The sequence below is a fragment of the Mauremys reevesii genome, linkage group 1, assembly GCF_016161935.1.
Source record: "Mauremys reevesii isolate NIE-2019 linkage group 1, ASM1616193v1, whole genome shotgun sequence".
Lineage (NCBI taxonomy): Eukaryota > Metazoa > Chordata > Testudines > Geoemydidae > Mauremys > Mauremys reevesii.
Window position 1 is genome coordinate 196990347 of NC_052623.1, and position 288358 is coordinate 197278704.

At 41.5% G+C, this 288358-nt stretch overlaps 6 protein-coding genes and 1 long non-coding RNA gene across 17 annotated transcripts in view; 5 read left to right on the forward strand and 2 right to left on the reverse strand.

Annotated features, from left to right (window-relative positions):
* The first annotated feature begins 7145 nt into the window (after nt 1-7145).
* Nucleotides 7146-45756, forward strand: LOC120395598 (Holliday junction recognition protein). Of its 3 annotated transcripts, none has more exons than XM_039520130.1 (13): nt 7148-7387; nt 8477-8543; nt 9987-10051; nt 11680-11707; nt 21322-21377; nt 24590-24647; nt 29306-29367; nt 32951-33061; nt 34774-34855; nt 36437-37935; nt 38455-38518; nt 42507-42594; nt 45039-45756. In XM_039520130.1, the coding sequence occupies exons 1-12, from the start codon at nt 7313-7315 to the stop codon at nt 42587-42589; spliced, it is 2250 nt and encodes a 749-aa protein (XP_039376064.1). In that variant the 5' UTR covers nt 7148-7312; the 3' UTR covers nt 42590-42594; nt 45039-45756. The 3 variants fall into 3 exon arrangements, with proteins under 3 accessions (XP_039376065.1, XP_039376064.1, XP_039376066.1); XM_039520132.1 differs by lacking the exon at nt 7148-7387 and adding an exon at nt 7481-7674; XM_039520131.1 differs by lacking the exons at nt 42507-42594; nt 45039-45756 and adding an exon at nt 41850-42490 and having other exon boundaries at nt 7146-7387.
* A 4845-nt stretch (nt 45757-50601) lies between these two features.
* LOC120398048 lies at nt 50602-97097 on the forward strand. 3 transcript variants are annotated; one of them, XR_005594160.1, is made up of 3 exons: nt 50602-50818; nt 56017-56040; nt 94862-97097. It is a non-coding gene; the product is annotated as an uncharacterized LOC120398048 (long non-coding RNA). The 3 variants fall into 3 exon arrangements; XR_005594161.1 differs by lacking the exon at nt 94862-97097 and adding an exon at nt 56355-57142 and having other exon boundaries at nt 56017-56178; XR_005594158.1 differs by lacking the exon at nt 56017-56040.
* LOC120398018 (T-cell receptor-associated transmembrane adapter 1) lies at nt 52886-71995 on the reverse strand. Of its 2 annotated transcripts, none has more exons than XM_039524916.1 (6): nt 71839-71995; nt 60496-60609; nt 58636-58672; nt 55851-55912; nt 54384-54442; nt 52886-53177 (listed from the first exon to the last, which is right to left on the reverse strand). In XM_039524916.1, exons 2-6 carry the CDS (start codon nt 60605-60607, stop codon nt 52926-52928), a joined length of 522 nt encoding a protein of 173 aa, XP_039380850.1. In that variant the 5' UTR covers nt 60608-60609; nt 71839-71995; the 3' UTR covers nt 52886-52925. The 2 variants fall into 2 exon arrangements, with proteins under 2 accessions (XP_039380850.1, XP_039380839.1); XM_039524905.1 differs by lacking the exon at nt 71839-71995 and adding an exon at nt 64437-64614.
* Nucleotides 97098-98932: 1835 nt separating the features above from the next.
* Nucleotides 98933-121002, reverse strand: LOC120398043 (cytotoxic T-lymphocyte protein 4-like). Its single transcript, XM_039524983.1, has 4 exons — nt 120979-121002; nt 112390-112764; nt 111048-111166; nt 98933-99591 (listed from the first exon to the last, which is right to left on the reverse strand). Exons 2-4 carry the CDS (start codon nt 112613-112615, stop codon nt 99487-99489), a joined length of 450 nt encoding a protein of 149 aa, XP_039380917.1. The 5' UTR covers nt 112616-112764; nt 120979-121002; the 3' UTR covers nt 98933-99486.
* On the forward strand, nt 120688-187779 carry SH2D1B (SH2 domain containing 1B). 6 transcript variants are annotated; one of them, XM_039524934.1, is made up of 10 exons: nt 120688-120728; nt 121363-121497; nt 123529-123625; nt 166580-166729; nt 167385-167447; nt 175419-175561; nt 176507-176830; nt 180000-180063; nt 182991-183162; nt 186793-187779. In XM_039524934.1, exons 7-10 carry the CDS (start codon nt 176643-176645, stop codon nt 186828-186830), a joined length of 462 nt encoding a protein of 153 aa, XP_039380868.1. In that variant the 5' UTR covers nt 120688-120728; nt 121363-121497; nt 123529-123625; nt 166580-166729; nt 167385-167447; nt 175419-175561; nt 176507-176642; the 3' UTR covers nt 186831-187779. The 6 variants fall into 6 exon arrangements, with proteins under 6 accessions (XP_039380868.1, XP_039380878.1, XP_039380861.1 ...); XM_039524944.1 differs by lacking the exon at nt 120688-120728 and adding an exon at nt 120816-120841; XM_039524927.1 differs by lacking the exon at nt 120688-120728 and adding an exon at nt 121026-121098.
* An 8324-nt stretch (nt 187780-196103) lies between these two features.
* Nucleotides 196104-231131, forward strand: CIP2A (cellular inhibitor of PP2A). The gene is made up of 21 exons (XM_039524893.1): nt 196104-196357; nt 199891-200038; nt 201672-201784; nt 206056-206150; nt 206796-206892; nt 208424-208546; nt 208724-208869; nt 209239-209314; nt 211263-211490; nt 212115-212274; nt 213430-213571; nt 214431-214530; nt 215476-215594; nt 216247-216439; nt 219132-219206; nt 219312-219422; nt 220402-220598; nt 221847-221960; nt 224508-224590; nt 225174-225313; nt 229488-231131. The coding sequence occupies exons 1-21, from the start codon at nt 196256-196258 to the stop codon at nt 229656-229658; spliced, it is 2733 nt and encodes a 910-aa protein (XP_039380827.1). The 5' UTR covers nt 196104-196255; the 3' UTR covers nt 229659-231131.
* Nucleotides 231132-262903: 31772 nt separating this feature from the next.
* The window catches only part of MYH15 (myosin heavy chain 15), a 66458-nt gene continuing 41003 nt past the window's right edge, over nt 262904-288358 (forward strand). The window contains 16 exon segments of the mRNA XM_039525165.1: nt 262904-263017; nt 266694-267034; nt 270808-270951; nt 272013-272116; nt 273712-273855; nt 275081-275237; nt 277878-277905; nt 279555-279648; nt 281723-281743; nt 282539-282631; nt 283659-283722; nt 283822-283920; nt 285582-285685; nt 286167-286305; nt 286447-286565; nt 288345-288358. The exon segment at nt 288345-288358 is cut by the window's right edge and continues 136 nt beyond it. Coding sequence (XP_039381099.1) covers nt 270861-270951; nt 272013-272116; nt 273712-273855; nt 275081-275237; nt 277878-277905; nt 279555-279648; nt 281723-281743; nt 282539-282631; nt 283659-283722; nt 283822-283920; nt 285582-285685; nt 286167-286305; nt 286447-286565; nt 288345-288358 — 1271 coding nt within the window. The 5' untranslated portion in view covers nt 262904-263017; nt 266694-267034; nt 270808-270860.

Below are 288358 nucleotides of genomic sequence, written 5' to 3' on the forward strand. Positions count from 1 at the left end.
TGGGATTTAACTATCTTGAGTAGTTTTATACCATCTGCAAATTTTTCCACCTTCCTGTTTACCCCTTTTACCAGATCATTTATGAATATGTTGAATAGTACTGGTCCCAGTACAGACCCCTGGGGGACACCACTATTTACCTCTCTCCATTCTGAAAATTGACCATTTATTTCTACCCTTTGTTTCCTATCTCTTAACCAGTTACTGCTCCATTAAGGACGTTCCCTCTTATCCCATGACAGCTTACTTTGCTTAAGAGCCTTTGGTGAGGAAACTTGTCAAAGGCTTTCTGAAAATCTAAGTACATTATATCCACTGGATCCTCCTTGACCACATGCTTTTTGACCACCTCAATGAATTCCAGTAGATTGATGAGGCATGATTTCCCTTTACAAAAACCAGGTTGACTCTTCCCCAACAAGTTATGTTCATCTATGTGTCTGATATCTATGTGTAGCTGTTCTTCAAATTCTTTTTTGGCCTTCCTACTTATATTTTTAAACTTCCTTTGTCTGAGTTTGTGCTCCTTTCTATTTTCCTCACTAGGATTTAACCTCCATTTTTTAAAGGATGCCTTTTTTGCCTCTCACTGCTTCTTTTACTTTGTAGTTTAACCACAGTGGCTCTTTTTTTGTTTTCTTATTATGTTTTTTAATTTGGGGTATATATTTAAGTTAAGCCTCTATTATGGTGTCTTAAAAAAGTTTCCCTGCAATTTCCAGGGATTTTACTTTTGGTGTTGTGCCTTTTAATTTCTGTTTAACTAACCTCCTCATTTTTGTGTAGTTCCCCTTTCTGAAATTAAATGCTACAGTGTTGGGCCGCTGAGTTCAAAGCATGTTTACAGTCAACTTTATTTGCAATTGTGTGCTCGATACATCTGTAAATCTGGCCCCAGGCATCTCAGATTGAGCATCCAAAACATAAGGAACACACAATTAGTGACTATCTGTGAGAAATTTAGTTTTAAGTGACTTGTCCAGCAGCTGATGGGAACTCCGTGGCAGAGGCAGGGATAGAATACAGTTCTCCAGGGCAGCATTCACCTGCCTGAACCCTCAGGCTATCCTCTGTCTTCCTGCAAGCTGTTGCTTCATTCACTAAACACCTTCCAATTTCTGCAAAAACTCAGGCAGGGTCCTGCAAACAACAGCCCCATTTACTATATTTAACATCAAGACCACTGGGTGGATTAGGATCTTCTTCTGACACCTACAAAGCTCCCTGGTCTGGAGTCCTATGGAGGGCTCAGCTGGCTGTCAGTAGCCAGTGTTGGGCCAGATCTCTGCCACTCTAGACGCTGGTCTCTATGGGGCTAATCTGTCTGATCCATGCAATTTTCTCACAGTAGTTCAAACATTCCTTTCTGTGTAGTGGAGTTAATCAGAGACTCCCTGAGCTGTCTGCTTCATTCTCTCTCCTCTCTCTGAGTCAGGCTGTCCTCTCCCATTAAGGGGCTGAGCAACCCTGGCTCATCACTGACTCAGCAACCTGCTTGTCCAGGCCACCCCATGCAGCAGCCAACATATTGACCTCAGCCAGAGTTTCTAATCCAGTCTGTCCCCACCCCTGACTCCAAACACACTGGAAAATTGTGTCAAAGAGTTCTAGTAGCCATTACAGTCATATTCTGTTTGGTAGAACTCCCTGAGGCTCAGTCTGGCACTCCAAGAGCTGGCAAACTGCAAGTGGGGACACATATACAATGCCCAAACACCTCCAGAGCACTGTCTATCCTGTGTACTGAATGATTCAGGAGTTTATAAAAATGACCTGAATAAATGGTAAAGTCTGCCAAGGCTGGTGGGACCAAATGGTGCCCTAGTTGCCTCCCTCCCCCATTTGTTAAACTTTTGAATACCTTATTTTTATTGAATTTGTAGTCCATTTCATGACTTTCATGCACGATTTGCAAGCATGATTTATCCCTGTCAGACTCAAGTCCTAACTTTTCCGCCATTTCTTTGGCAGCAGTGATGGCATCTTCAAATCCGTTGTTTCTATAGGCCACAACGAAATCAAGGCAGTTTCTCATCAAAGGAGTAGTGGTTGCGATGTCCATCGACTGTGTTAGTAATGCCTTGCTTACAAAGTTTACTTGGAACAGGATATTGTGCCAAACCACAATTGAGACCAGAAATTTGAAGCCAGTGATCTGGTTTGCCAGGCTTTGCACCTCGTGTCAGATTTTGGTCTTTGCTTTACTCAACTGTGCAAGTTCCATCAGGGCATCGTAAACCTCAGTCATTTGGTACCTCACTGGCCTTATGCTGTTGTCATAAATAAACAGATCAGGGTTAAGGTCTCTTTTACCTGTAAAGGGTTAACATGCAGTACCTGATGACCACCTGACCAAAGGACCAATCAGAGACGAGATAATTTCAAATCTCTGTGGAGGGAAGCCTTTGTCTGTGTTCTTTGTGAGAGTGCTTTTTTGGATCTAAGAAAGAACAGTCATGTCTCCAAGTTCTCCTGGAGTAGTTTCTACTAATTAATAGTGAGTATTAATTAGAAAGGCGAATTAGTCTTTTGAGTTGTTTTCTATATTTGCAATTGTGTGTTTTGCTAAAGGAAATTCTTTATTCCTGTTTGCTGATATTGCTTTTACTGAGAAAGGAAGGAGAGAGGATTCTCTCCAGAACTTAGCAAGGTTACACCCTATGAGTGTCCAGCTTGGACTCAGAGATTCTGTATTTTCTTTTTATTCTTTAATAAATTCTTTTCTTTTCTATTAAGGACTTGTTTGGTCTTTCCTGGGGTGGATTCTCAGGGAAAGAGAATGGGGAGGTATCCCTCTGTAGTTAGATCCCGGTGTCTCTCCTAGGAAAAGGGAGGGGGGAGGAAGCAGGGGGAATGGTTTATTTCTCCTGGGTGTAAGAACTCCATGGATTTGGGGCTCTTGGAATCCCCTAGGATTTTGGGGAAGGACTGTGTCTCAATCCACATTTCCTGATTGAGTGGTGGCAGCTTACTAGATCTAAACTAGGATTTTAGTTTAGAGGGAAACCAAGTCAGGTCCTCACATTGGAGCCCAACAGCTCCAAGTGGGGGTGAGACTATGACATGGTGGCAGCAAAGGGGAGACCTACCCTAGGATTTTGGGGTGGGGGAAAACATGCGGGTCCTCACTTTGAAACCCCCCAGTTTCAAGTGAGGGTAGACTCTGACAGCTGTCAACACAGCTCTCCCAGCAAGTGTCACTTAGCGGCTTCATTGTCAGACTTGTAACATTGTCTATGGGGATCTTCCACCTGATACTTGATGCTGAAAAACGGGACGTACATCCTTTGCAGCACTCCAAAGAGAGATACTGAATCAAAAGATTTTGACACAGCCAGATTGAAGGAATGGCAGCCACAAGGCATGAAGAAAGCTCTTGGATTCACCGCAAGGATCTTTGCCTGGAAACCACTGTTTCTTCTCTACATGTTGAAGCTTTATTTTATTCTCATTCAAAAAACATTCTTAACAGTCCTGTTAGGCTTTTGCAAGTAGAGTTGTCCACAGACCAGAAACAGATAAAGTGTTCCTTTACTTGGATACAGCAATCCTCGTCATCAACAAATCTTACTGTAAATGACATCTTTTCACTGTGAATAATGTCGGGAGTGCAGTTCACTTTGCTGAGCTGCGTTAATATGTTATCAAGCACCTTCCTTGCCATAAGATCAATCAATTTGTTTTTAATTGTTTTGCTGCAGTAATGGTCCATAGTTTCTTTACAAACTACTCGATGTAGGTGCTCACACATGACCTCCTCGTATTTCCCAAGGAGCTGTACCAAACTGAGGAAATTACTGTGATGTTCAGGGAACAACATATCTGACAAGCCCTGGAAAGCCAAATTATTCTTGCAAGGAAGTGGGTAATTGAGATCAGATACTTGAGCACATTTCTCCAGTGCTGGGTTTCTACATTAATAATGTGCTGGTTGTCTGTGTATATGCATTTATTCAGCTTGAGCCTGGACTCGACTGCCATCCATTTGGAATAGTAGGCCATAAAATGTCTGAGTGACTTTTCATGTTGCTTCTGAGCATCAGCTAAGTTATGCCAATAATTGTACATGGAAAGCTCAAGCAACAATTTGGCATCCTTGTCAAATATTTTGCAACAAAACCAGAACACTTTGTCAGTTGATTTTGAGTAAATTAGCCAATGTCAATCAGGGGCAGTTCTAGCAATTTCGCCGCCCCAAGCAAGGCGGCACGCCGCGGGAGGCGCTCTGGCGGTCGCTGGTCCCGCGGCTCCAGTGGACCTCCTGCAGACGTTCCAGCGGAGGGTCTGCTGGTCTCGCGGCTCCGGTGGAGCATCCACAGGCACGCCTGCGGGAGGTCCATCCGAGCCGCGGGACTAGCGGACCCTCCGCAGGCATGCTTGCGGGAGGTCCACCGCAGCCGCCTGCTGCCATCCCGGCGGCATGCCGCCCCAAGCGCGCGCTTGGCACGCTGGGGTCTAGAGCCGGCCCTGATGTCAATTCAGTTTCTCACCATTGTCGAGCACTCATGAGTCTGAGAAGTGTTGCTTCTTCTCATTTACTGGAAATGTCATATCCTCGATTTGGCCCAGCCCGTTCAAAATTGTATGATCAATATCATTACTCTCCTTTTCATGTGAGCCACATTCTTCTTTATCATCACTCTCCTTTACACTGCCAGGTAAACTGGATGATTCTTCATCACTTTCTTCACCATTCCATTCCTTGTTTTCAGGTAAATCTGCTAATTCCTTAGTAATTAGGAATTCTATAATTTTCTTCTGCACTGAGATGATTGCTACTGCCTAAAGCCCAGTCTATATTTTCTCCATCAAATTTGCTCTTTGCTACAAATTAGATTGCAATTGAGCTTTACGTTTCTTATTCTGAGCTCCTGAAGGCTTCTTCATGGGCATCTTTTATTTTCTATGGAAGAAAATGGACACTATTAGGGAGAGCAAAAGTCTATGTACCACAGTCTTAGAAAGTCATCAAACATTATATGTAAAGTATGGCAAAAGAAGTAACAGTATTTCTTTTTTACAGCTGCATAGCTAGGATGTCGATAGATATTCTGGCATCTCATTAAATATGTTCTTTAATAGTCACTACTTAAACTATTCAAGTCTTAAACAAGTACACTTTTGCAATTACACAATAAAACACGGTTAACAATATCGCAGCTGGGCTCTTACTTCACTTCACTTTGTTCTTACATCTCACTGACTGACTGGCACTGCCCCACACCTTATATACCCGCAAGGACATGGCTGACAGCATTCCAGGAGGTTCGAGGAAAATATAGTTCTCAGAAAGTCTGGAAGGTTCCATGAGATTCTACAAAAGTCCAGAACATTCTAGGAGGTTAGTGAAAAATTAATCCACATACAGAATACCTGATACATTTTACTTCAAACATTCTATTTTCCCTTTTGTCACTAACGACAAAAACAGCAAGCTTGGCGTCCCAGTGGTCACCTGCCCCTAAATCCAGCAGTGAGAATACTGCCTTTTCATGTGATCAAAGCAACCACATGAGCAACAGTTTCTGTTTCTTCGGCTGAGATCCGATAATTAGGGTTACTAGGAGGACGCCGGTCAGGGCTGGCTCCAGGCACCAGCCAAGCAAGCTGGTGCTTGGGGAGGCAGATTCCAAGGGGCGGCAGTCCGCCCAAACCTTTTTTTTTTTTTTTTTTGCGATTCGCTGCTTCCGCGGCCCCTGCAGGATTTTTTCTTTTGGTTTGCTGCTCCTGCCACCCTGTAGGGGGTGGCGGCGTGGAGGAGGGGAGCTGCTGGGAGCGGTGCCAGGGCTGCGGCAGGAGGGGCCGCCCTGGCCGCCCCCTTCTCTCTTCCGCCCCCCCCACCGGCTAGCTGGGGTGTGCACACCGCTGCCCAGGGTCTGCAGGGCTGGGAGTCCCCCTGCACCCGCGCTCCCGCCGCCCCACAGATATTTTTTTTCTTTTTGTTTTTTTGCTTTTTCTTCCCTTTGCCGCTCTGGCCGGTCGGGTGGTTTGTTTCACGCCCCTCCCCCCCTTCGTTGCTCCGACCGGCTGGCAGGTTTCCTGGAATTCCTCCCCCCCTCCTTTGCTGCCCCAGCTGGCAGGTAGGTTGGTTTCCCGCCCCGCCCGCCTTTGCTGCTCCAGCCAGCTGGTAGGTTGGTTCCCCGCCCGCTTTGCTGCTCCAGCCGGGTGGCAGGTTGGTTTCCTGCCCCCACCCTCCCCTTTGCTGCTCCAGCCGGCTGGCAGGTTGGTTCCCCCCCACCTTTGCTGTTCCGGTCGCTGCACAGGTTTTTGTTTTTGTTTTTTGCTTGGGGCAGCAAAAAAGCTAGAGTCGGCCCTGGCGCCGGTACTGTGATGGTGTGGGCTTCAATCCCTTCTTTCCTTCCCTCCCGCTCTTCCCCCTTCCTTATTCCCAGGGACAAACTGAAGACCCACTTTTATTTTAGCTGCACCCCCTCCGCCCCAGACCTGACCCCCTCCCAGAGCCAGCATTGTGTACCGCCCTCCTGCACCTCAACACGCTGTCCCAGCCCAGAGCCCCCTCCTGCACCCAAACTTCCTCAGGCTCTCAGAGCTTGCACTCATCACTCCCCTACACCCCAGCCCCCTGCCCCAGGTTCAGCCCAGAGCCCCCTCTCACACTGCAAACCCCTCAGCCCCGAGCCCGCACCCCCTCCTGAACCCCAGCCCCTTGGCCCAGCCTGGTGAAAGAGAGTGAGGGTGGGAGAGGGGGATGGAGTGAGGGGTCAGGGCTTTGAGGAAGGGGTGGGATAGATCCTGGGCTCCCTTAAATTCAAAACAGGATCTTGGGCATACAAAGGTTGGAGATCAGGGCTCCAGACCCGCTCTGGAGGAGGAGGAACCACCCTCCCCTTTTCTCCAGCATTTTCTCTCCATGGCTCTGGGGACGGCTGGGGTTTAAAAGAAATACTCAGGGCCGCAGTGACCAATAGCCGGCCACCAGCATGTCACCTCCAATAGGAGCTCACGCTGGGCCGGTGTTGCTAGGTAGAACAGAGACCTTTTCCCCTTTTTTCTACTCCTCATCCTTTCCGAGCCCGGCGTCCAATTAGAGAGCTCTGAGAAGGAAATGGGCGGGACACAATAAGAAAAAGGGGCGGAATTCCGATCACGATAGCCAATCGACAGGAGAAACATTGACTCTGGGACCACTGATTCGCTGTTCCGAATAAAGTGACACGGCCAACCTCCAATCCGGCTGTCAGGGGCTGCGGAAGGCGGCGCGAAGTTTGAATCGGCGCTAGGAAGCTTGACGAACGGGGGAGCGACGAATACACACGGGGGAAGCGCGGGGGGCGGCGCGGGGCGCCCCGCCATGGAGACACTGGAGGAGAGGCTGCGCCGCAGCAACGCGCGGTTCGTGGGCTCCCTGCAGCGGATCATAGAGAAGGTGAGGCCGGGGGCGGGGCTTCCCCCCCTCCCCCCCGCCCGTCGTTATCCCGGGGTGCCCCGCCCCCCGCCCCGGTAACGGCCCGGCCTGGGTCTGGGCCTGCCGGGAGTCGCGCGGCCCAGGCCCCGGGGCGGCGATGCGCGCGGCTCGCGGGGGTGTCGCAGCACGAACTCAGCAGCCCGGGCCGGGCGCTCCGAGGTGTCAGGCTTTAGGCGCAGCTTTGCAGTGTGGCTCCTACATCTGTCGTCAGCCGCGTGACTAGCCTGGGACGGGGTCACTTCGCAAAGGTGCTGAGCCCCCGCCCCGCCCCCCGGTCCCGGGGAAGTCTGGGAAGCGCACGGGCGTGTCGCCCCTGGGAGATCGGGTGCCTTTTGCTTACCTCTCTCTGGGTTTGGTTTGGGGGGTTAATCTTAGGAAGATTGTAGCTCAGGAGTATTGTACGGGGCCGCGATCTCACTGGTAACAAGCAAGTTATTGCAGCTTCCACGTTGTTGACAGGGAAGATGGTGGCATCCAGCGCGTTAGAGATGGAAATTCCCAAAGTATTTTTGTTGGGTCTTCATCTTTATTTATACACTTTAAAAATATTTATGCAGTATTTTTTTTGAATGCCCTTGATTGTCTTGGTAATAGCATTTAGATAATGATGGTAAATGCTTTTTCTCATCTTGTCAGTCCCCTCTAGACTGTATTGCCATAGGGGATCGGACCAGTAATCCCTCTACTCAGATTCTCAGTCTATCGGTGTCCAACACCAGTTACTTCAGAGGAAGGTGGAAGAAGCCCTGTAAAGGACAGTTACGGGATATCTTGTCCATGGTGCACATTTACTCTTAAATACCTGTCAATTAGTGTTTGGCTTGTGCCCTGGAACAGCAGTATTTATAGTCTTTAAAAATGTATTTCATCTAAAGTAAAAGTGGGTATTGTCAGATTGCAGACTTTAAAATATTTTAAAGTAAAAGTCTGTGTGTGTGTGTTTCAATCTAAACAAGCTTATGAAAATCTTTGAACTTTATGTAAAACCTCTGCTGTTAGAAATTTAACCAATAATTTCTAACTGGTAAAATGGTCTTTTTTTTTTAATAGTACAATTATCCCTTTGAAGATGATATACTTGTCTCTATGGAATCATTGACTTACGAAACACCCATTGGTAAGAATTCCTTAAAATAGCATTTTTTCATTTTTTTTCAGCCTTACTACCAGTGTACAGATTTACACAAATAGGACTGGATAATGTCTGGGCAAAAAGAATTCACTCTGTGGTCCAGATCCTACAAAAACTTCTGTATCTGCTATAGTTTGCCCATGGGCATAGTCCCATCAAAGCCATACGTAAAATGCAATGGATGGGTAATTTTTACAGGCTCTGGGTCTATGTCCATATGTAGCAATGGGTGAAGGGTAAAAGCAAGTTACAATTTTAGTCATTATTTAGACAAAAAAAAGTCATTGGGGCTCAAGAGAAAAGTGATTAATACTATAGTGAGTTGTAAGTAACAGACATTAGGGTAGAAAAGGAATTTAAAGGAAAGAAAGTAAGTGAAAAAAGAGCATGAAGGGGAGAACCCAGTAGCTGTTATGTAAAATCTGTTGTGATGTGAATATTTTGCAGTATCTCATTGGATGGGATAGATTGCGTTATCTTAAGAAGACTTTTTCTTCACTGTGAAAGCACATGGTTAATTCAGTTACTGTACTGAGATTGGGGGAGTACATGTTTTTCCAAGGTCTCATAAAAGTTGTCATCCATCAGAAGGGTGGCATGTATATGAGGCGATTCTAACCTAAAAGGCTGAGGTCTCTCTAAAATGTCTTGTGGTCTGCAATCTAATAGGCATTGTCGTCTAATGGTTTGAACATGTTACTTAGAGCCAAGAACTGCTCTGCTATAGCTTTCTGCCTGTCAACTGAGGATTGATACCTAAGTGCCTTAACATGGTTAGCTTAACTAATGTATGCATACGTAGAATTCTACAAAAATACCAACTATTATGTAGTCCCAAGTCCAGAATTTAGGGTGTGTGTTTTTAAAGGCTTTTACAATCTTAATATGATTAAATATATTTTAAGGAGTTAAGGATTAGCGTTGGATTTTTTGTGTGTTTACATTTTTGCCACTTGGAATGTGTGAATTTGCAATGGCTGGTAATGTGTATGGTTTTTGTAACATCTATTTACACCTTATAAGAAACACAGACCTTCAAAGACTTAAACATCTGAGTTGTTGTACACTCCACATAGGCTTGGTGCATTTAATGGGACTACTTACATATAAAGTTAGCTGCTTGCTTAGGTCTTTGTAGGATCAGGGCCATAACATGCAATGGAGCTGAGTTATGTTATTAAGGAAACTAACTTTGAATTTACTGACTGTATTCAGTTTAATCTCAAACATAGAACTGCATTAAAGAAGTCATTTTCATATAAATTGCTGGCCAACACACAATGTAAATGACCTGTAGGTGTAGTTTGGTTTTGATGGTATTTTCATTGCCTCACTCACTCTCCTTAACTACAGAGAGATTATTCAACATAGACTTATACTGTAATGTATGCAAAATGTTTGTAGTAATTTCTGTTTTGTTATATCTAGGACCACAGCTATGGGGTGATATGTCAGAAAAAAGCATTAACGAATGGAAGAAAAAATTACATAAGGTATCTAATAACTCTCTTGCATGGTATGATTTCCTTAATTTAACCTTGCTGTTCCAAAGAATATCTGTGGGATACAATCAAAGAGAAATAGTTCTCCATTTCATAATGACAGATAAGCTCAGTGGCCGAAAAAATATTGCTGAGATAATACAGTTTGAAGCTCTTTTAACAATACTCTTGTAGCTCTTCAGCATATCACTATTGACTTTAAAGTATACTTGTGGTAAAATGACAGCAGTTGGCCAAGTTCTGACCTGGGGTCCCACCTCTGGCATTATTTACATGCATTGTTTTGTAGAGAATGAAATAAAGGAATGACAATGTCTTTGCAATCTGAGTTGTCTCTAAGGCCATGTCTACACTACCACTTCTGTCTGTAAAATTTAGGTCGCTCAGAGGTGTGAAAATACACCCCCTGAATGACATACGTTTCACTGACATAAGTGGTAGAGTGCACAGCACTATGTTGGTGAGAGAGCCTCTCCCGCTGACATAGCTACCGCCGCTCGTTGGACATGGTTTAATTATGCGAATGAGAGAACTCTCTCCCACTGGCATAGAGCGGCTAGCCGGAAGATCTTACAGTGGCACAGGTGCATCGGTACAGCTCTGCTGCTGTAAGGTCTCTTGTGTAGGCACATGCCAGGCTCAATTCTCTTCCTCCCTTATTGTTGTGGAAATTATATTACATGTGTTTTCTTTTTCTCTCTCTTTCTGCTCCACTCCAAAAAACAAATACAGTCAAACCTTGCAATAACGCGCCCCGCTATAACACGAAATCGCATATAACGCGATCATAGGTTGGCTCCCCTTTAAGGCATAATACAGTACTGTACAGTACCAGTGGTCCCCAACACCATGGCAGGGGAGAGAAGCTGCAGCCCCGCGCCTACCGGGGGCAGAGAATTCCGAGGCTGCGAGCCCTGGTGCTCTCTGTCCCCGTGGCTTCTCTCCGGCTTCAAGGGGAGCCGGGGACAGAGAACTCCGGGGCTGCGGGTGCCAGCTCCTCTCCCCTGCTGGGCACTAGGGGCACTAGGTGGTGCACATCAATGCACCGCTTTGGGGACCACTGACAAACTGATTGGTTTGAAACCCCGCTATACCGTGACCCCGCATTTAGCGCAATGGAAGTTTTTGGACCCCAAACATCGCGTTTATAGCGTGGTTTCACTGTATTGGCCCCCTCAGCAAATATATATTACAAACATTTGTAAGAAACCAAATCTTCAGTCTTCTCCCAAATGCCTGTTCTAAATCTGGATTTTTTTAACTGGGTAGATTAAAGGAAAGAAGAGTGAATTTTTAGTCTTGAGGGACCCAAAGGAGAATGCTCTCTCCTTAGCTCTCTGATATACCAAGGTAGCTGCGGCTTGTGTGTCTTTGATTTCAACAGTAGCAGTATGGTGTGAGAAAGTGCTTCAGGTAAGATGATCCTAGGATTTTCAGTGCTTTATAGGTCAATAACCTCTTAGACTGCAACTAAAAGCTGTTGGGAATTGAGCTAGAATAGTACTTTACAGAATCAGGTCCCTTATAAATAAACAAGCAAAGTAAATAAGTGTCTTGCAAAATAACTTACACTGTTCTAAGGTTCTTCTGACTCTTCTTGTTTTTGTTTTTAATTGCAGAAGGCCACACACTGTCAAAAAACCACAGGTAAATACATGTACTATATTTAATCTCTTTAAAAGCAAAATAAAAATACCGTATCACTATATGTGTTGTTTTAGAAATATACATTTGGTTTTAATATGCTATGCAGTATAAGACTGAAGACATCAGATGTCTTCACCCCAGTAAATATTTTTTGCAGTGGTACTACTGGACATGTTAGTATGCCTTTTTTTAAAAAAGCGTGAATTTTTATTTATTTATTTATTTATTAAAGATTATCATTAGGGCTGTCAAGTGATTAAAAAAAGAATCTTGATTAATCACGCTGTTAATAGAATACCATTTATTTAAATATTTTTGGATTTTTGTCTACATTTTCAAATGTATTGATTTCAGTTGCAACATAGAATACAAAGTGTACAGTGCTCACTTTATATTTATTTTTATTACAAGTATTTACACTGTAAAAAAACAAAAGAAATAGTATTTTTCAATTCACCTAATACAAGTACTATAGTGCAATCTTTTAATCATGAAAGTTGAATTTACAAATGTGGAATTATGTACAAAAAATCTGTTTTATTTTTGAATGCAATGTAAAATTTTAGAGCCTGCAAGTCCACTCAGATCTACTTTTTGTTCAGCCAATCACTCAAACAGACAAGTTTGTTTGCATTTGCAGGAGATAATGCTTCCCGCTTCTTGTTTACAATGTCACCTGAAAGTGAGAACAGGCGTTCTCTCATGGCACGGTTGTAGCCGGCGTCACAAGACATTTTACGTGCCAGATGTGCTAAAGATTCATATGTCCCTTCATGCTTTGACCACCATTCTGGGGGACATGCGTCCATGCCGATGACAGTTCTGCTTGATAACAATCCAAAGCAGTGTGGACTGACACATGTTCATTTTCATTATCTGAGTCGGATGCCACCAGCAGAAGGTTGATTTTCTTTTTCGATAGTTCGGATTCTATAGTTTCCGCATTGGAGTGTTGCTCTTTAAGACTTCTGAAAGCATGCTCCACACATCGTCCCTCTCAGATTTTGGAAGATGCTGCAGATTCTTAAACCTTGGGTTGAGTGCTGTAGCTATCTTTAGAAATCTCACATTGGTAACTTCTTTGTGTTTAGTGAAATCTGCAGTGAAAGTGTTCTTAAAATGAACAACGTGCTGGGTCATCACCCAAGACTGCTATAACATGAAATATATGGCAGAATACAGGTAAAACAGAGCAGGGGACTTACAATTCTCCCCCAAAGAGTTCAGTCACAAATGTAATTAACACATTATTTTTTTAGCGAGCGTCATCAGCATGGATGCATGTCCTCTGGAATGGTGGCCGAAGCATACAGGGGCATACGAATGTTTAGCATATGTGGCACATAAATATCTTGCAGTGCCAGCTACAAAAGTGCCATGGAAATGCCTTTTCTCAATTTCTGGGTGACATTGTAAATAAGAAGAGGGCCCCATTATCTCCTGTAAATGTAAACAAACTTCTTTGTCTTAGCGATTGGTTGAACAAGAAGTAAAACTGAGTGGACTTGTAGGTCTAAAGTTTTACAGTGTTTTGCTTTTGAGTGCAATTATGTAACAAAAAAAAATCTACATTTGTAAATTGCACTTTCACGACAGATTGCACTACGGAACTTGTATGAGGTGAATTGAAAAATGCTATTATCTTTTATAATTTTTACAGTGCAAATATTTATAATAAAAAATAATACACACTTTGATTTCAATTACAACACAGAATACAATATATATGAAAATGTAGAGAAACATGCAAAGTATTTAATAAATTGGTATTCTAATGTTTAACAGTGCAATTGAAATTGCGATTAATCATGATTAATTTTTTGAGTTAATCACGTGAGTTAACTGCTATTAATCTACAGCCCTAATTATCGTATACATTTTTACTATGGGATATTTTCAAAAAGTCCTGTTTTTAAGTCTGAACTCTTCAAAGTGCAGATTGTTAGTGAAGGGAGGCCAGACGAATGCTCCAAAAGGTTCAGAAATGTGGATTTAAAAAAAGCTTGAAATGAGTGCTTAAACGGTAGATGTGGTTGGTATCATTGCTTATTAAGATTGCCCAACACTTCCTGTTATAAGACCCTGTTTTCAGTTACTTATAGCAACCAAATCTTTCACATGCTGGATGTTTGCCTCAGGCTGAGTTTTGAAAAATTTCAGCCAAATTATTCAACAGTCGCTGCTCTCTGGCTGCCCAGCTCTGAAGACAATGCAGAAGTAAGGATGGCAATGCTGTGACACTCCCCGCCCCCTCCGCCTGCAACTCCCTTTTGGTTCAGGACCCCTCAATTTGAGAACATTGAGAAAATCTGTGAAATCTGTATGGTATAGAGAAAAAGCACACAGAAGACCCGATTTCACGGGGGGGAGACCCGATTTCACGGTCCTTGACTTGTTTTTCATGGCCATGACTTTGGTTGGACCCTAGTCATCCTCATAGAGTGACTGAGCATGTTCCAGCTCAGGGCTATGCAGGCTAAGCAGGACGCTCCCTCTAATGGCTGCTCTGGGCCTAGGTGCTGCTGGACAAATCAGAACAGGAAGCTTGTCTCTTCTGTGCTCGTAGGGACCCCTCCCACCAGTTAGCACTCAGACAGCATGGAGGAGGAAGCAGTCTGATTTTAATGCAAAGAGAACAAAAGCTGTACGGGGGGGAAGGTGAGGAGTAAATTGAAACAAATTGTTTGGTGAAACTGTGACTGGAGGGTGAGAAGCTGGGATTGAGGATAGTGGGGGTAATGGCGACTAGGACTGGTTGGGCATGGAGATTAAGACTGGGAGGGGGTAGGGGATGGGCTTCTGGGAACTGGTAGGTGGGGCGGATGGGGTCACTGAAGAGCTGAGGAGCTGAAGGGGAGCGGGGACACTGGGACAGGCTGGTCTAGGAGACAGTCACTAAGAAACAGTGGGGGAAGAGAATAGGGGTGTGGTGGGAAGACAGATTTAGGGTATGTCTACACTATGGGATTATTCCGATTTTACAGAAACTGTTTTTTTAAAACAGATTGTATAAAGTCGAGTGCACGCGGCCACACTAAGCACATTAATTCGGCGGTGTGCGTCCATGTACCGAGGCTAGCGTCGATTTCCGGAGCGTTGCACTGTGGGTAGTTATCCCGTAGCTATCCCATAGTTCCCGCAGTCTCCCCCGCCCATTGGAATTCTGGGTTGAGATCTCAATGCATGATAGGGCAAAAACAGTGTTGTGGGTGATTCTGGGTAAATGTCGTCACTCAATCCTTCCTCCATGAAAGCAACGGCAGACAATCATTTCGCATCGTTTTTCCCTGGGTTGCCCTGGCAGACGCCATAGCATGGCAACCATGGAGCCTGTTTTGCCTTTTGTCACTGTCACCGTATGTGTACTGGATGCTGCTGACAGACACGGTACTGCAGTGCTACACAGCAGCATTCATTTGCCTGTGCAAGGTAGCAGAGACAGTTACCATCCCTATTGCACCATCTGCCATTGTAAATTGGCGATGAGATGATGGTTCTCTGTCATTTTGCACCGTTTGCAATTGGAAATTGGCGATGATGGTTATCAATCCTTTTGTACCGTCTGCTGCTGTCATGGGGGCGCATGGACAAAAATGGGAATGACTCCCCGGGTCATTCCCTTCTTTGTTTTGTCTAAAAATAGTCAGTCCTGCCTAGAATATGAGGCAAGTGTACTAGAGAACCAGAGAGCACAGCTGCTCCGGGTCAGAGCCCCAGAGATCCCGCAGAAATGATGAGCTGCATGCCATTCTAGGGGGTGCCCCTGCAACAACCCCACCCGTTGCTTCCCTCCTCCCCCAACCCTCCTGGGCTACCGTGGCAGTGTCCCCCCACTTGTGTGATGAAGTAATAAAGAATGCAGAAATAAGAAACACTGAGTTTTTAGTGAGATAAAATGAGGGGGAGGCAGCCTCCAGCTGCTATGATAGTCCAGGGAGTACAGAATCTTCTTTAGACATGAAAGGGTGTGGGGGGGCTGATGGAGCTCAGCCTCCAACTGCTATGATGAGGACGGTTACCAAGTACCGTCTGCCGGGAATGACCGGGAGTCATTCCCATTTTTACCCAGGCGCCCCCGGCCGACCTCACTGAGGCCAGCCAGGAGCACTCATGGGCTGATGATGACGATGGCTACCAGTCATTTTTCACCATCTGCCACCGGGAAGGGGATGCTGGTGTTCAGCAGCATGCAGTAGACATAGGGTGACATTGAAAAAAGGCGAGAAACGATTTTTTTCCCTTTTCTTTCGGAGGGGGGAGAAGGGTGTAAATTGACGACATACACCCTGAAACACCCGGGAAAATGTTTTTGACCCTTCAGGCATTGGGAGCTCAGCCAAGAATGCAAATGCTTTTCGGAGACTGCGGGGACTGTGGGATAGCTGGAGTCCTCAGTACCCCCCTCCCTCCCTCCATGAGCGTCCATTTGATTCTTTGGCTTTCTGTTACGCTTGTCACGCAGCACTGTGCTGAGTCCCTGCTGTGGCCTCTGTCTATCATAGCCTGGAGATTTTTTCAAATGCTTTGCCATTTCGTCTTCTGTAACGGAGCTCTGATAGAACAGATTTGTCTCCCCATACAGCGATCAGATCCAGTATCTCCCGTGCTGTATGGTCCATGCTGGAGCTCTTTTTGGATTTGGGACTGCATTGCCACCCGTGCTGATCAGAGCTCCACGCTGGGCAAACAGGAAATGAAATTCAAAAGTTCGCGGGGCTTTTCCTGTCTACCTGGCCAGTGCATCCGAGTTCAGATCGCTTTCCAGAGCGGTCACAATGGTGCACTGTGGGATATCGCCCGGAGGCCAATACCATCGAATTGCGGCCTCACTAACCGATTTCAGCGCTACTCCCCTCGTCGGGGAGGAGTACAGAAATTGGTTTAAAGAGCCCTTTATATCGATATAAAGGGCTTCATTGTGTGGACGGGTGCAGGGTTAATTCAGTTTAACGCTGCTAAATTCGGTTTAAACGCATAGTATAGACCAGGCCTTAGATTGTATGAGGAGCATGAGGAGGGAGACTAGTACTGACTGGGCAAGGAGAGTGGGACTAGGATGTGAAGCCTTGGGGGTGGAGACTTGGGCTGGATAAGCAAGGAGAAAGGGACCGGACAAGGAGCCACAGGTGGGGAAGAGGCAGGGCTGGAATAGACAGGTTGGAGGGGATAAGGCGGAAGGGGTCAAACTTTTGTATTCTGTGTTGAAATTGAAATTTAATATATTTGAAAATGTAGAAAACATCCAAAAATCTTTTAATAAATGGTATTGTTATTATTTAACAGTGCAATTAATCATGCAATTGATTTTATTTGCACAATTAATCACAATTATTTTTTTTAATCCCTTGACAGCCCTAATACAAATACATAAACAAAGAGGAAAAACTGGAAAATTATTTTTTTGCCTCAGAACAAAATCAGAGAAACATCCAGGCTGTCCATCCATTTTTGATAACAAGTGTAAAGTATTTCTTGCTTAGGAGGACTTAAGACTAGCATAACTAAATTAAAAATACTTCTGCTATAGGGCTTACTTTAATAAAATAGAAAAAAAACAGAAGGTGTGAAGTGTTTTTTTCTTCAACATGGCTTTGCATACAATAAAGATGATGAGATTTAAAAGTAGTTCAAATCAAGCCTTTAGAATACTAAAAAACAAAACAAAAAACCCAACAAATAAATTTCTTTGGCATTAATTCCAATGCCATTAGCACATAGCAGCGCTAGGGTCAAATCCAGAGCTTAAGGCAAAGACTTCCCAGTGCAGAGACATCAAATGCTATCTTTTGAAGTCTCCATTGCAGGCTGTTCAACTCTCTGAATATCATTCCACTACCTAAGAATATGTTTTAATTACCATTCTTCCCCCTCCCCCGTCAACATATACACATACTATTATAAAATTAGAAAGTTAAGAGGTGTGATCAAATGACTTCAGTGGTCTTTGGATCAAGCCTACAGTTAACATGCTAGACACCTGTTTTCAGGGAGAATTTCTATTACACCATCTGATTTATGAATACTGCTCTTGTGCTTACACCTGAGCCATATAAACAATACACTTTTTTAAACCCTCTTCCCCCATCATTTGAATGTAATTACATCAGCTGAACTTGATAGTAAAGGACAAGTGTTACATTTAAAGAAAAAGACCCTCAACCCTAAAGGATAGTTGACCCCAACATCCTTTTGTTTTGCTATCCACATTCATTCCCCATCCAAGAGTCCACCTTTAACCCAGTCTAACAATATATTAACAAAGAAAAACCTAACCAAACCAAAACCGCCCCTACGTTTAAAGAACATTCAGGATGCAAAGACAAGAATCAGTAGTTGAAAAAAAATAATCATGATTAATCGCACTGCTAAACAATAATAGAATACCATTTATTTTAATATTTTTGGATGTTTTCTACATTTTCAAATATATTAATTTCAATGTCAACACAATACAAAGTGTACAGTGGAGGTAGGAGGACCAAGGAAGGAATGTATTAAACTCCTGGCAGGATGATATTTCTGTGGTGTTTAACATATAGTCCAAATTTTTCCTTACCTAAATAAAGGGGATGTTTTGTTCCAGTTTCAAACAAACAAAAAAAAAATCCCTCTGTGATGTTTAATGGATTTTGCTCTATAGGGACAAAAGCAGAAATTTGGTTGATCTGACTATCCTTGTTGTTTCTCAATAGCACAGTTAAGTTGGGGGTAATGTAACCCTGAATCAGCATTTTAAAAATAAAATATATTGCTAAAAGATATTTGCAATGCCCTGTAGATGTGCAGCATGTTCACAAAGTCAGCAAGATGTGATCCCTGGCCCAAAGAGCTTACAAGCTAATTCTGCAAACATCATAAACTCATGGGTTTAACTTTATGCATGCGAGTAATCCCATCATCGTCTTGTTTGGTCCTCCTCCGCTTATCATTCCATGTGCATTTCTCTAAGGCCTCATCCGGCAAACTTCTAGGCATGAAATTAGTCCCAGTGGGACTACTTGTATGTGTAAAATTGAACACAATGAATAAATATTTGCAGGATCTCCATATGCCTAATTTAAGAAGCCAAAAGGTTTTTCCCTATCATAATAAAAATAAATAATGCTTTGATCGTTGACTAACCTCGGTTTATCTAGAAACCGACTTGAAGCAGTTAAAGTAAAAGCAACACATTTTGCCTTCTGCAGGAACTTTTTTTTTTTACCATGTCAAACATGGACGGGTAGCTTTAGACTGGTTATACATATTTTTATTATACAGAATGTTTCAATTTTTTGCAGACCAATTGTATCATATGTGCTCTGTCATGAGAAGACATAAACACTACAGTTTTAGTACCAGCAGACTAGGAAGATTTATGTACAGGACTTTTATTAGGTATCCTTAGTTCTAGAGTGGAGAATCAAATTCTTGCTAATAGTATAATAATGTCAGACTGAGTTAATTATTCTCTCCCCCCCGCCCCGCCTCTGGTGCACATCAAAAGCATGTCCCATGTATATATATTAGAGACTGTACTACTATTGAGAAACTAGATCCTGTTTTACAATATAACAAGGAGCTATCCTTGTTTAAGATGCTTATTAGTATTATTTAGTTCTGTTTCCAAAGCCAAAAGCTTTTTCTTCATATTTTCAGATTTCTTCTCAACTACTTCAAATCAGTTTTCAGTCTGAGAAATTTTATTAAGGACAGTATCTAGTTTAGTATCAAGAATCAAATTACCCTTCAAGAGTATTCACAGCTGTAAATACAAATTAAACAAAGTTAGCATCGGATGTAATCACCGGTTTTAAGGAAATTTGATTATTTTTTTTAATCAGGCTGAGTGCTTCTGGTGCACTAATAAGCTAAGGGAGAAGGTGGCGGGGACTGAAGCACAAAGTAAAATCTTTCACTGGATTCTTAAAGGAGGAAAAAGCATGGAGCACATTTTAGACTCTTTTTATAACCACAGATGCTGTTAAGGTCTTTACATTTGTTTTGCTTCTTATGAAAGAAAAATAAAATTAAAATATAGGGATGGAGACAAGTGCCCCCTTAAGCCAAGGAGGGCAAGCACAATTTGTAAAGGAAGAAACTGTTCTAAGATGCGGGGCTGCCCAAAATATACCAGAAAGATATGAAGCACTTAAAGCAGCTCCTGAAGTAGCAGGTGGGGAAAAAAACCCAAACTTCCCTGCTACCCCTTCAAAATACACAGAAAACTGCCTCCCCTCTTCCTCTTCTCTCATGACTCTCAAAGACAGTACCAGGAAATGTAGACAGAGGATATCCACTTTCTGGTGTCACTTGAGGGAGTACGTGGGAAGAGTATAGCAGCTCAAACTGATGTGTGCATGTGGAGGTGTCGCTCCCTGGTTCAGTCATGGCACATTTGACAGTTGCAAGATAGTACTGGTGAAGCAGTCCAGGAAGGGTCAGATCTGGGAACACCAGCAGAGCTATTTTGTGTAAATAGTGTTCATTTAATGCACTGCTGTGTTTAAGGCAGGTATCTGGAGCAGGCAAAAGGCAAAATAAAAAAGTTACTTGAAACTAGACATGTATATTTTTGATACTGTATTTTTCCTTATGTATTACTAAAAAATGTAGCTCTAAATCATCTCCTTCCTTGCTTTTTAGCACATTTTTGGGCACTATGTAAATAATCCACACAAAGAACACAGAAGAAGGCATGCTGCATCTCATTAGAACATTATAAATGGTTTTAACAGTATTTGCAACTCGTAATTATTAGTTATAAGTGGAATAAATATTTATCTACCTAAAAGAGCAAATTAATGACTGTAGTGTAAGCCTTGTAAATCTTTTTGCTTAAAAGAGAAATTCTTATGCTTTGAATGTAATTTCCAGTATTTACAGCATGCATTTTTTTGGTGTGTACAACTTTAAAAAATTGAGTAAAAATGTTCAGGAACCAATGCTTATGGGAAAGCTTCATAGCTAGAAGGGATTATGCAAAAGTCCAGAACTACTGGGATGACTTCTAGAGGTATAAAGGGCAGTTTAGCACCAAACTATACTTGTTCCCCTGAAAATCTGTCCCCCTAACATTTAAGAATGTTAATCATTCATTTTGGGTAACTTGTATATTTTAAAGGCAGATATTAGTTGTACTGTATAGAAATAGGCTCTGATCCTGCAAACACTTAAGTGTTTGTATAACTTGATTTGTGTATACTCCCAATGAGGTTAATAGAACTACTCACATAAATAAAGTTAAGACAGTTGCTTAAGTATTGTAAGATTGGGTCTCTCGAGATTAGCAGTGTTTTACAAATAGTTTGAAGTTGTCTATTAGAGAGGCTTTTGAGTATCTGTCTAAAAGCATCGGGTGAGATCTACAGCTGATCTAATGAACATAGTATCACTGAAGTCAATGAAACTATGCCAATTTATGTTGGGTGAAAATCTGACTTGTCGTGTCTGTCTTTGTGTGCTGAATTTGTCAAACCTTTCCAGAGTTTACTTATTTAGAAAATACTTTAATTAAAAATATTTGTGTGTAAATGAGGAATTAGTTAAATTAGTTTTTGGATGCAAATCTAACACTTATTTGCAATATGTCACATTCTAAAAGAGAGGTCTTTTTTTCATACCTTCTAATTAAGATACACGAAAGCAATGGATCTCTGATTTTGAAGATGAAGATTTAAAAGTACATCAGGTATGGACACCATAAAGTTTTCTGGCAAATGTGAATGTGTTAGACATTAATGTATGACTATGTAAATATAATTACTATGTTTTTCTTCCTGCAGGATTCTGTATGATTTTTATAATAGCCTAACTTAAAATAAGTGTGAATTATTGAATTAAATTGCCATGCTGTCTAATACAGATCCTAATTTTTTCAAAAGGTTTTACGTTTTCTTCCTTGTCTACTATGGTATTCCACTTTGGTTCAGTCATTGTATATTTGAATTTTTGCAAAGGGTTTGCAACAGTGCATCTCCTTCAAGAATTGTCCATATAGTTCCCCAGGTGTTGAATGCACATGCCTCTTTTGTGGCTAGTTGCATCCTTTTTAGAAGAGCTCTTACTGTTAGTATGTGCATATTCCTTCGTGGATTGAAACAGAATTTATTCTCATAGTTACTGTGATCATCTAATTTACTTTTTCTGTCTTTAAAGCAATGGAGCAACTGGCTGTGGCCTGCAGTTGGTATGGGTTTTGTGCCTTACCATACCCTTATCAGCTGTATCCCCCATCTGCCATCAAGATGAGTTTGAGGCTTCATTTTATCTGTGCTGAGGCACAATGGTTTCTAATTGCATTACTTGGTGCAGTGGAGCCCAGATTATGTCAAACTCGATCTAATGTGCCCTTGCATTTGGTGCACCCCACGTCATACAGAAGTTCAACTAAACTGTACTACTTAGGTGTCTAGCCCTGATGTAACTGGGCCTCAAGCTTTTTAATAAATGTTCACAGTTTAACAGAAGGGTTGCAGGGGCTCCTTGCGCAGCTGCAGGGCCAATGACATTGCAGGCACAAGTTGCAAGGAAGGCTGCGGTCTTAGTGGAGAATGAGCAGAGACACCCCCCTACCCCACCCCAAAACCACAGGAAGGAGAGCGAGCCCCTGACTGCAAGGAGGCCACCCTGCTTCTGAACAGCTCCTCCTATGGAGTGGCCTGCACACTCCCAGCTGGTGAATGAGTGAGTGGGACTGTAACAGCAGGGCTGCAGAGAGCTTCCTGTGGGGCTGGGATACTGGACCCTATGGGCATAAGGTGTGGGGGAGACTTCATTTGCTAACTGCAATGGATGGATATGTTTTTCAGCCATATCTGTGCGTCAGGTGACATCAGTGTTTACTAACAACTGAATCCTGCTAAGCTTAAGTCATCTGGCAGGCTGAGGCTTTTATGGGTAGGGTAAAGCTGGAAAGCCTGTGAGCAGTATGGTCCATAGAGCAGTTATCGTCTTTTTCTCTGGTTAGAGCTCTCAACAATATTGGAAAATTATATTTGGACCTTGGTATTGGTCACCATTGTTCTAAAGTGGGGTGGAAGTTTTTTAAGCCTGTTCTTACTATTTTTAAAAGTGTACTATAATCTTCTTTCCTCTTGTACTACACATATTGACAGTTGTATTTTTTATTTTTATTTTTATAGAGAAATGCATGTTGTTTATATGAAAGGCTATATAGAAATAGTCTTTTGTATTATGTATTATGTCTTCTGTAACTATCTTTGTCCATCATGTGATTATCTCCTACCTACTGTGCTGTGGATATATGAACATCCGCTGAATCCCAGCCTCTGTTTTAAATTAATCTAAAGTGAAAGAGCTATTTCTTGTGGGCTTTGAAACCTACAGAGGGGATTGTTTTTTTTCCAATTTGAAGACAGGTTTTTTTAACCTTACTTATGTTTTCAGTTGTAAACTCTACAGGCTTTTTAAGGGTTAGTTGCTTTGGGGACTTGCTCCTTCTCAGGATCAAATGTGAAACAGTACCTGAAATTCAGTATGGCAGGCTTCATGGGTTTGTTGCGCCTTTTAAGTAATGACGTTGTTTTTCTAGTTATTTGTCTCAAGTTCCTGAAAGTTTTTTGTCTGTCTGCATTTTGCTGTTGTATTCAGTCCAAAGTGCATTTTTGAATTAGATAGAAAAATAGTGTTTAGATTTGTTTTACCAGAGTCCTTTAAGAACCTTGTTGCAAGATGTCAACTGAAAATATGTAGAAAAAGCTATTAGTCTGTATCAGTATCCTTTGCATTGAATTGTAAAAAGTTACTAAAAAAATTGACTCTGAAATTTTCTCTACTGAAACCTTTTTAGTAAACCGTTAAGGGCCTCATCTGCATACATTGTGATTTATTGCCATTGGCTCCAATTATTTCATTGAGTGCAGGATCAAACCCCTACATTCTGGGGAATATTAATATAGTGTTAAGAAAATTATTTGCAGATAACCAGTCCCTTTCTTTGTGTAAGTAGAGAACTTCATTTGACTCTCTCTATAATGTAATAGTATCTGCAGTAAAGTTAATGAGTCTTGCAAATTTCTGTTTTCCTGTGGCACACAACTGTAATTGACAGGAAAATAAGATCTCTGTTCTTTTCATTATCCTTCTCATAATAGAGAATGAGGGAGTAAACTTTTTTTCTCAGCTGGTAAACTTCCATGACCATTTTGCAAGGCAGCCTTCATATAAACACTTAAAAAAGCCTCTGTAGTTAAGTAACCTCAAGTGCGGTACTACTTTGAAACTAGGTGACTCTGCTCTTGCATCTACTCCACGAATAACATTGCGATGAAGATTAGTTGTCTCTGCATGACACCAGATGAAATGTACTCAGTTTATAAGTATATGTTGTTTTCCTTAATTGCCAGGTCTACAAACTCAACATGGAATCTGAAGCTCAAACTGGATTTTTTTTTTTTTTGGCTCATAGATTACCTACAATAAAGATACAGCAATCAAAATTCTTTTAGCTATTCTATTAAACTAATCTATCTGATCCCCATCACTATATCATTGTTGTGCTGTTATATTGTTCCCCTGAAAATTTCTCCCCCTAACATTTAAGAATGTTAATCATTCGTTTTGGGCAACTTATATATTTTAAAGGCAAATAAAAAAACCAAGTACACACTAGCTTCCTCTCACAGTTATGTTGGCTTTCAGGGAATAAAAGGAGGAAAAAGTAGTAAAAAACCTGAGTATTCAGCTGAGAGTCAAGAATAGGCTGTAGGAGCAGTTTTGTTGATTAAGATTCCATTTTGACATAGTCATTTTCACAAGAGAATTGAGTTTTTCAGCAGTAACAGTGGAACTAACGACAAAGCGAATTTGAGTAGTCCAGATTATTAGAGCTAAACTGCTACTAGTTCTTGTGACTTTGTTCATGTGTGTTTTTATTTCAAGGAACATGCTAGGAAATCCTTTATAGACTCCTATGAAGAGATTCAAGTTGCTGACACAGGTAAGATTTCAAAAAAGTTATTATACTTGCCAGTAGAATTTATTAGTTTAAAATGCATGGAAGTCCTGCTAGTTGCTATTTTTCCAAAATAATTAAAATGATGAGTTTAGTCTGGGTCTGCTTTTTACACTCTTAATATGTTATAGCTGAAGTATTGATTAGGGACCATATGAGACTGCAACATTGCTAATGCTGACCAGTGCAATATTCATGTTCTTGGTTAGACCCTAGCACAGAAGTGACTGGTATGGCAGGCAAGAAGAGCTCTGTGTAAGCTCAAAAGCTTGTCTGTCTCGCACCAACAGAAGTTGGTCCAATAAAAGATAGTACCTCACCCACCTTGTCGCTCTAAGTCTGAAATAGGTTCGTTTGCCTCTGTCTGCCATTTCTATAAATCAAAAGGGGAAGAAAGAATGAAAGCTTGTACTGAAAAGTAGAAATGAGTGGTTTACTATTATTATTTGGTTTGGTTTGGTTGGTTTGTATCACCATAGTGCCTAAGAGGTTTGTACCAGAAAGGCATGGGGAGTAATTTTAATCGACATGCAAGTGAAATCATTGAACTGAGCCATCATAATGTGTCTGCAAGAGAGACCAGGATTTCTGCAACTGTTGGCACAGTCTCCATTCCAAATTTCTGAAAATGTTTTGTGTTCCTGACTGACTTATTAATTGATCATGACACTTGTGTTAATACTGTTGTCTTCAAATAGCTGTGTTCTGAATGGCATTACACAACTTGTATACTTCAGATGAGATTTTTTTTCTATCCGTAAAAGTAAGATTTGGGCCTTTGAGTAAGGTAATGGTTGGTAATGTGCTACGTATAACTTGTATCACAAGCAGTCTGATTAGTTGGTACATAATCTCTTTGGTATAATTATTTACTGAAAATGAAACTTCTCCATAAGTAGTTTCCTACCAAATTCATGGTCCATTTTGGTCAATTTCACAGTCATAGGTTTTTAAAAATCATACATTTCATGATTTCAGCTATTCAAATCTGAAATTTCACAGTGTTGTAATTGTAGGGTCCTGACCCAAAAAGTAGTTGTGTGTGGTGAGGGGGTCATGAGGTTATTGTAGGGAGGGTACTGCTACCCTTACTTCTGTACTGCTGCTGGTGGCAGTGCTGCCTTCAGAGCTGGGCAGCTGGAGAGCGGCAGCTGCTGACCAGGAGCCCAGTTCTGAAGGCAGAGCTGCCACCTACAGAGCTGGGCCCTCAGTCAACAGCCGCCACTCTCTGGCCACCCAGCTCTGAAGGCAGCAGCCCAGAAGTAAGGGTTGCATGGCGTGGTATTAGCACCTTTACTTCTGCGCTGCTGCTGCTGGCAGGGCACTGCCGTCAGAACTGGGTGCCTGGCCACCAGCTGCCGCTTTCCAGCCACCCAGCTCTGACAGCAGCGCAGTAGTAATTGTGGCAAAACCGTGCCCCCTCCCCCTCTAAAATAACCTTGTGATTCCCCCTGCACAACCTTTTGGGTCAGGACCCCCAATTTGAGAAACGCTGGTCTCCCCTGTGAAATCTGTGTAATATAGAGTAAAATCACACAAAAGACCAGAATTCACCGGGGGAGACCAGATTTCACGGTCCATGATGCGTTTTTCATGTCTGTGATTTTGATAGGGCCCTATCCATAAGCATATCGTAGCATATCTCTTAAAATGCCCCTCTGCATTTATCTGTCAATGGAAAACAACTATTTCAAGATGTGACATTTCTGACAATTAAATAGACAGTCACATTAGTTTTTTTTAAATGTCCGTATCTGCCTCTGCTCAGCATATTCTTACTCGTGGGATGTTATGGCTGCTGTAGCTCAGATGGTGGAAACTTCTAATAGCAAGGCCTGTTAAAGCATTCATGCCGCCTCCTACTCTAATGTTCTGAGAGCAAGGCTTTAAAAGGGGGCATGGCAGACTCATTTCCTTCCAACTGCAGCATCAGATGGATGTAAACCTCCATTAATCTAGATCCTTCACCTAGATGATTATAGTGCTTTAGCTTTGTGTAGTTTACTGCTTTATAGTTGTGTTAGTCTTGGCTTAAGTTTGTGATTTAAGGAAAGTTTTGTTCTTAGTGAACTTTATAGAGACTTTGGTTCTGACTACTGGTTCCATGGTGCATCCAAAGGCAAAGATACTTGGCTTTAAAGTGTCTAGCAGTCTTCCAGGCATCGGATATCCATACTAGATGATTGGTATGTCATGGAGAGAGTCATTCTTCTTCAGAATACTTTGTCTGCAGCACACTTACCCTGAGAGCATGCAAGGAGTGCAACAGCAGACTAAGCCCTATTGCTTCAAAAAGCTTTAATAGGTAAGCTGCTCAGATCCGACACCACAAAGGGATCTGATGATAATGCAAAAAGACCAGTATTGATGCTGGAAAGTTTTGGCTCTCAGAAGACCACAATGCGAAAAGCACTGGGTTCAGCCCTGGGATCCAGTTACAAAACTGCTTTGCAGTTGGCTCCTAAATCATCAGATTCAACTTTGAAGCACTTACTTCACAGCCCTGTGTGAGAGAGGCAGACAGGGAAACTATCTTGGTTCCAAAGAAGGTAGTATGGGACAAAAAGACTTCTGTTACCAGGACTAACAGAGAGAGAGAGAGACACTCCTCAGGTCCATTAGAGCAGGATCAGAAAATAATGGATCCCAAACCAAAAGCTAGGATTTCAGATCGGCAGGGTAGATTTGATTTAAATCAAATTGATTTAAATCATTAGTCAGGAAGACTCGATTTAATCATGGTTTTCTACATAATAGTGCATTGTTGGTTGTTATAACCTTAATACATATATTTCACAACTCAAAGATAGATGTAGGTTTCATTTTTAGAAGGTGCACACTATACATTTTTTAGTGATTTATTTTGAAAACTTTTCAAATTAGTTTTACAGCTATATCAGAAAATGAATGATTGTTTAGTTATTTCATTTACCAAAGGTAATTAAAGCAGATTTTTATGAAGCCCATTGGGAGGCAAACTATCTCCAATTCAACAGGTTAATCATTAATATTTGGAGGATTTTCTTGCCATGCTGTATTAGGAGGAGAACATCACCAGACAGACATTTAAATTGTTTTATTTAACTAAAACAACGTTATGTATGCTGGATTTTTTCTTCAACACCAAACATAATACTTTAACAAAACAATTATATGTCCCTCGCTTCTCACATTTATCTCCAAACTTCTTTTCCTTGTCCAGACCTATTCCGCCCCCAACAATCTTTTATTCATTGAACTTTTTGAAACTTTTCACTTTTAGAGAGAGGTAAGGGATTGACTCTGTATACAAATTTGCAGAAGTACAATATTTATTTAAAAACAGTTTTGCGGTTAACAAGCATATTACCTCTGGAGACACAGATCCACAGTTTGAGAACTGCAAAACTAAGCATCTCTGATGGTATCTTCTAGACTGAGCACTGAGTCCCAGTGAGTAGATAGAAAGATTAACCTAAATAATCTATACAGATGCCTGTGGAACCCATAAGATTGGGTCCCTAATCTATGAACTATTGGAACTCATTTACAAAACTTTTCTTAACATTTACATGAATACTATAGAATTCGAATTTATAATCTCTATTCCATGATGAGAGATCTTTGAGCTATAATGTGTCTTAATTAAAACTATCTTTAGATCGGTTTTTTTCCTCAAAAAGCATTTTATCAAAAAAAATCTGATTTATTTATTTTTTATTTTTAAAAAAAAGGCACTGATTTTTATCCACCCTGCAAATCGGTATATCTAAGGATCCCCCAGCTCAGAAGATTGCATTGGATCCAAAGAAAGTTCCTGAACTGTTGATAGCCTCATCACCAGTACTCCAGTACTCTCAGCTTCTTCTGTCATGGTTTTAGATCAAGTGCATCACACAGGTTCACAGTCAGATCATTTCCTGGATCTGCAAGATACATTGCCTAGAAGGGAAATGAGAAAAAACCTCTTGCACTTCTCATAACTCTCCACCTGAGAAAGCAAGGTTAGAAGACTTGTTTGATGTTCCCTGAACACTGGATAAGGTATTGAATGCCCATGAGTGGGAATATGCAGAGGACATTTGAAGGAAGAAAAACAGTTTATTTACCTCTAACTGGAGTTGTTTGAGATGGATTCTGCATATTCATGCTCCTTGCCAACCTTCCTGTCCTCTTCGGAGTCCTAATGAAATACTGACTTAGGAAACGGTGGAGGGAATTAAGGCTGCAGAGGTCACCATGCCCCCTTTAATAGTCTTGCCCTTGGAACATTTGGGAATCGACAGTGGGGTGGAGGGGCATGTGAGCTCTCCAACAGTCACTCCTGTGAGAAAGTTCCATAATTTGAGTTACACTGTCCAGCACATCCCAGGAGTGTGGATATATGTAGTCCATCTCAAAGAACTCTGGTTACGCCATTTTTCAAAAGTGACTTAGATGCTTCGGAGGCCAAGTCTCACTGACTTTCATTGAGATTTAAATTAAAAATATAATACAGGAACATATTTCTTCAGGATTTTGTAAAAATGTATTTTTTCAAGATGTAATTTGTTGGCCAGTTTGGTCTTCACAGTGTCAGTTTAAAATAATTCACAGAAATACAAATATATTGCATTGGGTTTGGATGAATTGGAACTTACTTAGTGTTTAACTTCAAATTGCAGATACAGAACGTGAAGCTGATTTGGTTTCGATTAGAAGAAAATTTGAAAATGTTAACCTCAAGGTAAAACCAATTCTGCTTTATACCTTTTGCATTCATTTTCAGAGGTTGGATTTTTTAATCTAAAATATTTTCATGTGGATTTTGTGTAGGTGACAAGTTCTGGACTGACAGCCACAAACTCTTAATTCTTGTTCATCCACAGGTCAATTACAGCACAGCCAAAGCAAGCACTGTACTAATACAACTTTCTCCTCCTTTTTTCCACACCTCTTTTGTTGCTAGTGACCAACTGTAGATGTGGGAGGGAGATTCATTTTCCCTCCTTGTTCAGACCTGAGACTGCTTACAAGGGCATTGATTAATATTATTAAACACTTTCAGTGCATTTGTGATCTGGAATGATACAAACTAAGCCATTTCATATAAAGTGTTGTTTAGGTTTTCTAGTCCCAGAGAAGAGAAGACTGTGAGGAATTTCAGAGATACCTAAACAAGCAATATCAGGGCAATATGATGGCAAATTAAGTTCAATGTTGATACATTGGATGGAGGGGAGGGGGGGAGAATTGAACTATTCAGAACATTTTACAGGTTTCTGAAGTTTACTGTTGACTCAGGAAAGGGACAGGAGTGTCAGACAGCTCAGTGAAGACCTCAGGTCAATGCACAGGAGCAGTCAAAACAGCAAATGATGTTAAGATACATAAGGAGTGGGATGGAGAATATAAATAAATGGTGTCCTCATCTGAAATATTGTATGCAGTACCGGTCACTGGTGTCTCTAAAAGGATATTGCAGAATTAGTGGGTTCAGATATTGGCAATGAAAGGATGTTGCAGAATTAGAGGGTTCAGATCAAGGGCATGAAAAACTCATCTGACGAGATTAAACAGATGGGGATTGTTCACATTAGAAAGGAGTTGAATAAGACAGGGTGGGTGTGATAAATGTATATAAAATATAATGAATTGTAAAGAAACAATAGATCAGGAATTAGTTTTTCTTGTCTCTTAATACAAGAACAAAGGGCCATTTGATGGCATTTGGTGGCAAAATCAATACAATGCATAATTAGACTGAAACATCTTGCCCTCACAAGGCTGAGGCCAAGAATTTACCAAAATCAAAAAGAGATAGTTTTGATATCCATATACAATCTGGAGTTGTTTTAAAAATTGAAACGTTTGAAGTCATGTTAAATCATATGCCTCAATGCATAAGCCAGTCTTTAACTGTTAGAAACCAGGATAAGACATTCCAGACAGGAGACATTCCAGAAAACTGGAGAAGGGCAAATACAGTGCCCATCTATAAAAAGCGAAATAAGGACAACCCGGGGAATTACAGACCAGTCATCTTAACTCCTGTACCTGGAAAGATAATGGAGCAAATAATTAAGCAATCAATTTGCAAACACCTAGAAGATAAATAACAGTCAGTATGGATTTGTCAAGAACAAATGGTGTCAAACCAACCTGATAGCTTTCTTTGATAGGGTAACAAGCCTTGTGGATAGGGGGAAGCGGTAGATGTGGTATATCTTGACTTTATTAAGGCTTTTGATACTGTCTTGCATGACCTTCTCATAAACAAACTAAGGAAATACAACTGAGATGGAGATACTACAAGATGGGTGCATAACTGGTTGGAAAATCATTCCCAGAGAGTAATCATCAGTGGTTCATAATCATGCTGAAAGCGCATAAAGAGTGGGGTCCTGCAGGGATCAGTTCTGGGTCCGGTTCTGTTCAATATCTTCATCAGTGATTTAGATAATGGCATAGAGAGTACACCTATAAAGTTTGCGAATGATACCAAACTGGGAGGGGTTGCAAGTGCTTTGGAGGATAGGATTAAAATTCAAAATGATCTGGACAAACTGGAGAAATGGTCTGAAGTAAATAGGATAAAATTCAATAAAGACAAATGCAAAGTACTCCACTTAGGAAGGAACAATCAGTTGCACACATACAAAATGGGAAACGATGCCTAGGAAGGAGTACTGTGGAAAGGGATCTGGAGATCATAGTGGATCACAAGCTAAATATGAGTCAACAGTGTAACGCTGTTGTAAAAAAAGCAAACATTCTGGGATGTATTAGCAGGAGTATTGTAAGCAAGACACGCAAAGTAATTCTTCCATTCTACTCCGTGCTGATTAGGACTCAGCTGGAGTATTGTGTCCAGTTCTAGGCGCCACATTCGAGGAAAGATGTGGACAAATTGGAGAAAGTCCAGAGAAGAGCAACAAAAATGATTAAAGGTCTAGAAAACATGACCTATGAGGGAAGATTGAAAAAAAATGGGTTTGTTTAGTCTGGAGAAGAGAAGACTGAGAGGATACGTAACAGTTTTCAAGTACATAAAAGGTTGTTACAAGGAAGAGGGAGAAAAATTGTTCTTCTTAACCTCTGAGGATAGGACAAGAAGCAATGGGATTAAATTGCAGCAAGGGCAGTTTAGGTTGGACATTAGGAAAACTTCCTAACTGTCAGGTGGTTAAGCACTGGAATAAATTGCCTAGGGAGGTTGTGGAATCTCCATGATTGGGGATTTTTAAGAGCAGGTTGGACAAACACATGTCAGGGATGGTCTAGATAATACTTAGGGCTGCCTTGAGTGCAAGGGGGTTGGACTAGATGACCTCTTGAGGTCCTTCCATTTCTATGATTCTAAGACCTAATGCAGGGATGCAGATTGCTCTGCATGCCAACTGTGGGGTTCTGACACTTTTCTGGTCACTGTCAAAGACGAGATCCACCTAGTCCAGTTTGGCGATTCCTATGTTTTTGGTAAAGGCACATATTAACACTGAGAAGGCCAGAGAGTCTAGAGCTAAGTAGAGGTTGAGAATGGAGACAAATTTCCCCTTTATGTAGGAGTATGGATTATCATTTGCATCTAATTTATTATTATACAATATTTAGCATTTTTGTTATTTGCATTCAAGGATCTCAGTACTTTACAAAATTTTGTCTCAGGATATTTTGAAGTATTATTAACCTTTTTTTACAGATGGGCACTCTGAGGCACAGAGGTTGACTTGCCTAGGATCACCCAACTAGTCAGTGATGTTTAGCTATGAAAGACAGTATCTTTCCATAAATCATTATCAATCTTTTCCTATTTAAAAATAAATAAATTAAAGGTGAAGAAAGTCTGCTGGAATTCTTCAGCTGGAAAGTAGATGGAGTGGTATTGGCTTCTAGTCAGGCTATTCACCTCTTCGGAACCATGTGTACTTGTGAGGACTTAGGGAGTGACTGTGAATTTCTTGTTTCCTATAGCTATTTATATATGCATCTAATGTGAACACAGTTTCATTTTTTTCCGTAAAACAGAGAATATATATAATTGAAAAGTTAGATTATAGTTACTGAACACTTTATACTGCTCTGTCTTGCTTGCAGTATAAACATCATTTACTTGAATGCAATGAGCTGATTGGGCATGTCTTTATTGGTCAGTATTTATAGTGTTCTGTTTTAACCAATCTTTAATTTGTTTTTCTTCAAGTTTGAAATCCCTATGATTTAAATGTGTATTGTGTTTTGTGAAGTTTTCTATTACTAACTTGTTGTTGTGTAAACATTTTTTGTTGTGGATGTTGCATTTGACATGTTTTTGTTTCTGTGAATAAAAGGAGGACATTCTACTTGTAAACCCTTCTGAGCTGGAAATGAGAGAGAAAGTCAGAGTTCGTGTGGATGTGATAGTACAAGATGATGAAAGAAATATCCCTAAATGGATTATGGTAATACATCTGCTTGGTTTGTTAGAATTAATTCACTACTTAAAACATGCGTCTGACGAAGTGGGTATTCGCCCACGAAAGCTCATGCTCCAATACATCTGTTAGTCTATAAGGTACCACAGGACTCTTTGTTGCTCTTTACTTAAAACTGGTACACCTCTACCTCGATATAATGCTGTCCTTAGGAGCCAAAACAATCTTACCGCATTATAGGTGAAACAGTGTTATATTGAACTTGCTTTGATCCACTGGAGTGCGCAGCCCCCCCATCTCATCCCACCCCGGAGCACTGCTTTTACCACGTTATATCCAAACTCATGTTTATCGGGTGGCGTTATATCGAGGTAGCGGTGTATCTTTAAACTACTAGCCAAACTGTTGCTTGGTGTGCCTTGGCTAGGTGCAATCCAAGTCTGTGAGAACTTCATAGTGAAAAATAGGGTGAGTTTCTTGAAGATGGAACATCTTATTCACTTATAAAAATTTGAATTGTTCATCAGTTTAAAAAAAACTTGAGTCCATATACCAGTAAGTGTCATATTCAAATTTGTTTTCTTCTTATTGGGTTGGAGACCAGTGATATGTCCCTAGAATTAGCTATCTTGATTTATTAAGCCCTCTTTTTGGCTGCTGAACAGAGGCACAGTCTCAGTATATGTCAGCTACATTCATCACTGAACTAGCTTGTTCATGTAACATTCCTTCAGACTCTCAAATATTGTCTTCAGTATCCCTGATTTTTTTTCTTTCAACATAAGTTACAGTCAGCAGTCTGCAATAGTAGTGGACTATTAGAATTGCATCACAAAGACCACCAAAATACTTTTCTTTGCTGCCTGTCACTTGAATTTGTATTGCTTTTTCTGGTGGAGTAGGGAGCACTGGCTTTTGCCCATAGTGGAAAGCATTGCCCTGTTAGCTTTGAAACATTGTGGGATGATTCAAAGAAACTGAACAAACATCATTTAACTACTCTTTCCCATTATACATTATTTGCCTGTCATGCTAAAGGCTACTTATGCATCTTAATAGACTTTCTCAAGAAGCAAATATTTTTGGGCTTGATGTTCATGGAAAATAAGAAATTGGAAGAAGTGGGAAGCTGTCTGGTTATGTAGTAGTGTTTTATGTTATGGGGCTGCTTTTTTTTTTTCTTTATTCTATTTGTCAGAGGTGCCTAGAGTGTTCAGATATGTGCTCCTTGTTTTATTAATGGGAGTAAATTTAAATATTTAGGAAAGAAATGCAAACTTGATGCTTAATTTAGAAATTATAAATGCCGTGTAAGATTTTGAATATTTTTCCAAATACCCTTTTTCTCAAGTTTTTATCTGTTGCTTGTCTAATAAAACCTACTGCAACTGTGATTGAAGCAAAAGCAAATCTTAAATAGAACTTTTTCCTCCCTGTTTTGTTGAGCTCTTCAGGGTATGGTTCATGTCTTTTGTGCAGTGCCTAGCACAATGGGACCACAATCCTGAATGGGGCCTGAGTGCTACTGTAATATAAACATAAATTACTAAAAAAGAACAGGAGTACTTGTGGCACCTTAGAGACTAACACATTTATTTCAGCATAAGCTTATGCTGAAATAAATGTGTTAGTCTCTAAGGTGCCACAAGTACTCCTGTTCTTTTTGCGGATACAGACTAACATGGCTGCTACTCTGAAACCTGTCATAAATTACTAAATAAGTTGTGTGGGTTTTTTAGGTTGCACCTGGAGAAAAACCAAAGCGTCTTCACATAACATATCCATGGCAAGACTTGATGGGTATGACTAAATCTCCAGTTGGTGAGTATGACACTGGACTGTAGTTATTTAACATATTTATTGAAAATGCAGAAAAGTGTACAGTATGAATTCTTGAGGCGGTATATAGGCCCATTGTTAATGTTTTGCCACAGGCACATTTTAAACAATTTTAAAAAAGGAATTATCTCTTATAAATGACTCGGCTATTCTAAAATAGTCAGAGAAAAAGATATATTTAAAAACCCACCGTAATAAAGAATTTAAGCATGGTCAAGTTATTGCATGTTGTTGTGCTTGCTTTGGTTTAGCTGGTAGCACAACGCAGTCTCATGGTGTCTTGTATTTGGCAGTAACTGCTTGTGCAGGAGCAGCATGAAGATAATGGGCCTGATTTTTGCAGTCTTTAGATAGGGAAAAACTTGCATTGAAGTCTGGTGCTCTTTTGCAGAAGGGTTTACTTCTTCCATGTTGTTTTCACATCCTAATAGTTGCTATCAGACATATCAAGCATTCTGTTCTCTAGCATTTAAGACATAGTGGTTAGTGGTCTCCTAATTGCCTTTTGTGCCTTTTGAAAACATTTCCTTTCGGTACACAGTGCCCTGGGATTATAGAAAGTTCTCTTGATCCTTCCACATTTTTGGATTTAATGGGCTTCAATTACTAAAGGTGGGACAATAAAAGTCTTGAGTAAAAACTTGGCATTGAAGGAGAATCATTGTACTTCTTTCAGGGAATAAAATAACCAAAAACTCTACATAAGGCTATGCCCTAGGTTTCATTATTCAATTGAACCTTGTTAATTTAAAACATTTGCTCATATGCAGATTGTAATTGACCCCAAAATCAGTAGTCTCCCCTTGTTTCATGAAGACTTAGAAGTGGCATGCTGCCATTTATGAATCTGTTACTTTTACAGTAAATACTTCAGAGCACTTAGTAAGTTACTCGTTATAACTTTAAAACAACATTACAGTCGTCAAATGAACATAGTAAATTTTATGACACTTTTGTCTTTGCTTGCTAAGAAAATCACATTCACTTCCCAGTCATTATTGCAGATTTGATAAGAGGAGAGGCTCTATTTGTCTTGGCAATGAAAATATTTTGCACTAACATGCATTCACCACTGACTGTTGTACATATTCTTGTTGCAAGAAGTCCTTTTTGAACAACTCCCACTTATGCCCCAGAAGAACTTTAAAATAGTTTGTACTCCAAGACACTTGGTATCCATTTTCTTCAGTCTGTTAGTATAGCCTTGTACAAACTTTGATAAAATGTATTTGTCCAGCAGCAATCCTGTAACCTGATGGGAATCGTGATGAAAAACACTAGAAATTTTACTCATGAAAAAGAAAACAATCTAGAATTTTGCAAGGCTTTATTAACAGCACATGAAGATCAACAAGAATATTTGTACACCTTCTAATATTTAAAATTAGATTTATGCTGTGTAATTAATACATTTATTTGAAAGGTTCTAATCACTGTTGTGTATAACTTTATGTGGCCTAATACATAACCAAGCTAATGGTTTCAGAAGGAAAGCAGAATCTAGAAATGCACCTCCTGCATCCAGGTCTCTCATACTATATGTTTCTGCTTTTCTTATTTCAGCAGATAAGATAACTCTACCAAGACATATACCTTTCCTGGAAAAAAATGAAACAGGCTATGATAGCTTCATGGAAGAGTATCAGTCTGCAAATGAAGAATGTTCCTGGAACAATGTCACACTTGCAGATTTGTATCCAGGAATGGTGGAGACACTTAGCAAGTTGATGAACAAACACTCTCAGAAAAAAGCAGCTGATTCCATAATCAGACACTACAAACACAGAGGATGGCCTCCTAGAAAATCAAAGCTTAATGTCACCATAGAAAGAATAAGAAGGTTCAGGACATCTAAATTGACGCCTATGCTGCCTAACACAAATAGTAATGATCATAAATTGCCTGTTGGAAATAATTTAAATGAGAGTAACCAACTTCTTCATAATGGCAAATGTCAGACACAGTGTGTGACTAATGGTGAATCTGGTGTGGTATCTTACCCACATGTTAATACAAGTGAAATGGAAATAGATTGGCCTGGAAATTTAGAAGATAATTCATACATTCAAAGAATAGACGAAAACATCTCAGAGTCTGTTTTTCCAAATGTTACTGCTAGAACAGAAGAAACATTTCTAACTGAGGGTCCACCTCAGACCACCGTGTCATTACATGACTTAAAAGGCAGCCCAAATGGGAAGCTGCCTGAAGTACTTCCTCTGGGATGCTCTTCTGTAACTTGCACAACAGCTCCTTGTCTAGTGAAAGAGAGCAAGAACAGCAAAATTGACAATACGGCTTTCGATGGTACATCAGGGTTCCATTTGTCCACTTGCAACTTGAATGGTGATGCTAATACCTTTCCACCACTTAACAGCTATTCTCTAGTAAGAACATCAAATGCATCAATCAGAAATCCTGAAATAAAAACTTTCAGGGGAGGTATTTCACTGCAGCGCAGTCATTCTTTTTCCTCACTTCCTGTGAATCAAAGTCCAGTCAAGACTTGCCAGAAATCTGAAGATGAATTTGAAAAACTTTACCAGAAGCTGTGCCCCAAAGAACTTCAGAAACCTCTTAAGATTAGAAAGCCTCCTTCAAACCCTAAAGAAAAAGAAAGACTAATCAAGTCCTACTTCTGTAATTCTGTAAAGTCTCATAAAAACTATGATAGTGCATTTGACGAGGTTTATCAGAGATTGTGTTCCGAAGGCTTTCCAAAACTGCCCACATTTCTGAGAGCTTCGAACTTAAGGAAATATGAAGGCATACAGATGTCAGAAACTGTAAATGCTTTAATTAACTCACCCATACGAACTTTACCTTCAGTTACCAGAATTAAAAGAGTAGCAGATTTGCATAATGAAGATCTTTTGTCTTCACCTGTAAAGAGACTGAAAAATATACCTGAAGATTTTTTTCCTAGAGCTAGTAATCAGTCTACTCATAGAAAAAATATTAATCCTCAGACATCTGGCCTGGATTTCTCAAGTGTGATGGATGGGATTGTTCCTGGCATATTTGATATCCCTAATTGTCAAAGTCAGGCATCTGAAAACTTTGTAAGGACACTTTTACTATACTATTGTTGGTTGATAATGTGCAGAACTGTAAAAATTATAGCTTGTACTACAGTCATTTTGAAAAAGATTGATTTAGTCCAAGAGAAGCTTTAAGTCAATCTAAAATTTCTGCTTCCGTTTTTTGACCAGTATGGTTGAAATGCTTGAAGTGTTACTAAGCTCATGTGCCCCCTAATCCCATTTCCCCATTTTAGGAAATAAGGCCCCTAAAAATAGTCAACAAAAGTATTAGTTTATTCTTATTTCATTGCAATTGAGTTTAAAAGGAATAAAATGTCAAACTATGAGCATTGTTAAATCATCTTCACAGCCCCGTGTGAGAGGCAGGCAGGGAAACTGAGGAATGGCCTAGAATCATTAAACTCCTATTAACTTCAGTGGGTTTTAAATCAGGCCCTTAGTGCAGGATTCCCATTTCCTTGTTCTGACCCAGGCTGTTAACTGTAACACACTTGTAAGTGTCTACTTTGATTTAATTTCTCAGTGCTTCATTTTCAGGATTCTGGGTTTCATACATCTTCAAATCACACTTATCCGGTTAGTCCAAGTACTTTTGTGCAAGGTAAGTTTCAAAAGGCATTATGAATTACTTTATCAATTAGGAGGGCTTTTCTTAAGCGGAAGCCAGGAGATCTCCAACTCATTAATTCTGCAGACCTCTTCCTAAGGGACTCCCATTCTTCTCCAAACAATATCTCTCAAAATGTTCCTTTCTGGAGATCTCCAAGAAGGGCATCCTGGACCACAACTTGAGAGTTGTTGGAGTATTTTACTTTTTTTTCTTTGGATAAGATCAGAATTTTCTTCTTAAGGCTTCATTTAATAAATACTGGTTTTCCTGCTCCCCTTCTCTGCTGTATTGCTAATATCATACATAGCTAATATCAGTTAATGTGTAATAGGGAAGTCGCTGATTAGTTAATCATGTTTTCAAGAACTAAAAGTTTTTTACTCCCACTCTTGCAGAGTTCCTGCTTCCAGCTCTACAAAACTGGTAGTTACATAGTAACAAGATTACAAATATGGCCTAGGTCAGGTCTACACTGCAGACTGTCTGGTAGAACTGTCTCTCAGGCGTGTGAACATCAACACTCCTGGATGACATAGTTATACCAACCTAATCTTCAGTATAGACCATCTATGTCGGCAGAGAGCCTCTCCCGTTGACATAGACACTGTCTCTTGCGGAGGTGGATTAATTACGGCGATGGGAGAAGCTCTCCCAACAGCATAGGTGTGTCTTCGCTTAAGTGGTGTAGCTGCACTGTTGCAGCATTGTAAGTGTAGATCTGTCTTAGGAGGACTTGTTAAACTAAATTAAAGTGCTGCCACCGAGTCAACAAGAGGATTTGCTCAAGTACTGAATTTGAAAAATTAAACTAGTATGAGATTAGATAGGCACAAACTCCCGGGTCCTATAAAATTCCTAATCTTTGTAGTTACCATCATAAAGAGTTGCTGAGAATTGTAAATCTGAAGCTTGAGATTTAAAATAAGCTACTTCAGATACAAAAGCACCAGCTTCAGTAGTTCTCATAGTTAAAGTTGTCAATATTTCCAATGTAATACATTACTTTCAGGTCCATTTAAATTGGCCATAAAATCTCCAGGCTGAAGCTTATGGGGACACTGTCAACTTGAAAAATCTCATTACTCTATGGAGGTGTTATACATCCTCTTATTGCAAGAAGTACATAAGAACCTGAAAGTGATTCAGGATTTTTTTCTGTTTCCTCGGCTTTTTTTTACTTTGTGCATTTTGACAGCACTGTATTTATTCACTTTTCATGATTCTGTTAATGATGAGTTGTCATTAGCATGTCATCACTTTTGCATTGCTCTTGGGGGGAGCATGTATGCCTCTCCTTTGTGCCTGGAAGGGGGCATTTACTTTTTACCAGGAACACAAGAGAAGAGCTTCTGCTGTTTCTAAGTTTGGTGCCAGGAGAGTGTACCCTTTTCCTGGGAGCCCTGTGTAGGCAAGAGGCAAAAAGGGACAGCCAGAGGGACGTCCTTCTTCCCTCCACAGACCATTTTGTATGTGGCTGGGGGTGGGGACAGGAAGATTGTTCTTCCTTCCCCAAACTATAGTGTAGACAAGGGAGTAGTGGGAGCCAGGAGAGGGATTTTTCACTCTTTGGGACTCCTCTAGAGGTAGAGGTTGGGAGGTCTTGCTTCAGTGCTGCTGCTGCTGAAGCTGGCATGCAGTCAGTAGTGTAACAGAAGCAGGAGACAAGTGGGAAATGGGCAGACCCAAACACTGGCCTTTTCCCTTGATGAAAAGACCCTTATACACATCAGCAGGGGCAGAGGAAAGCCCTTAAGATTTTTAAAGAAGTCATTGTAAGGGGAAAGAATTTTCTGGTCAGAGTCTTGCTTGCTCTCTTACAACAGTATTTAGTCAAGCAAAATTTTTCAGGTTATCCATAATGTATTAGCTATATTGGCAAAAGCTTGGTTTTGCCATTATAAACTGAGTCTGCACTAGGCGTGTATTGCCATTGTGGTACACTTACACCAGCAAAGCTCTCCTAGTTGTAGATCCGGGCTAAATCTGTACAACAGCTAACCTAGATTGGTATCATCAGCATAATTAGAGTAGTAAAATTTCACACTTTTGGGGACCACATCTCTTTCCAGAGGTTACCCTTTGACAGAATAGATTGACAGAGATCCAGCTTCTGGTCTCAAAGGAAGTGTCATTTTCCTCTGATATCCCTTGTCTCTCTTGTCATCCTTGCCTTACATCCCTGGAATCTCCTAGTGATAACTTTTCAGTTACTCTGATCTACCTTCTGTGATCTCTGAACTAGTTGTTTACATAAATATCCTCTCCAAGGAGGATATGATATTGTCTCATGAAATGTCCATTCTGGGGTTCCCAAAGGAGGACACCCCTGATATATAGGGATGAATAATTTTGTCAGAAGAAAAGTGGAAAATAGTATGTAAACAAACTTGACTTTCTTTTCTTTAAAGTTGTTGCCCTGATCTGCTTGTTAAGTGACAATATCGGATACGTTTACAGAAAGTAGAGAGGAAACGTTCCTATGAGGTTATCTAGCCCATCTCCATTCCACTTCAGAGTTTTATTTCCTTTTATGCACTTCCTGTTTTGCACAGTTAGTCCTTGCATGATCCAGGTGATGGAGCTTTGACCACCTCTGTTGAGTCAAGATTCTTCAATCTAAATAGCTTTTGCTGTCAGGAAGGTTGTTTCCTCTTTGATATTTAACCAAAATGTTGACATTTTTATTATATAATGCCTTTATTATAGATACTCCCCTGTATCTGTGGTATGTTTATACTACTTAAATATTTTGTAGCCCACTACTATGTCCCAGTTCATACCTGATTAAACAGTCACTGCCAAACTATAAGTATTGAACTGTCTTAATCATTCTTTATAAATCAATCACAGTGGCCCCCCCATGTCATTTCTTGTTGCTTTTCCCTAAGTTCTGTCCAGTTAGTATAGGTCCAGTAATGAGTAGAGCCCTGTAAATCTGCAGATACCTGCTTAATATCTGTATACATGAACCATTTTTGCAGATAAATGCAAATCCAAATTTTGCATTTGCACAGGGCTCTAATAATGAGACCCAGAATTGAATGCAGTATTCCATGTCTGATGACATACAAGCGATATGGAAGAGGGACTGTTTCTACTCTGATATGATGTTTCTATGTAAGCAAATTGCACTAGCTTTTTTCCCTACAAGGTAGCATTGCAAAAGTATATCTAATTTGTCTGCTGCCATCAGTTTCAGCATTTCTGTTTGAGAAGTTTCTCACTCCCATTGAACATTTGTGTTCTGAATTATTTTCCCTAGATATATGAATGGACACTGTCAAATTTAACTTATTTTTAAAATGTTTTTCTGTTACACTAGGATCTTTTCAGCAAGGGAAGAACTAACTCAATATGCAGGGGAAATGGTGACAAACTGCATAAAACAATCTCAAATGCACGTAGTTAGACTGGAAAAAAATATACTTTTTTGTTAATGCCTTAGTTTTAATAATCTGTGTTTCTGGTAAGTGTAGTAGGTACAAATTCTTCAGAAATAAGGTTTTTTTTCATGTTAACAGTATTTCTTTAGGTCACATTTTTACAAGATGAGTCTCATTTTATTGTTTGCTCTGAGTTGTTAACCTCTTATATCCCTTGGTATTATTTCTCTTAACTGATGTTCGCAACTCCCTGCAATGCCTTTTTGTGATCCTAAACCTAATTGCAAGATATTTCCATCCTTTTCTAATGCTGATAAATTATAAGGTCTTTAAAGGAAATTAGTTTTACATTTAAGTATGTTTACTGTTATAAAGTACAAATTGTATTTGAAATTAAATTTGGCCAGAGGCTTTTACGCAAAGAATGTTCATTATACTTTGCAGATGGAAGTAAGCTGCTGCTTTCTTTTAATACTTAGAACTGCTACTATGAGCTTGCTCCTAAGGTCAGAGTAGTCCAATATTTTAACATACTGTACTGGATAGGGTGCTCAATGTGATGCTTAACCTTATGACCCCATTATTTTTATTACCAGAATCCAGGATTTCAAATGTCTATGCAAGTATGCCTAGAACATTGCAAAGTAATGGCTTATCCAGAAGTGCACAAAAATATTAACAAAGGCAAGTGACTTTTCAGTAGTTACAAAATAGCAGCAAAATAAGTTTTTTGTTGTTGTTTGTTTGTTTGTTTTTAAAGAAAAGGTTTACAAATGTGCTGTGCTCCTTATTTTTTATTTTCTTTATGTGGTGGTTTGGGGAAGTGGGGGGCCTATATATAGGTTATGGACTTATGATAAAAAATGACTGCAGTTAATCACTGAATTGATAACACTACATTACTCTTTGTATAACCTATATTTTAGGATCCATCGGTCACTGACTTTTTGTAATATATTGTATCATAGGACTTCTTTACATTAAGATTTAAAGGCTGTAGTTCAGGGGTAGGCAACCTATGGCACACATGCCAAAGGCGGCACGCAAGCTGATTTTCAGTGACACTGTCACTGCCTGGGTCCTGGCCACCCATCTGGGGGGCTCTGCATTTTAATTTAATTTTAAATGAAGCTTCTTAAACATTTTAAAAACCTTATTTACTTTACATACAACAATAATTTATTTAGAGAGAGACCTTCTAAAAATGTTAAAATGTATTACTGGCACGCAAAACTTTAAATCAGAGTGAATAAATGAAGACTCTGCACACCACTTCTGAAAGATTGCAGACCCCTACTGTAGTTGGTATGTATACATGATACAGGAATACCTTATTTAAATATATGTGCACATGTATGGAATATACGATAAAGTATGAAATGTGACAGACATCTCGTCTGCCTTATCCTTATATTGAAAGAGCACTAGCGTTCCAATCTGCAGATTGACTTAACATCCGCAAGTATTTTTAAACGTACCACAGAATTTGCTTCTCTTCCCATCACTTGTCCTTCCCTAAATCCTATTACTTTTCCGAGACCCAGGATTAATAACTTTAGTACATTGACAGGTTCAGGTTTTGATATCATGTGGCATACTAAAGTTAGAAACAGGTACAATATTATCTACCACTGGAAGTGGGAGACTTCCAGCTTTCCAGTGGGCAAATATTTTTAATTTGTGATTTTTGTTTAGAAAATATTAAGGTAACAGATTTCTGAAACTTCAGCTCCCTCAGAGTCTTGTTCTTGTAGACTCATAACTAATCCAGCTTTATAGGCAACAGAATACACAATACAGTAGTAACCTTTTAAAAAATTACAAAACTATATTTTCAAAAACAATTTCTCTAACACATGATGTATACAGAAAATGTAGTAGGCTGGTTGTGTGTGTGTGTGTGTTTCTGCAGTTTCATTTCCACTCCTGCTTAACTGTTTGCTGTTTTTCATTTTCTTTTTTAATTAAAGTATGGAATTTCTCTCTGGTTAAGGCCTTTCATTTATATATGAGATTAAAAGATAGTTGATTTAGTGGATGATCTTGAGCAAGTTAATGGATAGGTGGTCTTTCTGTGAGCTTTGCTTGAGCTTGCCCACGTAAATATTTTTTATTACATCTTTACTCAGTTCCTTAATTCATGCTTTTTTCTTCCCTCTATTATAAATGGAAACCTCTCCCTATGATATGGGCAAGTTGTTTTGAGCCAGAAACTTTTTCTTTTTTTTCCGTGTATACAAGTAACAGGCTTCATGTGAAAAGCATTAGTGAGTGTTCGATTGCTAACTTATCTGGAATAGAAAATGTGTTCCTTAATTGCAAATCAGTGACTATACATTTGTGTAACCTGAATTAAGACTCAGCTGGATAGTTTCCTCAGGCCAGTGCTATAATAGCTTTAGAGGTCCAAGAGATGACTGCAGTAAACATCCTGGAAATGGAACTTGTCCTGAGTGGTTTCGAAGTCTTCAGAAATCATAGTCAAGTAGATAGCGAAGCTGCTGTATGTTCTAATCAACAGCTGGAGAAGAACCAGCTAAGTCCTCTTGTGTCTGTAATGACGTTGGATTTGGCAACCTCTAGCAAGAAGCTAATTATAAAAGATCAACTTCAGAGAAGGAAAGATCAATAACTAACAGATTTATTATAGATCAGTTATGAATTGTTGGCTCAGACTGTATTGCGATGGACCATTTGAGGGTGTGATCACAGAGTGGATTCTTTTACAACAAATTTAAATAACAAGCTGCCAATCCTTCAATTCCTGAGGGGGAAAATGAAAAATGGAGCTGTAGATGAATTCTGTATAGGTGTATTTGCTTCAGTGGAGCAAAACTTTAATTTACGTTTATGTTTGTACACATGTAGTAGATTGTTTTTAAAGCTTTTAACCTAAATTTAATTTATTCATATTATTTAGGCATTAATACAATGAAAAAATAAGGGATTTTCGGCAGTTGGGTGGATGTGGAAATTCCTGTATTAGGCCTATTGCATTTTGCCATTAATATTTTAAGGTGACTAGATTCTTTGCTTTGGTGTTAAGCTTCTATTCTCTTCTTTGGAGATTCAGTCAGTATGGATGCTTTTTAATTACCAGTAACTTATGATCTAAAATTCTTTTCCAGGGTATCCAGAAAACTCAGCTACAATGACGGGAAAGAGAAAAGCTCAGGTGTTCTTTTGGAAGACTTCATCACTAAAGATACGGAAGGAGCATTTCTGAAAGGCTACAGAGAAAATATTATTTTATAAATTTGTAAAGACATCAAAGACATTTTAATCAACCATTGCAATCTGAAAATTGCATTTTTTGATAGGGAGAGAGCTGAGGAATAGTGCTCTAGTATATAGTTAGTCCTGCTATGTACGTTCCCTCTCATCCAAAATAACTCCTTGGAGACCAGCTTCGCCTTCAGCCAACGTGGGCAGGGCACCTTTCCTTAATGAGGAGTAATTCATTTGGCCCCAGAAGTCCACTGGAGGGAATCAAGATTCCTTCTTTGGGCTGACTTATTTGTTAAACTTTTATATTTAGTAGTGTTTGTCATAATAGATTTGTGATTTGCATTTCTTTCTGTTTGCTTATAGACATGGATTTTAATATGCTAATAATAATGTACATTGGCTTTGTATTCCACCAGAATTCCTAGCCTCTCCTGTGCACTCCTGCTTTTTATATGCACATTATTAAGCTACTGGAAACACTGGTCTGGAAGGTCCAAATGCAGTATAATGTATTATGACTTTGTAATGTGGCTGTACTATCAGATTTGAGGTTTTAATGTTTAATTTTCAATTTACTTCATCATAAATCTTAATTGCTTAATAAATTTTTATACATTATTGGATTTGGCAGTTTTTTATAAAGTATAATAGATTATATTTTACTAAATTTAGGGCTGTCAAGTGATTAATTTTTTTAATCGCAATTAATCACGCGATTAAAAAAATGAATTGCATTGTTAAGCAATAACAATACCATTTATTTAAATATTTTTGGATGTTTTCTACATTTTCAAATAAGTTGATTCCAATTACAGCACAGAATATGAAGTGTACGGTGCTCACTTTATATTTATTTTTTATTACAAATATTTGCATATTTTTCAATTCACCTAATACAAATGCTATAGTGCAATCTTTTAATCATGAAAGTTGAATTTACAAATGTGGAATTATGTACAAAAAAACTGCGTTCAAAAATGTAAAACTTTAGAGCCTAAAAATCCACAAGTCTATTTCTTGTTCAGCCAATCACTCAGACAAACAAGTTTATTTACATTTGGAGGAGATAATGCTGCCTGCTTCTTGTTTACAATGTCACCTGAAAGTGAGAGCAGCTGTTCTCATGGTACTGTTGTAGCTGGCATCACAAGATATTTACGTGCCAGATGTGCTAAAGATTCATGTCCCTTCATGCTTCATCCACCATGCCAGAGGACATGCATTCATGCTGATAATAGTTTCTGCTCGATAACAATCCAAAGCAGTCTGGACTGATGCATGTTCATTTTCATCATCTGAGTCAGATGCCACCAGCAGAAGGTTGATTTTCTTATTTGGTGGTTTGGGTTCTGTAGATTCTGCATGGAGTGTTGCTCTTTTAAGACTTCTGAAAGCATGCTCCACACATCGTCACTCTCAGATTTTGAAAGGTACTTCAGATTCTTAAACCTTGAGTCAAGTGCTGTAGCTATCTTTAGAAATCTCACATTGGTAACTTCTTTGCATTTTGTGAAATCTGCAGTGGAAGTGTTCTTAAAATGAACAACACGTGCTGGGTCATCATCTGAAAACTGCTATAACATGAAATATATGGCAGAATGCAGGTAACACAGAGCAGGAGACATACAATTCTCCCCCAAGGAGTTCAGTCACAAATGTAATTAGCGCATTATTTTTTTAACATGCGTCATCAGCATGGAAGCATGTCCTCTGGAATGGTGGCTGAAGCATGAAGGGATATACGAATGTTTAGCATATCTGTCATGTAAATACCAGCTACAAAAGTGTCATGCGAATGCCTGTTTTCACTTTCAGGTGACATTGTAAATAAGAAGTAGGCAGCATTATCTCCTGTAAATGTAAACAAACTTGTTTGTCTTAGCAATTGGCAGAACCAGAAATAGGACTGAGTGGACTTGTAGGCGTTAAATTTTTGCATTGTTTTGTTTTTTAATGCAGTTATGTAACAAAAAAAAATCTACATTTATAAGTTGCATTTTCACGATAAAGAGATTGCAATTCAGTACTTGTAGGAGGTGAACTGAAAAATGTCTATCATTTTTACAGTGCAAATATTTGTAATAAAAAATAATGTTAAGTTAGCAGTGTACACTTTGTATTCTGTGTCGTAATTGGAATCCATATATTTGAATATATAGAAAAACATCCAAAAAATTAATAAATTTCAATTGGTATTCTATTGTTTAACAGTGCGATTAAAACTGCGATTAATCATGATTAATTGTTTTGTGTTTAATCATGTGAGTTAACTGCGATTAATTGACAGCACTACTAAATATAAACTTGGTGTTGCAATTTCATCATTCCCAGTCTTACAAATGACAATTTCCTCATGATAATGTGATGTAATAAGGGTCCATATACTCTAAAGCACAAAAAAAATAACGTGTCAGTGAGGCCAGTATAGATGCAATAACCTATCAGAGGCACCAGAAAGCATTCACGCTCTTATTCTTAGGGAAGATAGAATATATTTTCCAGCTGTTCAACCCTTGTTACAGGACAAATTTGTCTACCTACCCCATGTTTGGTAGGTACTTCAAGGGCAAATGCTCTCCCAGGTTTACAGAGCACATCACTTCAATTGGTGCACGTTTTGGCCTAACTTCCATTGCTGGGTAATCTTTTCTGTTCCATGAATAAAACTTTCTAGCTGTTGCAAACACTTCATTGTGTTATGGGTCTGTTTGTTTTGTTTTTCATGGCCTATTCCTTTCTTGGCAGGGAGATTGTTCTAATGTAATTGCTAGTATAACTGCTGCAAGCACAGCAGCTTTACAGCCCTCTTTCAGGCCACAGGAGCATGCTTCCCTTTCCCAACAGGTCCTGGGAGGTTTGATGCTGCTTCCTAAAAGTTAGAGGAATCATTTTAAGGTGCCTGGTGCCCATTAGATCACATGTACATACATTTTGTGTCCACAATAACCCTAACTGGCCATTGTTGCACTCCTTAGGAAGGAAAACCAGTGTTCCGTATGCATGTGACTTTGTACCGAGGTAGTCATCTGGTTGGTTGGTTGCATGTATGTATTACTGAGGTACCTAGGAGCCCCAGTACAAAAAGATGGTCCTAACCCAAAAGAGCTTTCAATCTCAGTGTAAGATGCAAGACTTCTCATCTGTTCTTTGAGAAACCAGAAAACTTGTTCTAAGGGCAACAACTCTCCCCAGCTAACAGTTCAGATACCCAGTTCATATTGACTTTAAATATAATGTTATTGGGAAAATAATTGAGTGAAAGGTAGGCAAAACCTCTCCTTAATATTACAAAAAGCATTGCTAGGTTGTCACTAATCTTAGTAGTAGAAAAGGCTCTTGTGTGTGTAGTTTTAGAAGTCCTTCATTCCAATGTCAAGTGCTCTCTTTTTGTTTGCTATACCCACCAGGATAGGTGATATGGCACAAAGGAACATAAATCAGTTATAAGATTCCATTCACTGGGTGTGTTTTTTTGACTATGAACACTGGATTCTTCCATGGGATGATGTCTGCCTTTTAACAATAAACACAAACAATTCTTTCTTATATATTTCTGTTGGCTTATGTTTCTTCCTGTTTTAAACACACATGAACAGTAGTTGGTATGCTCTGCAAATACCCTTTCCAATGGATCTTTTAAAATAAAATTCTTCCCCATTCAGTGATCCCAAATCCTCTCTATCCTTGAAATATTGCATGCATAATTTATCTTAACTATTCCAGAACATCTTTAAAGTATATTTGAATATATTCCTTGGACAGGCCCTGGCTGTTCTAGGGGTAATACTTCCAATACTGGTGATAGAAGGTGATGTCCATTCCTGCCTAGCAGTATTGTACAATTCTTACTCAGTAAAGATATAGTAGAAAATATTTAGAGAGAAGCTATCAGATTGAGTTTAAGTAGATATATCCCAACCTACTTGTCCCAACAGACTAGAATTCTAGAGAAGTGGTCCAGGAAAGACCTCGAGGCATTTGAGTTTGATCCTGTATCTGATATTAATTTCTGCAAGTGAGAGATGCTAGCAGTTCTTGAATGAGAAATGCTGAGAGTAGCACATAACAAAAATTATGGAATTCTTTCTTGTCATTTGTTTTTCAATATTTAGTTCTATCCACTATATAAGAAATGGTGATGTATCCAGGGAGCTCTACCAGGTAGACACTGTTGAAAAACTTACAGATATCACTCGTCTAGTCTATATGACATCTTGACTCTACATGGTACCTTTTCTGTCTGGTCTGCCATCTCCTGTCTTAGTCATCTTTCCCCTGTTCACTAGGACTTTGTTCTTTTTCCTGTCTTTGTTTCTTTTTCTTTTGACTTTCGTCTAATGTAAAGTAGCAAATGTAAAAAATGCTTTTGATATGATGAAGGTGGTTTCAGACTATATTGTATCATTTTAAAAGTTTGTTGTCATTAACATAGTAAAATATTTAAATAACGCAAATATTTATTCTTAACATTATCCTAATAAATTCACTTTTATATTTCATTGTAATTATATAACATTTAATCAATAACACCAAAACATTTAATAAGTAACACCAAAAGTTACGTCAGGTCCACTAGGTGATATGTTGCCCAAAGAGCAGGGAAGAATGTTCTCTGCCAGACAGCTTGTTTTTAAGAGGCATTCAGCAACCCCCTAGAAACCACTATTGTAAAAAAAACAACAAAGGCTATTGCTGGGCCAGGTTCTGGCTTTCAGGGATGGTAGTGCCTAAACACAACAGGCTAAGTCCAGGTTAAAAAGTGAACCTGAGACCAAAGAGCCAGCAAAATGCTTCGTTATATAGATCTCTGCAGTCTGGGGAGAAAAAAATCTCTAGCTCACACAGCACCAGTAGAAGCATCTCAATGTATTATTGACATGAACATTATGGTTATTTATCTTAAAATGGAGGCTGTGGTGACAGCGGTAGATAATTTAACTATTGCAGTGATCTGTCACGGAGGGAAAGCTAAGTGCGGGAGAGAATCTCTGATAAGTTCCATCTTCACTTCTCCCACCAAACCGCCAAGGACAAGTAAAAGAATATTGCAGGCCCTAGGTTGGTGTAAATTGTCATAACTTGACTGAAATCAATGAAGACTGACAATGCCACAGAGGAAACCAAGTGTACTGACTTCGGTACCAACTCAGTAAAGGACTTTAAGTACATGCCCTTAAGTATAGCAAGTGCTTAAATCCCACTGACTTGAATGGGAATTAAGCATAAGTGCCTTGTGGAATTGGGGCCTTGATAAAGTTCTCTGAACCTTGATTATCAGACACTTGGGATTTTCAGCATGAGGGAAGGAAGCCAAAGATACAGTCCATGCACAGAGTGCAAGCAGTGTGTTACAATGTCACTGGCCCCTTTGAGAGGGAGTGTGGGGTCTAGTGCACCTGGACTGATTACCTGCTCCCCAGTTGGGCTTAAGGGAAGGCACTTAAGGGCCTTACAAAGGGCTGCAGGTTGTTAGCAGTTACAGGCATTGTAGGGCATAAGAAGGCCCTGGCTGGGCTGCTAATCAGGAGGAGGAAGGTAGCAATGGAAAAGGCTATATTTCTGGCCTCCTGGAAGGCTGGCTGTGCTTAGCACAGCAGGTGAACAGTACTGGAACTCTATAGGGAAGACAGAGCCTCAGGGAGGAGGGACTGGTCCCAGCTGAAACTGGGATGAAGAGATTGTAAGTCTGAGTTTTCTTTTGAAAGACTTTCTTCAGGTTTTAATAAATTGGACCCCAGGAGGGGGAATGTTCCGAATATCTGGCCTGTGTGGATTTTTTAAGGGAGACTGAGTTAAAAGGAAAAACTAAGGCAGGCCTCAGCAGAGCTATCTAGCCAGCAAGTGGGTACTGTGGGGTAGGAGTGCCCTTTGAAAAAATGAGAGAAACACAGGGAGTAATGGACCCTGGCTGATCTTTATTTAGATAAAAGGCTTCATAAATTGTATTCACTGAGAATATTATATTCCTTATTTTGTATTCCCTATATAATATAAATGTGACAACATGAATCCTTGTCCTGGGGGCTGTTTGCTTGTCTAATTAGTTAGATAAACCTTATTTTTAATCACCTTGAAGGGGCTTGGTACTAGATCTGTTTGGTGTGTCAGCTTAGTTGAAATACTTATTTTACATCTCACCATTAACTAGGGTGACCAGACAGCAAATGTGAAAAATCGGGACAGGAGGTGGGGGTAATAGGAGCCTATGTAAGAAAAAGACCCCAAAATTGGGACTGTCCCTATAAAATCAGATATCTGGTCACCCTACCATTAACAGAGATGCTGTTCAAAACTTTTTTTGGCTCATGGGGCCAAGAACTTGTTGATATAAGGCTCAGTGTTTACTTTGATTCAATCTCACTTGACTATGGTAACTAAGGTGACCAGATTAATATAGCATTTCTTGTTCTGTTGTCTCTGTGTTTAGGTTCAGATTAACCTCTTTTTTGGGGGGGGGGGGCAGGGAGGCATTAGCCTGGGGAATTGTTTTCCTATAATGCTTCATGTATTTTCTATTGATTCCCTACTAGCATTATTTCTGCCTCTGTAACATTAGTTGTCTACATCTCACTTAGAGTTAAATAGTTTATAGGAAAGCAAGTTAATTTGTGTGTTGCTTTTAAATGGGACCTTGAGTAATAAAGTTCTTTCTGCTTTTCTATGGCACCAGAGCCCATTATGTTTTTCATATGGGAAAAATCTACCCCTTTGCCTTGGCACCCAGATGCAGCAGCATTATAGCAGTAGTGTGTTATTGTTTGCTACTATTAACAAAGCACGCAAAATGTGCCATACATAAAATTAGTCTTTGCACCCAAAGAGCTTTCAAACTAAAATTGTGCTGTAAGTTTTTTTAAGTATGACGTATGCATCCAGTTACTGAATTGTTAGGAAAAGTCTTTTTTTTTATTCCTCAGTCTTCCTAAAATAGTTTATAAAGTGACAATGTAAAACCCAGTAGAAATCATTCTGTCCTCCTCAAGAGGCTTAATTTTACAGATCATTTGCCACTTTCTTTTATAGGCTGTTGCATACAGACAGATAAAATGTTATTGGTACAGAAGTAGAGATTTGAGATTCTGGTACTGTTCACCATAGGAAGCTAAGAGTATATAAGGGATATCATTAAATTTGCTGGATGTACAAAGCACTAATGAAATGAACTGAAGCAGTTACATTATTTTCTAATTAACCTTAAATATTACTGCAGGTCACAGTAGGAAAGTGTTAAATATTGAACAGCAAAACAAGTTTAACTATTAAATATGCTAGTCTTAAAGTGCCTCTGATGATTTCCCAAACTACTCCTGAAACAACATAGAATAATTGGCAAAATAGCCTAGCTTTCTACAGAGGGCCATGTGGCCCATTTTAGATCCCTTGAAGTGGGATCCATGGACAACTGAAATGAAGAAAGTCCTGCTATAAAGTATGCAGGATAATTGCTAATTTGGGAGCAAATTCTGAGAGATACTTGGCTCCTGTAACTCCTTTACAAAATAGATAAATATGAAGGTGGCCAGTTCTTCTTTGGGTTGCTTTAAAAATTAGCAGTCTGTGTCTAAAATCCTGCTCCCTGCTGACCTAAATTAGTCTGCAGTTATGCCCAGCAATTTGAATGCATCACTTACCCATTTATACCATTGATCAGTGTTTCATTTACCAAGCTATTCTCCCAAATTCAGGATACTATTTATTCAGTCTCTTTCCCCCAACATATAAACTAGATCTTTCATTTGTTTCTTGTGTGATCAGTTGGGTCAGGAGTCCTCTTTAGAAGTCTCTTCCTATGTTGCATGAATCAAGCCAAACAGTCTGATAGGGTCATCATGAATGGCTTCCTCTGTTGGATTATTTTCAGCAGCCAGCTGGTCACTGTTGAGATAAATGCTAGTTTGGGAAACCAGGGTGCTGTTTTTAGATGGCATCTCTTCTTCATTCACTTCTAACGAAGGAGCTTTCTTTTTCCTAGGCTTCCTGTGTTTTTCCTTGATGCTGTGATCAAGGGAGGCATAGCACATCTGACTTTCAACTTCCACCTGAGAGGAAAATCATTTTTATTCAGTTTAATCCTTTTCTTAATCACTACACCTTTTAAGATTTTCAGCTTCTTAAGGCAACCCACCAGTCTGGAACCTTCAGCATAGTGTTCTTGTGAGACGTTTCAGTTTTGAAGAATGAGGGGTGTATTGTATAAGTCAGTGGTTTGCAAGTTATTTTCTGCCAAGGACCCCTTTTTTGGCATCTGACTAAATGTCCTGGATCCCTTTAGTTTCTGGTACTATTGGAACATATCTGCCAAGGTGACCTCTCTCACAGCATGTGCGAGGTCCTGCTGGGCAGAGGATGCCATTTTGTTCTCTGTGTGGCAAAGTGCCGGAACGCTGTTGTGTTCTGGCCTGGCTCAAGGGACAGACCCCTGCATAACCCAGGGTGGACACCCAGGGGTGTGGGAACCCCACTTTAAGAGCTACTGGTATAAGTCAACTCTGAATTTTTGGGATCAGAGACATCAATAGATGGTTTCCCAACCCTGTTTCTTCTTTCCCTATCCTGGTAAAGAGTTAACTTGGATTGCCAGGTTTTTTGCAGGATATGCAAAATCCTACACCGGTTTTGCTCCGGGAGTATGGGGGATGTGTGGTGTTGGCCACAGGGTGTGGTACTGACTCTGGGCCTTATGTTTTAAGGGTACTTGTACTGGGCATGTCAGAGATAATCAAATGTAGAACTGTATCCTTAATGAATTCATGATTACCATGTTTTTCAGCTTGCAACTTATTTGGCAACTTATTATTAGCAATGGTTAGCAACATTTTTAATTTCAGGCCATTGCTTAATTTTTATAGTAGTGGATAAAATCTGGTGTTCTAGTTTTTAATACAGTATCCCAATACTAAATGGCTGAGCACATTAGAAAACATTGGTAATCAAAATACTAAAATGATTTCAACATGTCATCTTTCATCTAATCTGTCATGAGACTAATGGAGGAATTGACAAGTTTGACACATCTAGCTGCTACTTAGCTGCTTGCAAGCCTGAGACTTCCTCAGTTATGGTCCTGATGGAGCAAAACACCTACATACATGCTTAAGTGATCTGCTGAATTAGCGTGTCCATTTTTGTAAGGAGAAGACTGAAGTCTTGGGTTATATTCTGCCACTGGGTACATGTGAGGAGCTCTGAGGCAAAATGCCTTCCTTAATGCAGAAGGCTAAGAACAAGAATATAAATAAGGGTACCTTTACTTCTTTAGTGTGTCTCCGAGGCTGGGCTTTCATTTGTTCATAGCAACATTCATCTAGAGATGATTAGAAATGAGAGAATTTCATAGTGGTTAGAAGATTCTTCCTCTGATTAAAGAGTAAACAGACACCCTGTTATAGAGCTCAGTTCTCCAAATCTACTTCAGTGGAAGTTCAGGTTCTAAACTATATTCCCCCTCTCACTCTCCCAGCTGCCAGGAAATAAAAAGCTAGGAAATCCCTGGATAGAGTTTATTTTCACGGTATCACATTATTGGACAGTATTAGGTTGTCCAGAAAAAAAAGCTTTACAATTATGGGATAATTTAAAACATTGACAGACTTGATAGTGTCAGTCACCATATGATTTGTCAGGTCTCACAAGATAATATTGCTGAGACGGTATACCTGGGTAAGAGAAATACCAGGAGTTAAGGTTAGAGTAACGGCAGGGCCAAAGGGGGGCAAAATGACACGGCTCTATTCCTCGCTTTGCCACTAACTTTCTATGAATTTGGGCCAAGTTACCTTTTTTCATGCCTCATTTTATGCCCTGGTAAAATGGACATCTCCTTCCCTCATAGAGCAGTTTTGAAGCTGAACACAAATTTGCACTGGTTCTAGTTAGACTGGTTAAACCCCCTTGTGAACACTGTCGTCTTTGAGTTTAGTTTAAACCTATTGCTAATCTCTCTATGAAAAACCAAAATAAGCCTAGTTGAATCTGAAATAAGCCCACGTAGCCTTTTGTGCTGGTTTAACATTGCACCTTTAGTTAAACTGGTGCAACTCTGCATGTAGACTAGCCCTTATGTGCTTTTGAGAACCTTTAAATAGCCTTCTTCATTCACATATCTTAATGTCTGGAGAGTAAAATAGAAAACTCAGTTTGCACTAATCAATCCACTGTCACGGCACTATCCCAAGATCTAGGTCAGGGGTAGGCAACCTATGGCACGCGTGCCGAACGCGGCACATGAGCTGATTTTCAGTGGCACTCACACTGCCGGGGTCCTGGCTACCGGTCCAGAGGGCTCTGCATTTTAATTTAATTTTAAATGAAGCTTCTTAAACATTTTAAAAACCTTATTTACTTTACATACAACAATAGTTTAATTATATATTATAGACTTGTAGACAGAGACCTTCTAAAAACAGTAGAATGTATTACTGGCGAAACCTCAAATTAGAGTGAATAAATGAAGACTCGGCACACCACTTCTGAAAGGTTGCCGACCCCTGATCTAGGTTAATATTATGGGAATTAACACATTTTGGTTTTAAAATGAGCAACTGGAGGTTCACTGCTTCTCTCCCCTGTAACTAGAACAAGTGTGTATCCATTTGATCAACAAACGGCTTCAGAAATTCATGTTTTAGGAGACATTCATAAAGAATGTTAAGCATTCTGTCTCTAATTATTGTATGTTGTTTTTAATAAGTTCTTGGGATAAGATATCTTACCTAAAATCTCTTGATTGAGGTTGCCATAAACTGGGCATTCTTCAGTATAATCATCATCATAGCTATAATGGGGAATCAGAAATAATTTTAATTCACTCTGTAATTGTGCATTGAAGTATCTTATGCTGCACATAGTGAACCTGACCCTTTTTCATTTAAATTTCAGTGATGTCTGGAGGCCCCAATCAAGGTTAGGAGCCCATTGCGCTGAGCACTTTTCATATAGACCTACATCCGTAGATAATTGACAAAAACCAGTATGGGCCTTAGAAGAGTCCAAATAGACAAGACAGGTGAAGTGTGGAAGACAATGGGTATCGTTTCCCAGGTAGGAGAACTGGGGCAAGGCATCTGTGGAACAGCCAGGAGTTGAACCCAGATCTCCTGAGTCCCAGTCCAGGATCTTAATCATAAGATCATCCTTGTAGTTCACTTGAATTTAATATGCGTGTAATCCATTTTGTAAAAACCACACTTAGCCCAAATATTTTCTGACCTTCAAAGCTCTACAAACTGAAGGTGATGAAAGTGTAGAGGAGAAAAACAGATCTGAAGAAAGAAAAAGAAATCATTGGCAAATGCAATCCCCAGTTTGCATTATAGAACATCCAGAATCCTCCAGGTCTTGGTGCTCAAGAGCATCCTATACTCAATGAATGGTATAATTTAAAGGCTAGATATTTTAAAATGGTGTGTGCCCAAAAAATGGAAATTGTGCATGCTGGCTTCTGCATACTGAAAGATGTTTTTGTCTGACACATTCCTAGCTATGCACCTTATTCCGTGTCTGATCAGAATGAATGAAGCCATGGGGTATAGTTTTTCAAATGGTATTTTTCATTGTTTGGGCAGTTATGGCTGTCTACATGCTAACTTCAGACAAATCAATAGTAGGGTATTGTTGGAGGCATTTTTGTATTAAGGTTTTTATGTGTTTGTTTTGGGGTGGAGAAGGGCTTTGTCAGTGTCTCAGTTTTCTGAAAAACATGACGTTAGATCATCCAGAGCCAGTTTTTTTTTTAAACATTCTGTAAAATATAAGTACAAATACTGAGAGAGTATGGAGTGGTAATTAATTAGAGCAGTTAGCAGTGAGTTCGGAGGGCTCATCTTCATTCTCGCTGAGGCCAAGCAATAATAAATACCCATTTAACCTGCTATCCTAAACTGATTAACTCTATCATGCTTCTCATACTACTAAGTGAACTCCCTCCAACTGCTTAATAAAGTGGGTGCAGTATGTTCCATTACAAGTTGTATTCTTTCCTTCATTCCTTAAGTACCCCTTTTAGCTGTAAAAATATTTCTATGTACAGTAACTCCTCGCTTAACGTTGTAGTTATGTTCCTGAAAAATGTGACTTTAAGCATTTAAAGATGTTAAGCAAATCCAATTTCCCCCTAAGAATTAATGTAAATACGAGGACATTTTTTTCACCAGACAAAACTATATATTGTATAGATATATACACAGTATATGTTTTAAACAAACAATTTAATACTGTTCACAGCTATGATGATTGTGAAGCTTGGTTGAGGTAGTGATTAGAGGGTGGAAGAGGGAGGGATATTTCCCATGGAATGGCTTGCTGCTAAATGATGAACTAGCACTCGGCTGAGCCCTCAAGGGTTAACACGTTGTTAATGTAGCCTCTCTCACAAGGCAGCATGAACACAAGGGAGGGGAGACAGCATAGCAGACAGAGACAGACACGCACCTTGGGGGGAGGGGGGGAAGAGAGAGAGATGTACATTGTTCCTTTAAGTAAGCTAACCCACTCTTAAGTGCATTGTCTTTTTAAGTGGATCAGGAAGTTGAGAGAGCAGCTGCTGCCCCAAGCTCTCTGTCTCTCTCTGTCTGTGTACCCTCCCTGCTGTATATGGGGAAGGGGTAAGCGGAGTGCAGGAGCAGGGGGGACATCATAACATTAGCGCCCCCTTCCCCCCTGCACGGCAAGCAGGAGTCTCTGTGAGCAGCTCCAAGGCAGAGGGCAGGAGCAGCACACGGCAGTGGTGGGAGGGACAGCTGAACTGCTGGCAACTGATAGCCTGCCAGGGCTGCCCAGAGGGGGGGGCAAGACGGGCAATTTGCCCCAGACCCCGAGCCCCACAGGGGCCCCCACCAGAGTTTTTCAGGACCCCTGGAGCGGGGTCCTTCACTCGCTCCGGGGGGCCCGGAAAACTCTTGCGGGGCCGGGCGCAGGAGCTTCTTCTGCTCCCGGTCTCCGGCGGGGGGGGTTCCCGCTGGCGAATTACCGCCGAAGACGGAGCGGGACCTGCTGCCGAAGTTCAGCTCGGTCTTCGGCGGGGGGCCCCCGCCACGGGTCTTCGGGGCACTTCGGCGGCGGGTCCCGGAACGGAAGGGCCCCCCGCCGCCGAAGGCCCCGGGCCCCCGGAATCCTCTGGGCGGCCCTGTAGCCTGCTGGGTGGCTGCAGCACAGGGAACTTAGTGGGAGCTGATGGGGGGTGGAGGGGGCTGCTGGTCCACCCTGGTTCCAAGCCCCACCAGCTAGCTGCAACGGGCTGCTCTTCCTGCAAGCAGTGGACAAAGCAGGCAGCTGCCAAACGAGGTTAGAAGGGAGCATTGCGCAACTTTAAACGAGCATGTTCCCTATTTGATCAGCAATGAAACAATGTTAACTGGGACGTCTTTAAGTGAGGAGTTACTGTACATCAAACAAGACCCTTCATATGTCCTCTGGTCCATTCCTTCAAATCCAGCCACTGTAACTTAATACTCTATTTTAACTTTTTTTTAAATCAGACATAATTTATCTTCAACATACCTTGCATTATATTCTTGATAGTCTCTGTATGTGTAACCTGGAAAATATTTTAAAACACAAGTAGTTTAAGCAGAAAGAAAATATTAATTGTGTAATTGTTGAACAGTTCCATTTGCTGTCTTCACGGCTTTGTTCTTAACAGAATTGTATTGTGTGACTCATGCAGAGAAACGTGATGCGAGTCTAAGAATGTCTCAGTAGCATTGTTCATGTTTGTGTGAGATTGAAAGCTGTAGGCTCTCAGATTCAGATTGAGGATATGTTTTTCCTCAGGAGTATCTAGATTTAAATTGTGGCTAACGCAGTTTATTAATATTCTGTGCATTGCACTAATGCCTACAAGCCCCCATTAAGTCCCCATTTTGCTAAGTACTACATATACACCCACCATAAAAAGACAGTCACTGTGCCCAAAGAATTTACAGTGTAAATTTATGATGCACCACACTAGGTGGAGATAAACAGGATGTGGTAGAACAAGGAAACAATGAAAGAATGCTGTGTGAGTAAGCAGTAGCCTTGGCAGGCTTACCACCTTTTCCTCTTCATTTGGATTTACAAACGTTACTAGTGATGTCTCGGTAAGGGGGTACCTACTGTTACACACATAGGGAAAGTGAAGCAGAGAGTCCCGCGACACAAAGGGGTTAATTGTTGGAGCTGGGTTTAGAATTCAAGAATTCCTGGCTCTCAGTTCTGTGTTCTGGTCTCCAGAATGTGCCTCTCAGAAAATCTGATTGCGTGGACATCACATCCTCAATCTCATTGCTCCCTTGCTTAGTTTTAGAAATAATTTCATTTTCATGATAAAAATATTTTACCTTGCAGCTCATTCAGTAGGTGTCACCTTAGCAGCCAAATCCTTTTCCTCATGCACTGCAAGTACCAGTTGTTTACATAGGACTTCTTTATTCACAATTTGTATACCTGTGTACTGGTATAGTTAAAGCAATATAACCCCCTCTCTAGTAGGGACAAGGTTATACCACTCCAGGGGTGGTTATATCAGTACGGCTTACTCCTATATAGGAAGGGGAATAAGCGACCTTAATACTGGTGTAACTATATCCACTCTAGGGGTTGTACTGGTATAGTTGATTCAGTTTTTTTCTTTTTTAAATCACACCCCTATTCAAAAATAATTATACCTATGTAAAATTTGTGTGTAGACCAGACCAATAGTCATGGGCTAGCATCCATGAAGCAAAATAAGTCACCTCTTTGTCAGCAATAGGATGGCTTGACAGTTACCTTGATGTGCACACTCTCTCACGCACACACATACGCAACCCCCCCCACACACACACACCTTTTTCCCCTCTTTGGAGCCGAGCTGAATTCCTAACAAAGAAAAAATGGAATTTGGATGAAATCTGAAATTCAAATAAGCATTCCTGAATTCAGAGGGAGAAAATATTGCCGCCTAGATTCATAGCGCTATAAGTACACATTAATACAAGCTGTTGTGTCTGAAATTCAGGTAGCTAAAACTTACAGATGGGGAAATTAAAAAAAAAAAAAAACAAAAAATAATTACAAAAAAAAAAATCCCCCCTTCCCTTCCTCTCATTTGCTGGGGAGAGGAGAGAGTTGGGTTTTTTTTTTTTTTTTTTTTTATCATTGAGTCACACTGATGTTTTGAAAGCTTTTTGTTTTTTAGTTGTCATATCATGTAACATCAGGTATCAGTGCCTTGCAAGTTAAAAATGCATTAGTACTAGAACAAATTTTTAGAAAAAGATTCATTTTAAAAACATTGTCTGCTTGCCAGAAAATTCCCAGTGGTGATGAATTTGTTTGTAGTCTCTCTCAAATACTCAAACACAATCTGCGTGCGCATGCACGAACGTCATTTCTTACCTTTTTGCTTGTTTGCTATGCAGTATGAAATATTTATGACCAATGAAACAATCAGAGCCATAGTCATAAAGGCTAGAAGTCCCCAGATTGAATAGTGGCATGTAAACTCCATTTCTGTAACAGAAAGCAAATTCCTGCATATTATGCATTGTCTAAAAGCTGCACTTCCCCCCACACACCCCCTTTAGTTGAGGTAGTGACTTTAATTTTTTTATTCCAGGCATAGCCACTGACATGCAACCCAATTAAATACTAGTGAGAACATTTGGATGTCAGAGTAGGAAACTAGTGTTGATAAACTACTTGTAGTGATAACACGTAACCCCACTCTGAGGGTACGTCCAGACTACCTGCCGGATTGGCGGGTAGCGATCGATTTATCGGGGATCAATATATCGTGTCTCATCTAGACGTGATATATTGATCCCCGAACGCGCTCCCCGTCGACTCCGGAACTCCGCTGGAGCGAGCGGCGGTAGCGGAGTTGGCGGGGGAGCTGCAGCCATCGATCCCGCGCAGTGAGGATGGGAGGTAAGTCGGAATAAGATACTTCGACTTCAGCTACGGTATTCTTGTAGCTGAAGTTGCGTATCTTACATCGACACCCCCCCGCCCAGTGTAGACCAGGCCTAGGTCAAACCAAAATGCTGTTATCAATTTATGACCGCCAAACTACTTGGAAAATAGAAAGGCTTCTGCCACACAAATGCACAGATATTTTTTCAAAAACTGCTAGTTTGTGGCTGAATTACATGGGTTGATGAGCCAAATTCTGAAGTTATAGACAAGCCTTTATATGAAAATTAATCTGGAATAAAGTATAGTGTGAATTGAATGCAGATTAACTAGTCCTGATTAACTCCATGTGTGGACACTCTTATTCCAGAATTAGAGTGCCTTATTCCAAACTAGTTGAAACTAATTCTGGAATATGAGCATTCCCACATGGAGCTAATATGGAATAGGTGTTCTGAAATAACTCCTTGGATAGTCAAGGCCTTTTTCTCTATTCAGAGTTGGTCTATTCTTGCATCTTTGTTTCTGCTCCTTCTCCACATCTCCTCCTTTCCAGTGAAAAATTTTCTCTCTCTCTCTCTCTTCTCTTCCCCAACCAAAACCAGCCATTTTCTCCTCCTGATCAGCTGAGCTACTGATCAAAGTCTTTCTACCCTGGCATTGAGATGGGGGAGAGAAGTGGAGGACCCAGCGCTGTAAAAATACAAGCAGCTGGGAGTCCATGGACCTCGAAAGGGTTTCAGAGGCAGATCTTGGCAATAATAGCTTCAAAGGAACCCTAAAGTAATAACCAGCCAGTGTTAATTGTGCATATAGTGTGGGGATATGGGGGAAGCTTGAGGCCCCTCCATCCCATGTCCTCCTCTCCTTGGTGCTCCGGACAGGAACCCAGGCAGGACCCTCCCTCACCAAATGCCTTCCTCATTTTTCACAGTGGTTCATCTTGTGATGCTAACTTAGCTCATCCAAATTCTCCACCATCAAGCCTAGGTGAGAAGACCGTAGTGTGTTTCCAACCTCCTGCTCTGACGTAGCCACAAAACTGGGCAGAGTGTCATGCATCTGACTACTCTTATCCGCCAAGAGGTAGGAAAACTATTCCCAGAGAGAAACACTCAACTGTATGAGTAGAGGCAACCTGAATCTACATCTGCTTTTCTGTAGGTTCTTGTGTCTCCCATCATGGCAGTATCTGAGCACTTTAACATCCTCCCTCCCCTGCAGGGATCCATTTCAAGCACTTGAACTCCAGTAATGCTGCGGGAAAGGACTGAGCTGGAAAAGGGGCCGATGGGGAGGGAGGTGGCAATTGGAGTGAATGTTGATCAGCAGGTCTGATCTGACCCTTAATGTCATTCTCATTTGATGTCCTTGAACTTCCTTTGCCTATTTTTTACAAAGGTCTACGGGGGGAAATGTTTTCCTTGCAGGAAGGGCCAGGGCTTTCACTCCTGTTGAGAAAAGACAGCTCAGCTCATTAGCTGCTGCTCACCTGGAGCACTGCTCCCTCTGGTTGCAGCACTTTTTATTCCCTAATGATGTACATACTGCAAGAGCTGCTTTAAAAAAAAAAAAAAAAAGCTGAGCAGCGGTTGCTTCTGTGTAAAATGTACTTTTCATAAGGTCCAATCCATTGGTTATTAAAGTCAATGGAAAACCCCCAAATGACTTTTAAGGGTATTGGATCACACCCTTAGAATTCAGTTTTGCTACCACTGAGGCCAATGACAAAGCTTCCATTGATTTCACTGGGAGCAATGTCAGAATCACAATTATTGCCCTGTATCTGTACAGAACAACTGCTCAGTAGCCAGAGCTAGAAATGTACCAGAAGAGCCAGGAGATGCTACTTGGTAGTAAAATTGCTCCCATCACAAATTGCACAGGTCTCTGGTATAAGATTCCTTCCCCCACAATTATTCCTCCTCACGCACAATTATTTCAAATTTGGTGACAATATATACCTCCACACCAGTGGCACCGCTATGGGCACCCGCATGACCCCACAATATGCCAACATTTTTATGGCTGACCTGGAACAACGCTTCCTCAGCTCTTGTCCACTCACGCCCCTTCTCTACCTATGCTACATTGATGACATCTGGACCCATGGGAAGGAGACTCTGGAAGAATTCCACCACGACTTCAACAGCTTCCACCCCACCATCAACCTCAGCCTGGACCAATCTACCTGGGAGGTCCACTTCCTAGACACCACGGTGTGATGGGTTGGATCACAGAACTGGGAGCTGCCACCTGATGTGCCAAGACTACCTCTGCTCCTGTTTTCCTGCCAGCTCAGGACTCCAGCACCCTGTCTTGCTGAGCCAGACACACTCATCTGTTCCAACAAAGACCCAGGGTCTGAATTATGTGCCCCAAAGCTGCAGGTTCACCTGAAAACAGCTCACAGAAGTGTTCCTGTCTTTAACACCCAGATGCCCAACTCCCAATGGGGTCTAAACCCAAATAAATCCGTTTTACCCTGTATAAAGCTTACGCAGGGTAAACTCATAAATTGTTCACCCTCTATAACACTGATTGAGAGAGATGCACAGTTGTTTGCTCCCCCAGGTATTAATACATACTCTGAGTTAACTAATAGTAAAAAGTTATTTTTATTAAATACAGAAAGTAGGATTTAAGTGGTTCCAAGTAGTAACAGACAGAACAAAGTAAGTCACCAAGCAAACTAAAATAAAACGTGCAAATCTATGTCTAATCAAACTGAATACAGATAATCTCACCCTTAGAGATGCTTCAGTAAGTTTTTTCCTCAGACTGGACACGTGCCAGGCCTGGGCACAATTCTTTCCCCAGTACAGCTCTTGTTCCAGCTCAGGTGGTAGCTAGGGGATTCTTCATGATGGGTCTCCCTCTTTGTTCTATTCCACACCTTTATATATCTTTTGCATAAGGCAGGAATCCTTTGTCTCTCTCTGGGTTTCCGCCCCCACTCACTGGAAAAGCACCAGGTTAAAGATGGATTCCAGTTCATGTGACATGATCACATGTCACTGTAAGACCCCAAGCCTTCATTCCTCCCAGCCTGACTCACAGAAAGGCTTGCCTGCAAACAGAGCCCCAGTCAATTGTCCTGGTTGATGGGAGCCATTAAGATTCCAAGCCACCATTAATGGCCCACACTTTGCATAATTCCAATAGGTCCTCAGAGTTATATTTCTAGTCCCAGATACAAGAATGGTAAATTTATAGAAACAGGATGATCACACTCAGATTATAAGCTTTGTAATGATACCTTACAAGAGACCTTTTGCATGAAGCATATTCCAGTTGCATTATATTCACTCATTACCATATTCTTATAAAACCATATAGACTGCACAATGTCACACATGGTACAAATAAGTGATGGTCACGTTAACACCACCCTATACCGAAAACCCACTGACTGCTATGCCTACCTTCATGCCTCCAGCTTCCATCCTGGGCACACCACACCATCCATCGTCTACAGCCAAGTGCTAAGGTACAATCACATATGCTCCAACCCCTCTGACAGAGACCAATAGCTACAAGATCTTCACCAAATATTCTCAGAACTATGATACCCGCACAAGGAAATAAGGAAACAAATCAACAGAGCCAGACGTGTACCCAGAAGCATCCTGTTGCAAGACAAGCCCAAGAAAGAAACCAACAGAACTCCACTGGCCATCACCTACAATCCTCAGCTTAAACCTCTCTAACACATAATTAGTGATCTACAACCCATCCTGGACAATGATCCCTCGCTTTCACAGACCTTGGGAGGCAGGCCAGTCCTCACCCACAGACAACCCACCAACCTTAAGCATATTCTCACCAGCAACCACACACCACACCATAACAACTCTAACTCAGGAACCAATACATGCAACAAACCTAGATGCCAACTCTACCCACATATCTACACCAGCGACACCATCACAGGACCTAACCAGACCAGCTACAACATCACCGGTTCATTCACCTGCACGTCCACCAATGTTATATATGCCATCATGTACCAGCAATGCCCCTCTGCTATGTACGTTGGTCAAACCGGACAGTCCCTACTTAAAAGGATAAATTGGCACATGTCAGATATTAGGAATGGCAATATACAAAAATGTGTAGGAGAACACTTCAATCTCCCTGAAACAATAGCAGATCTAAAGGTAGCCATCTTACAGCAAAAAAACTTCAGGACCAGATTTCAAAGAGAAACAGCTGAGCTTCAGTTCATTTGCAAATTTGACACCATCAGCTCAGGATTAAACAAAGACTGTGAACGGCTAGCCAACTACAAAAGCAGTTTCTCCTCCCTTGGTGTTCACATCTCAACTGCTAGAACAGGGCCTCATCCTCCCTGATTGAACTAACCTCGTTATCTCTAGACTGATTCTGGCCTGCATATTTATACCTGCCTCTGGAAATTTCCATTCCATGCATCTGATGAAGTGGGTATTCACCCACGAAAGCTTATGCTCCAATACGTTTGTTAGTCTATAAGGTGCCACAGGACTCTTTGTTGCTTCCCCCACATATCTTTGTAGAATTGTTTTTAACCATAACTTTCTCTCTGAAAGAATGTTGTTGGTTGTTACACACTATCATCCGCAGCCACTTTTTGAAGCATTTTAAACTGTCATCAAATTTCCATTCCTTGCTCTTTTAGCCTTTTCAGCCTCTCCCCCCCCGCAGTATTCGTTTGTATAGTAGTATGATGATTTTATCTGTAGAGCACCAACAATGTGGTTCTCATTATGTCCTATTGACCTCAGTCACTGCAGCTCGGATCTTGCCTCTGGTTTTCAGGGTGATTTGACCTGAGGCAAGAAGGAGGTCCAACAACTTGCCAGGATACAGTGGCACAGTGAGTGTATGGCATAGCCTCTCTTAGAACTCTCTGCTTTCCCGCTCTTTGCTGAAACCACTAGCTGACATGGCTGCTTCTTCATTGACAGCCAAAAGACTTGTAATCAACTTGATACCCAGGCTGCAAGTTGTTGTCATATCAGGGCCTTAACCCTTAAATAAGAGAGAGAGAATGGCATACCGGGACCTCTGTATCTTTCCTGAGTCCCAGGGAAGTCAATGGGGCATCACAGGTACAGAGATCTGGCAGCAACAGGGGCTAAGTGGGGTTACTTAGATTAGGGCTGGAAGAGACCTCAGGAGGTCATCTAGTCCAACCCCCTGCTCAAAGCAGGTCCAACACCAACTAAATCATCCCAGCCAGGGCTTTGTCAAGCCAGGCCTTAAAAACCTCTACGGATGGAAATTCCACAACCTCCCTAGGTAACCCGTGCTTCACCACGCTCCTAGTGAAATAGTGTTTCCTAATATCCAACCTAGACCTCACCCACTGCAACTTGAGACCATTACTCCTTGTTCTGTCATCTGCCACCACTGAACAGCCGAGCTCCATCCTCTTTGGAACCCCATTTCAGGTAGCTAAAGGCTGCTATCAAATCCCCCGTTACTCTTCTCTTCTGAAGACCAAACAAGCCCAGTTCCCTCAGCCTCTTCTCGTAAGTCATGTGCCCCAGCTTCCTGGTCATTTTTGTTGTCCTCTGCTGGACTCGCTCCAGTTTGTCCACATCCTTTCTGTAGTGGGGAGCCCAAAACTAGATGGAATACTCCAGATGTGGCCTCACCAGTGCCAAATAGAGGGGAATAATCACTTCCCTCGATCTGCTGGAATGCTCTTACTAATGGAGCCCAATATGCCATTAGCCTTCTTGGCAACAAGGGCACGCTGCTGACTCATATCCAGCTTCTCATCCACTATAATCCCCAGGTCCTTTCCTGCAGAACTGCTGCTTAGCCAGTTGGTCCCTAGCCTGTAGCGATGCATGGGATTCTTCCGTCCTAAGTGCAGGACTCTGCACTCATCAGGTTTCTTTTGGCCTAATCCTCTAACTTGGCTAGGTCACTCTGGACTCTAGCCCTACCCTCCACCATATCTACTTCTCCCCCCAGTTTAGTGTCGTCTATGAACTTGCTGAGGATGCAATCCATCCCATCATCCAGATCATTATTAAAGATGTTGAACAAAACCGGCCCCAGGACAGACCCCTGCGGCACTCCGCTTGATACCGGTTGCCAGCTAGACATCGAGCCGTTGATCACTACCCATTGAGTCTGACAATCTAGCCAGATTTCTATCCACCTTATAGTCCATTCATCCAATCCATACTTTTTTAACTTGCGGGCAAGAATACTGTGTTAGACCGTATCAAAAGCTTTGCTAAGGTCAAGATATATCACGTCCACTGCTTTTCCCATGTCTCATCATAGAAAGCAATCAGGTTGGTCAGGCATGACTTGCCCTTGATGAATCCATGTTGACTGTTCCTGATCACCTCCCTCTCCTCCAAGTGCTTCAGAATGGTTTCCTTGAGGATCTGCTCCATGATTTTTCCATGGACTGAGAGGAAGCTGACCGGTCTGTAATTCCCTGGGTTCAACAATGTGTAGAATATTTTGAGCACTATAACCACATTGCTCCCTCTAATTCAATCAATCTTTCTCTCTCTCTAATGCTAGCATTCTCTCACATGGGTCATGAAAGCTTAGAAAAATTTAGAGCATTTTCTTAAATATTAAGAGAAATATTTTCTTGGCAAGTGCAGTCCTGGTTTCAAGAAGCCCTAATTTTTTCTCCTTCTCCCAGAAGACACGCTGCTGCAGTCAGATCACAGCTGTTGCTACCTATGAGACTTCTCCCATTATTTTGCAGTGCGTCTGAGACATCATTCAGGCCTTTGCTTTCTGAGACCACAATTCTGCCTGCCTAAAGTATTTCTAGGCTCTCCTTAGCTATGCTGTCTGAACACCAGTAACACCTTGTATGTTTACAAGTGCCTGCCATCTGAGGATCATGAATAGAACTTGGACTTCAGATCCCTATGAAATATGTGTGCATTACTCCTCTTTCTTCCTCAGGAGGAAATGAGGAACAAAGGGATCTCCTCCAGACTTGCCCAGGGTCACAAGTCTTGTGGCAGAGCCAGGAATTGAACTCTGATCACCTGAGTCACAGTCCAGTACCTTAATCACAAAATCATTCTTGCTGGTGTTGCTTGCCTCACTCCTTCTGAAGATATTTATTACCCTTCTCCCCTCCCCAACCTTTCTTTTTGCTTTTCATTTTCTCCACTTTCATTTTATTGCCAGGCATGGGGAAGAGAAGGAAATGACGTGGCCTGAGAGGGAGGAAAGTATAAAGAGCTGTAATGGAAACTAGTAGCATAAAAATGTCACTTCTGCGTTCACTGGATTAGAAAGTTTTGTAGAAGAGTCTCCCAAAAAGAGGTGGCTTGAAAGTATTTATTTAAAAAAAAAAACTGAGATGGTGCCCCTTTCTGAAGTGTAGAAGGCCTGAAATTAAAAAAAAAAAAAAAAAATCCAGTTTGTCCTTTTACTTAAGGAACATTGTGAATTTTAATCCTCCCTGACTTTGCTGGAGCACGAAGAGCAATTTGAGGTGTGAACTGAGCTTTCTCAGCCCCTAACTGAAGAGGCAGGGGTTACTGAACCTTTAAAATGAGCAGTTCTCCCAGCAGTTTTGGGGGCATTTGATTTAATTTGGCATTAATAACAAACCAATATTTCAGTCTAGATAAAACTCGCTTCTCAGTTAATCAGGTTTAACTTCCTTGGTATTTTAAGATGTCACAAGCCTCCTACATCTTTAGAATCTCCTAGCAAAACCAGGAGATGCAAGATCTAAATTTCTAATGTAAAAAGACAACCAGACAATTAAAAAACCCACAACTATGTGAAGGGGAGGGGAAGGCTTGTAACTTCATTAAGAAATATTTAAAAGGGATGAGGGGAGGGATACGCCCAATTGAGCTTTTTCCTCAGGGGGTCACTTTACATTTAAATCTTAATTATTTTCCAAAGCCCTCATTCAAACATTCTATTATTGGCTTTTATTTAAGTTGGAAATATAAATACACACACATTCCATTTCTGTTCTGAATCTTTAATCGTTCTTACATAAGTGAACACATATTTGATCTGCTTGTCAGCCAACATTTTTTATATATTTCATGAACAATGAGTCTTAAGATATCCATAAAGCCCTAAGAATGCCTCTCCGTGTGTCTGACCCTTTTTAAATGTAAATGTCAAGCTAATTTCACTATCTAAACAGATATTGCTCATTTTCTGTATTTCCATATCCTAACTTTATAGATGCGTTCCCTTTCTTTTCCCCATCTGATCCTTTATCACCCGCATGCTTGCAATAGACGCCTACCTGTATTTACTATGCTAAATGAATTATTTCAATATCTACAACTTTGGCGGCAGTGGTGGGAGAAACCCAATAGCTCAGCACAGAAAAGAATGTCCCTGCAGATAATTGAAGCTGTCTCTCAATATATGCTAACAGGTGTAACCTGCAAAAATTGACCAGCTGTGCAAAAGATCTCCCAAAAAATAAAATTAAGGGGGACCAAAAAAAGTGAGGGGAAAATGGAAAAAAGTCAGAATATTTCTCTATCATCATTTGGATTGCTCTATGGATTAATTTCTCTAACTTTAATTCTCATCCACATAATCTACTGCTATATATTGCAAAAACAGTACATTTTGTGTAGGCGAGAGATTGTTTTTAAAGATCTCTATCACCACATTTGGTTGCATTCTCTCCATTTATATGTAAATAGGTGTGATCAAACTGAACCCTCTTTTTTAAAAAAAAAAACAAGACAAAAGATTGAAACAATTGAGTTGTGTGTTTATTTTAAAAAAAGTCTCAGAACAAAGAATCTGTAGGAATAACTGTAGCTTGACTATAATAAATCTGCAATTTCATCAAGGTCTTCTAGGATCATTTTCAGACTCTCTGACAAAGAAACATAAAGGGCTAGAGTCTAATAATTTACATGCTCTCAAGAGCAGCTTGCTCCAGGTACAAATCTTATCAAAGTCAATTGGGCTGCTTTTGGAGCAACATGTGCTTCTGTGTGTGAGGAAGAGGGTCACAATGTGGCCCAAAGAGCTTCATAAAACAACTAATGAGAACCAGGAATTCCAAGTTTCAATTTTTGTAGCTTGGGGGGGGGATATATTTAATACATGACATGGTTGTATATTAAAAACACTTTGCATTTGGGTCTCTTCTGAATTAATGCCACTTCTTGTGCTACTATGTTTCCCCCAGCCAAGGGATTACTGGTTTGCAAACAAAAGGTCAAATTGAGAGGGGAGACTAAATGAAACACACACTTTCCTCTGGTCCCTTTAGCCCAGGGGTTCTCAAACTAGGGGTTGGGACCCCTTGGGGGGTGGTGAGGTTATTACATGGGGGAGTTGCGAGCTGTTAACCTCCACCCCAAAACCAGCTTTGCCTCCAGCATTTATAAAGGTGTTAAATATATAAAAAAGTGTTTTACTTTATATGGGGGGGGGGATTGCACTCAGACTTGCTATGTGAAAGGGGTCACCAGTACAAAAGTTTGAGAGCCACTGCTTTAGCCTGTAAATTTCAACAACTGGATGATATGTGTATGTTCTTTTTGGCTGCTGTCCTTTGTTTTAGCATATTGTACATTGCTTTGTACATTGATAGTACCATTATAGTGCTAATAAAATGTTTAAGATTCTTTTAAAATATTTTTCTGGCAATGCAATTGATTTTTACCCTTTTCTAACGCCCCTCTTCAGACATCTTGTGAATATCTTGTCCTGTTTGGAATCAAAAATCCACTGTCTGAACTCTTGCTCATCCTTTCTGATATAGTTGGAAAGGAGGGGGACACAGCAAGGCTTCTCTTACAGAATTAATTGGGTGCTGGTGAAAGGTGGTGAACTGACTGGTTTGGGGGCAATCAATCAGTTATTTACCCTCTGACTAGCTATAGCTTGGGCTGCTTCAGTGCCAAGCTTCCTCACATTGCTCCAATTTAGAGAAGCCATCACTAAGCGGGATCAGACAGTTCATTCTCAGTTCGGTTCTTTCATCTGAGACTGCTATGAAGGCTTCTCTAAGTCAGGTACAGGAGCAATGTGGGGGAGCTTAGCACCACAGCAGCCCAAGCTATAGCTAGTCAGAGGGTAAATAAATGATTGATTGCCCCCAACGCGGTCAGTTCACCACCTTTCACCAGCCCCCAATTAATTCTGATTTCTCATGGAAACCGACATCTGTCCGCTTGGAACTGGATTCACCACATCCTCTAACACTTTGTGTCACAGAGGGAAATGTATTGAATTACATTTGGGCACTACCAACATGATCCAGATTTTAAGGGGTGATTTGGAGAATAAAAGTCCGTGGATTTTGTTGCTTCCATTGGTCCTTCTGCTTCTTTGTGCAGACTAAATTCTGACTTTGTCTATGAAAAGAAAATATTCTTTCCAATTAAACAGTGGGATAATGTTCTGTAGTAATGACCCTTACCCAAAAATCCATTAAGTGACTGAATGTTAATTTTAACATTAATAAAGCTTCCTCGGCTGTGAACTTTAAAGACAGGTTTGATTCCCTGGAAAGGAGTCCTTAACCTGCAGTTAATTAGAGCGTGGCTAATTGCTTTTTAAGATCTCACGTATGAAGTTTATAAAGGAAAAAGCACACAGTAAAATCAGATCCCTCAGTGCAGGCAAAAATTAAGTCTAAAAATGATGCCAATGTTTCTTCTTTAACAAATCTTCATGCACTTTGGCCCACTTAGCTGGAGATTAACTAAGGTTTATGATGATGACTCATTATTAATATTCAGCCTTTGAGTCTCTAAGCAACATACTCGGGGGATATGTAATCCATTGAAACACTTTTTCTGTACAATACATCCAGAAACAAGAGATTAGGAAGAAAAGACGTACCTGTTCATATATTGCTGTTTTGTAGCAAGACCTCCCCCTTTATCTCAAACAAAATTTGGCTTCAAAATGTTGGCAGACGTTGATGTGCTGTTCTGCTTTGGCCTTGCAATTTGAGTATGTACCTGAAGACTTCTATTCAATCTTAAGTCTTGACATCTGTTCCTTGCATGCTTATGAACAGGAAATGTGGTGGAGGCGGCTTTTACCTCGTATCAAATTGGCGATCTCCTGCATTGTTTTCCTCAAAGAGAATTGAAAACATACATGTGTGAGCATTTGAATTTGTATTTGGTATTATCTATGTCCTGCCACCAAAAAAGCATGAGACTGTGAGACTTAAAATTCTCATGTGATAAGTCGGATTCTGCTATCCGCTCATGGTAAGCAGTACTTACGTGAATAGTTCCATTAAATTCAATGGTATGGTTTGTATGTTTGAGTGAGAAACAAGGCTGATGTCCAAGTGTATTCAATTACCTCAATAGTACAATTGTCATGTATGCTGTGGAGTGACATCTTCATAAAATGGATATATATCCTTCAGAAGCCAGATGCAAACTTTGTTCAGTTTTGTGGGGAAACTGCTGGAAGCTTATGAATGATATTAGAGTAGTGTTGAATTCAGGCCTGCCTGTGGTTCCACATAGCAAATAAGGTACAACATTTTAAGTTAGGGAAATTAACCACTGTAATGTCTTATTTAGTATTGTGGTGCGTTCTTTGTCACTTGAAATCTTTACATCAAGTTTGGATGTCTTTTTAGAAGATACTCTAGCTCAACCAGAATTTACAGGCTTGTTGTAGAAATTACTAAGTGAAATTCTATGGTCTGTGTTATGCAGGAGGTCAAACTAGAAGATCATAGTATGGCCCCCATCACACCTTAAAATCTATTATCTAGGTTCTTGCAATATGCAGATTAACAAGTATAACCTGCACAAGACCTGGAGCAGAGGCCAGGCCATAGTGTGTTGTATCTCTAAATTTTGTGGCATCTGCCTGGTGTTCAGATAGTGAAGCCATTGTGTTCTTAGAGCAGCTATAGCTTGTTGTCGAGGAGATATGCACACGCTGCGCATTCATGGAGACATGCCTTTTTGTTTTTGTTTTCCTCAGACTAAAATGCCTTATTTTAGGTTAAACCTATGTATACTCTTTTTTTTAATGCAAAAACAATAATTTTGAATATATATATAATTTTTTTCTGAATAAACCTGCAGTAAGTAAGCTGGTCTCTGCGATCTATATAAGAGTTGTAATTTCATGTGTGTTCTACATTTTTATCATACTGGTGCTGATTCCCGTCCCATTGGAAAAGATTGTTGGGGAAAAAATATCCTGCTGTTTTCCATGTCTCTCCTACTCCAATTATTCCTTAAGGATAATTTTTATATATTAATTTTCTTAGATCAATATTTAGAAAATGCATTTACTACACCAATATCTTATCTAGGGATGAATGACTAAACAAGCTGGAGAATAAGGCTATAGATTTCTAGGTTTCAGCTGAACTGTTAACCCAGACCCCATAAGGGGAGAATAATTACAAAGCACCAGTTGTGGTGAAAGGAGTGGAAAACTGAGGCAGTGGCCTGGACTGATATTGGTTTGAATAAGACCCAGCTTTGTGTGTGTCTCAGTATATTTCTGATTCTGAGCAGAGTTCTCCACACCTTGCAGGAATAAGTTGTTGGCCAGGGCACCAAGCTGCCTGAAAAGATGACTATATCTTTGAGCAAAACTTTTTGTCAAAAAGCCCATCCTTACTTTAATTTCTTCGCATAGTTTTAATCCAAACCTCCACAGCCTGCACAATTTGATTGGAAATCTCAGACAAAACCAGGTTCAAATCTGTTCAAATTAAAAGGAATGTCAGGATTTGTCAAAAATGTGTCTAAATACCTTCCACCCACCACCACCACCACCACCCTGCTATTTGCCCTCTTCTAATGGGAACTAATTTCTAATGCTGTCAGACAGATGAGATTTGTCACTCCCTTGAATAGTTGCCCTACTAAAATGTTGTTGTTTAGACGGTCTGTCTTATAGTGCAAACGCTGGATGGGAAGCCTCAGCAGTTACGTTAAAAAAAGAAATTGGTTTTAAAAAATTGATGTAAAACACATTTTTCAACTAAGAGAAAAAACATATACATAAATCAAAGGAATGACAGTCTAGACAGCTGATACAAGGCTCAGGTATACTTGATTAGAGTGGCAAGAACCATCTCTTTTGAGTAATAGGGTAAATTAGTTTCATAAATTGTATTCCATATTTGCAAACTAGCAATTTGCACATATTGCTGTTGGGGTTTAAGACTGAGAGTCATTCGATCAATCTCAATAAGCATTGGTAATAGAACTTTCTGGAATGGAGCTAAATCATCAGGTGTGTTTATGCTCTACATCACTCCTACTGAAATTAGTAGCATAACTGACAGCAGAGTTTGGCCCTTCATGTGTACTTTGTGTATGATCCAGCTTCCTAAAGGATAATGATTACCTGAATCAAAACCACTGAGAGACAGCCCTCAGCATAATAAGTGGCATCGTGGCTAACAGTGGAATGCACTGGTGAACGGAGAGTAATTTTGTTCACAGTGAAAGTCCTGAATAGTTTCAGCGCTACTACAATGTGTGGATAGTAATTCTGCTTACAGTGTGCATCTCTCAGGGCAGTGGTTCTCAGCCAGGGATACATGTACTCCTGGGGGTACACAGAGGTCTTCTGGGGTACATGAACTCATCTAGATATTTGCCTAGTTTTACAACAGGCTACAGAAAAAGCTCTAGCAAAGTCAGTACCGACTAAAATTTCATACAGACCATGACTTGTTTATATTGATCTATATACTGTACACTGAAATGCAAGTACAATATTTATATTCAAATTGATTTTTTATTATAATATGGTAAAAATGAGACTAAGCAATTTCTCAGTAACGTGCTTTATTTTACTCCTATATTTTTGTGTCTGATTTTATAAGCAAGTAGTTTTTAAGTGAGGTGAAACTTGGGGGTACACAAGGACAAATCAGACTCTTGAAAGGGGTACAGTAGTCTAGAAAGGTTGAGAGCCTCCATCTTAGGGCACACAGCAGCTGAGAAGGTGCTTGCCCAGCACAAGTGGGCAGAAATGCACTAGGTCTGCACCACTTAAGTCCCCCTCCAAAGGCTTGATTCTGTTTTCACAGCAATTTTACTCCAGTGTAATGTCAGTAGCATTACTCCTGACTTACACCACCGTGTAAACAGAAACAGGCCCATAAGCAGGACTTGGGGCTCAGATGTGTTGAGTAGTCTCTGTGCATTCAGACTGTGGCCAGCTTGGATTCCACTTCTGCAGTGCCATGCAGAGTCCCCCTCAAAAATGTGGGTGTATTTCAACTATAGTTGTCCTTTCCCAGCGCTCCAGAACAGATTCACTTCAAGGGTCTGGCTTCACAGCAGCTGGAGGCACGTGGACAGACATGCACTAGCTCTGCTTCAGCTAGCGTGCCAATGCTGTTCTGGCCACAGGTGGCTAGATCCAGCTGCAACCAGAGTGCAATCCTGCCTGACCCCTGTGTATGTAGCTGGGTGACTAGCCTGATTGCTGCTCATGCTGCCACAGCCACACTGCTATTTTTAGCCCACTCACTCGAGCAAATGATGGCTTTTATTACAACCTGTATCACAGATTTCCTGTGGGGAAACCACTACTTTTTTCCGATTTCTGCACAACCTTATTCTCAAGGACGCTGACACTAAACTGAACCTGCAGAAAAACCTCTTATCTTTGTGGCAATCAGGGTCAAAATTTCCACTGAGAGAGAACACACCTTACTCTTGCAATATTTTGGGACTACATGCATGAGAAAGCTGAGTGGGCTTTGGACCCAAGTGGAATAGGCAAAGCCCGTTGTCCAGAACCCATTGAAGTCAATAGTAGTCTGTCCATTAACTTCAATGGGCTTTAGTTCAGGCTCAGAAGAGCTGCTACGGAGGGAGGGGAAGAGAGAGAGGAGTCATCCCTCTCTGTCAGTGGCTCTTTTGATAGCCACTGTAAAGAGGGACTTTTCCATTGGAGGAATTTTTTATATATTCTACTTACGAGTAGATTTTTGATAGTCATAATTTCCCTTGACACTGTTAACTAAGCAACGTGTGTTTGTTTTTTTAAATAAGTTTTCCCTTTGTAAGTAGAAGCCTGATCCTGCTGCAGCCTCTACTAACATGAGTTGCCCCACAGAACTCAGGGCATCTGGTTCTCCTCTTTTTTGCTGGCTTTACCCCCCTCCCAGCTCTGTGAACTCCTATTCTCTGATTTGCACCAAAGTGTGAGGTGAATTCATAACACTGTGGGTAAAACTTTCAAACTGTGCTTCACTCCCATTTTTAAAAGTGACTTAGGAACCTGTTAGAGAGACAAGGTGGGTGAGGAAATATCTTTTATTGGATCAACTTCTGTTGGTGAGAGAGAGACAAGCTTTCAAGCTCTTCTTCAGGTCTCTGTGTAACTTTAAAGCTTGTCTCTCTCTCACCAACAGAAGTTGATCCAATAAAAGATCTTCTCACCCACCTTGTGTCTTTAATATCCTGGGATCAACATGGCTACAACACTGCATACAATTAGGAGCCCATTGACTATAAGTGAGAGAGAAGCTGCCAAGCAGCTGTCACTTTTGAAAATGGGACTTAGGCACTTAAGAAAATTTTATCCATTTTGTGTCTGAGACTCATGTATACACATGGTGGTGGTACTGTGTTAACCCTTCATTCTAATCCCCATTGCACTTACACAGTGCTTTTCAACAGATCTCAAAGTAGTAGTGTCATTATTATGTTGTCAGTGTGTGTAACTTTGTTCCCTGCTTAGATTTTTGAGTACCAATCATAGGTGCTGAGTTTCTAATCTGCTGGGGATGCTCCCCCCTCCAGCTCTGCCGGCCCTGCCCCCACTCCATCCCTTCCCTCAAGGCCCCGCAGATAAGCGCCCCTCCCTCCCTCCCTGCGCATCCTGATGCCGTGAAACAGCTGACCTGCAGCGAGCGATAGGCACTGGGAGGGAGGGGGAGATGTATAGGGGAGGAGGGAGAGGTTCTGATAGGGGGCTACTGGTGGGTGCTCAGCACCCACCATTTTTTTCCCATGGGTGCCCCAGCCCCGGAGCACCCACCGAGTCAGCACCTATGGTACCAGTGCTTTAGAAAGTAAAAGAAGTGGTGTACTATATTGCAGTAGCTAATAGGCTGAATAACCAAGCTGCTTTTTAGCTCAGCCATGTTTTGCGGCTGGCTATTTAAAGAAATATCTGATAGGTGAAAATAGTGATGTCTCACCACATTCTCCACTGTACCGCTTTAGCATTGTTCTTGTGTTATTTCCTTTTCAACAGAATATGTGGGTTAAGAAAAACGTGCACCAACTTCTTTGTAATACAACAATCGGTACGTGCCTACACATGCAGTAGGGAAGAGCTCTGTTGCTAGTCCAGAAGACGTGTGCAAATTAGTGAGACCCCTCTTTGTGATTATCCATTTTTTTTAATGCCTTTTGTGGTGGTTCCTATCTCAAACAGATTCTCCTTGCCTTCTTCTTCCTATTTTACACATTTTTATTTGGAGGTTATTGGCATATTTGGGTCTAAAGAATAGCACTGCCATTCCTGTTGTACACTAAAATCCTGTCTTATAAAGAGGATGGTGATCCATTGTTCTCCACTGAAGATAAGATAAGTAATGGGCTCAATCTGCAGCAAGGGAGATCTAGGTTAAATATCAGGAAAAACTTTCCCATTATAAGAGCAGTCAAGCATTGGAATAAAGCTTCTGAAGGAGGCTCTGGAGCCCCCATCATTGGAGGCTTTTAAAAACAGGTTAGATGAGCAGCTGTCAGGGTAGGTCTAGGTTTATTTGGTCCTGGCTGAGCACACGGGGCTGGACTAGATGACCTCTCGAGGTCCCTTCCAGCCCTACGTTTCTATGATTCTATGAAAAGGCAGAGATGACAAGGAAATATTTTTAAGTCACTTGTGTCTGTTTCTTTTCCCCACCATTGTTAATGAATTTAGCACTCAAAAAAACTAAAGGCCATCACAGAGTCAGGCCATATCATTAGTAGATGATGTGTGATCTGCACTGGGCCACTTTCTGTGATTTATTGTATTTTCTATATTGATCAGAGGGGTTCAGTGGTGGATTTCTTGTTCTTTCAGAAAGCTAAGCAAATCCAGATAATGGCCTTTAAAAATAAGAGGTATTGCTGTTGACATTAGCTGGCGGCTGTTGGGAGACTTCAGTTCAGAGCCTGATTTGACTGACAACTTAAAATGCCTCAGTCTGTACACATCACTGAAGTGTAGTATGGCACACTGCTGTATGGCTGTCAATACAAGACCAGCCAAGCATGTAATAATACTAAATAGACAGGCGCCACTGAGAGAAATGGAATGTCCAACTTTCCCGATGAGTCATTCTTCACATTGTTTTAGGAAGGCTCCTGAAGAAGCCAACCATGAGGCTTACAAAATAACTTGAAGCGCACACCTTAAAATAATGAATTAAAAGGGAGGCTCTTTAGCTAGTAGTCAGAAGCTGCCAGTTCCTTAATGCAGGGTAGGCAGTGAGAGCCCTAAGTGAAATGTTTGCTTTCATGTTAATTCACTTTCTCCATCAGTGACAAAGTGGAATACTAGTATTAATAATATTACAGTAGATTTAGAAGACTGGACCCATGAGGTTACTCTATAGACACAACATAAAGGATGACCCCTGCTCCAAAGTGGTTACAATTTAAATGAAAAATAAGTGAATTTAACATGCAATGGTCCCACTATTGGAGTCTGATCCACATGTATGGAGCCCTTTGCTGACTTCAAGGTACAGTTTAAAACACTCAGCTTTTGCTTCCAGGTGAAACTATGATGGAAAATGCATTCATGTTCACTGTCACCAAAGTGACTTCTCCATACATGTAGTGAAATGTCCCTGTAAGAGTAGGGAAGAACCTGTGCTGTAGCTTTGTTTAAAAAATGAATGGAGAGCTTTTAACACTGTTTTTTGTATATAATCCTCAGAAGGTGAGTGCTCAGTACTCAAACAACACAGGTGTTACAGCCTTTGTAAAAAGCCATGTGGTCAAGGCTGACCACGTTGGTTTGTGGGTTTTTTCCCTTTTTTACAAGCCCTTTTGTTCTTCCTTTTTAAATGTCTGTTCTGTGACTTTTACAGATGTCCTGGCAGGCGTCACCGGCTCACTTTCTTAAGATGCTCACTGTACAAAATGTAGCCAGACACTAATCATTTATAAGAAAATAAAGAATCAAAGACTTTGCAGTTTAGTTCATAGTCAGGGACCAAGCAAAGCAAAGTTCGGTCATCGTTCTTGAGACTATGCAACTGATAACTTTTTTTCATCATGTAATTCTGCATTTTTAATATTAGTAGACCCAGAAGCCCAAGTTCTGCCTTCCATTACATGAGTGAAACCTTCTTGGAGTCAAGTACTACAACGCACCAGAATTAATTAGGATTGAATGGCTGAAAATGAGAACTGAATTTGGGGGAGTTTTGGTTAATTCCCTGTATATAGGTGGTGATGGGGCTGATAAATGAATACACAACTGTGCCATACTTCATTTGTAAACACAAGCCCCAGAATCTCTCTCTCTCTCTCTCTCTCTCTCTCTCTCTCTCTGCAGTTAGAGTGAGTGTACTTTTTTAAAGTACATATTCTAGGAAATGATAGTATCTAGGGGCTTGTCTACACTACAGGACTATTTCGAATCTACTTAAGTCGAATTTGTGGATTCGACCTTAATAAGTCGAATTTGTGTATCCATACTAAATACACAAATTCGAACTTCTTAGTCCACATTCACGGGGCCAGCTTCGACTTTGGAAGCGGTGCACTGTGGGAACCTATCCCACAGTTCCCGCACTCCCCGCTGCCCATTTGAATTGTGGGATTTCCCCCCAATGCATGCTGGGGGGAAAAATGTGTCGTCATTGAACCGTCAATCCCGCCCTCCCTGTCTTCCTTGAAAGCGCCGGCGGGAAATCTGTTCGTGCCCTTCTCTGGTCGGTTACAGCGCGGACGCCACAGCACTGCGAGCATGGAGCCCGCTGCGATCATCGCTGCACTTATGGCCGTTGTCAACTCCTCGCACATTATCGTCCACCTCTTCCACAGTCAGATGCTGAGAAACCGGGCGAGGATGCTCCGGCAGCACGGTGAGGAGAGTGGCGCAGACCTCTCAGAAAGCAGGGTACACCGGGCAGTGGAGATCATGGTGGCAATGGGTCAAGTTCATGGTGTGGAACGGCGATTCTGGGCCCGGGAAACAAGCACAGACTGGTGGGACCGCATATTGCTGCAGGTCTGGGATGACACAGAGTGGCTGCGAAACTTCAGGATGCGTAAGGGCACTTTCCTTGAACTGTGTGACTTGCTGTCCCCTGCCCTGAAGCGCCAGGACACAAGGATGCGAGCAGCCCTGACTGTGCAGAAGCGAGTGGCCATAGCCCTCTGGAAACTTGCCACGCCAGACAGCTACCGGTCAGTAGCGAACCACTTTGGCGTGGGCAAATCTACCGTGGGGATTGCTGTCATTCAAGTAGCCCACGCAATCGTTGAGCAACTGCTCTCAAAGGTAGTGACTGTCGGAAATGTCCAGGCCATCATAGAAGGCTAACACGCGATGGGATTCCCCAACTGCGGTGGGGCTATAGATCGGACTCACAACCCTATCCTGGCACCAGCCCACCAGGTCAGCGAGTACATTAACCGAAGGGCTACTTTTCAATGGTGCTGCAAGCTGTGGTGGACCATAGGGGACGTTTTACCAACATCAACGTCGGGTGGGCGGGCAAGGTTCATGGCGCGTGTGTTCAGGAACTCTGGTCTGTTTAGACGCCTCCAGGCAGGCACTTTCTTCCCGGACCACAAAATAACGGTTGGGGATGTGCAGATGCCTACAGTGATCCTCGGGGACCCGGCCTACCCGCTAATGCCCTGGCTCATGAAGCCCTATACAGGCGCCTTGGACACTGAAAAGGAACTCTTCAACTACCGGCTGAGCAAGTGCAGAATGGTGGTGGAGTGTGCTTTCGGACGTCTCAAGGGAGATGGCGGACCTTACTGACTCGCTCGGACATCAGCGAAAGAATATCCCCGTAGTTATTGCTGCTTGCTGTGTGCTCCACAATCTCTGTGAGAGCAAGGCGAGACCTTTTGGCCGCTTGGGAGGTTGAGGCAAATCGCCTGGCTGCTGTTTACGATCAGCCAGACACCCGTGCTGAGAGAATATCCCAGCGGGAAGCGATATGCATCAGGGAGGCTTTGAAAGCGAGTTTCCTCGCAGAGCAGGGTAACCTGTGACTGTCCACTTGATTTTAAGAGAGCCTGATCATAAACCAAGTTTTCCCCACTTCCCAAGGACGTTTTAAAACTAAGGACATGTTTTAGTAATTAATAATAAATCTTTCGTTGACTTTGCATTTCTGTTTATTCGTTGAAACATGGAAGCATTCTGTGCTGGTTAAGGTGTGCACTGATGGGTGGGTTTGCAGGAAGGGGCGAGGTGCCGTCCTTGGATAGGGGTTACCATGACGGCTGTGGGTTTGGGCGTTGGAAGGGTGAGGGTGTGGGGAAGGGTGAGTATCTGCCCCTGGATGAGGTCTCTTTTTGGGGCTCGGGGCACCGGGAGGATCGTGACTACGGTCCAAATGCATGTGAAGGAAGCCTGCCTTTACATTCGGGGATGTCAGGCACCAGGACCCTGCACAAGCATACACATCAAGGAAAGACCGGGGCAGCATACACCACACAGACTGTCCCTGGTGCCTAGTGACTGCAGTCTGTGTGTGCCCTGCAGTTGACCCTGCAGCCAAGTCTGTAGCATGGCACTGTGGGCTATGCAGTGACATTACAATTTCCCCACAGAACAACAGAAAGTCTTCTGACACCAGAAACGTGACCGGAAACAGTCAGTAACACCAAACCGCTTTTAATAATGTAATACACAGTGGGGGGTTTGAACTTGGAGTTGGGACTGGTTGATGCTGTAAAGAAAGAGCTTGTACAAATTTACAGCGCGACAGTTGTCTCTAACATTATCGGTGTGCTGCGGTGCAGGGACAGTTCTCACGGCCCCTACCGCCCCTCCGTCTTGTCACTTTGGGTGAGGGGGGGACAGGACTTCCTGGCGTTGGAGGGCGGTTGCAGATGCACTGCAGGGGGGCTCTCTCCTCCTGACTGCGGTCTTGCAGAACATCTACAAGGCGCCGGAGCGTCTCCGTTTGCTCCCTCATTAGACCAAGCAGCGTTTGAGTCGCCTGCTGGTCTTCCTGCCGCCACCTATCCTCCCGTTCCAGGTGTGTGCGATGCTGCTGACACAGGCTCTCCCTCGACTGTCTCTGCTCTGCCGCCTCCACTCTAGAGCTGGCCATCAGTTCCTGGAACATGTCGTCCCTTGTCTTTTTCTTTCGGCGTCTAATCCGAGCCAGCCTCTGCAAGGGGGATGGCGGGGCAGTCCGGGAAGGAGCCGAAGCTGTGTGATGTGAAAAAGTAGGTGATTTCCTTGAACACATACATGTTTGCCAACAGTAAACACAGTCTAGTCAGTTTCAGTTAACAAGACCAAAGAGGGAACCAAGTCTCAGGAGATCTCAGAACTAGTCCGAGATTTCGGAATACGCTCTCATTGGCGGCGCCATTGCACTGGAGAGCGCACAAGCGAGGAAAGATAGCTGCATCCCTCTTGCACAAAGTCCTGGTAAGCCTTACAGTACATACTGCTTATCAGTTACTGGTTAGCTGTGCTCTCCTGCTAAAGGCAATGTGCAAAGCAGAAAGGATAAGCCTTTTGCAGCCCCTCCCGCCAGCGCACGGGAACGATCAATGCATGCTTGTTCTCTGTGGCCTCTCGCACGTGGCTGTTAGGCGAGGGTCATTGTTATGCAACCTAATTGTAAACCATTAACAATAGTAACACTACACTAATTGCCCTACTTAGATGCAGTATTTGCAGAACGAGATCACCCTGAGGCGGGTCACTCGTGCCCAGAAAGACCGCATGTTACGGGACGCACTGCACAGACCAGGACCATATGCAGCAATGCTAGTAGAGGCGATGGTTCCACTCTATATTCGGATGTCCTGGCGTGGAAGAGTCTGCTTCCACGGAGCGCCCAACAAGCGACCTCTTCCGACGAACCTCATGCGGAGGCTTTGCGAGGAACTGAATGACACCTTCGTAGAAATGTCGCTAGAGGACTATTTTTCTATCCCCATTTGTGTGGACCTTCTCTTCATATAATTTAATATATATTATAGTTTAATATTTAGAATTTTGTAAATACTGTTTCTATTTTTTCTATAACAATGTTATAAAAAATAAATGTTTATACGTGTGTTGCACTTACCGCCTGATCCTTCCCCTGAGTCCGAGTCCTGGTTAACGGGCGGGGACGGTTGGTAGGGGATCTCTGTGAGGGTGATGAAGAGATCCTGGCTGTCAGGGAAAGCGGGAGTGGGTTCGATGTCGCCTGCGCCGTCCTCTAAAGACCCTTCCTCATCTTCCCCATCGGCGAACAGGGAGGGGGAACTGTCCCGGTACACTATTCCGTCCTCGGAGTCCACCGTCACTGGTGGGGCACTGGTGGCAGACCCACCTAGAATGGCATGCAGTGCCTCGTAGAAGCGGCATGTCTGGGGCTGGGCCCGGGCGTCCGTTTGCCGCTCTGACTTTTTGATACCCTTGTCTTAGGTCCTTCACTTTCACGCGGCACTGCATCGCATCCCGGCTATATCCTTTGTCTTTCATGGCTTTAGAAACCTTCTCGAAGGTCTTCGCGTTCCGCTTGTTGGAGCGCAGCTCCGAGAGCACAGACTCCTCGCCCCACACAGCGATCAGATCCTGGACTTCCCGGTCACTCCATGCTGGGGACCTCTTTCTATTCTGGGATTGCCCGGACTCCTCTGCTGGAGAGCTCTGCATCGTTGCAGGTGCTGCGGAGCTCCCCCCGATGTGCAACCAGAACGTCAGATTCAAACCGCCCAGACAGGAAAATGAATTCAAATTTTCGCGGGTCATTTCCTGTGTGGCTGGCCAGAGAATCCAAGCTCGGACTGCTGTCCAGAGCGTCAACAGAGTGGTGCACTGTGGGATAGCTCCCGGAGCTGCTAAGTTCGATTAGCATCCACACCAAGCCTAATTCGAGCTAGCAAGTGCGAATTTAGCGTTACTCCACCTGCCGGGGTGGAGTACCAAATTCGAACTAAAGAGCCCTCTAGTTCGAATTAAATGGCTTCCTGGTGTGGACGGTTGAGCGGTTAGTTCGAATTAACGCTGATAAATTCGAATTAAAGTCCTAGTGTAGACCAGGCCTAGGAAAGGACCTACCACCTCTTCTCTCTCTTTCCCCCCCCCCCCCCTCTAAAGATCTTTCTTTAAAGCAGTTTCCTAATCTCTTATTTATGGTAAGAGAGAAGAAACATCTGAGGGATTTTTAGCACAACAGATTGTATGTTTAACAACATTTTCTCTGATGCTTGTGTCTGTCAAGTATGTATAATCAGATGCAAGATTCATATGTTAAAATAGTGAATTGACAAGACAGGCACTATTTCCCTATGCTTTGGAATTCAGTATTTCAATATGCCATTTTCTATCAGCGTGGGTAAAACTAATCCCAAAATCTAATCCATACTGGCATGCAGGAATGAAAGTCTGATTTGAAGATTTGTTATAAAGGACTTGCATGGAGATCATGTTTTGCATGTTTGAAACATCTCAAATGTTTTACAAATTGAACTCAATAAATGATACATATTATTATTAAGCAGGATCATTTCATTCAGCATTGAATTGCAGCCAGTTTTGATGTAAAACATAGCAACCATTCAGCAGTAACTCTACACAAGAGGTTTTTAAGGCAGGACTGGAAGAATGCTGCCTAATGAAAAATACAGGGAGAATTCTACCAAGCAGAATGTAATTAGGCAACTTGGAATTTGGCCAGGATGCTGGAGTTAATTTCTCTATTCTTCTAAAGGGTGGTATGGGATCTTTAATTACTGTTCCAAAAGTGCCCCGAATCATCTTTATATTTCATCTGAAAGACCACACAGTCAGCCGCACAGTGCCCACTAGAAACATACTTGGAATCTGGTTTACTACTAATTGAGGCCCTGATCATGCAAACTCTTTTGCACATGCTTCATTTGAATATGAGTAGTCCAACTGTCATCAGTTGATCTGTTCACAGGGCTAAAGCTAAGAGCACAAATGTGGAGGAGTGGGGCCTACTGCAGCATTTTCTGTTTATCCACTTCCAGGGGTACAGATAGGTTTCTGTTCTCCTTAGTTTTCATTCTTTCTTTCCTTCTTCCTTCTTGTTCTTTTTCTGTTAGCCTCTAGCAGTTGGGTCACATTAGGAAGTCTGTCTCTATGACCCTGAGTATCACAGATGCAGTAATGTTTCCCTGAGTTTGCAAAGAGCCTGACACAATAGCTCTGAAGTATGTATTGTCCTGTTCATTTCAGTGGTGCTAACTGTGATGCCAATGATGATTCTTTAAATGTCAGCTTCAACTATTTTACTGCTCTTCACAACATATTAAAAAAGAGAGGGAGGAGTAATGGCAAGATCCTCATAGTGTATGTGTGTGTGGTTGGTGCTTGGGAACGCACAAAAGATTAGGTGTGGTAGAAAACAGAGGCGGTATATACTGACGTATAGGCCTTTGATAACATGTTGCAGGATTTCTTTTTCCATGGGGCAGGGCTCAGCTTTTAAAAGTTGGGAAATCGCTGGCCAAAAGACAAGACTGATGCCTACTCAGTCCCCATTTAGTGTTCAAATTGCGATCTGGCTCAGCTCAGCATAATTTGTGAAGTGTGATAGGATCCCAGGATAAGGTGGGAGGGGCACACACCAGACACATTCCCCACCAGCCATATTGCCCAGGCAGTTTCATAATGGAGGCTGCCCTGCTGTAACTCTGATGTAAAAATATTGATACCATGGAACGGATATACTTACCTAGGTCTGGTACAATGATCCACAGGTCACACAATTGCAAGGCTAGCTGTCCTTCTGTCCCCTTCCTGCTCTGAGAGTACCCCCTCAGGTCTGTGTCAAGCCTACTGCCTTTATCTCTCCTGGGCTGGAATTCCATGACTCTCCTACTCTGGGATTGGCCCCTGGCATCCAGCACCCTGCATTATCAACTGTGTTTACTCAGCAGGTTCGACTGGATTTGGCACCTGCAGCCCATACATTCAGGAGTTTGTGACCACTGCTGAATATAGTGACCAGACAGCCTTCTTACACCAGAATACTATTGAATTTTAACAAAGGATTTAGAGACCAAGGATTTTTAAAACTATCTGCCCTCCTGTCTGACTTACTGGGAGGCTTACTGCCCTGTGATGACAACTTAAACTGCCCTAACTTCTTGAGAGATGCCCAGTGGGGCCTGTATCAGCTTGAACAGCTCTCCAACAGCTCCCTCCCTTCTGGGAAGGGAGAGGTCCTCTAACCCAGCCAGCGTCCCTTTTGTTCTTGTCCGTTCCTGAACTATTTGTCTTGCTGCATAAAAACAGTCTGGTGGGATCAGCAGAGGTCAAGTCTGAATATCTGGACAGTAAACTCTTTAGGGCAGGGACTGGGTGTTCTGTACATCACTGTGCCTAGCAAGACGTGGTCCTGGTCCATAATTGGGACTCCTACGTGCTATGATTATATAAATTATGATGACTCTTTACTTCTCCCACCTTGATTCTCTTCACCTAACATTTTACCCCACTGATTGGTATTCACTTTCAGCATCCCTTCTCACAAGTATGCCTAGTGTGGAGAGCTGCATCTCCCAAGATTCAATCCTTTGCTTTATTTAATACAGAGGGATCCTAAACTTCAGTTGGAACTGGCCCATTTCATTCATCAGCCAATCATTAGATCAGAGCATCACTCATTCTGTAGAGAGGGAAAAATTCTATTTTCAAAAATGGCCCATGGGCCAGGTTATAAAGACAGGATTCTCCATACTCCTCTTAATCCACACCAGATCTCCCATTATGTCAATGGGGCAGTGGCACAAAGAGCAAGGGTAGAATACCCTTCAGTTAGTTCATCTAGTAACTAAATCTTGGGTTATTTGTTCACTACATTTATCCTATTCAGCATCATATTGTGAATTATACACTTTCCTACAGGAGCACACTATTTCTGCACTTCGATTTCTTTACCCATTTCCCTTTCTCAGTTTTCTCCCTCTTCTCAGCTTTGTGTCTCTCTTCCTCTCTTCCCTACTGCAACTCCCAGTTCCCAGTGTATATGGAATTAGTGGTGGGAAATCAGCCAGGGGCTCATGCTGCACTATTGGAAAGTGATCATGAACTCCTCTGTGTGGGGAGGGAGGTGTTGACCTTTGACCCCCTAAGGTGATATTGGTGAGTCTGTGGTTTGGGGTAAGCTAGAATGCTAAGCATACATAGAGAAATAATAATGGAAGTTACTGAAGCTGTAAAAGCAAATAGAAGAATCAAAATATATGTATTAAAAATAGACTTGGCTGTAGGGCTTCAGCATTAAGTGTGAAGGGCTTAGAGTAAAGCCTGATAAAAGCTGATCTTTGGTATAAACTAGCATGAGTATTAAGTGCTTGGCCAAAAGTTGTGAAGTGATACATACTTGACCTCAGGTTATAACACTTGCGAATACATAACTTGTGATAGTTCAGTAATGCATTATGTGATACATAGGTAAACCACAAACAAACATTATCAAATATGGTCCTGGACATGTGTGGATGGAATAGGAAAAAGTGTATAAAAGGTGTGGTTATCCATCCTATTGTTGGGACACTCAGGGATGACCTGGGACATGTGGATAGGAAGCCTGGCCCAGACCCATCTTTGTTTCTAATGGTCTCCATCACGTTGTAAGTATGAACAATGCAGGAAACCACTTTATTGTACCTATTTTTATATACATATTTCAATTATATTTGTCTGTGACACATTCCCCTGGTGTTATCTGGACCAGTGATCTGCTAGGTCACTCCAATCCTCAACTCTGGGAGCCAGCCTTACCCTGCTCTGCTGTGAGAACCCCCACTCCCGGGCTGTTCACGCACAGCCTCTGGCATGTAAGTCTGAGTCACCCTCCCATCTCTGGTACTATATAAATATCCCTGACTGCCTGGGGGGTGGGGGGGAACAGGGGACTCCCACTGCTGTGGCGTGGGCGGGGGAGAGGGACACCACTGCTGCTGTGTCTCTTGGGTACAGGGTCCCCTGAGCAGTGGCTGGCCCCCAGGGCTACCTCAGCTGCTCAGGTGTCCCTGGGGTCAGCCACACTGACCATTGCATAAGTCTGGGAAAGTCATGGAATTGGTGACCTCTGTGAAAGACTTGCAGCTTTACTCATGAGACTTGGAAAGAATGTCTCCATGATCAATGCCGTGCCAATCTAGTCTGCCACGCCGCTTTTAGTTGTGAAACTTTTGGGATGGCAACTGTCGGTCCATTTTTGCTTTCCTCTGTAGCCTAATCAATTGTTTCATTCATAAAATTATTCCTTTGGCTGCAACCTGTCCCAAATAACAGGTTATATTTCAGGCCACTACTTAGAGTTAATGATGAAGATAAATTTGGTAAGCACACACACAAACATTGAGCTTTTTGTTTATTACAGACTGTGACACTCTGTATCTTGGGGGAACACCCTGTATTCCCATGTTCATCTTTATAACATGATTGTGTGGTATCCAATGCAAAATTTGTCATGTCAGGTGTCTTCAAAAGGCTCAGGATGCACTGAGCATTGTTATAGTAATGTTATGTTATAGGTTGTAATTTCATGTGTATATAGTATGAGGATGAAAATAGGAAGGAGTGAGCATCACCATCATGGCTGCCATCCCCACCACTTCCTGGGACCCTAGGATCCACTATAATACCACTGTGCTTCACTGTCCTGAGCCTGTGAGATGTCCAGACCAGGCCAAAGATGGGGACCCAGATGACATCACCATCTCCACCAGCTCTGGCTAAGTTTCAAACCTACCTGAGATGTGAGATCTCATTGTCATCTCTTTCTCCTGTGTATCCTTTTTCTTCCCCACCTTATTTTTCTCTTTTCTATCCTCTCCTTTTGCCTTCTGTCTAAGGCTTTGGCTTAGCTGGCCTAGACTGCATATTTTGCAACCCTGCTGTTAGCCTGTGACCAAAAAGCAATACTCTAATTAGCCTGACACTGGTACAAGTTTTCTAGGTCTCAGAGTGGCTGATAAGACCATGTGCTGTACCTATGTCTTTTCTAGCATATAAGTCAGAAGCAAAGATAAAAGCTGCATTTTTCATCTCTGCTAATCTTTTCTCTTCCCTTTTGTCTTTAACAATAGCAGCTCCAGCTCCTCTCAACTAACATTTTTTATCTTTTCCTCAAATAGAGGCTTTTTTCCCTTTATAAAGACTCCTCGCAGCTAAAGGGAAAAAGGAATGTTGTTAAAATGAAAGCATTACTTAATACTTCACATTTCAAATGCTTAACTGTTTCTCCTTCTCTTGTATTTTTAATAAAAGGTTAACAAGATTTTTAATCATGTGTTTGCCATGGTACTAAGCAACCTGAGGTCTCTGTATATCAAACCCAGAAACTTGTTTAAAATGGTTTTAATGTTGGACAGTGATAGGGTCATGTTAATGTTTTTGAGACTCTAGGCTAGGGTGACCAGATGTCCCAATTTTATAGGGACAGTCCCAATATTTCGGGATTTTTCTTATATAGGCGCCTATTATCCCCCACAGTCTATCCCGATTTTTTCACACTTGCTGTCTGGTGACCCTACTCTAGGCTCATATATTTAATCTAAAATAATACACCACCCCTAAGGGGTGGGTGAGTATTTCATTATTTGCATTCTTTCAGTGCTTTCCCAACTGGTAACAAGAATGCCAATAGCAGTGGTATGTTTTGTGAAGCGCACACTAAGGCCTTGGCTACACTTGAGAGCTACAGCACAATAAAGCTGCCCACAGCGCTGTAACTCACTCCCTGTCCACGCTGGCAAGGCACATACAGCACTGTATCTCCGTGGCTACAGCGCTGCAGGTACTCCACCTCCCCAAGAGGATTAACAGCTGCTGCAGAGTGGCTGAGATGCTGGTGCTCCAGTGTAAACGGGGAGTAACCTTATTACGCAGTGATTGACCTCCGGAAACTCTCCATAATCCTTTTAAGTGAAGGTTCTGCTCTTTGTTTTGTTGTGAACTCCGGGCTCCGGGAGCTGCTTATCAAAAAAACAAACACAGCTCCTGTTTGCTGTGAATGAGTAGAGGCAGGCGGGGGGCTCCCTTTGGAACGCCCACATCTAATGTTTGCTTGAAGAGAGGCACGCGGGGGGGAGGGGAAGGGTCCAGCAGCGGCTGCTTATCTGGTCTGTGAGGGGAAAAAAAACAGCTGCTGTTTGCTTTCAGTGAGTGAGAGAGGGGTGGGGGAGGGGGTCGGAACTTGCAAGGCAGGGAGCTGACACAGTGTTGGCTCCAAAAATCCACTCTCTCTCTTCCCCCCCCCCACACTCCCTGTCACATTCTACCCCCCCTTTTTTAAAAGCACGTTGCAGCCACTTGAATGCTGGGATAGCTGCCCATAATGCACCGCTCCCAGTGCTGCTGCAAATGTGGCCACAACAGTGTGCTGGTATCTGTCAGTGTGGACAGACTGCAGCGCTTTCCCTACTCAGCTGTACGAAGACAGGTTTAACTCCCAGCGCTGTACAGCTGCAAGTGTAACCATACCCTAAGTTATTGGAAACTGGACTAAGACTCATTTCACAGTAATTGCTGAACTTCAGGCACTATACATTTGGGATGATGCTGTCTTCGGGTCAGAATGCTTTCCCTTTTGCATACGGAGAAACATAACAGGTTTGAAAAGGTGACTTTGAAATGAATGGATCTTTATCTGTTTCCTGACTACCCTGTTCTGTCTCACCTCAGCCTGCCCCAAATGTAAAGAAAACCTGCAAGAACTCTTAGCTTTGCAAGAAAATACCAGTTGAGAACAATGCTCCCTTGCATGTTTAAAGATGACATTTCAGATACAAGATTGAGACAGCACTAGCTATCGTTTTCTACAGGCAATTTATTTCCTCTTGTTTTGCAGGTGCTTGGCGGCTGCTGCTTTTGATCCAGTGACAAACTGATAATGCTTGTTTACTCATTTTAGCCAAAAAGAAAGTCAAGTCCAGAGGACACAAATGCAAAGTACAGATAAAACTCTCCTGTGCTAAATCATGTGCTCGAGAAAGGCAAAGTGTAGTTTATATGGCAAATAAAAAAATGTTTGGACAGCCTATATGTAGTGCTGGTGTCTATCTTCAAAATCCTAAGTGTCAGAGAAGAGCTGTTCTTCCGCACCACCCTGCAAATACCCCGAGCAACAAGAACAGGAGAGTTGATGGAGCCCAGTGAAAAATCTTGGGAGTCAGAGATGGGGCTTCTGGAGTAGAAGGGCTGTGGCTGTGAAGCTCCCTAGCACTGGAAATCAGGCTGGGTTTGTGTCTCACTTCCTTGACAGCACATTGCAAGACACCTCTTAATGATTAACAAGTAGCTAAGAAGGAAAAAAGATGGTTCATCATTTGCCAGTGATAACTCTTTTTCTTGCTAATTCATTGCATTTGGTACCTTTCCACTGCAGTAATGGGCATATTAAAATTATGCAGGGAGGGGGAAGGGGGGACAAAGGAATGGGAAGCCCACCTGCTTCGTGATTTTGCAAGACAGCAAACTGTTTATCTCCAGCGTTGAGATTTACAAACCAGGGCCTTGATCCTGCAAACTTATGCATATGTTTAACTTTAAACACAGGAGTTGTCCTGTGATTTCAGACTGCCCTCCAATGGTAGAGGGTTCCATAATCACAGACCTGGTACAGAATGAGCCCTGAGTTCAGTCAGTTTTCCTGTGTAAAGTCAACAGTGCTCATAAATACTAGGATTGGGGCCTAAATATCTTACTGAAAAAATTCACACGCAAGTTCTTATAATTGAAACCTTTTAAGGCCCTGCCTCCTTTTGCTCCAAAGGAAATATAAGGATTTTCCAAGAAATACTCAAATACACTAATCTACTCTTACATTAAACATTCACCACAGAGCTACTTGTGACACTCCCATACTTCTTCAAACTGGTCTTTTATACTTTATCCTCAGGAGTAGGTGCGCTCAGGTGTGTTATGAGCAGAGCAATGCCTGTAATGATGCATCAAATGCTGGGAAATCAACAGATGTTTTTCTCTAAAGATAGGGTTGCCTAGAGTTCTCTTTCAGGCTCCACCCACACAACACCAATGTAGTTTTCTCTCAGCTTGAGAAAGCGGTTGTGTTCTCATTTCAAGAAAGTAGAGGGCTTCTGGGTTGTGGTTTGCTGCTGACTTAAAAGCAGTATTCCTGCAATTTGACTGTATCCCCGTGCCAGTTAACCTGGTTATATTAGTTTTGTTTTCTAACATGGAAGAGCAATGATCTGTCAAGAGAAATCAACTGAAAAACTGCCCAAAATATCCTGTAGGTAAGAAAGGTACAATGCTCTTTTAATGATTGCATCAAAACCTATTTCAGCTATAAAACGGTCTTTAGGTTCCTCAAAAACTCTTTCATTACTGATAGCGCGCGTTTACCTCTCTATCAATTTTCTGTTCAGGAATTTTTAACTCTGAGAGGAGTCACACACAATGAGATTGCTCTCAAAAATTTTGTGTCATAATTTTTAAATATGTGGTGGGGATATGAAAGCATAACTATTTATCTTGCTGTTGACTAGGTTGCTCTCCTTTATACTCTGAGGTGGTCTTGCAGCCTAGATTCCACTTTCAATACAGGTAGTGCAGTAATGGTAGATCAGTGAGATTCTCTGTACTCTTGTGAGTGCTTTTTCTTTTCTTTTATTTTCTTGGGGGGGGGATGGAACTATTGAGTGGTGAACGGTTGAACTATAGATGATGGCTAGCGTTTCATGAAAGCGGGACCCCAAACACTTTTTATGCAACTGATGACTCATGATTGTGGTGACTGGCTGTATCTGAGCGTCTGATTTTTACGTTTCTGTTTTAAATTTGGGGACTTTGTTATTTCAGTATGACTCAATTGTACTTGAAATGAATCATTTTTGTGAGCTCATGGAGGAGACATGGGGAACATGCCTTTGTGGGAACTCTTGGATGTTACACTAATGGTGAGGCAATGCGTGCTTTCTTGGTTGTGGTGATTTAGTTTTTCCTGATTTTTTTTTTTCCACCCCATCCCCAATTTCCCCTACCTTTTTGAACAGCTGTGAATGAGGAAGAACTTGCCTTCAGAGTAAAGCATGCCTCCATAACACCATAAATAAAGACCGAGTTGGTGCTGTAATCACTAACCTGCTGCTGTCTCCTCTAAAGTTTTGCTGGAGACTGGTTCCTTGCAGGCAGACCCTTGCACCAATTGATCTAAGTGGGACACTAAGAGAATTCATGGGAGCCAATAGCCAAATTAGCATTTGGCAGTCTTCTCCTTGCTCAAACTGCGGGTGCGGGTGGGGGTGAACTCTGGTGTCTGCGCTATGGTGTTCCCAAGTGCTGGTCTTCTACATGGCTCAAACCTCCACTCGGCAAGTCAACCTCCATCACAACCACCCAATCAGAAGCAATCTGCTCTGTAGTTTTATGCATTACAGTCTGCTTCCTGCTGTTGCTGCAGAGGACAAATTTGAACTCTGAATAGAATGAGTGGTTTGTATAATGCTATTCCATTTCTTTTGCTGATCCCCTACAGCCTGTGCAGTAGCAGCGTGTTGTCTCTCCATCATTGAGATGGAAACCTCCTGCTTCCTGTATCTGATTTAAAAATTTTTAAAAAGGAAAGATCATTTGTAACTGCACATCTTCTAATTCTTGTCTGCTGAAGTACATTACATTGTTACTATCAGTAATGTTTCCATGTATAATCTTCCAAGCTGACTTTCTTGTGCTTATTTAAGAATCAGGAAGACAAGAGTAACACAAATAGGTGCAAAAAAATTGATTATTTCTGTTTTTAAATAAACAACTATGTAAAAACCAATTTTCTTACACTGGTAGCAGCTGCTCTGCTTGTGTTCATAGCACAAACCTGGCTTAGTTTGTACTGAGATGTGCAGCGGACACAAGATGAAACAACCAGAAACTCCATTAAGGTTGAGAGCAGACCATCTGCGGTGCTAATGTTGCTGTGGGCTAACCTCTTAATATTTTTGGAAGGATCATTTGAGGAAGGATGATCTTGTGGTTAAGACCCCAGAATGGGACTGAGATTAATGATCAATTCTGGGCTCTGCCACATGCTTCCCATGTGACCATAGGCAAGTCACTTAGGCCCACAAGCTCAGAAATACTTACGCAACCATTTCCAATTAGGTGCCTAAATTCCTTTGAGGATCTGGGCCTTTAGTCCATGTACCTGCAGAATGGGGAAATATCCTTTTTTTTCTTTTGAAGAGCTTACAATGGGATTCTTGTGTCAGTTGGGACCTCTAGGTGGTACTGTAACAAAAATATGCTTTTTTGCAAGACCACCTGGAGAGAAGAAAAATAAAATCCCTTCCCTCCTTTTTTATAGCTATAAGCTTATTTTCTGGAGAATGACTATGTAAAAGGGTGGAGGGATACACGATAAAAGACTGAAGAGTAAGGGTAAGATGGCAAGGAAAACAGTAAGCGAAGATAATGGAAAATTGGAAAGAGATGGAGGAGGGGACAGTAATAGAGGGAGTAAAAGGAAATGCAATTGAATGGTCAAAACTGTAAGGCCCGAGGAATTAAAAGATGAGATGCAGATAAAAGAGGACCTGAAGTGAACAAGGAGGTTGGGAGAAACAAGCAACTATGAAAGTTGGTTCTTTAAATAATAAACACTCTTGTTCCATGCCATGATCTCTAAGCATTGTACACAAGTAAAAGTTAACAACACTCCAGTAGCTACAATGGCATAAATATCATTGTTGTTGTTTTCCAGATATGTTAAGTGACTCCACCAGGATCACGCAGGGAATCAGTGGCAGAGCCAGCAATGAAATCCAGGGGTCCTGACTCTGCTAGCCAAGTTGCCTTCCTTGAAGTTTGCTAGATGGTAAACTCTCCTTGCAGCATGAAGTGTTTCTGCTGATGAAGAATGTGATTGGAACAGCTAATTGGCTGATGAGGAAAGCCATGGGTGTTGGAGAATGAAGCATTGTTACCGCTGAGTACAACAGACAACTGCTTTAGAGGTTTTCATTTGGTGAAAATAATATTCCAAAAACTGAGTGAGGATTTGTAATGCTGGGTTTTGTGCTACACAGTGAGGCAACCTAGAGGATTAAGATAATCATTAAGAAGATAAATGCAAAAGATATGAGCAAAGGTTATTCACCTTCATTGATATTAGTCCCTTATTAGCAACATCACAGAATGCTAGATCACCTCATTCTTAACCTCATGTGCCTGACCTGCTGTTAAGCCAATTTAAAGCTTTATTATTCTCTTAGTTGATGAGATTTACAGTAACCTCTACAAATCTGTTGCTCTTTAATCTTAATTTGACCTCCCATTTTTATAATGTATTTTGGAGCCATTAGCAATAAGTGAGACTGATGATTCTGTTTAACATTTTTCTGTACAAATTAGTTGTCCACCTAACTCTCTTCCATGTAACATGGCTGAACCATCCTTTAGATACTAAAAGCAGCATGTGGCTGGGGATATACTGTCCTAGGAATTTTGTATCCTCCTGAGCATCTTGATATCTGTCTCCATAGGAACAGAATTCCAATTAATACTTGTGCATAAGCTTAATGGGGCCTTTTAAATCTTACTCTTGCTTCTTTTCAGAAAAGGGAGTAGTGAGAGAATAGCACAAGTGAATTAACCTGAGAGAGAAGTCTTCTTCCTGCCTCTCCTAGCTTGACCAATACGTGCGATAATGCTGAGAAAATTAAGTGATTCTCATGCTAGTTACATGGAGCTAGAATAACAGATTTAAGGAACTGCCTGACTGCATGTAGGCGAAGTATTAGAGAAGGTACTGGTGGCGTCTATCCAGAGAGGTTATTGGCTTGTGGTAACCAGATTAAAAGAAACATTGTAGAGGGCTTGGATAGCTCAGGGGAATTGGTAATGGGATACAAATAGTCTTTAACCTCACTGGTTCGAATGTGGCTTAGGCTGAGAGTAAATGAACATTGTCCTCTTTTGAGGGCTGTTAGGTGCCTATGAAAAATGGAATTCAACTGAGATCGTCTACTGGATCAGGTATCCCTCCTCCCACACAAACAAACCCAACCACTAATGGCATTCTCACTTGCAGTTAACACAGACAACCTAAGCACTAAATGCTCTTAAAAACACTTCAGTAATTGCCCTACCAGGCAGTATCGTTGTTCTTAGCAGTAGCAATAGGATCATGACCAAAGTATTGTTCTATAAGAGTGGGCATGAAGAACCAAGTGCTGCTTACCCTTAAGTGATCCTGACAGGCAGCAATGAGTGACATCTGCAGGGCCCTGAGCAGAACCTTGTATTGCTGCTCTTTTTGTTAGCCTAGTGAAAGGCTATCAGTCTGAAACCTTTAACATACACTTCAGATTTGGAGAAATAAATATAATTTTCTTTAATGACACTTCTGTCTATAACGAAGACAGGCCTGGGTAAACCCTGGACTAAAGTGCGGATGATCTATCCAACTACTGACAGTGCCCTTTCTGGCAAGTGCTTGGATGTTCTCTGTGTGATTAAGGATGAAAGGAACGGTTGATTCACCTGATTCTCATTCCTTACTCTTTTTTGCAGGGGGGAAAACTGCTCTATAGTTAGTTAGTTTGTTTAATTAAGCAGGACAGTCCCCTTCATTTTTCTAATGATTCTCTTGGAAGAGAAACTTTGCTCCCGATATCTGTTCTGTATGTGTCCTCTAGTAGATTTGAATCATGGCCTCTTCTGCCTCATTAGATAGTCTGAACTGGAGCTGATTGAGAGTTTTCAGACTAAATGTCTTTTTTTTTTGTCTGAAAATGCTGATTTGTCAAAACAAAGAGTGTTCTCTAGAAAGGGTCTGTTTTGCTGAATCTCCTGATATTTTAAAAAAAATAGTTTCAAAATTAAGTGTCTTATTTTGACACTTTTTTTAAATGAAAAGTTTGAGTTTTGTGCAAAAATTCTTGGTTTCAAATTTTAGTGGGTTTTTTCCCTACAAAAAAAAATTAATAGAAATTACTGATATGTTTTTGTTGACTTTTGATTATTCATTCATGAAAACTTTTGAGAGTTTGTTTTTTACTTTGGTCCTGATTTGGGATGGAGTGTTTTGGGTGGTGTATTTTTTTTTTTTTTGGTTTTGTTTTGTTTGTTTTTTGTTTTTTTTAACCTTGAAAATTCTCCTGGAATGGGAAAACCACTTCTCACTTGGCTCCACTTCAGCCAGCTGTGTGAACCCTTTAAATGTGTGTGTTTAAAGGATTCATGTGGTTCAAGTCTCATCTCACTTTTCTTATTTCAAGACAACTTCATTACTTGAAGCCTTTCCAGAGAGGGACAGGTAGCTAAGTACCACAAAGTAGGAGAAGAGATCAACTGTCCTCTTGTAGAGCTCTTCCCACCTCATCTCTCAACCAGATGTGCCATATTTCATATGGCTCCAACATATGGCTCCTCTTGATACCTTTTCTTCTTCAGATGCTGGCTGCTTTTTTTAAGTTTGTGCATGTTTTTCTGCTGACACTGTTTTAAAAATACAGATTGTATTCAGAAGGGGAAGATAACTAAAACTTTATACAGATGATTAGTGTGTGAATGGAATATGAAATAGAATGGATGTAGTCAGTGGCGCTGGAACAATGTTAGTACCGGGAGTGCTGAAAGCCAGCTCCTTACCCTTGTCCACACCGCCCGCCCTCCTCCCCCCGCCCCGAGCTGATGCTGGAAGTGGGGGACCCGAACAGGGGTAAGGGAGGCCAAGGCTGTGGCCACAGCTGGGGGCGGGCATAGGGCCAAGAGCGGAGCCCTGGGCAGGGGCCGGCAGCTGGGACCCCACATGCAGGGCCAGGAACAGAGCCCTGTGACCAGGAGTGGATCTAGCAGCAGGGATAGCAGCTGGGGCCCCAGGAACGGAGTCCTGGGTGCAGGAGCGGCGCCAGGGTTTTTGGCGCTCTAGGCGGGGGTCCTTCCGCGCTCCCGGTCTTTGGGGCACTTCGGTGGTGGGTCCCGGAGCGCGGAAGGACCCCCCTGCTGCCGAATTGCCGCCGAGGGTGGCAAAATGCTGCCCCCCCCAAATCCTGGCACCCTAGGCGACCGCCTAGGTCGCCTAAATGGAAGCGCCGGCCCTGCCTGGGTGTGAGACTGGGTGTGAGGTCCTGGGCACGGGCACAGGGCCAGTGGCCAGGGAATGGGGCCAGCAGCCAGAACCCAAGCCCCAGGTGCAGGGTTGGGGATTGGAGCGCAGGGCATGGGGCCAGCTGCTGGGTAGTAGGGCTGGTGGCCAGGACTCGAGGGCCAGGGAGGCGGAGGGCTGGAAGCAGGGCCCTTGGTGCAGAGCCAGACCCCCAGAACCCAAGCCGGGGAGTGGAGCCGGGGGCCAGCAGCTCCGCATAAAACCTGGGGGTGCTGCAGCACCCCCCACACCCCTACTTCCCATGCCTATGGATTTAGTTCATCCAAATTTTCTACTTCCTGGTTACATTTGCATCTCTGGTTAATCTGAAAGTAATAGGGATGTACTGTAGGAACTGGCTTTCATTTCTAATGCTCAGAGATTCTATGTGTTCTCCTAATGTGAAGGGGAAAAAATAGGATTTCCTAGTTTTCTAATGACCCTTACATTTAAGAGTAGAAACTTTCCTAACTGAATTATTTTCATCCCCATACCCAGTCTCACCTCTGACATGCAGGTATCTTTGCGAGCAGTAATGGTTTCACAGCTCAAAGCAACACTGGAAGCTAAGAAGGATATTGTCTCTATCTAGTTGAAAGTGAAAGGGATTGTAGGCATGCTGAAAACAAACAGTCAAACTAGAACTTGGCCAGAACACAGCTTAAAAATTTTTACTGTTGAGAAAAGTGACTCAGAATCACTAAGACATGCAACTGGTTCGGGCCTTGCTCTTCCATCAAGCTGAATGGCTCCTTTACCGTGTTTACTAGTTCAACAGACTGCTTCATAATGCAGGGGTTCATGGTGGCTGCTTTTGAAAACAAACCAAAAGAACTGTTGTCAAGTTGCTGCAATCCCTATTATTTAGGCAGCCATGAAAAGTTTGGCTTCTTGTAAAGGCTACAATACAACACAAGTGGTAAGAGAAACCATAAAAAATAATAAAGATATTGTGCAACTAACAATAGCTAATCATTGAGCTCCATGGGACATAAGCACTTGCTTAACCTCAAGTGATGCTTAAGTGCTTTGCTGATGAAGGGCCTGAACTACATGCTGCAATAACAAATTCTAGTTCTACAATGTTTAAAAAACAAACAAATCAAAATCCCATCAAATGCTATTCTTAAGCATATAGTGCTCTACACCCATCATGCTTTATGATAAAAATCCAATCATTCTAGAATTTTTCAACAAAGGCAGATAGCCACTTTCCAACATTTCTAGCTCCATAGTTTTCATTCATCACTCTTAGTGCTTTCTTTTGCAAAATTCATATCCACGTATATCATAGAGTCTCTGCTTGGCAGTGGCGAACTTGTGCAGGTAGATTTTCTTCTAACCTGTAAAGAAAACATTAAGATGTGTTACATAAACAGTAAGCGTGTAATCTGTGAAAGCTACACAGGCACATCTTATACACACAAGAGTTGACTTTTATTCTGACTTCTTAATTTGTCAGTGTTGCTTTATCACCATTAGGGTTAAAGATAATGAGCTTCCTGTAACAAATCCATTGCACCTGATTCTGCTCTCACTCAAGTTCATAGCAAAAAATCTCCCACTGACATCAGGGTGGGCAGGACTGGAGTCAAAATTGTCCTCAGCCACGCTGCTTTGCTTAAAAACAATCTATGTTCTTCAAATACAGCCTGTGAACAAATGTTCATGGAGATTTACCTATGTGAAAGTGTGAAGGAACAATAGCAACATGCAATTTTTGAGGAAGAGAGAAACATTAGACAACAGCTAAAACTTCAATCAGGGTCACTCTTAATAACTTGTAACTCAAATACAGTTGGATTTTCTTCAAATTTTTCAAATTTCTTCTCTGTTTTCAAGGTCAATATGGCAGTTTTCAGGTCAAGAACACATTTCAAGCCAAAGTTCTCAGAGTGCTAAAAGAGATCTATAAAACGGAAGCTGGATGAAACTTTAATTATGGGGAAGCTGCTGCTTCTTTAAAACACGGACACAACTATAAGACCTAAATAAATAGATCAAATAAACAATAACACAGTGTGATCCTAATCATTGACACTGCTTGGGTGACTTGAAATGGTTGGCTTATCAGATAATTAGGAAGCAACAGTGCAGGAGAGACTAGCAGCTCATAAGAAGAGGAGGGGTAAGTAGTGATGATTTAAATGTGGATTCTAGTGTAGTTAGTTATAACTTCAGCAGTCACACACAATGTAGGATTTCTCTCCACCCACCCACCCTGCCCCCATCAATGCTAGTTTATTTTCTTCATATCTTTCCATCTGCCAGGGAAAATGCACTTCAGGTCTTTAAAATACCTTATACTACGTGAAAGACCAAAGAAAAAGCAGCCATTTGTAATAATAGCTGATTCATTTTTTCAGCCCCTTATGAGACTGATCAGGCCCTATAACACCCCATGCAAGACTCAACGTTTCTGATGTCAATAGTCTGACAAAAAATAAACAATCAGATAATACCAAGTATTACTTTGAGCATAAAATAGAAGACACATGATCTTCCACCTGACAATTGCCCCCGATTTGTGAGTTTTTCTTGCTTATGTGTTGACATAGACTGTGTGTGATCCTTTATAGGCCATGGCACGACAATGAGTCACACAAGAAATTAAACTACATATGTTTTTATGTGACGAGCCATTGCTCAAATTTAATTAGGTAGGATTACAAATCGATAACAGGCTTCATTAGCATAATGTTATTCCCATGAAAGTATGTGGTGGGATTATGAATTTAAATCATTTCTCCAAAGAACACACAGATTTCATTCATCAAAGCAACAGCAATTTTCACTTCAAGAAACATTTCTGATTTACATAATGATTCTCAACTCATGATGCAAGATTTATAAATCACATTGTCAATCTCAAAGATGCCCTCTATTCAAATTATGAACCCTCTGTGACTAGAGACCCATTATTCTGAATGGAGAGGCCATAAAAACATCAGTACCTCTGACTTTAAATTGATCTATTAGGTAATAATGTTTCAAGTGGAACTTGGCACTCCACTTATCAAAAATGTCTGTCTGTAGTTAGGTTTCACACTGGATATTAGTGAAAGCCTGTATATTTCAATCATGATGTAGATTTTACAACCAATATGGACATAAAATGAAGTGGCTGAGGCAGAGGCATCCAGGCTGTGAAGACTGACTCCATCCAAATGTCCCAAAAGTCAGGGGTGCTTGCATCTGAGGCACAGGCCAATGTTGACTAGTTTTCTTTTTTAATTCACTTCTGAGTGAAGCTAATTTGCTGTTTGACACCTCCAGTATAAGTGGGCAAAAACCCAGTCGCTTGTCCATCAGAATGTTCCGCTATTATAATTCAGCATTTCCATTTTCATGGCAGCCTTGTGAAACGCCAACCTTTTCTTTCTCTTTAGTGGCTCCTTGGGACCATTAATCAGCTGCCTTACATTTTGGGTATGGATCAAAAGTAAAGGTTGAAAAATGAATTAATAAAATGTAGCTGCATGGCTTCAGAGGAATAGTAAGAGGTATAGGGAAGCTTGAGTGGGAAATCTCTTGGAAGAGAAGGGAGGAGGCAAGCCCATGTTCCTTGGGGGCTCGGGGTGTGTGTGTGTGTGTGTTTTCTCTTCAGTTTGTAAAGGGTGGCATGGGGCACTGTACTGTGAGAGAAGCCGAACCCTGATTGGGGTGGGGTTTCCCTGATTATAGGTCCTATACAGGCAGTTAAACAGTCAGCCAGCGGCACAGGAGTCAGCAAACAGAACTGTAAATGGGGGAGTTTGTAAAGGGAGTTTGGAGAGGGGCATGTTTGGAGTTTTGGTTTTTCATTTTCCTTGACAGGAGGTTAGGCAGAAAGGCCATGATAGTCAGCGGTGGTAGTGACCCAAGGAATGGAAGAAGCAATGAAGATGACTGGATGTGGAAGCTGTGGGTTGTTGTACATGAAAAAGCTTTGTATGGAGTACCACCAGATAGAGCTGATGAAGAAAAGATCCAAGGCTTGGAGATGCAGGTGGAAAGTATGGTTGAATTTTAAGGGGATTCAAGCAGATGATGAGGGAAGGTGAGAGGATCTGAAGGGAAAAGTCAAGACTGGCGGATGCAAGCTGGGCTGAAGAACTCTGAGGGGAGACTGCTAGGTGAGGAAAGTGGCCAGTGGAAGCATGTGACTATGAGAACCAAGCAGAGGAAAAGACCAGCTAGTGAAGGAGAAATAGAGCTCAGGAATAGCTTTGCTGAGTTGGAAAATGAAGAAGGGGCCCAGTAGGCAGTAACAGAAGGTGGGAAGGCCAGGAAAAAGAGAAGCTAGTCCTGTAAGAAGAGGGGAAGAGCCAATGGAGATACCCAGAGTTCAGAGCCCCAGGAGGATGCAGAATGACTCACAGAAGATTGCAAGGGAGTATTAAAAAACAAGACGACTTGAAGCCAAAAAGAACAGAAGGAAGGCTGGAGAATCATGCCATCACCAAGAAAAGGTAAGTCTACATTATTGGTGACTCACTACTAAGAATAGACAGGCCTGTCCCTAGAGCTGATCCAGAGAACAGAAGGGTGTACTGTCTTCCAAGAGCTAAGATATGGGATGTGGACCTGAGGCTGAAGAGGATCCTAATAGGAGCAGGAAAGAATCCACTGATTTGCCCTTCATGTGGGAACAAATGATACAGCTAGATTCTCACTGGAACGTATCAAGGGAGACTGTCAGGCTGGGGAAAACACTTAAGGAAATGGAGGCTCAGGTGATCTTCAGGTCCCCATCCCTAGAGGAGAATGAAGGTATGATGATCAACAGATAGCTCAAGCAGTGGTGCTATAAGGAGGGATTTGTGATGTTTGACCACTAGGAGGCATTCATGGGGAGAGGACTGTTTGTATGGAATGGACTTCACCTACATAGGGAGGGAAATAGACTTCTGCAGTGGAGGTTGACATAATTGATTAAAAGAGCTTTTAAACCGGGAATTTGGGGGAGACAGTCAGGACACACTCAGTGATCTCCACACCTGATTCTGTCATTGAGTGGGAGGAAAATCAAGTAAGAAAGGATACAGCAATGGAGAAAGGAAGAGCAGTGGGTAGGAGAATGGACATTAAGAGGAAAGACAGCTTCCTTAGTACTGGCACTAACAGTCAGATAGGCGACACTGGCAGTAAAATGACTGTATCCAGTCAGGAGGAATGTGGGTGAAGCCAAGCAGCAACAACTAAGATGTTTGTACGCCAATGCATGGATCCTGGGTAACAAAATGGAGGCACTAGAACTACTGGTACAGGAAGTAAAACCAGATATTACAGGGGTAACAAACATGGTGGAATAATAGTCATGACTGGAGTATAGCTGTTGAAGGATGTGTGCTGTTCAGGAAAGACAAAAATAAAGGCTAAGTGGTGTAGTAGCATTATATATTAATGATGAGGTAGACTGTAAAAACAATTACAAGTGATGGATGGATAAGAGTCTGGGCCAAAATCACTTTGGGGAAGAAAGCTACTAGAGGTTCCCTTGGGATAGTGCTTGGGGGTATTCTACAGACCACCAGAATCCGATTCAGATGTGGATAGAGATGTCTTTAATGTGTGTAATGAAATAAATAGTACTCAGAATTGTGTGATTATGGAAGACTTTAATTTCACAGCTATAGATTGGAGGACAAGAGCTACTAATTATGGTAGGGCCTAGATTTTCCTGAATGTGATAGCCATTATATTTCTTCACTCAATAATCACTGAACCAACAAAAGGTGATATCATTTTAGATTTGGTATTGGTGAGTAGTGAGGACCTCCTTGAACAGTGGGTCTCAAACTTTTTTACTGGCGACCCCTTTCCCATCACAAGCCTCTGAGCGCAGCACTCCCCCCATTATAAATTAAAAACACGTTTTTATATATTTAACACCATTATAAATGCTGGAGGCAAGTGGGGTTTGGGGTGGAGGTTAACAGCTCATGACCTCCCATGTAATGACCTTGCAACCCCCTGAGGGGTCCCGACCCCCAGTTTGAGAACCCCTGTCCTAGAAGAAATGGTTGTAGGAGCTAATTCAGTTTAAACTAAATGGAAAGATAAATAAAAATAAATCTGCAACTAGGCTCCTTCATTTCAAAAAGGCAAACTTTTTTTTTAAGGGAATTAGGGAAGTGGACTGGATTGAAGAACTCGAGCATCTGAATGTGGCGGAGGCTTGGAATTAGTTTTTGCAACTTTGACTTAAAGTATTTGAAGACTGCATCTCAAGCAAGGGGAAAAAATTCATAGGGAAAGGTGGCAGACCAAGCTGAACAGTATCTCTCACTCTTTTATTAAGAGAAAGCAGAATGGAACGTGAGGAATGGAAGATGGGCTGGCTCAGCAAGAAAAGCTACCTCTTGGAGGTCAAAAAGTGTAGGGACAAAGTGAGATCTTCCAAAAGCCAAGCAGAGTTGGACCTTGCAAAGTACAGTAAAACCAATAGTAAAAGGTCTCGTAGCTATATAAATAAAAAGAAAACAAGGAAAGAAGAAGTGGGATGCTAAACACTGAGGATGGGGTGGAAATTAAAGATAATCTAGACAGTGCCCAACACCTAAACAAATACTTTACCTCAGTTTTTAGTAAAGCAAATGAAGAGCTGAGGGGCAGTGGCAGGGTGGCTAATGGGAACAAGGATATGGAAGTAGAAATTACCACATTCAAGATGGAACTAATGGGTCTAAATCGGGGGCCCAGAAAATCTCCATCCAAGAATATTCAAGGAGCCGGCACATGAAATTGCAAGCCCATTAGCAAGGATTTTTAATGAATCTGTAAATTCAGGGGTCACACCCTATGAATGGAGAATTGCTAATGTAGCTCCTATTTTTAAGAAGGGGGGAAAATGATCCAGGGCTGTAAGTTTGACTTCAATTGTATTCAAGGTCTTGGAACAAATTTTGAAAGAGAAAATAGTTAAGGACGTAGAGGTAAATGGTAATTGGGATAAAATACAACATGGTTTTACAAAAGGTAGATCATGCCTGATCTCCTTCTTTGAGAAGCTAACTGATTTTTGGCAAAGGATGTGCAGTAAATCTAATCTACCTGGATTTCAGTAAAGCATTTCATACAGTTCCACATGGGAAATTATTAGTTAAATTGGAGAAGATGGGGATTAATATGAGAATTGAAAGGTGGATAAGAAACTGATTAAAGGGGAGACTACAATGTGTCATACTGAAAGGTGAACTGTCAGGCTGGAGGGAAATTACTAGTGGAGATTCTCATAGACCGGTCTTGGGACCAATTTTATTTAACATTCTTATTATTGACCCTGGCACAAAAAGTGGGCGTGTGCTAATAAAATTTTGTGGATGACACAAAGTTGGGAAGTATTGCCAATATGGAGGACTGGAATATCCCACAAGAAGATCTGGATGACTTTGAAAACTGGAGTAATAGAATTGGGATGAAATTTAATAATGCTAAGTGCAAGGTCATGCACTTAAAGACTAATAATATCAATTTTTGCTATAAATTGGTAACTTATCAGTCAGCAGAGACTGAGGAGGAGAAAGACCTAGGTGTATTGATTGATCACAGGATGACTGAGCTGCCAATGTGATGTGGCTGTGAAAAAAACTAATGCAGTCCTAGGATGCATCAGGCAAGGTATTTCCAGTAGAAACGGAAGTGTTAGTGCTATTATATGAGGCACTGGTGAGACCGCATCTGGAATACTGTGTGCAATTCTGGTCTCCCGTGTTTAAGAAAGATGAATTCAAATTGGAACAGATGCAGAGCGAGGCTACTAACATGATCCAAGGAATGGAAAACCTACCTTATGAGAGGAGACTCAAAGAGTTTGGCTTGTTTAGACTAACTAAAAGAAGGCTGAGGAGAGAGATGATTGCTCTATATAAATACATCAGAGGGATGAAAACTTAAATAACTCCTCTCCTTCCCTGGAAGTGCCAGCGTGGATACAAGAACAAATGGCTATAAACTGGCCATTGACAAGTTTAGGCTTGAAATTACATGAAGGTTTCTAACAATCGGAGAAGTAAATTTCTGAAACAGCCTTCCAAGGGGAGCAGTGAGGGCAAAAAAACTAACTGGCTTGAAGACTGAGCTTGATAGGTTTATGGAGGGGATGGTATGATGGGACTGCCTACAATGGCATGTAGCCGATCTTTTACTGCTAGCAGTGAATATCATCAATGACCAGTGAAGGGACACTAGATAGGGAGGGCTCTGTTTCTACAAAGAATTATTTCCCAGGTGTCTGGCTGGTGGGCAGGGGCGGCTCTAGGCACCAGCAAAGCAAGCACCTGCTTGGGGCAGCCCATTTGCAGGGGCGGCAGGGAAGCTGAGAACCAACAGGAGGCTCTGGGAGCTGTAGTTCCTTGGTTAGCTCCCTGCCTATAGAGCCAGCCCTGGAGCAGGGAAAGAACTACATTTCCCAGCATTCCCTTGGCCACTACCAACTGGAAAGGAAGGAGGGGGGCCTCATGCGGCAGCGTGCTGTGAATGGTAGAGAGACCATATTTTAACACTCAAAAAACAGGACACTCCAGGGGGAGGGTAGCCCCAGCCTGCCACCATCCACTCCCTCCGACTGCCCCCCACAGAAACCCCGACCCATCCAAACCCCCCCCAGCTCCCTGTCCCCTGATCACCCCTTCCCGGGACCCCACCCCCTATCTAAGCCTCCCTTCTCCTTGTCCCCAACTGCCCCCTCCTGAGACCCCTACCCTGTCCCCTGACAAACCCCTGGGACTCCCATGTCTATCCAACCACTGCCTGTCCCCTGACTGCCCCCCCCCCAGAATCCCCTACCCCTTCTCCAACCCCCCAGCCCCCTTACCATGCCACTCAGACCAGCGTGTCTGGCTCCTCGCAGCTCCAGACACGCAGCTACATACATGCTGCCGTGCTCTCCCACGGAGCCCATAGCACCCCCCCCAACACACACCCAGCACCTGCCTTCCAGATTTGAACACCTCAAAATTCAGGAGTGCTCAAGCTCAGACTGGGCAGCTGTTACTTCATTTCTCCCAAATCAAATATACTGTTCCACAGTAACTTGCTGTAGAAAAAGTAGGAGAAAATTGAGCAAGAAATGCTTCCCAGTGGCTATTAGGACTGGAATTGCTATTTTCAACAGACATTGCCTTTTTTTTTTGTTTGTTTAAAAGGAAGACACTAATATTGCATTGGCAAATTCCCCCTAGAAAGAAAGAGTAGAACAAAAGAATAATAAAGGCACCTCAACTTTTCCTCATTTATGGAGGACAGTCTTATAATATGCATCCAGATATCCTCCAATCACACAAGCTGAAAATTGTTCCACTTTACTGCAGCTCTGTAACCATATGGGAACCAATCCTGTCTGTGTTTTGTGCACATCCAAAATTCTGGCTGAATGACCCGCCCTGGGAGCGAGTTACCAGTGACCCAGGGCTGTGGCGGAAGGAGGGTGCAGGTGTGGGGGGAGAGCCCAGAGCTGGGGTGGCAGGAGGTGTGGGGGGGGCACTGGTGGGGAAGGGGAGCCCAGGGCTGGGGTGGCAGTGGGGTGGGGAGGGCACTGGTGGGGGGGAGGCCCAGTGCTGGGGCGGCAGGAGGTGTGTGGTGGGGGGAGAGCCCAGGGCTGGGGCAGCAGGGAGGTGCGGGGGGGGGGAGCACAGGGCTGGGACGGGGGGCAGCCAAAATTTTTTTTGCTTGGGGTGGCAAAAAACGTAGAGCCGGCCCTGCTGGTGGGACTTGCCCACATGCTCGTGGTCTAACTGATCGCCATATTTGGGATCAGGAAGGAATCCCCCACTCCTCAGGTCAGATTGGCAAAGACCCTGTGGGGTTTTCACCTTCCTCCGCAGCCTGGGTCATGGGTCACTTGCAGGTTTTAAACTAGTGTAAATGGTGAATTCTCTGTAACTTGAAGTCCTCAGATCATGATTTGAGAACTTCATTAACTCAGCCAGAGGTTATGGGTCTATTTACAGGAATGGGTGGGTGAGAGTCTGTGGCCTGCAATGTGCAGGAAGTCGGAGTAGATAATCACGATGGTCCCATCTGGCCTTAAAGCCTATATAAGTCTATGCATCTCAGAATGAAATATAAAACACTAGCAGAAAATATAAATAAAAGCATATTATATAACTCTTGAGTCTCACTGTCCTGGAAGCTCCTTTGAGTGAGTAAATTCTGTGCATTAGGTAGTGAACAAGAATTCTGCACCACAGACTGTACTTGGTTCATCTTGTTTGACACATATAGTTTAATTTCACTTATTTCTCATGTACTTAGTGCATGTACAAATTTTTAGTAATAAGACTTCATTGTGGCAATGACTCTTAAATCTGTGAGGAGTGGAGTAAGATGGCTGGGTTGTTGTGAAACTTAGGGGTTGAAGGAGTCCTGCAATTAGACTGGTAAGTGTCTCCTGCATAATGCAATATAGAGAGGATCTACTTAGCTCCTACCCAACAACAAAGCCAATTTAAGGCTACACAGATTTGTAAATCATGTTCTGTACCCAAAAGCAGCTGAAACAAAACCCAAATACCCAGTGTCTAATGTAAAACACAAGCTGTATGGCAGTATTCCTGCCAGCATGCCTTTCTGAAGGCTTCCCTTGCACAAAGAGACTGCCTGATATTGGGGTGGGTCAGGGAAGAATGGCTTCCAAGGCAGAATTTGTCTATAGCAGTTTGTTCTTAGTATTATCTATTATCATTTAGATCACATTATGAGGAGTACATCTGTATATGTAAGCAAAAGGCTGATTGATTAGCTATGTATTAAAAGTCCATTGTTTCTGTTGCTTATCATCCATAACATCCTCTAGAAGCATTTAATGTGTTCTAGATGACTTTTGCCTGTAACATGCTTATAACCCATTAATTAAAGCTTTATAAACTATTTATTAAATTTACCCTTAGTATAAAGTGCAACTGTTACTTGGATTGCAGTAGCAGCCATAATGTGCTAGGCACTTTCCAAACACAGAGGAAGAGACAGTCCTTGACCAAAAGTGCCTTTGACTGGAGGCTTTACAATTGCTTTACACACACTAGTTTTCTCTGATGGGGAAAGAGCAGAACTACCTTCTGTGGTTGCTATCTTGCCAGAGGCGAGAAACATAGTTTTTAATTTCTAGCTAGAGTTCAGAAGAGTGGACGACTACACTGTCTCCGTAATTCAGATCTGAGTTTGTTGTTAGTCCCTGTGCAGTTTAGACCAGAACTTTGATTTCTGGGATGATCATCAAAGCTGCAGCCTCTTCCCCTTCCTTCGTCTAGATCTTTTTGTTTTAGTAATTACAACTGTTCAAGCTGATATGCAACTCAGTAGACACAAGGAATGGGGGAAATATTTCCAGTGTAACCTGGTATAAAAGACTAAAAATGTTACTAAAGTAAACATTTAATCTCCCAAATGGTGGCAGGTGCAGGATGGGGTTTTTTTCTAATCATTTCTGGTAACTTTGGGAGTGACTGGAGGCACCGTAATAAACTTAAAAGAAAAAGTAATCTCCCAAAATGCTTTAAGATATATACAAAGAACAGTCAGACTGAAATAACGCAAGGAGGGCAATAGCAGACTGATCTAAAGAAGAAAGGACCTGGAACTACAAGGCTTGCAGCTTCTAATTCCTAATGGGAAACACTCCGACGTTGCAGTTCAAATAAATCCTCCAAAGTCTGGAAGCTTATTGCAATTTACTGGGGATGCTGGGATCTGGTTTTTTGACAACAAAATTTTCTTGTGGAATTTCTACTATTTCCTACTTCAACCTATTTGATATACCCCATAGGAGATGTTTTTGTTGTTGGATTATGCTGTTTGTTTCTGTTCTTATGCCCCAGACTTCCTGTGTGACCTTGGTCAAATCACTGAGGGTATCCCTAGGCTGCAGCTGGAGGAGTGATTGCAGCACATGTAGATGTCCCTGAGCTAGCTTTCATCTAGCTAGTTCAAGTTCTGAGAGCAGTGCAGATGTGGCGGCATGGTCTACAGCATAAGCTGTAGGAGCCCACCCAGGACCCTGGCTGTGTACTCTGGCAGTGGTGACTAGCCTTTAGTGCATGTTGTCACAGCTTCACTGCTATTGGTATCCAAGCTAGCTAGATTAAAACTAGCTCTGGTATGGCTACAGATGCTGCAGTCACACCTCTGATTCAGTGACTTTAGCCTCTCTGTGACTCCATTCCCCATCTGTACAATGGGGATAGGACTTCCCTACCTCACAGCGAGGCTGTGAGGATAAATACATTGTGAGAGCCTCCATACTGCAGGACTGGGGGCCATATAAATGCATAAGATGGGTAGGTGGAGCTTCATATTTAGTTCCCTGCTGTATTGGAGGTTTTTCTCCTGTTGTGTTTACTTTGAGTTCAGGTTTGTACAACCTGCAAAAACTCAGTGGCATTCACCCCAAATCCCTGCATTTCACCTTGGTTTTGAGCCCAAACCATGACAAGTCCCAGTGTGCAGCAGGGTAGTTTGACCAGAAATGATAACTTGGTCCCTAGTTCTTTGGAAAGCTGATCCAAACCCAGTGGTTTGCTGTGAATGTGTTGCACAATTTTAATGCTTTCAGGAAAGAAATTCTTTGGTAAACTAATAGTTCTTTCAGATCTCAAAAGGGGAAGATTCACGTGAAGAGTTGCCCATTCCCTGGTCCGGTCTGCACACCTAGATACCAGAATGGTGAGTGCATTAGACATGTCTGAACACATACTCCTTGGCCTTGGACAAGTCAGTTATTTTGTAGTCCTGTCAAAATTGAGTAGAAACAGGACCTCACTGTAAACAAAATGCTGCTATGTCACTCTGGGAAATCTACTCATTAAAATGGTGTGCTTACCAGTACATAAATTATGGTAGCCATGATGATCACAAATGTATAGGCTGCCAGGGTCCCCAAGCATATGACAAATTTAGTTTCTGATGACTTGCAGCAATCTTGCAATGTATCTTCTATTCCTAAGCATAAAATAGTACAATTTAAAATAAAACCTGGTTCTGAAGCATATACTCTCCCCTCAGGTTTCATTGCGCTTTGCACAGAAAGGTAGGCTTTTGCCTTGTAGTTTCTTTTACAAAAACAAAAACAACAACAGCAAAAAAAGCCCACACACTTCAAGAGAAATGTTTGTTGTTTTTGCAGAGTCAAAACACAGGGATTCCAAAAGGGCTTTTGGAAAACAAAATGTCAAGCCATTTGCAAGTTAGTATGCAAAAATGTTTCACTGTCTAAAAACAGGGCCGAGAAATTAGAAACCAGCTGGAAATATATAACTGTATTGGGACTCTTAAAAGTTTTAATCTTAAAAATCATGAACATTGTTTTAATATTTCATGTCTGACACAGAAAGCCAATAGTTCATAGGTTGTAGTTTTGCTAGTGTGACTTTAAGAGCATCTTGTTCTATAGTATATAATCTATATTTTACTGAAATGAATAACCATTTATAAATACACATTCAGCCCTGGATGGTATAAATAAACCTATGACTTTATGTATGAAAGCATCAGTTATCTGCTTCAGCACATGGATGTGACATTTAAAAATGGGGTTATTTCCAAAACGCAAAGTTCGTGACTTAGGCTAAAGAAGAAACTTTTTAACTGGAATACTGAGGATGTGATATTTACATAACACCCAATTTGTGCTAGGTACTTTAGTAGCAGTAAGGCTCTTCTATTCTGTAGGCTAGTCACTAGAGGGCAGTACTGTACCAAAACAGCAGTAAAATGCATGGTAGAGTGGGGAAACTTGTGAATTGCTGATGTCCCTGGCATACTGGGCCTGTGGATAAATCTAGAACTGCAGTCTCCAGAGCTGTTGTTGATACAGCATTTTGCATTAGCATTAAAGTGTGTGTGTGGGGTGGGGGGGAGATTGGTTTTTTGTTTTTTTTTCCAGACTATGGGAAAAAATGCCTGTATCTAAGGATAAAGACTGCTCATTAAATTTAGACTTAAGTATGGACAGTAGCTGCTATTTAAGAAGTCACCATTTGCCAACAAATATCATACGATGGTTTTTCATGCTACAGTTTCTCTCTGTAGAACATAAGTCTGGTGTCCGTTGGCAATACTGGTATGTTAATAGCGACTGATGTACGGTATTGTACCTTTCAGACTAACACCATTTAGTTGAAGATCAAGGAAAAGTTTCAAAATGAGGCTTAGCAAAATCCTACCACAGATATAAGTTCCATTGCTACTTCCTTCTAGGTATGGAGGTGGTATCAGGCGTGCCACTTTGCAGGTGTACAGACCAACGTCCCGTGGTTGAAGATTCTTCACTTCTAAGAAGACTACGCCTTTTAGAAGATTGCCTGTGAGCTTGTATTTTCCATCATCCCTTGACAACGAAGCACTTTGGTTTAAAGGCAACATCTTTGAAGACATGGTTATTTTCTTCATGGAATCATTAAAAAGCAGCAATTGAATATTCCAGTCGACTTCAATTTCAGCCTCTGATAGAAACTGGAAATCAAATATACAATCAAGAAGTGCAGATGTGCCATATTTAATAGAGGCTATGGCGGGATATTGCTGTACTGTGATATAGGCTGTGAAATAAAAGCACAAATTATCTATTAGTCCACATTCCTTTCTTATCTCCTAGATCTTCAGACACTGCTTCCAAATTAGTCCTAAATTTTCACACTTGCTTTAAGATTTATCTGCCTCCATATCTAATTAGGTACTAATCTGGCTGTTTGATGGATTAAAAATAGCCTTAATTAGAAGGCTGTGTGTTCTCTCATGGGGCTGTTACATCAGCATTCCTGATTATATCACAGCAGGAGCAAAGCTTTATCACTGTTTGCTTGCTTTAAGAAATCCCTCATTGGAAGGGGAGAGGATGTAAGAGGATAATTAGAGATTAGTACAGCTCCTCTGCTGGAGAGAGGGGTCTGGACTTTTCGTTCCCAATTCACACCTTTTTTTTTTTCTATTAAAAAAAAAAATGTTCAAGTTTCCTGAAGCAAGTTTTTCATCTCTAAAAATTGTCTTTTAGAGAGGTGGGAACATTCATGTTGTGTGAAAGCCCCATGGCAGTGCCCAGTTGCTGTACTTCATCCAACACAGTCTGTTTCTGCAGCCCCAAAGCTGAGCAGTGCTTGCACACAAGTAATACCTGTCTTTTATATCGTGCTTTCCATCTAGAGATCTCAAAGTGTTTACATAGGAGCTCAGTATTCTTATCCCCATTTTATAGATGGGGAAATTAAGACAGGGAGGTGAAGTGACTGGTCCAAGGTCACCCAGCAGCAGAGCTGGGAATAGAACCTATGTCTCCTCAGTCCTAGTCTGGTGCTCTGTCTGTAAGGCCCCAATGTCTTCCCTATTGATGATGTTTGGGCAATACTGTTCATTGTGAGCAATCCTGCAAAGCTTGGCACTGATACTGTGGAGGCGCAATTCACATGTGCAGCTACCACTCATGTAACAAGGGGATTGTTTAAATGCTGGATATTTTCTGGTTAACCAGTTGAAATATTGGATCAGGTTGGACACCAGGAGCCAAGGGAGCACTTTTGTGGAGAGAAGAGGATTGATGCCTTCCTTCAGACCGTAGAGTTCCTAAAATACTAGGGAAGCTGCTGTGATTCAAAACAATTCAGGGGCCTAGCTGTTTCCTCAAAAACTTGAGTTAGCTTCATGCCTAACTTAACACGTAGCAAAATTAATATGCATGTACCTACATAGATATTCAAATGTCCAGAACTTGAGTTTCCAAAGCTTAACAATGTTGGCTTTTCAAAAAGGGGTAAGTGATTTAGTAACACGTTCCACTGAAAGTCAATGGGACTTGTGCTGCTACGTTACTCATGCTTTTTCAAAGGTTCAGTTCAGATTCAGCTTTTTCACATGCTATTGCCACAACTACCTAAAGTGCATCCATTTTTTTCTTATTCGTTGAGAAAGTTTTAACAAGTTTACAAATCCTTGCCATATAAATATGAGCAACAAAACAGTTCTAATGATTGTTATCTTCTGTTTAAAGAGACATTATACAGGAATCTAGTCATCAGATCTTTCTATTTAACAGGGTGTTGCCATATTACAGAATGTGCATCATTACAACACCTATGTTGTTTCTAGTGATTTCATTAAATTTTGTGAAATGTCTCCTCTTTCTCATACTTACACACACTAATCTCTATATTTAACAGACCAGGTGTGTCTATCAAATGTTAATATTTAAAAAAAAGGGGGGGGCAGGTATCCTGGAGTGGAGTTAGATGAATGTACTTTGAGTACTGAATAAAAGGTAACCAAATATCTATCTTTCTTTTGCCTATTTTGCTACATAGGTAATTGGTGTGTTAATTTTTTTCATAACCACAATTTATATTTTTTTGAACCATTGCTGAATGGTTGAGCTATTTTTATTTTTCCATTGAGACACTACCAGTTACCAAGCAGCTTCTAACAGATAAGAGAATAATTCTTCATTTCCTTTTGTGTGACCATTCCACTAGGAAGCCCCAGGAGGTTTACCAAAGGATCATTTGGTGATAAATATCCAACAATTTGCTTACAGATTGCATCCCAATACACTCTGACTGGACGTATCCATCTCCTATGCATAGAATCTCTTCTTCCACCATAATTTTGCCAACATGTATCCTCATTCAGTCTTTTTTTAAACCTGACTGGTGTGAGGTACCACTGAAATAGTATCTTAAAGGAATTTTCTTTTATTGTGCTTCAGACTGAGGTTGTAGTCCTCTTTTCCAGATCAAACCCTATTTCTCTGGGGTAATTTTTCTATACGCATACTTTTCACAAAGTGTCATATAGGGATACTTTTCCTTAAAAATCTGTCTGCAAAGATTGATATAAACTTGTGGTTTGTCTGGTTTTGTTTCCTAATTGACTGGACACCATCACTTCTATTAAAGTTAGCTTTCTGCATAAAACAGATTTTCTAGAAAGTTGAGAAGCACCATGCCTGACTTGTAAGACTGGTACTGGGGAGAGTGGTTCAGTTAAAATTAGTTTTGATTGCTAAATAACTTGGCCAGCTATTCAGCAAAAGTGCCTAACTGTGAGTATTCCACGGAGTGGTTTGACATTTAAATCATAAAGCTCTTCCAGGTTGTTTTGAGATTTAAATTCTCACATCTCATAGAATTGGTAGCCTATTTATTTTCTGGAAGAGTGACTTTTAAGATTCTGACAAATTTATAGCTAGCATTTAAGATTTGGTATAATTTACTTTAAATCCAGATGCTTTACCAAAATCTTAGATTTCTTTAGACACTAATTTTAGGGTAATATTTGGTTTAGATAAAAATATTACATCTGCATATAATGCTATTTTCTGATGTGTTCCTGCAATTTTTATTTCTGTGATGGATCCATTGTTCTTTGTCCTCTGTGCAAAAGACTCCATAGCCAGTGCAAAAAGTAAAGGAGATAGTGGACACCCTTGCCTAGTCCCTCTGTGTAATTCAAAAGAGGTGATTTAACCTCATTAACTTGCACAGCTGTTTTTGGGCTGGTGTAAAGAGCAGCTATCCATTTAAGGAAATTGGGGCCGAAGTCCATATGGGACAGGACTTGAAACAGAAAGTTCCACTCTACTGTATCAAAGGCTTTCTCTGGTATTATGGATGATTCCAAGCACTCCCCAGATATTGTCTGATGATTGTCTATCCTTAATGAATCCAGTTAGATCTGGATTTATATAAACTGAGAGCATGCACTGCAGTTGGCTAGCTAATAGTTTTGCTAAAATCTTTGTCACAATTCAACAGAGATATGGGCCTATAGGAACTGCTTAAGGTAAGGTCTTTTTCCTCTTTAGAGAGAACAAACACAATAACTCTTCCTTTCACAAGTTGTAGAAGTTCCTCCCCTAACAGAATTGCATTGAAGATACCTCTCAAAGCACCCACTAATACCTCCTTACATGGCTTTCCAGCTGAACTTTATAAGCTATCAGGTCCTGGAGTTTTACTACTTTTCATACTTGCTACTGCCTCTAGGATTTCTTCTGGAGAAGCAAGCAGTTCATTTTCCAGTATAGCGATCTTTGGGACCCAACCCAGCTATCACGTATTACTTTCATTGATGCATGATCTTGTAATGTTGCCAGTTTCTGCAAATCTTGTCTGCTTCATTAAGGATTTAGAGATTGTAAGGTGTAAATAACATGATTAATCTCTTTCCCCTTGGCATAATTCTCACCAGCAATCTGAAAGAGTGAATATTTGGCACCAGGAAGTCAGTGCTGTACCTGCTTCCCTATCCAACATGGGGTATTTTTTTTCCCCCAGATGTGTCCCAGTATGATTGAAGTCTCCTCCAAATATAATTTCCCCTTCCCCAAAGTTTTGTCAGGTTTTAAACTGTTATTAATAACCCAGCAATATAAATCTTCCCTTTTTATCCTTAAATTGATGTTTAATCTGAAAAGATACATGTTTAGCAAATATTATGCCCACTCGTCTTTTCTTAGGCTGAAGTAAGATATGTTTGTTGAAACCAGTCGCCTTTCATGCCTATAAATTTCACCTCCTGAAAATGAATTTCTTGAAGTAGAATAATCTGAGAGTGGGTTTTTAAGTTCCACCAGGGCTTTTTGTTCCTTTTAATGACCTTATTTAGCTCTTTGACTTTCAATGATGTTATTTTGAAAGGAAGAGACATTGACAGTAACTAGTTTAGCTTAAACCTGAAATTATGATTCTTTAGCTGTTTGATGACATGAACACTTGTGTTGCCAATTTTTCTTGTTTCTAATTATGCTGCATTTACTACTGTGTGCTGGAATATGGCATGGTTAATGTTTGTGAGCTTCCATGTCTATTTCTTGTATTAATTCCTCCCTGCCTCCCCAGTTGCCTCCCCTCTTCTCTGTTCCCTTTACTCTAAATCCACAAACAAAATACCAACATAACATGTAAAACAGTCCCCCAAATGACTGATTTGCTGACCCCTGAGCCCCTGTAATCTCCCCAAAAGAACTTAGACTTCTATTGCAATCCAAAAGAAGGTACCTGTTCCACCTATAGGACCTTGATCCTCAACCTTAGGGATAGATTAGCATCTGGTCATTTGAGTTATGGGATGGGTTCACACAGACCCTCTAAAGGTTCCTTCCCTCCCCCTCTCTATTTTCTCCAATCTCCTCCAACCTTGAACTTATTGTCCTTCACTTACTCTATATTTTAAAATACAGAACAAACCTATTACTCTTCACCCCCAATTAAAGTGAACATCATACTATTATTTTTATAACATTAACATAGTTACTGTTCAGTTGTTCATTCCTGGTGATTCCCAAGAAGTCCTTTCTGATTAGTTTTTTTGGATTACTATTCACGTGTCTGAACTTCTGCCAGTGACAGTATGGTCTCTAGAGTCTCTTCTGTCATCTTTTTCCTGGTTTTTAACCATTTGCCAAGAGTTTTTCAGCAGTTTATGTGTAGTAACTACCTCTGGAGAGTTGTCTTCTACGTCTGAGATTTGGATTTCTATCCCAAGTGACGGGAGTGTTGTTTTTCCCCCCTGTTTAGTCTCGTATTGTACAATACTGATTTTTGGAAGCTGAATGAGGGTTCAAATGGGAATCTCCATCTGCAGTGGATATCTGCCCTCCTCAGTGCTGCTGTAATCCCCCTCCCCAACCTCTTCTCCTCTTTTAAAAAGTTAGGGCAAAAGAGGTCATGGAAAACTTGCAGCTAGTGGTCTTTTGGGTACGAGTTCTGGCTTCTTTACAATTTTTTTTCTGCTGATAATTGTGAAATTTCAGTTGGGTCACTGGGTTTTTTATGATTAGTATGAGGCCAGGTCATGAGATCAGCACTCCGTTTGCTCTCTCTGCTTTTACCTCTTCCAGAGAGCTCAGATGTAACAACTCCACAATTAAAGTTTTGGGTGTTTTTTATACATGCCAGATTGAGTTTCCTCCCTCAGCATATTGAGGCAGTCTCTTAATTCTGATGTTGTTCCATCTTGATCTGTTTTCTATATCATCCCATTTAAATTGAGCAAAGAGAGAGAGATGAAATTACTGTCGTGCAGCTCTGGTTCCCTCACTTGCTTCTCTTGGACCAGCCTCTAGCCCTGTGACTCTCTCAAATCAGCTACTTCCTTTACTGTGAAAAGCTTGGTCATCAGATCATCTCTCATGGCCTTAGATTCACAGATCCTCCCCAAATGGCTAGCAAAGCAGACCACTTGATTTTCTTCAACTCTGGCATTTCTGCCTGGTTTGGCTGCTATGTGTTCACTTGGAGTCTGCGCAGTTTCTTCACGCTGTGAGCCAGAAGCATTTTCTTAGTGAGGTAGCTTGAAATTTTCAGATTTTCTTGGAGAATCCATTCTCTGCAACTCGGTTCTAGTTTTGTTTTTGGGGTGTGTGTGTGGCATGGGGAGGGGGATTAGTAGGCTTGAGGATCAATGGAAGCAGATTGCTTTGCTATCCTCTCAGAGCTCAGGCTTCAGGCAGCTATGTTATTCTGGCCCTCTGCTGGTCTCCGGTGCATGCGTGCATTTATTGATGTGTATAATAGGGAAAATTTTTCCCCTTGCCCACTTTTAGTGAGAAACAGCTGAAAGGATTCTGGAAGTGTTTGGAAAAAAGTGAACAAACCGTAAGGCAGAGACCAAGCATGCAGCTCCCAAAACATGAGTGTTGCTGCAGACTTAGGTGTACATGCAAATGGAGTGGGGACTGGATTTGGAATAGAAACTGTTTGCAACCTTAGCAAAGTATCCACTACCATGAATAAAAACTGGATTTAATTGTGGCTGTCATTAACAAGGGAGCAGGTATCATAACATCCATTTCCTGTACTTACAAAAAGCAGCTAGGAGAATGTGAAACCCAAGGGTTTGATTGTCCTCCTGCAGAATAGGTGTAACTCCCTTTGCTTATAAGTGTAAAATAATCTACAGTATGAGTTATTCCTTTCATGCAGGAAAAGACTCAGACCCCAGTAATGTTAGAGAGAAGAAGATAGAGTAGGAGGCACATTTCAGCTGATTTATGAAATGTGGCATCCAAGCATGTTGACTTAAGGGCTTGGCTACACTTGCAGATGTGCAGCGCTGGGAGTTACAGCTGTCTTCGTACAGCTGTGTAGGGAAAGCGCTGGAGTGTGGCCACACTGCCAGCTACCAGCGCTGCAGTGTGGCCACATTTGCAGCATTTGCAGTGCTGTTGGGAGTGGTGCATTATGGGCAGCTATCCCAGCGTTCAAGTGGCTGCAACATACTTTTCAAAAGAGCGGGGTGGGGTGGAGTGTGACAGGAAGCGTGGGGGAGACAGAGAGAGTGGATTTTTGGAGCTGACACTGTGTGAGCTCCCTGCCTTGCAAGTTCTAAGGACTGGAAGATACACAGCACCAACCTTCAATCATTTTAAAAGTTTGGACCCCTTCCCCCACCCCTCTCTTATTCACTAAATGCAAATAGCCTTCAGACCAGATAAGCAGCTGCTCCAAAACGGACTCCCCCTTCCCCCCTGCCGTGTTGCTTCTCTCCTCAAGCAAACACTAGCTGTGAACATTCCAAAAGAATCCCCCTGCCTGCCTCTGCTGGAGCAAACAGTAGCTGTGTTTGTTTCTTAGATAAGCAGCTCCGGGAGCCCGGAGTTCACAACAAAACAGCAGAGTGGCTGAACAGGCATTCTGGGATACCTCGGAGGCCAATTACAGCGCTTTTGGTGGCCACACTTGCGGAGCAGCGCTGCATCACCAGCGCTGCAATCCTTATACCCCAGGCAGAGCAGGAGTACAGCCAGCGTTGCAGCCAGGGAGATGCAGCGCTGTATGTGCCTTGCAAGTGTGGACGGTGACTAAGTTGCAGCGCTGTAAACCCACCACCAGCACTGCAACTCTCCAGTGTAGCCAAGCTCTAAGGGACCAGCAACATAGCAGCTGGGAGGTGCCGTTCTGAGCTTGGGTAGATGTATGCATGCTAGCTTTGTTTGAGCCATGGCATCATGGGCAGTGGCTCAGGTTACCTGGCCAAGTACAATCCCACCCGGCCCTTGAGTACCACTCTACTATTTTTAGGTGCTAGCTCAAGCAGAGCTAGTGTATGTATGTCTACCTGAGCTAGGAATGACACCTCTCAGCTGCTGTGCAGATGTACATTAAGGTTTAAAAGAAAACTCTCAAATCAAGACCAGGGGGATGTATCTTCTAAAGGAAAAGTAAGGTCTCTTTCTCACTCCTTTCTTGAAGTTGCCAATATTTTGGGCTAGTTAATTTACCCCAGGATTGTATATATACACTGGATCATATATGTGGGCAAATTGGAGAAAGTCCAGAGGAGAGCAACAGATATGATAAATGATTTAGAAACCCTGACTGGCATGCAACATGGCTCCACTCCAGCCTTCTTCCCCCAGAAACAGCTCCTAATTCCATCCAGCTGGCCAGCCTAATTGTCTAATTACCCCCATCCACTTTCTCAAGAGGAACTAATTAACATCTGAATATCAGAGTACAGGCTCGCCTCCCAGAATTCAATAGGTGCACTCTGTCATGCCGACCTATGAAGAAAGGTAAAACAAGCTGGGCATGTTTAGGCTTGAGAAAAGACTAAAGGGGGGACTTGATATGTTAAGGGTTGTTACAAAAAGGACAGTGACCAATTTTTTCCTCATGTCCACTGATGGTAGGATGAGAAGTAACTGGTTTAATCTTCATCAGAGGTTTATTAGGTTAGATATTAGGAAAAACTTTCTAACTATAAGGATAGTTAGGCTTCCAAAGGAGGTTCTGGGTTTTTAGCAATGGGTTAGACAAACATACCTGTCAGGGATGGTCTAGGTTTACTTGGTCTTGTCTCCATGCAGGGGGTTGGCCTTGATGATCTTCCAGCCCTACATTTCTATGATTCTGTAACCATTGATGTTTAAGATGGAAGCTTTAGTGAGTCATAAATATGAGCTTATTTTACAATATTTAATTACAAATTGAGTAATTCACTTCACTTCTCACTTCCTCTCGCTTATTTAGAAAGTTCTAAAGAGACCTTAATGGCCTCTGATTTATCTGTCAATTGTTGCTGGTTGGTACTCTCCTTATTGTAGAATATCTGCTAATTACTTCATAATGGCTGACTAGAGCAAAGTGCTGCAGAAGGTTCTTATTCCTATTTCCTTTACATTACATTTCATTGGCTTGTTTTTTCAGAATCAACCTTCAGGCATGAATTAAAAGCTCAAGGACTGCGTGAAATCTGGATTACAGTCTGTGACTCTTGCCTAGCTGCACTAATGGAACTGAATTAGTGGCTCAGAAATGAAGATTTTATTTGGGATGTTTGTGGTAAATAGAAATTGCCTGGCTGCCAGGGCTGTATTTAAGGCATAGACACCAAAGGCCAGTGCTTAGGACTCCATCTCCTGGAGTTGCATAATGAGATCAGGATATTGGCTTTCATTTTAAGAAGTTCCAGGCCCACATGGATGCAAAGAGAAGCTTGAAAATGTGAATGGAGTGAATGATGGTTGTCTGAGTCTGCATGTGGCCTGAAACAATAACTCAGAAAGGCCTCAGCTGAAATAGCTGCCACTCTATGGAAGGACGGGGCCATAGAGTTGAAGCAGAGACATGGTGTGTGGGGTCAGGACATGGGGGATCCATGTGGCCTTTGCCTGTGGTGCCAGATAGCCTTAATTTATTCTTCTTACCATATCTAACAATGGTTTTGTTGCTGAAATGCCAGACAGGGCTATGTGGCTTCTGGTGTACCAGTATGAAATTCTGTGGGGTTTGCATTGTTGTGACCCCAAACTGGGTAAAATCTAGCGGTATTCACTGAATTTATTTGCAATTTTTGGGATAATTCACAACAGAAATGCAAGAGGTACAAATTTCCAGAGCAAATTGTCACATGCAGGAGGATTAAAAATCCCCATGCAACTGGCTTCAATTATCCAATCCTCCCAAAGGCTGGTGGGAGGGGCCTGGGGCCTATCTAACCCAGACCCAGCTCTTTCTAGAGGGAAAAGACACTACTCAAAAAGTCTTGGGGGTGGAAGGAATGCTGAGGGGGGAGAACGGCTCTAGAAAGGAGCAGCAGGAGAGCCAATCCTCTTGGGGAGAAGGATACTCAGTGTGGAGAGAGTTGGGCACCAACAGAGCTCTGCCTGCCTCTTTAGGAAGCTCTAGACTTGCCTGAGAGGTAGGAGAGCTTATGGGGAAATAGGACTAAAGACTTCTTATGTGTAGATAATGACAAACCAAATACTACTGATGATGCTCCCCTTTATAAATACTACTACATTCTCCCTGGCTTCCTGTCCACCACCCGCTTTCTGTGGTTGTTCTGGTGTGACCGATAATTGTGACCCCATTCAGTATCTTAGGGCATCACTGTATTAAATCTATTAATGGTTTTGGTATGATTTGTGTTCTACTCCATGGGGGCGGGTAACCACAACTCCTACAGGAGCTCAAAACTGTGTATGTGAGGGAGGGGTGTGTGTGATTAAGGTGAGTTGCTCAGATTATAAACAACTCCAGAGAGGTACCACCTCCTGTGGTGGCTTGTATATGCTAGTCAAACTGAGTTTTTCAGAAATCAGGAGATAAAGTCTTTTGATATAAGAGGCTGAGTTTACACAGACTCAGGTGTTAGTACTTAGCCTGGAATAGAACTTTGGGTTTGACCTTTTGATACTTTTCTATCTTATGCTAATGTGTGTGAACAAAGGACAAAGACACTGTGTGTGTGTGTGTGTGTGTGTGTGTGTGTGTGTGTGTTGCTTCTGCCTGGCCAGATGTTTGTTAGTATAATGGGAACAGATAAGAACAGTTAAAAGTGCTACAGGGTGTGGTGGGAGTGCAATATATGAGCATACACTTGTAGGCTGCCTGGCTCCTCTCTCAAGCAACCAGTTAGGAAGGGCAAGGGGGTTTGGGGTGGGAGGCATAAGACACTAAAAGCCAAAGAAAGTCCTGGTCTTGGCCAGAGCACAACCTCACTCCTTACCCCTCCCACGGGATACAAAAGAGGTGGGACAAGGACCCCAGACTCACAACCCTCCAAAATGGAACATGACCATAAGTTGTAAGGGGTGTGACTAGGCGCGTGCACTGCAGGTATATTTGGGCCTGCTAAGAAGGAGGAGGTGGGAATGGGGAACGAGGACACAGGCAAGGCTCTGCAGCATCAGAGCTGGCAATGGGGACATCGGGAAACAGACTCTGGCAGCATGTAGAGCTATGCACATGTTTCCTTGGAACTAACTCCAATAAACATTGCATTGCTTATACTTTGGACTGCTGAACCAGGGGAGGGCAGCAGGGAAAACCCCTAACATCAGGGTTTTCCTTTTTGATTTGGAAAACAAGCAGGACCTTTTGGTTCTAAGGAGATCCTACCCTTGCTGAAGGACTGGAACGGGTGTTGGCCTCCCAGCGTCCCCAGATGGAAGATGGGTGATTTCTGGTATGTTTAGTAAGCGTGTAGGAAGAACTTTTTATTGTTTTTTGTATTTCCCTTCCCTCTTTCCCCCCCCCCCCCTTCCCCCTGAGGCTTTTACCCTAAGGATAAACGTACTCTGCTGAGAAAGCTGTGTGGTAACTTATACTGTTCATAGCTCTGAGAGAGAAAGCAATGCACAGGCACTGTCCACTAGGCAGATGGCGTGCTGAGGATATCACAGTGAAGAAGCCATGTAGCCTTGACACTGGTCCCTGCCCAGCAACAGGTGTAGCTGGAGCCTGAGACCTGACTGGGCACTCCTGGAGCAGATCATGAAGTGGAGATACAGGTGCAGTGACCCTGAAACTGTAACAATGGTCAAACTGTCTGAAATGGGTCATCTTGATTATCACTACAAAAGATTTTTTTTCCTGCTGATAATTGCTCATCTTAATTAATTAGCCTCTTAGAGTTGGTAGGGCTACTCCCACCTTTTCAAGTTCTGTGTGTGTGTATCTATCTATCTATCTATCTATCTATCTATATATCCTTATTATATGTTCCATTCTATGCGTCCTATGAAGTGGGCTGTAGCCCAGAAAAGCTTATGCTCAAATAAATTTGTTAGTCTCTAAGGTGCCAGAAGTACTCCTGTTCTTTTTGTGACAGTCAGTTCATCTTGACCGTAGGCAATAGTTTGGTGACAGTAAAGCTGTGCAAATCTCTTGCCTAGCTTATGACAAGAGTTACCTGATCTCAGATTTTATTGTAAACTTGAACCTTTGGTCAAGTTCACAAGCATTTTAAGTAAAACAGGGTCACGTTTTAGGTGCCAGACAGGGCTACGTGGCTTGGTACCAGTGGGAAATTGTTTGAGATTTTGAGTAAATTCAAAACTGAAACTCAAGAAAGTACAAACAAACTCTGAGCAAAAAACAAGAGAAGCTTTGCACAAACCCCTTGAGAACAAAAGCTGCCAAGTTTTATACTGCTTATCGAGGCTGTCATAGTGCTTAGGGCTATCCTGTAATGTTGGTTATGAAGAAGTGCAGATAAAGCAGAAATACGTTGCATAAACCAAATAAGATTTCCTTGCCGATTTTTAGTCCATTAGCTAGAAAGAGAGCAACAAAGGGTGGAAGCAAATTAAACATGTTTGATTCCAGACTAATATATTCCATATCATTCCTCTTCCCAGCAAAAGGATGCAGGCTGCTCTGAACTTGGAGCATCCCCTTCTGGTGGATGCCTGCAGCATGACGGAGAGCTTCTTGGAAGAAGACACAGGTGTTCCATGGTCTACAATACAGAGTTGTTGACTATAGTGTCCGCTACTACAAAAGTCCAGAACCATTAGGTCTGGATAGGTAGCTCCACTCCTGCTTTAAGGTTGAGCTTGCATTCCAGATATAGCTGTACAGTACTATAGGAATTTAGTAGCTGGTGGTCAGAGCAGGACTTGGCTACCTTCTCTGGTTTCTATTCCACCTGATATTACAGAATTGTTCTGTTAAAAGCCACCGTATATAAAATGCAGTGGGAATTGGCTGGTGCAGGTCTTAATCTGCTTGGACGGGAGCCTTGAACAAGGTGCTTGGAAGTAATTGGGTGGGAGGGCAAGAGGTGTGTGCTGGGGAGTTTTTGCTTTTCTGTTTCCTGTGGTGGTGAAAGATCAAGCCATGATCAATTAAATTGACAGAGCCTGAGATAAATTGTCTGCTTGATCTTAGAATAAAGCACAAATTAACGGTCAACAAATTTGTACATGTTGACAAATAATCTTGGTAGTGTTAGACATAGATGTACGTATGTATGAACAGGAAAGAGAGGTCAGATTTTGCCAGCCTGCCTGCCTGCAGATAGCAACAGAATCTAAATCTGCAGATGGTTTTGCTTCACAAGTTTGCACACAGATTATGTGCTGCGGTTCTAAAAGTCACAGCACAGAACTTGCAGCTCTGGGGGAGGGGGCCAAGGTACCTTGAAGCTATCTTTGTGCCCTCATGATTCTGGATTGCTGGGGACTGGAGAGGCCTGAGGCATAATATGTCCATCCTTGGGGGGGCGGGGAGGTCCAAGTTGGAAAAACCTCCTGGGGCTGCCCTTTGGGCCTCAGCACTGTGTTTTGTGGCCATACTCCCAGCATGGCCTCTACACCAGGGCTTGCAATGGGAGGAATAGTTTTTGGGAGGCAGATTTACTGCCGTCTGCCACAGTGCCTATACCAGGGGAATCCTAGTCTGCCCAGAACCAGGGCTTTCGGGGCTTCTTTATGCTGCTTTGACCCTTTCACCCAGTGTAAAGGGGCCAGAGCAGGGGTAAAGATCTCATCCCTGCAATCTTAAATGAAATGCAGAAGTTTCCATTGGTTACCATCATTCTCTCTTTTAGATGACCATAATTTTCCAGCGAGGTCTCCCAACCACCTTAGTTTCCTATTGGCAGCAGAGCTGGAAAATGTTGGCCTTGGTATCTAAATCCTGCTGAGGGCATAATACAGACCTCCAGCCCAACGTAACGCCAAGACATTGGGTCAATAGTGGAAGCTGTATAATGCATGATTTATCGAGGATTATGTTGTATAGCAGGTTGCTGAATATGTTCAAGCCTGCATCTGATCTTTTAATCTTCTATGTTTAAGAGCAATAGACACCAAGAGCAAGTAATGTGTCAAACTGATGTTTTAGAGAATAGAGAAATACTAAGGGCTAGTCTATGTTTGAAACTAAAGTGGCATGGTGCAGCTGTGCCACTGTAGTGTCTCAGGTGTAGCCACTCACTGCAGTGATGGAAGGGGGGTCTCCCATTGGCGTAGTTAGTTTAGATTGATGAAAGAATTATTCCAGCAACCTAGTGCTGTCTACAGTGGGGGTTAGGTCGGCTTTAATATGTCGCTCAGGGGCGTAGATTGTTCACACCCCTGAGCGAGGTAGGTGGGTTGACGTCACTTTTGACTGTAGACCTGGTCTTAGTGTCCATCTGTTCTGTGCCTACTCCAGGAAAACCGAAGCCCATTCAGATTAAAAATACCTCTCTCAAACACCTACTCAGCAAATTCCTATTTCATTATAGGTCAAGGTCACTCGCTTAGCTTCACAGTACCACCTACTTTTTAGCTCAGGTGTTCATGCTTACTTATTATGAGGCTTTAATTTTCAGTAGCAAGACTTTTTTGTAAATGTCCACCCATCACTATTAAGACTGGTCATAATTTATTGTGAATAATTTATCATATAAACTCAAATATCCTGTCTCTAACAGTGGCCAGTACCATATGCTTCAGAAAAAGGTTTAGGAAACATTGGTAAGGACACTACATTGCTGACTACCACTGGGTACGTTTCTTCCTAACTCCGGCAATTAGGGGTTGCCTTATGGCATGAGGGTTTATATTCTTCATACTTGGTAATGTTTGGCCTCTATAACTGTGCTGGGTGGTGCAATGGAAGAGGATGAGCCAGGGGTTAGGGTACTAACCTAGGCTTTGAAAGATGAGAGTTCAAATCCCTGCTCTACACCAAATTTCCTATATGACTGTAGGTAAGTCCCTTAGCCGCTCTGTGCCCCAGCTCCCCCTCTGTAAAAATGGAATAATAGCACTTCCCTACTTCTCAGTTGTTATGAGAGTAAGGCCATGTCTACACTCTCACTTATGCCAGCAAAATTTATGTCGCTCAGGGATGTGAAAAAAACAAACTCCTAAGCGACATAAGTTTTACTGGCATAAGTGGTAGTGTGCACAGCACTATGCCGGTGGCATCATTTTTCCCTCTGACCTAGCTGCCGCCATTTGTTGAGGTGGTTTTATTATGTCGATGGGAGAGCTCTCTCCTGCCAGCATAGAGCGGCTACATGGGAGATCTTACAGCGACCCAGCTTAGACAAGATGGTGAGGTGCATAGATGCTATAAGAACGGCCATACTGGGTCAGACCAAAGGTCCATCTAGCCCAGTATCCTGTCTACCAATAGTGGCCAATGCCAGGTGCCCCAGAGGGAGTGAACCTAGCAGGTAATGATCAAGTGATCTCTCTCCTGCCATCCATCTCCACCCTCTGACAAACAGATGCTAGGGACACCATTCCTTACCCATCCTGGCTAATAGCCATTAATGGACTTAACCTCCATGAATTTTATCCAGTTCTCTTTAAACACTGTTATAGTTCTAGCCTTCACAACCTCCTCAGACAAGGAGTTCCACAAGTTGACTGTGCACTGTGTGAAGAACTTCCTTTTATTTATTTTAAACCTGCTGCCTATTAATTTCATTTGGTGACCCCTAGTTCTTGTATTATGGGAATAAGTAAATAACTTTTCCTTATCCACTTTCTCTACATCACTCATGATTTTATATACCTCTATCATATCCCCCTTTAATCTCCTCTTTTCCAAGCTGAAAAGTCCTAGCCTCTTTAATCTCTCTCTTCATATGGGACCCGTTCCAAACCCCTAATCATTTTAGTTGCCCTTCTCTGAACCTTTTCTAGTGCCAGTATATCTTTTTTGAGATGAGGAGACCACATCTGTACGTAGTATTCAAGATGTGGGCATACCATCTATTTATATAAGGGCAATAATATGTTCTCCTTCTTATTCCGTATCCCCTTTTTAATGATTCCTAACATCCTGTTTGCTTTTTTGACTGCCTCTGCACACTGCATGGACATCTTCAGAGAACTATCCAAAATGACTCCGAGATCTTTTTCCTGATTTGTTGTAGTTAAATTAGCCCCCATCATATTGTGTATGTATAGTTGGGGTTATTTTTTCCAATGTGCATTACTTTACATTTATCCACATTAAATTTCATTTGCCATTTTGTTACCCAATCACTTAGTTTTGTGAGATCTTTTTGAAGTTCTTCACAATCTGCTTTGGTCTTAACTATCTTGAGCAGTTTAGTATCATCTGCAAACTTTGCCACCTCACTTTTTACCCCTTTCTCCAGATTATTTATGAATAAATTGAATAGGATTGGTCCTAGGACTGACCCTTAGGGAACACCACTAGTTACCCCTCTCCATTCTGAGAATTTACCATTAATTCCTACCCTTTTGTTCCCTGTCTTTTAACCAGTTCTCAATCCATGAAAGGACCTTTCCTCTTATCCCATGACAGCTTAATTTACGTAAGAGCCTTTGGTGAGGGACCTTGTCAAAGGCTTTCTGGAAATCTAAGTACACTATGTCCACTGGATCCCCCTTGTCCACATGTTTGTTGACCCCTTCAAAGAACTCTAACAGATTAGTAAGACACGATTTCCCTTTACAGAAACCATGTTGACTTTTGCCCAACAATTTATGTTCTTCTATGTGTCTGACAATTTTATTCTTTACTATTGTTTCGACTAATTTGCCCGGTACCAACGTTAGATTTACCGGTCTGTAATTGCCAGGATCACCTCTAGAGCCCTTTTTAAATATTGGCATTACTTTAGCTAACTTCCAGTCACTGGGTACAGAGGCCGATTTAAAGGACAGGTTACAAACCCTAATTAATAGTTCCACAACTTCACATTTGAGTTCTTTCAGAACTCTTGGGTGAATGCCATCCGGTCCCGGTGACTTGTTAATGTTGAGTTTATCAATTAATTCCAAAACATCCTCTAGTGACACTTCAATCTGTGACAGTTCCTCAGATTTGTCACCTACAAAAGCCAGCTCAGGTTTGGGAATCTCCCTAACATCCTCAGCCGTGAAGACTGAAGCAAAGAATCCATTTAGTTTCTCCGCAATGACTTTATTGTCTTTAAGCGCTCCTTTTGTATCTTGATCATAGAAGGGCCCCACTGGTTGTTTAGCAGACTTCCTGCTTCTGATGTACTTAAACATTTTGTTATTACCTTTTGAGTTTTTGGCTAGCCCATTCTTCAAACTCCTCTTTGGCTTTTCTTATTACATTTGTACACTTAATTTGGCTGTATTTATGCTCCTTTCTATTTACCTCACTAGGATTTGACTTCCACTTTTTAAAGGAAGTCTTTTTATTTTTCACTGCTTCTTTTACATACTTGTTAAGCCACGGTGGCTCTTTTTTAGTTCTTTTACTGTTTCTTAATTTGGGGTATACATTTAAGTTGGGCCTCTATTATGGTGTTTTTAAAAAGCGTCCACGCAGCTTGCAGGGATTTCACTTTAGTCACTGTATCTTTTAATTTCTGTTTAACTAACCCCTTCATTTTTGCATAATTCCCCTTTTTGAAAGTAAATGCCACAGTGTTGGGCTGTTGAGATGTTCTTCCCACCACAGGGATGTTAAATGTTATTATATTATGGTCACTATTTCCAAGCGGTCCTGTTATAGTTACCTCTTGGACCAGCTCCTGCGCTCCACTCAGGACTAAATCTAGAGTTGCCTCTCCCCTTGTGGGTTCCTGTACCAGCTGCTCCAAGAAGCAGTCATTTAAAGTATCGAGAAATTTTGTCTCTGCTTTTCATCCTGAGGTGACATTTTCCCAGTCAATATGGGGATAATTGAAATCCCCCACTATTATTGAATTCTTAATTTTGATAGTCTCTCTAATTTCCCTTAGCATTTAATCATCACTATCACTGTCCTGGTCAGGTGGTCGATAATAGATCCCTAATGTTAGAGCATGAAATTACTATCCATAGAGATTCTATGGAACATATGGATTCACTTAAGATTTTTACTTCGATTCTACATTTTCTTTCACGTACAGTGCCACTCCTCCCCTCCTCGCCCCCCCCCCCCCCGCACTCCATGGTGATGGAGGTCATATTACAATGGATTGCCAGGTCTATTATCGTTAACGTTTAGTCTAGCTGTCTCTTCAAATCTGTTATTCTAAGTACTCTAAAATGTGCATGGTTACTTGGATTGCTTTGACAAGTGCCTTAGTTAGTGACTTGTACAGTTAAATTAGGCATTGGGTACAGTTTATTTCTATCCATTTTCAACTCATTGCCTTTCAATAACATTGCTTAATATTAATCTTCTCTCTAAAATTAAATAATCACAATCTTATTTCTTTCTTCTCCTAGAAGTCTTTCTGCACCTCTAGCTTGTCTGTCTATGGACTCTGTTTTGCTTCTGTAAAATCTTCAAATTGAGTGACCAGAACTGAACATGGTATGTCAGGTTGAGTTGTCTCACACCTTACAAATTGGAAATTAACAGGTGAACTATTAAGTCTCAAACTGGGTTTAGACCAGAAAACTGCTCTAGTTGTCATAACTAATTATAAGGGATGCTCCAAACTGTCACCTTTTTTAAAAACACGTTCCAAAAACAGAAGACTCGTATCTGTATTCTTAGTTTTCAGGGTACTTTTGAGGTGGATGAAATAACCACTTAGAGCCAGGTTATGCACATCCTGTTGTGGCATACTGATCTCATCTGAACCATTGGTGGTTTTTCTCCTCTTCCCACTCCACCCCACCCCACCCCCAAAGGTCTTTAGCTTGTTCACCATGTGGTTTTTTTAATTCTCACCTTTTCAATGTCTGGAAACATTAACAAAAAATTAAAGCTAAAGTGAGAGGGCAACCATACTTAAAGCAGTATCAGTCTGAACATGTTGTTACACACATGGGGTTGGGGAATTCACCAGACGTATGCAGGCCAGCCCTGCAGCTCAACCTTAGCGAGGTTTGGTGTGAAATACTGACACAGCCTTTGGAATAGTAAAAGCAAGAAAAGGGTTTAGTTGAAACTCCACTGCAAATGATCAGAGGAGGCGTGTGATCGTTCCCATGTTAAGTTTATGTATTTGAGTTTCTTGTTCTCACAGAAGATTCTTGCTATAAGCTCAGATCAGCTCCTTGTGTGGAAAAACCAATAAGCAGAGGCTCAAGGAGAAGACACTCAGGTGAAGTTTCACCTTGCAGAAATTGCCCCGCCCACATTGTTTTGTTGAGAGGAGAAATTTGCCCCAAATCCAATATATCCCCTGGGTTCCTTGGAAGGCCAGAACCATTAGCACAGAGAGACTGTGCCTCTGTGTCAACTGAGCCCCCCTTCTTCCCCAATGGGGCCCCTCTGGCTCACTAACAGTGCAGTTCAGGGAGGTTAATGCTGGCCACAGGTGGGTGGGGGTGGGAGATAGAATGTACACAGAAAATATACTCTGGGAAAAATACGTAACCTGGGCTATCTCTGCAGGGGTGGTGAGGGAACTGATGTGCATTCCCCCAGCTCCACCCCTCCTCTTGAGCCCAATCTGTCCACTAAGCCAATGGCAGAGCTGGGAAAGGACTTCTAAGTCAAGTACCATGCTTCAACCCCTAAACCCTCCCATTCATTTCAGTGGAAAAGCAGTTGAGCCAATGCTGGGTACCTCTGAAAACCCTAGCCTGTATCTCCAGTTGGCATGGAGCCTGCTGGTGAACAAGGCCATGCCTGTGTATTTTAAGGGGATAGCCCTCCCTCAGAGGACACAGCCATTTGAGGTCCGTTGAGCAAAATGGCATGGATCCGAAGGATCATCCCACATACTGTGTAAAGCAGATCCTCTGTAAGGATGTTGGGTAACAGGACAGATTTCCATGGAAAACTCCTGTCATCTCTTAATCATTATTTTTAGGGTGATTTCCAGTTGTAACCAAACCTGAGGGAATATGTAGAGTAGCCAAAACACTAGGCCTGATCTTCCACTGGAACTAAAACAGGTTCTCTGCTTGCCATCAAGGAATAAGAGCTTTTAATTTTTTGGCAATGCTAGTCAGTTAGCCCAGATCCTCAAAGGTGTTTAGGTGCTTAATTCCTATTTAAATCCACAGGGGTTAGATGCCTGAATATCCTTAGTGACTCTAGCCTAGTGCTCAATATGTTACGTTTTGAGTAGTGTCTAATTTGGCAGGGCCTTGTAATAAGAGCCTGTTCATTATTTTTTATTTCCTTAGGCATCACCTGCTAATGATCCTGCTGTCATATTAGGGATGTCATTTGTGGTGGAAGTGATGGAAATGATGTGCATTCCCCCAGCTTCCCCCCGCCCCCCATACACACACACACACTTGTGCCCAATCTGTCCAGTCTCCTACCCACTTCCCATGGAGAGGTCCCTGTGAGGTTTAGAGGAGTGGGGAGATTGTACTAGGGGAGACATCCTCAATCCCTCACTGTGAGGGAGACATCGATACCTGGAATTTGGCAGGACAATCCAGGCCAAAGTAACAACTACCAAAGACTGTTCCTGGGCTAACTGGAAAATCATTGGGGTCAAGCTCCTGCTCAGCTAGTATTGCAGTAATGGCCATTACTGCGTCAGCCTGCAGAGTTCCTCACTAGGTACCTCACTAGGTATTGTAGCACCCAGAATGTGCTATTTCCTGTCCAAACCTAAAAGGTACAGTCCCTGCCCCAAAGAGTTTGCAATGATCCTAATCCAGCACAGTTACACATTGTGATAATGATCAATGGCAGAGGGTTTGGAGAAGAGCCACAAGAATGATTAAAGGATTAGATAACAGTCCTTATAGTGATAGTCAAGGAGCTTCATCTGTTTATCTTAACAAAGACCAAGGTTAAGTGGTAACTTGATTACAGTCTATAAATACCTACATGGAGAACAAATATGTTTACTAAATGGGTTTTTCAGTCTAGCAGAGAAAGGTGTAACATGATCCAATGGCTGGAAGTTTAAGCCAGACAAAGTCTGACTTGAAATAAGGTGTAAATGCTTAATAGTGAAAGTAATTAACCATTGACACAATTTATCAAGGGTTGTGGCTCCATCACAGACCATTTTTAAATCAAGCTTGGATTTCTTTATATAAAATCTAAAAATTATTTTGGGGAAGTTCTCTGGCCTATGTTGTATGGAAGGTCAGATTAGATGATTCTAATGATCCCTTCTGGCCTTGGAATCTCTGAATCATGTGAGGTGTAAGTGGCTTCTGGATAAGGCTGAGTGAACAAGGAATGTAAGAACCTCATGATTAGATGGGTCCAATTCAACTTCCAGTAACACTAGTGTAGATGGGGGAAACTCCAGTGCAATAAACACAATAAATAACACTCTGCTAGAGTAAAATTGAGAGATCAGAAACAGATCCATTGTGGGGTTTCACACTAACCTGTGAATTATCCAGCATTGTCATTGTAGGAGAGAAGCTACAGGACTAAATCACAAAAGCAGCAGATATGGGAAAGACTTGTTGGATTAGTTTGTCCAATACCAGGATTTTCCCCCTGCAGTGTAATAGATGAGCCATTGAGGTTGGGATGGAATCTGTCAATTATTTTTCTTTGCTCTTTACAGAACACATGTGAGGCAGGTAATTATGCATGTCTGAAAACTCAGGAGGGTCTTCAAGACAGTGTCTTCATCTCCTAGCACCTAGACTGCAGCCCTGGAACTTGCTGCTATAGATGGAGCTCCAGGCAGGGCATTCTTTGTAGTGGGGCCATGTGCCTAGTGAAACTACTGTGAAACATAAGCTTGGCCACCTCTACAGTGTCAAGGTTTATCTTGAGGCCCGGGCTTTTTCAACTGACCAAACTCTGAAGTCCTAGGGTCTAAGTGGCATTTAAATATCAAAGCAATAATCTTAACTAGCCCTAAGAAAGTTGGACAGTAGCTGATTGGCCAGGTTCATCACCTTTGTTTTTAAAGCTGCTGGGAAGGATGGTTTATTTCTTTCTGGATTCACAATGATCTAGTTTCAGCCATGTCAGTTGCACCCAGATATCACAGTGGTGAGTGCCTTTATAAGTCTGTCACAGCTGTAACCTTCCAGATGGGTGCTCTTCCCAAACACTGCTATCAGTTGTCTAATCTGTCCAATACAGGAAGATATCTGGTTATGTTAGCTCTCCAAAGATCAGCAAAAAATACAGTAGAAATTCAAGTGAAAAGGACAACTTTAGCTACTGGTCAAAACTATTTTCTGTCTGGAATCCTTGCTCTAAAATTTGAGTCTTTTTTTTTTTTTAAGCACACCTCTAGAATTTTAACCAGCTTCTCTTAGAATGTATCATTTTTAACTTGTTGATGCAATTTCCATAGAAAAAGATTTATACTTCAAAGGCTTGGCCTCTAGTGTCCGTAGATACTTAAAATTACCATAAACTGCAATGGAAGGGCTGTAGAATCAGACTTTGTATGAATTAACACATAAGACTTCATTCTGCAAGGTGCTGAGCCCACTGCCCCTGACCCCACGAAGCACTTAAGTACATGTTTAAAGTTAAATACATGTTCAGCCCCACTGAGCTCAAAAGTCTACTTACATGCTTAAAGTTAGGAATTTGCTTAAATGCTTTACAGGATAAGGGCCAGGTGCTCAGGAATTAGCCTAAGGTGAGTAGCCATGACCTCAACATTTTGGCTCTACAAAATATTATTTGGAAGATGGGTTGTTTATTCTTGCTTTCTGATTTAGAAACTTCATATGTTTATATATTGGGTTTATCCATGCCAATTCAATATCAACCATGGGAACAGCTATGGGTACTGGATGGCTCTCCAATATGCCAACCTCTTCAAGGACCATCTTGAGGAATTTCTGGACCAATGCACCACAAAACCAATTATATACGTTGCTATTTTCATCCTTGGGATGGACCACCTAAACTCCCGCATAGACTTTCACCACAACTTCAACCACCAGCATCCATCCATCAAACTCTCTCTAGTATACGCCCACACCAGAATCAACTTCCTGGACAACATGATCGGCTTAATAATAGAACCCTCCAGACAACTATATACGAGACACCCACGGATCACCACACCTACCTTCACAGATCCAGTAACCTCCCCAAAGACTCCAAGAAATCTTATCTACAGCCAGTGCTCCAAGGAGAAACTCTGGGATCCATTTCTTAACACTTAAAACCACCTTCACCAAACAAGGACGTTCCCCCACTGAGAAGTAGATCATATCATGGAACAGGACACCTAAATACCACCAGCACACCTGTATCAATACAGGAAAAAACTCTGACTGAACACCCCTGGTTGTCACCTTCCACCCCACACTGGAACCTATACAAGGTATCATCAAACAATTACAACCCATACTAGGTAGGGACCACATCCTGAAAGAAATCTTTCCTAAACCCCCTCTTCTGGCCTTAAAACACTGCCAACCTTGCCAACATAGCAGCAGCAACACACTCCCCAGAGACCAGCAGCCATCAACTCAAAGCAGCACCAGACCCTGCCAGAACCACTGATACAAAATCTGCAGATTTTATATCTTCCCTGCTATGCTGATCAATATCCCCCACAACACACCTTGAGTCCTGTGGCACCTTATAGACTAACAGACGAATTGGAGCATGAGCTTTCATGGGTGAATACCCACTTCGTCGGATGCATGAGATCCAGACTGACACGGCTACCCTCTGATACTTAACACACCTTGAAAGATCCATGCCATGCCTATCACAACATGTGATGTACCTCATCTAGTGCACTCTAAATGCCCCAATAAAAACCATGACTGAACATAGTGATTGTCTGGTTTCTTTAATGAGTTCACAGAGAAACGTGATAGAAGAAGAAAACACCATGTCGCCTACATGCAGATGCTTTTCACAAAACAATCTGACCTCTCAATCCTCATCCTTAAAGAAAACCTGCACACTACCTTCAGTAGATGAGCCTGGGAGCTTAAATTCATAATTTTGCTAGACACTAAAAATCATGGTCTTCATAAACACTGGATTTATGGCTTATTATAACAATCTGTAACCCACCAACCCTTCTTTTTTTTGTCCTATGACTGCAGGGGTGTGAATGATCCCTTAGAGTATGTGTCAACTACTTATGCTAAACCTTGTATTTAGCTGTGATGCTCTGAGTACCTTTTCCAGACCTGAAGAAGAGCTCTGTGGAGCTTGAAAGCTTGTCTCTATCACCAAGAGAAGTTGGTTCAATAAAAGATATTACCTCACCCACCTTGTCTCTCTGTTACCAGTACAGTGCTGTTCATGGTAACCATTTTTCCTAGACCTTGTATTCATGTGTTATTCTTAACAGACAGAACAGGGTATATGTACAGAATAGAACAATACCATCTAAAATTAATTAATTCTTGCTCTCAAATATTGCAATCATAAAGAAATTACAAAGCAAAGATTTACATTTCTTTGTTTGAATTTTATCTGCTATTGTGGACTTAATTTTTTTTCATAGCAAAGCACAGGAGAAACATTCTAAATCAATGTATACAAAATAAAGTTCTGACCTAGGTCTCAAACATTTCATTCCTCACCCTTCTAAAAATGGCTACTTGAATTTAAATGGATATTTCAATGGCAAAACCACAGACCTCCCTGATTCTTGGTTGCTATGCTACTGTAAACATACAGCTGCTATAGTCACGTCATCTTTTATGGAGAAAGTATTCCAAAATAAACCACCTTTTCTGCCTTAGTGAAAGAGAAGGGTAATCCAAACATATGGCTCTGAAGCAGGATATTTGGGATTTTATTCCTAATTCTTCCAGAGCCTTGCTGTGTGATTTGAAGCAAATCACACGTCCTCTGTGCTAATTTTTCCCCAGCCGTAAAAAGCAGATAAGAGGATTGCTCCATTTAATGTTTGCCAAATATTGTGACTGCAAAGAAGTTGTTAAAAAAAAGTTCACAATAACAAAACATTACTATGCCTCCTTTTTAGAAATGTCATTGAGTTTGGCTATTATTTTGAAACATAGGTGAATTCTGTCATCCGCAAATGTATCCAAGCCAGTCTAATATTACTACTTGGCTACCAACAAAACTTTTACCTAATATATTAACTATAAAATTAAGTTTAAAAGAGATTGTTCTATAAAATGACAAAAGCAAAGGATCCTGAAGCTGTGCCTTTTGACTTTAGTGAAGTACCTTTCGTTTCATGACTATACATTTCAATAGGAGAAAAACACTTGACATGAACTCCGCACTGACGTGCCCATTGACTTCAATGGGACCAGGATTTCAGCCTTATTTAAGATCAATATAGTGATGGTGAAATAAACTCAACTTCCCCTCCAAAATTAGAACAGTATTAGTAGCTAAAGAAATAGATCTGTAATATATTATGACCATACCTTCACATTGGACAGTTAAGCTCTTCCAAGCCTTAATTAGGAGAAAGTAAAATAAACCAACTATGACTGGAGAATGCATTGCTTTTCTGTTCCGAGTTCCCAATTTAAGCAAACTGAAGGCTCACTTTAAACTATGGCTTAAATAAAACTGACTTTGTTTTTCTCTTTGACTCTGCTAGAAATACAATAACACAAATAAAATTTACAATCATTCATGTTGGGCCCTTTGGAGGGGGGGAATGTGTTAACCACAACAGGAAATTTAAAACTAGACTGTGTTCTTATTGGGGGAAAGGACTGTAATGAACACCTACAAAAAGAGCAGAAATGAGACAAGCCTGTTTCTGCAATTACTGTAAGAGCAAAACAGTTTTAAAACCATCCTGCAATTTTGTGGAGACTAAGTATTTCCTTTAGACATTGATTTAGCTAGTTGCACCTGCAAATCAGACTTGTTGTTTTGTACCCACAAAACTGAACTCCTATTTGGTTGTGGGCACAGAACTGGAAACCAGAATTCAATCTTTGTCTTAACCATTTTTGAACTACCAGACAATATGTTAAGTACAGTTAATCAATAAAGAGGAAGGTAAATGATAAGCGTGGAACTAATTTATCTCAGCAAACCATACATTTTGTTCTGTTTGTTCATAAATCCTATCAGAATTGGTAAATACCTATTATGTAATTTTCTCCATCCCTCTGTTGATATAGCTTTGTGTTGTATGGTACATGCCCAAGTACTCTGTTCTATTTAACTTTATATGAGATGGGGTTTCTTCCACTTCTTTCAAGACTATTCCACAGTCTAACAGATCTCACTTGTTAATGCAGCTATTTTAAAAACTGTGATAGAGAACACTGGATGTTCCAAAAAGAGTAACATTGATAAATTAACTTGAATAAGAGGAGGAGGATCGTATGTGCAGGGTTTTAATTAACCAAACTTTATTTTAGAGATTTGTTATTTCTTGAAAGTAACCTCCTCTAATTAAAATTCAGATGTAAGGAAGTACCCTAGTCTAGAGGGATTGGCACTAGAAAATAAAGTACCCAAAGATGGTACGATATGTATGTCCATGGAATTGGAGACAATGTGATGTACAAATGTAACCTGACTCTTTTTTTTTCTTTGCCATACTTTTTCTCTTAAAATAATACCTAGTTTTTATACAGTGCTCTTCATCAGTAGATTTCAGTGTTTTACAAATGGAAGCAAGTATCAATATCCCCACTTTACAGATGGGGGAAACTGAGGGGTAGGGAGGACCATAGCTTTCAGAATCTGAGTCAGGGTGTGAAAGTAAACATTTACAGACAGGTTTCCGCCTGGAAATGGTTACTGGAGTGTATTATTGATGGTGAGGTTGTTTGACTTTTTAAACTACACTTTGGGATTGATGATCTATTGTCCCTCTGACAGATTCTTGAGAATTCCATCCTTTATGCTGTGGCCACACTTGTTTACGTGTCATGCCAATTAAGTGCTGAGTCAAGTGCTGAAACAGCAAGTGAGACGAGTCTGTCTGTTTACTGTACAATAAATGTTCTAGTAGTCATTCCACACCTCTGGTGGTCCCTTCTGGCCTTAATCTCTGACTCTATGACCCAGGAGCTCTAACTGATCTTGGTCCACCTCAAAACAGTACACAGGGCCGGCTCCAGGGGTTTGGCCACCCCAAGCAGCCCCAAAAAAAAAAAAAAGCCACGATCGCAATCGCGATCTGCGGCAATTCAGCAGGACGTCCTTTGCTCGGAGCAGGAGTGAGGGACCCTCCGCCGAATTGCCGCCGAATCCCTGAAAGTGCCGCCCCCACTCCCGAGTTGCCGCCCCAAGCACCTGCTTGATAAGCTGGTGCCTGGAGCCGGCCCTGACAGTACACAAAGTTGCTTAGTAGCTATGCAGCAGGGGGGATAGATGTGCGCTAATATAAAGGTATGTTGAATAGCTACTCACCATGTATTCACCCCAGATTAGAGGGGCCCATGCCCACTGTGATGTTGCACTCTATATGATTTTATGAAAATATGCTAATGAGTTTGAATTTAATAGAACTGTAATATGCTTCATGCAAAAGGTCTCTTGTAAGGTATCATTACAAAGCTTACAATCTGAGTGTGGTCATCTTATTTTGTATAAATATATCCCTTTTGTATCTGAAACTGGAAATATGAAATATACCTGAGGGCCTAATTGTAATTATGCAAAGTGTGGGCCATTAATGGTGGTTTGGAATCTTGATGGGTAATGAAGTCTTACAGTGACATGATCATGTCACCTGAACTGGAATCCATCTTTAACCTGGTGCTTTTCCATTGAGAAGGAGGGAGTGGGAACCCAGAGAGGGACAAAGGATTCCCGCCTTATGCAAAAGATATATAAATGGGTGGAACAGAACAAAGGGGGGAGCCATCATGAGGAATCCCCTAGCTACCACCTGAGCTGGAACAAGAGCTGTGCCCAGACTAGGAAGGCGTCCAGTCTGTGAAAGAGACTTATTGAAACATCTCTCAGGGTGAGATTTTATCTGTAGTCAGCTGTATTACTGTATTAGGCTTAGATTTGCACGTTTTATTTTATTTCACTTGGTAATTCACTTTGTTCTGTCTGTTACTACTTGGAACCACATAAATTCTACTTTCGGTATTTAATAAAATCACTTTTTACTTATTAATTAACTCAAAGTATGTATTAATACCTGGAGGGGAGGGGGCAAACAGCTGTGCATCTCTCTCTATCAGTGTTATAGAGGGTGAACAATTTGAGTTTACCTGTATAAGCTTTATACAGGGTAAAACAGATTTATTTGGGGTTTGGACCCCATTGAGAGTTGGGCATCTGAGTGTTTAAAGACAGGAAGACGTCTGTGAGCTGCTTTCAGGTTAAGTCTGCAGCTTTAGGGCACATGGTTCAGACCTGGGTCTGTGTTGGAGCAGACCGGTGTGTCTGGCTCAACAAGACAGGATGCTCGAGTCCCAGGCTGACAGGGCAGGAAATCAGGGGCAAAAGTAGTCTTGGCACATCAGTTGGCAGTTCCCAAGGGGGTTTCTGTGATCCAACCCGTCACACCCAAACAAAGCCCTGTGCAACAGTAAAGTCTGATTCCAGTCCTTAACATGGAAAATTGTACCAAAAATTGCCTTGGTGTGGGCCCCTTCCTAAAAATCTCTCTGGGAAGCTGAATGTTCAGCTTTTCCATGCTGCTAAATCTAAACTGACCAAACCAAAAACTAAAACGGAGCCACGAAGCTGCTGTTCTATAACAGCCTTCACTCTGGTCACAAAGTAAACTCACTTTAAAAATAAAAGGCAGGGTGGAAGGAAACCAAGTGGCTGCAGAAATACCTCTGAGCCTTTGTTATTGTATGGTTGTAAGCATTGCCCACCTGCAGCCTTTCCCTGCCTTTCATTATTTTTTCTATGTTGTCTGACTTGGACTGTAAACTCTGAGTCAGAAACCTGTCACAATTTGCCTATAAATGGCAATGAACTCCTATGGTGCTGCATTTATAATAATGTATGTTGAATTCTGGAGTGCTTCCATACTGGAAGATGCTGGAACTAGGAGTACTGGGGGTGCATCAGCTCGCCCCAGCTTGAAGTGGTTCCCATCACATACAGGGTTTACAGTTTGGTTCAATGGCTCTCAGCACCTCCACTATACAAATTGGTCCAACGCTACTTCTATATTTTCTGACTCTTCATAATTGTAGTAGATGGTGAGCAATAAAACAAGAGAAAAAGTCAGGCTAATACCCTGGTAATAAAAAGAGAATCTCCTAAAATATGTCGACAGAATTGTGTGCGAGGAATGTTTGAAAATTTTTCATGAGGTAGCAGTGCATTTTATTTTATTTTTTTTTTTGTCCTGTGTACCATAGAGGGTCTCTGATCGCGGCCGGCATACGTGGGGTTAAACTGAAACCCCAATCTTGTGGGTTTTAGTCCGCCTTAGCAGTTAGTTTAGCGTCTGTGGTTTATTGTTTACTGCTTTGCTCTTATGCCTCAAAGCATATGTTAGTGAAGTAGCTACACTATTCAAGCTCAATTTCCAAACTGAATGAGTTGTACTATATACTTGGTTATTTGTAGAACTCAAACAATGCTCCCTAGATTTAAAAAACCTGTCTCAAAGGGGAAAACAAAAAAATACAAACCAAGTAGGATAGATGCTGATGGGATCCAAAGGGATGAATGATGAAGGACAAAGTACCCATTGATCAGGTGGAGAAGTTGCCATAAAACATGAAGCTAAATTTAGCCCTGACAAAACAGCTTATTCCAATGCTGACTTTGGTCAATTCTGTCACTTTGTAAAATACCCAGTGAGCTAAATTAATATTTTTAGTTTAAATTTTGTCAATAATAAGCAGTGATTTACCTTTTAAAATGGGATTTGGCTCCTGTGCTATGATTCACGTGGCTATTCTGGTAGGAAATTTTCTGATTGCTTGAAAAAGATTATTTTCACTTAATTAGAGTTTAGTGCTGGTGATGAACATTTGACCCAACTCATGTTAGAAATTTTCTCTCAATAAAATAGGGATGTGACAAGCAGTAGCGGTTCAAGTTTCTCCCCACTGATTGGATCAATGGAACCTAACCCTGATCCTCTGCAGGCACTGCCTGTAGGAACAAGAACATAATTCAGTCTTCATGATCAGTTACGGGGTTTTTATTTGGGGAGAGGGGGTAGGAGTTGGCTTCTCTGTCCTTGTCCCCAAATGGTGGCTTTTGTGATCTGGATGCCTGCCAACTTAATGGACCAAGCTATCAAACCACCCTCAGTAATGGCTTTCCATGCCTCATAGGTTGAATAGAATTGAGAATTCACTACTACTAGTAAAGGGGAAAGACATTATTACCCATAATCTATCTCCTGAATCCTTAAGTGAAGAGGACAAGAAGTGTGTGTTAGACAACTGAAAAAGTACACAGACTTGATTCCTAAAAATCTACAACAGTGACTGCTAGATTCTACTCAACCTCTACGTAGCTTTTACAGATCCCTGTCTTATAAAACACCAACAGTTGAGTGGAGTGAGGCACTACCAGCAATGGGGCTGCCATGTGCTCAGGATGGAATAGAGGATTTGAACACAGAGTGGAATATCATACAATGAATGAATGAAGATTTGACTTAAACTTTTTTTATCATCACTAGTGGCTCAACCCGATCTTTGTGCTATGTTTCCTGGGATGAAAGGAATTCATCTCTTGCTACTACCAGTCACAATAGCTACAGTTGCGCGTTCTTTTGCCTCATTGAATAGAATTTTGTGTTCTGAAAGAAGTCGCCTTCTGCCTGATCATGTGAATGAACTAATGAGCATATCAATTGAAGGAATGGAAGTACCGGACACACGAAAAGCCATCAAAGATGAATACACTGCATTTAATAAGTTCATTAACAGAGTTGTGCAAAATTATAACAAGAAGCCAAGAAGGATGTAGATGTAGTGCTTCATAGAAGGCTTGAGTAGCCAACTTTAATTTGTGTGATGGTTTTAAAACATGAGTTAAATCTAATAAAAATGGTCATGAAACATTTTTCAATTTTTACTATGGTGCCATACAGCCCACCTTTACCCTCACAGTCTCACCCCTTATCGGCTTTCACCCCTCCCCATAAATTCAAACACCTCCCCTAATTTCAATTCCTGGGGAAAACACTACTGGGTGGCTCCATGTCTAACTTACTCTCCAAGTCCTGTGCTAAATATAAAATTAATTTCTTGAGATTCCTTTTGTTGCAGTTCGTACAAAAAGACATTAGAGGTGAAAGGAGATCTTATGATGAAGGAATTGAACATACTCAGGAGATCTGGGTTCAAATCCCGAGTGTCACTAGCACTGTGGGAATAACAGATTTTTTAATTTTTGTCCATTCCAAAAAAAAAAATCAGATTTTTGGTTTAAGTCCAACTAAACATTTTGATAATGAGTGGTTAACGTTTAATTAAACCTGAAGGAAACTTCTAAACAGTTATTTCAAACCAAAACACGGTGACATGTTCATTTAGAAAATGTTGAAATGTTTCATATCAACTATTGGAATTCCCCCATTTGTTTGTTTTTCCCCTGCCATGAACACTTTGGCAAAACGACATGAATGTGTGAAATATTTCAGTGTCACCAAAACTGCATTTTTCTCTGGGGAAAAAAAAAGTTTTTGATGAAAAATTTCACCCCGCTCTAGTTGTCATGGACATCCTGTATTATGTTGCACAAACTGCTTAATTGCTCAGTACCTCAGTTCCCCATCCATAAAATGGGAATACTTACTTTTGCCCACTGTCCATCTTGTGTGGAAAGAACTGTCTCTGACTATGTCTACATTTATGGTGGCATGTACAGCACATACACGCCACACACCCCTAGCACAGGTCTATATAGCAGTATAGACCGAGAGGCACTACTTAGGCATGTAGAGAAATGTGTAGAATACATACCCTAAGGTTCTGATGTGTCTTTGCTCTACTTGCCTAAGCAGTGCCTCTCGGTCTATACTGCTATATAGACCTGTGCTAGGGGGGTGTAGCGTGTATGTACTGTACATGCCACCATAAGTGTAGACCTAGTTGAAGACACACAAGAACCATAGGGTATGTATTCTACACATTTCTCTACATGTCCAAGCAGTGCCTCTGTCTTCTACACTCTCTGTGTAGCACTGAAGTGTCCCACTGCTGAAGCCTTTCCCCACAGTAGGGAAAGGCTTCCACTGCCCCCTGCAGGAGTCTTTTACTGTCCTGTGTAACTAACACACTGCAGCATGGGTGAAGCCCATTTTTCACTGCAGGGTGTGTCTACACATATACTACACACCACCAGTGTAGCCAAGGCATCTTACTATATCTAAAGAATGATGCTTGGCACAATGGGCTTTGGCTCTTGTTTGGAACCATTAGGCATTAATGTAATACAAATAATCACATCATAATCCAATGCAGTATTGTGCCTGTATATTGAAAATCTGCGGACATATAAGGTCTCCTTCTCCTGAAGGATTGAGGTGTCAATACAAATAAAAAAGTTTAAGGGATTGAGCATAATCTATGTGGAAATAAAAGTAGAAAGGAAACGGTACCTGTCCTATTTAATAGATGAAGTGGTGAGATATTCTTCTAACATAAAAAGGATAAATCTTTGTTAATGCAGAAGACAAATGAAAACAAACACCAGCTCTCCACCATTATAATGCCATTGATTTTCTGACTTATGATGGTCTCCTCCAAAAGGAAAACCAAGCCTTAGGTGTCTGTCAGTGATTACTAATCTTGCTATGACTAGGCGTGGCACAATTCGATTTTTATTTTTAGTCATAATTTTGACAAATAAGACCAATGCTTATTTTTAAGCATTTTTTCTGTTTGTATATATTTAAATGTTTACAGTTGCAGGAAATTATAAGGGGGAGGGATCAGACAATTATTTAATGACAGTAAACGGAGATTCAAAAAGTTAGAGCTTTAAGTATTAAAACACACGTCAATATCATATATCAAAGTACACAGAGTAAATAGACTTAAATCAAACTTTAAGAAAAATGCTGCTTGTGAATTTAATTTGCCCATCTGTAAATTTTCTCTTATCATTGATGGAAATATGTTTGCAGTGGTTTGTGCATGTATGGGGAAATCTGTGTTGATCAACATTTACTGATGATCTAATCCTTCCAAACATCGTTACAAGTGAACTTCTGCATTGACAAGGATCTAACACTTAAACTCTAAGCAGGGGATTGCGAACTTTAAGTATCCAACACAAGCATTTTGCTCTTTCTACAGCTACAGTTGAAGCTTGTGTTTCCTTTGCAGCTGCTGGACGTAACACATGATGAGAAGCACTGGAAAGCAAAATTATCTCTGGCACATGCCCTAGCTCTATTGTTTTGGATTGCCAAATGGAATACCTGAGTGTGGTTTCTGAGCTTAAGCTCTTGTTTCTCAGATCTTTGTAATTTAATAACAGGACATATGGCAGAGCCATGTGATACTGCATCAATAAGCCAAAGATTTAAAAACCTTAGTCTCTTTGGGATTCATTTTTACTAAACTCAACTTTAGGGCATTGCCCAAGTATAAATTGATTTATGTTTATGCAAATGAAGCAGCAAAATCTAGACTTTCCTAATTTGTTAGGGTCGCCATGGTCCCAATCCAAATGTGTGGAAAGAACTTGCTTGCACATTTTTCATCTCTGCCTTTTAATTGAATTTCACATCATCATTTCTCTAAGCACATGTTACTAGCCATTAATAGAGGGTTCAGTCCTTTACAGTGCTGAGCATGCTGGCCCTTATCCAATAAGATAGCTAAGCATGCACTTAAGTGGTTTGTTGAACAGCTGCCAGAGCGCTCAGCATCTTGGAGTATCAAGCTCATAAGAAATTTTATAAGGGCTTGTCTACATAAACATTTCATTTGAGGCAAGCTGGGGTATAGCCCCCCCCACACACACACACACTAGCTTGCTGTGCACTGAGTGTCCATGTGGATGGTTCCTTACTGCAAGTTAGCTCTACCCCACTTTGGCACAGGAGTTGATCAAAGTGCACTAAGGAACTGTTACTGTACATCAGCAGGAGCCAGGTGGACACAGCAGCCTAGTGCCAGGTAGATTCACACCCCAGCTTGCTAAACTAAATGGGTGTGTAGAGAAGCCCTAGGACGCTGCTTCAATGAAGCAGGAGATTGACAGTAAAAACCAATATTTAATTTAACTCTTCCTATCTGGGGTTTGTTTTGGCTTAGGTTTCCAGTGGATCTAGTCACAAGACTTCAACAAAAATAAAACAGGAATAAACCATAATTTTCCCTCTTTGATCTCAATAGTCTGCAGAAGTGTAGCCCCTTTTACAGATAAGGATACTGAAGCAAAGAAGCTATGTGATTTGCACCTGTTTACCCAACAATTGTTGGACCATGATTTGGAATCAGCTCTTTTTAACTTGAAAAGGTGCATGAGGCAGGATCTTTTTATTGAACCAACATCTGTTGGTGAGAGCCGAGCTTTCAAACTTGCACAGAGCTCTTCTTCAGGTCTTTTTAGCTTATCTGTGTCACTTTTCACTTTAATTGCCAGGATGTTGGAGAACATTTGCAGATATCTCAAACTTCAAAGCTCTTTAAATAGCAATTATGGCAGTTAGTGAGGAATAGAGGTCTGACTTTCTCTCTACAATAGAGGTGTCTGACCATTAAATGTATTATCATGACAAAAAGTATATTATACTTCTCATCTGAGGACATCAAAGCACCAAATTATTCACAATAATTAAACAAAGTCCTTTGAGAAGTATTTACACATTTTACATGTGTGGAAACTAACCCATACAGGTTAATTAACCCACCCAAGGTCCCAGTCTGTAGTTGAGAGCCCGAATTCCTAATACCCTGTTCTAGCTAGAGGTTTGATATAAGGTTTACTACTCTTGCACTTTTCCGTATGTGGATCACAGAGTGCTTTATCAATAATAATGAATCAAGCGCACCACAACACCCTGTAGAGGCTGCTATTGTTCCTGTTCTGAGGTATTGATTGTGACCAGCCTGCTACAAAGTATGTCAGTGGCAAAGCTGGAAATAGAAACCTGATCTCTGGGTTCCCAGGCCTGTGCCTTAACCATAAGCCTGTCCCTATTGCCCACTCCACTAAGGCAGATGCCTGCTGAGAATAGCAAGGGCCTATCCCGATATCTAAAGGATCTAAGCAATTGGCCTCTTCCCCTTCAACTAAAATGCAACACATTCTATGCTTTGATGTTGCTGTGACAAAGCTCTTGCATTCAAATGAATTGCTTTTTGGAACAGGTGACGTGAGGGCAAGAGATTATTCATGCAGTATGGTAACTATGTGATTTCTCGCCCTTTCCGTCAGAGGTTAGCTAAATAGTCACAATTGGTAGTAAAAAATGCTATTTTTAATAAATTTAAACTTGGATCTTGAAATCTGAACACAGAAGGCCAGATTATCTACTGAGATCCAACCTCTCTTGCTGGAATGACACATACAAAGAATTCTGAATCTGTATGAAGGGAATTCCACTGGTGCAGGGTAAAACTTTGTGTAAAGTTTGTGAAGGCACTGTATTCACCAGCTGTCCCACCCGGCTCTGGTGGAGGGGACATGGCAAGGAAGGCCTATCCTATTCTGGTCAGGTCAGAACTGAAAATTTGCTACTACTATGACTATAAGCGGTACAACTTGTAGTGGTCAATGTTGAGTGCTGGGTGGCAGTTAATTAACCCAGAAACCTCTGGACGTACCATTGGCTTTAGGCTGATGAGCTCCTGAGATGGGTAGTGGAACCCTTGATGTGGATGTGCAAATACACTCAGTGTTTTTGCCAATGACATCCACACACGACAGATTGGATCCTTCAGCTGTGGCTGATAACCAATGTAGGAATGGAGCCCCGAAAGGCAGGCAGATTGAAGATATCCTCTGCTCGGCAACTCCTGCAGCGTAGCTGGTTCCAAATGTATCAATTCCCATCCTTCCTTTGGTCCAAACCAGTGAAGTCACAAGAGGGATGCTAACACATGGGCAAAGCAGTGCCTCCATATCAACTGCCCAGGCTATTGCAGCCACATGCCATGGAGAGAACACTCCATCCTTGCTGGCAACATGGACACAACACAGAAGGTGGCAGTTACAGGTTATACGCTTCCATTTGATTGGTGTAGAGGAGGATGCCAGGGTTCACCTTTGACGGTGGGAGGAATCACTGTGTTCAATTGGTCAGCCACCACCCACCACAAAGTTGGGCAGCTCCCGAACAGTTAAGTGATGACCCGCCATGGTCTGCGCATTTCATGAGGTGTGTGGGGTTAGACCAAAAGTTGAATGGCAGATGGAAACTTTTCACCTGGCAAAAATAAGAAACTAAGAACTTTCCAGCTTCGCAGCTGGAATGTCAGGACCATGCATCTGGGATTGACAGACGACGATCTACAATACACAAGCAGTACATGGAAGTCAGCTTTGATAGACTGTGAGCTCTACAAACTAAATGTTGACATTGCAGCACTTCAGGAAACAAGACTTGCAGATGCTGGTTCTGTCCAAGAAGCCAATTACACCTTCTTTTGGCAAGGTGAAAGCAGTGAAGAAAATCGTCTGCACAGTGTCGGTTTTGCTGTGAGAGACAAGTGAGTAAAACTCCTAGAGACACCCATTGGGAAGTCAGAGCATATCATCTCACTTAAACTTCAGACAACCATCAGATCTGTGAACATCATTGGTGCATAGGCACCAACACTCTCATCTAGCCCTGAGGAGAAGGATACATTTATAGCTCTTTGCATCAAGTTGTCAAAAGAATACCATCAACTGAGCAACTTTTCCTCCTTGGTGACTTTAATGCAAGAGTCGGTGCAGACAATAACTCATGGCCAGGTTGCCTAGAACATTTTGGCATTGGCAAGATGAATGAGAACGGCCAATGACTTCTTGAATTCTGTGCCCAAAACCAAATGTGCATTACCAATTCCTATTTTACAGGAAAAGATCACCACAAAGTGTCATGGCAACATCCACGATCAGGCCACTGGCACCAATTAGACCTTGTTATTGTCAGGAGGAAAGACCTACCCCTTAGTGCAGAACATTCGAATGTTCCCCAGCGCTGATTGTGACACTGACCATTCCTTGATTATTAGCAAAGTGAAGATTGGAGCCAAGAAACTACATAGAGCAAAGTTTAGGAGCAAGCCCAAAATCAATGCTATTAACACCAAAAAACAGAGGAAATGCCAGGAGTTTGTGCAGGCTTTTGAACTTAGCATGCATGGGAAGTCATTACCAGAGAAGGCAGAGGAATTTTGGGAAGATTTAAGAACCACAATCCTTGAAATTGCGTTAGCTATATTTGTGGGAAAGAGACCATCAAAAAAAAAAAGGACTGGTTTGAAGGAAATTAAGCGGAACTGTTACCTCTCATCAATATTAACCTATCTGGAACACAACAACAAGAAGCCAAGAGAGAGCACCAAAATGAGACTTTTACATGCAAAAACCAAAATACTGAGAGCAAGCAGATACTGTGCAAATCACTACTGGATCAATCTCTGTGAAGAGGATACAGACAGCCTCAGACACAGGAAACCTCAAAGTCCTGTATGATGGCCTGAAGAAAGCTTTAGGTCCCACTATGTTAACATGGTTGCCCCTCTCAAATCACACAGCGGTGAAATCATTACAGATAAAAGCAGGCAGTTGTCTCATTGTGTTGAACACTATTCAGAGCTATACACACAAGAAAGAAACATCACCAGTGAATCACTGGACCAAATACCAACTCTACAAGTCATGCCAGAGCTAGATGTGGAGCCCATTGTAGAAGAGCTAAGTAAGGCCATTGATTTTGCTATCAAGTGGCAAGGCTACTGGAAAAGATGGCATCCCAGCAGAAATCCTCAAGTGCGGGAAAGACAGCCTATTACCATATGTTTCATCAGCTGCTACTTAAAGGCTGGAAAGAGGGTGAGATACCACAAGAGATGTGTGATGCAAACATCATCACTTTGTGTAAAAAATAAAGACAAAAAGGGCAACTGCAACAACTCCAGGGGTATCTTGCTACTAAGCATAGCAGGAAAAGCTTTCGCAAAAGTCATCTTACTGTGCCTACAACAGCTGGCAAATCATGTCTACTCTCAATCACTGTGCAGATTCTGGGCTGGAAGATCAACTATAGACATGATATTTTCTCTGCATCCACTCCAAGAAAAGTGCAGAGAGCAAAACTGACCATTGTACATCGCCTTTGTGGACCTAACCAAAGTATTTGACACAGTCAGAAGAGCAGGTCTATTTGCAATACTAGAAAAGATAGAATGTCCACCAAGTCTTATACGTTCATTCCACAACAACATGAGAGCAACTGTCCAGTTTGACAAGTCTACTTCAGAAAGCTTTGATAAGAAAAGTGGAGTGAAGCAAGGATGTGTTCTTGCCTGTACACTCTTTGGAATCTTCTCAGTACTCTTGAACTGTTCATTTAAGGACAGGAAAGATGGAGTGTATCTCCACACAAGATCAGATGGGAACTCTTCAACCTGTCCTGACTTAAGTCAAAGAACAAAGTCAAAAAGGTGCTAATCAGGGAACTTCTATTCACTGGTGATGCTGCCCTCATAGCCCACAATGAAAATCTATTACAAGAACTCCTGGACTGCCTTTCAAGTACTTGTCAGGCATTTGCTCTCACCATCAGTATCAAGAAAATGGTTGTATTAGGACAGGGGGTTCCACAAGATCCTTCAATTACCTTAAATGCAAACCAGCTAGAAGTTGTCCAAAAGTTCAGCTATTTTAGGCTACAGTGACAACCAACCTCTCACTGGATGAAGAACTAAATGTTTGCATCAGAAAGCCTGCCACCACTTCTAGCAGATTAACTAAAAGAGCACGGAACAACTCAAAGCTTACCATCAAGACTAAAATACTAGTGTACCAAGTTTGCATCCTCAGCATTCTCATGTATGGTGGGGAAACATGGACAACTTATGTTCATCAGGAGAAAAGGTTTAACAGTTTCCAGCTACATTGTTTACGCCACATACTCAACACCAAATGGCAAGATAAAGTCACCAATGCAGAGGTTCTTCAAAGGGCAAATTTACGAAGTGTGACAGCTGTGGTGGCTGGGCCATCTGAGTAGGTCTGAAGATGAATGCATACCCAAGGACATGCTATATGGGGAGCTATCAGAGGGAACAAGAACAATAGGATGTCTCAGACTTCACTATAAAGACACATACAAGCGAGATATGAAGGAATTTGGAATTGATCCTGACCAATGGGAAATCTTGGCAACTGATTGTAACAAGTGGCAGCATTGTCTCCATCATGGCATCAAAGTCCATGACAGGAGCTGGCTCCCACAGCTTGAGAAGAAAAGAGCCCATAGAAAGCAAGCAGCTCCCAACCAAGATAAATACATTTGCAATAACTGCCACAGATCATGCAACTCTTGATTGGCATATTCAGTCTCATGAGACATTGCAAACCATCTACATCATAGACTGCAATTCCCACAGTCTCTCATGACGAAAGGATGCCAACACACACTAGAAACCTTACACCACTGGCTTAAAGTAGAGCAGCCCCTCAGCTGTCTCTCTCTCACCAGAGCTAGTTCAGGCTGGCCCTCAGGATCAGGGAGCACTAATTAACTTTGTTCATTACCTTCACTGTGGATTTATCTTTCTCATACTGTCATTTATATAAGCAGAGTCAGGATGAGCTCTACCCTGACATCTGGTGGTGAATTATGGCAAGTGTGGAACAGAAGTTAAGGGGCCGATCTTGTTTGCACAGGCACACCCACTCCACCTATCATGAGCCCCACGGCAGCCCAAAATGGTCACTTTGACAGCTGTGGGATCCCCAATTTCTCTGTTATTGGCGTAGGAAGAATAAAGTGTTGTTACCCTGATTATGGGAATGAAGAACTATGAGACTGTTTTATGCCAGAGGGTCTCACCATCAACTAAGTAGCACTCGCTAGACAAGGAACATGGGTTCCAAAACCCATGAATGGAGAGAGGTTGGGGATAGGTATGTATACCTGATGGTATGGGTCCCCTTTGAGGGCCTGGCACACCAATTGCATCTCTTTCTCTCCCTCCTCCCCCACTGTTGAATAGCAGAGCTAATTTTGATTCTATTAGGAGTCTAGCTATAAGCTGCTGAGCTGAATTCACTTTGGGCCAATGGTGCACCAGCACTGGGGCTCCCCTACTACAAGCTGAAACCACTAAAAGAGCTAAAATTACTGAGCTGAGATCACTGAGTGCTGTGTTAACTAGTGGCAGAGCCTGAAGATATATTGCTAAGTGGCTGGTAGAGCGGAGCAGTTTGCAGGACGGTTGGAGCAGCAAGCAGAGCTGAGCAGTTTGCAGGGACGGCTGGTGTGGTTCATGGGATGGCTGGTGGTTTGGAGCAGCTGGCAGAGTGGAGCAGCTTGTGGGATGTTGGAGCGGCCCACGGAACAGCAAGTGGAGCAGAGCAGAGCAGTTTGCGGAGATGGCTGGAGCAGCTCATGGGACGGCTGGTGGAGCAGAGGTGTTCGTGGTGAAGGCTGCAGCAGAACTCCACAGAGAGGCGGGGCAGTTGGCCTCAGCCCACGTAAAGTGCCCCTTAACACCCCGTGTGTGCCCCCCCGCACGTTTCCACCCGGGCTAGGGGGATAAAACTCTGCAGGTAAACTTTTGAACTCTGGGGTGGCACTGACCAGGGACAGAGACTTTGGGGTTGTTGGACTTTGGGGTGATTTGGACTTAAGATCCTGAGGGGAAAAGGGCATTGCCAAACTTACTTGGAGGTGGGTTTTTTGCTCCTGTTTGTGGTGTTTCCCCAACATAATGCCACATTGTTTCCCATCTTTATTAAAAAGGATTTTGCTACACTCAGACTCCGTGCTTGTGAGAGGGGAATTATTGCCTCCTAGAGGCCCCCAGGGGGGTGGTATGTAATTGTCCCAGGTCACTGGGTGGGGGCTCAAGCCAGTTTTGCATTGCGTTATTGAAACGGAACCCCCTAGATACTGAACCCTGCCCTTGTTGCTGCCAACTCAGAGGGGCAGAAGGGTTATATTTAAGATAATAATGGAAAATGATATAATGGACATAAGAGGAACACTTGAAGAAAATACATTTTTAGCAAGATTTCTTGTTTAAAAATGTCTATTTCTTAATAAATTTATCAAGAAAGAGCAGAGCTAAGATCGGCTATGTGTACCATAAGGTTCTCTAGAGAACTGGAAGCACTCAATAGTCTAAACTTCTACAACTAGGGGGTGTAGTTTTATTTTTTACACTTGTTTCTGTACAGGAGATCTAACAATCATAATCAATACCTATGCTGCAGCCTTCGTACTGTCATCTAGTTAACTGAAGTGTACCTTATTGAATATTTCCCTTTATTTAAGTTCACAGTAGGAGAGCAAATTTTAAGTAACTGCTTGTAAACAAGCTCAAACAAATTGGTTCTTTACTTAACTGCATTTAGAGAAAGGCCCAGTTCAAAACTAGAGCTGTTTGAGAAGACTTGATTTTTTCTTTTTTAATCCTGCAAGACATTTCAATATTTTGACACTGTAACTTTGTCCTGAAATAGCAGTACCTTTTGCAGAACAAAATTCCAAAATATTTCAATTTGCAATTTTTGTTTTGAATCTTCAATCAAAAACAGAAAATGTAATTGAAACCCATGTCAGGATACTCCAAACTTGAGTACATTTGGAAGAAAGTTCAGATTTGATCTAAAAGATCTTTCAATACCTGGTATTCTTAATGTGTTTACTTCACAGTGAGGTGGTTTCAGGGCTTGGTACAGGGTTTGAACAGTTCTCTGGCCGTATTTTCTTCATCCTAGGTGAAAATGTGGTGAGATCCTTGAGTGTTTGGATTTGGATTCAGTTTAATTTAGTGAGGTGCAGCTGTGAACAGGGCTGGCTCCAGGCACCAGCGAAGGAAGTCTGTGCCTGGGGCAGCCAATAGAAAGGCGCGGCAGTCCGTCCATTGTTGAGACAGCACGTCTGGGCTGGTAGCGGCGGCAGCTCAATCAGTCCAGTTATGTCTTCTGCGGCAATTCGGCAGTGGGTCCTTAAGGCCCTGTCTTCCTCTTCAGTGGCACCTTGGTGACAGCTCGATCGGGTTCTTTGTTTGGTTGTTTTGCCGTTTGGGGTGGCAAAAAAGCCAGAGCCGACCCTGGCTGTGCTGCTGATATTTGAATTTTTCTCAGTCTTGGTGTTATGCTGAGATCCATCTCTAAATAAAATACATCTAAGTGCAAGATCAGGTAGCCCCTGCTGCCAAATCATTTCTTATTGCTCGCTCCATTCCTTGTCGATGTATTTTTGCAGATGAAGGCTAAAGTATCTGCGGTCTTGCTAGGAACACAGAATGTAAAAGATGACTAATACAAAGTGGAATAAATAAAGTGCAGTCTTTAGCATGCATGTGCAATATCCGTTTCTCATTTCCTATTTTTGATTGAAGGGGTTTATAGAGGGGAGGGGGAAAAGCAGCAACTGCAGTTCTGTAAACGAACACTTCACTTTCTATAAATTGATACGCCCAGGATGGTTCTTGCTTTGCAAAACATAAATTAGATCTGCTCCGCATTTTATCTGAACTTCCTACATTTGGGAATTCATGCAAAGCTTTGCCCACTCACTTTTATAAACTGAGTGTTCCATTTAACCTAACTATAAATCTGCCTCTGTCCAAACATTATACAACTCCTTCAGTCCTGTGGTAGTCAAGTTGCAGATTACACCAAGTAGCCTAGGCAGAGGTTCAGACTTTACACTTGGGTTCGGGTCCATTATCCGCTTCATCATGCTAGCTGCAGGGTGTAGTGCAAGGTTCCATCTATCAGTCTAAATTACCTCTCCACTGCAACTTCAGAATGCCCAGCAAAGTCAGCTATCTGGCCACCTATCTGCTCTCCTGGATCCAGAGTTCACACCAGTCAGAATCCACAAGTATATCTCATCCAGCACAAGGATACAGATCTTTACCGTGAGCAAATTATATGACATGTTCTAGTTTTGGCCCCTCTCAGACCCTGTCTGCTTTAAGAAAATTCACATGAACTATATCCAGGATGAGCTCCATTACTAGATATGCTGTGCCACTTTAAAGTTGCATTTATGCCTGTGCAGCTTAATCTAGTAACACAGTGAAGTAAACTGGGATTTGCTCCGCTTTGGACTGGTACAGTTTATCTGTAATCGGGTCTTGGACCAGTGAAGCTGCACGGGAGTACCTGTACTATGAATTTCCTTAATGTAGACAGGGCCTCAGACTGAACAAGGGATAGGTAAAAGGGGTGGTTTATCAACTGGAGTTTGTTTTCCCAAAACAAAGAGTTGGTTCAGATGTGGAGATTAAATTTAATGTTGATAAATGCAAAGTAATGCACATTGGAAAACATAATCCTGACTATACATATACAATGATGGGGTCTAAATTAGCTGTTACCATTCAAGAAAGATCTTGGAGTCACTGGGGATAGTTCTCTGAAATCATCCACTCAATGTGCAGCGGCAGTCAAAAAAGTGAACACAATGTTGGGACTCATCAAGAAAGAGATAGATAAGATGACAGAAAATATCATATTGCCTCTCTATAAATCCATGGTATGCCTACACCTTGAATACTGCATGGAGATGTGGTTGCCCCATCTCAAAAAAGATATATTGGAATTGGAAAAGGTTTAGAAAAGGGCAACAAAAATGATTAGGGGTATGGAACGGCTTCTGTATGAGGAGAGATTAATAAGACTGGGATTTTTCCGCTTGGAAAAGAGGTGACTAAGGGGGATATGATAGAGGTCTATAAAATCATGAGCGGTATAGAGAAAGTAAATAAGGAAGTGATAATTACTCCTCATAATTCAAGAACAAGGGACACCAAATCAAATTAATAGGTAGCAGGCTTAAAACAAACACAACAAATATTTTTTCATGCAATGCACTGCCGACCTCTGGAACTCCTTGCCAGAGGGTGTTGTGAAGGCCAATACTATAAGGGGGTTCAAAAGGGAGCTAGATAGATTCATGGAAGATAGGTCCATCAATGGCTATTAGCCAGGATGGGCAGGAATGGTGTCCCTAGAACTCTATTTGCCAGAAGCTGAGATTGGGTGACAGGGCATGGATCACTTGATGATAACCTGCCTGTTCTTTCCCTTTGGGGCACCTACCATTGGCCACTGTCAGAGGACAGGATACTGGGCTTGATGGACCTTTGGTCTGACCCAATATGGCTATTCTTATGGGTAGTAAAGTTCAGGTACAGGCAGGCTAAACAAATGTTTCCATATGTAGTGCAACAAAGCTCTGTCCTTGACTCTGTCCGTCCTGCGTTTCCTGGTAGATTTTGCTAGCCTCAGAGGCTCACTGTGACCCTCCACATAGCCCTTCTCTCTCTAGAGGCAAGGGTCACAGCTTACTGAGCCTTTTTCATCATAAGCCAACAAGGGAGGTGAGGAGAAACAACCCTCCCTCACACAGTCTCTGTTGTCTCCCAGTCTCAGTGATTAAGGGAGGGAGGAGCCTGGCTCTACTCTAGGGACCATAAAATTAGCAGCTATGGTAGCTGACTTTTTGGAAATAGGACATGTACAATTCCCTGGGCCACTTCCCCACAGCAGCCCCCACTCAATATCTCCTTCACCATTACCTCAGAGCCTCCTTCCTTGCACCTGATATGAATTTATACTACTTCATTCCTCCAACAGCACAACTCCCTCCTATAACTCCTGACACCTGCACCTCACTGACTAACTGGGAGGCTTTTAACTAGTTCCAGCCAGCCCTTGATTGGCTTCAGGTGTCCCAATCAATCTAGCTATCTCCTCTTCCTTCTAGAAGGTTCTTAATTGGCCCCAGGTGTCTTGATTAACCTGGAGCAACTGCCATTTGGTTACCATGGTACCAGGGATTTGTTTAGCCTGGGGCTAACATACCTGTTCCTCACTACTTTACTGTAGCCATCTGGCCTTGCCTCATCACAGTAGTCAATTGCTATCTATGTGCCAGAGCAGTTGGGTGGCCAAACAAAGTTAATGTGTATTTTCATAAAGTCTTACAATGTCCTGAAAGGACACAAACTTTTGTTGCTTCATGGTGGTCATCAACTTCCTGCTCTGCTCAAGCATCCCAGCATACAGAAGACTGAAGCAGGCCAGGAGTCTGCCTCTGAGGACTATTTGTTTTGTTCAATGCAGGAAAGCTTGCTAAGGATTTTTTTAAAAGCATATACAATGTAAAAAAAGAACCTCAGCGAACCAAACAATATGCAGAGGTATCCTTCCTTGTAACCAAGTTCTCCTGCGGTAGCATTGCAATGGTGGTCAATGTCCTCTAGGAAATAAGGGATGATTCTGGAAAGCAGGAAGGTAATCTTGGAGCAAGCCATTTGGGTATGTTTATGCAGCAGCCAGGAATGAGCCTTCTAGGCCAGACTGACAGACTTGCGTTAGCAGGACTAAATCTAGCATGCTAAAAATAGTTGTGTGGATATTGCAGCACCCAGCAGATCGTTCCGAGCCTGAATGGCTGTCCTGCAAGGCAGACACTACTGTTTTTAGCATCAACTCGAGCCCTGCTAATACAAGTCTTGCTCCCAGCTGCAGTGTAGACATACCCTCAAGGACCTGGATAATTTAAACATACTGCAGATATAGGTTGAAATAATTGTTTGGCTATTCAGCCACTTAAGACATTAGCATGGCATGGCTTAGACAAGTGCAGTTCACCTTTCAAAATGAGAGAAGAAAAGCATCATGCCAACTGGCTGTGTGTGTAAGGGAGAGCGAGACTTCTGCAGCTTTATCATGTGTCAATAATGTAAAGATCAAGGACTTTGCTTGTTCAGATATTATTGCTTAGTTTACCTTTGCAGTTAAAGCTGTCTTGGTTTTCTCTTTCAATTTATGCCTTCTAGTTTATTCCGGCTGCTCACCGAGATCTGAAGCACAAAACTCAGGAGCAGTCAGTATTTATTTAAGACTTTGACACAGGGTAGTTGTGTTGCAGAAGGATACTCTGCTCCCTCTTGGGCTTGGTAAAGAAATTGGCTACATAGAGAGATTTATCTAAGAGTTCTAAGAATATCAGCTGCAGTAATGATTATTTCTCCTAACACTCTTATTACCCACAAAACAGAGGTCAAACAGCTTAACTGTATGTTTACACTGATGTGAACCAGGAGAATGTCTGGCACAAAGTTTGCTACATCTGCACTCCGCTAGATACTCTGTAAATCTCTGAGGCCCAGATCCTCAGAGACACTTAGGAACTTAATTCCCATTGATTTCAATGGAAGTTAAGCGCTTTCCAAGGTTCTGGGCCTGAAATCCTGCCTGTAAGGCAGACGACTTTACAGCTGGATCAAGAGACTAGAGAAGGTATACTGGTTATCTAAGGTAGCACTGTGGGCCTCATCTCTCATATCTATTTTTATCTTGAATAGTTACTTCTGATTAGCAGGGGAGTAACTGAGAGCAAAAACAGGTCCAGTGAAGCACTGGCAGCAGAGTGGGAATAAAATGTAGTGCTCCTAAATCCAGTATCTTTCTGTGATCCTAAGAATCCCCCAATGCCAATTGGCACACAATTATAGTGATATATACCTAAAAGGTGGCATGTAATATACCACTGGAAAACCAGTAACTCACTGATCATTAATATTCTTGTGTGTTGTATGTACAGCAAACCCACAAAGAACTTTATAGATATGTGCTGGGAATATGTTCTTAAAGTATATGGCAAGCAGTGTCCATGCCTGGTCCAGACAATGGAATGTGGTTCCACCTGCTTGAATGTCTCCAAGGTAAATTAAGAAAGGTGTGACCAAAGACAAAGGAAAGCAAGGTAAACAAAAGAGAGCAAGTAGGGAAAGATGACCACTGCACCTCCAGGAAGCCTCCCTGCCTCTTGAAGCAGGGTCAGTGAACTTGGGGAAGATATAAGCAGAGGAAAAAAAGCCATTTGGCGTCTTTCACCCAACGAGACAAAGAAACCAACTCCTTTGATCTCTGTGAAGGGTCCTGGCCAGAGAGTCTGGTCAGCCTTGCTGGAAAGAGACTTGGTGAGAAACACTTCTTCAAACATGAGATTCTAGGTTGTTATCCAAGACTAAAACCTGATTTGTGTATTTTTTACTTTTTGTTGTTGTAACCCTTTCTATCTTTATTCCTTATACCTGATATCACTTAAACCTATGACTTTTAGTTTAATAAACTTACTTTACTTTAAACCAATTCAGTGCTTTGATTAAAATAGTGTGTTTGTACCCAGTTAAGATGAGCTGCTGGGTACTGCCTCATTCAGTTTGCTGCTCCTTTAAAAACCTCTGTGTGTGCTCAGTGAGAGAGCAGGGTAGAGCAGAGAAATGTCTCTGAGGAACTTGGGCATTGGAGTTCACTCATTGTTGCCCGCTGGGCAAGGTTTGGCCTAGCAGTGTGCTGAAGGGTTTGCTGGCAGGGTAGATAAGCTGGTATGTTAGGAAGCTGATACATAGCTCAGCAGCTGCAAATCTCCAACTGCAGCCTGAGGTTGAGAGGAGTAATACATTAACTCACAATTCGGGGAACTGCAGCAGATTTGTCACACTGGCTCCAACACCTAAACACTTCCATTCACTTCAAGGGAAGCACAGTTCGGCCAATGCTGGGTTCTTCTGAAAATCCTAGCCTACCTCTCTGGTTGGAATGGAGCTTGTTGGTGAACAAGGCTATGCCTGTGTATTGTAATGCATAGCACTCCTTCAAATGCAAAAAAATTGTGGTCAATTGAGCAAAATGTCATGGATCCGAAGGACCATCCAGCATACCATGTAAAGCAGATCCTTGGTAACGGGATAGATTAACCCTTTCCATGGAAAACTTAATTTCATTATTTTTAGGGGTGAATTCCAATTGTAATCTAAACATGAGGGAATATGTAGTATAACCAGAACACTAGCCCTGATCTTTCACTGGAACTAAAACAGGTACTCTGCTTGCCATTGAGGAATCAATGTTAATTTTTAATTTTTTGGCAACACTAGTCAGTTAGCCCAGATCCTCAAAGATATTTTAGGTGCTTAATTCCTATAAAAAAAAAACAATGGGAGTTAGGTGCCTAACTACCTTTGAGGATCTGGGCCTTAGTGCCTCTAGCCTAGTGCTCAATATGTTGTGTTGGGTAATGTCTAATTTGGCAGGGCCTTGTAATCTTGAGCCTGTTCATTATTTTTTATTTCCGTAGGCATCACCTGCTAATGATCCTACTGTCACATTAGGGATGGTGCTTGTGTAAAAAGTAGTTAGGAAAATGGCACCAATTTTTATAAAGATAATTTAAGCAGTTTAATCCCACTACAGAAACAGGAGAAATATTTTTGCTTGTTCCAGGACAACACACAGTATAACCTTATATATGCTTTAGCAAAATAATGGTAATCATACGGCTGATTAACCCTTCATTACTCTTGTGTACAGCACACAATCCAGCTATAGAAATGAAGATCATTGCCTCTTGTGCGTACAACCATGCAAAGTTAATCAAGTATTCAGCCCCTAATTAATTGTATTGAAGCTTGCCAGTTCACTTTCTTTAGGAAAAAGCTGGCCACTTTGTTATGCTTATCTATTAGCTATACTTCCAGCATTAGCTACGAGCAACTTCTGTAAGATTATTTGTCAAGCATAAGCTTACATTGTGACCAAAGAACTAATTAAACACTATAAATTAAGCTATTACTGCGCTTGCCCGATATATAAAGAACTCGAAGCATATTGCTTGGCAGCTATAAATTCTTTTCCACCTGGCAGTTCAAAAATTAACTGTTTTTAATGGTATTGCTCTCTGTGTATTAGGAACTAATACAGAGGCACAGTGCCACCTAGAGCCCGTACAAAGTTTTTGAAAGGATTTCAGCTCCGATTTAAAATAAATAAAAAGCTTCAAGGCTATGCACATATGCATACAATAAAACCTCTTTGCTTTCAGAACAAAACAGTACACTGAGAGAATGACTTTTGCTGTCCCATCACCATTTCCACATGCGTTTTCAGATCCTGATGCTAAAAATTAAGTTAACTAATTCAAAGGGGATGGAAAGGAAAAAGGCAAGAAAATAATTGAAATCGTCACGTAGTTAACTACAGTTGTTTTAAGAATTATATTGCAGTCACAAATGGTGCTGTATTCACTGTGTAATCTTTTTGGACATTAGAGTTGGTATAACTGATGTGTGTTGTCCTTGTCTCAGCTGGTTTTCATTGGCTCGAAAAAATCCCTTCTGTGTTTCTTGCCTTCTCTGAAGCTTTATGTGGTGAAAATGTGCATATTTGGATTGTAAAGTCAAGTAAAAGTCTGTCTTTGCAAAAATGTACCATTACACTTATTCCTATAAAGTACAGTATCTAAAAATATAGTGAAACAACTGAGTTAATTTCCATGGAATGTTGTTCTGGTTCCAAAATCTGGGAAGAATACAGATTTACATATTTAGCAAAACCACTTGGTCCTTGCCAGTAAAACTGAAATAATCCTCCAGGATGATCCATACCTATAACTATTCCACTTTCATTCTCCAACAGACTTTAACTAATGTCCTGTCATGAAAGAAAATCCTTCAGGGTTTGAGGACGGATTCTAGTGTCAACTGGATATTATCAACTTAAACAAACAACTTTCCATTCAGGTGGTTTGAGGGTCTGAATGCAGAGCCAAGGTAGAACATGGCCTCGGGATGAAAGGTGAAACATCAGTTTCAGGAGTTGGGCTAGGTAGCTTAATAAGTCTTCCATATCTCTGGTTTCTTCTACATTGCACTCAATTGGTTAGCCAATAATTGTTTGATCATGTGGTTGCTAGCATATTAGAGAATTTTACATGGTTTTAATGAGGCCTCTCTCAGGGCCTCCAAAGTTTGGTGAGTAAGCTAAGCAGTCAGAACTCACAAAATGGCTGACTTCCCCACCTCTGCCCCCCAGTCACAAATGATCACCTTTGTTCCAAGAGGTACCCCCCGCTCTTTTGGGGGGAAGGTCCAGTGTTTTGCAATCCCCTGTAAACTATTCAGGGAGGAGCAGCAGATCCACAGTATTGCCAGTGCCCAAAATGTCAAAAGTTGTGAGGTTGGCTTAAAAATCATGAGATTTTTAAAAAAATGGGGTTCTTTCTGTTTGCCACCTCATGTCTGCACTGGGGTCACCCTTTCAAGCTTTCCTTTGAACCATGAAGGCTAAAACGTTTTTATAAATTGAAAGCTGAGAATTTCACATAATTGGTTGTCTTCATTGTTAAAAATTAAGGTGCTAGGGTCTGGAAAGGGCTTTGCAATGTATAGGTTGGAGAATGTTTCTTTTTCTCTCTTTTTTTTTTCCCCCCTCTCCACAGAATTAATCAGTCCCTTTCAGGAGTGTGATCCTGAACCCAAACAAAATGGCTTTGTAGCTCCAGGTGCTAGACACTGGAGTGGATGTTGGGAAACCTGAGTTCCCATCCAAGGTCTACTACTGTTGCCTCTGTGCCTCAGTTTCTGAAGCTGTAAAATGAAAATAGTTACCCTCCTTGTAAAAATGCTTTGAGATCTATGAATGCAAAGCACTTTGTAGAAGTTAGTGTTGATGACTGAACTAGAAAGAAAAACTGGATAGAAGTTAGAAAGAGAAACTTCTATCTACATCTGCTGCATGAAATGCGCTAAACAGCTTACATACTGAAAAGGGTATTTTATTTTTGAAATTAGCAGTATTAATAATCTATGTTGGATATAAGTAAGGATGCTTCTGTGTAGTCCCCTTGTTTCTATTTCTGGCAGATACTAGTCAAGAGGAGAGTAAAGTAGTTCTAATTGCGTTTAAACTCTAGGATTGTACTGCTGAATGTCTTAACGTGTAAGGGTTAAAAAAGATTTTTCTTTACAAAACTTGAGTAGAATGTGTTCATTTTTCTTTTAATATTATGACAAGTTTGGGGGTGATCTTAACACTCCATGGCAATGTTAAAAATAAATGGAGAAGCAAAATGGATTAGAAATTAAATATTAGGAATCTAACCTGTTATAACAGTAGCTACTGAACACTGACTGCCGCATGAGAGGGACAAACTTTTTTTACCCTAATGCATTCCACAAGACCAGGGACAGGAAATGAAGTTTGGTCTTGTTAACACTTCTGTTTCTCACCTTTTAACACACCAGTCAAACTTATTTAAGCTCAACTGAGGTCAAGCTTACACTTCAAAGCTAAGTCAAGTACTTGCAGCAGTCAGGGATGTGAAAACCCCGCCACAAACCTGACCAAGATAGCAACACTGACCTTTAACTCCCAGCGCAGATGCAGCTGTGTCAATGGAAGACTGCTTCCATCAATGGAAGCAAACTTTGTTCAGGGAGGTGATGTTCCAATGCAGACTGGAAAAAAACAATATAAAAACCAAAACCCTTCCATTGGGGTAGATTGCATCTGAACTACAGGCTTACACTGATGTAGCTATGCCAGTATAGTTTCCATAGTGTAGACTCAACCTGAGTGATATGGAAAAAATCTGTGTAAACAGAGAAGAATGAACATTATATTACATTTGGCCAGTCCCATGGTTTAAAATCATGTCAGCCACCTCCCAAACCCCATGAAATTAGTTTAAAATGAGGATTTTTTAAAATTGTCTTTTTATTTCCCTTCTGGGTTTTGAGACTTAATTTGAGCCATCAAGGGTTTTTGTTTGTTTTTTTTCTGCAACTAGCAGGGCTAGAAACTTACCTTCATTTAAAAATTAAGAGCAGGGATTCTCATGTAAGAACATGATTACAGGAGCTGCAGCTTTACATAAAACATCACACACAGCGAGGCTTGCAATAACGACATCACAAGAGTTGGCTGCACTGTAATAAATGACTAAAACTTTCTAATTTGGGCCACAGTCCTTCAAAGGGATTTGCACAGATGGAACGTCCTGCCAGTTTAGAGTCCCACTGAAGTCAGTAGGACTCAGCCTGGGTGTAGGATTTTGGATTCTGCTCATGTGGATCCCTTAATAGGATCAGAGTCTTAGTACTGCAAGGTGGTGTTAGTGTAACACAGGGAAGGAATCTGTTTATGTATAATAATTAGCTTGCCAGTTTCCCTTTAAGGGTCCATATGTAAGCAGAGTTGGAATGAGCTCTACCCGGACATCTGGTGGTGAGTTGTGGAAAAGGACTTCAGGGGCTGATCTTGTTTGCATGGGCACACCCACCCCACCTAGCCGGAAGGGACTGCTTGCCCAAATGGTCACTTTGGCTACTGTGGGACCCCCCAGTTTCTTTGTTATTGGGGAAGGAGTAATAAAGGGTTGTTATCCTGGTTATGGAATCAAGGACAGTAGAACTGTACTTTGTATTTTATGATGGAGGGACTCGCCCTCAACTAAGTAACACTCACTAGGCCAGGGACATGGGTTCCAAAGCCCAGTGAACTGAGAGAGGATGGTGATAGCTTTGGCTATCATTACTTTGATCGTCTTCTCTTTCCACTGTGTAATAACAGCTAATCTTGACTCTGTTAGGAGTCTTGTTTATATACTGCAGAGCTGAAATCACTGACTCCTAAGTCTAAGCAAGTGGTTCTGAGTGTGCCAGCAACAGGGCTCCCCTAGTAACAGCTGAAATTGCAAAAATTGCTAAAGAGCTGAAATCACTGTGAGAGCTGTGTTAAGTGGGGGTGGGGGGCCTGAAGACACATTGGTGAGTGGCTAGCAGGATGGCTGGTGGAGAGGAGCGGCCAGCAGGACAGCTGACAGAGCGGAGTGGCTGGTGGTGAAGACTGTAGCAGAACCCTGCGGAGAGGTGTGGCAATTGGCCATCAACCTGAGCAGCAGAGCATGTAAGCTGCCTATCATACTTCCCCCCACTTCCACCCAGGCGGGGAAGTAAACTCTGCAGATGAACTTCTGAACTCTGAGGGCTGCACTGACCAAGGACAGGAACTGTGGGTGGGGGTGACTGTTGGGTTGCTGGACTTAAGACCCTGAGGGGAAAAGGACACTGCCAAATTTACTTGGGCGTGGGTCTTTTGCTCTTGGTTTGTGTTATGAATCCTGTTTGTGATGTTTCCCCAATATATGCTGCAATGTTTTCCTCCTTTATTAAAAGGCTTTTACTACACTCAGACTCTGTGCTTGCGAGTGGGGAAGTATTGCCTCCTAGAGGCGCCCGGGGGGTGGTGGTATGTAATTGTCCCAGGTCACTGGGTGGGGGCTCAAGCCGGTTTTGCATTGTGTTATTGAAACGGAACCCCCTAGATACTGAACCCTGCCCTTGTTGCTGCCAACTCTGATGGGCAGAAGGGTTACACATATTTAATTTAGTAGTGCAAAAACAATCTCAGTGAAACTGTATAACACGACTGAGAAATGTTTTACTATTTCTTCTTGGAAGTTGTTTCTTGTGTATTTCTTTCTCGCTAGTAAATGTTGATGTTTGAGCTGGTAGTTCAGGACTGGGATGTATGCTCTGAGCTGACTGCATTTCTTTAAAGTCTGTCACGCAACTGGAGTTTACCTTCCCATTGTCATATATTCAGTACAGCTTTAGTGTATTTGCTTGTAACAATTTGAGTGACATTTTGTTTTACAAAAGATCTTGAAGAAGCCTATGGAGCTGCTTTTAGACTATGACAGGACAATTTGTTGAATCATTTCAGCATGAAAAGGCAGCATGACAGGCTTTGCTTATTTTTCAGCAGGCGAGAAAATAACTCCTAGAAAATATCTTAGCATGGAGTTAATAGGCACGGCTGGGGAGCAGAGGGTCTAATCATGCTCTCAGAGGGTGTACAAGAAACAATCAAATAGCCTTTTGATAGCTTAGTGATTGGGTGGCTTTGAGATGGTGTTACAGGGTTGAGTTAGTTTTCTAGGTGGGTGAAAAACACTTTTTGTTTTGAAACTATCAAGCTTTAAAAATCTCAAGAATAAAAGGAGGGGTAAATTTGCTCATGAAGGTGTGTAACAACTTGTCCCTCTTCCTGGGGCCCAATAAGGCTCAGAGAGGCTTCAAGGTTGTGCAACACCTGGGTCTTTATTTACATACAGATCTCCAACCACCAGTGTCTGGCTATATACAAGCCTTTCAGGATTAGTCACTTCCTTTACAGGCATAGTCAGCCTCCGCATCCCACCCTGACTGACTGACTGACTGACTTCTCCCTGGCTGCCTCCTGTCTTCTGGGGCCCTCCCAGCCTTTATAACCTTTGGCTTATCAGGCCAGCAGGTGTTGCCAATCCTCAGGCAGGCATCAGGCCTTCTCCATCAGCCCCAGTCTGCTTCCCCTGATTGGAGCTGACTGGGAAGGGGCTAATTAGGTGTTTTTGCATCAGCACCCTGCTACAAGGCCATTTTAGTTGCAGAACCAACTGCTCCACTTACACATTTTGCAGCCACATTCCAGGTTTCTTCATTGTTTTTTCCAGGTTTCAGGTCAAATTGGTATTTGACACGCTGTTTTTTCATGTCCTCAAAGTACCTCTCCATACACAGCTTCTGGTGATATCAGAAGCACATCAAATGGAGAACAGGACAATGGAAAGGGAAAGATGCAGAGTACGGAAACGCTAACACAGGTAAGATTGTCCAAAGGCATAAATGCAGCACCGTACAGCTACTCTAAGGTGCCTTCTAGCCTTCAAATTTCTGCATGTTAATATTCTTGCAGCCCAGTGAAAGAAACAGCAGTACCTTATCCTCAAGCAAAAAATTTGTGGTTGAATGTGGTCAAAGTATCTTAGCCTTCAGAAAGTCATCTATTCAGTCCTCAGGGTTATTTCTAGCTAAAGGGTTTCTGCATTTCAATCCCTTCCGGTAAGTTGAAAATCACAAAGCTGTAGCATATGACTGTCCTTTTGCTCATGCCCCAGCATGAGTGGTGTTTCATGCTACACTTATACTACACCATATGTTTAAAAACTTATGAATTGATTGAAAAGCCTTATGAATTGATTCCCAATGAAGCATCCACCCCAAATAATAAAAGGTGGGGAAGTGGACAACAATCAAAAACAAACACAGCAAAGCAACAAATAAAAACTTGCTACACTTGTAAATGGCAGAATAAATTTATACTTGCATTAAAAAAACTTAATTTGAAGAATTTGTTAGGCTGCATTTCAAAAGTTAGAAATGCAGAGGCAACCTTAACTCTAGCAACTTTAATTTTAATCCCTTTATGCGTTATCATAGTATTTAATTACATGATCACATGCTATTTTTTTCCCACAGGACTCCTTTATGTATCTCCATCAGCTTCGTAGACAAGACCCTGAATTTACTAAGGATGCAGAGGTGGAAATTTGACACTACTCATTTTCTTTGCTACTGCTTCTTTTGTAATGAACATAGTTATCAGTGCGATGGAGGAGATTTTCAAATGTACAAAGGGCAGTTAAGCAACCAATTCACAGTTATTTCCATTCAAAACTCTCATCTTGTTCTGAGATGGAACCATATATTTAAAGTGCACCTTCAGTAGAATTGGGCATTCATTAGAATTGTTTATCTGCTGTGCTGAATTGAAACAAACCAAAACAGAACTTTATGAGCAAGAGTTACTGAGTTGTACTAGTGATACTGTCATATTGAGGAGGCCTTTTCTTTTAAGCCCCTCTTCTCAGGTATTTAACTTTCTGGAAGGATGTCATCCTCTAGGTCAGTGGTTCAAATCCAGTCAAGTAACAGAAAACTATTACCAACTGATGGCAGAGTGACCTATGAAAAATAAGTTGCTCTCAATACCAAATGTGATGGTAGCTAGGGGGATCTGGATTAGTTGTCAATCTTGGCACGAAAGCTAAGTTAGCAGGCAGGCAGTTCACCGGCGGTAGATTCTCTTTCTTTTCAAAATGATAGAAAGCTAGAAGACCAGTTAGGGATTCAGGATAATGTTGTTCACTAAGCCGCATAGGTGGCTTTATGTATAGTCTGATGGGTGGCAAGTGGCACCATGGTACTGTTTGCTGATATCCTTGGAAATCCTCAAAGCCGCTATGGGAGGAACACAAGTGGGAATTTACTAGTGCTGATTTCATAAAGTACAGTACTGGATAAAGAAGCAGTTTAACCAATTCTGTCTTACCAGAGATGTCACAGCATTTAGACCATTAGAGCTGACACAGAATGCAGTTTCTCAGTGAAGCAATAACAATGTGGTCACGCTGTTTAACAGTGCAGTTTGTGGGTTAGGTTCACCTGGAAGCCAGGTTATTTCCCAGTAAAACCATGCAAAGTGCTAGAATTGTCACTTCTACATGAGCACTGCTTAACTATTAAATGTGTTTAATCAAGTGATCAAAACAACTGGCTACAGAGGAGAAACGGATGGTAGAGACAAAAAAACTCATTACGTGTGAGCATCACAAGAATTCAGAAAACTTAGAGCCCTCTGGAATTTGATATTTATCTAAGTGAAAGCACTGTCATTCTGTTTTAAAGCATGCAACGGTAGATTAACATAGTGAAAATTAATCTTACTTACACAATATCTTTAATTTAGAAAGATCCTTGAGGATTTTGTAAACTGAAACCATTCAGGTTTCAGAGTAACAGCCATGTTAGTCTGTATCCGCAAAAAAAACACATTTGTTAGCCTCTAAGGTACCACAAGTACTCCTGTTCTTTTTGTGAAACCATTCAGTACAACTCCAATGCAGCCACCTCCAGGGTGGCAGACTGTAGCCAATGGACACCTAGCACAACCATGGGCATTTTGACCAAGGACCCAGACATGAAATCCTAATTTTAGGAAAAGCCCAGGCAAAGAAAACAGGGCTGAGGTTTTAAGGGCTCAGGAAAATTGGAGAGTACACATTATATACTGTTGCCATGGAAATCATTAGTTTGGATAAACTTTTTCTGAGAAGAGGCTAAAGCAGACCCTCTCAGCCAGTCAGACTCATACTTCCAACTCTTGTTGGAAGGGCTTGTCTACAATGGCAAGTTTTGTCGCCAAAAACTGCCCATTGGCGACCAAACAGCAATAGCGTACACACTACAATGGGACTTTTGTTGAAAAAACCTCCCAGTTTTGGCGACAAAAAAACTTCCACCCTTCGAGAGACTTTTGTCTTTTCCCCTCCCTTTACTGTCGACAAACAGCCAGTGTAAACACCACACCTTTTTTTTTTTTCCCCAATTTTGTTGGTCTCCAGAAAGTGTCCCACAATTCCTATGCTGCCGCTCTGGTCAGCGGTTTGAACTCCACTGCCCTGCAGCCAACCCGCTCCTCCTCTTTGCAAGCTCCAGGAATTTTAAATCTCTTTTTCTGCTTGCTGGCTCCCGCTTGGACCACCACTGAGCTGTTGGATCTGATCTGTATATGGGGAGAGGAGTCTGTTCAGTCAAAGCTGCGATTGACCCGTAGGAATTGGGACACACATGGGCAAATTTCTCAAGACTTGTGTGAAAAGGGCTATGATCAGGACACGCAGTAGTGCAGAGCAAAGATAAAGGAGTTGAGGAGTACCATAAGGCGCGGGAGGCAAATGCTCCGGTGGTGCACCTAAGACCTGCCGTTTCTATAAGGAGCTGAATGCTATCCTCGGTGGTGACACCACTTCCATCGCCGATACCCCCTGGATACTTTGCAGAAAGAGGGGGTAACCTGGAGGCTGAAATTCTGGATGAAGAAGTGGAGCTATTAACATCAGAGAGGCTTTGGGGAACCACTTTGACAATGAGGGGCACTAACACGTGTCTGCTTTGGAGTTGCTTCCCTGGTGCATCCATGTACAATTTTGGGGGCCAAGATCCATGCAACAAAATACTTTAGAAGCCAGTTCCCTCACTCAGGGATATGAAAAATCCATACCCTGGAGCAACATTGTTAAACCAACCCAACCATCCCATGTAGACAGAGGTAATCTGCCTTGCGGGGCAGTGTCCACACTGATAAGCTACAGCAGCGCAGCTGTGCCACTGTGGCATTTTAAGTGTAGCCAAGCCTTTAATTGAACTGGTTTCCCTAGGCTTCAACCATGCCATTGTCCTAAGGTGCTCTCTCTGAAGGGGCACACCCTCACTCTAGTAGAGAGGAGACTAATGAGCTCTTCTGGGCTCATTCAGCACCTGTAAGTCTTGTGCTGCCTGGCAGGGCCGGCTTTAGGCCTATTCCACCAATTCCCCTGAATTGGGCCCCGCGCCCAGTGAGAATCCCTTCCCTGGCTAGAGGCGCCTTTTTAATTTTTCTCACCTGGCGGCGCTTTGGGTCTTCAGCAGCGGGTCCTTCACTCTCTCCGGGTCTTCGACGGCAGTGGGTCCTTCAGTGCCACTGAAAACCTGGAGCAAGTGAAGGACCCACCACCGAAGTGCTGCCAAAAACTCAGAGCACCACCCGGTGAATACAAGCCCCACGTGTTTTTTTATGTTTTTTTTTTTAAGTCATCCCTGCCAGGGCCCCGTCGAAACTGTTTGAATTGGGCCCCGCACTTCCTAAAGCCGGCCCTGCTGCCTGGAGGGGGAGTTTAGAAGGAGAAAACCTGCCACACTCACAGGAGTGGTGAGCAGGAAGAAAACTGCTACACCCCAGAGACTGCTGACCACTGGGACAGATCAGCCAAGAGGGAGACAGTTGCAGGACTCAGTGCCCCTGAAACTGTACAGACCTGCTGTAAAGCAGGGTGCCGGAGGTAGACCCTAATTAAAGACAGTAGACCAGCTGAGAAGCCAATTGCCAACGGGCTGACCCCAGAAAGACTGCTTAAGAAATAAGCCATCTTTGCCTTTGTTTCACACTGATCCTCTGTCTCATGAGGGAAAGAGAGAGAGAAAAGGGCCTTTTGTTTTTTTTTTGTTTGTTTTTTATTGGGAAAACCGTCATGCTACAAATGGGGAAGACTTGAATTGGGGTCTGGTGGAGACTTGGGACCCCCAATCCTCTGACCCTTCCCCCCAATCCCATTAAAATGTAAGCTAGTCATCTTAATAACTCTCCATTGACCCTCATCTAACAGGGATATGACACCAGCCTTGTTAGCAGATGGCTGACTCCACATACATGGAGGCATTCAATGATATAGCAAATCCACAGGTTGTACGTAGCTCTCACATATGGTTACATCTCTTCACGCCATTCTCCCTTCAAAAGGAATGAAGCTGGGATACCACCCAAGTACCCCAGAAGAGTTCCTATTACCTCTTATTGTTTTAAACATTAATGTAAAACAGTCCCAGGAATCATCACACCAATATGCACTTTTCATTACAGATCAGTTCCCACACACGTCATACAAATCTCTTCTGTCATGATCCCACAGGATGGGTACACATGGACAGAGTTTGTGTGCCCCATATGGGCTTGTCAATACTTCTGAGTTGCTGAGAGAGCTACAAAAGGCCTGGCCCCCTGCTGAGTGGGCCTTAGCCCTGCAGGGCTTCTGGTAGATATGGGGTTCCTGTTCCCAAGTGGGGTAAAGTCTCCCCATGAAACCCCCGAGTCAAGTCCCCATCTCCTTCCCACCTGCTGAGGAAAGATGAGTGGCACTTGTTCCCCCATCATTCTCAGGTTCATTTATGTTTAGATTGACCAACCTGTTGTTATGGATTTGGGAGAAATTCCCACCATCACCTTTTTTCTATGATTCTCCAAGCAATTGCTTTACATTTATCTGGGGCTTTTTCCACCCTCTGATGAATATAATACATTTGGCTCTGTTCTTTTGCAACCCCCATTTCCCTTCTCCTAGTAGGGTTTTGATTCTCAGCACCTGCCAGCTGCACCTCAGTTTCTCCTGTTTCCAAGCAGAAGTTCTGACCACAAACACAGTTGACACTGACTTTGTTTCCCTGGTAAGGGTCAGCAGTGAGACTCCTGTTTGCAGTCTGGCTTTGTAATTCCTGCTTGCTATCTGGCTTTACTCCAAAGGACTAACAGATCGGCTCTTTGTTTCAGTCCTGAGTAGAAAGTTTAGATCCTTGCGAAAGTCTCTCTCACACAATCATGCTCATCACACTTGCAGCCACCATCAAAGCTCTATCTTATGCAGTACATGGACAAAGCGGGTCTCAGGGATAACTGGCGGTAGGTATACTGCATGAATATGGGGAGAATGCTGTGCTTTCATAATGAGCATTTTGTCCCCTGCCGTATTAGTAGCTACATTTCTTTCTTCACAGAGGAGACAGACATAACAAGAGCAAGATTCAAATTCATAATGCATTTTACCCAAGATTCTGGAGACCCCACTGCTGCATATGCTTAAGACAGCAGCTGATTTTTCAAGCTGTGCAGCAGTGCACACAAGTGTTCCTCCCAGTGGTGCGGGAAAGCCATATAAATGAGAAGTGTATTGAAGACACCATCCCTTGGAGGGTTTGAACATTGTTCTGTGACACTTGTTGTGTAGCACAGTTCCAAAATAACATTGGGTGAACTCCGAAGTGTTCCCTGTGACCATTGTTACAAAGGCCTGTGCCAACAGTTACCATTAGGGTTGGCTGAAAAACTTCGAATGAAACATTTTCCCTGCGGTAAATGGAGTTCCATTGAAATCAAAATTTTCCACAGGAAAAGATCTACTTCAGTGGAATTTTATATTGGGGAAAAATCTAAACTAAATGTTTCAGGTTGATCTCTGTATCTGCCTGAGCTGCTGCAGTGCCTCTTGGGAGATGTAATTCCAGGTTCCTAATGTCTCCATTCTCTCCTGCACATCCAACTCTCCAGCCAAACTACATCTCCCTTGATGCACCGTGGTCTCTTCTTCAGGAGAGTAGTCCTGAATGGGCAAGTACAGATACTACCGGAATACCTCTGCCAGCAAGACTTCACGCACACGGTGCATGCGGAGGATGCCATTTTCAAAACTAAACTGCGTCCTCCATGTGGCAAAAGTGCCAGAACACTTCCAGCACATGCCACCTGAGAGGCTGAGCTGCCTCATGCAGCAAAATGCTTCCATCTGGTAATGCTGAAACATTTCATTTTGGTAGAAAATATCTAATCTTATTCTTTCGACATTTGTGAATCAAAATTTTTCACATCTTATGTATAGGTCAAAAACCAATGTTGAAATATTGGAATTTCCTGCAGGATGGAAATTTTGGTGGTCAATCTGCTAATGGTATTGTGGATAAGGCTGCAGTTAGGTATGTTGCTTTTTTAAATTCTGATTTATCAGAGGCAAATTTGGATGGTTATTCTGTTTCCTAATTCCTTCATAAAAATAAGCCACTTAGAGAGTTATGGGATCAAGTCTCCTCTTAGCTTTTCAGTTTGGAGGCAATCTAATAATATATCTTTATTCTAGTGTTGCAAAACTGACTCTAGTAACACCTATTATCTACAGATCTTGGCAATTATATTTGTTTCTTGAATTTACATTGTGACTATCCTCTTTCAGTCTGAAGATCTGATTATCCTGCTGTAACAAAGAGCCTGTCTACAATGGAAAAATCTATCTAATTGGAGAGCCCAGTTACAATGAGGCAGCATACTGAATAGGCTTAAAATGTGGGTTGGTCTTGCAATGTAGATGAGACCAAACTATATACCTAAATCATACTACAGCCTTGGACATTATAGACTTCAACGTGGTCTGGTAATATGTTGAAAACCTAGTTTGGTCGAGTTTGCACTGTAAATCTGAGTCATATTTTAATTTTATGATGCTATTTTGAGGGGGGCCTGCATCATGGCAGTTTTTCACATATTACAGAAAGAATCACAGATGACAGCAGATAGAGTTGGAGCTCAGCATTGTTTTTCTTCTCCCACATATCCGCTTTTATTATATGGTCAAAATACAAATGACCACTTCCTCTATTTCCTGTTTTTTTCTGTTCACATGCTTAGCATTTTGTTAATGTTGCGTGTAGTTCAGACATCTGTGCCATCAGATCCCATACTTGTTAGGCAAGTTCCTCTCTGGTCCCCACCATCAACTGTTCCCAGCAGTGCTTTGTTGGCTGGCTCACATATTTGGACTTCCCAAAATTTGCTGGCTGCCTTTCTTCCTTCCTATTTTTCTCTTAACTGAAGATGAAGTAGAATTGGGTTTGATATTGAATTCCTTTTACAGTGTGAGCCAGTCTAGTCTGATCCATCTGCTCAGCAGTCACTGTTCCTCTCTTGACAGTTCTCTGTAGCAGTTTCTCCAGCCTCTGTATATAAGCTGAAACCTTCTTGCTCCTTCACTGTCGGACATTAAGGAACTTAAAATAAATATCCTCAGAGTTAGTTGTGTTCCCAAAGGTATGATTGAAGGCCTCTAGGCCAGAGGTTCTCAACCTTTCTCTTTCCCTCGGCCCGCGCCGCTTCCTGCAGCCCCCATTGGCCTGGAGTGGCAAACCGCGGCCAATGGCAGCTGCAATCGGCCAAACCTGCGGATGCAGCAGGTAAACAAACCAGCCCGGCCCGCCAGGGGCTTTCCCTGAACAAGCAGCGGCCACTGGTGTACAGCACTGAATGTGGGAAATGTTCATCTTCAATGGGGATGGAGTTTGGGGCGGGGCGGGGGGAAAGCAGGTCAAAGCGGGATTTGAAGTGAAACCCAGGACTGTGGGGAGGTATGGTATTTACATGTGCACTATGCTGCTTTGTCCCTCATGATGTCAAAGACCTTATGGCTTTCTTGGCTCTTAATCATTCTTAGAAGGGAATATGGGACTAGGATTTAAATATCTGATTTTTAGCTTCCAAGTTTGAAGTTGGTTCCTTTGTAGCCAAAGTCAAACCATATATTCTTAAACAGCTATTAGTAAAAAATGGCATGGAATTATGTAAACTGAATCAATATAAAAATGTGTGTGTGAATCCCCAGTATATGAAAACTTGTGACAGTCCTTCCCAACCCCACCCTAACTCTTGTTCACATCCAAATTGTCTGTAAATAGAATAACTAGATTCTCAACAAAATAGCTCTTAGGTAACCTCAAATGATACATCTGAGACCACTAGACAACACTGAACTGCAGGACCCTGTGATCTCTGACATGGTACTGGATTTCTGTGCTAAATTACTTTACAGATCAGCCCCTCACTCCCAACTAAATGTTACAAATGTATGGTAAATAACACATCCTGCAGATCCCTAGATGATCCTTTCCTATCCAGAATTGTCTAGGGATTGCAGAGCTGTATTGCTTGGTGAATGGAGATCTCTTTTGTCACTTACAGGTCTTTCCACACCGCCCAGTTACTTAGGAGCATTGGTACAGTGTGGCCAAATAGCATAGTGCAGATTCCCAGTTTTAGAATGGTAATTCTTTTAAAGTTAACATTTCAATCTGGGAATGAGTAATGAACTTCATCTTTTGAATAAGGAACTGGGAATCTGAATAAGGAAGTGGGAATAAGTGACCAAACTCAGCCAACTGATGAACCATCTCGATCTTTCTCATCGTGCCAGTTATCGATGTAATGATGCAGCCAAGTTGACCAGATATTGGCAGACAGCAGAGGAATGGTGAGACTTGGGAATCTTGGGTTCCATTCCAGGCTCTGGAGGGGAATATATTTGAATGGGCATAATCTCACAGACTATTCTGTCCTAGTTCTGTGTGTCTCTTTCCTCTTCTACACTTTACAGGTTTCTTAGACTAGTCTTAGTCTCTTTGCTTTAGTAGTCCTAGATTCCTCCTCTGGATTTCCCTTCTTCATCCCAATCTAATCCCTCCTTTGCCACACCCCCAAGTCTGCCTCTTGTCCCTTCTGCATTCAACTCAGAATGCTTCCTCCTTCTCCATGCTACCTGGGCAGTAAAAGAGAGACCACTGAGAACACAAAAAAGACAAGCTCACTGCTCTCAGTTCTGCTGCCTGGGAGACAGGGAACAGCAATTCCAATGACTGGGAGCAGCAATTCCAATGAAAGTTCTGCTCTGTCCCTACATCCCTGGGCTGGCACATGCTCAGTACAGACTGAATCTGTACAAATTTAGCTGCCAGACTCTAAATAGTCTCTGCTGAGCATGTGTGAGTTGCAACATTTTTCAAAGAGTTATAATTTGGCCAAATTTGAGCAGATTTTCATGAGGACAGCAGAAGGTACATCCTTGACAGCAGAGCAACCCACCGCTCAGCCAAATTTCACATTCCATGTTCTAAATCTTGGCTGCACTACAGCTGCTCCACAAAATGGTTGTGTACAATTTTTAACATGGGTAACGCATGTTTTTCTCTAATTTTGTTCTCAAATAGTTGAGCAATGTTAGCGGATACTCCCCCCACGCCTGAGGTGCACAGCTGACAGGGAAAATATCAGCCCAATAGATTAAACTTTGCCAAAGCTATGAGCATTGGAAAACAGGGTCTTATAATGAAACGTTGGAGGATGGAGCCTATTTCAGTTACACCATTGGCCATTTCGCATTTCCTGTGTTGATCATATTCATTTGATCTCTGTCTGCTAGAAGAGCTTTCCAGACGGTCAGTAACAACCACACAGAAGAACCCACTGACACATGCAATGCTTCAAGAAAAGCTTCTCCTAGCACACAGTTTCAGTTTCAACATTCTCTAGCCCAACTTCATTTTCATGCCAGACTGATGAATTCACCTGGAATCAGTTATAAAGGCAAGGGGTCTGGTTGCTGTTCTTCCATGGAGTTCCCATTTTATCATGGAAACATAACGAGAAAAAACTGTGAAGAATTACTAAGCAAGAAAGGCAAGGATGGCAGCTTTTTATTACGAGAGAGTGAGAGCGTGGCAGGAGCCTTGTGTCTTTGTGTTTTGTAAGTACTGTACTTATACTTAAAAATTGTATTAATTTTAAGACAATCACAAGTGGAAGTTATTACATCCTTAAAAGTGAATAAGTAGCAAATGTGAAAGTGATCTTACAGGCCAGAAATTTAAATAAGCTGCATATCCCTAGTTAGTGTACAAAATACTTCTGCAGAGGAAAGAGGCACACATTGCCTCTGGCATAGGAGGGAGTGAAGACTTTGGGCATGGGGGGGCAGGGCCGACGAGAGGGAGGGGAAGCCGGTACAAATTACCGGGGCCCGGCAGTCCAAAAGGGGGCCTGGGGCCTGCCTTCATTGGCCCTATTTAGCCAGTCCACTCTTGCTGGGGGGCCCGAAAAAAAATTTTCACTAGGGCCCGAACTCGTTCTCGGCAGCTCTGGGGCAGGGGAAGCGGTAAACACCTCTGGCATGAGGGAGGTGCCGTAGTTAGAAGGCCCTGCAATTGAAAAGGTTGGAAGGGTGGTACACACAGGGGCGGCTCTAGACCCCAGCGCGCCAAGCAGGCGCTTGGGGCGGCCGTTTCCCGGGGGGGCGGCATTTGGCTCCAGTTGAGCTCCCGCCGGCATGCCTGCGGCAGGTCCACCGGAGCCCGGAACGAGCGGACCTGCCACAGGCATGACTGCGGCGGGTCCCGTCTTCCCGCGGCTCCGGTTGAGCTCCCGCAGGCATGACTGCGGCAGGTCCGCTGGTCCCGGGCTCCGGTGGACCTGCCGCAGGCATGCCGGCAGGAGCTCAACCGGAGCCGCGGGAAGAGGGGACCTGCCGCGGGACCGGGGAAGGGCGGCGCAGCGCTCCGCGCTGCTTGGGGCAGCCTACTTTCTAGAGCCGCCCCTGGGTACACAGGATCCTTTGCATACTGCTGGCATGGTAGTATGTTAAAGATCAAGTCCCATATATATCTCTAGCTGCAGTCCAGCCCAATCAGATATACTCCAGGTTAAAGTGACCTGGCTCATTATCACACCTGGAATCCCCATGGGCAGGCCAAGCTTTAGGGTTCTGGGTAGCCCATGTTAAAGCTTGTGCTGCCACAGCTTCATTGTTCTGGGACCTGAGCTAGCTAAATTAAAGTTAGCTTCGGTATGTCTGCTCCATCTGCAGTCACACCTATATTTATTTAAATGTTTTCTACATTTTCAAATATGCTTATTTCAATTACACAAAATACAAAGTGTACAGTTCTCACTTTATATTATTATTTTTATTACAAATATTTGCACTGTAAAAAGATAAATAAAAGAAATAGTATTTTTCAATTCACCTCATGCAATTACTGTAGTGCAATCTCTTTATCATGGAAGCGCAACTTACAAATGTAGATTTTTTTTATTTTTTTACATAACTGCACTCAAAAATAAAATAATGTAAAACTTTATAGCCTACTAGTCCACTCAGTCCTACTCCTTATTCAGCCAATCGCTAAGACAAACAAGTTTGTGTGCATTTACAGGAGATAAATGCTGTGTCCGCTTCTTATTTACAGTGTCACCTGAAAGTCAGGACAGATGTTCACATGACACTTTTGTAGCCAGCATTGCAAGGTATTTATGTGCCAGATATGCTAAATATTTGTGTGCTTCTTCATGCTTCCATGCTGATGATGCTCATTTTAAAAAGTGTTAATTAAATTTGTGACTGAACTCCTGGGGAGGAGAATTATATGTCTCCTGCTCTGTGGTTTTACCCACGTTATGCCTTATATTTCATGTTATAGCAGTCTCAGATGATGGCCCAGCATATGTTGTTCATTTTAAGAACACTTTCATTGCAGATATGACAAAACACAAAGAAGGTATTAATGTGAGATTTCTAAAGATAGCTACGGCACTCGACCCAAGGTTTAAGAATCTGAAGTGCCTTCCAAAATCTGAGAGGGATGAGGTGTGGAATATGCTTTCAGAAGTCTTAAAAGGGCAACACTCCGATGGGGAAACTACAGAATCCAAACCACCAAAAAAAGAAAATCAACTTTCTGTTGGTGGCATCTGACTCCGGTGGGGGCGGGGGGGGAAATGTGCATCAGTCCACACTGCTTTGGATCATTATTGAGCAGAACCCGTCATCAGCATGTCCTGTGGAATGGAGGTTGAAGCATGAAGGGGCATATGAATGTTTAGAGTATCTGGCACGTAAATATTTTGCAATGCCAGCTACAAAAGTGCCATGTGGGCAGCATTATATCCTGTAAATGTAAACAAACTTGTTTGTCTTAGAGATTGGTTGAACAAGATTTAGGACTCAGTAGACTTGTAGGCTCTAAAGTTTTACATTGTTTTATTTTTGAGTGCAGTTATGTACATAAATAAAAAAATCTACATTTGTAAATTGCACTATCATGATAAAGAGATTGCACTACAGTACTTGCATGAGGTGAATAGAAAAATATTGTTTCTTTTATTTATCTTTTTACAGTGCAAATATTTGTAATCAGAAATAATAATATAAAGTGAGCATTGTATACTTTGTATTCTATGTTGTAACTGAAATAAGCATATTTGAAAATGTAGAAAATATATAAAAAAAATTTAAATTGGTATTCTATTATTATTTAACAGTACAATTATAATTGTGTTTAATCACTATTAATTTTTTTATCGAGTTAATTTGTTTTGATTTAATTGCTTGAGTTAACTGTGATTAATTGACAGTCCTAATATAAATCTAATGTAAAAATGAATGTGTGCCCAAAACTCTGCAGTAGCCTTCTTTCATGGTAGTGCTTGAAGGAAAGTGTTTATAAATGCATACAATACACTTCAGGTGTCCTTTTAGAAAGGTAAATGGACACTATTTCTGTTTTAAGGAACTCCTGCTTTTTTTTTTCTTTCAGATTTAGGCTGCAGAGTTAGCTTTGGAGTATCTACCGTCACTAATTAAATGGCTAACCATTTTCTAAAATAGCTGTTTGTACAAGTGACATACTTTGTACTTTAGAAGAGATTTAAATGGTATGTAATTGTTGTTAGCAAAAAATGTAATGACAGACATTTCCTGAGATTGACTCCCTAGAGTTTTATTCATTTATTGTTTTAGCTTGGTTTACATTAAAAAAAAAAAAAACTTCCACCAAAAGGTTTAGATGTAGTGGTGTCTAGCCATTGGTCTTCCTTGAACGTTGATAAAACACAACTTATGAAAGGGTATCTTTTCACAGCTTTGAACAGCTCATCTACACTTATCGAATCTTCAGGGAAAGTGAAGGTTACCTTAGGATTCAGGTAAAAAATGTCATTTCAACTGCAAGAAAAAATATTGTTTAATGTCATTTTCTGAATAAAAAATCATATACATAAAACCTCACCTTCACAAGGTATTTTCATACCTGCATTCTACCCCATACAACCCTTGACAACACTTTGTCATTACCCACTAGCTTGGAAGTAACACACTACTGCTATTTCCACAGTAATCTCTTTGTATCCATCATTTATTGTGTGGCTTGCCCATAGCTACTGATTTGACCATGTCTTTTTGACAGCATAAAATCTATCTCTTGAGTATCTACTCACATATTTTTTCTTCCTTTTTCTGATGGAATGCGCTTCCATTTCACCAAAGACATTGCTGGGTCCTGTGTACAAACACCTTGTGCTTCTGAATGTTAAGGGATTTTGAATTTTAGAATTAGTCCTTTCCTTTTAAAAAGATCTAGATATAATATTTTTGTGTGACTGTAATGCTCCGAGAGGTGCTTTTGAGCATTACTGATTTGGGCTGGTTTCTAAGCAAGGGCATTCTGCTTTATTTTATTTTATTTTATTTTATTTTATTTTGTTGCCTTCTGTGTCTATACCACAGAGTATAGACTGCTTGCTAGGATCATCTGGGGATATCTCACCAAACTAATGCACTGGCAGTCCAGGGGCATCAGGTATTGGTGGTGGGTATTTGAGTGGAATTTGATGGCCTGTGTTTATTCATTTAGAAAAAGTTTCTGTCCTTTATGGTTGCAGAGCAAAGCTTGCAGACAAACTGTTCAACGTAAAGACTATGACATCAGAAGACAAAAAGAACTCAAAAGTACTTTTAAAAAAGTATCCCTTTTAAGCCAATCTCCTGATTTTGGAACATTTGGAATTGGCATTACAGCATACCCTTTTTTATAGGGGGATAACTTCCAAGCCTTATATTTCCCACCATAACTCTCGAAAGCCTTCTCCCCTTGAACACAGCAGCCTGGGCCCTCAATCACAGGCATGACCACCTCCTGAGTGTCTCAATGCTGTTTACAATGTTGGGCAGAGACAGGGGCAGCTCCAGGCACCAGCACGCCAAGCGCTTGCCTGGGGTGGCAAGCCACGGGGGGCACTGTGCCGGGCACCGCGAGGGTGGCAGGCAGGTTGCCTTCGGCGGCATGCCTGCGGAGGGTCCGCTGGTCCCATGGCTTCGGCGGACCTCCCGCAGGCGTGCCGCTGAATCCGCGGGACTGGGGACCTCCCGCAGGCAAGCCACCGAAGGCAGCCTGCCTGCCGTGCTTGGGGCGGCAAAATACCTAGAGCCGCCCCTGGGCAGAGAAGACTGCTATACACCCAGTTGAATGTGAGGGATGATGTTTGTAACGTGAACTTTGATTCCCTAAGGCTTTGTCTACACTACCACTTTCGTCGGTAAAACTTTTGTCAGTCAGGGATATGAAAAAAACACTCCCCTGACAGACTTGAGTTTCACCAGCAAAAGTGCTGGTGTAGACAGTGCTATGTTGACAGGAGAGGCTCTCCTGCTGACATAGTTAACGCCGCTTGTTGCGGGTGGTTTAATTATGCCGGCCGGAGAGCTGCTGTTCTGGGGAAGCAACAGAAACATTTAGAACAGGGTGAGTCAGATTGGCTATTTGAGAGATTCAGGCAAGGTGTACACTAGAAAGTTTCCCTGGTGTAAAAATGTCTGCTAAGAGTGTGACCTCTCTCTCTCTTTTTTTTTAAACAGTATTTCTTGACTGGCACAAGCCTCAGTGTAGATGCAGATATATCAATATGTCTTATTTCACTTGGAAAACCAAGTTTATAAGCTATAGCAGAAGCACTTTTTTTGTTTTGTTTTTTAGGACATAAGCTGTTTCTACACTAGGAAGATTGGTTGGAACAGCTATCCTGGCAAACCTTTTTTAATGTAGATGAGGCCTACACTGAATTCAGGCTGGGTGCCAAGAGTTCTGTGGCTTCCTAAAAGGGCAGAGCCAAACCACATTCCTTTAACTTAAGAGGAACGGCTATCTGTTTTAGCTTGTAGCAAAGCGTCAGACTAAATATACATGTAGGCTGTTTACTCTAAAATCCTTTTCTCTCTAACGCTTTTGATCCAACTGGTAAATACAAATACTTTGTTTTAAGGAGGCTTTTGGTCACTATACCACTGGTCACAGATTCCCAAAGGGCAGAAATGCAGGTGCCTAAAATCCAGTTGGTCTTACAGGGTGATAAGTGGTTGGTAGACACAGGGTACAAGCACCAGATCCCAGTTTTAGAGTGGAAGACTTGTGTGATTCCACCCTAAGACAGATAAGGACAAGAGTTGCATCACCAAAGAGGGTGCACTCAGAGAGACCAGAGAGGGGACAGAGGTACAGCTAGCTCTTTAGCTGTGACATGAGCACTTCTCTATATGATAAGACTGGTGCTTTTATAAATAACTGAACATTTTATTTTTATTTATTTATCGGTCACCAAATCTGTTCAGCATTCAGTTAAGAATGAACTACTGGTCATGCACTTACTGTACTCTGACTGACTAGGGTGACCATATGTCCCGTTTTGGCCGGAGAGTCCCTTTTTTAAGCCGTGTCCTGGCCATCCCGACTGTTTTTGGCAAAAGTAGGCGTTTGTCCCGTTTGCTCTTGCAAACCTGATCAGTTGGCAAGAGCAAATGGGACAAATACCCACTTTTGTGAAAAAAAATGGGGTGTGGAGGAATGTGCGAGGGTGGTGAGCTGTGATGCCAGCCCATGCCGGGGGTAGGCAGGACTCGGGCGGGGGGCAGGCAGTTCTTGGGCAAGCAGCGACACCAGCCCTGTGCAGGGGCTAGGGAGAGCTCGGGCAAGTGGCTCAGGCCAGCCCTGCGCCAGGTGGTGTTCCGTTTTCCCTTTGGGAAATAGGGTCACCCTATGGATGAAACATACATGCAATGGCAATGCTTTTTTTACTTTCAGACTTCTGAAGATGTTCCAAAACGGGTCTTCAAAACAATAAAGGACTTAATATACGCATATGAAAAGCCAAATCAAGGACTCGTCATCAACCTTCGCTACCCAGTAAGGAAACCGAAGCCCCCAAGGAGGAGAGTAAGGAAATCCAAGGTAGAGGTGGATGTAGATTATGATGGTAAGAGGTTTATTTCTGTCTTTTTAGCCTAGTGCTGGATTGACCGTTCTGAGAGTGAATCCCTTCTGTTTCTCCTCAGTACACAGAGAGCCCAGACAGCAGTTCTACACATTTCCCACCCAGTCCTTGCCACTGTGTTTCAATAACACTTTGAATCACATTTAAGAGTGAGAAGGGAGCTCTGTCAGCCTTTCTTAGCCTGCCAATAAAGGTGCCATTTAGTACAATATAATGGCAACTCTTAGAATAGGTGTCCGTGTCACAATGAGCAGGCATGTGAAAATCTATTCAGCCTACTGTAGATGGGTAAAACTGAGGCACAGAAAGGTTTTAGAATTCATCTAAACTCTCTTAATATGTCAAGGTGAGAGTCAGGAGTGATACTCAAAGTTCTTGCCTCCGATGCACCCTCCGGATGGTTATAATCTTAAGTGCTATGAACACAGGCTGGATCTGAACCCATGAGTTAGAGGCAAAATATTTTGCATCCCCGAATCATTGAGTCCCCCATACTTGATTTTAAACTTTCTTTTTATTTCAAGATGAAAAGCAAAAATTATATATTCTGCCTAAGTGATCAAAATCCTACCAGTGACATTAGCAAAATAGCCCCCTAATGAAAATGGGGAGAAAGACAAACTTAATGACTTTGATGGAGTTGGGATTTGACCCGTAATGTTTTAAGATTTAAATAAAAATATTGCCAATATGCATTACTTTAGTATGGTTATTTACAATATAGTTCCTATAAGGTTCTGAGTCCACTGATTTCAGTGAGAGACCGGGTCCTAAATTACCTTCATACCAAAAATGGCACAAACTAACTACATTATCTTTGAGGGCCTAGGGGAGAAAATATAATCTAACTTCAAATTCATCGTTTTTTTGTTTTGCCTTGTGTTCTAACATCATAAGTAGTCTTAAATCCAAACTGTCCTAAAAATAAAAATTTAGGGAGGAAGTACGGTCCTGTGGTTAGGGCACTGTCCTGCAAGTTGTAAGACCCAAGGTCAATCCTTGCTTTGCCATAGTCATCTTCTGTGAAGCTGGGCAACTCACATTGTTTCCATCTCAGTTCCCCAATTGTAAAATGTGCCTAATACTTCACGAAGGTGTTTAGGATAAATACATTAAAAATTATGAGACTCTCAGATATAGTATATTTTGATTGTTGTCGTAAGTCTTTACTGTAACATGCCCTTGGTTTTGTTAGGATGAATTTAGTAAGAGTGGTAACTGTTAACCCGGACAGTGCTGTTGACACAGAGCAAAAGACTTTAAGAACTGCTGAATAATGCTTAATTGCTGAGTTAATCAGGCAATGTGAACTGTCATTAGAAAGGTTTCAGAGTGATAGCCATGGTAGCCTGTATCAGCAAAAACAATTAGGAGAACTTGTGGCACCTTAGAGACTAACACATTTATTTGGACATAAGCTTTCGTTGGCTAAAACTAACAAATTTATTTGGGCATAAGCTTGTTGCTTATGCCCAAATAAATTTGTTAGTCTCTAAGGTGCCACAAGGACTCCTCATTGTTTTTGTCATTTAAAACCATTTCTCCATTAGAACTGCTTACCCATAAGAGTAAATGCTTATACCAGCAAAAGTGTAGGAATCGTGTATGCATGACAAAAGAGTCCTCACTTAGGCACACTGGCTATATGAGTGTAAATTCACGGAGTTTCCAATCCTCTGTGTGAGTTACACCTCTTGTGGGTAGCCTGGAGCCCTGAATGGCGATCTTTGAAATAGCTCCAATTTAAGGTGAAATGACATTTTATGTTTAAATAACAGTTTGTAAGGGTCAAAATCATTAGTGAAACACAGGGGTAGACTTAAAATGACAAGTACATGCTAATAGTTAACTGAAATATATTTTTACCTGAGTCCCTCAGTAAGAGCTAAACCCTATCCCTCACATCTAAAGCGGTGTAAGGAATACAGCTCTTGCATTGCTTTACAGCCTTGTCTACATTGGCACATTGCACCTGTTTTTCAGCAATGGTGCAGCTACCCTGGTGCTAACAATGGTTTAAAAATACAGCTCTACCCCGATATAACGCTGTCCTCGGGAGCCAAAATATCTTACCACGTTATAGGTGAAACCGCGTTACATCGAACTTGCTTTGATCCGCTGGAGCGCGCGGCCCCTCTCAGAGCGCTGCTTTACCGCATTATATCCGAATTCGTGCTGTAACAGGTTGCGTTATATCGGGGTAGAGGTGTACTTAGATATCTTCAGCACAGCATCAAGAAGACTTGCTCTGGGAATGCCTTGAGCCCTATGCCTACTGATGTTCAACATGTAGATGCACTGGCACCAGCAATACCATTGCCAACAATAAAGGGTAGTAAAGTTGCAGCCTTATTTATACTAGCAATTCAGCCTCCCCGCAATTGCCCAATAGCTGGTAGCCATGGTGGGACCACTAGGGTAGATCAGTTGCCATCTAGACCTGCTCTGAGCTGAGGTGAAAGGCACTGAGCAGGTCTCCTGGCATGGTGGCTACAATGCTGGTCTAAACTAGAGCTCTCATCATTGTTAGCACGAGGGGAGCTCTACTGGCAGGAGAGTAATGGCGGTAAATTTTAAGAAAAAGGCTAATCTATAAAACATGCTATAGTATCTGATGCTAAAGCTGCATCGGCTCTTGGAAGAGAGAGACTGAAGCCTGAACTTGGCTCGTGGCCTGGCAAATACTTAATGCTTAGAGTGCAGGCATTTCTCATAACACTTTGGGATTGGAAACATAGTTTGTATTTATTTTTATTCCATTTCTGTTCCTTCCTACATAAAGCTCCACTTTGCAGCAGCCTTGGCTCCTGTGTAATGCTACTGAGTTGTACAGATGAGTTGAGGTTAAAAAATAATGTTTGTCTGCAATTGGATACCTGGAGAGGCCACTGGTGCCTCTCAAAGGAAGCCACAATATCTTTTTGACAGCTATCTGTCCAAGATCTACAAGTAGCTGCGCCTCTGCTAAACTTCCTTTCTCTCACAAAATTTGAACACGTGAAAGTAATATACGAAATGTTCAGCGCAGATAGCTGCTTGGAAGGACATCTAAGCTAATGGAGAGGGAAATGAGGGTCTGAAGAGCTCAAATCTCATCCTTGTCCCCAACTAAATACAGAAGTTAGTTAGCATTACATTTATTATTCTCGGACAGAAGGAGTCTTTACAGTTGCCTTTCTATTTGGAACTATTGCACGTAGTGGAAGGATATGTTGCAGCAATGGCAATCAGAGCCACTGACCTGTCTTGTAAACTGTTTCCACTCAGCTGATTATTTCTTGCTATGGGGCATTCCTAACTGTACTTCATGGATATGACAGTTCAAGAACTGAGCTGTCAGGTTCTGGAGAAGAAAAATGCAGAGTCTCCGCAGCTTGAGTTTCAGACAATTTCACTCAGATGAGTGGCGGAGGAGTGGTCTTGGGGGGGTCAAATCTGCAAGACCCTAGTCCTAACTGGAGTCATATTTAATTGGTGTCCAGAACATTGAATGATTCCATCTCAAAAACCAAAATAAAATGTGTTATTTTAGAACAAGCTCCTCTTTCCTCCTCCTAAAAGATCATTGGAATGTACAAATGATGACATGCTGTTATGCTGCTTTCTTTACAGAAGTTGAAGATAGAGATTATGTTGATGTCTTACCTTAAATCAGCTGGGACCTGTTTTTTTGTCAGAGGCCACCTTTTATCCTACCCCCCATCTCAGCAGATCAAATGTAAAAAGCTTTCTCTCAGAACTTAACTTTGCACGTGCCACATCTGCTGGCTGGACATTCTCATCACTGGACTTGTGCCTCTGAAATTCACTCTCCTGGGCAGCTCATCAAAGTAACGGACTTGTACTCTTTGGGACACAATACAAGTTATATTTATTTTATTCATTATTAGAATAACTTGTTTTTATTTTTAATTTGTTATTTTCCTTTTTGCTAACTGAAGTTCTAGCTGCCCTGGTCTGCAGCATGTTAGAAAATAGTAAGGTAAATATGTTAATTGCATATGGGTAGATCAAATGATAATGGCAGAGCTGAAATCTACTATGATACAAACTCTATAGACTCCACAGAATGTTAAAACCATGTTTTGTTGTATTTTCATACTTTGTGCAGGAGACATTTGTTTTGCCTCATTTTCAGCTAACTAGATGGTGTATTCAGCTTCAGAATCTTTAATGTCTTGAAGGAATAATATCATCCTGTAGCACTGATACAATCTAAGGCTGCTGACAAAAAAGCATTGACAAGTAGCAGCAACTGAAAATAGAGAATATTATTGTACAGTGTAAATAAATGCCCTGGACTGTTTTCATATCTATCAATGGTATTGTTGAAGATTTACTTTGGGACTGCAAGTTTTACACAGATGCTTTTATGAACAGTTTAATTTTTTTATATTTAATATTTGTTGCATGTATTTGACACAGCATGCAACAGCAACAAATGGCTGTGTGGTGACTATATTTCTTTTTTTAAACAAGAGTTGGCTTTCAAGAATTAAATCAGGGATCTGCTTATTGTACAGCTTTGTTCTGAAGGTCACTGCTTGGGGAAGTAGTGTGTCTAATGGTAACTGCCAGAAAAGAGAACTCAGGAATATTGACTGGCAGAACTAAGAACTGAAAATGGATTGTTCTGTGACCTCTGGCAAGTCATTTAACCTTCCTGTGTGCGTTCCACATCTGTAAAATGAAGATACAGAGGCACGACAAAGATTGTTTCTTTAAGGTTTGTAAAGGGCCTTGAGATCATCAGGTAACATGCCATAGAATTGTGAAGTATGACTATTGGCTTGTTGTAAATTTAAAGTGCTGGTGATTCCACATGTTGGAATCAGAGGGTATTTGCAGTGTTGTGATGCAAACAGATGTTTAAATTAATCTTTAGAGTTAAGATGAGTGTAGACAGCCAAAACATTGATTTGTCTGAGAAAGTAAGTGGTCGCCCAAGGGGAGAAAAAACTGTTCTGTATTGTAGGGAAAATCTTACTTTAAAGAAATACAGGGATTAATGCTTTTTATATTAGTAGAGCTCCAGCACCCTGCTCCACATTCTATCATCAGACTGCTACAGCACCGCTGTAGCACGTCTGTGTAGACACTCACTACAGCAACAGGAAGGATTTTCCTATCACTGTAGTTAATCCACATCCAGGAGAACCAGTAGCTTGGTTGGCAGAAAAATTCTCCCATCAACCTAATGCTGTCTACGCTAGGGATTAGGTCATCTTGTAGGCCAAAAGCCTAGTGGGAAGAAATTGTTTCAAGTAAAATTGTACATTATTTTGCTTATTTTGCTGTATAATTTATTTTGCTAGCGTTAAATTAGTAAAATATATAAATAAATAAATTAGCCTCAAATTAAAAGCACTAGCCCAAATCGTAGCCTTGAATTAGTAAGAAGAAATTGTTCTGAGTTTATTCTTTACTAATTGTGTTTAATAATTGTTTTTAGAAGGATGGAAATTTTATGACTGTAATTGCTTTATTTACTGTTTGGTGTGTGTGAAGAATGTATGGTAATTAACTAAGAAAGAACAGCCAGGTAGGTCGGATGGTCAAGAAGGGAGTGGAGGAGTCAAGAGGCACCAACTTTCACCCAGATGGAAAATTAACGACCCTAAAGCAAAGGCATATACCCCAAGAACAAGATAAAGAGTGAAGCCAGAGGGATGAGATAAGAAACAGCTGCGAATAATTCCCAGTAACAACCCAAATAATGCTAATTAAAGCAACCTTGAACAGCTCCGGTGTAACACAGCAAGGTCCAAAGACTTGTATGGGAACTTATTACTATAAAAAAGGGTGTATTGCCGTAGGACTTTGGGTTCATTCTGCATCAACGTTGGAGCTTTGAACGCGTTTGACAGAGCCCAGCTCCCCCTCCCTCGTGTGCAGTTTCAGCAAACCACTGGAAGTGACAGAGCAACACTAAGGACAGGTAACTATAAGATCCAGCTGCAGAACCTTTTGTGGGGGGGTGGTGGTAAATGGAAGCATATACTAATTTTAATGCTTGAACTGTACTCTCAATAAACGCGGCGTATTGCCTTATCCCCTTTTTTAAAATTCTGTGTGCTTTTTATAAGCATAGCAATCTTAACTATGTCACTCGGAAGTGTGGATTTTTCACTCCCCTGAGTGACGTAACTGAGTTGACCTAACTTTTTAGTATAGACCCCACCTAAGAGACAGCAGTGTTCAGGTTCCCAGATTACAGTATGGTACATCTTTGGACTAAGCTCCACAAGAAGCTGTGTTCAGTTCTCCCTGGCCTGAAGAATAGGTGAGCCAATTACAGATCCTTTGGAAGAACATGTGCGAGAATGAGGGACTCGATCCTGTGAAGTTGGAAGTAGTAAGTGCAGTAGATGTCAGTAGAAGCACAAAGCAGTCAGCACTTTGCAAGATCAGGCCCTAAAAGAGGAGAGCGGGGAGGGTATGAAGATAAACTGAGCCAAAATACCCACTAGGACTCATTGGAATATGCAGTAGTTGCTCTTTGGACAATGTGTAAGATAATTGGTGGGCGGGGGGTGGGGAGGAATACATAGTCAGATGTCTTATTTGTCATTAAAATCATGACATGTTTCTAGATAATTCATGGGCCTTGAGCATCAGGAAAATGGGCTCAAGTTTCTACTACCTGCATGCAAGAGATCAAGGCCCAACCATGGTCTGTGTTACGCAGGAGGTCAGACTAGATAATAACAATGGCCTGAAATAATGAGTGGGGTATTAACGCTATAAAGGTTTCAGGGAAAGCTCATGACTGTATATATAAGAGGCAGCTTTATGCCAGTATCCTAGGCAGGTATTGCACTACATGTATGTTTAAAAAAACAAAACAGCAAAAGACCATCCATTTTTCTTGCAAATGATCTGAATAAAGTTCACTAAGTTAGCTCACTAACTTCACTCCTGCAAAAATCTTTGCTAGGTGTTTTCTAATGAACGTATTAGGTCAACACAGGCCATATATACTGAATGAGTAAAAGATTGTTGAAAATCAGATTTAATTCTGGGGAAAGACTCTATCTTGAAAGCTACAGAGAATGAGTCACTCCCTTTTCTTGACTTTTAAATAGCCTTAGATACAGTACAGCACAGGAAACCACAAGCTTGTCTACTTCTCTTCTCCAATGTACTTTAACTCTAACTTGGAGGGGCCCTTGTGAATAAAAATTATAGTTTGATTTCCTGTTCAACTTTTAGCCAATGTCGAGACTTTCAGTGGAACCAGTCACTATCAATGAAGTGATGTTGTTTTTCTGAGATAAACATTTATTCTCTAGACCAGAGCTGACAGTGTCATTTCACCCAGGCTACTGAACAACTTTAGGATGGTAATGACTGTTGGTCACTACCAACCTGGGCTGGATTTGAATAGGTGACCTAGAGATGAAGGGCTTTTGTATGTTCTTCTATTACCAGTGCTTAAGGAGTGCTGGGCCACAGACCCAGCTAAAAATATTGCTACAGCTTGAGCCAGTTAGCTGGGGGATGCAGACTTCAGCCCTGTCTGAGGGGAAAACCTTGCTGATTTCATTGTCTGCCTGCCCTACGTGTCTGCCTCCCAGGGAAGAGCAAGAGATCAGAACTGCTGCAGGAAGGAGGGAAAAGATCTGTCTGGCTCCTCTCAGGAGCCAAAGTGGCTCTCATGGAAAGGGAGAGAGGGGAGCAGAAATAGGCCAGCCACTTAGGATGGCTCTGCTCCCTCCTCCCGTCCTGTGAGCAAGAGGATGGCTCTGCTGCTTCCCTCCCCTCCCTGCTGAACCCAGCCTGGAAGAGGTACTGGGGTATGACATTTCAGGGAGCAATCCAGACCAGTGAGGGGGTGTGTCACCCTTGCCCTGCAACCTGGGGTGCCTCACAATATTTTGTAGCTGTAGCTCCCGCCTGGGTCTCTCACAAACAGCAGGCAGGTCACACCCTGACAGTCTGTGTATAGCTGTAGCCTGCCAGCCACATGTTAGTCTCACTCTGGCTTTCACCAGCTTTGATTACTACTTGCAGAGTGATCCCAACACACTCCTAGTCCCAAATTTTCTCCCAAAACATGTATTCTGCACTGTCCAGCCCTCTCCTTGCCAGTCCAGATATATTAAGTCTGGTGCCCCACTTAGTGGATCAGTATACAACAGTTTGCTACCCTAACTGGAGTTACCCACACAAATCAGTTTAAAAACAACATCGGATTAGTTTTGATCAACGAATAAAAAAGTTTATTTAATTACACAGAGGCTTAAGTGAATACAAGTATAAGGCATTAAATTCTGAAATGGTTACAAAAGAAATAAAGAGAAAACTCTTCCTAGTACTAAAACGTAACAAACTAGACTTGGTTCAAGGTGAAATCTCTTTCCACATGTTCCTAGTAACATGGCTGATCAAATTCTCAGGTCAGGATCTCCCCAAGTCCAGAGGCTGTTTCTTTTGTCATCTTGGATGAAGGGGAGAGAGAGAGATGGACAGGGAGAGAGAACTATGGGTGTGTTTGCCCCTCACTTTTAGAGTTCGGTTACCCTTTGAAATGCATTTTCCTGATAAAGTTCCTTCCCACTGCGAGGACAGCAGCAAGCTGTCTTGTGGTGAAAGAGGGTTCATGCTGTTGTTTGATAAGATGTGGATCTGTTTGTTCCCACTTCCCTTCTTTGCCAAAAAATGGCCACTTGACAGGTGATGGCCCATCAGCTTTGATGACACCTCGCTAAACGGGTCAGTTTGTTCTTTGTCTTTGAGAACCAGGCTTACCGACTCTTCAGACTTGTCTGGTAAACATACTACAGTCATGAGTTCAGCACATGTTCATAACTTTATATCTAATGTTGCTATATGCATCTCACCATATTACTGACCAGCACCTTTAGTTTTTCAAATGATATCTCAAAAGGCATATTTTCACAAAGATTAGTACAACAGTGTGTAGGGTGTGAAAATGGATGTATTCTGTCACAAGGGGATCCTGCTACAGCCCACGTAGGCCTGGGAGAGGGGGTGACGAGCCCCAGGAGAAGCAGAGGTGGAGAATGCAGAATTGAGGTGGGGCTGGAGGGAGGTCGAACAGATTTCCCTTTCATTTCTGTAGAAAAACACTCCCCCACATGCACTTTTTTTCAGACCACTTTAAACACGGCCCTTAATTAAGTGTTTAAAATCTGAGGCCTCCACTCTCCTACTGAATTTATTGCCAATCCTTCTTCCCTCCTCCCCAGTCTCTTAAATTTCAAGATTAATTTCCTACCTTACTCAGTTTTTTTTCCAAAAACTAGATCACAATGCAATGGGCATCTGCCCAGGGAAGGGCCTGAACTATAATGAGAATTTTTGTTTATAATTAGAAAATGTCTTCAAATTTGCCATATTACGGGCCTATACACTACTGTAGCTAGATGAACAGTGGAAGACACTGGAATACATTGCACAACCTCAGAAGGATACTGTCAGTCTTTATTCACTAAATAATGTTTCCCACTGCATGGCATGCTGGGGATAATGGTGTGGGGAAAACACTGGCTATAGCTATTCAAAGCTATAGTACCACTTTGCCCCCACCCAGTGCTTCAAGGGGGCATTATGCTTTTCAAAAGCTTAATGTTTCCAAGCACAGCACATGAATAATTGATTTTTCATTTTGGAGACTCCTCCACCCCTTCCCCATCCAATTTGATTCACATTGGATTGAACAGAACATTTCATTTGATCTAAAACAACATTTTGGGGGAAGGGGTAGTTTTTTGGATAGTTTTTGTTAAAATTAGCTAAATTTCAAAATGAAATGCTGTTTCCAAATGAAAAGCTGAAATGTTTCATTTCAAAATGGCCAAACAAAATAGTTCATTTCAAAATGGCTGAAATGAACTGTTTTGACTCTTGAAAGTTTTTTCTTTTTCAGCTAAAGCCATTTGCAAACTTGAGTCAAATTCAATGAATCACTTCAGAGCCCTGAAAAATGGATTTTGGGCAAAATTAACCATTTGCCTAAACACTTCACGTTGCTCTAATTTTCATTTTCCCTAATCCAGCACAGCCTTGGAAACAACATAAGAGTCAAATAAACTGTAATTTTACATTTACTCACTATTGGTTTTAATGTTTTGGAAATTTGAGGAAAAAAATCTTGTTCTCTCACAATCTGTCTAGGAAAAATGTGTTTCTAACACATAGGAATTGCCAGACTGCATCAAATTGATGTCCATCTACTCCTTTACACTGCCTCTCATAGTGTTCAGTATCAGATGCTTCAGAGTAAGGTATAAGAACACAGTAGGCAGATGTAATGCATTTTAAGTGAGGATTAAAAATATGACAAGATTTGATGTAGACCAGTTTAAAAACTGCTAAATTGTTTAGAGTCAACCTTAAGGACAACCCAAGATCTTTTGAAAACTGCTTGTAGACATAGGAACTAGCAGTTATTTGTGGCGATTACTTAGCCCATACTGCTTGATAGTCTAATGACGGAATGCGAAATATAACATAAGATAGAGTTCAAGTGAAAGATGATAGTGGAGGGAGCTCTGAGTGTTGTACCAATTTCTTCAGCCTCCAGAAGGATTTCTGATTTCAATTTCTTAAGTATTTCTAACTCAGTAATCAAAGTGAGAACACCAGGTGTGTACATAAAGTAAATTAGAATCTAAAATTAGGGATGTCTTTCCTAATGAGGAACAGTTTAGAGATGATTAACTGTTTCATAATGACACCATCTGATCCTTCCTTGTAAGCCTCTCTCTTACGGAGCATTCAGCAAGCCTACAGTTGTGGGACAATATAGGGCATGGCCAGAACATTTTGTCTGCAGCTGAACTGCAGAGCTGGTGAGTTTCTGCAACAGCAACTGACCATAATTAAGAGATCATCCCAAAACAAATCTTTTGAATGGATTAACAAGTGTTCCATGTTGGATTAAACTACACTATCATTTTCACTGGAAAGGCTTTTGATGCCAGAGGCAAACTCTTCCATGTGCAGCTCAAGCAGGGACTGGAACCTATCAAGGATTTATTAGCTTTTTCTTGAGGGATTCTGGCAAACTATCACCTGTATTACAAACTATTAAACGTGTTAGGTAGAAAATTCAAGCATGCAAAGATTAGCAAATGATAGATTTATAGTTGCCTGTGCAGCCTTAATTCTGCTCCCCTTATGGATTCATCTGTACACTGAATGAGGCATGGGTGTAGTGGGAAACAGTATATAATCATGTAATTAAAGGCTATATCACACTACATATATGCAGGTGAAAATAAGCTTGCACTTGCATTTCCTAATTTTTGAGTACTTGACTCTGAAACAATGTTTATTATTTTATTTGCTTTTTTTATTAAAAAAGGTAAAAATAAATTGTGTTCAACTTTAACTACTAATTTCTCCCTAAGAATCATAGCAGGGTTTGAGCCTTAAACCTTCACTATTCTAGTACAGATTACTATCATGCGATAAAGGGTTAAACAATCATTTAATCCAAAGAGAAGGCTGTTTTTCTAGAGGGTGGGATAGGAAGGATGGGTTACTATATTGAGAAAACTGTAGGGGATGAAGCCCAGGGCAGCCTGTTTTCCAGTGTCTTCTGCCCCTTGATTTAAATTAGGAGATGTCCTGTCCCTCGTATTACCTGAGCTCTCCCACTTCTGGCCGAATGTGTTACCTAAACCTTTCCTGTTACCACCCACTCTCCTGCCTATCACATTTTCCCTATGTTGGTGGAAATCCACAGACTCACTCTACTGTGCCATACATTTGAAGGGCATAAAGTGTCAAGAAGTCAGAGCTTTTATTGGACCAACTTCTGTTGGTAATATTGCAGCCCTCTATCGAGAAATTATTGTTAGTGTTTAATACTTGAAAACAAATTTTAAAAACCACAGCAACGTTAACCACATTGCCACCCACGACCACTGACGATGCAGTGAGGTCATTGATTTGGCTGTCAAAAATGGAAAAACGCCATGCTTTCATGGTCTCACAAAGCAGATGACATAAAGAAAAGCTGTGTTTGGATCAAAAGTTTCTCTCTCGCCAACAGCAGCTGGTCCAATAAAAGATATTACCTCACCCACCTTGTCCCTCTAATATGCTGGTCCAACACCTCCGCATACAGAAAGCATTGTGCTGCTTTTCAGCTGCCTACAGCCTACAATGTTTTCCTCACAATGCAAAATTATACCGTGGGCTCCCCTGCATGGGATACTTTCTGTCAGTGCTGCTTTCACGTTCCATAGAGCGAGTGTCCTGTTAACTGGCCAGGGCAGGTGGCCCAAGCTAGGGGCCAGAAACACTTAGTGCTCATATAGCCTCCACAGCCCATGGGCAGCATCCTGCCCTGTTAGGCAGCTAGGCAGCACCAGGGGCACCTGTGCGGATACTTGCTGGGTCATGGCGACGGGGGTTGGGGACACAGTGGCTCCAGGGGTGCAGCAGGCCGGCAGATGCACCCTCCCTCCACGTGGATGGAGCAGAGGGTGTTGCACTGAGGCTCGCCCAGCTCGCAGCTACCCTGCTCCCGCCCACCGGTGCGGGGACTAGCGGTGCTGCCCCCCCGGCTTGAAGCGGCTCCCACCACATACAGGGTTTACAGTTTGGTCCAATGTCTCTCAGCCCCTCCCCCTGCCCCCCACACACACGCTGCTCCAGCCCCCTGCTAGCCAGGCACCGGGCCGCCCGCGCCCCACTGCAGCCCCATAGGGACAACGCACCCAGCGGCTGCCTGGTCTCCCCGCGCTGGGAGCGGACCCCCACAGAGCGATGGCGGCCTCACTGCCAACAGCCAACAACCGCCCTGGGAAGCGGGCGGGGCGCTACCCCCACAGAGCGATGGCGGCCGCCGTTCCCGGCATGCACCGGCCGGAACCTGACTCCGCCCCGCCCGCTGGGCCGAGCTCCCAGGATGCCCGCGCGGGGCCCACAGCGCCATGGCGACCGCCTCGGCTAGCGCCGGTCCCGTGATGCACCGCGCGGGGCGGGCTGGCTCTCCGGGTCCGGACGCTCTCGGAGCTAAGATGGCGGCGCGGGCGCCAAATACGAGTGCGAGCCGCCTGCGCGCGTGAGGCGCCGAGCGGGGCGGGGCGCGGGCGGCATGGACGCCTCGGCCTGTATGAAGTCCCTGCTGCTGGCCACCGCCCAGTACCGGGCCGCCAAGAGCGCGCCCCACGCGGCGCAGCTGCAGCGCAGCCTGGAGGTGAGCGCGCGGCCGGCCGGCCCGGGGCCCCCGGGAGAGACGGGGCCGGGAATCGCGCAGCGCCTGCCGCACACCCCTCCTCGGGCTGGGGGCTCCTCGCCCGCCCCGCAGGCCTCTCTCTGCTGGGCGGGAGGGAGTTACTGTGGGTCCCACAGTATTGGGTGCGTGTTTTCTTAAAGCCCGAGCTCCGGGAGTCCCGGGATCAGCGGGGGGTGTCACTTTTTAAAAAAAATCTGTGTTAAGCTTGGAAACGTGACTCAGGTGCCTTAACCTCGCCCACCCCGTGGTGTGGCCCCGGGTAGCAAAACGATCCCTCCCAGTCTGTGCTGCCTCTTAAATCTTACCCTGGTCTTATCTTTGCGCCTGGCTTTTTTTTTTTTTTAAATGCCAGAGTTTGGCAAAACTACAGTGGCAGCCCCATCAGGTTCCTGGGGTCTTGCACCCTGTGTTTTTGTTTATTTAGTCGCCTTGATCCTCTTCTCTCCTCCCCACCCTTTTGTTGTTGAATTAATTTGTAGTTGCAACTGGATTGCAAATGCGGTTATAGAGGAGACTAGCTTAGTTCAGCCAGGCCGTTCTTGCCCCTGCATGGACCATTGAGCCCCTGCTCTTATTGCTCCCTACCTCTATAAAGTCTCTTCCCATGTTTGCTGCTGTTCTTGTTAAAGAAATCATTCTTTAAAATCGCACCTCTCCTTGGAAATATTGTTGTTTCTGAGGACACAACTTGGCCTATCGCTGTAACTGACATTAGAGGGAAACTTTATTTCTCTATATAGTTAATTACTTTTTGAGTATGATCAGTTTTATAGCTTCCCCTGTGTAAGTCAATTTGCCCTGTCTTCATTTGGACCGTTCATAGGAGCATAGACAGAGTAAAGGAAAACACTTAAATTTAAAAAAAAAAATGCATTTGTAAAACAAAACAATGAAAACTCTCAGGGAGCCTAAATGGCAGGTATACAATTGAGACCTTTTAACTTATTAAATTGATCAAAGCTTCAGGATGACTGTCCCTGTAGAAAATATGCTAATACTTTCTTGCTGTCATTCAATAATAGTATTCTGCATTTATGAAGTCTCTTGAGGACTCCAAAGCTCTTCTTAGTTTGATCTACAGATTATACAGTGGGGTCATTTTCATAACTAAAAATTATAAATATTAACAAGCAAAAGCCTTGAGGTGAGACTTGAATGAAGCAATTTTCTATATTATAACATATGTATTTACAGTTAAAGCCTTCTTTCCCAACCCTGTGGATAGGGTTAAAAAAAATCCAAATACATGTTAAAACTAGGGCTGTCAACTGACATTGTAGTGTTGTAGCCGGCATCACAAGATATTTACATGCCAGATGTGCTAAAGATTCATGTCACTTCATGCTTCAACCACCATTCCAGAGAACATGCGTCCATGCTGATGATGGGTTCTGCTCGTTAACAATCCAAAGCAATGTGGACCGATGCATGTTCATTTTCATAATCTGAGTCAGATGCCATCAGGAGAAGGTTGATTTTTTTTTTTGTGGTTCAGGTTCTGTAGCTTCCGCATTAGAGTGTTGCTCTTTTAAGACTTCTGAAAGCATGCTCCACACCTCGTCCCTCTCAGATTTTTGGAAGGCACTTCAGATTCTTAAACCTTGGGTTGAGTGCAGTAGCTATCTTTAGAAATCAAACATTGGTACCTTCTTTGCATTTTGTGAAATCTGCAGTGAAAGTGTTCTTAAAATGAACAACGTTCTGGGTCATCATTCGAGACTCCTATAACATGAAATATATGGCAGAATGCGGGTAAAACAGAGCAGGGGACATATTATCTCACCAAAGGAGATCAATCACTAATTTAATTAACAAATTTAATTCCATGCCGAGCATCATCAGCATGGAATCATGTCCTCTGGAATGGTGGCTGAAGCATGAAGGGATATACGAATGTTTAGCATATCTGGCATGTAAATACCTTGCAATGCCAACTCCAAAATTGCCATGCAAATGTCTGTTCTCACTTTCTGGTGGTCTTGTAATTAAGAAGAGGGCAGCATTATCTCCCATAAATGTAACAAACTTGCTTGTCTGAGCAATTGGCTGAACAAGAAGTAGGACTTGTAGGCCCTAAAATTTTACATTGTTTTGGTTTTGAGTGCAGTTATATAACAAAAAAGTTTATATTTGTAAGTTGCACTTTCACGATAAAGAGATTGCACTACAGGACTTGAATGAGGTGAATTGAAAAATACTATTTATTCTGTTTATCATGTTGACAGTGCAAGTATTTGTAATAAAAAAAATATACACTTTGAATTCAGTTACGGCACAGAATACAATATATATGAAAATGTAGAAAAACATCCGAACTATTTAATAAATTTCAATTGTTCTATTGTTGAACAGTGCGATTAAAACTGTGATTAATTGCATTTAATTTTTTTGAGTTAATTGTGTGAGTTAACTGCGATTAATTGACAGCCCCAGTTAAAATCCTAATCAACTTTATTTTCCCAAAATGCACTTGACAGTCTACTGGTGCGAGTTATGAGTGGTACATGAATGTTTTACAACTGAAATTGTCAGTTGCATAACTTTCAAAATATGCTCAAATGCAGGTAATTAATTTAATGTTTTAATGAGTATGTCTGTAACTGTTTCATGTTTGTTCATTTTTTCTTCATTGTCTATAGCAACCAACTGTAGACATAACTGCTGTAACTTTTTTTGTTGTCTAGTGTATATACTAGTTCTAGCAAACTATTCCATGGTATGGGCTGTAGAGTTAAAATGAGATTAATTCCAGCATATTTTAGTGAATTTGATGGTTCAGCATTAAAGAAAACAGGTCATTCTTTGACACCCCCTAATTTGGAGTTGAAGAAACAGAGTTCAGTCTTTCCTGCCTTGGTTCTTTAATGCAACAGATTAGCAAAATGTTGTTTGTGAATATTTCATATCTTTGTACAGAATAATGCTTTTTATTGAAATTCTGTGTCTTACTGTGAATTAATCTATCATATTTAATTGGGCACTAGTTTTCAAACCTTCTGTTCAGACAATACATTTCCAGGCTATGTAAAACCAATATTTTTTTTATCCTAAAAGATGCATAAACTGGTAGGTAATTTACCTGGTGCTGTATGTTTCTTATGTACAAATACAGACTTGTAGTATTTTTGTATTTATAAACTAGTAATGATTTGTGTTCACGCTGCAGCAGCTGTTTACTTAAAATCAGTTCCCACAGGTATACTTGGTAGTGCTGTGCACAAAATAAACCAACTGTTTATAAGTCTGAAACAGAAGAAATACACGTTTTTCAAATATTAAGGACACACATACAGTAATGAAAAACATATTTCCAGAGTTCTACAAATTCAACAAAAGTGAGCTAAAAGAGGCAAGCGAAAGTATCTGTGTGCTGTCAATGATGCCACTGGTGTTGGCAGTATATTGTATTGAACTGAAAATACGACTCCCCTCTGAACTAAGACACATGTTGTTGCAGTTATATAATACTTATTTAATTTAAAATGTCTTTTTAGGTTATCTCTGGATTGAAGCTAACAAGATTGTTTGCATCAAACCAAATACTGCCAAGTGAATGTCTCAGCTGTCTAGTAGAGCTCATTGAGGACCCAAATATAAGTCCATGTCTAATCCTGTCTGTGATTACTTTGTTGTCACAACTAGGTAACTTGTTCACATCTTTAACTTTTCTCTTAGGGGAATTAAGGCTAAATTTTTAAAGATTTTTAATAAGCCTTAAAACAGTTGGAATCAGTGACAGGTTGCATGCGCATGTGAGTTATCTGCTATATTTGTATATTATCTGTGCAAATTGCATTGATTTGAGGGATGGGGAATAATCAACTCTGTACTGTAATAAAATAAGTATTTAGTTTCTAATATCTTATTCCTGGCAGTGTGTGATATCTTGCATTCTATGGGAGCACAGAAATTGCCAAACTGAATCAGAAAAAAAAATCCATCTGGTTTAGTATTGTCTCTAATATGGCCCATACCAGATGCTTCAGTGAATTTATGTAAAAGCTCCTGTGCTTGACAGCTATCTAATACACCCATAGGAGAAGTTTGTTCCTAAATCCATATAGTTAGTGGTTGTCTTACATTCCAAAGCATGAGTGTTTCCTCTCCCTCTCATAGAATCAGAGGGTTGGAAGGGACCTCAGGAGCAGGGGCAGTCCAAGCCCCTGCTCAAAGTGGGACCAATCCCCAGATTTTTACCCCAGTTCTGTAAATGGACCCCTCAAAGATTGAACTCACAACCCTGGGTTTAGCAGGCCAGTGCTCCAACCACTGAGCTATCCCTCTCCATCAACCTAGCTTGTGTAACTGATGAATAACACTTGCAGTATTCATTTTCTTTGACAGCTGCTTTCCCTTTGGGATTCTTCCACAGTTGCAGTTAGCAGAAGTGTCTGAGGTATAAAAGAGAGGATTGCTGGCAGGGCATTTGTTATGGGGCTGCAGAATTGGAACTTGCTTCTGCTCTTTAACAGACTCAGGCTGATTCAAGCCAATCTCCAGGGCATGCTTGAAAGATGATCTTTTCTTTCTGGCATTTAGCCCATAAAAGTTGGGAAATGAATGAGGTTGCAAAGCATTTGAAGGGGCTGGTGGTCTTAGGTTTATTACATCTGGTTATATGTCGGTATGATATGGGGTAGTTGGAGTCTGTTTTAAATCTTTTTTTGGTAAGGATTTTTATGGGTTCCTAGAGCTTGAAACAGTTGTGGTTTTTGTTTGTTTATTTTTTAATGTGTAGCAGTAACCTAGACAAAATGCCTTCACTCTTCACTCTAGTAAAGAGTGAAAAAATCTGCTTGTTTACTCACTAGAGTGAAGAGTAGTTCTATCTTACAGTGTTTGATCTGTGAGTAAACTTAGTTTTGAGGGCCCTCCCCCCCCAATCTTGGTTGAAGAGCCACAAGTAGATTTTTCTGTGTAGGCTGATAAAGCTGCTTGGCAGTTTTGCGCAGCTGGCCTATAATACTTCAAGAGGGTTTTTTAGACAGGGTAGAATGGTCCTTACAACATCCTGTGAAGTAAGTGGCAGTGGTCCCATGTTGCATTTGGGCAGAAGGTAGTCTGGAACAAGCAGAGAAGTTTTGACTTGCTCATGGTCACGGAGCATGTAAAAAGTTAGGGAGCTGGTTTAAAAAAACAACAACAAAACACAACAAAACTAGGGATAGAGCTCAGAGTTACTGTTTCCCAATTCAGTGCTCAGACTGCTAGCTAATATTGCTTATATTATTAACTGCTGTTGTGCAGGACTTTAACAAATGCCTTTACACTGTAGTTTTGGACAAAGAGACCAGAGAAGCTCTTCAGAATACTTATAATTTGACTAGCGTGCTGGCAGGAGTGGTTCACCGAAGCTCTACCAATCCTAATGATCCAGTATTGGTACAGGTAAGACAAAGTAATTCTTAATATTTTATCTGTATCCTAGAGTTAATTCTTCTAAAGAGTCTATTCTCAAATTTATAACAAAACCAAAAATGCTATATTTTTAATAAGCAGGGATCCCTAATGAAAATCATTCATTTTAGGAAACTCAAGGTCAGGGATTCTCACAAGAAATGTTTGGGTGGCCTTAGAGTGCAGCCACCAACTCTTGGTGAGTGCTCTGACAATCTTTCTTAAAATACTTTAGGAAAAACAAATGCACATATACATGTCCAAATGCACATATACATGCCATTTAAATAGGGTTTTTTGCTGACTCGATAATAAAAATAATGTACAATTGTCTCTTCTTTACTGGACATAAACAGAATAGAAACAAAATAAGGTGCTTTGCATGGTCTTGTCTTTTTTTTCTTTTGCTTTTTTTATTCCTTTTTTTAGATTTGCTAGCTAGTAAGTCCACTGCCTCTGAGCTATATAGTAAGTCTGCAGTTTAAAGTGATATTAGCAAACATACAAGTACTAGTTTTCACAGCAGTAAAGAGTGATGTTAACAAACATACAAATATCGCCTTTCACAGCAGAATTACTCAGCCCCGGCACAAGCCAGGCAACAAATTAAGCCCTGGATAGAGAGGCGGGTAGGGAGGCAGCGGGGGCCAGGGGCAATGGAGGGCCCAGGGAAGTGTCAGGGTCCAGCAACATTGTGGGATTGGTGAGCCTGCAGCCTGAGCTTGAAGCCCTGCAGCCGGGGGTGGAGCCCCACAGCCAGAGCCTGCCACCCACTACCCCAGGAGGAAGCTGGAAGGCCAAGCCCACTGCCCCTGGGAATGTGGGGAACTCACATCAGCTGCCTGGTTCTCTGGCATTTGTGGCTCCAGAAAGGAACAGGGCCCAACCCCTGCTGGCAGCCCCAGGAGAAGGGCCACTGTTTCCCCGCCCCACTCACTGCCCAGGAGTCTGTGGCCGCATGCAAGAAACACTGTTCAAGGTGGTCTCCCTGATATATAGAATCTAATTACTTAAGTTGTATATTTTGTTTACTGTCTCAAAGTTGTCTACAACACCATCATATTATCTAAGTTATGTACAAATGGTTTTAGGACTATTCAGTATTTACTTATGGTAAACTACTTATTTACTTTTATTTTGTGTTTTCATCCTGTTCTAATTTACAAGAATTATTGACTTAGAAATTGGTAATGTTTACTTCAAGAAGCTAGTGAGGGGGGAGTGGGTTCACTTTGTTATTTTGAAGCAGGTATTTAGCTTTAAGGATATCACTCTTGATAGTCTAATATATCTCTGTCTTGCATATTTCCATCTTTACATTTTTGTTACAGACCCTTTTAACTCTTGTATCTCTTGCAACACTCTTCTTTGTAAAGTGCTTTGAGATCTACAGATGGAGACAGACATCTCTATCTCCTTTCACAGATGGGAGAATGAGTGATGTAAACAACTATAGACACTGATTCGCTGGTCAACTTATTTGTGTCTACTCTAGCATCAGTAATTAATGAAGGGAAAACTGGCTTTTTCCCACTGAAGGTCTGCAGGTTACTTATAGTGGGTCCATGTTTTTGTTCTTCCATCTGTTTACTATTTGAAGGCAGCACAAGACCGATCAGCCAAGGCAGAATGGGGAATGGCTGTATTTTTTTAGACTCTGCCATTTATGTTATGCCACCAACAGCTGCAGGCAGATCTTACTCATTCCTCTTAAAGCAGTCCTCCCCAGATTGATTTCACTGATTTTTGGTCTGTCCTCTTTATTAACCAAGAGCATTTGGCAATGCTTTTTTTTAGCCCTGTAGATGTTCTTTTAGCTGGTACTGGTCTCCCAGCTGTCACTTCTCTGCCATCCTTGTGTTGCAATTCTTTCTTTATGGTGGAGAAGACAGACAAAGGAACAGGATCTGCCTGCAATGCTGTACTCCTTTGGTAGTGTTTAGACAGGGATCTGCAGGGACCAGATTGAGTCACCATTGCAGCCCATCTCTTTTGATCTAAGGGGATTCTCCAGAGGTCACAGGGTCTGTGAGGGACTGTTAAGGTACCAGGCGACTCAGGCAGCTCATGGGTTTGTCTGGTGCTTAACATATGAAAGCTTCTCTCAGTATGAAAATTCCCATTTAAAATATCAGTGAAGTGTCTAGGATGGCGGTGGAGGCAACCAGCCTATTTATATTTGTTCTCACTTCCCCAACTTAGAAATTTTAAGTTAAGTTATATATTTGGCTATACTACGTAAAAGTTGACAGTCAAATCTCAAATTAGCTACTTTGGGAAGTTGAGTGAGTAAACTCATTTCTCTGCACATAAAAAGGGGAGTTGGGGGTTATTCATAGTAGAGTTTGTAGGAAAATGTTTTTTCTGTGGGAAAATTTTTGTTATAAACAGACATTTCCTGTGGAAATTTCCATTTTGACAAAAAAGCCATACTCCTTTGGGGAAAAAACATTCGTATTAAATAATTATACTGTTCTTCTTAATATGCATGTCTACTTACAATATACTATTGCCATTGTAGATTACATTTTGGAGATCTCTAAATAGTTATATGGGATTTGTTTTTAAAAAAAAAAAAAAAAATCAGGAGCCTCACCGAAACCCAGTTAAATATAGAGAATCCCTCCACCTCATTGTAAGTTTATTGGCTAAGCTGTGTGGGAGAACTGGGCAGCCTTTTCCTAAGCAAGTCGTACGTGTTTGTGAGCATTCAAATGTACTAATCCAAGATTGTTACCTTGCTTTCATTAAATAAGTAAAGATATGCTAAGTGAATATCCCACATGTATCAATACTACATTGTTTCTGTAACACCATAACTTTTTACTTACGAGATCTAAACGTGATTCAAGTCTCAAAATTAACACTGCTTATTCTTATGACACATTAAACCAGTGGTTCTCAAACTTTTGTATTGGTGACCCCTTTCACATAGCAAGCCTCTGAGTGTGACAACCCCCCCCTTTATAAATTAAAAACACTTTTATTTATATATATATATATATATATATATATATATATAAATAAAAACACCATTATAAATGCTGGAGGCGAACGGGGGTTTGGGGTGGAGGCTGGCAGCTCGCAACCCCCCATGTAACCTCATGACCCCATTATGAGGTCCTGATCCCCAGTTTGAGAACCCCTTCATTAAACTGTAGAAAAGTATCCTCTGTAGCAGGTCTGCACAACTTTTAAAGCGGCGAGGGCCATATTAATGCCAAAGAAAACAGCGGAGGGCCGAAACCCCCTGACCCCGCTAAAACACACCTCCCCAGTGCTGCCCCCCCCCGAAACACATCCCCCACCCAACACAAACACAGGGGCCAGGGAGGGGGAAGGTCCCTGGACCAGGGAAGGGGGCAGCAGTCGGGGCAGGGCAGGTGCGACACACACACACACTGTAGCCTGGTCTACACTTGTAGGTGGGGTGGGGGGATTGAGCTAAGATACACAACTTCAGCTACAAGAATAGCGTAGCTGAAGTCGACGTATCTTAGATCGAATTAAAATTACTTACTTCGCGTCCCCGCGGCGCTGGATCGACAGCCGCGGCTCCCCTGTCAACTTTGCTTCCGCCTCTCGCACTGCTGGAGTTCAGCAGTCAACGGGAGAGCGATCGGGGATTGATTTATCGCATCTACACTACACGCAATAAATCGATCCCCGATAGATCCAGATAGATAGTGTAGATGTACCCAGAGACACACACGTCTCCCCCGTGGATTTCCTGGCTGCCCACACAGTTCAAACTCCCTCCCCCGCCCCCAAATCACTACGGAGGCCGCCCTGGGACCAACCAGCACAGTAGCTGCCCTGCCCCCAACTGAAAGGGCGGGGGCTTAGGGAGGGTCTGGGCCAAGCCCCCCCCCCCCCCCACCCCCCAAGCTGCAGCTCAGGCCAGGTGCCTCCCTTCGCTCGGCACTTACCGGCTCTGCCTCATGCCCAGTGCATCCTGCCTCAGCGGGCCCCGGAAGTGACGCACCTGCCGTATGCCAGGCGGAAGGAGCAGGAGACAGACATGTGTGGTTCTGGACGTTAGGGCAGTTGGAGTGCGGCGCATGCAGGGCCGTGAGGCAGGGGCCCCAGGCAGGGGGTGAACCCAGCATCCCCGCCCCGCCGTTTGCCTGCGGGGCGCACAGTGAGCCTACGGGGGCCGCATGTTGTGCAGGCCTGCTCTATAGTCTTAACACCAAATGTCCATGTACTAAAGTAGAATGTTGTGGGAAGGCTATGTAACTGACTTGGTTTTATTTCTTCAGAGTATTCAACTTCTGCAGAGATTAACCTACAATGTCAGAGTTTTCCATGCCAGCACTAATATTGATGAATTGATTTTATTTCTAATGCATCATGTGTAAGTATGTGTTCAGTTTTCTTTTCGGGGAGAAATCTTTAGCTAAACACATTTCTAAACTTTCTTTAATAGCTTCATTAATTTGTTATTTCACAAGCTTTGGATGTAGTATTAATTATGTAGTAATCACTTCTAAATCACCAGACATTTGTTTGTTGCAAAGAATATTCAAAGATGGGGCATTTACTCTACAGCTGTTAGAGTTTAAGGAGAATTTGAGCTTTTTGAAGAAATAAGATAAAGAAAGAAATAAACCAAAAAACTAAAATAGTAGTGAGAACACTTCTGCCTGGCATTTAGACTTATTTCACAATTTGAGCCACCAGCTCTACAACAAGCTTTGTCTTGGCAGATCGCTGTGTCTGTGTAGGGCTCTAGTGGCTTTAATACATGCACCTGAAGCTCATTGCAGGTTTAGGACCATAGACATGAGTGAACATGAGTCATGTGATTGGCCTTACTTTTGTATTGTGGGTAGCTTTTCCATACTGAATTTGTATTGCAAGTTTATAAATGTCTTTAATACATGACTGTAATTTGGATGAATGTTTATGCATAGAAGGAGATTTCATTGAATTCTGAATATATAAATGAAGCTAAATGGCTGTAACGGTTACATTCTTAAGTCCTGTGGAACTTTTTTAGTCAATCAACAGAAGATGAATTAACGATACCGTGTTTGGGACTAATGGCAAATCTTTGTCGACACAATCTCTCTGTTCAAGCTCATATAAAATCTTTGGTAAGAAACTTCTCTGATTATGTATTTTCTTTTCTGGGGGTAGAGGAAAGGAAGAGAGTAGTCGAAATCTGATCATTTGAGGACTTAGAGCTCCCTTTTTCACCGACATTTTGTTTCCACCTATCCCTCATGCAGCGGTGATGATTCCAACTTTCCCTCCAGAGCTTGCAGTGCCACTTTAAAATTAGGGAAAATTATCAGTGGGTTAATGTGGAGCACCTACCCTTCTCTGTGCTTTGTTCACACCACTACCACCCAGTTCAGATTGCAGATGCCGCTTCCATGCATCTTTAGTGAAAGATTAAGTTGAGGTCTGAAGCTGACCCGTCATTTGAGATCTTGTGGGAGAAGCTAAATTTTGTCATTGTAAAAGCATGGCATCTTCTCTATACCTTTAACATGAGACTGTTTTAATGTTAATATTGTAGATGTTGATTTTTGGCATAACTTGAATATGAAAGGCTTTTGCCTTTCCGAGAAGAAAGCAAAAATCACCCCTGATCTTGGTGTTGGATTCATGCCCTTATGCTGCATCGACACAAGTTTATTCAACAGTAATATACCTTTCATTGTTGTTCCCACCACTGCACAAGTTAATGTTAACTGTGGTTTGTAGTTGAGTGATGAATTCACAGCAAAGTGGAAAAATTGTGGCATTTTATGGGAGAGAGAGACCGATTCCATGCCAGTGGAATTAATCCAGGGGGCCAGATTAAAGTGAAAGGGGAAATCCACATCTCAGTTAGCTTCCCTGCAGACTCAAGCATCATACTGTTGCTTTACATTTGGCTTGTCTTGGTTATTTTTTAAATTTCTCTACTATGATAATGGCACAAAATTATGTTTGGAGACTTTAGGTGAAGTCTAGTGCTGCAGAATTAGAGTACACAGGATCCTACTTAAAAGCCTGTGGAGTAGTTAACACCCTACTCCTGGTTCCTTGGGGCAAACCTAAAGCTAAAATTTTCACCAAATAATTCTTACTCTAATTAAGACTACAAGGGAATAAAATGGAAATGTGAAATCTACCCTCAGCTTTGCCAAAGTATTTAGGGGCATATATAGTTAGTTATTTCCAGTATGTGGAGAAGTTAATTCTTCCATAGATGACATTGAAAGTAGGCTTCCATTGTAACCCTGATATTTATAAAGGAAAAAAATATAACTGAATTAGACAGGAATCGGGTGTCCATTCACGATAGCTAACTTTTATCTACAAAGATTTGTGTTCATGAAATAGCATTCCATTCATCTTGCAAAATGAGGGTAAAAATCCTCCCTCCCCTTTTTCTTTACCAAGTTTGACTTAAAATCTCCGTTTGGATACTTTTCAAACCAGTATGTGCCTTATGTGGAAATTACATTTTGTGTATTTCCCATGTAATTCACTGGCCTCTTTCTGGGTATCACCTTAGAGTAGTTTTTAGGCTAGGTTGAATCCTTATTTATGAATCCTTATTTCAGACAGTTCTGTCAATTATGTTCTCATTAAAACTGTCAAATGCTAATGAGTTTCTCCTTTTTGCTATAGAATGACGTAAAGGGTTTCTATCGTACCTTGATCAGTTTCTTGGCCCATAGTAGTTTAACTATGGTTGTGTTTGCACTTTCAATATTATCAAGCCTTACTTTAAATGAAGAAGTTGGAGAAAAGGTAAGTAAATATTTTGGAGTTGTGTTATGAAAATCTCATTGAAATTTGTAAACTTTGAGTAAAACTATCAAATAACCATAACGACTGAGTCGGTTTTTCTGACTGAAGTTTGTTTTGACTAGTTGGAGATGATTTATTGGTGGTGTAGCATAAATAGCTCTCATTTCCTTTTATTAGCTCTTCCATGCCCGAAACATTCATCAGACATTTCAGTTAATATTCAACATTCTTGTAAATGGTGATGGCACACTGACAAGAAAATATTCTGTTGATCTACTCATGGATCTGCTGAAGAACCCCAAAATTGCAGATTATCTTACTAGGTATGACTTCACTTTGTAAAATTAGCCAGTTGCTGTTTTAGACTCATCTTCAAATAATGATGAAAGAAGCTTAATATCATGAGTTCCTTTAAAAAAAAAAATTAATTCTTTAGATAGCAACATTAAAATACAAAAACAAGCTTCAGGAGAAAGTGATTTTTAAAGTATAGCTTAGTCTTTTTAAATATAGCGGTTACAAGGTTGAGGATGCTTCCTTTGGCTTTTATTTCTTCGTATTGGCTTTTTGTAACTATTCAAGGGATGGGGCTGGGAGAGGGCCTTTTAATCCACTGCTTTTCATAAATGTTTAATCGAGTAACTACTTCGTTGAAGTAAGAGCTTAGTTTATTTTTCTCATTTATAATCTAGATATGAACACTTCACCTCATGCCTCAATCAAGTATTAGGCCTTCTTCATGGAAGGGATCCTGATTCATCATCAAAGGTATTTTACAGTGAAGAAACTATGGAATCTAATTTACCAACCATTTGGCCTAAATCAGGAGCTCATAACTTCTAATACTGTCTCTAGTTACTCTGTGGCCTTAAGCAAATCTCTCTCACAGGTGTTCAGTAGCTCTTGAAACCGAAGTCGTATTAAAGTCAGTGGGAGTTGAAGGGGCTCAGTAACCTCTGCATCAATTTCACCATTCATAAAATGAAATAATTCCTCTTGTTTTGAAGATTAATAGTCATACAGCAACCTGGAAATATTACAGGTTAAATAGTCTTTGCAGTTGTACCTTGCATATAATGTAAACGTAGCTATTTTTAAAGGTTTTTTGGTAAACTTTCCTAAAATGAATTTTACAACATGGCAGACGATAAATGCTGAATCATTGTAATGTGTTGGACATTGAGTCTACTAGTGAACAAAAAGATACATGCTTGATATGTGAAGGTTCCTAGAGGTTCATTATTTAAAATCTCTTCTGTTGTCAATGTGTACATTTTCATCCATTAATATCCTAGTGTATATATACATGGGCACTGCCAATAGATTGCCCATGCACACTGGATATTAAACAATGACGATTGCCAAGCAATGTGTGGTGTGGTTTTTGTTAACCCTTATAAGTTGGTCAAATTAGTTGGGTTTCCATCAGACTATTTAAAGGGATATCTGCATCTTAGGGAATTTGAACCTGCTAACTTCAAAGAAAAATAATTGCCCTTAAAAAGAGAGCAAGTATACCTAATTTCTTTAATAGAATAATGTTCTGAGGAATTTATAAGCAACCGAGTGATCTTTTGTAATGGAAACCAGGGTGGATGATGATTTCATTTTTAATGGGAAAGTGGATATTGATTTTAATTATTTTATTTTAATATTTTTTTAAAATGTAATTTCATTTAAAATTAAATTTGAATTTCACAACCTATTTTAAGGCCTAAACTGGCTAATCTATTAATTTAAGTGACTTTAAATAAATTATACTCAAGCAGTACATGTTTGCCGCCAACGTTTTAGAGAGGGACAAACTACTGTACTAGTGGATGTCTCTGGCTAAGTACCTGGAACTAGAATTAGCTTGAAATCCTAAACCAGCTTTGACAGCGGTGGCCGCTTGTGCTGGTGTGAGAGAGTATTTTCTTCATTTCATTTTATTCATCTAGTTCAAATCAATGAGTAGCTCATACAAAACTGAGAAACAGACTGGGATCTGAAAAAGCTTGTTTTCTCTTCCAATCTATGAATAAAAATCTGTCTGAAAGGATGAGGTCTGCAAGTTCTATAATCTTGAAGGACATTGTAACCAGGAAAAATCAGTTGAATTAATTTGCCTACAGCTAATACTTATGTTTAATATATCTGTTTTAAATGCAAACCATGTTTTTGATAAATTTTCTTATGTATCCAGCACTTTAAAGTAGTTAAAAATATATTAGTTTAAATAATTCAATTTAAATTTCTATTCAAGTCACAAATTGAAGTTAATTTAGTAAATAAGAAATGCATTATTCACCATTTTTAACATTAACATATGTTCAGATTCTTAATTTAAGGTATGTAATTGCTCAAATCTGTAGAGTGTATCCTCTTAGTAGCAAAAAGTACCATATTTAGTGTAAAGGCTATATTTAGTTGCAAAAATAAATATTTTTATGGTTAAATGCCAATGAAAATCAACTTTTGTTTATAATCTTGTTTTCCAGTTGTACTTTAGCTATTTTCCTAATCAGTGACTTAAATCAAGATTTCCTGGTTTTAATTATGATTTAATTCAGCAATCAGTGTTTTAAAATCACTTTAAATCAATCCACCATCATGGAAGTGCTGAGACAACCTTGGCAATAGGTGTCACTGTGCACAATTCTAATAAACAATGTATTTGCTTTATTTGCATGACTGTAAAATATTTTAACTCCTCTTGTACTTCTGATTTGTACAGGTCTTGGAATTACTACTTGCTTTTTGTTCAGTGACTGAACTGCGCCATGTTGTGCGTCAGACAATACTGGAGCCATCTGGTGTGCCAGTCTCTGGAAGTACCAGATTTACAGCCCGTTCTAAACCTACAGAGCCATCTATTGTTTTAGTGCACTGGTTAAACCAACCGTTGGAAGGATCTGAAAACTGTTGTGTTCTAGCTTTAGAATTGTTCAAGGAGATATTTGAGGTACCAAGACTCATTTTAGTGGTCACCTTGTATCTGAATTAATGTTATCCAATTCAGAAACGCACACGCCTGTATTTTACAAATCATAAATTGTGTATCACATACATATTTTTTATTTGGAAAGCAAAGCGTGAAGATAAACCCTAAGTGTAATTGCTGTAATGTTTCTTTCTAGACTAACAAATTTTGTAACTTGGTTTTCCTCTTAAGAGGGCACTGTCAGTCTAGATCTTATATCTGAAATACATTAAAACTGTTACCTAAATGCATAAAGTCTTGCATTTAGTTCTAAAAAGTTTGGAATACAAAATTTCTTCAAGAAGTAAACAATTGTAGCTATTTTGAAGGACTTGCAGAAGTGTGGTGGTCTCTGGTGATTGTGTATACGTAACAATTCTTTCCTGAATCTGGTGATGCTGGTCAATAGTTTGAAAAGTAAATCTAAAAACAGCATCATCAGTTGGGAGTAGAGCTGGAGAGGCCCCTAGGCTGGGATGCATGAATGTTACTGGGACCAAGGTGAGGAAGTTAGTAGGCTGACGTAGAGATAGGAGTAGCTTACACCTCCTTGATTAGTGGTTTAAATTTTGATGCAGTATGGAATCTGTATGTGTTTTGCTGCAGGATGTTATTGATACCGGCAACAGCACTTCAGCTGAACGCTTTGTTGATCTTTTGCTACCTGTCCTCCTTGATCACCTTCAGTTGCCAGAACAGAATCTGGATGAGCTATTAGCGAAGAAGAAATGTGAGAGAATGGTCAAAGTCATTGATGTCATACTAAATATCCTTATGCAAGTTATTCCTGTTGGCTGTATAATATGAGCTCTGTTATTGTAAGATCTTACGAGTTGTTATTTTTATAGATACTTATAAAATCGCTTTTTTCAAAAAAAACCCTTCAGTTTTTTTAAAGATATTAAGGTGACCTGAAATTAATGTCTTAAAAGTAAACTTCAAAATTAAATTTTCCTTTTTCCTTGCAGCTTGAAATCCTTCAGGGTGAAAAGTACTTTATTAGTTATTGTAACCAATATACAAAGATCACCTTATTTAACATTCAGTACAGGTGCCTGTAGGGTGAAATGTGGCAGGCAGCTGTTTAACAGCACATAGTACCACTACCCACAATTATGACAGGAAATAACCTTTTCTAGTTGAAACTGCAGGGGGAACTTAAGCAGCACATACTTGCTAGGTTGCTTTTGCAAAGAATCCATAGATTTTAGATGATCACAAAAGAAAAAGGATTGTTTTGTGGTTAAGAACCTGGACTGCTGTTTAGGCAATCTGGGTTCTGTTCCTGCCACAGACTTCATGTGACCTTGAGCAAGTCACTTTCTCCCTGTCAGTGCCCCATCTATTAAAAAAGGAGGGAGGGCTGCTATTATGCTATTTCACATCAGTGTTGATGATAAATTCATAACAATGTGGAATGGTCAGTTACTATGAGGCGCACCACAAAGCTTTTCAATTCATGCATTTATTTGTAGGTCCTCTTTTGTAAATTTGGAAAAATTACATCTACAGCATTAGTGACCTATGTCCTGTGATGCAGGGAGGGGTATTCTTTGGAGTGAGCTCTAAAGTGAAGGGTGCTGTCTTTTCAGTCATCAGTTATTTCCTGTAACATCTTGGTGTTCTTAGGAGATTCCCATCCAAGAACTGGCCTAGCCAAACTTTTGTTCTGCTAGTGATTCACAGCTTAATATGGTATGAGTTTAGGTTTTTTAAGTGCCAAAAAAATTTTTTTGTTTGGAGCGAGAAAAACAAAAAAAAGCTCACTCCCTTGTATCTTTAAGGAGCTTCATTGTAATTGAGAAGTGGTGTTCACTTGTCAAGTGTCTCAAATATTTGATTTTTAATCTAATCCAAAAAGCTTTTAGTATATTATAATGCATAAAAGAATAAATTAGTCTGCATCCTTAACTGAATTTACTGCTTTGTGGAGATGACACGATGAAAATGCATACCTCTAAGGCACTGACTGCAAGCAGATGCACATCTCTAATAGAACACCAGTTTACATGCAGTGGGATTGATGTTGGCTTTGGGACAAAGGTGGTGGACTCTGAACTGTGGTGAGCATGCTAAAATCAAATTAAGCTAAAACCGAATTTATTCTGAAAATGAGGGTTATAAAGTACCAAAAAAACCTATGCTTCTGTTAAGGCTAATTTTCTTGGCAATAGAGAGTAGCATTGAGAGAGCAGAATGGTAGCTTTAGCTGTTCATTGAGTATTGTCTTCCTTAAATTGTTAGACCTTTTGTAGTTCTTTCAGGATAAATTGGAATTCTGGTTATATAGAAAAGCAAACCTAATATGTACTAGTCCAACCTTAGTTATCAGTTTATATCCTAGGTGCCTTTAATGTTCAAGCCATCCATTCTTTTACATCTTGGGTTTAGACAACTGAACTTCAGAAATTTATTTGAAATTATTTTGGTAGAAACATTGAAAATACGTGATTTCAGAGGGACCAAACGGGTTGGGGCATGAGAATGGGATCATCATAGGTTTCGCCTCAATGTCACCAATCTGAAACTATCCCATACGATTGGTGACTAGGAGTTATCATTTGTCCTCTATTAATTGGCTTATGTGAAATGAATTTCTTATGTCTGCTTCAAGTTTTACAAATGTCTCATGTAAAATCCTCCCTTGTTGCTTCCTTATCCTTGATCACAGCAGAGAGACCACAGTGTGGTGACTGAACTTTCTGCTAGAGATAGTTGGTACACATTGCATGGTAGAGTAGGGGAAGCCTGCATTGCTACCATCTGTTTCTGTTCTATGAATTGGTAGAGGAATTCAATTTCCATGTTTGCCATTGTATCATTAAATTCAAGTCAACCTTTTTTCTAAAAAGAAAGCACAAACTTACTCTCAGTATATATTTAAAACTTTCACTTTTCATTCCAATTTTATTTTGTTTAAAGCAAACTTGCTGCTGATGTCATTTTGAAAACACTTGATCTTATGAGCAGACTTAAACAGTTGGTGCCTAGTATGGAAGTCAGTTTCTACAAAATTCTTCAGGTAGGCTTTAAATGATTTACAAAGAATGATTAAGAAGGTGAATATATATTATATCACCCTTGATTTGATTCTGAATGTGTTTCCAGCATAAATCTCAAGTGTCCATAACTCTTGAAGAGCCTGCCCAGAGAGCTCTGATTGGTCATGTTTTTTGTTCAGTCCAAAAGTTTCTTTAAGTTTGTTTAAAATATTTAGTTTTTAAAGTTTTGAGCCTTTTATTCCAGTGATGTATGTTAAGATGTACTTAAATATAATGTTTATGATCAACTACAGTAATAGTGTTAGGGTTGAAATTTAAAATGAATTGTATTCAATATGCTTTCTTGTGGACAAGTGTTCACTGTGCAAAAATCATCATAATGCCTGTATTTGGCACCCTTTTTCTCAAATGCAAGGACACTCAACTTACTTCTAGTTCTCATTGGGTGACCCTCTAAAACAAGATTTGTGTAGCTCCAGGACAGTAGATAACTTAAGCTATTCTAGGCATGCATCTAGCGTGATCTTGTAAACCCTTTCAGCTCATGACCCCTCATGTTCAAAGTGAAGCACATGCTTAATGGATTGCAGGTTTGGGGCATTAGTCTTCCCTCTTCTATCCAGGCCAGATGGGAGGAATACTAGTATTTGGACGACACAGATGATTTTTTGCTCAGAGACCATAATGCCTCTCTCATTACACATCATCTGAACTGAATGCTTGTATTACATAATTCTGTGCAGATAATGTACAGAATCCTGAAAGCAAGTTTTGCAGATTTGTAAAAGTTCATTGCTCTGGTTAACTAAATGGGTTTTCAGAAAATTGCAAGTATTTGTGTATACTTCTTTTACACAAGTGTAACTGAAATTTAAAAATGTATATCTATTCACATTGGCTTTGGTCTATTGCAATGTCTGGATTCTTTAGTTTATTATAAATTGACATAAGTGATTTTTGCCCAGGATCAACGTTTGATTACACCTTTGGCTTTTGCTTTAACATCAGACCACAGAGAACAAGTACAGGCTGGACTTAGAATACTGTTTGAGGCAGCACCATTACCAGACTTCCCTGCCATAGTGTGAGTTTCTTATGTGTGGTAAGGGTGTGGTAATATGATTTTCACTGTCATTACTTTAGTCTGAGTGACTTGTTTTAAGTCTGTGTTTGAATCTTTTAAATTAGGACTACGAATGTTCCAAATGTTTGAGTAATTGTTACCTTTTTCAAAACATTTTTTCTGCTCTCATAGTTGAATCTTTCTTCTCATCACCCCCAATTCTGGTCTGTCATGCATGCTGGGCCACGTTCACAGTTCTCGGACAGGTTTAAAGTTCAGTAACTCTAACTATCAAAGCTAGAAACAGATGCTCCATTTGAGAGGAGCTGGAAATATCCTTTCCAACAGGATAAGGCACTTGTTTCTAGAAATACTAGATAATGAGTTCTGGAACCTTAAAATTCACATAGTGATAGAGAGAAGCTGCTATCATTGAACAATCAACCTATTTTTTTCTTTAACATTTCTCCTTTTTATATCTCAAAATATGAGCATGCAATATCTAACTGAAGTACCTACTACAGTATGTTAGTGCAAGTAGGGTTGATTATGTTTTCGAAGTGTAGTGTGTAATTGTTGTAGACTCCTCTTTTACGTAAAATCATTGGCTCCCACCTTCACGTTAACATTCTTGCCAGGTTCTATTGCTTACTTCCTTTATCTTGTTATATAGGCTTGGTGAAAGCATTGCAGCAAATAATGCCTATAGACAACAAGAGACAGAGCATACACCAAAAAAAATCCATATGCAGTCATCCATGACTAGTGTTATGTCCATGAAGTGCTCTACTTCCTACCCTTCAAATGATGATGCAACAACTTCAAACATTCAAGAGCTAATACAGAAGCTTCAGTCTGGACTGGAGGTTAATAGTATTTTTCATATTTCTGGTAGGATAACTACTAACATTCTTAATATTTACAGAAGAGGTATAGCACCTGAAACTTTTAGGCTACAGTGTGTTTGTTGACAAATGTTAACTCAGACACCTCACTTGAACTCAATATGTACACTATTACATCATCAGGCAGAAGCCCAAATAAAGAGGATCCCTGTTGTGTCCAGAAAAGTCAACAATCTGGTCTGTCAGACTTTCATAGTTCAGAACCTTTACCTTGAGAGTGTATTGCTTATGTTTACCTAGCTTTCAGATATGGGGACTTAGCAGATGTGTCCCAGAAGATCTAAGCTGTTGCAATGATGCACAAAGGGAGAAGTTTTTTACAGAAAGACACTCCCTGGGGGGCAGATGACATTCTGGCATATCATCCATCTTTTAGATACTTGTATGTGCCCCCCAAACATGGTAGCATTTGAGCACCTCATGATCTTGATATTTATCCTCACAGTATCTCTGTGAAGTAGGGAAGTCGTTTTACAACAGTGGAAATCTTGCTTCCCTCTGATATAGCATGCATTGTAAGTTGAGCAAATAGCTTTATTACATTAACATTCCTTTTATTTGAATTTGTCTAAGCACCAAATGCAGAATTTGTTGCATTAAATTAGTTGTGGCTTCTCAACATAAAGGGACTCCAAATACAGGAACAGCTCCTGCAACCCAGACCATAAGATGAACTTGTGACAGAAAGCTTATTGGCATATATCTAGTGATTCACTTAACTCTTCTGATCAGAGGAGTTGCTCCTTCGAGGAGGGAATGACTTTTTAAAATTTGATATTTTGTTCCATTAACATCAAACACTTCAGCCTTAAATGTTTAACACAAGCTACAGAAGAAAAGTGGACACTGTAGAACAGGGGTCGGCAACCTATGGCACGCGTGCCAAAGACGACATGTGAGGCAATTTTTAACAGCACGCTGCTGCCTGCCGGAGTCCCGAGGACACACAGCCGGTGAGGGGCAGAGCCCGCGCCCCTTGAGAGAGGAGCCGCTTCAACGGCCTGCCCTTGGGCTCCTGCGTCCCCTTTCCCAGCAAGGAGACCTGTGTGGAGGGGCCCGGTCACCTGGGCCACCTTGGTATAGCTGGCCATGGCGGATTGGCAGCGCGCCGGGGGAGCGGATTCGCTGCGGGACCTGGTCCCGACTCCTGGCGGCAGGACGCGGGGGCGGTGGAGATGGGAGAGGCCGGTGGAGTCCCGGCCGCAGGCCCCGCTCAGCCCGCTGCCAGCCTAGGTGAACAGAACCCCAGACCAGCAGCGGCCTGAGCAGGCCGGTGGCGTAAGATATACAATTTAATTTAATTTTAAAAGAAGCTTCTTAAACATTTTGAAAACCTTGTTTATCTTACAATACAACAATAGTTTAGTTATATAATGTATAGGCTTGTAGAGAGAGACCTTCTAAAAAACATTAAAATGTATTACCGGCACGCGAAACTTAAATTAAAGTGAATAAATGAAGACTCGGCACACCACTTCTGAAAGGTTGCTGACCCCTGCTGTAGAAGATGCCATCTTTTTTGTAATGTAGTTTAAGTTCTTCACATGGAGAAACTAAAAAATTAAATACAAGATGTGCAGAAAACAGAATATTCCAAGGAATGTTTTTGTCATTAACTTTGATGTGTTTGTACATTTAAATAATTTTCTAAATGAAAGTACTTACTCCACGTGATCCTTCAACTTTGTAACAACAACAGTAGGGTCCAGGAGGATAGAGAGAGCTGAAAAACATACGAATGGGGAAAAAGAATAGATGTTTCATCTTCTTCTGCATTAGGGAATTTTGTACAAATTTTCCCCTGTGTAAGAGCTGGTGCTGTTTTGAAAACAAGATGTTGGTAAACTACTATTGGATGATATTTATCTTCTATACTGAAAAGCACAAACAGCTGGGCTCACTTCCGCAGCTGCATCTAGCCACATATAGTGAACAATCTCCCCAAGCACTACCTTAATGGAAAGCTTTATTAATCCCCAGACCCCCCCCAAAAGACACTCTCCTCAATTACCTACTCAACTGACTATAGAAAAATGTGTACACATATATTTATTTGAATAAACATATAAGCCCTATATTGTGCCATAAAGGTCAGTAAACTCTTTAGCATACTTAATGAAAGATGGAGGAGACATTTCACAAAAACTTTCTCTTTATTGTTTTCATCAAAATATTCTGACCTATCTCTGTCGGGTCAATGAATTCTGAGATTAGAATTTTTGGCCATAATGCCCTGCCACTAGTCCTGCAGAACTGAAATACCATTTGTCAGGAGGAACACTTAGGCTTCCCACAACCAACTGAACCAATAGGCTTACTGTAGCAGCCTATGTAATGAGTTTTCCCTCATTTTTGGAGTAACACTAATTTATGATCATGATAGCTGATGTTATGATCGTCCCCTTTATTGGGTAAATTTTATTCAGCAATTCCAATACTTTCTTACATAAAACTGAACAGGACTGAGCTATACCCAAATTGATGCAGGAAGGCTTTTAGTGTTTGAAGGCAGAGCAGCTGCCAGCCTGTGGGCTCATTTAATTACTATCCTCTCATCAAGATGCATAAGACAAACAACTTTTCATCCAGAAACTACAAATTAGACAACTTATCTTCAGGCTGTTGAATTCTACTACTCTAACTTCTCCCACAGATGAAGGAACCAATCACTGATGTGAGGATGTCTGACATAATGGATGTCTATGAGCAGAAACTAGCGGCATTAGCCGTGAGTACATATGAACATGTGTATTTACGTCACTGTAGAGTATGTGTACTTACTATGAAAGATAAAATTAATGAAATAGTGCTACTAATCTTTCTTAATCTTAAGTCCAAAGAAACCAGGTTACAAGATCTATTGGAGGCAAAGGCATTAGCGCTTGCTCAGGCTGATAGGCTAATTGCCCAGTACCGTTGTCAGAGAGTCCAAGCTGAATCTGAGGTGAGTGTGAACAACCACACGCTGGACGGTAGAGGTGGAAGATACTTATAAGGTCATCTAGTCCAAACCCCAGTGTTCTCTCACGGAGGCCCCAGTACAGAATGGTTCTCTACATGTGTCTTAAGCTAGAACTTCAGTTTCTTTTAAAAACTAAACACAAAGATTAAGATTACCACTTGGATTAGAATATTTTCCACAAACTGGTGCCACTTCTAAATTCTTCTGATACTTACTGTAAATATTCTTTGTTTCATCCTCTTTTGTCTATAAGATCTTTGAGCCTCCATATTTGACATTTATGCCCTTTAGGTATGACCTTATGTGATTTTTGAAGCCCTCCCTTCCTCCACTGTTTAGCTATGTTATGTATATGACCTTTTGTGGACATGGATAGCTAGTGTTAATGCCCCATTAATGGTTGATCTTTCAGAACAGCCTCAATAATCTTCCAATCTATGCAATAAGATTTACTGTACTAATGTTACTGTTTGTTCTATAACACTATTTTAGATGAACTGTACTTCTAAGTACAGTACTAAAATGTTAGGGGTTTGCAGACAGCCCTAGAACCTTTTCCTGTTTATATGCAAGCTAACAGCCAGTCTATACTCTTTTGGATAGTTATGCTTTCAAATGAAACTTAAGCCACCAGTGTAATCACTTCAGATACTCTTTTTAAAAAGAGTATCTAAACTATTTTTTGCTTTACTTTTAAGGTCACAAATGACTACTGTATCTCAAAGTGTAAAATAACTGATTCAGCCATCATTTTCTAAAACTTTAAAAGTGCTTAAAACTTGCTATCTAATTTTAAATATAGTGCGCTGACCATGGAGCATTTGATCATAGAGGTTTTGTGGATAATTTAGCAGTAGTGTAAATTCTAATTCCATGTGAAATTCCCCACTGTTTTGAGTGAGTTAAGCAACATATAGATTAAGCTTGTAAAGGAGTCTTTGTATTTGCTTTTTGCTTAAAGGCAAGGACGCTTGCTGCAATGTTGAAGGATGCAGAGCGAAAAAATGAAGAACTTGATGTATTGCTGAAAGCTCAGCAGGTAGAATCTGAACGGGCGCAGAATGACATAGAGCAGCTCTTTCAACACAATAGGAAGTTACAAACAGTGGCTGAAGAATATGAGATACTGAAAAGATCTTCCGTTGATCTTCTACAGAAGTAAGAACTTAAAATCTATCTGTACTACTCGTGTACTAACCTAAAACAAAAATTTTCCGGATAGATAACCGATTAAAAGAGAAAATAGGTTTTCACAGGCCCTTCTTAAAGGACCTACTTTGACCTGAGTAGTCCTTTCAGCCAAGGAATGCTGGGTAGAGCTCTGTCTGAATCCAGTAAGTGCCCAATCTAGCTGAAGCAGGAGGACTTTGAGGTGTTCAAAGCACTATCCTTTTCTAGGCTAATCATATTGCAGAACAGTGTTAAAACACTCTGTTTATAGGTTTTAAGTGGGTCATTGCTAATGTACTTGAATTTTATTTGTTCCTGGATCAAATTAATCTTGTTTGAAAAAGTTTGTAACTTGAACAGAATATACAAATTGATGGATGAAGATGCAGATTCCAAAGCTGTTAAGAAATGGGTGAGGATGATTTGCGTAATTAGGATTTCTATGTAAAGAAAGAATGGAACTAGTTTGTTGAGTGGACATGGTAGGCGTACAAAATTAATGGCTGAAAAGGGCAAATAGAGTGCTCCTATTTGCCTGTCCTCATAATACAAGAATAAGGGGACAGACACTTAGCTTTAAAGTTGTTGTCTTTATTTTACTAATACAAAAAAAAAACTAGGCTAAGAGGTTGATGGGATTCAAAAAAGTATTGCACTTGTTTGGATGAGACCATTCAGAGTTAGATTAGACAAGATCAAAAAATTTCAAAGGAATAAAAACATTTGTGCTTTAAGCAGAGACTGACTTCTACCAGAGACTTCGTAAGAAGGAACATCTCCTATGTGAAGATAATCCCGTAATTGTCCATTATGGGAATTCTTGTACTTCCTCTGAAGCATTGGTCTGGCCTCTGTCAGACAAGCTATTCCCAGCTACTGGTCTGATTATATATAAGTTGCTACATTTGTGTGAACCACCTGGTTGTGGTGAACTTTGTCTGAAAGAAATGTGTAGTCTCAATCCAATTCTTAATCTTAATAAACAGTCAATGATAATGTGTAAGGGTTCCAGTGAGGACTGAGGTTAAGATGAAAGTTGCTGTTTGTTTTTTATATTTTATTCCCTGCAGGTTTTTTAATAAGTTTTTTGCCAAAAGTGGGCATAACAATTTTTGCTTGGAAGTGGAGTGGAAAAATAGCTCATTGGATGTCAAAAGTATTTCTTCTTTCCTGACACAGTAAAGCTTTTAAGAAGTACTTTCTCTTCTTAACCGTAACCCGTTAACTAACTTTTAGGCATGAAACCACTGAAAGACAATATAAAGATCTGCAGATTACCTGTAATTCACTAAATAAACAAACTGAGGCCATGAAAAAGCTGAATGAATCGCTCAAGCAACAGAATGACAAGTAAGTTTAGTTCATTTTTTTAAAAGAAAATCCAAGGGAAACCATCAAGTCACATCAATATTGATTGTTTAATTATCTGTGGTTTCAAGTATTACCTGAGGGGTGTGGGAGGAACAGGACACTTCTCCATTTTGCTTTGTGTAGTTACTCACCTGTTTCTTCTGCGTAATCAGTTTCTTCTTGTTTTGTTTCTACACATAAACAGGCAGGAGAACTTGAGGTAATGTATAATACCTGAGACTACTAACAGCGTATTTTATGGAACTTAATAGGTTTCAAGATTCCCTTCTAATGTACAAGGATTCTCTCTACTCATGCAGAATATTGCTTTTGTCAGCAGATGGGGTCAAAAGTTTTGCTAATTAAGTAATGCCCTCTCATTAGAGGGCATCTTAAATCAGTGTCAGAGATCATTGAAATTCACTATCATTTAACTACTGTGGGCCAAATTTCAGTCTTTGAGGCAGGCAACTTTCTATTAGAGTCCAATAGGCGTTTGATTAGTCTATGGCTAAATTTGACAGTCTTTATTAGTACTTTGATAGCTGGTAGTAGTCAAGGCAATAGAGAACTTGAGAGAATTTAAGAGTCATCTTCTTTGTCTTCTACAATTGTAGAGCTTCTAACTTGTTCATCACTTTCCTCTATAGCAGGGGTCTTCTGTACAACTTGAAGTAATGGTGGTAGATGGCTGGCCTTCATGGCAGTGGGTCAATCTATAATCACTACTGTAATTCAATATATAATTCACTTTTGCTGCACTTCATTCTCCTCCTGTGATGCAGGGCTTGAAACATGTTCAAACATCAATTACTAATTTAACTTCTTTCTTCCCTTCACAAGCACAGGTATACTCCCATAGTCCTATACCAAATGAGCAAGAATTCTGAATTTTGTTTTTCTTCCATCTTTCCTAATCCATCAGAGTACCACCTGACCCAGGTTTTTAAGGATAGAAACTACAGTTTGTTGCAACTTGATGGTCTGACAAGAGCAGGGGGGCGGGCAAACTTATCTTTTACTGCAGCAGCTGAGGGAAGAGGCTTCCTGGTTGTAAACAACAACAAAAAAGTCTTGTTTCTAACTGATATTTTAAAGGATGGTACTATTCTGCAAAATGACAGAGTAAGGCCAGATCATTCATTTTATTTATAAAGTGAATTTATTTAATTTTTCTAGCTGCCAGCCCTGAAGGTCAAGCTGCATTATTCCTGGTTCTTGTAGTGCCAGTAGTAAACATTCTGCAATCAGAATTCAGTTAACTAGTCTGATTAGTGAGACAGAATGGAATGCCGTTCACATCAATAGGTATAAAAATGCGTATTAGCAATCAGATATTACTCAATGCACCAGAAAGTTGTTCTGCGTTTCACATGGCCGTTTTCAGATTATCTATTGTGGTAGTGCCTAGGGACTCTGGTGTAATAGATACTGTGAAATAAATAACAGTCCACTTCCCTTCACCTCCTCTCCCCCACTCTGCGAATTTCCAGTTAGGATTTAGAAAATAGGCAACAGGTGAATAACAGACAAAGTGACACACACTCATGCATTTGCATAAGTTAGTGGTCATAGTGGTAGAGTTGAACTAAACTTAAATTCCCACAATTTAAAATTTTTAACTTAAGCAATTAATACCTTTTAAAAGTGTAGATGTGCTACCAGCAAAAAAGATTGTCTAGTACAGTGGTTCTCAACCTTTCCAGACTACTGTACCCCTTTCAGGAGTCTGATTTGTCTTGCATACCCCAAGTTTCACCTCACTTAAACTTCTTTCTTACAAAATCAGACACAAAAGTGTCATCACACGCTGTTACTGAAAAATGGCTTACTTTCTCATTTTCTCTGTGTGAAATTTTAGTTTGTACTCACTTTGCAAATGCTTTTTATGTAGCCTGTTGTAAAACTAGGCAGATATCTAGATGAGTTAATGTAGAACCTGGAAGACCTCTGCACACCTCTGTGGGTACACATACTCCTGGTTGAGAACCATTGGTCTTGGTGGATGAACAAAATTGTACTGGAAACTTTTTTCACAGTAGTTGCAGAAGACACTTTTTTTTTTTCTTGACGCAGATTTTTCTAATTTGCTCAATATGGGATAGTGTAATATTAGTAAATCTAAAACTAGATAAAAAAAATTTTTTAGAGTCTTAGTAGGATGGTTGGGTTCATTTCCTTGGTAATATCAAAAATGCTTTACTGCTTGTAGTTGTGGGGACTGATTCTCCAGGATTCAAGCTCTAGGAACGAATGAGGTTTCTTAGGATATAGAGTTTCTACTGTGTGTGTTTGACAGAGGGAAGGAAATGAAACTTGAATACTGTATTCTTTCAACCAAATAAGGAATCAAAAGAATATATTTGTACAGCATGGAATTAAAGGTGCACTTTAGCCAGCCTAGCTTAAAAAGAACTTTCCTGACCGTGCAGAGCAATGCTGCACAAGTTATTCTAGCTTGCTGCTGCAAAGAAATGGAGACATGAATCTTGCATCTGTCTGTTATCTTTGAAATAACTGGTAATCAGGATTTTCCTGCAATTTCAGAACTGTTGCACAATTGATGGAAACAGAAGATCATAGAAAAGAATTACTGAAACAGCTACAGGATAGAGATAGTAAAATATCAAGTAAGTCACTGTCTGGTTTTGTAAATCTTGTGCTATCCGTACTGAATAGAATTAACTCGATTTAAATAGACTCGTTGCTAGATTATTCTGTGGGCAGCTATGATATTTAACAAAAATGTAAGGCTCAAAATGCACTTCTCTGGCTGCCTTCTGCTCCTGAAAAGCCTGTAACTCTTATTCAAAACATAGACTTAAATACCTGTAAACTAAAAAATGAGGAATTGTTTTAAAGACAGATGAGGGAAGTTCAAGGATGTTTAAAAGTCTGCCAAACCTACACTCAAACCATTGCATTTTGCATGCTGTCAAAAACCATAGCTGCTTCCTTGAAAACTTTCTTTTTAGAACAAGTTCACTAGAAAGTTTTCTGCTAAGCTACAAATTAGACATTAGGTTAGATCATAATTTTCAAAGTCTTCATTGAGTATGAAATGTCTGTCTACCTACTAAAATTTTGCAGTAGATGGCAGTACTGGGTAATTCATTTATATTAGCAGCCCTGGTGTGTGTAAAACTTAAACATACTGGGAGTTTTACTAGTAATCGGACAAATCTAACTGACTCTAAAAAAATCTTTCAAAAGGCTTGCAACAAAAAATAAAGCTTCTGGAAGAAAAACTGAAAGCCCGACAGAAAGAAAAAACAGATATGGAAGAAACTATTGACATTCTCAGAAAGGAATTAAGTAAAACGGAACAGGCAAGGAAAGAATTGAGCATTAAGGTAAGAATTTTTGTTGGCAGCTTACTGAAAACTATAAAACCCAGAGTTAAAAAATAATTGCTAGAAATGAAAAATTGTATGAAAATGGTAGAAATAGCTAAAGTTAAGGCTGCTCCAGTTTCTTATATAGTTAATTGAGAAAGGGACTTCTGAGATGTAAACCAGAGAGGTATGATTTGGGTTATCTGTGCTGTTAACGCAATGAGTTTCTTTTTGAGTTGGTGTAGATTCACCTTGTCCAGTAAGAGTTATAGATGTGCTTCTGGGAGCCACAATGTCTCCTGGAACTACCCAACATGTTGAAAAATGCACATACTATACCAGGTTGTGAGAGAGTGGTGTATGTTCTTCTGCAATCACTGTTGGGCTCTGTTGGTTAGTCTAGAAGACAGACATCTCTACTTTAGAGTTAATTAGGGATCTGTCCTTGCACTGAGCACAACAAGGGTCTTGCCCCTGTTGGTGGTTGTGGAGAGAGGCTCTTGCAAGAGACAACTTAGTCTTTAAATTTGTTTAAACGGGGCTAATACTTACCTTTCAGGGGTGGGTATTGATATTTTTACAGCATTTTGAAGATGCAAATTACAGCAGGTGCTTTTTACCAGTAGATATTCCATTCCCTGGAAATGCAGGCTAATTATCCAGAGACCCTAGTTTCTGCTACAAATAGGGTGTCCAGGGTGAAAATACTGGGACACATGGTGGGGGGGGAGGGGAGGCGAAGAGAGTTATCAGGACATCTGGTCACCGTAACTACTGTTGTGGAAAAATTCACCCACGCATCATTTTTGATCAGAGACTCAGCCTGTGGCCTGGTTATTGATAACACGCCAACGCGTTGGGGGGCAGCAGCTATTGGAACTGCTCTCCCAAAGCAAAGCATACAGGAGCTTTTAAAGCTTAAAACCGCAAACAAATTACACAGTTAAGTAATGGCCTCCATATTAGGAATTAAGTTACACATACTTGGGTAATAGTGACCTTATTAGGAATTAGAGAGTTAGGGTCTCTTGGTACTTTCCAGTGTTCTTTCACAACTTTGCCCGGTATGGGTGCACTCTGAGTTAAGGTCTTTTTGGTACTTTCCACCGTGGTTATAACCTGGCCTTTTATGGGGAGCTTCTTACACAATTGTTCTTTACAGAGTACAGTTACACAATGGGGCCAATTACACAATTGGGATAGGGGAGGGCATCCAAAAATTCATTTTAGATCATTGCTTCACATAAGCGGTTATTATATTTCATAAGCAGTAGACACATATTGCAAATTGTTCTTGTTTCGGGGGCTTTCCACCACCTACCCTTTGTCCACTTCCCCTCTCCAATGTGTCTTAACCTTTGACCGCCGCTGTCAGGGAACACAACACTTAACTTAGCTCAGGTTTTGGGCCTGCTAGCTGCAAGGCAATCCTAGACCATCAGGGCTAGTTTAATTTTCCACCACACGACAAAACTGATAGTGCCCCTGTTTTTACACACATTTGCCTCTGTAAGGGGAAAAAGCTAGTTTTTATTCAACCACAAACTTTTGTTTAGGTTTTAACTCAATGTCCTGACGACTAGGAAGATGACAGGACAACAAATAGCTATTTAAAACAAAAATTAATACCCAAATCATTTCTGAAGCATAACAGCAGTAGTTATGAACAAAATTTGTGTGTGTGTGTGTAGGTGTGGGGGGGAAGATGCATCTAAAACAAATCCCTTTTGTTTTGAAACTGTGCCTTTGCTATTAAATATGTTGCTTAAATGTATTACATCAGTTACTTGAGTCTGTTACACATAAAGTGAAAGTGTTTCATAGATTCATAGACTCTAGGACTCAAGAGGTCATCAAGTCCAGTCCTCTGCCCTCATGGCAGGACCAAATACTGTCTAGACCATCCCTGATAGACATTTATCTAACCTACTCTTAAATATCTCCAGAGATGGAGATTCCACAACCTCCCTAGGCAGTTTATTCCAATGTTTAACCACCCTGACAGTTAGGAACTTTTTCTTAATGTCCAACCTAAACCTCTCTTGCTGCAGTTTAAGCCCATTGCTTCTTGTTCTATCCTTAGAGGCTAAGATGAACAAGTTTTCTCCCACTTCCTTATGACACCCTTTTAGATACCGGAAAACTGCTATCACATCCCCTCTCAGTCTTCTCTTTTCCAAACTAAACAAACCCAATTCTTTCAGCCTTCCTTCATAGGTCATGTTCTCTAGACCTTTAATCATTCTTGTTGCTCTTCTATGAACCCTCTCTAATTTCTCCTCATCTTTCTTGAAATGCGGTGCCAGAACTGGACACAATACTCCAGTTGAGGCCTGACCAGCTCAGAGTAGAGTGGAAGAATGACTTCTCGTGTCTTGCTCACAGCACACCTGTTAATGCATCCCAGAATCACGTTTGCTTTTTTTGCAACAGCATCACACTGTTGACTCATATTTAGCTTGTGGTCCACTATAACCCCTAAATCCCTTTCTGCCATACTCCTTCCTAGACAGTCTCTTCCCATTCTGTATGTGTGAAACTGATTGTTCCTTCCTAAGTGGAGCACTTTGCATTTGTCTTTATTAAACTTCATCCTGTTTACCTCAGACCATTTCTCCAATTTGTCCAGATCATTTTGAATTTTGAACCTATCCTCCAAAGCAGTTGCAATCCCTCCCAGTTTGGTATCATCTGCAAACTTAATAAGCGTACTTTCTATGCCAATATCTAAGTCGTTGATTAAGATATTGAACTGAGCCGGTTCCAAAATAGATCCTGAGGAACCCCACTTGTTATACCTTTCCAGCAGGATTGGGAACCATTAACTACTCTCTGAGTACGGTTATCCAGCCAGTTATGCACTCACCTTTATAGTAGCCCCATCTAAGTTGTGTTTGCCTAGTTTATCGATAAGAATATCATGCGAGACCGTATCAAATGCCTTACTAAAGTCTAGGTATACCACATCCACCGCTTCTTCCCCTATCCACAAGACTCATTATCCTATCAAAGAAAGCTATCAGATTAGTTGGACACGATTTGTTCTTTACAAATCCGTGCTGGCTATTCCCTATCACCTTACCACTTTGCAAGTGTTTGCAGATGATTTCTTTAGTTCCTTGCTCCATTATCTTCCCTGCACGGAAGTTAAACTAACTGGTCTGTAGCTTCCTGGGTTGTTTTTATTTCCCTTTTTGTAGGTGGGCACTATGTTTGCCCTTTTCCAGTCTTCTGGAATCTCTCCTGTCTCCCATGATTTTCCAAAGATAATAGCTAGAGGCTCAGATACCTCCTCTGTTAGCGCCTTGAGTATTTTAGGATGCATTTCATCAGGCCCTGTTGATTTGCAGGCATCTAACTTTTCTAAGAGATTTTTAACTTGTTCTTTTATTTTCTCTTCTAAACCTACCTCCTTCCCATTAGCATTCACTATGTTAGGCATTCGAAGTAATTAAGCATCTCTGCCATTTCCAAGTTTCCTGTTACTGTTTCTCCCTCCTCACTGAGCAGTGGGCCTACCCTGTCTTTGGTCTTCCTCTTGCTTCTAATGTACTGATAAAAAGTCGTCTTGTTTCCCTTTATTCCCTTTGCCTTACTAATCTTGCCCTTGCATTCCTGTGCTGTTTGCCTATATTCATCCTTTGTAATTTGTCCTAGTTTCCATTTTTTATATGACTCCTTTTTATTTTTTATTTTTATTTTATTTTTTAGATGATGCAAGATCTCGTGGTTAAGCCAAGCTGGTCTTTTGCCACATTTTCTATCTTTCCTACCCAGCGGAATAGCTTGCTTTTGGGCCCTTAATAGTGTCCATTTGAAAAACTGCCAACTCTCCTCAGTTGTTTTTCCCTCAATCTTGATTCCCATGGGACCTTGCCTATCAGTTCTCTGAGCTTACCAAAATCCACCTTCCTGAAATCCATTGTCTCTATTTTGCTGTACTCCCTTCTACCCTTCCTTAGAATTGCGAACTCTATGATTTCATGATCACTTTCACCCAAGCTACCTTCCACTTTCAAATTCTCAATGAGTTCCTCCCTATTTGTTAAAATCAAATCTAGAACAGCTTCCCCCCAGTAGCTTTTTCAACCTTCTGAAATAAAAAGTTGTCTGCAATGCAGTCCAAGAACGTATTGTTTTGTGATCTGTGTTGTGGAAGAGACTGTTGAACTGGTTTTTGTTCATGTTGCAGGCATCTTCCCTCGAAGTTCAAAAGTCCCAACTGGAAGGACGTTTGGAAGAAAAGGAAGCCATAGTAAAACTGCAGCAAGAAGAGCTGAGCAAACATTCTCATATGATAGCAATGATTCACAGTTTAAGTGGTGGTAAACTAAATGCAGAAACTGTGAACCTCAGTTTATAGGGCTCTGTAGTTATAAAGTTTGGGTTTGTGATATCTTAAACTTTAGACTTACACAAAAGTACATACACCATCTTGCTCACATGTCATAGCCCACCTAAAATTGACACAAGCATAAACCATTGTTAATTGAAGAAAAACATGATTTGCTTGTTTTTAAAAAACATTTTGGGTTGAAAAATCTGAGCCATGTTACAGAAGGTAGGCCTGCTGCTGCTTTAGTTGAAGTTTAATGGCCAAGTTCCCAGTCACTGCAGTGGGAGCAGGATAAAGCCCTGGTCTTGTTAATGTGATTAACAATCCCTTGACACTGGACTAAAAAGGAGAAAGAGGCCTCTCTTCTTGCTACCCATCCTGTTACTGCTAGTGGGGTATACTGAGCCTTTCATTATGGAAGGGTTAAGTGCCACTTCTGTAAGTAGACTCAAAATAAGGCGTATGGAATTATACAGATGTCACATATAGAAATATTAATGCAATATTGATTCCAAATGTCTAAGGTACAAATTTAGAAATAAAATGGGAGTCGATAATGTGGATTAAAAGATAGTACTTGTTGCAAGAGGCCTATTTTACAGCGACCTGTATTTGACATAGCTTTAGTTGAAATTACATTAAGTATTTATTAAAATTGAACTAATATTAGAAATGCCTCCACATATTTGTGAAAGGATATGAATTTGGAAAAAAATGCATACTTGTCAAATTTCCAGAAAGTAGTGTCAGTTAGAAAAGGTAGATTTATGGAATACTTTACATCTCTTTATGCATCTTCAAATATCTGTTAAACTCCATCAGTACATTACTCTTAAATTTTACAGCACTTTCTTCTGATTCTTACAGGTGTGCAATTAATTTGTCAGTTTTACCTGGCACACACTAGCTTTTTCAGCATTGTCAATTGTGCATTGTATAAAGGATTTTATACTGTTTTAAGCTTACAGTATAACTACTTTTGCCATTTTCGTGTGAAGAAAAATTTTATATTTTTTACGCAGATGATGTGCTTTTTTTGGAGTCACGGGAACATTATTTTCCTTGTAATTTACTAAAATTGGATGTGTGACATAACATGTCTACAACCTCAAATTTCAAGAATGGCTGTGTGCATTTTAGAAAAAACATTATAGCAGCATTTTGAATGATGTAATGTGTGCCGCAATTGTATTATTACTGCCATTATTTTACTATTTATTTTTGCACTGACCAGACTTTAAGGTCTTGCCATAAGTGTAGATGCCTTAAGTTTTTTCAGTTGTAGTGTGGGTCCATCTTTTTAAATCTGCGCAACTCTAGAGTCTGAGCACAATCTTTTACATATTAGACACATTTGTAATCTCTAGCTGAATAGTGGCTATTTTAACTTGCTTATCAATTGTATATTTATTATGACTTGCTGTATCTTTTGGCTGTTGGCCAGTTTATAGATATCGTTGGCGTCCATGACGGGAAGGGAATAAAAAAAATTACTCCATATTTTGTTTGTTCTTCTTATATGCTATAATAGAAGGTATTGGGCAACCTTAATTATAGATACAGCTACAAGTCAATCTATTTCAGTTTTGATGCATTTTCCAGACTTTGATAATGGGTGCTTTGGAAGGTAAAAATTCTATTATCAGCTCAGTTACTTGTCAGTTTTTTAGATTTGTATGCATATATTATATTGAGGAAATAGACTGTTAGCTAAAATGTATAGTTTTAGCGTAAAGGGTTAACAAGTCTGAGGAATGTCATAAAATCATTTTACAGGCACGGGTGTATTTTTGAAAAATCTTTCTCATGGGTGAAAAGATAATAAATGTTTTCACCAGGCAAAAACTCCTTTATGTATGGTAGTACTTAATCAAAGTATCAAGCATTTTACTAATTTAACTGATAAATGTTGATATGGCATTTTTCTCCCTTTTTAAAAATAGGCATTCTGATCACTGAATTGAGACTATTCAATAAAAAAATTTCATGGCCATAGCCAATTATAAATGAATGTTTGAGTTTAGTACACAGAATCCACAAAGATAAACACTCTATATAAATGTGTTTCTGTAGAAATGTACTACCCCAATTTTGCTTTTCTAGCCGAGCCTTATTAATACTCTAAACAAATGAATACATGCACACATGAAACCACTTTGACCAAACTTGTGTTTTGGTATTACTTGTAATTTGCATTCTCCCACCTGTAATACTGAATATTACCTAATGGAATTTACAAGTAACTTAGGCATATTTTAAACAAAGCACTTTCTGCCAGTCATAATTAAATCCTGTTTTGGTGGGGGGAAATTTGAGATGTTTATGCATTAATTACTATATTATAATTAAGCATAGTTCCCCTTGACTTCAGTTGCAGGCATTGGAGCTTCTGCAAATCAAAACCCAAGAGCCTCAAGTTGTGCACCCAGAAAATAATTAGTGACTCCAGGCAAAAAGTTTGGTTTAAGGCACTTGTGTAGCATTACACAGGTATTCTGTGGCAGAAGCAGGGATAGAATCCATTTCTCTAAGGCAGCATTCAGATGCCTAAATGGAGGCTTTCCTTTCTCTTTCTACAATCCCTTGCCTTATTTATTACACACTTTCAACTTCTGCAACAAATGAGGCAAGGGTCCTACAGACAACCGCCTCCTTCGCTACACAACCCTACCTCAGAGTAGGACTATTATATGCACTAAATGAGGCAGAGGTCTTGTGTTTAAAAAAAAAAAAAAAATGAACATGTAATTAAGACCATCATAATGCATACACACCAGGGGGAACTGAATTAAGTTTGCACAAGCAACCTGAATTCTGGCACTTCTTAACTTTTGAGTGGTTGGCCTTTCAATTTGAATGCTCTTAATATAGTGTGTGTATGTAATTTCCTAGGTCTCTTTAAAAACCAAAAACAAATTCGATCAGATGGCATCAGATTCAGACCCACATGGATCATCTTTAGAGCCATGGCAGATTTCTGCCACTTGAGCTGAGTAATTTAGAGTAATTTAGAGCAGTAGTAGGTTGTCATCCTCTTTGTGGACCAGCATTTGAGGGAGATGGAACGCTTTTTACCACAGGTATAGGGTGACTGCAGAAGAATGGTAAAACTTGGGAATCTTTGATTCCATTCCACGGTCCACAGGGGAGGATTCTTTTAATGGCCAAAGGCCCTTCTCGTTCCCCATGCTTGACCCCCATTTCTGCCCTGCCCCTTTCAACCTGTCTCTGCCAGGTTCTGTCTTCCCCACCCTTGTTCATCATTCCCATCTCCATTTCCCATCCCAGTCTTCCTACCCATTAAGTCCTAATCTTTCCCTTTCAGACTATACCAATCCTGCCCCCCTAAGTCCTTACAGGCTCCTCATCTGCTCTGTCTCCCTATTCTCACTTTGGCCTCTATAGCAACTGCTCCCAGTCCCAATGTCCCTCCGAGGGATCCTCATCCAATTTCAATGACCCCGCTCTTTGACTCCTTTGTCCCAATTCTCTGCCTGCCCATTAACTTCTTACTTCAAGTGCCATCCATATGGGTGTTCCTTTGTAGGTGTCTGTGTCCCTGCGTCTACAACTCCTAACTGCAGGAGTCAATCTCCTGACATAGTAAACTCTCATGAGAAGGGTCCCTGAAGGGGATCAGAGAACTTCAGTAACAGTGTCCATCTGGCCCGCACATGCGCAGTCTCTGCTTGTGCTCCGCCAGGATAGGCAGCGCACACAGGCTAATCATCCTCAGTCCCTTCTCAGCCACCGCGGCTAGAGTCTCAGAGCCCTAGTTGTTCACTGGCTGATCATTAACTCTCTTACTTTTGCTAAATTTTAGCTTCCTTTGAAACCTCTTGTTTCTTTCCTCATGCTAAATATTTATTTGGCCATGCCTGGTTTTATTTAAAAAAAAATAATAATAAAAAAGGGAAGGAAGGAAGGACTTTGTTCTTTTGTCAACCCTCAGTGGAGGGACCCCCACTGGACAAGGCTATGCGCAGCTCTCCAGGCTTCAAGAATTGCCACATTTGCAACACGGCTGTCCTGGTGGTGAATGAGCACTCCCCATGCACCTGCTGCCTCAGCGAGGGCCACATCCAGCAGAAGTGCTCCCTCTGCCAGCAGTTCTGCCAGAGAACCCACAAGGACAGAGAGCTTCACCAGAAAATCATCTTTATGGAGGCAGCTTTCCAACCCCAGCCCTCCCAATGCACAAGCAGCTGACAAGAAATAGTATGTCCCTGCAAAGGAATCAGCATTCCTTTTCTCCCACCTGTCACCCAATTCCATTGTGGATGCTGTAAACTCTCATGGCTGACAACATCCTTCCAGGGTAATGCCCTACGATAGAGACTGAAAGTGCCTCGATCTCTTTGGTAGGAAGGCGTATTCCTCAGCCTCCTTACAATTTCGTATTGCTAAAATATGACTACACGAATTACAATAAGTTAGGTGACTTTGACAAGCTGCTGGAGAGTTCTCGGGAATCCTTTAAGGCCATCATCCAGAAAGACAACTGTGGTAAAAACACTGTTGCAGTTGGTCCTTGACGCCAACACAGCTGCCATATCCATCTCCACGACTTTCATGAGATGGCCACTATGGCTCCACCTGTTGGGATTCCCAAAAGAGGTGCAGACCACAGTACAGGACCTCCCCTTTGAGGGTGTGAAACTCTTCCTGGAAGAGAGAGACTTCTCTCTCCACACTTTGAAGGATTCCAGGGCCACTCTCAGGGGGCCAAAGAGACATTTTAGTATCCAATCCTAGCACAGGCCCCATTCATCTCAATTTCCCTCAAGGGCCCCAAAGGAAAAAATGAGCTCCAAAGGGAAAATTTATAAACATCCGTCTTTATCTTTCAATCTTTATCCCCAACCCCTTACCCCTAAACACCACTTTTGATAGGCAGATGGAGGTGCCGCAAGATCACTTCCCACTACTGTCTGTAACCATGCACCCATTTGGCCACCATTTAGCAGTGTCCTGCAGTGCCTGGGAGTGCATAACATCAGACAGAGGGGTTCTAGAGATTATCCTATCCAGATATTCGAACAATTTCACCTCTTTACCCCCTCCACAGCACCCTTACCTGTCCCCCTTCAGGGACCCTTCTCATGATAGTTTACTATGTCAGGAGATAGATTTACTTCTGCAGTTAGGAGCTGTAGAACCGGTACATCAACATCTGCAAGGCAAGGAGTTCTACTCTTATTACTTCCTAATATCCAAAAGGAAGGGAGTTTGAAGACCTCTTCTGGACCTCAGAGATCTCAACAGTTTGTCAAAGTTCAAAAGTTTAAGATGGTCACTTTATCGACGATCATTCCATCAGTTTGTCCCTTGACCTACAGGATGCTTACTTTAATATTTCAATACTACTGGCTTACCGACAATTTCTCAGATTTATTCTGGGACACAACCATTACCAACACCGAATCCTCCGCTTTGGACTTCCGTCAGCCCCAAGAATATTTTCCAAAGTTCTCTCAGTGGTAGCCACTCATCTACGATCACAAGGGATAATGATCTGCCCTTACATGGACAATTGTCTTCTCAGAGCCTGGTCACTCCAGGAGGCTTGTTGATTTACCAATGTCATGATATGCTTGTTCACAGATCAACACCCAAAAGTCAACCATCACACCAGTGCAATACCTGGACTTCAAAGGGGTCGATCTAGCTGCACTACAGGCCAAAGCCTTCCTACCTCAAGACCGGTTCCTACGCGTGGTCTCACTCAGATGCAGCTCAATGTAGTTCTCAAATACTGGCCAGACTTCACCTCCAACTCTTGGCGCATATGGTGGCAAGCACAGCTTTGATACCTCATGCCAGACTACACAGGCGAGGCGTACAACTATGGTTCAGCTCCTTTTACAGACCAAACAGAAACAGTTTGGACAAATCCCTATCACTACCTACCAAGATCAAAAACTCCTCGGACTGGTGGAAGAACCCAGATAATGCATGCAAAGGGATTCTCTTCTCGCAGGCGCCATCGTCGCTCCTTACCACTGACTCATTGCTCATAGGATGGGGAGGTGCATTTAAATGGCCTCATGATACAAGACAGATGGTCACTGGGGAGAGAGCCCTACACATCAATCTCGAATTGAGAGCAGTTAGGAATGCCTGCACTCATTTCCTTCCTCTGATAGCAGGTCACATACAAAGATCCTAATGGACAACATAGCCTGCATCTAACTACATCAACCACCAGGGAGTGGCCAGGTCACCCTCCATATGCGCAGAAGTGATGAGGCTATGGAACTAATGCATCTCTCACAATGTCACCTTGTCCATGACTTACCTCTCGGGCACACAGAACTTGATAGCAGACAAGCTCAGTCGCAAATTCCCGCACAACCACAAATGGGAAATGCATCCACCAGTACTTCAGGACTTGCCCTCACAGTGGGGAACATCATCCACAGACCTGTTCGCCACTTACCAGAACAAGAAGTGTCCATGATACTGCTCCAAGGCAGGGATGGGACAGCAGTCTTGGGTCGATGCTTTCCTCCTCCTCTGGTTCAAGGACCTTCTTTATGCCTTCCCTCCATTTCCTCTTCTGTTGAAGGTCCTGCTAAAGATTAAGATCTCTCATAATCCTGATTGCTCCTACTTGGCCAAGCCAGACCTGGTACCCTTACCTAATGCAGCTCGTGATGTGCTTGCTGATTTCCCTTCTGACCACTCCTCACCTCTTCTCACAGGACAAAGGGCGTACCCTATATCCCAACTTGGGGATTCTCTGCGTCAAAGCATGGATCCTACGTGGTTCCAGCACCTAGAAAGCTTGTGCTCAAGGGAAGGGCAAGAAGTTCTGTTACACAGTAGAAAGTCCTCGATGCGATGCAGAAGTGGTCAAGGTTTCAGATTTGGTGCACATCCCAACAAATCTCTCTAGTGTCAGCAACTTTTCCACATATTCTGGAACATGCTCTGACCCTTAAAAAAAAATCAGGGATCTCTCAGGGTCCCCCTAGCAGTCATCACAGCGTTTCACCAACCCACGGAGGGATACTCAGTACTATCGTATCCACCCACCAAAAGATTCTTAAGGGAATAACAAAGCCTCTTCCCTCAACCTCGGCTTCCTACTCCTTGGGACTGAAACCTGGTACTGAAAGGACTGACCAGGTCCCTCTTTGAACCTGTAGCTACCTGTTCACTGACAGGCCATTTTCATCGATAGGTATTTCTGATAGCAGTTACCTTATATAGAAGAATAGGGAAGATAGCAGCTCTGATGGCACATCCCCTGACACAGTATTCTTCCCTGACAAGGTTACACTCAGGCCGCATCCAAAGTTCATTCCCAAGGTAACCTCCTCTTTTCACATGAACCAGTCAGTCCACCCTCCCATCTTCTACCCCAAGCCTCACCAAGACAATAGGGAGGTCATTTCTCCTTAGATATTAGGAGAGCCCTAGTGTTCTACCTCAATAGGACAAGAGCCTTCAAGATGTCCCGAAAGTGTTCCTCTCTATGGAGGAAAGATCTAAGGGTTCAGCAATATCAGTCCAAAGACTCTCTAAGTGGGTCTCAGACAGTGCTACCAAATTCCGTGGTACTGTTATCTGTGACTGACCCAATGCCGAAGTCCCAGCCCTCCAGAAGGACTACTGCTTGGGAGTCACCTACAATGCAGCACCCAATAGGGACACTATTCAAAGAAGAAGTTACTCACTTTGTGCAGTAACAATGGCTCTTTGAGATGTGTCCCCCTCTGGTACTCCACAACCCGCCCTTCTCCCCTCTACTTTGGAGTTCTTGTTTATGACTCTGCAGTAGAGAAGGAACTGAGGATGGTTAGTCCATGTGTGCTGGCTAGCCTCATGGACGAGAGAGGAATAATCACTTCCCTGGATCTGCTGGCAATGCTCCTATTAATACAGCCCCAAATGCCATTGGCCTTCTTAGCAACAAGGCACACTGCTGACTCGTATCCAGCTTCTCATCCACTGTAATCCCCAGGTCCTTTTCTGCAGAACTGCTGCTTAGCCAATCAGTCCCCAGCTTGTAGCGGTGCATGGGATTCTTCCTTCATAAGTGCAGGACTCTGCACTTGTCCTTGTTGAACCTCATCAGATTTCTTTTGGCCCAGTCCTCTAATTTGTCTAGGTCACTCTAGACCCTATCCCTCTAGCGTATCTATCTCTTCCCCCTAGCTTAGTGTCATCTGAAAACTTGCTGAGGGTGCAAAATTCATCCCATCATCCAGATCGTTAATCAAGAAGTTGAACAAAACCGCTTGATACCTGCTGCCAACTAAACATCAAGTTGTTGATCACTACCCGTTGAGGCCGACGATCTAGCCTGCTTTCTATCCACCTTATAGTCCATTCATCCAATCCATACTACTTTAGATTGCTGGCAAGAATACCGTGGGAGACCCTATCAAAAGCTTTGCTAAAGTCAAGATATATCACATCCACCACTTTCCGCATATCCACAGAGTCAGTTATCTCATCATAGACGGCAATCAGGTTGGTCAGGCATGACTTGCCTTTGGTGAATCCATGTTGACTCTTCCTTATCACCTTCCTCTCCTCCAAGTGCTTCAAAATTGATTTTTTGAGGATCTGCTCCATGATTTTGCTGGGTACTGAAGTGAGGCTGACCGGTCTGTAGCTCACCGGTTTCTCTTTCTCCCCTTTTTAAAATATGGGCACTATATTTGCCTTTTTCCAATTGTCTGGGACCTTCCCCGATCACCACAAATTTTCAAAGATAATGGCCAATGGCTCTGCAATCACATCAACCAACTCCTTCAGCACCCTTGGCTGCATTAGGTCTGGATCCATGGACTTGTGCATGTCCAGCTTTTACTAAACAGTCCTTAACCTGTTCTTTCACCACTGAGGGCTGCTCACCTCCTCCCCATACTGTGTTGCCCAGTGCAGCAGTCTGGGAGCTGGTAATGAGATGCTACCAGCTCAACTTATACTCAGCAATGTATTGAATTGCTGATATTAATTATACTAAGTTTATATTTGTAACATATGTTAAGTTGAGTTTGTTGGCTAGTGATCTAGATACATGGATAAGCAGATCGATTTGGGAAAAGTCAAGAAAGGGAGATCTAAAGTTCTGTCAGATCAAAGCAGAGAATTGAAAAAGTTCACCTATAGCTTTCAGTAGTGAACAATCTTTGCAGTGCCAAGAGCTGTTAGCTATGTGCCAGGAGCCTTAGGGCTGCATATATTTTTTCATTTAAATTTTACATAGTCTTTTAAGCTGAGATAAAACCATGTAGCTCTTATAGAAATGCTGTAAGCGTGTACAGCACTCTACAAAACACTAGACAAAATAAGCCGTAAGAACTGTGGAATCACTGGTGAAAAATGGAACAGTTTCTTTCCAGCTTGCTATCTAGCCCTTTAAGATGTCGGCATATGCTAGTGATGCAGGTTCATCTGGTAGGTGTTATCTTGACTAGTTGAAATTTATAAGACTTTTGTTTCAAATAGTGCTTTTTTAGAGAGGCCTCTTTGTATATAGCAGTCATCTAACATAACTGGATGACACCTAGAGCAGTGGTTCTCCAACTTTTGTACTGGTGACCCCTTTCACATAGCAAGTCTGAGTGTGACACCCCCCCATAAATTAAAAACACTTTTTTATATATTTAACACCATTATAAATGCTGGAGGCAAAGCGGGGTTTGGGGTGGATGCTGACAGCTCGTGACCCTTCAGGTAATAACCTTGTGACCCCCTGAGGGGTCCCAACCCCCAGTTTGAGAACCCCTGACCTAGAACAATGTTACTAGGTTAACTCCACTGAACGTGGTTGGTATCCATTTGAGCACTCTGTCAAGTCATTCTAGTGGACCTTTAGCCCCTTTATCATCTCCTGGTTCAGCTGAAATTGGGACTGTAAACAAGTTGAACTCTGTTCAACAGTACAGACTTTAAAAGTGGAACAAATTTATCTAGACATGCTTTGATACATCTAGCGGAATGTTCTGCTCTGTAGAAGGCACAAATTTGGCTCTCACAGATCTCCTGAACATGCGTTAAGTTAGAAATTGGGAAAATCCATTCCATTGATTCTGTCTGTGCAAAACTTATTCATTGTAAACAAACGAGTGTTCTTCCTTGTTCCCAGACCAGTTGCAAAGAGAGGCACTCCTTTGTTCCTTTAGAAGCTAAAACAATCTCTTGCTGCCACCTAAAGAGAGAGAGTATATTAGGTAATTAAGTCAAGTCAAGAAAACTCATTCAGCCTTGCAGAGTTACTTACAGAATGACTCTTCCACACACTTCCATGCCTGGCTATTTCTGAAATCTTCAGTTTTGCTCAGCCTAACTTAACACATAGGAATTCCCTCTTGCCAACTTCCTCTCACCGGTATTTTCCTGTTGCAGAGGGATACTGAAGCCAGGAGCAGTCTGCACGTAGTGTATCACAGATAACAAATTTCCTGGGGTCCTGATTTCCCATCTGGTTTGTGTGGGATGATTTTCTTGAAAATCTGATGTTTAGTCATGTTCAAAATTAAATATTGGTTGGAACTTAACAGGATATATATTTCTCTGCAGCTTTGAAAATATTCAACTAATAGGTGGGGAAGGGACATGGCCATGCCTCAGAGCTTGAGTGATGGGTCTGGACTGCTCTGGAAACTGCAGAGGGAAGATGTAAATGTCAGAGAAGACATTGTCAGTTAACATGTTTTCCAGTTTTTATCTCCAACTTCTGTTATATTCACCTACAACGGAGATAAGCAAACTCTTTTGCCTGTTGATTTTGCATCAGAGCATACACGTGTTAAGTCAATGGTTCTAGTACTTGCATTCTGTGTAACCCTTCCAAAGAGAGATCCTCTTCTATCTATTTCTCTGCTACTTGCTTTTTAACATGTGATTCATGAACTGATGTTTTCAGGAGAAGAATTGCTGTTAGGTTGAAAGTAGCTTTTCTTTGCATTGTAAGTTGCCATTATGAAATTGATTTGTGATGGGATCATTGGATTATAGTAGAAGCTTTCTTTTAGAATTAGTATTAGACCTAAGTTTTTATTAGTATATATTAGAAGGCTTGTAACTTATAAATTGTGACAACAAGGGGGAAGGAATGCAAGCCAAAATAGGGAAAGACTAGGTTAATAGGGTAAGGACTATTTAGACAAGTTAGATATATTGAAGTCAGCAGAGCCTGATGAAATGCACCTTAGAATACTTAAGGAACCAGCTGAAACAATCTCAGAACTGTTTGAGTTTTCAAAAATAATCACATAGAGGACAATTGAGGTCTCAGTGAACTTCAGAAGGCAAACATAGTACCTATCTTTAAAAAGAGGAACCAAGAGGATCCAGGGAATTAGAGGGCAATCAGCCTCACTTCAATAGTTGGATACATACTGGAACAAATTTATTAAACAATCAATTTGTAAACATGTAGAGGATAATAAAGTGATAAGTAATAGCCAGCATGGATTTGTCAAGAACAAATCATGTCAAACCAAACTAATTTCCTTCTTTGGCAGAGTTACTGGCTTGTTGGATAAAGAGGAAGCTGTAGACTTAATGTATCTTGATTTTAATAAAGCTTTTGATACAGTCCCATGTGGCAAACTAGGGAAATGCAGTCTAGATTAAATTACTATAAGGTGGGTGCACAACTGGTTGAAAAGACTGTACTCAGTGAACCATTGATAACTACTCTGTATCAGACTGGAGTCCCAAAGGGGTCTGATCTGGGTCTGGTGCTATTCTGTAGTTTCATTAATGATTTGGATAATGGAATGGAGAGTGTTTATAAAATTTGCAGATGACATCAACCTGCAAAGGGTTGCAAGCATTTTGGAGGATAAGTTTAGAATTCAAAATTATCTTGACAAATTAGAGAATTTGTCTGAAATCAACAAGATGAAATTCAATAAAGACAAGTGCAAAGTACTACTTTTAAGAAGGAAAAATCAAATGCACAACAACAAAATGGGGAATAAGCAGGTAGGTGGTATATTGCTGAAAAAGGATCAGGGATTATAGTGGACTACAAACTGAATATAAATCAACAATGTGATGCAGTTGTGAAAAGGGCTAATATTCTGGAGTGTATTAACGGGAGCGTCATAGGTAAGACATGGGAGCTAACTGTCCTGGTCTACTTGGCACTAGTGAAGCCCCTGCTGGAGTACTATGTCCAATTCTGGGTGCCAAAGATATGGACAAATTGGAGACATTCTAGAGGAGAGCAGCAAAAATGATAAAAGGTTTATAAAACCTGACCTATGAGGGAAGGTTAAAAAACACTGCTCATGTTTAGTCTTGAGAAAAGAAGAATGAGGGGGGACCTAATAACAATGAGGAATGGACTTTGTTCTCCATGTCCATTGAAAGTAGGTCAAGAAGTAATGAGCTTAATCTGCAGCAAGGGAAAATGATGATTTAAGTCATAGGTTACATACCACAGTTGTGCAATTTCATATTTGAGTTCCTTCAGACCTCTTGGGTGAATACCATCTGGTCCTGGTGTCTTATTACTGTTTAATTTTTCAGTTTATTCCAAAACCTCCTCTATTGACCCCTCAATCTGGAACAGTTCCTCAGATTTGTCACCTAAAAAGAATGGCTCACGTGTGGGAATCTCCATCCCATCATCTGCCATTTAGATTGATGCAAAGAATTCATGTAGCTTCTCCACAATGGCCTTGTCTTACTCAAATACTCCTTTATTGTCCAATGGCCCCACTGATTGTTTGGCAGGCTTCCTGTTTCTGATGTACTTTAAAAAAATGGTTAGTTTTTGAGTCTTTTGCTAGTTGTGCTTCAAATTCTGGTTTGACCTGCCTAATTATACTCTTACGCTTGGCTTGCTAGAGTTTATGCTCCTTTCTATTTTCCTCAGTAGGATTTGACTTCCAATTTTTAAAGGATACCTTTTTGCCTCTGACTGCTTCATTTATTCTGCTGTTTAGCTATGGTAGCATACTTTTTTATCCTCTTATGTTTAATTTGGGGTAGATATTTAATTTGAGCCTCTATTATGGTGGTTTTTAAAAGTTTCCATGTAGTTTGCCGGCATTTCACTCTTGTGATTGTTCCTTTTAATTTCTGTTTAGCGTCCTCACTTTTTGTGTAGTTCCCCATTCTAAAGTTTACTACTGTGGTGGACTTCTTTGGTATTTCCCCCCAACCTCCACCCCAGGGATGTTAAATCTAATTGTATTATAGTCCTTATTACCAAGTGGTTCTGCTATAATCACCTCTTGGAACAGATCCTGTGCTCCACTTAGGACTAAATCAAGAATTTGGTGGCAATTCACTCATGTCTGCAGGCCCAGTGAAGAACTTCTTGAAAATGTAAACTCTACTGTGTAGGGTTGAGAGTCTAACAATAGTTTTCAATAATAATATGCTGGTTTCTTATGCACCTCTATTTTGCTTAAGCACATAGACATCATCCACTTGAACTCAATAGAAATTCCACCTCAGGTTCCTGCCCTTCAACTTGAAGGCTTCTGCAGAAGCCATCTTTAGGAGAAACTCATTGTAACCATTAACCCCTGAGGAGACTGACTGACTGAATGCTTTTGTACTTTCCTTGCAGTAGTTGAATCTTCATGCGTACTCACAATGGGATTTGTGAAGAAAAAGGATGCTCTTATCATTAAGATTGGGACTCAGGACATCTGAGTTCATATTCCAGCTCTGCTACCAAAGACTGCCTGTGTGGTCTTGAGCAAGTCACTTTAATTTCATGTCTCAGTTCCCTCAATGTAAAATGAAGGTGCTGCATGGACAGACTCATTGCTATTACAGGTTCTGGGTCATAACTGTAATGTGAACAATATATGTATCCAGATAGGTAAGAAACAAAACAAGTTAATGGCTGAACCTTCACTCACCTGCAGAGGGAAGATAAGGCAGGATTTTCACTTCTAGCATTTGTGGGGGCAGGAGATAGGTAATACTCTTTTCAAGAGCATCCAGAAAAGTGCTAGGCACTTCACAAGACCAGTAAAGCCCCAGTCCCAAAGAGTAAAACCACATTCCTGGTGAGTGCCCTAACCACCAGGCTACTGGCTATTCTGGAGTGGGGGTCTCTCATTTTCGGAACAGAAATTCCATCCCAGAGCTGTGAAACCTTCCCAATGAATCTTTATTTTCTAAGCAAAAATGTTTCATCACAAAGTTCCAAATTGGCTCTAGGTAGCAGCACTTCTTAGACAATGGAGGGATTCACAATAGGGGAGTAAGGGAACTAGATGGAAGAAAAAGTCCTAGGTTTCCTTGGATAAGGCTACATTAATTAAATTAGCTATAGTGTAATAACCAACAGCTGTGGTTTTCTTTTAATGTGATTGTCTCCTAATCCCAATATGTGTAGTAGTCTTTGTTCTGACTCCATCCAATGGGTTTCATTGAATACATGCAGATTAAATTCTGCAGCTCCTTTCCCTCAAGATGAAGCATATCATCTCTGGAAAAAGTTACCCAAACATGGAAAGCAGAATCTATACAGGACTAGGATCTTCCACATAGCAGAAATGGCTACTCAGGAATTGTAATCCTCTTCCTTGATTCCTGCAAACATAAACTGAGTCTTTATACTAAAGGACAAATACCTCATGAAGGTCTAAGTTGTTCTTCAAAGTAACTGTGAGTTTACAATGTGTTTTGGGGTCTCACACTGTATTATGTTATTAAAAACTAATTTTGCTAGTAAGCAGCTGTTGTCTTGGCTAGATTTTACTTTAGAATACTGTATCTGTGTGTATTGTTTGTTTATGTTGGTATTCAAGTGTTGCATTTCAACTGAGTTTTACTGGATAGCCAAGAAGTCCTATGACCTTTGAAGGAAGTATAAAGCTGCTGTAATTTTAAAATCCAGAGGCTTATGGTAAGCCCTGAAAAAATACAACACCGATCAGTTACAGTATATTTTGTTTTATCTTAGAAAAAAGGTCAAGAGCCATTGCTGCTTGCTTAGTTGTGTCAGATCAAGTGCCTTAATTGTTTCTCTTTTTATCTCCTGAGGGTATAGCTTAGACACATCCTTGGTTTATTTTTATGCCATATCCAACCTGAAATATAGGTTACAATGAAATATCTATGAATTTTCTTGCTTGTGTGGATTTGTCCTATTCTGAATATAACTCTTCTTCTTGTGGCCTTGTAAAATAATAGGAATTCTCAATGAGGGATTGTAATCTTCACAGCTTTTCAGAAGCAGACTGCATCAGTATATAAAAAGCAGTTTGCCTTTGACAATGTGGGAGAAGTTACTTGGTCCACCTATTGTTCCACTGTGCACAAGGCCACCGAGAGCCCCAGTGAAAAAAATTTTCGGGCCCCCCAGCAAGGGCGGACTGGCTAAACAGGGCTGACAAAGCCGGGCCCCATTCTGTACTGCCTGGCCCCAGTAATTTGTACTGGCTTCCCCCCACTTTCGTCGGCCCTGGCTGTGCATTCAAGTCAGATGGCTTTCTCCTCTATGCTGCCTGGATACCAGCTTGGGTGATAATTGGGAGTACAAGAGAGACATGCTCTCTGCTCTCAGTTCTGAAGCCTGGCCCCACCATGGCCTTGACAAGCCAGGAACAGCAATTACAGGAAATGTCCAGTTTTTCATATGTAGCCCTGGGCTTGAAGCATGCTCAGTCTGGTCAGCACTGGGAGCTCTAAGGAGATGGAACATGCACAGTGATGAGGGAACCTTTGGAGAATTTAGCTGCTAAAACTGCTAAAGTCTTTACTAAGCATGTGTGAAGTGGGATATTTCCACTAGGCCAAATTTGGGTGGATTGTTACAGGACCAGCAAAAGACACACATCCTTGGCACAAGGCCACCTCCTTCCAAATTTAAGTACCTGATCCAAAGCACAGGATGGAGTTTCTCAAAAAAAAAAAAAAAAGTGGCCAGAATTTTTTTTATAGAAAAACAAAGTGTTTTTCTTCAGCCTAATTTTGGGAAAAGGCTAAACCATTTTGACCAAAATTTCAACACACACACATACGCAACCCAATTCTGCCTGAGGCAGTCACTCAGCGTGGAAAATTTTAACCCAAGCCGTTAAAGTTGGGCAAAGTTATAAGTAATTAAAAACAGGGTGTTACAATGGGAAGCATTAGGCATCTTAATAAGTGGTGCTCCTTGCCCCACCTATAATAAATTTTGAAGTGCTTTGACTTAGTTCAGGGTGAAAAAATGCTGTGGAAATGTAAGATGTTCATTCTGATCTCAACACAAAGGATGCCTCTAAACATTTTACCTTGACGTCTGGTGGTGGTGCCATTACGGGTCCTAGGCCCGTAGTAAAACCTTCAGAAGCAAGTAACCTTAAATGGAGCTATTAATTCAGTGGCACTGGATACTAAGTACCAGAGCTTTGAAAGGTTCTATCTTAAATAGGAATTTTTGTTTAGACAAGTTGCTATGGAAATTACTATCCCAGCACACTAAGATGTGGCAACATGCCATAACATATATCGGGGTTTTCGTTACATTGGCCATAATACAACTTTACCACTTAATAAAAGTGGAAGACAATGAACCTATTTGATACTGTGAAAAACTGTTAATTTCTTCAGTATATATCTGATAAGAAATAAACATGCTTTCCTTTGTGGATCTTACCACCTGCCATAGCATAGACATGGCCAATGGCATAACACTAACCCTGTACATTTTTGAGCCCCTCCAGTTGCAAGATATATATATAGAGAGAGAGAGAGAGAGATACCTATATCATAGAGCTGGAAGGGACCCCAAAAGGTCATCGAGTCCAGCCCCCTACCTTCACTAGCAGGACCAAGTACTGATTTTGCTCAAGATCCCTAAGTGGCCCCCTCAAAGATTGAGCTCACAACCCTGGGTTTAGAGGCCAATGCTCAAATTACTGCGCTATCCCTAAAGCACCACACTTGCCTGCATCTCCAGCTATACTCGAGCATCAAAGTAATTCATCTACCCCATGCACTAGAATTCCAGTTCTTTCCCCATACTTGATCATGCTCCTGCCTGGCTCAGGTGCACCAGCAGCTTTTGCATGAGAGGTGGCTGATGAGAAAGAAGCCAGGGTTCTGAGGTGTGCCTGTAGAAACCACCCAGTATACCAGGGCCATGAAGAAGCTGATTCACTCCACAGAAGCAGAGCTATTCTCCATCGCAGAGCTATATGGCTATAGCTTAAATTGCACTAGGATCTTTTAGAATAAAAGGCCTTTTGGCCAAGATCAGTTTTGTTACATAATGTCTTCTCAGGAAGGCTGTAGTCTGCATTTGTAGGAAGTTGGATTCTCAATAGGTCTCTTGTCTCTTACTAATATGATCCTACATAGATGTAATATATTGTCATTCTACATGAATAAGACCCAAAGGACTGGGGGTGAGGAGATTTTTAAAATTGTAAAGTTTCTGAATTCCTATAGAAACTTTTAATGTCTTTGAGACTGAAAGTATTTCTGTAGCGCAGCTGCTGTGGATGTACAGTAGATATGAATGTTTCCTCTCTTACAGATTATCAAATGTCAGATCACCTGCACAGTAAAATTATAGATTTTTCCTACAATCTTCTGCTTCAGAGCACCTAGAGTACAAATCCATTTAAGTAACTAAAGGGTCAGATTGCAAGGAGAGGTGTTAATCTTTGGTAAGTATTTTCCATTCACTGTAGTGTTGAGAAGTGAGATAAAGTTTTAAATAATGTAGCTAAAGTCTGGCATTAGTCTTGGACTGTTGTGAAGTGGTAACATTTTCTTGGATTTAACCCAGACTCATGAAATGTAAACAGTGGCAATCAACCTAATGCCCATAAATATGTTATGAACTGAAATATTAAATTAGTGATCACTTAAACTGGAAACACAAAAACAGTTTTGGGCTAGATTATGTCCCAAGGACGCTGCTCATATTAAGGGACGTTTAGCTGTGCTATGCCAGAAACATCCTAGCAAAGAAATTGAGAGAGCAAGAGGAGGGGTGGTCCATTCCTCTCACTCCTTAGTGCCCCACCTTACTCTGGCATGCGCACACCCAAGGTCTGGGTAGTCCACATACAGCTGTAGGCGAGGGAGGGTTCTCTTCCTTTCTTCCCCCGCTTTATTTCCTGGCCTGGGTGTAAGTAGCCCAAGTAACAATCTAGCTTTTAAAATTTGTTTATAAACACAACCATTTAATATGCAGACAACTCACCAAAGTAACTGAAAGTCCTTTTGTAATAACCCTGTCAGACCTCTCACCCCTGCGTTTCCCCCATTTGTGGTATTTTCATTATTCATGAGTCTGTACTAAGAAAATAAGGGGCAGGGTGTGTTAGTTCTAGTATACTTTGGAAAATATTTACATTAATAAAGACTAGGGTTAGACACTAAGGAGTTCGGCTCCTAGACTTTCCATACAATTCCTGTATTACCTTGGATAAGTCTTGGACTTTCTGCCTCAGCTTCCCTGTGAAACATTGGCATAGATCTCGCGTCATAATGATTTTATGAAGCTCGCTTCTTAACCATTAAAAGCGTAAAAACCTTTGGATGTATATTGCTATATATAAACATTTATTCTAGAACTATTGTCTTCAGATTAAATGTTTTTGAGAAATTTTTAATCTAAGATTATAAAATGTCTACAGTATATGGATTAGGAATGTTGTTTAGAGATACTGAATGCACATTGATACTGCATTTTTAATAACCATATGTAGCAAGGAGAATATTGGCTGGTTTATATATACTCAAGTGGTTTAAGTGGGTAATAGATGCATGTGACATTCTGGAAAAACCACTTAGAGAACAATAGACAAGGTCACTTCATGTCATTTAGGCAGGGTGTTGCAGGACTATGAACCCAGTTCTCTCTCATGCTTACTCTTCCAGTTGGGATCATTACAGTTGCAGTTCAGTCAGTTGATTTCCACAGATTCCTAGTGTAAACAGACTGTCTTCTAAAGAGAGGTAAAACACAAAGGCAGGAGGTTGTTACTTCCTGTGGCTATCTACATTGTTCACAGTAAGTTGATACAGCAAGCTAATAAATCTCACTGTACATTACATATATTTTGATATGATGACCTCATTGAAAACTAGTTCAAGAAGTTCTGTCATGGGTAAAAATGTGACTTTTTGGTCACCACAGTCAAGGATTTAATATTTTCATAGTTTTTTTTAATTAAGTAAAATAATTTAGTTCTTTAAAACAGTTGGATTATTTTAGTAGTATATGCCAAAACAGAAAGGAAATCAAATCTGTTTCATGATGCAAATAGATTGCTGCCAGGGGTAGAGAACTCGGAAACTTCTGATTTATATTTATGAAAGAATTCATGTATTTGGTCCTCCCCCCCGCCCGCCATACATACTGTTACCTACCAGGATGAATGGGGTTAACTTCTTTTGCTTCTTATTGTCACTGATCTTTTCCAGAAGGGAGATGTGACAGATGTGAGACATTGGAAGCATGGAGACTTCAGACTATTATATTGAGATGTGCCAGAAGCTATGGGCAAATGGAATATTCATAGACCTTTGTATCAATAAGTGTTATACATATCTTTGTGTTTCTAGCTCCTATATGAAAGATAAAGTGTAGCATCCCAAAAGTTACAGCACTTACTCTTTGAGAATAGATAAAATGTACTGAGAATTTACAGGTCCATTAATTAGTGAGAGTTCAAATACATTCCAAACTGGATCCTTTAAGAAATTTAGATCTGTCACTGTTTACTTTGTTCTGAATAAAAATGGAATAACACAGACACTTGACCTTTTCCATATAGTTAAACTAATTGAAATCTTGTGCAGAGGGTATATTTGAAGAACTTAGTTTATAATTAAGTTATAAGCAACTGTTATATCTAATTGTTGTGATTATATGGGCTACAGACAGGCTCAAATAACAATTAAGTGGGTCCATGTAACTCAACTAATCAAATCAACAAATTGGCTGTAATGACTCAGTGGTATGAGGGACATAGGGCATATGCATCAAGAGTTCACTGGTACATATATTGTCCCAAGTGTCCCTGCTCTTTAAAGCACCTGTGGCCACATGCAGCATCAAAGCTCTCAATCGCACAGATACATAGACTGCACTTTCTATTGAGTGAGCACTACTGGGGAAACTGAGGCAGAAGCACATGGGAGCTCTTAAGACTCTGAGCCGTTGGGGCTCAGGGACTGGGCTCTCTCTGCCCTCCCTTCACATAGCATTGGTCTCACTAACACAGCCCTCCAAGCCAATAAGTCAATTGCAAACAAAAGGCCAGATTCACAACTGCGCTTTGGCTGTATTGCACTGCTCTAGCAACTCGAAACAGCGGTCAACTCAATTTAACTGACCAGTAGGCACTGGCTGCTCTGTGCTCCTTTGGTCTACTGGTGAATCTGCCCTTAAAAGTTAAAACTAGATAAATAAAGTAAATACATTTTACAACATAAGCTCAGGTTGATTCTACATACCTTCAAACCATTAAAAATAAAACTTGGTAGCAGTCTCTAGGTTTCTTGTTTAGTGTTCGTGTATGAATTTTTTTAGTTTAAAAAAAAATCTAGGGAAAGTCTCAGAGAAAAAATTGTTAAGACGAAGTTGTGCTTGAGAGTACAAATCACTTAAGGGAAAAATATGGGGTTAAAATGTAATGTCTCTTTTAAAAAAACAGTTTATTCTGATAGGGGCCCACAAATACTCAAATGCCTTAATCATGATCATACAGTTATTGCATGACAGCGCTGTGCAGGAGAGTTACAGTTGTTTGGGTGTCTTAACTGTGCCTTTCTCACTCTAACATGTTTGGATTTCTTTTGAGTGTAACCTTGTCTCTGAATTTCCTGGGTTTGTGATACTTAGTTTTAGGATAATTACAACTTCTGTGTAATTTTTCCACACTTAAGTTATTGGTACATATGCTCAAATATAACTCCATCTGAATGTAGTTTTATTTGGTATTAATATATATTTATATAATGAAGCACCAGGCAGGATTTACATGGATCTATTCAGCAGAGACAATTATCTGTAAATGGGGATGGTGATTTAACACCCTCAAACTTTAACAGGAAAACACTTCGCCAATCAGTTTCTGCAGAACTGAAGCTTTAGATTTTATTTTAAAAGTGAGGTCCTTCATGGTTCTGAAGGTAGTTAACTTACCATGACTTGGGGGTGAAAGAAACTTAAAGGACATACTGGTAGGCTGGAGTCCTGAGCAGGGGGCGGAGCCTCAACCAGAAGAGGCGGGGCCTTTAAATCCCTGGGCCCTTTAAATCAAGGGCTCCAGCTGTGGTAGCGGCTGTTGGGAGCCCCGGGCCTTTTAAATCACTGCCTGAGACCCATGGTAGCAGTAGCTGTGGCAGCGGCCGGGAGCCCCAGGGCTCGGGTTGCAATTTAAAGGGCTCCGGACCCTTTAAATCGCCGCCAGAGCCCTGGCAGCGATTTAAAAGGCCTGGCGCTCCCGGCCACTGCTACTGCAGCAAATCCCTGGGCCCTTTAAATCGCGGCTGTCAATGTTACCTTGGGGTTCCAGCAGCGGGGCTCTGGTGGCGATTTAAAGGGCCGGGGCTCCACTGCGATAGTAGCGACTGGGAGCTCTGGGCCCTTTAAATCACTGCCGGAGCCCCAGGGCTCCCAGCCACTTCCGCTACCCCGGGGCTCTGGCAGTGGGGCTCTGGTGGCGATTTAAACGGCCTTTAAATCACCAGCCTGGGGAAGCTGCCCCTTGCTGGTACACTGGACCAGAGTGGCTTACTTTCACCTCTGCCACTAATATTATATGCTTTACTTCCCCCGCCCCCCCTCTAATCTGCAGCCAGTCTGAAAAGTAGCTCTGACAGGTGTGGACAAGTGTTAATGCTAAAACCAAACACTGACAAGTTAAACATCAACCTTTAAAGCTTTTTATTGAAATGATCAGCAGTGAAAACATCCAATGTGACATGTTCATTGTTTTCAAAAGCAGTGATTGAAAAGGGGGAGGCCGTGTGGGAAAGCAATCAGCTAATTTTTCTGCTCTCTCCTCTGTGTGTGTGTGTGTGTGTGTGTGTGTGTGTGTGTGTGTGTGTAAATAAATGCATTGCTATGAGCAGTGAAGTCATGCTGTGCTCTCCTTTTGCTTAAGCTGCCTCTGGGTTTCTCCATCCCTTACTGGGAGAAAAGAGAGAAATGAGCTGCCACTTGGGGGAATTAAATGATAGTGCTACTAAGTAACAGTTTCTACTGGGCTTCTTCCTTCCCCTACTTCCTGAAGAAGTGGTGGAGGGAAGAGAAAAGCTTCTTCCCTGCACTTCAACTGGCTCTCAGGGCCATTGAGCAGCAGCTTGTGCTCTCTCTCTCTCTCTCTCTGTGCATACCTCTCTGAGCCATACCTTAGCTTATTACTGCACTGCTGGAAAAAAGAGGAGTTGCAGAAGTCCTGTTTAAACTAGGGATGTTGGGTAAAAATGTCCTACCTGTGCTACACCTTTTCAGTTCCAGCTGTGGGTAGCACTGTTGGGAGCTCTGATAATGATGGGCAATGATGGACTTTTTAGCTCCAGAAGCCTGTACTGTTTGCCTTAGTCATCAGCCTGCAAATGGCCTCAGAAGCCTCATGAAGACATCCTGGTTGGTACGGTATGAATTTAGATGGACTATGTGGGCTAAAGGGTGTTAACGTAACCCAGTCATGCCCAACAGTGTTAAACAAGGTTCAGGGTTTGTACAGAGAGCTCAGCCTGCTTAGTACCATGGCAAACACCCCGTTAAACATCCTTTTAAACTTTTATTAAAGACACAGAAGAAGAAAAAACAGTTAAAGCCTTTGAAACGTAAGGCATTAAGAAAGGCTTTTCTGTTAACATCCCTCTTAGCTGTAGAGAGTCTTTAGAAGGAAAAAAGGCCTTGTTTGACAGTCTTTAGGCAGTATTAAAGCTGGTAATAATTGTCCTTTTAGGAAAATGAGAAGTAGTTAGTTAAGAAGACAAACACACACAAGAGGGGAGAGAAAAGAACAGCAAAAATAGAAAATGCCACGTCTGTCTCTGGTGTTGACTCACATGCAGCGTCAGCCTTGGAAAAAAACACAGCACAGCATACAGGCTTATCAGCCACTCCTTATCAGACCTGCCAAACTTGTATCAGCTTGGGGATCTTTAGAGCATTGCATTTAGCAGGTTCTTTCTGCTCACAGGCTTACAGCAGTGTTGTAAAATATACAGTCTTGGCCAGCTAAAGGCAAAAGGAGAGAGATAGGAAAGAAGAAATAAGCTAGGGAGGGAAATGAACACAGTGGAGAGGGTGAAGGGAGGGGCAGGCAGTCAGTCTCCGATCCCAGGTGGTGTTTGGAATATATAGCTGAAGCCGATAGAGGTGGCAGTGTCATCGGGGTCCCTCTCTTTGGCCCAGTCTGGTCAGGACATCTCTGAGGATTAGGATGACGAATGTCTAGGGATGGCAGTCACGAAGGTGAAGCTCACTTCTGGATCCAACGTTTTTCCTAAAGTCTGTTTTTTTAAGAAATCCAAAAGGAAGTGTTGGGCAGAGCAGCTCATCCCCTCGTTACTTTGGCCACCAACAGAGCTCATTTCCATAACACCAGTTTTGGGTCATTGATATTTGGTCTCACAATGTTCTTGTTTACCAGGTGTGATCTTAACACAGTCCTTGAGTTACATTGGGGGAAGGGATAGCTCATTGGTTTGAGCATTGGCCTGTTAAACCCCCAGGTGTGAGTTCAGTCCTTGAGGGGGCCACCTAGAGATCTAGAGCAAAATCAGTATTGGGTCCTGCTAGTAAAGGCAGGGGGCTAGACTCAATGACCTTTCAGGGTCCCTTCCAGTCCTAGGAGATAGGTATACCTCCACAATTTAATCAGAAGGCTTTTTTGTTTTTACTAATTCAGTTGCTCAGTCTCCCTTTTGCAACTGTTCCCATCAATATTTATTATTATAGGTTGTTGTGAAACCCTATGACCTTTCACTCACTCATTACCGTTGAGCTCACAATTAGGGTAAATTTGAAGGCCCAATAATCACAACAGTTGTGTAGGGTCTATTTTTAGAGCAACTGGAATAAGACAGTTTACAGTGCCCAAGGGTTTGAAAGGTTTTTTAAGTGGGGACTTTACAGATGGGAATAAGTTCAAGTTGCCACGATTTGCCAAAGGGAAAATCAAGTACATAAAGGAGATGTAACTTCTTTTAGCTTAGAAGAAAGAGAATGAAAAAAATGTTTCTTGTGAATTGTTGTCTGTAAAAGGCACTGAGGCAGGTCTGATGAAACAGTCTTGATCAAACTGAGCAGAATGAATTATTATTAAAGTAATGTGATAACCTGAACAAAATATATTGGCATTAATATCAGAGGCACAAAGCTCAATCTTCTGAAAACCTAGTGTGACACCCGTGCCATAATAATATGTGACAAATGGCCTTTAACATGTGGCCTATAAAATGGAATAATAGAGTAGAGAGCTGGAAATGATGAGATGTTATTTTCTCTACCCATGTGGTGCTCTTCTGAAATCTCACTTTCAAAATGTTTCCATATTAGGGAGTATTGACTAATAGTTAGAGCAAGAGCCAGTCTTGGATTCTTTGGCTTTTGAGCAGACAAATAATTTGGCAGAAGGAAGAAAGCATGTACTTGGTAAGGTATTCTTTAGAAGGCATCAGAATGCTTGAAGTCAGAATTTGAAACACTGCATCATTTCTATTTGTGAGACTGGTGTTATAAAATGTTTTGTTTCTCAGGCCATGCTCCCTTTTGCTCTCTGCTCTTCTCCTGCACCAAGACAGATCCTATATCTACTTCACATAATTAAGTCAATGGGAGTTGTATGCATGAAATAGCTACAGAATAGAGTCCTTTCCAGGTGCTAGAGGCTTTGTTAAACAGAATTTCTGTGCTGATTGTTTTTAGAGATTAAATCCATACAGCTGCCGCCTGATCCTTCTCTGTTGCCTTTCAAAGTTGCAATAAATTATAAAGTGCTGTTTTGTAGCTCAGTTCATGTTCCTTTTTTCTGTCCCTCCCTTAGGGCATCTATACTCCATGTGACATTAGCTGCAACTTCCATAAACGCTAATGGAATTTCCACGTGTACATCAATAAGAGAAGATGAAACCTTTTTAAAAAAAAAACAAGTGCAGGTTGGAGCTATTTTTTATTTACTTGGTGGCTAAATCTTCAAATTTGGTTATCTGATGAAATGTGACCCACATTTTCTGACATCATCTCATTCTGTCACGTACTTTGAAATGAAACATTGTGGCCACTACTATTATGCAGTGGCATTTTTTCTGCATTTTTCTTGTTCTGCTTTTGGACTATAGTGCCAAGTTTTTTAATTGTCTGACTCCCCTGGTTTGACATATTTAGTTTTATCCTGGCTTCAGTATAAATTATGATAACGCTACCACCACTAGTCTGAGAATCAGAAATGAGACTGCATAATAACGTTTATTTCCAATTCAAGTAAAAATTCCAATTCTGGCTAGAAATCTAATTGTGATCTTGCAGTCTAGCCTTCTTCTAAAGTTGACTGCTGTTGAGTACTTGTTACGACTGGGTCCATTTTGTTCGTTTGTGTGGTGGTGCGGTGTGGGGAAGGGGTTATTCCTGGTCCTGCTATGTGATCTTGGGCAAGTCACTTACGGTACAAACTCAGATTCATGCTATTGCACTAAAAGTAGTTGTGTCGATGTTGTGACTTGGGCTGGAACTCAAGTTCTGAAGCCTACAGATGGGAGTGGGTGTCAGAGCCTTAGCTCCAGCCCAAGCTGCAATAAAAAACTCTGTCTACACAGCTATTTTTAGCATGGTAACATGAGCCTGAGTCTGCTAACCTGAGCTGGGAGGCTTGGTGCTGCAGGCTGCCACTGACTCTAGATCAGCGGCTCTCAAACTGTGGGTCGGGACCCCAAAGTGGTCAGAAACCCAGTTTTCCATCCAAAAAGAGCTTTAATGAAAAAACTTTCAACCAGCTCTCAGGTGCCTTTGGATTTAAAGTTTTGTTCTACATGTGTGTGCATGGTTGGTTTGGATGTGGTGGTATTTTATGTGCAATTTTAGAGGCAATCACTGAAGTAGACACTCCGTTTTCCAGCCTCTCTCCATGTGTGTAAAGTGGTCTAGCAGAGGGTCACTCTGTACGTTACCATACAAGGACAAATTGTGTTTTGTCACTAGACCATTGTATGGGATCAAAGTACATGACTCCATCAGAATGATGGTTACTGCAGCTTGGTGCAAGTATATGATCAAGTATTTGATCTGTTTTCTCTGCCTATCTTTTTTTCTCCTCTAAAGATCCTTTTAAGTTTTCAAAGATGAGAATACATTTAAAATCAAATCAAACTGTTCTGCTGTAGAACTGTTCAACTGTAGAAGTTGCTACACATCCTACTCCAGCGTGGCTGGAAAACTAAACCGTTGCTTTCCTTTCTAGGGGCAGGTCTACACTAAGGGCGGGGGTCGAACTAGGGTACGCAAGTTCAGCTACGTGAATAGCGTAGCTGAATTCGAAGTACCCTAGTTCGAACTACTTACCCATCCAGACGCCGCGGGATCGAAGTCCGCGGCTCCAAGGTCGACTCCGCCACCGCCGTTTGCAGTGGTGGAGTACTGGAGTCGACCAGAGCGCGCGAGGAGTTCGAACTATCACATCCAGATTAGACGCGATAGTTCGAACTCTGAGAAGTCGAACTCACCGCGTCGACCCAGCAGGTAAGTGTAGACTAGCCCTAGCAAAGGTAACTTGACTTTGCACTACCTGACAGTAGTTGTAATGTCCAGTCACAGCAGATCTCTGATCGGAGCACTAACAGAAAAACCTTCAAAGAGGGACTCAGTCTCAGGCATGCACAGTACAGTATGGGATTTTGTGTGTCTGGTGTCAACATAAACCCATTCCCAATACCCTCCAACTTAGACCTGGTCTATACTACGAGTTTATTTCGAATTTAGCAGCGTTAAACCGAATTAACCCTGCACCCAGCCACACAATGAAGCCCTTTTGTTTTAAAGGGCTCTTAATATTGATATCTGTACTCCACCCCGATGAGGGGAGTAGCACTGAAATCGGTATTGCCATTTCAAATTAGGGTTAGTGTGGCCGCAATTCGACGGTATTGGCTTCTGGGAGCTATCCCACAGTGCACCATTGTGACCACTCTGGACAGCAATCTGAACTCGGATGCACTGGCCAGGTAGACAGGAAAAGCCCCGCAAACTTTTGAATTTCATTTCCTGTTTGTCCAGCATGGAGCGCTGAGCAGCACAGGTGACCATGCAGTCCCAGAATCAAAAAAGAGCTGCAGCATGGACTGTACGGGAGATACTGAATCTGATCGCTACATGGGGAGATGAATCTGTTCTATCAGAACTCCGTTCCAAAAGATGAAATGCCAAAACATTTGAAAAAATCTCCAAGGCTATGAGGGACAGAGGCCACAACAGGGACTCGACACAGTGCTGCGTGAAACTTAAGGAGCTGAGATAAACGTACCAGAAAGCCAAAGAATGAAATGGATGCTCAGGAGGGAGGGGCGACTGACGACTGTAGCTATCCCAAAGTTCTTGCAATCTCTGAAAACTATTTGAATTCTTGGCTGAGCTCCCAAAGCCTGAAGGATCAAAAACATTATCGCGGGTGGTTCAGGGTATATGTCATCGTCCCACCTCCTCCCTCCGTGAAAGCAAAGGGAAAAAAAATCCTTTTTTCAATGTCACCATATGTCTACTGGATGCTGCTGGCAGATGCAGTGCTGCAGCGCTACACAGCAGCATCCCCTTCCTTTGCAGACAACAGACGGTACAGTAGGACTGATATCCGTCATCGTCGTCCCTTGAGTGCTCCTGGCTGGCCTCGGTGTGGTTGGTCGGGGGCGCCTGGGCAAAAATGGGAATGACTCCCGGTCATTCCCTTCTTTAAGCTTTGTCTAATGGAGATTCATTCCTGCCTCCATAGCAGCTGGAGGCTGCCTTCCCCTCCCCCCTTGATCTCTGCTTGCAAAGGCAATAAAGTCAGTGTTGTTTCTTATTCATGCATTCTTTATTACTTCATCACACAAATGGGGGGATAACTGCCACGGTAGCCCAGGAGGGGTGGGGGAAGAGGGAAGGAATGGGTGGCGTTGTTGCAGGGGCTCCCCCTAGAATGGCATGCAGCTCATCATTTCTGCAGGATGTCTGGGGCTCTGACCCAGAGCAGCCATTTGCCTCTCTGGTTCTTTAGTAGGCTTGCCTGATATTCTAGGCAGGACTGACTCTCCATTAGACAAAACTTAAAGAAGGGAATGACCTGGAGAGTCATTCCCATTTTTGTCCATGTGCCCCCGACCGACCTCACCGAGGCTGGCCAGGAGCACCCATGACAGCAGCAGACAGTACAGTGTGACTGGTAACTGTCATTGTCAACTTGCAAGACAGCAGATGGTGCAGTAGGACTGGTAACCGTCTGTTAACTTGCAAAGGCAAGAGGATGCTGCTGTGTAGCACTGCAGTACCGCGTCTGTCAGCAGCATCCAGTAGACATACGGTGACAGTGAAAAAAGGCTGAACGGGCTTCATGGTTGCTATGCTATGGCGTCTGCCCGGACAATCCAGGGAAAAGGGCGCTAAATGATTGTCTGCCATTGCTTTCACGGAGGGAGGATTGACTGACATTTACCCATAACCACCCGCAACAAATTTTTGGCCCCATCAGGCATTGGGATCTCAACCCAGAATTCCAATGGGCAGGAGAGACTGCGGGAACTATGGGATAGCTACCCACAGTGCAACGCTCCGGAAGTCGACGCTAGCCTCGGTATATGGATGCACACCGCTGAATTAATGTGCTTAGTGTGGCTGCGTGCACTCGACTTTATACAATCTGTTTCCAGAAATCAGTTTCTGTACAATCAGAATAGTCATACCCAAAGTTCTGATGCTCTGCTCAGCCCCTTAACCTATCGTGTTCTCCATCAAACAGTTTAGTTCTTTTCGCCACTCTGTTCTGCAGCTGAATTATGCTACATCAGACTTGTCTAGTATCTTAATATGCTGGAGTTCAATTTATACTTCTTTTGCTTCTGACCCTTACCTTGCCTATCTTACCTGTCTTACCTCTCTTTTCTCCCTGGCTTTTCAATATAGGCACCCATCTGGCCCCAGACTTGGCATATTCATGCACAGTTGGAAGGGAGGAAGGAAAATATAGACACTCCGTTCAGAAGAAACTGATTACAAAGATAAAGGAATATCCTCTGGCAGTTCAGGAGCTTTGCTGGTTGTTGGGTTAACGCGTATTTAGAGGTGAAACTTTTCATCTTCATTGCTCACTCTCTGGAAGCAAGTGCCAGGGGCATATCTGAGTGTGACAGAAGTGGAGCTGAGCACTGCACTGAAGGTCGGGTGACCAGAGGGCAAGTGTGAAAAATCAGGACAGGGGGTGAGGGGTAATAGGAGTCTATATAAGAAAAAGTCCCCAAAATTGGGACTGTCCCTATAAAATCAGGACAGCTGGTCACTTTAACTGAAGGTCAGCATATGGGTTGGCCTTTACATCAGCTCAAACTCCTTCCTCTTATCTAGCAGTTCTCTAATGTAAAAGGCCCTTTGGCACATAGATTATGGATCAGCGAATTCACTGTGTCTAGTCTTACTCTATAAACATCATATTTTCAGAGGGAATGTGCTTTATTGGTCAGAGCACTAAATTCCCTGGTTTCATTCCTGGTCATACCACCCGTTTGATTTGTGACAGTTTCTCTCTGTAAAAAGTCCATAATGCCTATCTTGTGAAGGTTGTTGTGGTAATATCTGTAAAACCCCTTTTGAGATCATCAGAATATCCTAGAAGAGCAGAGGAGGTTTCTGGTAGTATATACAATGACCTGCTTTTGAGGAACTTTACTGTCTGAGCTTCCTGACAAGGTGGACAGCTCACTGCAGCTATACCTTTAAAAAAAAATTTTTAAATCCTCCCTTTGCATACAGAGCGCACCTAAAGGAAAAACCATCTGTTTCTCTCTGCTTCTTGCTATTACTTCTCCTTGATGTCTAATGTCAACCTAAGTAATGTAAGTCTTGTTTTTCTGGCACTTGCAAAGGTATTCAAAGTATCCTGATAAAGACGTTATTTCACAGATTAAACTGTCACTGCTTATTTTTTCTAGATGTATAGAACAGTCTGATATTAGCTTCAACCAGACACAGCTACCAACTAACATGTAAATTTGGCTGCTAGCAAGATTGTTCCTTGATATGGAGTGTCTGAAGGGAATAAACCTGAAAATGTTATGTTCAAAAGACCCAGGGGACCAGCATAGACCATCCCTATTTCTGCCCCCATGTGAAGGGGATGACTTTATATAAAAAGCAAAGCCAAGTTGAATTTGCCACAGCAGATATTGGCACCGAGAGGAATTCAGCTGAATATCTCTCATGTTTGAAGGCGTATGTGTATTTTAGGATGGAGCCTCTTATCACAAGATGGTGCTTGAACTACTTGAGCAGAGACAATGTCACAAGCAAGGTGAAAGGTAGGGATAATGAGATGGTCTGTGTTATGAAGTAGATCATGGAATGTAAAGCTTTGGATCAAATGTGTGGGTAACATCATTGTATTGGCTAGTCAAGACTAGAGAAGACGGTCAGGCTCTGAGGAACTTTAGCAGGGCCTACAAATGCTGGTGAATAGGCCAGATGACAGCATTTGTCTCCATAAAATCTCATTTGTCGAATAATGAATAATGAAAAGAACAACCTGAACTACTTACACATTGATAGGTCTTTTCCTTAGGTGATCATAATTAATTTAGAACCTAAATTGACAGCTCAAGAAAAAAACCCTACTCATTATATAATGGTATTTATTTAAAAAAATTGTATTAGGAAAGGTTTAAAGAATAATTCTAAAAATATGTCATTATATAAATTAATGTCTGGTCTCATGTGAGCAAAATAAGGCTTCAGAGTAGGGTAATGAAAATGATTGGAGGCATGGAAAAGCTTTTGTTTGAGGAGAGATTTAAAGGAAGAGGACAGCTTTTGCTTTTAGAAATAAGATGAAAAACGGGGAATGTGATAAAGTCCTTCCTTTTGGAGAAGTGGGCAGAACTAAAAAAGCTCATAGCCATTTGTTTAGCTGGCTCCTGTTTTTGCTGCTTTCTCTAATGGGTATAGAAGTCCATCACTGGAATCTCAGATGGATCCATCAATGTCAGTAATCACTAGTAAGAGGCTTAAGAACTCTGTCAGCCTCACTTCCTGAAACTGATTTCTCCCGCTAAAGGCATGACCTATTTAGAAGTTCTTAAGATACAGTAATGATCAAATGTCAGCAAGGGGGGAAAGCGTAATGACAGCTTTGAAATGTATATTATCTTCGCCTGGGATGGAAAAGGAGCACACATGATGTTTCAGTATGAAACATAGTGCATTATCATGTGCTAGATATTGTGGTCTTCTGAAAACACAACAGAGACTGTGAATACTTTTTTGTGGTATGAAGTTGATATACTGTTAGATTATTTTCCTTTGAGGTTTCATATTTTAATTTGATACTGTATTTCTTAGGGCACTGGTGATTTTTACTTTAACTGTAAGCTGATTAAGGCAGGAAAACACATTTTTGTTTTTAAATGCTATGTAAACTAATGGCAATATAACTATTTTTTGTAATGAGTAACTTTTTAAAATGATTTCAGTTGCTTTTATCTGGTAAAATCCTTAGAATGTGAGCTTGTGCAATTTATTGAAAGTTCACTCTGTACAAAGATATAGATTTCAGCTACATCTATTAGGTATAAGGAAAAACTGAGATGACATTTAAGGCATTGCAGGAAGTCTATGGATGTTTTGCAATTATAAATTGTTCTTATTAGCTGTTACCAAGTGCAGCTGGTGGTTCTTGACAGTGGTAGTTGTAAGTAAACATTTTCGAAGGGATGCTGTAATCTGCCTTAGCTGCATGTGGTCATTCAAAAAAGGATGCTGTTGCAGGTGACTCTCACTGAGCAGCCTGGCAACCACAGCTGAGCACTGCTTCATATCTGCTTAGCATTTGGAATCTAGCTTTATTGTGTCTTGATTAACAGGCACAGATGGGGAAGGTAATATTATCCCCCAGAAAGGATCCGATTGTCCAGTATGGGACCTGAGGGACTGTTTCCCAATGGGTAGGGCCTGAATACATTTGAGGGCAGGAGCAGATATATTTCTCAGTAGTAGCTTGCTTGCTGCACAACAGAGAACTGATCTAGCTAGCAGCAAAGTTGTAAAAGTTGGACATAATTTAAACGGATACCATTTTAACTCTTCAGAAATGAGTATTGTGAAATGTATTTCTCTATAGTGAGCAGAAAGACCTGGGAGTACTTGTCATTGCAACCATTTGACTCAATAGTCTCCTAGAAAGCTGTCTAGCATGCAAAAAAACCCTCAATGCTAATGATTTGATCTAGCAGTCTTACACATTCCTAAAACAATAATCATGTTTTGTAATTTAATTTTGTGTGTATAATAATGTCAGTTTTGTCATGCTTAATTTTACTGGCGTAGCAGAGCATAATTGTGTAGGCAGATAAGCTCCTGAACCCACTTAAAAAGAATAGGTACTGATTTCCCCTCCCCCCCACCAAGTGTTTAGCTTTTTTTTCTCCATTCTGCAACAGTCTTATCTCTGACTCCTCTTACTGTCCCTTCCCAAAACTATCTTAAAGAGCACAAATCCTTAAAGAATTAAACCAAGATTCTCCACAACAGGAAAGAGGTCCAATCCATACATAATGCCCATGAATTTCCCTCTCTGTGACTTGAACATTTTTCTCCCCGTGGAAGGACTACTGTGCAGATGACCTTTGTCTCCAAAAAAGCACACCAGACTGCTCTAATTCATTTGATCTCTTTCTTCTCATTTGTCCCCTGTTGTAATAATTGAGTCTACAAATGTACCCCACTTGTGAGCCTAACTGTAGGAAAGTGGATAAAAGTTCAGAAGTGTCACAATAACCTATAATAAATGTTGATGGGGAAAGGTGAAAAAAGGGAACAGATTGAATTAGTCCAAACAAAAAAGGCCCACTGATATAAATGAAGGACTGTGTTAGGACCTTCTCTAGTAAGTAAGAGAAGAGTGGGACTGGAAATCAATGAACCAAAACTGGTGTGTTGGAAGTCAGGCCTAAGTAGGGGACAAAATAAGGAGAGGGCTATTTCACCCATCATTCCCTCCTGAGGTCCTCAAAAAGAGACTTTTAGGGAAAACCTCACTACCTCAATGGTGACTGTCTGAATAGGGGAAGAGTGAGCTGTGTCATGATAGCTGTCAGCTATCTGCAGGGACCCAGGGGCTCTATTGTAACGCTGTTGGGCCTTCATTGTCCTGATCCTCAGAGATGTCCTGACCAGACTGGGCCATGAGAGGGACCCGGATGACATCACTATCTCCACCAGCTCTGGCTAAATCCCAAACACTACCTGGGACGTGAGACTTTGTTGTTCTCCCCACACACTCCATGTGTCTTTTTTTTCTTCCCTGCTTTATTGTGTCTCTTTCCTATTCCTCTCCTTTTACCTTCTGTTTAAGAAGGGTCTGGCTTAGCCAGCTAAGACTATATATTTTTCAGCACTGCTGTGAACCTGTGGCCAGAAAGGCAGCTAAGTGCAATGCCCTCAACAGCCCACTGCTGGTTCCCAAGTTTGCCACGGTTCAGCATGCCCGATAAGGCTGTGTGCTGTGTCTGTGTTTCTCCAGAAGTGAGGCTGCAAGTGAAAATCAACACCAGAGACAGAAGCTGCATTTTCTGTCTTTGTTGTTCTTTTCCCTCCCCTCTTGTGTGTGTTTGTCTTCTCTTGTCTTGTAGGAAATGGAATCAGACTTTACCAATAACAGCTCCAACCCATCTCAGCTAACTTCTCTTCTCCCCAAAGACAGTATTATCATATATAATGGTAATGCCATCTAAAAGACTGTCAAACAAGGGGAGAAAGGTATCCATCTAAAAATTTACTCCAGTGAAAGGGAATGAGGGGTGTTACAATGAAAGTGTTGCTTAACACTTTACATTTCAAAGGCTTTAACTGTTTTTTCTTCTTTTCCTGTATCTTTAATAAAAGGTTTAAAAGGATTTATAACATAGATGCTGGAACTAAGGGTGCTGCCCCACCCCCTGGCTTTAAGTGGTTTCTGTCACATACAGGGTTTACAGTTTGGTTCAATGGGTCTCAGCACCCCACTAGAAAAATTGGCCCAGCACCTCTGATTTATAATGTTTGCCATGATACTAAGCTGCTTGAGGTCTTTGTATACCAAGCCTTGTTTATGACTGTTTCATGTTGGACGGTGACAAGGTCATATCAGCACCTTTGATTCTTTGGGCCCATATATTCCATCTAAATTAATACAACACCCCTCACTTGTGAATGCACCATCAGCAATGACCTAGCTGGGCCCTTGGGTAAACAATGGGCTCTAAATCTCTTCAGATACAGCTATGGTAGGTGCACCTCATCGAGGGATACTCTTTTACACTTACTCTATGGAGTGACCAAGGAACTGTGAATCAAAAAACAGTCTCCAAATATCTTTGTTAGCAATAGCATCCCTCTAACTTGCAGAGCTCTCTTCAGTAGTACAAGCTATTTTATTTCCAAGGCATGCTATTAAAGAACAGACTTTAATATGCATGTCATGTTTTAAGGGACAGCCAGCCCTTGATCAGATGCATTTTGTGTTTTAGAAAACAGTAAGGTGTCATAAATGGGCTTTTACACAAACCAGGCAACAACCTCTCTAAGACCATGGCATCCATGTTGACACTATCTGGCTCTAGAGGAGATAAATACCATTGCATTCTTCTCCAATATGTAATGTTATTAAAAATAGGTTAGTCACAAGTGCACTTTATCAAAGTTTCTCCTTTTCCAAACCTAACCATCTGTTAAAGAAATAGTGAGCAGCATTAACCTTTCTAAATGTAGCTTTGCAGGGGCTAATGCCCTTGTTTGTCATTGTTACCAAACGTAATCAAGTTGTCTATTCGAGTGAGTAGTAAAACAAGAGAGAGAGAAGCCCAACAAGGCAAGAATAACAAATGAGCAGTGACCAACCATCTCAGCATTTGCCAGGAAAACAGATTGATCATGCTGGACCCAGTGCTACCTACGCCACTTTCAAATGACACAACCCATGAAATGGCATTGGCACCAGCTGCTGGAACAGCCATTAGTCCGCCCTCCTCGTGAACACAGGTGTAAGGAGGATGAATATGTTCAGAACAGAAGATTTAAAAATAATACAGTGGTTATAATAGGTGTTTTTTTTAACATAAGAAGCTGTTAATGTTTAATTCTGTGTTTGGAAATATAGTTACTAATCGAGTATGAAAGGAGACATGAGGAGAGATTGTGTGTATTACACCCGCAGCCATGAGTGATGTGAAATGCTATAGCATTCCCAGTCTTCAGTAGCAGATTAAGCGCCTCCCCATAAACATTAATCGGGGCTATGCATACAATCTATCATGTTTTGCCTTGCACTATCAGGAGCATCCAATCAAGTTTTACAGGGTCATTCATTCATTATTCACCTAAATAGTCTAAATCAGACAATCAAATCGGTTTGTTCTGAGCCAGATATAAAACAATAAATTACAAAGTGCAGGACCTTAGAACAAATCTTTTGAGGCCTGAGCACAAGATAGCTGAAGTATGGGATTGATCTGGAGGGAAAAAAAACTGTAGTAAACGGTTGTCAAGTGTTCTAGGTACAAGAGTCGGACCCAGGAACAGATGAGTTGTCCTTTCAGCTCTGCCACTGGCTTCTTTTGTGGTTTTAGGCAAGTTTCTTATCGTGTGATGTGGATTATTATGTAACAGTGTTTTCATGTTGAAAAGTGCCAAGTAGTTCTAGGGCAGTGGTTTGAGAGAGAGAGTGAAATTAAACTGGATCAATGGAAATGTGAAGAACACATCTGCCACAGCAGCTTGGACTTTAGGGGACATGGCAAACGTAGCTAGCTTTGTGTTTGAATGCATGTTCTTTGTATGAATGCAACCAAATTGAACAGCATATTGAAACTTTTGCCTTTATCTTCTTAATTCCTTCAACCCAACTGGACATAGTTTCTAGTTAAGGAATATTGCTTCTGTATCTCTTGGTATTGGTAACCTCCCCTGTATGGATTGGTGTTCCCTCTCCTCCTGGAACACTCAGCATAGCCTGTCTGTAAGGAGCCCACACTCTCAAAGCATAGCACATCAACATCTCCTCTATCTCTTCTCATGCGTTCCCCTTGTCTTTGTAACCTGTCCTTGTCTGTTCCATCAGGGCAGCAGCTTTAAAGGAGCAGATTCAATTTGTAAGTCATTTTTCTGGTTTGATTACAAACAAAAATAATTGCCTCAATGTAAATCTAGGAATATAACATTGGATTTTTTTAAAGTTTTTTAACTCTTGGAATTCAGTTTTCCTACTAGCACTCTTCAGAGCCCTGTTATGCTACTTGTCTTGTAGTCAACTAACATTATCTGCAACTTTCACATTCCACCAGTACATACATTCAACTTATACTGGAACTCAAAGATACCCAGATAACTTGGTATGCTGGTGTACCTAATAAACCTGGATATCTCAATATTTGCAGGGATTTGGGTTCATTTAGTTATTTATGGGCTGAAACAAAGTGAGATCTGGACTTGTTAGGCTATTTCCTCTGTTCAGGAATTGAGTTTACCACAAGAAGTCCTGATCCCGGACTATTTCTTGAAACACAATACTCAACATCCACCCTTAATTTGTACACTACCAAAGTACTATCTGGTGTTTAACTTTTTAGATAGGAACATTATATTCTTCACCATCTTCATTCTCTAGCCCATGCATGCAATTGGGAATTGCAAAGTCCTTGAGCCTGGTTTTAATGCTCTGGGGCCATCAAAGTAAGAGTAAGTATCGTTTTGTGCTTAAGGTACTGGAGATCTCAGAAGCCCTGGGATCAGTTCCTAGCTTTGTTATTTGCGGACAGTATATATTTGTTCCATAGTCACTAGACGCACATAGAACCTAAAGCACCTTCTGATCACTTATCTCTGGTATAAGAAAGGTGGGCAATTCATTTTCCAAAGTAACGACATCTGAATTTTCTTATTTCTCTTTTTAGCCAACTGCAATTTGGTTCTCAGAAAAAGTAACACTTGCCATTGTTAAAATACAGGCAGTCTGGCAAGGATAGGAGTTATTCCATGAAGTCATCTAGCAAGAATGGAGTGGATAGGGAAGCAACTCAATAGCATGCCACTCCCCCACAGTCTCCAGAATCATACCCTCACATGTACACTGCTGTAGCATTGCCGCCTCTTCCAGGACCCAGCAGACAAATATAGAAACAAAGGAAAGCTACTGATGCCTTTAAATTGTTATCACCACCAGTGACCTTGAGGAAGGTGTATAAAAAGTCTGTATCAAGCAGAATCCTGATACTTTTCGTCTTTGCTTTACAGGGTAGGTACCTATCTCTTTTACTGCTAAGCGTACTTACTTATAGTCAACTATGCTCTACAGTTGTATCATTGATTTTTATGCTGCTACCAGCTTAAGGTTTTAGTGGTGATGTCAATAAATACACAGCACTCTATTAACCCTGGGGTACTGGGTTACCTTACCTTAATGGTAAGGTAGCAAACATGTCTTGCTCTTGAAATGTTTTCTATCTAATGTTTACTTATTCATTTAGCCAACTGGAAGAGCCAAAACTGCAGGTTCCTCATTATAATGCAGCTGGTGGATGGATCAGCTATTATATGCAAGTCACATTTTCCATGTTCCCAGGAAGATTATGAATTATGTAGTTCAAACTTTCAAGCAGCTCAGCTACCCAAGGAATTCTTAAGATTGACCTGAGCTGCAATCCTTTGAGAAACATTGGGTACCATTTCAAATGTATACTCTGATTGCCTTAGTTGCTCCTGCAAATCAGACTTCACTGGCTGTGTAATCTAGTGGCTAAAGCAAAGGCAGGGTTGGTAAACTAGTGCTCTTGCTTTCTAATCTTAGCTCTGCTACTGATTTATTGATTATATTGGATGAGTCACTTAACGTCTTTGTATATCAGTTACTCCATTTAGAAAACGGATTTAACAGAATTCCCAGGGGTGTTGTGGGGCTTAGCTAATGCTTATATAGTGCTTTGAGTCCCTCAGATGAAAGGTACTATACAAGTGTGAAGAAGTAGTAGTATTTTATTACTGATTAGGATGGACTGAGATTTAGGCTTCCCAGATTTCAGAATATTTGTTTCAAGCTAACATTTGCTGGTTATAGTAACTTAAAAATATTTGTGTAGATGCAATAGACTGAACAAAAACCTCAATTTCTTGTCTTATAATGATTTTGCCATGCAGACTTCTAAAACATATTGCATTCTAGATACATACAAGGGCCCAAATTTGCAAGCCCTCCATTCACAGAATTCCATTTAAAGTAAATGGGATGTTTACACACAGATGTCTTACAGGCTCATGCCCCCACATTTTAGTAGTGCTGCTTTTGTAAAAGTGTCAAATGCCTAACTTATGTGCTTGCCCTGTATTCACTAACAGTTGGCAGGGTGCAGCTCAATAGTGCACCTTTAAGAACTAAGAATGAAGCCTGGTAACAGCTGTCATGAGGAGCAAAAATATATATAATGTGAATGGTATAGAAATAGCTTATTTTGTATTTTAGACTTATAGATTCATATACTGGGCTAACATAGAAGTGGCCACAGTTTTATTCACACATGTAACATGGAATGACACACACATACTCTTCTCATAGTTCTGTTTCATGAGTCTCTTGGGGTATGTCTACACAGCAGCTAAACACCTGTGGCTGGGCTGTGTCAGTTGACTTGGGCTCACTGGGCTTGGGCTGCTGGTCTGAAAATTATTGTGTAGGCTTTGGGGTTCAGGCTGGGGGACCCTCCCTGGGTTCCAGAGTCCAGGCTCCAGCCTGAACCGCAAAGCCTACATAACAATTTTACAGACCTGCAGCCTGGGCCCCAGGAGCCCACGTCAGCTGACAGGGGCCAGCCACGGGTGTTCAATTGTAGTGTAGCCATAGCCTTGGTGCCATGAGAGGTCTTTTCCTGCCACCATGATGCACTCATCCCCAGTGAGGAGAGGCCCTAGCAATCCAGATGGTTTTATGAGGATCTTGAAGTTAAATCACTGCAGGACTTTTCAGTCAGCTCAGAGTGACACTGAAGTAATTGTCAGCAGTCAAGCCTAGATGGGCTCAGACTCTTTACAAGAGCCTAGGCTTGTTGCAGGAGAAAGAAATGGGTTAATGTATGGCGGTGAGAACTGAGAGCTCTGGAGACACAGCTGCCTTGTTTGTATTGCTTTGCATGTTTAAAAATAATTGGTTGTTTTGGTGTTTAAGGCGTGTATCCAGAGACTGATTCTTGCTTGGAGGAGACTTTTTGGCTTCATAAGAATCCTGTAAAATAAATAAGCAAAAATAATAAAAAACTTTAAACTGCAAAGATAGTCTTGCTTAACTTATGCCTCCTGCAAATGTTTCTTTAGCTTCTGGTCCTGGCACAATCAATAAAGCTTCTGAAGGTAATATCTGTTGCAAGAATCAACTGTACAGGCATAAAAAAGTGTATCATTATGGCACCTTGAGTAAAAGAAAATAGAGAGAAAAAAAATCTGTTAAATGTGACTGAAAACCTTTCAGGAGTAGACTGTCTCTTATTATCTGTCTGTACAGCATGCTGCACAATAGTTCCCCAATCCTAGCTGGGCCTTTGGCATGCTACTGTAATAAAGACAGATATGTAATCTTTATGAAAAGGTAAACCATAAATATATAGGAACAATTTAACCCCCGGTGCAACTCCATTGCCTTCAGAGATGAATTTGGCCCACTATTTCTAAAACATTTTGACCTATTATTTGAATGTGTTAATGCTGTTTAAAGGGTGACTTCTGTGTGCTCTAACATGGAACATTTAACAGGTTTCCAAGATATCAGTGCTGCTGACTCGAGGTGACTAACATAATCTCAGCAATAAAAATGACTGACACATCCTGGGCTATCCAACTAGCTTCTAAGCGTCTTGCACTATTTTTACACATTTGTGTTTTCCGTTAGTATCTTTCACACTAACATACCTCACATGCTGTCTTTTTTTCAGTGTTAGGGTCATTTCAATCCCCAATAACTTTTCTTTTACTTCTTAATACTTCTAATATAGTCTGAAAAAGAACCCTCATGGACAGTCTAATCCTATAAAAAGCGACAAAGAGACCTGTGGCACCTTATAGACTAACAGACATACTGGAGCATGAGCTTTCGTGGGTGAATATCCACTTCGTCGGATGCATGTCTGCACTGCATTTAGCCATATGGAGTGGAAATCCATCACTCGACTCTAATCCTATAGTTCTTGCTCAGTCAAAATTCTTGTTCAGCCCAGTTGCTGTCTGAGCATGGATTACAGGATTTATCTTCAGAATTATAATGACAAACAAATATTTAGATGAGCAAAATGGATAAGACACACATGTTTGTTTGGCTTCCTACATCTCACATTTTTTGGCAGAGCGCATCAGAGAAAACAAAAGTACAAAAAAACAAGCTTGACCATGAGGCTGAATCAGAAAGACCATAAAGCCATTGTCTTAAAATGTGCGTTGACAATAAAATACTGAATCCCATTTAATCTGCATGTCAAGAAAATTCATTTACATGGAACCATACTTGGAACATCTAGCAGTTAAGCAGTCCTAGGACAATGAAATGAATTTTCAAAACGGCTCAGCAAACTCCTACAGACTTCAACAGGAGAAGAATTAGGCAACATTGTGTGGTTTTGAAAATCTTCCCCTTCTTCCACTTGATTGTGAATGACTCTGGCAGGACTAAGTGCATCAGTTTTCACATGCAGGAGCTCACCTCTCCATTTGTCTTCTGAACTTTGGTTTAAAATGATACTTTACCATTTGTGCCAGGAAAAAAAGGCTATACCAAATTCTCCCATGGAGAAAATTGTGATCCACAACTATGGCTACTACTCCATTGACTTCCAGGAGTTTGCAAGGGAAGAGTTTAACTGAGGATATAATGTGGCCCAGAATCTATGGTTGACTTGTCAAATTTGCATTTGAAAATTGTAGCCACTCTTATTACAGGCACCCTTGACAGCTTTCATCCCAATCATTTTTTTCTGTATGTTTTGGATCATATCTCAGACTTATTGTAAAATGGGAGAATTTTCTATTTTGTAGACTAGATCCTTTTCTTCTCTCTTTGGGCTGCACTGTCTAGAGAACTCGCCAAGATGATGGACATGTCGGAATTCGGGGAGGCTGCACCTTTCCTCAGGAAGAGCGATAAGGAGATAATGATATTACAAACTGTGGCATTTGATGGTAAGACAGGATATGTTTTCCTCTGCTTGGCCTGTTAACCTGAAATAGTTGGTGAACTGAATATTTAATTGGATTTACAAATTAGGAGCATTACAACTGTAAGTTCTTCAGGAGAGGGACTTTCATATTTGTCTGTTTAAAAAGTGTAGCACACTGATACTACTATAATAAAAACATTAATTACCCTGGTCTGACTAATGCATCTATATTTATGCTACCTGTACATTGTATATCTATTGTCTATATATCCACCTGAAATCTAGTCTGTGTACACGGACTTAACTTTCTAATGATAGTGTATGGTTTGAATTTAGTCTGCAGGCCTCACTTTGTAAGATTTGTTTCCCATAACTTATTTTTTTTGCAAGCCATTCACAGAGGATCTTGATGTAGAGTAACGAGTGAGAGTATAAATACATAGATAAGGGGGAAGGATTTATTGTGTAGATCAATAAATTGTTTCTACTATTCCATAGTAAAGAGTAATAGCTTTTAGAGGAGCTAGTCCAGTTACTCCTAGCCCAGGAAAGGAGATGTGTGTAGCTGGATACAGATTGTTACTACTATTAATGATTTACATGGCAAACAGTAGTAGACCTAATTAGAAGAATGTGACAGTGTGATTATGCCACATGGCTGGGAAGCAAGAAACATGGGATCTATTCTTGGTTCTGATAGTGGTTTGTTGTATGACTTTGGAGAAGATACTTAACACCTGTGCCACAGTTTCCCCATCTGTAAGTTGATGATGATGCCTACCTTTCTCCAAGGGTGTTGAGGCTTAATTAACATTTGTGAAATGTTTTGCATACCCTGAGGAAAGGCTCTATAGAAGGAGAAAGTTGAATTTGCAAATGGAAAACATAAAAGTAATATTAAGGGACTTTATACCCCACAACTACACATGCAGCTCCCATGGCTATTGGTGGACGTAAAGCACTTGGTTTGATGGTGTGATATGGCCTAAAGGGTTTCAGTATGCTTGCAGTATGGAAGTTATCTTAGCAATATTAATCAATAGCCGTATAATATGGTAAATTATTACCTTTTTGATTCCATAGGGAAGAGGAGGTGTTGGATTCCTGATGAAAAGAACGCTTATATTGAAGGAGATATCAAAGAGAGCAGTGGTGGCAAAGTCACTGTTGAGACTGTGGATGGAAAGGTATGGAACATTTTTCCATTTGTCTATCAATGCGTGATGATTGGTGTAATCAGAATCAAACCAGTTAATAGCCACAGCCCATGTTTGTGTTTTTATTTTATTTTATTTTGTTTTTTCTGTACATTTTTTCTCTTTTCTGGTATTGAAGAGCAAAGTACGCAACTGAGCAATCCTATCCCAGAGGAAAAATATTAAACTGCATTGTACTTAATGATTTCCAAGATCATACAACTTCATATTTTACCACCTCTGTCTGTCTTTCCCTGTTCTTATGCCTCATGCTCATCTAACATCTGTTACCCCTAACAGTGAACATCATGTATGTATGACAGGTCGATCAGAAGAATTTCCTCATGCTGGGAAAATTTCTTCTATGGTCCCAAAGAATCAGAAATGTGTGTGGTCTGAGAGAGTCGCTTGAAGTTTCAGTAAAAGAGCCAGCACAAGGAGGCGGTGTCATGTCATGTGCAGAGTGTGATGTACTGGGACTGAGGAGACGTGCTTCTTATTCCTGGCTCTGCCACTGACCTCCTCTATGACCTTTGGGCAAGCTGCATCCCTTCCTTTGTTTTCCCTCTGAGTCTGACCCTGTGTAGTTTTCCCTGTCAGTCCTGTGTAGTTAGATCAGGGCACAGACTGTTTGTCCCCCTGTGTTTGTGCAATGGGGCCGCAATCTCAGTTCAGGCCTCTGGGTGGTATCAGAATATAAATCAAGGGTGGGCAAACTTTTTGGCCCGAGGGCCACATCGGGGTGTGAAACTGTATGGAGGGCCGGGTAGGGAAGGCTGTGCCTCCCCAAACAGCCTGGCCTCCACCCCCTATCAGACCCCTCCCACTTTCCACCCCCTGACTGCCCCCCCTCAGAATCCCTGCCCATCCAACCCTCCTCCCTGCTCCTTGTCCCCTGACTACCCCCTCCCAGAACTCCCACCCCTAATTGCCCCCCAGGACCCCACCCCCATCCAACCCCTCCTGCTCACTGACTGCCCCGACCCCTATCCACACCCCTGCCCCCAACAGGCCCCCCAGGACCTCACCCCCATCCAATCCCCCTGTTCCCCATCCCCTGCCTCCCCCAAACCTCTGCCCCATCCAACCGCCCCCCTGTCCCCTGACTGCCCCCCAGGACCACCTGCCCCATATTCAACCCCCTGGCCCCAGTCCCCTTACCATGCCAGAGCCAGACACGCCGCCACGCTGCCCTGCATGAGCACGCAGCCCCGCCACCCAGAGCACTGCCCATGTGGTGGCATGGCTGTGGGGGAGGGGGGACAGCAGGGGAGGGGCTGGGGGCTAGCTACTCAGTCAGGAGCTCAGGGGCCGGGCAGGACGGTCCTGCAGGCCAGATGTGGCCCGCAGGCCGTAGTTTGCCCACCCCTGATATAAATAAATAAAAAATAGTAATGCTTAGTTTCTACTGGTTAAAAAATACAATAGTCAATCCATCCCCAAGTGGAATCTTTAATACATATGAGCATCTCTTTAAAGGTGTGTCATCAGCTCACTTGTTGCTTTTTTAATGTCACACTGTAGGCAGTGTGGAAAGACAAGGTGACAGCAGTTGCCAGCAATGTTATACTTGTCTGTCTCTGCAGACCGTCACTGTAAAAGAAGATGATGTTCAGCCGATGAACCCCCCAAAGTTTGACATGATTGAGGACATGGCTATGTTGACTCACCTTAATGAGGCATCTGTGCTGCACAATTTGAACAGGCGCTATTGCCACTGGATGATTTATGTAAGGGTCATTGGTTCAACGTATGTGTTTTGAAATGTATTCCGCAAGTGCCACAATGCTAACAACGTTGCCTGTACTTCGTATTCTACTTCCAACATTGATTGACCTCAATTCATTTTCAGGAAGGAAATGTATTTGGAGGAGGGGGGTGTCAATTTTGTGTCTGAACACTAAGCTAAAGACAAAAGCAAATAAAGGCAGTGGGTTTTTTTGCCTCAAGGGGTGGGGCAGCAGAATGGACTGGTTCATTTTATACTGCTCTCAGTACTAATCAAGAGCCCTCCATAGGCATTCCTAGTTCCTTAGGCATCAGTGGCTCAAGCTTAAAATGTGTGTAACTGTTTTGTTTTTGGTTTTGTTTTGGCGGGGGGGCAGGTGAGGGTGAGGGAAGTTGGCTTTCTATTTTCCTGTCTGCAGCCTCACTGTCTGTCTATCTTGTTTGGCTCTAAACCCTTCTCTGGTACTGCAGCTCCCCAAAAAGAAAGATCACTGTGAGTTCTATCCACTGCAAGGACAAGTTTCAACAGCAACTAACTTAATAGGGCCAAATTTTCCCCTCAGCTTGATATAGGCAACTCTGACTGAAATCATTGGAAGCTGCATGTCCACATTTCAAAGCAGAATTCACCTCTGCTCTTTAGCTTCTCATATGTTAACCAGGGATCATGCTTATCATCTTCCTTTTGTAAAGTTCTTTAATATCAATGGATAAAGGACAGTGACTTTCAGTGAGACTTAAGCTCCTATGGGTATGTCTACATTGCAATTAGGCACCTGTGGCTGGCCCTTGTTGGCTGGCTCGGGCTTGGGCTATAGGGCTGTTTAATTGTAGTGTAGATATTTCGGCTCAGGTTGCAGCCTGAAGTCTGGGACCCTCCTCCCTCACAGGGTCATACAGGCGGGCTCCAGTCTGAGCCCAGACATCTATACTTCAATTAAACAGCCCCATGGACCGAGCCCAAGTCAGCTGGCAGTGGCCAGCCATGGGTTTTTAATTGCAGTGTACATATACCCTAAATGCCTAAGTCATTTTTGAAAGTCATTTAAGTCACCTAGGCCTTTTAATGCTGAGTGGAGCAGCACCTATATACCTTTAAAAATCTGGGCCAAAAGGCATGTGTAAGAGCTAATGGATGACTGATATTAAAACTGACATATGATAGATTTGTCTTAAATCTCACTCTATATAAAGGCCATTTACTCCGTGTCTTGGGTTCCTTTTTAGACCTATTCAGGTTTATTCTGTGTGACTATAAACCCCTACAAATGGCTTCCAGTCTACAACCCGGAGGTGGTTAGTGCATACAAAGGCAAGAGGCGGTCAGAGGCTCCCCCTCACATCTTCTCCATTGCAGATAACGCATACAATGACATGCTACGCAGTAAGTAGCATCATTTGCTTTTCAAACTTGAATTTGTTATTTTGCCTACTTGATGGATGCTCGCTTTTTTTTTTTTTTAAACTGGATAGAATTTTAACAGTGAAACCTACCGGCACTGAGTATTATCCAGGTACTCTACAAAAGGGTTTAGACTTGAGAACAGAGAGATACAAAGCCCCAGTGACTTGTTCAAGTCTTCTAATAAGAAGAATAAGCTTATCCAATCAAGGGATAGAAAACAAATAGGGTAATAAAACTGCCTTAAACTAGTTTGATCTCTTCCTATACTCTCTGTGGTTCCAGTCCCTAATGATTAGAGTAACCAGATGTCCCGATTTTATAGACGCAATTTTTGGGTCCTTTTCTTATATGGGCTCCTATTACCCCCCACCCCCGTCCCGATTTTTCACACTTGCTCTCTGGTCACCCTACTAATGATGAACATTCCTAAAGATTGTCCAGTGCTGAGTGTGTGAAGAGCTATCTCTGTGTGACCATTGGAGCTTTGAAAATCTTCTACTGCTGAAAATACGAGGACCAAAAAAAAACCAACCATGAGGCCCTGAGGAAAAATTCAAGGCACGTAACTTTCAATTAAGTAGGAAATAAACCTCTTTAATCTTGCAACTTCCAAATTCTCAGTAAAAAAGTGTCCTACACTCTAGTTTAAGCATCCCAATGTGCAAAGAAATCAGTAACTTCAATGAGGGGTAAAGGAGGAGGAAAAATAGGAGGTAACATGGAAGTTAACTCTAGGTTCATGAGCACCTTCATATAGGGTTGTCAGGTGTCTGGTTTTCGACCAGAACACCAGGTCGAAAAGGGACCCTGGTGGCACCACTCAGCACCGCTGATTGTGCCACTAAAAGTCCAGCTGGCAGCGCAGTGGGCTAAGGCAGGCTCCACGTGGCTTCTGTCTGGCTCATAGGCGCACTGCCACATCCATGGCCAATGGGAGCTGCAGGCGCGGTGCCTGCAGGCGTGGACAGTGTGCAGAACTCCCTGGCCCCTCTGCCTATGAGCTGGACATGACAGCTGCTTCCGGAAGCTGCCTAAGGTAAGTGCTGCCCAGCTGGAGCCTGCACCCTGAACTCCCTCCTGCACCTGTGAAGGTGGGGGATAGTGAGCAGCGGAGGCAGGCGGGGATGGAGTGAGCAGGGGCAGGGCCTTGGGGAAGGGGCGGGGCTGGGAGTGGAACAAGGGTGTTCGGTTTTGTGCGATTAGAAAGTTGGCAACCCACCTTCATAATATGTTATGTGAAAATAAGTATCTGATTTTTTGTTTTGATGCAACCTGTCTGAAATCCTTGGCTCAAAGCTCAGAACTGTCTGTCTTTTCATTACTTCCTGAAGGCCGTACTATTTCCGTAGTTGAGGAAATGCTGGTTCACTTTCAAAGAGTAGTTGGTTGCAGAGGATTTTAACAAATTGAGGGGAAACCAAACTAGAGCTAAAAATGAGGGAGAGCCACAAATCAATGGCTGTTACTACACAGGTGCTTACAATTAAGTGTGGCGTGCACATTTAATTGTAAGCATCAACCACAATCACAGTTTTGCTTTGGTTCTTATTACAATGGATCATTGGCTCGGATTGAATCAATGTCTTACTGTTTTAATATTAGTGAGAGTTGCATGGTGGGATTTTTTTTTAATCAGTGTATGTACTTTTCTGGCGGGGGTGGGGTGTAACCTACTACAGACAGGAAGAAGAGGGAAGTGATCAAATAAGTTTGAGAGCCATTGGTCTAAACTATACGTGCATCATCTATGCACCTATTCTACACTAATCTGAACACCTAAGAATGGAGGAAGGAATGCTGTATCTTCTGCATCAAGTCCATGTGCACTGCCTCTTGGATTAGTGGAAAATCTCATTAGCAGTCAGTAGTATTAGGCTTTATATCCACTAGAAACAATGCAATAAATATTTGATCAAGTCTGAGTCCTTCCATTAGAGGGCAGTGATGGTGCACACATGCCAGCTACAATAAAGAAATTTTATTACAGGTGGAAATGCAAAAAAGCAATTACTGGAGCGTGTGATTTTTAACACTTTTTTTTAGAAACTACAGGAGTCTCATCCTGCTCTCGAAAAGGGACTAACAACCGGAAGAGAATGGGAGAGGGTTGAGAACAGAGAGATGTTGACATAAACCAACTTCTCTTCTGAGCCAAGTTTATCAGCTAATGGCACAATTATGGTCAGAATGGGCCAAATAAATCCTGAGTGTAATTCACTGAGGTCAGTGGAATTAAAATGAAGATGAATTTTGGCCAAGTTTTTTTTTTTAAGTCTACAATGAAACTTGAGTGCCCGTACAGTAATTATACATATAAAAGAACCATCTCTGTGTAAACATTTAGGGTGGTTCAGTGGGACATAAGCAGAAGAACCAGTTGGAAGTGAGCTAAGCTACGTGTAGGAGGAACATTTTGCTTTGACATGATGGCATAGTTTCTCAGGAGAAGTGGCAGAACGAATGTCATTTGACTTTTAAAACTGGATTGGACGAAACACTGGAGCATTTAATGTCGTGCTATACTTACAGTGGCCTCTAAAGACTGGATCCTTCCGTTTGTTTCCTATTACGCTCATACTTTTAATAACCTGCCTTTCTTCTCCTTTTCTTTTTCCTTAGATCGAGAGAACCAGTCTATGCTGATCACGTAGGTGTTTATTTTTCATCTGGTTTGGGAATCTGTTACTGCAAAAAAAAAAAAAAAAAAAAAGTCCTGCTCCCAGAAGCAGCCAGCGTAGTCCCGAGGGCAGGGTGGCAGGGGTTTCCCTCTGCATGCTGCCTCTCTGCAAGCACCACTCCCATTGGCCGGGAATGGGGAGCTGTGGCCAATGGGAGCTCCGGGGGCAGTGCTTGCAGAGAGAGGCAGCATGCAGAACCTCATTGGGCCACCCCTTGGGCCGCAGGGGCGCATTGGTCCCTTCTGGGAGCAGCATGGGGCTGGGGTAGGCAGGGAGCCTGTCTTAGCAGCAGCCATGCTGCGTCGCTGACCGGGAGCTGCTGGAGGTAAGTGCTGCCTGGCAGAAGGCCACATCCCAGCCCTGATTCCCTCCCGGAGCCAGCACCCCAAACCAACCCCCTCCTGCACCCCGAACATCCTCCTGCACCACAAGCCCCAGCCCTGACCCCCCTCCCAGAGCCAGCACCCCCTCCTACACCCCAACACTCTGCCTCAGCCCAGAGCCCCCTCCTGCACTCAAACTCCCTCCCACAGCTTGCACCCCTCATCCCCTCCTGCACCCCAGGCTCAGCCCAGAGTCCCCTCCCACACTGTGAACCCCTCGGTCCCAGCCCAGAGCCTGCACCCCCTCCCGAACCCCTGCCCCATCCTGGTGAGAGTGAGGGAGGGTGGGGGAGTATGAGTGATGGGGGGGATGGAGTGAGTGGGGCGGGGCCTCAAGGAGGGGACGGGGTAGATCCTGGGTTGCCGTTAAATTCAAAAAGTGATCTTGGGTGTAAAAAGGTTGGAGACCACTGGATTAGATGATCGTGATGGTCCCTTCTGACCTTAAAGTCTGAGTCTGAGTTTGTGATTGGAAATTGTTGCAATCAGATGGCCGTGCTGTAGCCAGTTTGAAATAAGTAGCTTAGGACTTAACTGAATGTGACCTCTTCTCTAACCATCTAGATGTGGTCCTTTCAGTCCAGGCACAAGGCACACTGGGAAGGCAGCACAGATGAAAGGTGTGCTGTTGCTGCCTTTGCTCTGTCTGTCCTATGGGTAGATAGAAGACCTCTTTTCCCGAAGTGGTTAATTTGGCACCTTTCACCAGCATAAAATGCATTTAAGCTAGGCATTTTGACAAGGCAGTCATGTGTAGGGAGGGAGCAAACCACGACAATCAAAGCAGGGAGCATGGTCTAGTGGCTAGAGCACAGTTTGGAGAGCCCACTGGTTGGATACTATTCACAGCTCAGCTACTTGCTGTGTAATGTTGGGCAAGTAACTTTGCCTTTCTGGATCCGTTACCGTACTGGCTGTAACATTCACCTATCTCTAGTGTTGAGACTTGACGTTTGTAATGTGACTCGCTGTACTTAGATGGAAGTCACTACACAGTGCAGATTGTTATTACATTTCTGAGCTCAGTCAGGTGAATAATTAGTTATTGCTATTGCCAATATTCATCCCTTTTCGTTCTGTCAGTGTGGTATGAATTGCCACTCAAAAGTCCAAGCATCAGCAGTAGGAGCACAATAAGCAGCTGAGAAAAGCCTGTCAGGAATGAAGAGTTGGCAAGATTGGAGGGTGAAATATAGTTGGTTTTAGGAGTGTCATTATTATCCCTCTGCTTTTAGTGGAGAATCTGGTGCCGGCAAGACTGTGAATACAAAGCGTGTCATTCAATATTTTGCCACAGTCGCAGCACTTGGGGAACCTGGTAAAAAAAGTGTGAGTATGCAAGGGGCTATTTATTGATGGCCAAGATTTTCCTATTGTGTGAAACCTACCTTATGAGTCCGTAATCATACCATCAGATCTCACATGCTAAGCAGCAGTGGACATGATCACCACTTGGACAGGAGATCCAAAAGGAAAAGACTGGGTGCTTGAGGAAAAGGTGTTAATGACCCAATAAGTGGCATTTCTCCTTCTGAGTCAGCACTAGTCTTCCTCAACATGGTGTTAGGGGCATAGCTTCTCCTGAAGCTGCTGCCTTCCAAATGGGACAGCAAAGCCAAGGCTTCTACCACCTGTGATTATTGAAGACTGCATGGCACTTTTTTCCAGAAACCATTAGCCTTGGTGTCCTGACTGGATTCTAGAGCTGATCAAAAACTCTTTGCTTTTCCATGAAAAACTTAGATAAAAATGAACTTTTTTGTTTTCAATTAATTTTTTTGCTGAATGTTTTGGGTATTTGTTTAAAAAAAAACTAAAAATGTTTTTGGTTGTCAAAAACTTGGAAAATTTCTCAACAAAACTTCTGTTTTGTTGAAAAACATGTTATTGTTTGTTTGAAGTGGGGAGAAAGGGTTGTCAAAAAAGAATGTTGACAAAAAAATTTCAACCAGTTTTCCTAAATTCCAATTTGGTAAGTTACATTCTGCCTGTACTCACTGCCTGGAATTCCATTTGAATATTGTTGTGCAGTGGTGTTGTGAGCTGTTCAACCAACAGTTGCCTCATTTCACCTCTACACTGAATACACTTCTGTGGTGGATTAAGTGAGCCCTCTATACTGCATATACAGGGCCCAATTGTCAGTCAGTCCCTGATTTTGTACATGTAACTGATGATGACCCAAAACCATGCAAGCACTCATTTTGTGCATACAAAACAAGTACCAGGTGGCTGAGTGCCCAGTAGCCAAACTTGGGTGCCTGATTTTGAGGGATGGAGTCAGTTGGGCATACACACTGAGTCATGCTGACTGGAGACTGAAATTGGAAGTTCGGCCATAGTTTGATAAATGAGGTATCAAAGGAGGTATTTATCTCCATTGTCTTCATCATGATCAATAATAGATATTACAGCTCCAGAAGTTCAGATGCCACAGGATCCAGTTTTCTAAAGCTTGTCTATTTCTGCTTGTATCCCTTTATTCTTGTTCTCTGATGTCATGTCTTAGCTCTGCATCTGGTTTGTCTGTCTGTTCTGATTGGAATCCACTGGGGCAGCTGGTTTGAATAAGGAACTGTGGGAACAAACAAGGTTGGACCCATACTTTCCTATTCCAAGATGTGCCAGGAGCAGGGGGTAATAGGAGCAGGGGGTAATAGCAGCAGAGGGAAGCCAACAGTACACACTGAGAGCAGGGGTGCTGTCAGTGAGCCCCACCCCGGAGTGAAAGTAACTTAAAGGACTTACCGGTACTCCGGAGTCCTGAGCAGGGGGTGGGGCCTCAACTAGAAGAGGCGGGGCCTTTAAATACCAGGGCCCTTTAAATCAAGATTTAAAGGGCCCAGGGCTCAGGCTGCTGCGGGGAGCCCCGGGCCCTTTAAAGCACCACCCAAACCCCACTGCCGGAGGCCCCTGGTAGCAGTGGCAGGGCTCCAGCAGTGATTTAAAGGGCCTGGGGGTCCCTGCAGCAGCAGGAGCCCTAGGCCCTTTAAATCACTGCCAGAGCCCTGCCGTTGCTACCAGGGGGCTCCGGCAGCAGGGCTCTGGAAGCAATTTAAAGGGCCCGGGGCTCCAGCCACTGCAGGGAGCCCCAGGTCCTTTAAATTGCCAGCCTGGGGAAGCCGGTCCGGTCCGGCTCGGTGTACTGGCTCTTGTCGGTACACCATACCGGACTGGCTTAGTTTCACCTCTGGCCCCACTCCCCACAAAATGTGTGAGCTTCACACACTGTATATGCCTAGAGCTTGCCTGGTTTGTGCTGACTAGATCTCTAATCCTTGCTAATCTTTTTGTCTTTCATAAACTCTTTCATGGTAGTAATCATAATGTCCCCCTTTTTCTTTCTTGTTTGTTTGGTGGTGGTGGTTGTTGTTGTTTGTTGTTATAATTGCTCCTTTGGTAGCAACCAGCCACCAGGACTGGGGTAAGTAGATGACTTCACTATTTTGTCTTATATTTTCAATCTGAAAATGGTACTTAATTTGCAAGGGCAGGTCATGAGCCTCTGTTTAATATAATTCCATTCTATACTGTCCCATATTACGACTGAGCCTAGACTATTCAAATTAAGTTCACTTCAGCACATAGTCATAAGCTAATTTAAATTAATGGGAGTTATGTGGAGTTCTAAATCCTCTAGCTGTGATTGAAAATCTTACCCATTAGGAATTTTGAGTGCCTTCAACCAATACTAACGTATCTGTTATTTAGTCAATGCTTTTCACTTTATTCTATAGTGTCTCCCATACATGTACACACTTCTGTATACACCTGTGCTATAGCACTTCAAAAACAGGGTTGGTTTACTTGTTCTCAGTTGCCATTCAGCATGAAATCTAGAAGACAGCTGTTAGGATTCAAGGATTTTAGAATATTGAGGGCTGAGAATCTTTTTTTTTTTAAATTGGAGATATACCAATCTCCTAGAACTGGAAGAGACCTCGAAAAGTCATCGAGTCCAGCCCGCTTCCTTCACTAGCAGGATCAAGTATTGATTTTTGTCCCAGCTCCCTAAGTGGCCCCCTCAAGGATTGAACTCACAACCCTAGGTCTAGCAGGCCAATGCTCAAACCACTGAGCTATCTCTCCCCTATCTTGCTCCTATGCTTTGTCCAGGCTGTACTAGCTACAGGTGTGAGCTACACATGTTGAGTTAGATTTGTATAATGTGTTTATATGCTGATGGTTATTAACCATGTTTCAACCCTTTGATTTTTAGGGAACCTTGGAAGATCAAATCATCCAAGCAAATCCTGCCTTAGAAGCCTTTGGGAATGCCAAAACCCTGAGAAATGACAACTCCTCACGTTTCGTAAGTCCAGTCTGTAGTTCAAATGTCTTGTTAACCTGCCCTTATTCATAACATATAGAATAATAATATGTAATGTGGTAATAATAATAATAATCTATTCATCCTATTTATAAAGCGCCTCTCATTTCCTCCACTGAGGTGCTTGGATTGCTTCATGGTTGAAATGTAACTAACAATGATCAAATCGAGAAAAAATACTGTTGATGATATTAAAAAAAATGCCACATCAAAGAGCATAACTTAAAAAGAGAGGGGTTACGCATATAGTAGCCCTTTTCAACACAGAGACTGCACATAATTAAACAGGGCATGCAACAACTGAAGTAAATAATTTGGGTACAATTTAATGAGATATTGAGCCCTATTTTCTGGGCAAATTCCAAGAGCAAGGGACCATGAAAACAGCCCTGTTTTGATAAGCTAGTGGGTAGAACAGCTTGGGCAGCATGATGTAAGGTCAAGACCAGAAGTAACAATCCAACAGGGAAGTGGAAGAACAACACTGGTCAGGAGAGAGCCACTACCGTTGATGGCCTCACTGCTCCTCCTGAGTTAGACGGCCACCCAAACCAAGGGAAATGTGAAGATGCACCAGGCAGTTGAACACCACATAGACTTGCTAGGTGGACCAGTTTGTATATTAGTCTGTCAAATGTGTATGATAATACTTGCCTTCTCACAGGTATTTTTTGAGTGTGTTTGCGAGTGTAATATATAAAAAAATCTACTAAGTGTTATGATTAACGTACTTATATATTGTGCCTAACATTTTTTAAAGCCGAAACAAACGTGCGCATCAGTGTGTGTGTTTGTTTCGGCTTTGAAAACTGTTAAGCATAATATATAACTCAGTTAAGCTCTACATTTGGTCCATTCAGCATATCTTGTTGGAAAATACCCTCTCCCCCCATCAGAAAGCTAATAGATCCTAAGCAGTCTGACTATCATGCAGGCATTGTATTTTGATATTTGTTGTACCTCTTTACAGTTTATTTGCAGTAATTAGACTGTTCTTTTGCAAAATTAGGGTAAATTTATCAGAATCCATTTTGGAACCACAGGCAAGCTGTCATCTGCCGATATTGAAATTTGTAAGCAACAATCGTTCTCCTTGCTATAGAATCACAAATTCGTGTCTGACACTTCCGAGAAAAAGCTTTCTCTTACTGAACTTTTTATTATCTACCCAGATTTGCTGGAGAAATCCCGAGTGATTTTCCAGCAGCCAGGTGAAAGATCCTATCATATCTTCTACCAAATCCTGTCAGGAAAGAAAGCAGAGCTACAAGGTAAGCCTGAAATATTGGGTGGGTGAGCGCAAAAAAACAGGCCTTACCTGATTGGGTAAATGGCCAAAGGCAAAAAAAATACTGTTATGTTCAAGAGGATCCTTATGCTTCCACTTGTAAAAAAAAATGGAGTCTGTCAAAATGAGATGTCATTAATCTGTGGATCTTTATAATGAGGGTTTTTTTGATAGCAGCAACATGAAGGGCAATTTTCATTTTGACATGCAGATACAGAATGCCCAGTAATGTTAACAAGTGTTACATGTTAGAATAGGAGAATGGAATCCCAGGTTGGATTTTTAAAATATTTTGCCTTCTACTATATATAATAAACAGTAATACTTAACATTTATGTAGCCAGGTATCACAAAGCATCTTAGAAACAATAAGCCTCAAAACACCATCTGAGGTAGTAAGGTTTGGGGGGTATCCCCATTTAAATGTGGGAAAATTGAGGGACAAAGCCTTTAAAGGACTTGCCCAAGATCACTCAGGACATCTGTAGTAAAGGCAGGAAGATAACCCAATTCCCTGCTTGTGCCATTAGGGTGTTCACATTTGTTAGAGGATGCAAATTCCACAAACATTTGCAGAGCAAAGTACTTTCTATAATATAGATCTCTAATTTTTGTTTTTCATTGTGGAAGAGAAGTAAGCAGTAGAGCAGAAGCTTAGTTGCACTGTTGTTAATCGACAACAGTGTGAAATATTTTTTCTACTCGCCTCGGGATAGTAAGAATTCCCCTAAAACACAAGGCTAGTGAAGGACAGCTCAGCCCAAGGATTCTTAAAATACATTATTCTCTGAGTTTATCTTGGAAACAAAGCAGAGCACAGAATACCCATACTTGGTCTTCTACCTTATTTATTGTCTAACGCCCCTGTCTTGGATCATGCTGAGATATTTGCTCTTCTGTATGTGTATGGGTCCTATTATCTCTAAAGATGTACAGTGGGCATATGCCCAAAAACACACATTCACATGCATGACCAATGATGTTCACATACTCCAAAACAGCCTTCCTGGGTAATAGATGTGTAATTACAGACACTTTTTTATTCTTGCTCTCTCCAATTCTTGGTCTTTAGTCTGAGAGAGGGAGTAGGGTACAGCGGTTGAAATGAGAACTGAGAGGGTAGATTCTTGGGTTTGATTCCTGGCTCTGCCACTGACTTACTGCCTCAATAAGGTTGGAGCCAAACATTGTTCAAATGTCTAGTTAATGACAGTCCCTCCCTCAAAGAATTTACAGTCTAAAAGACAATAATAAAAGGTGAATGAAACAAACACAGGGGAGTGGGTGAAAGGATGGAGTAACCAAAATAAGATATTTTAGCATAGCCTAGTTGTGTTTACAGTCAGTAGCCAATCACAGATAATGAAAACAATGTTCTTGACTGGTGGAATTGGGATTATGAGAGGGTACCAGCTGATTACCTGTGTGTAGAAAATGCCAACAGGGTGTAACTTCTGAATGTTTTCAAGTCTTAGTTTCCTCTTTTTAAAACAAAAAACTGTCTCTTCAGGAGACGCATGCTCTAAGTGAGTGAAATTGTACAGAGAGAGAGAGAGAGATGTCAAACAGTGGATTCTTTTTCATCTTGAATCAGTTTCAGGCCATTTGGAGTGGCACTGCTTGACTATGGTGGTTCTTTTGCAGATATGTTGCTGGTGTCTACCAATCCCTATGACTTCCACTTTTCTTCACAAGGGGCAGTGACTGTGGACAATTTGGATGACGGAGAAGAGCTGATGGCAACAGATGTAAGACCTCGTTAATTTGGCATTTGCTTGATACATTAAATGAGTGTGTGTGTTGAGGGAAGAGTACTGTCAGTAGCCTAATCCTTCTCTAATTGGAATCAGTGGGATTTTTACCATTGATGTAAATGGAAGCAGGAGTGGAGCCCAGGTGTTAATTGTTTCACATCATGAAGAATGAGATTTGATAATTCTTACGATTTGAGCTTGAACATCTGCAGGTATTGTTCCTGGGCACAAAATCTTCTTCACTTTCATATAAAAGGCCCATGGGCTTGGAGAGACAGAGAAGAATGTGGATTTCCAGTGTAACTAAGTAACACCCCTTGTAATGAGTGGTCTCAAGACTGTTACAATAGCTCCTGTTTCAGAGAGGATCTCCAGAACAGTTTGTTATGCCGGCCGTTCAGAGATACCTTATGGAACTGTAAGAAGCTGGTGTTATCAAAGAGGCAAAATACTCTCTTGTGTTTCCTTTTTATAGCAAGCCATGGACATCTTGGGATTTATTCCCGATGAAAAGTATGGTGCCTACAAGCTAACTGGTTCGATCATGCACTTTGGGAACATGAAATTTAAACAAAGACCCAGGGAGGAGCAAGCAGAGACTGATGGCACTGAAAGTAAGGCAAACCTAGAAATAATTCAGAAGCCATTATCCAATTTCTCTGTTTAGAAATTGATAGATTTAATTCCTGTTCCTGTGCAGGCATGTTTTCAAGTATCAATTAAAATTAATTTGAAATCCTGTTTCTTTGGACTAGGTACTGATAAAGCTGCTTACCTGATGGGACTTAACTCCTCTGATTTGGTTAAGGGTTTGTTGCACCCCAGAGTGAAAGTTGGAAATGAGTATGTCACCAAAGGTCAAAGTGTCGAACAGGTGAGAAGAAGCTTTCAAGGCATTTCATCCAACAGACTGGACGTCTGCTCTACAAGCTGACAGCTTTTTGCTGTAGAACTTTACACAAAGAAAAGATAGCTAAAATATTAATGTAATGTCTTTGTGCATTATACAAGCACCGGACTCTCTTCTAATGTATCTCTTTATAATCCAAAATTATATCTCATCTTAAAGGGAGGGGGAAGGGAGGGTTCTGGAAAACAATTTTTTCCCGGGTGCAGACAGCTTGTTGATTTGTGGAAAGGGCATCTCAATCATGTACTAAAACCCATGTTTGTTTGTTTGTTTTTAATAATTGTGTTGGCCATGGGTAGATTTAAAACTGAATTGGGCCCAGTTCTGTCAAAACTTTGGGCAACTCTAAAACGTTTTCCCACCTTGTCCTTTCTTCACCATTTGTCCTGGCATACAATGGACACTTGCCCAGCTGGACTCTTGTTTTTCATCTACTCCTGAGTCCTGGATCTCTTTCCCAAGTAAGGGGCTGAGTCCAGCAGTCTGCTTTGTGCTGCTGCCATGTGCTACTTGGCCTCTGACTGCACTGTTGATGGTATCTGGGTCACAGAGTAGGTTCTTGCCATTAATAATTTTTAAAAAGTGATATAGGGTAATGAGCCCAAGGGCAGTGCTACAGGGGAATAATGGAAGGAGGAGATTTTCCAGTAGCATTGTTTCCATTATGTAATAGCAGCACCCACTCAAGGAAACCACTTGCATAAACCACACAAATCAGTGTATCTAACTCTGGATCTGAATTAGCCACCTAGGAGAACTGGATTGTTGTTATTTATTCATTGGTCTTACATAATTTTAGAACCCAAAAGCCCCAGACTGGATCAGAGCAACCTCACACATTAGTATCTCTGAATTTACATGTAAAGAAGGCATTAAGTTAGTGCTGTTGTTTCTCTGAAAAGTTGGAGTAGTAATGGTATGGATGGTGCTGAAGAGTTTAGGTTACAATGAAAATGGGTCTCTGAAGACAAGGTACTGGCATAGGATTCATAATAAGAGCACCATCAGATATTATGTGCATCCTCTCCTCTTGACATAGTTGGCTATTTGAGAGGATAATGAAGAAGCATTGCCTGATGCTATGTAGTGTGTTTAGTTGTGTTGGGTTGTTTTAATATTTTGAGTGTCCCTTCCATCACAGACAGTTAGCCATCACAGATACAAGTTTGAGGACCATGGCACTTTCCAAAACATAAGGAGCAGTTAGCCAATGGTAAACTTGGGCTATTCAGACCCATTCAGATCCCCTGCATCTGTGGAGGACCTCTTCTATTCCCACCACATTCAGGGAGATAGCGGGCCTCTTTGACCGCACCACCATGGGCCTGGATTACAGAGCCCTCATGAGTCAGTAGAAGGGTGCACAGCCATCAGTGGTGGTCTGCTTCCCTCTCCAGATTCTAGCTGCACTCCAGGGTTGCCATGTTATCCCAAGTTGCAAGGTGCTGTCCAGCTCTTCAGTAAGGAGTGGGGTAAGGCTGAGATTTGGCCCCAGATAAATAGATTTAATAAAATACATTATTACTAGTGCTACAGAAATAAGGTGCAGCACAGTTTATGGGGAAAGCGTTCCTAATTTCATTAGGCATTCGTCACTCAGAGTCAGGATTACTGCAAAACACTCCTCAAACTACAAGAAGAGGTCTAATAGCTAAAATGCCCTGAGATGAGAAGTATTGTGTATTGTAAAGGTATACAGTCATCCTAATTATCTGGTAACTGTGTTTGACACCTGTCCTTTAGGTTGTGTATGCTGT

What these genes read in the sequence shown, in the direction of transcription:
- LOC120395598 (XM_039520130.1), top strand. Translation starts at nt 7,313, where the DNA reads ATGGAGACACTGGAGGAGAGGCTGCGCCGCAGCAACGCGCGGTTCGTG. An exon ending in TTGAAAATGTTAACCTCAAG is followed by an intron (nt 29,368 to 32,950) that starts GTAAAACCAATT and finishes TGTGAATAAAAG; the next exon opens with GAGGACATTCTACTTGTAAA. An exon ending in ATATCCCTAAATGGATTATG is followed by an intron (nt 33,062 to 34,773) that starts GTAATACATCTG and finishes TGGGTTTTTTAG; the next exon opens with GTTGCACCTGGAGAAAAACC.
- LOC120398018 (XM_039524905.1), bottom strand. Translation starts at nt 64,476, where the DNA reads ATGGTGTGGTGTGCCCAGGATGGAAGCTGGAGGCATGAAG. An exon ending in CATAGCAAACAAGCAAAAAG is followed by an intron (nt 58,673 to 60,495) that starts GTAAGAAATGAC and finishes AATATTTTCCAG; the next exon opens with GTTACACATACAGAGACTAT. An exon ending in TATCAAGAATATAATGCAAG is followed by an intron (nt 55,913 to 58,635) that starts GTATGTTGAAGA and finishes TCCCCATTATAG; the next exon opens with CTATGATGATGATTATACTG.
- LOC120398043 (XM_039524983.1), bottom strand. Translation starts at nt 112,615, where the DNA reads ATGAAGAAAATAACCATGTCTTCAAAGATGTTGCCTTTAAACCAAAGT. An exon ending in CAATGGAACTTATATCTGTG is followed by an intron (nt 111,167 to 112,389) that starts GTAGGATTTTGC and finishes TTTTATGCTTAG; the next exon opens with GAATAGAAGATACATTGCAA. An exon ending in CTACCATAATTTATGTACTG is followed by an intron (nt 99,592 to 111,047) that starts GTAAGCACACCA and finishes TTTTCTTTACAG; the next exon opens with GTTAGAAGAAAATCTACCTG.
- SH2D1B (XM_039524934.1), top strand. Translation starts at nt 176,643, where the DNA reads ATGAATTCACCTGGAATCAGTTATAAAGGCAAGGGGTCTGGTTGCTGT. An exon ending in AAGGTTACCTTAGGATTCAG is followed by an intron (nt 180,064 to 182,990) that starts GTAAAAAATGTC and finishes TTTTACTTTCAG; the next exon opens with ACTTCTGAAGATGTTCCAAA. An exon ending in GGTGGATGTAGATTATGATG is followed by an intron (nt 183,163 to 186,792) that starts GTAAGAGGTTTA and finishes CTTTCTTTACAG; the next exon opens with AAGTTGAAGATAGAGATTAT.
- CIP2A (XM_039524893.1), top strand. Translation starts at nt 196,256, where the DNA reads ATGGACGCCTCGGCCTGTATGAAGTCCCTGCTGCTGGCCACCGCCCAG. An exon ending in AAGCTCATATAAAATCTTTG is followed by an intron (nt 206,893 to 208,423) that starts GTAAGAAACTTC and finishes TTTTTGCTATAG; the next exon opens with AATGACGTAAAGGGTTTCTA. An exon ending in ATCCTGATTCATCATCAAAG is followed by an intron (nt 209,315 to 211,262) that starts GTATTTTACAGT and finishes TGATTTGTACAG; the next exon opens with GTCTTGGAATTACTACTTGC.